Source organism: Nyctereutes procyonoides, unplaced genomic scaffold (assembly GCF_905146905.1).
Source record: "Nyctereutes procyonoides isolate TBG_1078 unplaced genomic scaffold, NYPRO_anot_genome, whole genome shotgun sequence".
Classification (NCBI taxonomy): Eukaryota; Metazoa; Chordata; class Mammalia; order Carnivora; family Canidae; genus Nyctereutes; species Nyctereutes procyonoides.
In genome coordinates, this window is record NW_026575043.1 from 3,909,421 (window position 1) to 4,197,778 (window position 288,358).

A 288,358-nucleotide genomic window follows, 5' to 3' on the forward strand; every position below is an offset into this window, starting at 1 on the left:
ATGATGGGGGTTTATGTAGCCTTCGTGGCTTCTGAAATCCTTCTCCCTTTGCTCAGTTTTGGGATTCTGCATAGGAGAGCACAGCTCCAAAATGAATTCAGCAAACAAAAGCAGAGAGATTGGAGGGATGACTGTGTTTGCTGTTGTCTCTCTGCATAGTCAAATGTGTTTTGTGAGCAGAGAAATGTGTGTGTTTAGATTGGTAGATGAGGGCCCATTTATGGAGATGGGAAGAGGAAAAGAGAAGGTGTTAGTGAAAACATGTGATCATGTGAATGTGTTGAGTCTAGGCTGCCTTTTGGTGGTTTAGGGTAGCTGTTCAGGGGCCTGGTGTGCTGAGAGCTGCCTTTTACTGCCTTGCGAGAGTCAATTGTCAAATTTTCAAAAATTTCAAACACAGCCACTAAAAAACTAAATTGTACAAAAGTACAGTTAAATAATTGTATTAAAAACAAAGGTAATAAATACACTAAAAACTCAACATTATGTATATTTTACTGTTATGTATGAAGTTCCATGTCTATAGTAACAGTAAGCGGAAACACCAGATAAGGGCATGCAAGTGCACATCTCTTGCCTTTAATGACATCAGATTGGTAGCTGGAATTCAGCCACATATGCAGTATTTAAACTACAAAAAATCGGCAAAAGCTATGAATCAAGGGCTTCCCCTCTCCAATACCACATCACTAAGAGACAACTGGATAAATACACGTGGGCCCAGGAGATGGATCTACAGTGGAGATACTGTTGTAGAAGAAATCAGAATGTAGGTATGGGGTGGTGGCTTCATGGACTTACAACAAGATCCCACACTTAGGAACGTCCCCATGTTCGGTTTAATGCTTTGCTGTTGCCATCTTGATATTCATAATCTTTGAACAAGGGGCAACAAGTTTTCGTTTTGCACAGGGCTGGTATAAGGTGTTAGAAAGGTTTGGGTGGCCTGGGGGTTGCTTGATTTACTGCCTTCCATCCCTCAAAACAGGAACTCTATTTTACTCACTGGCTTGGTAGCATATTTGCACAGATATTCTCCTCATGCATTCTCTTAACCTGTGCATTCTTTACAACTGGCTCACAAAATTCCTTTCTTTTTCCTCTCTGTATTATTCTTTCTCTTCTCTCTGGTCTTTTTTTGGGAAAAAAAAAAGTTGTTCACTTTCCTGGCATTAATGTATTAGGTAACTTGAATAAAAATGTCTCTGCTCCAGATTGCAATGCTTTATACGTTCACCTTTTAGATTAACATGACGTGGTGGTCAAGGTAGTTCTGGAATCACAGAGAACTAGGCTTGAATTTTTGTGTGCGACCCCAGATACATTTCTTCGGTTTCTCTACCCCTCGGGTTCCTCATCTGAGTAAAGAAAAATGGTCATTGTGAGCATTACATCAGATTATCTACATCAAGACCCTGATGCAATGCCTGCTTCATGGCAAACATTCAATTAATAGTAGTTAATTATCAATATGACTTTTGTTCATATATGGCAGTTTGGAACAGCCAGTAATGAGGTTTGCACAGGCCACGAAGCAGCATGGTCGTAGGAGGAATAAAGGGCGTCCCGGCAGAACCGAGCAAGGATGATTTCAACTGTTGATGGAGAATTTCCCTGGCCCCGTAATATGTATGCCCCAGAGTGGACTGGACAACACCTCTTTAGTGCATTTCCACTCGCGTACTCATGCACTGACCCAATCTACACGAATTGCATGAATGTGGGGTCTTGGGCATGGAGAGCTAGCTGTTGAGCCACCGGGCCTTCTGGAGGCAGCCTGAAAGCCTCTTCCCAGCATAAGGTTAGGAGGTGGAAGGTACTCCAGATATTGCAGGCTGGCTGTATCCCCGACCTCTAGCATAGGGCCTGGCTCACAGTGGGCGACCATTTATGTCAGGACTGCAGGATAAGGCCACCCAGGCTGCCCCTCCACCCCCGCCACCCCCGACTTCCAACCGTCTCTGGGGAGCCCCCTGGCAAAGCCTCCGGGACTCGGGCGCGCGCCAGGACCGCTTCACGGACTCGTTTCCGCGCGTGGCTGCAGTCGCTATGGCAACGGCGAGAAGTAACAAGTCCACCCCCCTCCCCCCGGGACTAGCAAGGCCCGCGGAGGCAACGGCAGCGGAGGAACAGCGGGAGCGCCGCGCCGCCGCCGGGTTCCAGCGGTGCCAGCCCAGCCGCCGCGTCCCCGCCGCCCGGCCCCGCCCGGCGCTTGCCCTGGCCGCCCCTCCCCCAGCCGGCCCTCGAGTGTCGCCAGGTACCCCCGCGGCGGGGGCGCGTCCCCGGGGACCCCACCCTCCGCCTCCCGCCCTGGGACTCGGCTGCGCGCCCCGGCGTTCAAACGGTGCCCGCGGGACCTCCGCCGGCGCTGGCGCGGAGGGTCTCGGAGGGGGCCAGGGGTCCGGGAAGCTCCTGCCTCCTCCGTCGCCCCCTCCTCCTGCCTTTTCTCTCTCAACGCGCGTTAAGCTATTATTGTGGCGCAAATTAAAACCTGGGCGATTCCAGCCAGAATGTTATTTGCTTTCATTTGGGGAGCAAGCAGGCCATTGGGGGGTGAGGCGGCGAGGAGGGAAAAGACAAGGGATTTGGAGGAGTGGCACGAATAGGACGTGAGCAGTGGAGCTGGAGCATCTTTCCAATGGGTGCGTGCGTAGGAGCGCGCCTGCCCACCTCCGCCTCGCGCGCCCCTCGGTGGGCGGGCGTCAAGCGCTCCCGGCGCCCGGGTCCTGAGGCTACACCTGGGCTCGGCGCTTAGCGTGCGGGGCAGGTGTGCTGCGCGCCCGGCGAGCGCTGATTGGCTGTGCAGACTCCGGTGAAATACCTGGACGAGGGCCGTGAGTCCCGCCACCCGCAGGGTCTCCGCGGGGCGCAAGCCGGGCGCACCTCAGCCACTCCGCCTTTTTTTTTTTTTTTTTTTTTTTTTTTTTTTTACCGCGGGCTTGTCTGTTTCGCGTTGGTTCCAGGCGGCCCCCGCCGGTGCGCGCCGTGAGGCAGCCGGGCAGCAGAGCAGAGGCACGTCCCCGGAGAAGCCCGCCGGGCGCGTCCCCACGGGGAGGATGAGCGGCAGCAGCGCCAGGTCCAGCCACCTGTCCCAGCCGGTCGTGAAGAGCGTGCTGGTGTACCGCAACGGGGACCCTTTCTTCGCGGGGCGCCGCGTGGTCATCCACGAGAAGAAAGTGTCCAGCTTCGACGTGTTTCTGAAAGAGGTGACGGGCGGTGTTCAGGCGCCGTTTGGGGCGGTCAGGAACATCTACACGCCGCGGACCGGCCACCGCATCCGGAAGCTGGACCAGCTCCAGAGCGGGGGCAACTACGTGGCCGGGGGTCAGGAAGCCTTCAAGAAGCTCAAGTGAGTCGGTCCGTCTGTCCTCGCCGCCCAGCACCTAAGGTTGCACGCAGGTGTGCGGTGCGCTTGGGCCGGGTCCGGAGCCCCGCGTCGCCCGCCCTCGGCGGCCTCCCCGCGCTCCCGCTGCAGCCGGGCTGGGGCTGGGGCTGGGGCTGGGGCTGGGGCTGGGGGATTGAAAATGGGACCCGAGAAGGAATTTCACTCGGCGAGCGGGAGGAACAGGAATCTTAGCAAAGTATTCAGTGACCAAACTGGTACTTGACAATTTTCTGTTGTTTTTTTTTTTCCCCCTTTTCTTGGCACCTACTTTTTTGAGTTTAAATAATGATTTCTTAAAAATTATTTAGAAGTGTTGGATACTATCTACTCACAAGAGGAGAAAATTGCTTTCTGCATATGGACACCCCCCCCCCCGTTCAATTTCTTCCAACTTTTCCTTCCAAGTAGAAGTAGAAGCCTTTTTGGTAACTGACTATGTCCCACTGTTGTGACCCTTCTCCCACGGCCTGCGTGTCTATGCTATGAACATAATGCTTGTGGCTCGCTGTATTTGTCTATATGTCTGTCTTTAGGTACTTGATGGCTAGATCTTCATGCGCCGGGGATCAGCATTGGTGCTTATTCCTAGTTCCTGGCAGGGAGCTCACTCACAGTAGGTGTGCAGGGAGTTAAGCTGTGCTTAGATCTGTGAAGGGAACAAGGATGTAACTCCTCGTCTTTAAGAATTTGAGACTAACAGGACAGACCCAAGAGGCACACTAATAATTTTAATGTAAGGTACAAAGGAATAATTGCAATGGGAAAAATAAAGTTATGCAGAAATTCACAGTTGAGGGACATTGTGGGGGTGGGTATTGCAGGATAGGTAGAATTTAATATTCCATAGGACTATTTATTTAATATTGTATTTATTTATTTGTGAGAGACACACAAAGAGAGGCAGAGACACAGGCAGAGGGAGAAGCAGACCCCCTGCAGGGAGCCTGATGTGGGACTCCATCCCAGGACCTGTGCTCAACCACTGAGCCACCAGGTGCCCCTCCACAGGACTTTTTTAAAAAGCTCTATTGAGAGCTCTTTCACATAAGGTAAACTTTATGTATTTCAGTCATTTTTAGTGGGTTCATGGAGTTGTACAACCATGATTACAAGCTAATGTTGGAACATTTCCATCACTCCAAAATGAAACCCCATTCCTCCCAGTTTCCCTTTCTGCCCATCCCCTGGCAACTGCTAATCTACTCTCTGTCTCTGTGGATTTGTTTGTTCTGGATATTTCGGATCAATGGTATCATACCGTATTTGGCCTTTTCTTTTTCTGGCCTCTTTCACTTGGCTCATCCATGTTTTCCAGGCATATCCTTGTGTAGTATGTATCAGCACTTTATTCTTTGTATTGTTGAGTAATATTCCATGGTATGGGTATGCCACATTGTGTTTATCCATTGATAGACATTTGGGTTGTTTCACTTTGGGCTGTTATGAAATAACGCTGCTAGCAACAATCGTGTACAAGTTTTCATTTTCTTGGTTATATACCTGGGAGTAGAATTACTGAACCACTTGGAAGCTTTCCATTTCATAGTTTTTAATTGAAATTCAGCTTGGATCACAGGATAACAAAAAAATGTTTACTGTAAAGCTTGTACTTGTGAATTCTAATTTTCACTATATAGAAGTATTTCCCCAAATGTCACTAATCTTGTCTAATATTATTTTTCTTTTCCCGAATGTGCTTAAACTGATTTCTAAAAGTGTTCTTCCTTTTTTCTGCCAGGCATTCTTTTTAAAGCAGGGTGATAGATGCATTTGGATTTAGTTTTCCCTTCTTGGAAACTTCCTTTAGCACACTTTGTCTATCTTCATAGACAAGAACTAAATGAAGTGATGTGTTTCAAAGACATTTAGAACTTAAAGATCAGGAGACATAAGGCTGAGTTGTTCATTAGCTATGTATCCTTGGGCAAGCCACTTGACTCAGCTTCCTGATATGGACAAAGAGCATAACCATTCCCGCCTCACAGGGTTTGTTAGAAAAGTGAATACTATGGATGTGAACGTGCTTTGTAAACATCAAAATGTCATATAAATACAAAGCATCACTATCCAGTTCCTTTCACCATGTTTTTTGTTGATTTTTTAAATTAAATAATCCCCATAAAAAAGCAGTTTCGTGGGAATGGAGATCTGTTTTGGAATCTACAGCCCAAATTTGCAGACTCACTTTTGTAACTCATATTCTCTTTTGTTTGCTTGGCATTATCAACTCAAAAGATAAAAACAGGTCCAGTTCCAAACCAAATAAAAAGTGTACTTCAAGTCATTCTTTATATAGATATAAGGGATTTGCATGGTTATTTTTGCCTTTAATTCACATACAAAAAAATACCTGAGTCTGTTATAGTGGTTTCCATGGTTAGTTTTTACATGCTGACAGATGAATAGTTTATTTATTTCTGTTAAAGTGGTAGTATCTATGGTTATAATGATATAAGCCAAGAAGATTTAAAAGCTGGATATATTTGAAGCTTAGCAGTTGCAAATTTACAAAACAATTGAGGCAACTGGCAGGATGAAAGAAAGCCCAGAAGATATTGAAGGTAATTTATGTCATTTAGGCCCTACATGATGTTGGGGAAATTTAGCAATGGTAGAAAAAAATTATTCAAATGAAAATGATCAACTTCCTTCTTGAATTTCTTTTACCCAGATTTTTCCTAATATTTTTGAAACCATAATTAGACTTGAGGTAGCTATTAAACTTTTATTTTATAGTGGAGAATTCTAGAGATGGTTATCTTCCCTAAAGTTTTTCTGTGTGTTTCTGAACATTGACTCTACTTCACTAATCATGTAGATCTGAGATCACTTTTCTGCACATGGCAGTTAAGCTGTTTTGCTCCTACGGCAGAAATCAATCCCGGTAGATCTGCAAAAGAGCCATTTTATTGCTAAACAGAGGGAGTTTTGCAATATTTTATGTAAACACTGTTTATATAAGAAAAACATGATTTCTAGTAGCATTGATTGACTAAAGCATTCTATCAAAAAAATGCAAACAACAATAATAAAATACGGCTAAAATTAACTCTTAGTATAAATTCTTTTTTGCCAACTCAACAATTATGTAGTTGAGGTATCTTTGTATCCCTGGTTATAAATGAAATGCACCTGCTCTGTGTGAAGGATAATGGAACCAGATCACAGTGATGGACTTAGGGCTTGACGGTGACAAAAGTGTAGCTTGCAGGTTGTGTTTATGCTATATCTGAAGAACGATCACAAGTTAATATCTATAGCAAGTAGGAGTTTAATAACAGGGGTCTCCAGAGGTTAACTAGTCCACCCATGTGCATGGATTTAGCTGAATCAATGCCTAAGCTATCCCATGTGGCTGAACATTTCCATATCAAGAAAGTGTCTTCATAGGAAAGAAAATTCCGCAGCGTTTCATAGATGGTCTAATGCACACTACCAGTACTTTCTTTGTTTTGACCTAAAGGCTGTGATTAATGGAACTATTAAGGACCTGTACACACAAACCACTCTTTATATCAAAAGTGGTATAAGAATTAGAAATACCATGTATATGGTCAGGGGCCAGCCACCGTGGGGGAAAAATGTTCCCTCTAAGAAGTGTGTGTTTCTAAGACTTCAATTTCATTGAAGTTGGGAGAAGAAGACAGTGTATCAGCTCTGGTTGGTGATGCTCAAAGCTGTTCCTGCTACCATAATTGCTTTTGATTAAGGAGCTATTGATCTTTGCTTTAGGCTTACATATTTCCTATGGCTTGCTTTACTTTTTAAAAATTTTAATAAGAAATTTACATAATGACTCAAAAGCAACAAAAGAAACCCTTACTGTTTTTTTTTTCCTCCCCCAGTTACTTGGACATAGGAGAAATGAAGAAGAGACCTATGGAAGTTGTTAATACAGAGGTAATGCGAATAATATTTTGAAGGTTCAAGTAAATAGCAATGCCATTTTTGCATTTCTTATAGCATGTCTTAGGATTTAGACGGCATTCTAATTATTTATAGACAAAGGTATATATTTCTTAGGTTTTGCTTACGTTATAGCTGAAGAATGACCACTAGTTACTATCAGTAACAAGTTGTAAAAAGTGTATCAGTGAATTGGTTCTGGATGTAATTTTGTTTGAAGGATATACAACTGTTCAAAGTAGGCAGACCTTGCTTGAAATTAGTAACCAAGGCCAAATTTCTGTGATAGAATATGAGGTATGTGAATTCTTTAAACATGAGCTCTGCTCATGGATTCTTTGTCTTTGATGAAGATGCGGGCAAAGTGCAACAGGTATGCAATATATTTTTCTTATTTACTTTCTTCAAAAGATTATCCTTCACAGGGGATGCATTCACGAGGACTCTAGTTAATTTAATTTGCTGACTGTTCTTCCACTGAGGGGCAATAGCTCTTGGTGTCCTTTATTGTGGGTCTGTGTCCCAGCCCCCCAGACAAGGTTCTGACTTATAGGTGCACATGTTACCTGTGAGAAACCCGCCCCTTCCCTCTAACTAGGAGACTGCATCTCTTCTGCTTTATTTCTTCCTGGTGATTCCCTTCTCTTCTCTTTTCTTCTAACTATGCAGACCCAGCTGTAGCCTTTCTTTTCTTCTCAGTTCTTCCCCATAAAGTTTTGTGGAGGAGATAAAGAGAGAGCAGTAGAAGAAGTTTGGAGATGCAGAGGAGATGGGAGACGGAGGTGCTCTTTGACTATCCAAGCCCTACTCTCCCTCTTGTTCCCCTGAGGCCCTCTCTCCCACTGCTATCCTCCCAGCCTAGATAGGGATGTATTCATTGCCCTCACTTTGCATTCCTGGTCTTGATCTTCAATGCAGAGACCCTCCTCCTGGAGTCACACCATGACTACACTCAATGCCTGCTGTGAGCCAGGGGAGCCCCTAATTTCATTGCCAGCAAGGGAGAGTTTTGGGTTCCTGGCATCCCAGAAGGGAAGTGTGGATGCATTTGCTCATAAAGATATCACTTTAACTATTGGCTCTGCAGGATTATCCCTGATGTTTGACATAGGGTGCAAGGTTTTGTGAACTGTTCTGAGAACGTATTATGTGTATAATTCTTACCAGGAGCAGGGGAGTACCCCTCTCTTTCCCATGGCTGATTTCCAATCAAACTTGTAGGATTCAACAAGTTCAAAGTCAGAGGACTATCTAGGAACAGACTTGATAGACACTGGCCTTTCACAAAAATTATAGATGCTTTCTTGATTTAAGCTGGTGATTTCATTCAATGTTCGAGTCAATCGAGAAAAGATTGCATACCTTGTCAAAGGCTATTGACTGCTCTTTGTTGGAGGAAGAGAACATATCTTATTCCCAGTCACAGGGAGGGGTTCACAGAATTCTTGAAGTGAGTCTAGAACATGATGAATACATCAATTAGGAGGGTGGAGAGCAGTTTCAAGGAGGGATGTTTCAGCACAGTGGTAGCACAGACCATGCTTATTCAGAGATGTTCCAGTAGAAAGGATGAGTAAGGTTATTTATCAAAATCCGGGTCATTTCCCTCAAAAATGAGGTGATGTCATACTGTTTGAGTTGTCTGTGTTGGCGACGTGATAAAGGCCATCACATCAGCGTACATGATTCAGTCATCCTAATTGCTCAACACATCAATTCTAAGAATTCCCCGCAAGTGTTAGTGTAGAAAGACCCTTTATCATTCAGAGGCATTCTGCTGGATGTGTCACCTTGTGTCCTAGCCACTGTGGCTCCGTTTGGACACGATGGATTCTGGGAGTCAGAGACGACATTCCTTCCCTTCTTCCAGAGCACCCTCACCCAAGTCCATCATATGATCTGGGTGCTCTTTAGACAGTTAATAATTTAGACACAATGGAATCCCTTGCTGACCACAGGTCACAGTAATGAGAACGTGCATGTCCCCTTGACATTTGAAGTCCTTTTGTGGTTTCTGTCATTTTCTGTTCTATGAGGCTCATCTTTGAAGAGATGCTAAAAGGACAGCTAGTCCTGTTCCTCTTGCTCTTTGTGGCCATATCACTAGGATGGAGAAAGGTAGAGCTCTGGTGGACCTCTTCCACTAGCCCCAGAGAAGTACATGGTCCTCTTTGGCCAGCACTTTGGGTGGCAGGAGGAAAGGGGGAGAAGAGAAAGGAGATAAAGATTAGAAATCAAGAAGGTGCATCTGTGGGAGTTTGCACCTGCTCCAAGGTGGGGCAGCACTGTCACTGTGGGCTCAGAGAAGACCTCCCTTGTCTCCCTACATGTGGGTCCTGCTTTTACTAACATCCAGATAAAGGAAGCTCCTAGGTCAGGTTTGCATTCTTGCTCCCGGTCCTCAAGCATTTTCTAGTTGCATTCTTATCTTTCATCCCATCCTCCCTCCATCAGTTGTGGTCTTAATAAAAATGGGTTGCTCATCTTTTGACCTTGGTGGCACATCTTTTATTCTCCATCTTCTCCTTGCTTCCTTCTCCCCTCCTCTCAGCCCAGGTGCAGATCTCTTGCGATATATCCATATACCAAGTCAACTCACCAGCTTTTCTCTTTCCTCTGCTACCTAAGCCGGCTGTGGGGGTCCTCTGTTGGCAAGTGCTAGAAGCCTCTCATCGGCACGAAACACCTTTCCTTTTCCTTACCAGCATGCACTGTGCTTTTGCCCTGAATGAGCTTCTCCTTGCATTTCTATCTCATCTCTTTTGCTTTCATGGGATTAGATGCCTAAACTGTGCAGCACAGTAGGCAGAGTGCTGGGAGCAAAACTCAACAAGACATGTGTAACCTCTCAGCCTCAGGAATTGATAGTCTTGGTGAACAGATGGATGTGTGAACATCTCTAGCACCAGAGGATTAGTGATTCAATTCAGAGGGATTCAGTCCAGTGTGTGTGGAGCCGTTTAAGCACAGTTGGCTCCATCATGTTGCAACAGAGCCCTTGTGAACCCTTCAAACGGAGGCTCCCCCTCTTGGACACAGAGTTGCCCTTTTGCTGGTCATCCTGCCTGGCATAGGGCATCCTTCAGACGAATAGCTGTCTCGCATGCACAACCTGTTCTTCCACGTGCAGGGCCTCGATGCACATCGTGCAGGAGAGGTGAGCAGACAGCTCGGCCCCAGAGAGTATGTGGCAGGTTGGGGTCTGTGCGGGGCCTTGGGCGGCACTGGAGACTTTGCCACTCTCTCTCTGGAGGGATGTAGAGTCTAGGGGAGGAGATGGGGTATGTGTGTGTGTGCAAATCATCCTGTTATTCCCCAGGGTGCTGGCCCAAAGGTTTGCTCAGAGGACTGAGGAACTGAAGGTGGGCTCAGGCTTATGGGTCAGGACTGTCTACTGTGGGGCTGTTTCCCCTAGATGAAGGCTCCAAGGGCATCCCTATCTACAGCTTGATTAATGGGAATTAATTAATACTTAGATCTGTGTGAGAGGCAGAGCCTGTCTCTTGCCTCAAGAGTGGAGGCCATCTGGGCTAGATGAGAGACGGGGCAGCCTTGCCCTCAGTGAGGCTTGGAGGATGGACCCACAGCAAGGCGGCTGCAAGGTGAGCAGAGGCACTGCATGTCCTGCAGGCGTACAGCAGCTCCAGGCTGCTATCAGGATGGCTTTTCCAGTGATTCCCGCTTTCCTTTTGCTGACGTTCCAGGCCTGCTTTGCGCTGTCCATGTTTTACTGGGGATCTTTTTTTTTTCCTTCAAGATTTTTAATTTATTCATGAGAGACACACACACACAGAGGCAGAGACACAGACAGAGGGAGAAGTGGGCTCCCTGCAGGGAGCCCGGTGAGGGACTTGATCCCAGGACCCCGGATCATGATCTGAGCCAAAGGCAGACACTCAACTGCTGAGCCACCCAGGCACTCCTTACTGTAGATCTTTAGTTGCTACACTGTCCTCACCTCGTAATAACCCGAGTTACTCTCCACTCCTCCTGACCTCCCCTCCAAACAGCTCTCAGTCTAGAATGGATTCTACTTCCCTTAGCCACCACCTCAGAGTCCTTCAGGGAGAACCCAGATCTTATGAAAGACGATTCCCTCCCCCTCTCTGTCTCAGCCTTGTCCTGTCAGCCTTCTCCAAGAGCTGTCCCTTGCTGCACCAAGTCAATAAATATGATTTCATGGGATAAGTTTGTCCCCATTCCTGGTTAGTCTTGAGCTGCTCAGTCTTGAACATATGCATCAGAGCTGCCTGTTAAAATTGTAAGTCTCTAGGAGGTCATCTGATTCTGCACAGTACCTAGCATTAGTAGGCTGGTAACAGCTTTTCCTTTTTTTTTTTTTTTAAACATTTTATTTATTTAAGAGAGAGAGAGAGAGAGAGAGGGCATGAGCAGGAGGGGCAGAGGCAGAGGGAGAAGCAGACTCCCTGCTGAGCAGGGGCCTGATATGAGACTGGGTCCCAGGATCCTGAGATCACGCATAATCTGAGCTGAAGGCAGACCTTTAACCAACTGAGCCACCCAGGCTTCCCAGGCTGGTCGAGAGTTTTAATTCCCTCTACTTTCAAATATTCCTCATCAACAGTTCAGAGAGATGTCTCTTTGCCTTTTGCATGCCCGGTTGTTCCAGGTTTCACATATGAGTGAGATGTTGCAAATGCCTTGAAGGTTTTCGTGGCCACCATCTATTTAGATTTGGTTTCAGGGATAAACTTAGCTGTGGTTGAGCCTTTGTGTGATGCATTAGTGTCTCCCTAGTGTGATTTGGAACTGTATTAAATGAACATTGTTCACTTAACAAGGATTTATTGTGTGTGTGCTGTGTGCTGGGCTTCATGCTTGTCCTCTGGGAGCCAAACCACATGGCCCCTGTCCTTATGGACTTGGCTACCATTTAGCCTCTCTTGCTTGCTGTGATTGATTTTAACTCCATTGGCAATGATCTTCTTTGAGGAACTCATACATTTTCTTCGTCAAGGCCCTCATTTTGAGAGCTAAACAGATTTTGAAGTGAAGATTAGACTTCCCCATTATTAAAACTTGATTGGCCTCATCTGCCGGCTCAGCCTCTGGTCTTTGAACGGCCCTCTTGGCCTTGTCTGTCTTCCTCTCCATGTCTGGTTCGTCTCGGTTCTATCCCCAATGCAAGTTTCTTTTCTTCTTCTTTTTTAAAAAATTTAATTATTCATCCATTCATTCATTCACTCATGGGGGACAGAGGGAGAGGGAGAAACAGGCTCCCTGTGGGGAGCCTGATGTGGGATTTGATCCCAGGACTCCGGGATCATGACCTGAGCCAAAGGCAGACGCTCAAACACTGAGCCATCCAGGTGTCTCCTCAATGCAAGTTTCCATCGCTGTCTGATACAGAACAGCTTGGAGCTTTATTTTCTTGAATCTCACTAATCTGTATTCTCAGAGTCAGCAGAAAAGACCATTTTTTAGCCTTTTCTCACATTTATATTTCTAAAAAAATTAATCAAGGATCTATTTGGTTTTCTCCTTCTTTCATCCACTCTTCCTCATGTGCTTCTGGAAGTGTCCGATCCACGTGCACCTGATGACCTGGAGAAGGTCAGGCTCGCTTTATTTCTAAGTGATCCATCCGTGAATAAGCGTGCTATCTGTAGTTTTGAGAAGTGGGGCCTTAAAAAGAAATCTGCAAATTAAAACCTGAAATGAGACCCCAATGACGTCCTTTCAGAGGAAGTGGGAGCCTCCTTGTTGGATGCGCCAGTCAGGTTGAATTCTCTTGAATAGATGTCCCTTACCTTAGACGTTCAACAGTGGAGAATTTGGATAAGCTTTGTTTCTTCTTAGTGGAGAGGAACACTTGCAGGAGCACCTGGGAGAGGCGGAGGGGCAGGAAGAGAGATTTCTGGAGCATCAAAACTGGAAAGCTTGTGGTGATGGGGGTTGTCCATCCTTTGGGTAGGCCACCCTGGTGTGCATCTTTAAGGCTTTGCGAATAATTTTTACAAGTTCATATTCTTGCCTAATCATTAGGTATAATCTCTAATGAAACATACTATGAGATTTGCTACTTAAAGGCTTTTGGTTGGAAATGGGATTCTAGACATTAAATTGGGTGTAATTATTAACCTCACTGCGGGGAAGGCATGGGGCTCTGTGGTTTAACTTACTAATCTTTAGCCTGGGAATTCTGGGTTCAAAGGGGGAACTACCATATAGTTAAAGTCCTAAATAGTTCTTTCTTTAACTTGGGGAAAGATTTCTAGATTAAAGTTTACTAATTTATTGAAGAATCAAAGAAGATAAAACCACTTTTGTGAGGTCTTTCAGCAATAATTGAGACTTCTTCCCAGTCTTTTATTTCTTACCTTCCTCTACCTTCCTAATATAACTGCTAAGTAAGAAGTGTTTTTCCAAGGATAGCTAGTTCTCATCAGTGGTCAGGATGATTGCAAGGTGAATATGACCTTGCCACAGTTCTCTGAAGACACAATTTTCTATTAAAAACAGCTAGCGATATTTCACTTTCCTTCTACATTTTCTCGTTTTATTTATTTTTTCAGTATTGAGCTGTGTATGTATGTATGTGAGTTTGAACAAGAATAAGAATGAAATGTTTGCATCAGTCTGGAAAATAGTGGCCTAATGAAAGCTATACCGTAATAACCCTAATCAGCTCTGATCAAAAGCTAAAGGTTTGGTGATTTTAGTTTGTCCATTAGCATGAATCATGACATTTGTTTCAGATATTTTGTATTCTCTATTTGGCATTTAGACATGATTTTAGGAGATTGAATGTGAAAGTGCAAGACATATGGATTGGTATAATTTTTAAGTTTGTAGTAATAAGCTGTTCTAAGCAAAGACAGACTTATAATAGACATTTAGAAAATAATTATCACATTTTAAGAAGAAAACAGAAAAAGTATCTAGTAAAATAAATTGCTAACTAAATGTAAATGTTTGAAAATACCACTTAATTGAAGTGACTATTCATAATAAGATATTACTACTAAACAACAAGACCTATTGAGTAGAGAAAAACTTCTTGTTCTTATACTGGATGGGATTCAGACACATGTGAATATGTACTATGATCGGAAGTTCTGTCGAGGTAAACCAAGCTTCTGGTTGTGCACTTACTAATACTTAGGTTCACATTTTAGGATAATTAATAGAAGGAGTTTATTGGGTTTTCTGGTAAGGTCAAAGGGACTATTCATGATGAAGGTATGATAATTTCCATATGGTAGGAATAATTGGGAAAGCATGATTAAACAAATAGTGAAGGATAGCCAAGGAAGACAAATAAATTATGCTCAGTCGTTTATTGTATACTGCTCATGTATGATTTCCCATTTTCTCAAGAATATTTATCAAGAGACTGCTGAATGCCAGGCAGTGGGCTAGAGTCCAGCCGTACAGACATAGAAAGACACTTACCATAGTTAATTGTTGTAGGAAGTCTCTGGAAAGAGTTTGAAGAGATGAGATACACCAAAAAGAATAAGCAGATTGAAATATATCAGAGATTGTTATTCCAAGGGGAGAAAATGATTTATTTAGACCTAGTTAATAATTGGCTTCAGTACTTAACAAAGAATACGGTGACTAGCTCTTCTCCACCATAGCTGGGTACCAAAAAGGGGGAAACCAAAATTAAACTATAGGTTGATGGCTGAGGAATTTAAGTCGAATTGAAAGAAAAATTCTTTAAAAATTGGTGAAGATTACTAAACAAGTGTCAGGGCAGCCTGGGTGGCTCAGTGGTTTAGCGCTGCCTTTAGCCCAGGGTGTGATCCTGGAGACCTGGGATCGAGTCCCATGTTGGGCTCCCTGCATGGAGCCTGCTTCTCCCTCTGCCTGTGTCTCTGCCTCTCTCTCTCTCTCTCTCTCTCTCTCTCTCATGAATGAATAAATAAAATCTTAAAAAAAAAGAAAGTGTCATGTTTCCTTTCTGCCTATTTCTAATGATAGACCCATTCTTCTGACTTCCATATCTCGGTTGCATACCAAGATGGCAGAGCTGAATTGAGATTGATGTGATGTTAATTTCAAAATGCCCTCTGACCCAGGGTTTGTGGGAGCCTTCCTGGGAGACCCAGGAAGACCCAGGCTTGGGTTGTCACATCCCTGCATGGAGGAGGCAGCAAGCATGCAGAGAGAACCGCTGGAGGGACTGGCAATCCATGGCGGTGCCTCCTGCTGTGATTTCTTTTATCAGAGAACCCTTCAGTGTAAATAAGCATGTGGTGCTCTGATTCACTGGCACTTCCAGTCAGAAATTTTGAAAAGCAACAAAATTTGGAGCAACATGATGAAAGTAAAGGGTCTGGAAGATATTCCTGTCTTGGAATGTGGTTTTTGTATTTAGAACTGAAGGTATCCTAGCATCTTTGACAGATACGCAACCATCTGGAGAGATGTTTCACTTTTTCCCCCCACACAATGTAAGTCTGGAAAAGACAACCCAAGAGGGTGATATGTTAAAGGAATAAGAGAAATGAAACTCAGAGGAATCAGTAATAAGAAACAAACATATAACATCATTTATGATAATACATTGATTTTTTGATTTTGGCATTGAAGCTTGTCAGTGCTTACCTAATTTTAAATTTTATTTCCCTTTAATTTAGAACAAATTATCTGTGTGTGTTTACTTTTCCTATTTTACTCTTACATGGGTTACTTGTAGAAACTGTTTCAAAGATCCCCAGTGGCACAGAACAGCAATAAATCCTTAGACTTTTGCTGGTGGAATAGCATGGGAAGAATGCCATGCTAATGAAGCCAGGGACTTGTGCTCAGACCCCGTGGGCCTCTTAGTTCTACTAGGTCTGTGGCCCTGGACTGACCCACACACAGCCCCCTACCTTCTCAAGTGTGGTGCTGGTAAAAGCATGGGCCAGAGTGTATGCATAATTTAGCTGCCTCTATCACCATGCTGGAAAAACACCTGTAAAGGTCTCTATCTTGCAGGTAGGTAGCAGGCTAATAGTCTTAATCTTTCCATATAAAAAAACAGGTTTCAACATACTTCAAAATGGATTGATGGTGGTATTTTTTAAAATAGGGCTGTTGGGGTGTCTGGGTGGTTCAGTTGGTTAAGTGTCTGGTTCTTGATTTAAATTTTTTTTTTAATTTTATTGGAGTTCAGTTTATTTGATTTTGACTCAGGTCTTGCTCTCAGGGTCCTGAATTCAGGCCCAGCACTAGGCCCTGTGGCCCTGTGTTGAGCTCCCCACCCAGCATGGAGCCTGTTTTTGTTTTTTTGTTTTTTTCTTTTTTAGAAAGGCTATTTATTTGCATTTTGTTGATTTTCAGCAGGAAGTTTGCAGGTGGTGTGCCTTACTGTCTGGCTCTGTCAACAATGAGAACTCCCACTGATCCTTGTGAAAGACTCCTTTATAAACAGTTAGCCAGATCAAGCTCAGATGTCATCCATGATTACATAGTTTGGATGTTTGGTTTGTTGAAATAAGGCTGATTTCAGCCCACCTGTCAGCTGGGGACAAAACTAAGTGGTAAGGGATTGTGGGAGAAAGAAAACTAAATTGACTTGATATATTTGCAATGTCTAATGTTTAACCTGGAACATTTCTCTCTAGGAAATTTCTAATGGTAGTCTGTGCTGCTTTGTATGAGTGGTTTTTTGTTTTCTTCTCACCTTGAGTTTCAAGATTTATGAGCTTCCATGGCCATTTTTCCTGTTTCAAATTCTATAACCTAATATACCTGGGCTGCCGACTTTTAGAAATTTTTGTGAAACAAATCATCTAATATTACCCAAGTTGTAAAGTGTACATATTCACAGTCTGTCTTCCTAGAAGTGAACAGACAGCTCAATTTCCAGTGCTACAAGTTTTGCATTACTGAGTGTAGAATCTGCCACTGCTGCTTTTAAAAACTGGATTAGGGACGTCTGGGTGGCTCAGCGGTTGAGCCTCAGCCTTTGGCTCAGGGACTGATCCTAGAGTTCCTGGATCGAGTCCCACATCGGGCTCCCTGCATGGAGCCTGCTTCTCCCTCTGCCTGTGTCTCTGCCTCTCTTTGTGTGTCTCTCATGAATAAATAAATAATCTAGAAAAAAAACTGGATTAAAAAATAGATTGGAAATCTCAGTTTTAAATGATATATATATATATATAGTATACATCACTACATCTGTATCACTATAGCAAAGAGATTCTTTTAATATAGCTTTGCAAACCGATAGCTTATTTCTCATGAATGCTCAACTGGCTGATACTTAATTTAGTCAGAGTGTATGGAAATTGAATTAAATTACCTTTGTGCTAGGCGGTGCTTCTCCTGGTCAGATTGCTGTCCACTTGTGTTATTCCTGTTTCAATGATTTTATCAATAACATTGATTATCTTTGGCTCTTCTCACCTATTAGTGTACCTAAACACATAAGCATAGGTATGGATGTAATGAAGTGCAGGGGATGTGACTTGTCACTGGGAACTTTCAGCATTTTCACTTAGTGACTATAACTTCAAACTCTCTTTGTTTCTCCCACCTCCCTATTTCACTTGTTTCCATATAGCCATATTCAACTTATAATTCTCCATCTGTTTGGAAATTCCCTTTGTTTGGCCTTCTGGCATAAAGTCAGTAGAGTTGTGTGCATCTAACTTGGTGTCAACAGGGCATGTTTGGTGCTTATTATAAGTGTATTTACTTGTAGACAATCTTGGCTAGATGTGTACATTTAATCTGGTAGCAATGCTGGTTTAGTTTGTGTGTCCCAGAAACCATGTGATTACTCTGAGTATACAGGCAGAATTATAAAATGATACTGGCAGTCTTCTCGTACTCCATCTGAGAAATCCTTAAAGAATTTAAAGCAGACGGCTGTGTTTGCAGGGCTTGGGGGAGCAGAGTCTGAGGATGAATTGCTCTGTGTCTGTGGTATTATTTTGGGCCTTCTTTCATGTAGGAGCGTTGGGAGCTTTAGGGAATGACACTAATCACAAGTATGGTTTTTTTCATTATGATTTTATTTATTGGAAAGAGAGCACAAGCGGGGAGAGAGGCAGATGGAGAGGGGGAGGAGGGCAGAGAGAAGCAGACTCCACAATGGGCAGGAAGCCTGATGCAGGGCGATCCCAGGACCCCAGGATCATGGCCTTAGCCAAAGGCAAATGCTCAACCAACTGAGCCACCCAGGCACCTCACTAATCACAGGTTTTATGGCTCTTTTTGGGAGGAAAAAGTTAATATCACAGGTTTTTCATCAAAAAAAATTATTGAGGACATATATATGTGCCAGACATCATGCTAAATTGGATTTGCAATGGCAAGGGAGCCAGACAAGGTCATGGCCTTCATGAAGCTCATTGTTCGGTGGAGGCAAACAAGTCGTCATGACAGAGCACGCAGCACAGGAGGCACGGTACCCTAGAGGGGCAGCTACCAGAGCCAGGGGAATCCTGAAAGGTTTCCTGGAAGAAATGGCATTGAAGGTGAGCCCTAAAGGGATGAGTGGGTGTCAGCCAGGCCGACAGGGGAGGAAGAGGTCCCAACAAAGGGAACAGCATGTGTGAACATCTGCAGATGAGGGAACATGGAGCACATTTAGAAACTCACACAAATTCTGTTTGGCAAAAGAATGGGGAGGCATTGGGGTGACGGGGGGGGATGGGGATATTGAGAGATGAGACTTGGGAGGCAGAAGGGGACCCAGAGATAAAGTGTTTTTAAAAGAGTTTTGACTTTCTTCTAAAATCACCAGAAGTTATAGAAGGGGTTCAACAAGGGGTTGACAAGGTGGCTCTTGCTGCCCAAGCAAGGCTGAAGGCCAGGAGACTACTTAGTGGAGAAGAACGTGGTGCTCATAATGAGGAGGCTGAAGAAAGGGTAGAGGGACCATATTTGAGAGGCAGAACTTAGTGATTGGTTGGGCGTGGGAGTAAGGAAGAGAGATTAGTGGATGATTCTTGGATTTTTGGCCCTGGCCACTGGATAAATGGTTCCATCATCAGTGGGAAGATAGGTTCCCCTTCATGGAGACAGGGAGAACAGTTTAAGATTTTATTTATTCACTTGTAGAGAGAGAGAGAGAGTGAGAGGAGAGACAAAGAGGGAGGAAGAGAGACAAGCGGACTCTGTGCTGAGCACAAAGCCCAAGGCAGGGCTCTATCCCACAATCCTGAGATCATGACCTGAGCCAAAATCAGGAGTCAGATGCTCAACTGACTGAGCCACCCAGGCACCACCCCCCTTTTTAAAAAAATAATAGTAACAGTCATAAATATTGGAAGTCTTAACTATTTGCAAATGGAGCCAACCCAAATGTTGGGAGTTGTATAAAATCAGAGCCCACAGTGGAGAGAGACAGAGAGTTGTTTTACTGTGTGTGTAGTAGTGTTCCAGGGCCCTGTCAAAGTTATCTAATTTAATCCTTATACAGTAGGGGTTGTTATTATCTCATTTTGCAGAAGAAACTGGTTACCATGATCCTGTCTAGCTCATAGCTGAGAGGTGCTGCCTGTGTGTCTTTTTTGGTTTTGAAAGGGGATTGAGAGGGTCTTCTTTATTTATTACAGTTTTACTTACTGATGATAGGAAAGAGAAGCTGTATAAAGAAGACTGAAGTTGGGAAGTGAATCCAGAAAAGGGGCACAATTTTCTTTTAATATCCTTTAATATTTTTTAACAAGTCACCATTAATCATAAAATCTTGCCTGGAGTTATTTTAGTTGTATTCTCAATTGACTTTTTTTTTTTTTTAACCTTTGCTAATATTCCCTCTAGGACAAGATATTTATGCTGAATGTTTCCAATACAGCACTTGAAATGGCTTTGGCATGTCTACTTATAAAATGGCTCCCACAGGAAATCTAAAATATTTTTACATGGAAATTTACTACAGGGTGTGAAGAGATTAGAGAAGGAGGGATCCCTGGGTGGCGCAGCGGTTTAGCGCCTGCCTTTGGCCCAGGGCGCGATCCTGGGGACCCGGGATCGAATCCCACGTCGGGCTCCCGGTGCATGGAGCCTGCTTCTCCCTCTGCCTGTCTCTCTGCCTCTCTCTCTCTCTGTGACTATCATACATAAATAAACAAATACCTTTAAAATGGGGCAGCCCCGGTGGCGCAGCGGTTTAAAAAAAAATTAAAAAAAAAAAAAGAGAAGGAGACATGGAACCAAGAACTATGAATGCATTTTTAACTGTCATATTTACTGTGAAAGGGCTGTTTCTTTTCTTTTCTTTTTTTAAAAGGATTTTATTTATTCATGAGAGATGCAGAGAGAGAGGCAGAGACATAGGCAGAGGGAGGAGCAGGCTCTCTGTGGGAAGCCCGATTTGGGACTTGATCCTAGGACCCCAGGAGCATGCCCTGAGCTAAAGGCAGATGCTCAGCCACTGAGCCAGTGGCTACCCAGGTGCCCCAGTTTGGTTTCTTTAGCAAACATTCTGACCAGATGTTTTGAGTACCAGCTACCAAGTGACCAGGCTAACAGAGCAATCTTCAGGATGGGCAGAAGGGAGTAGGAAAGGCATCATGTTTTGTACACAAATTGCATCGTCCCCTTCTCTCCCCGCAAGATCTTTGTGGAGCTCACTTCTTCATCTGAAATGTGGTAATAATAATACCTCTTCAAATAATTGTGGCGAGGATTAGAAGCATATAGATATATTAAGCTGTCAGCATTATGCCCAAAGCATAGCTCAAACTCAATATGTGGGAATCGTGCCCTGTTGCCATGATGTGAGTCAGGGTCCTATGAATTAAGCAGCTGGCCAGTAAAATAAGACCTCATCCTGGCTCCTTTTACAGGCTGTGGCCAAAAGGGGAAAATGTAACTGTAGGTGCTCTATGGACAACACCCTCTATGGATGCTGCATGGTACTTATCACTCCCTCCGACTGGGGTGACTGTAGAGTAGATGCTTGATAAACTGTTGAGATGATTATTATATAAACACATCAGGAAACAGGCAATGAAAATAGCACACAGTTAACTTCTTTGTGTGACTGAATCTTGGTGGTGGTCTTCAACAAGACAAAACTCAGTAGCATAAAACAATGATTTATTTTGCTTCTGGGTCCTGTGTCAGGAAGTCAGGGAGGATGCAGCAGAGAGAGTTTTTCTCTGCTTCAGCATGTCTGGATTTCAGGCTGAAGCCTTGACAGCCACATGCTGGAGTCCTTTGAAGTCTTGCTCACTCTTGTGTGTGAGTGGTTGCTAGTGTGGGTTATCAACTGGGCTTTACTTCCTCCTCACTTGTCCTGTCCTTTGCAATCTCTCCTTGTGGCAGGATGGAGCATCTTCACAGAGTGCTGGTGGGGTTCCAAGGGCTCAGCTGCTGAGCCACCCAGGTGTCCCTAGACCTTACCTCTTGATGGGGAGTGGCAAGATTCTAGAAAAGAATTGGGCCAGAAATATTGCTGTGGCCATTTTTGGAAAGTACAGTAGTCTGCCACACTGGAAATTTCTTTTGCTTACAACATTTAGAGTTGGTTATTGCCTACCTTCAGGCATCCATAGATTTGATGGTAATTTTGAGAATTAGCACGTAGGCTCTTCAACTCTCCCTCTTTTTCCTTTTCAGCATCCTGAGGAATGTAATATAAATTTTCTCCCCAAATGGAAGACATGTAGAAGGAGACTAGTAATATGACAAAAGTAGTTCTGTTTCCTGTAAACAGAATAAGTGATATAGATGATTTAGAATATCCTAAAGATTAAAAAGGTCTTCATCTGTTTATTAGAAGTGCAACTGCAGTTGTTTCATTTGCTACATAAACCACATAAAGATTTTTTCCTTAATTGATAGCAGATACATTTTCTTTTTCAGAAACTGATACATGTCTGTTGCCATTTAAAGAAATTAATAGGGACTTGGCATAGAATCACAAAATGAACCATTTTTATCAAATCATTTGTAGTGCATAAGGCCTGAGGGCAAGTCTACTGCTTCCTTTTGATGTTGCACGGTCCTCCTACCTCCGTGCTGGGTTGCTTATCAAGGAAGAGAGAGGGGTAGTCATTTGGAGCAGCTAATTTTAGACAGGTAGTGCTGAGAAAGGTATGAGACCAGTGGAACAACACTGAGCTAATACTTCGATTTCTTAACAACATGTGGAAGAAACGACTGGGTGCATGTTGTAAGGCTGTGAGTGAAGGGGGACCATGGAATTGACACGTCCCCAGACAGGATCCCTTCCCATCTTCACTGAGGTAGGAAGGATTTTATAGACTGGGTGAGAATACAGTAGTTGATTGAGTAAAAGATGGGGGGACATCTGAAGAGCTGGGAACAGAGGAGGGGGTGCTGATGGATGTCAGTACATGTCAGGAAAGACCAAAGGAGGAGCCTTTTATTTCAATATTCCTTTCTCCCCAAATACTGTATTTGGGGAGTAAACGTTCCAGTTGCCTTTTGCTGTGATTCATTTTAATGATGGGAACACCTAGTTTCTAAAATTGCAATTTAGACTTGTTGGGAACTCAGCCAGGCACTTCTGTGCTGGAGAGGAGAGCATCACAGTGCAGAACATAGGGTTCAACCACAGCCTCACCTTCTGTTCAGATTGAATGAAGTTCCTTTAAAACCCTTCCTGTGAATCGTATTTCCCTGTCCCTCAATGCCTGGGCTCTCTTTCCTTCCAAATTCTGTGTTCCTCTTGCATCATGGGATCTTGTCTGCACACAGTAACCTAGAAAGAGATGGTGCAGTCTCATATCAGGAAGGTAGCCTGCCATACATACCAGCAAAGCAGACTTACAAGGATAAAATGTCTTATGTGTTCTTTGTGGCTGCTCATTTTAAAATGCCATGTTTTGGATAGTCGAGGAAGCCAAATCCCTCCTCTTTTGAAGCCAGGCAGAAGGACTTTGGAGCTCAAGACTGCCCAGCCCATACGGTTCTTACAGGGTGAACCCTTTACTTTGATATATTATGCTACTCCCCATGGGCGTGAAGGTTGCAATTTATCTTTTGATGCATATGGCAGGTTTTGGAGTCTTTTGGAAAAGGCTGTCTTGAAATTACATTCGCCTGGGGTTGTTTGGCAGTTGGTAACCTGGAAACCTAATTGCAGCAACAAGCCAGCCAAACACAGTTACTCTTCTGAGTGCTCATAATGAAAGCAATACCAGGAGGGATCAGCCAGGAATTGACTGGACGGTCCTTGCAAACAAGACTGGCTTCTAGTTTACGGTTATTGCTTTTTGGGGTCCAGTAATTCTGAAGCATGTGCTGTGGAACTTTAAAAAAATAACTAAATAATTCTGCAATCCCTGGTAGCATGTTTGCCAAAGACATTAGTAGCAACTGACGCTGGATGAAGTCATTCTCTTTCATTTGAAGATTAATGTAGCTATTTTTAATTTTTTTCTCCATATCCAGGAATATATAAGAGGCTTGCTTTCTTTAAATAAATGTGCTTTTTTTTTTTTTTTTTTGTAAGCACTACAATTAAATGGAAAGGACCACAGCGTGGAATCTTGAACACAAACAGCCCTTCCCCGTTTTACTCATTCATGTCTTCATTTGGGCATCAGAAATATAAATGCTCGTGGAAGAGCAGATCGTGCAGGGAAAACTCACTGTTTCCTGGGGGAGCCGTTTTGGGGTCACCTCATTGGTTCCTTGAATTACATCCTGAATGTAATTAAAGTGCAAAGTAAGCTAGGCCTCTTATAAAACCTAGATGAATCATGGAAATAGGTTGCTTCCACTTTGGGGGTGGTGGAAGGCATCTCTCTTCAATTTCCTGTTCATTTGGAATTTAGGTGACTAATGGGAGTTTTCCCTAAGATGGTTGTCTCTGTCCAGCGTATCCATAATTTGGAGCAATTACTGTTCTTCCTTAGGTTTGTAATTGTGTGATGGATGGCAGGGTGAAAGTGAGGAGTTGAAATGAAGCAGAGATGCAGTGGGATTGTTTCCAATGAACATTTCCACAAACCGAAGTTGATGAGAGACTTAGTTGAACTTGCTTTTTCTTCCTAGTATGACACTTTATGGTCAAGAAAGCAGACACACAAACTTGGTAAAGGCATTGCCAAGAAATCCGTCTTTGTGCAAAGATAGTAAGGGTGAACTTACTTCTTCATTTGTGTTACTGTTTTATTTTGCATGTCTCCCTGCTTACTCTACATCTACATACATTCTAGGTAACAAAGAATATCCACCCTGGATTATATCTCCAGGCCTCCATCAGGGAGGGAATGGCCATCTGTTTTTATTTGAATGTCTCAGGTGAGCATTGCTTATCATGGAGAGATGGCATGGCATGAATCTTAGAGCCAAACAGGCCTGAGTTTGTTTGTTTGTTTGTTTGTTTATTTATTTTAAAGATTTTATTTATTTATTCATGATAGACATAGAAAGAGAGAGAAAGAGAGAGAGAGAGAGAGAGAGAGAAGCAGAGACACAGGCAGAGGGAGAAGCAGGCTCCATGCCAGGAGCCTGACGCGGGATTCGATCCCGGGACTCCAGGATCACGCCCTGGGCCAAAGGCAGGCGCTAAACTGCTGAGCCACCCAGGGATCCCCCAGGCCTGTGTTTTAATCCTGATTCTGGGACCCATAGTACAGTTTCCTTATTGGAAACCAGAGAAAACTTTAACTTGTCTTGGAGCTGTAGGCGTCAAGAAACGTTAAGTGGATGTCTGCCTTGTGCCAGATACTGACCTGGATGAAAAATGAAAAATATGTCGCCTCTATTGTCCAGGATTTAGCCTTTTTAAAGCAAGATGATAGACATGCATCCAAGTGACAGTTTTACATTTGGTTAAGCATGCCAGAGTTAAGCTCACAGTTGATGGGTGTTCCGAGGAGAATGCAATTAATATTGTGTGGCAAGAGGATTAGACATGGGAGGGAGAGGACACCTCAGACAGGGTCTGGGTCTTAAAAAAATCATTAGTTCAGTAGACCTATTGAGGATGGGGTGAGAATCCATGAGCAAGGACAGAGGAACATAACATTTTACAGTTGTGGTCGTCACCAGTTTGTGCAGCAGACCTGCGGGGCATGAGAGGCCATGGTCCTCACTTGATAGAAATGTCTCCTGGCTATAACCAGTCCCCAAAGCGTGATTCTCAATTCCTGGGACATTCTAATTATACAGGCTCGCCCTATGTCCAAAGATGTTCAGATGTAAGTTGCATCCTTAATTCATTGCATGAACAAACACTGCATGTTTGGACACCCACAGCACGGCCTGCTTCATATCCCTTATGCTGTGCTTTACAGGAATCTAAACTCTTCAGTACCTGGAGATCTACTAACTGTAAAGGTAGGGCTACCCAGGGGAATCCACTTGAGAATTCTCAGTTGCTGACAACTCCATGCCAATAGGCAGGGGACTTAGAATTACCCTGTGACCTGAGCAAGATCTTGTCAAGTGTCTGTATATATGGAGAAAATATTCCTCTGTGGTTTTGAACAAACACCATGCATCAGACATCTTTTGATGCACAAAACTATTTTTGTCCATTGTCAGGGAATGTATACTTTACTGAGAAAGTCATCTCCACTGTCCTCCTTGAAAGAAAGAATGAATGAAATCTAGAACTCATTTTCTTGTGTTTGCCATCTTAGCCATATGATGGAGAGTAGCCAATGGTGGGCATGAAAGTATAAGCCAAGCTGGATCTACGTTAAGTGAGCCTAATAAATACAAGGGGAAGGACACATGTATTAGCGTAGAGACTAGGCTTTTAAAAATTGTGTAAAGAATATTCATTTTGTTGACTAGCAACACCCTATTCTTATTTAAGTTCATAATGTTCACAGGTTGGTGACAAGCTGATGGGTGCACTGAAAACTAACTCTATCTGTGAGATTCAGACCCATTACACGCCAGCAACTACTAAAAAGAGACCTTGAAGTTATTAGCAGAGATTAATTTCAAGCAACTAGGTCACCAAAGAAAGCATCAGTGGAGACGAAAGGAAAACGCTTGGGTGTGTAGAAAGATGTCAGGATTGAGAGTTGGAGGTGCTAGACTGGGTTATCTTGTGGGCTCGGTTTCCTGAACCGTGAAGCAGTGATGAGATGGGAACATCATCTGTCCTAACCCAGGCTGGGTTTTTTTTTCTTTCTCCGTAATTCAGTTCAGTTCAACTCTTCAGATGCATCCTGTTTGGTTAATTGTGAGCTCCGATTGTCCAATCGTCCAGCAGCCTGGACTGACCTGTGTGTGGCCCCCTGGGTCCCCTGGGTCCCTGGGCTGTTGCTCGCGCTGTGCCGAGGGAATTGATGGGGGGAGGGGGCAGGTGAAGCCATCCCTGAGCTCACAGGGCAGCTTGTCCTTCCTGGGAGACAAAGGTCACCAAATGCCATAACCACAGGGCAGGGCGGTATGGGTCAGATGAGGGTGGAAGTGGAAGTTCTTCATGCATTCTCTTTGTGGTTTCTTTTTTTTTATTCTTAGTTTTAATTGCTATGAGCAATGATCAGTTTGTTCTTTTTTCCTTCATGTGCTAGATAAACTATGACTTCTTTTCTGTCTTTTCTCTTGATAGCTGAGATATGTGTCAGCCAGCTCTTAATAATCTTCATGCAACTTTTGACTTTATGGATCATTTTTAGTAAAGTTTGGACTGATTTTCTTTTTTTTAAAGTTTTTATTTATTGGAGAGTAAGCACGAGGGGGTGGAGAGAGAGAGAGAGAGAGAGAGAGAGAGAGAGAGAGAGCACAAGCAGGGGGAGCTTCAGAGGGGGAAGCTGACTCCCCGCTGAGCAGGGAGCCCTACCCGGAGCTGGATCCCAGGACCCTGAGATTGTGACCTGAGCCAAAGGCTGATGCTTAACTGACTGAGCCACCCACATGTCCTTGGATTGATTTTCTACTGTCTTGGGGGAGCTGTTGAGGGGATGTTCTTTTGTGGGCTGATGTGTTCTAAAAGGAAGACTTACTTAAACATTAGCTTGAATTGCAAAGGGAGATAGTAAATATATTGGTAAAATGCTGATTTAACAAATTTTAATTTTGAGTGACTTTTGGATTAGCCAGTGCTGTGATTATCTGTATCCCTTCTTTTCTCCATCAACAAGGAGAATTGGAAGTTTTGTGTGGATGTGCTTACTGAGAAAATTGCAATTTATGTATGGGTACATGCGCTTTTTCATTTACCTCAGTTAACCAGAGCAGAAATTTTCTTTCCTCCCTCCCTCCCTCCCTCTCTCCCTCCCTCCCTTCCTACCTCTTTCCCTCCCTCCCTCTCTCCCTCCCTCTCTCCCTCCCTCCCTCCCTCCCTCCCTCCCTCCCTCCCTCCCTCCATCCCTCCCTCTCTCCTTTCTGATTTTGGAACTTCCTGTGAAGCCTATTCTCACATATGATGGGATTAAAGAAAAATTATCCTGGTTTGTGGTCTAGGATTGACATAGGAGGGGAATAGGAAGAAGTAATGGCAAGTGAATATGCAGTAGTGAGAATGGTGAGGTTGTGAGAGTGAAGACGGTTTTTGGTCCTCTTACTTTAAAAATCAGAAACATGGTGAGATAAATGTGACTTGTCTTGCACTTAGAGGTTTGCATTTGTTTATTGAAAACAGACTTTGCTGGTTATGCTAAGGAATATATCCTCTTATGGGTGGAGAAGTGAGTGTGAGGACAGAGAAGAGACAGTATGAAAAATGTTCTCCAGTAATTTACTTTTAAAAATAATAAAAATCCAGGCACCTGGGTGGCTCAGTGTTTGAGCATCTGCCTTTGGTTCAGGTCATGATCCTGGGGTCCTGGGATCGAATCTTATATCAGGCTCCCCACAAAGATCCTGCTTCTCCCTCTGTCTATGTCTCTGCGTCTCTCTGGATCTCTCATGAATAAATAAGATCTTAAAAAAAAAGTGATAAAAATTCACTTCACCTGCTTGGAATTACAGATTTTGTGGAACACATTTGTTGAAAACTCCTGGACTAGGACTTGGTGTTAATGTTACTTTAATTTGTTCTTTGCACAGCCGCCTTGTAGAAATGGCCCTCCCATGTGATGTGTGAGGGGCAGTTGGTCTCTCAGCATGGAGGGCAAAATGTCCACTGTCTTTGCAGGTGGGAGGGAAGATCTAAGTTAGCTTTCCAAGATGGTTATTGGTCGAGGCTTCAAGACTTTGAGGGTTTCTCCATAGGAGAAAATAAAATAAAATAAAATAATAAATAAAATAAATAAATAAAATAAAAAAATAAAATAATAAAAATAACCTACATCCCATGCTGCTTTTCCTGTCACTAGGAGGACCTCCTGAAGTGCCTGTTTACTGTAATGTGGTAACTGTTTGCATAGTAATTTACAATAGTGGCCTGTGAGTACCTTTATCTGGAAAGAGAAGGGGCAGTATGGGAGGAAGCGGACACCCTGCTCCCTCCTAGCTGGTGTTTGATTTGAACCAGGCAGTTCTGGAGATCCTGATTTTGGACTGTTCCACAAGATGTGGTTCACTCCAGGGACTTCCTAATTCCAAGGTTTTCCCTGCAATAGGCAGGCTGGAAGTAAGATGAACTTGGCCTCTCTTAATTGTACTTGATATGTCTCTCCTGAATGGATAGTTGGAATCTTTAAAAAAAAAATAATTAAGACACAAAGTATCATAAGCTTTTTCCCCCCACCCAATCTTAGGATTTTTATGGGCCAAATACAGAGTTTATTTCTTCCTGTGCTTTCCTTAAAACAGTTGCATTCTCATTCATCTTCTGTTCTTAGATGAATGTACTGCATTCACATAGGCAGGAGGTAAGCTCACAGTGGGTGAATTATATAAACTGGGTGTCACTGTGCCGGGATAGTCTTGAGTTGTTACTTTTTGAGGTTTTCTTGTGATTTTAATTAAGAAAAAAGATCCTCACTGGACCTTGATCATTATTCATGTACATCATGTGCTTTGATCACCTGGATGGTAGGTACAGTTTTCAACTGAAGGGTGAGATTCTTTTGACCTAGTTCTAACCTTAAGGAAATACAAATATTTTCCCACATAAGCTAGGTTAACTGGTTAACAGCAAACCATTCTTTCTTTCTTTTTTAAAAAAGATTTTATTTAGTCATGAGAGAAACAGAGGGAGAGACACAGGCAGAGGGAGAAGCAGATTCCCTGCAGGGAGACTGATGAAGAACTCAATCCCAGGATCCTGGGCCAAAGGCAGATGCTCAACCACTGAGCCACTTAGGTGCCCCAAAACCATTGTTTCTTATTGTTCTGACCTGTAATCCCAGGGTGTGATAAAACACCCCTGCCTTTGGCATATTGGTGACAAAAACAACGATCTTCGGGGAGATAACTGCGCCTTCTTCTCTGATTTAGGAGTGCAAGAAATAACTAATTTAGTGTCGCAGGTAGCTTGACAGTTTTTTCTCCTCTTTTCAACTTGTCTTTTGTCTCGACAAAGTAATAGAGGATTGTTTCTTTGCAACTAGTGCGAAAAGTGAATGTAATCATTTGACAGAAGTGCTTAAGCTTCTCTTCAAATGGAGAGACTTCTGTTGATTTTCTCAGAAGGTATTTTTTTTTCTTTCTGTTACATTTTAAATGCAGAATGGTGGTTGATAATTGAGAGAAGACAAGGCAGGAGAGGTGAAGACAGAGTGACGAAGGCCTCCTATGTGTTAGATTTTTAGGTATGATAAAGAGTATTAAACACTACATTTATTTAACTTTTTATTTTCAAACATTTTTAGACAAAGTTGACAAGTAATACAGAATCCTTTCTATGCTTTACTGTATTCAGCTTCCTTTGTTAGCATCTTACACAACCACAGTACAGTTACTGATAGCAGGAAACCAAAATCGATACCATCCCCTATGTTACAAATCTTACCTAATTTTGTCCGTTTTGACACTGATGTCTTTTTTCTGATCCAAGACCCAATCCAGGATCCCACACTGTGTCTAGTTGTCATGTCACCTTAGTTTCCACTGACCTGCTACTATTCCTCAGTTTTTCATGACCTTGACAACTTTGAAGGTCCGTTATTTTATAAAACATCACTTGAGTCTACCTGATGTTTTCTTGTGATCAAATGGAGGTGATGCTCTGCTCAGAGCATATCAGAGGGTACTGTTGGGGAGATATAATTAGAAACAAAATCTTCATTCAATCCAGAAATCCTCTCCCTGAAGGTAGTAGAGAAAAGACTATTATGACTGAGTAAGCGTTAAACCTGAGTACCATGTGCACCATACTCCAGAGATTGCAAAGACTGAAGGAAATCTTAACTCTTTCATATAGCCAAGCAAGTGCAACCCACTACACACATTTTGAAGATAAAAAATAACTGATCTTCAAGGAGAGGACTTGAGGGCACATGTAGTTCATCCTGAATTCACCTGGCAATTGGGGTGGCCAGTCTGTTTAGTTGATTGGCTTTATTCAGAAGAAAACAAAGCTACTCCTGTCTTTACAAGGCGACATAGTTTTGTGACTTGGAGTAAAGTGCCCACTGAATTTCGGCTCCAGTCCACCCACTGAAACTAAGAGATGACGGTGCTTCTCACTTAATGTTTACATTGTTGGTTCTTGAGGAAGACATTCTTGGGACCTAAAGTTGACAGCAGGGTATCTAATCTTCAGAAGATATTGCATACATTTCAGAGACAGGAGAAAGTACTTCCAATTGCAGGTTTTCTACAGTAAATCCTCTAAGAAAAAGGTGGTGAGGGAAAACTTTTATTTTCATCAGGGAGAACTAATCCTGTTGTTTCAACTTCGTCTTTAGAGTACATGTTTGATATGCCTTCTCATTGGCATATCCTAGTTTTGACCCCTTGATTTAAGTGGTGTCTTGTCTATGGTGTGAGATGTAGATGTAATTTTATCTTTTTCCAGAGATACCTAGGCTACCCAGTTGTCTCAGTATCATTTTTTAAAAGTCTGTCTCTGCCCCAGTGATTTGAGATGCCAATTTTACCATATACTAAATTGCCAGTGTACTTACTTTGGTCTATTTCTGGGCTTTCTAATCTATGCTATTGGTCTACTTGTTTATTCTTGTATGAGTACACCCCACTAAAATTAATCGTTAGAATCGTAGCTTAGAAGTTAACAAGATAGGGGCGCCTGGGTGGTTCAGGTGGTTGAGCGTCCAACTCTTGATTTCGGCTTAGGTCATGGTCTCAGGGTTGTGAGATCGAGACCCACACTGGGCTCAGCAGGGAATCTGCTTGAGGATTCTCTCTCCCTCTTACCCTCCCTTTGCTTATGTGCATACTCTCTCTCTAAATAAAATCTTAAAAAAATAAACAGAAAATTATCAAAATATTAAATTAGAATAAGTAACAAATATTTAAAGTGAAAATTGTGTTTTCCCTAAGTCCATCATTGAAACAATTAGATATCATTTTTGTAAATTCTCTTCCACTTTTTCTTCATATATTTGTCTCTTTTATTTATCATTCTATGTATAGAGTTGTAATCCCAGAATACATCTTATACAAATTTTATACATATCACATATATTTTATACATACTTTATAAAGTGTGTATACTTTATATTTTTCACCGTATTTCACTTACATTGTTTCTCTCACATTTTTCGTCTTTCAGTGCCTGTCATCATTTTTGATAGTAATGTACGCTGTTCTATTGAGTTGATGCTGTAAGTTACAGGTATATTTTAACGATTTCTCTTGTTTTTGCCGTGTAATATTCTAGTTAACACCTTTTGGTATATAGCTTTTTTCTATTTCTGGGTTATTCTATCAGGATAAATTTGAGAAATTCAGTGTCAGAGGGCGTGCACGGTCCATTGTATGCCTTGAATATGAAATTCCACAGAGTATTGAAAAACAATTATATTAATTTAATGTTATCAGTGATGTAGTTTTGCCCCAAATTGCCTGGCATTGGGAGAATGGTTTTGAGTTAGTCTCAAGAATATGTAGGGGTTGTGATTTTTTTAAAGCACTCTGGACTTGGCAGTATTTTGGCATGTGCTTCTCTTGTTTGTTGCAGTGCTTTAAGCAGTGTCTTTGGAGAGAGAAGAGTAAGATAGCAATTTAGTATGAATTTTCTAGTTTTAACCAGTTTTATGTGAATAATCCATCCCAATGCTGGTGCAGATGTGGTGGTTTGCTTTCCTTGGCCTCATTCTTCTCTCTCCTTTGTCCAGCTGACTTCTCTGTGTCCTTTCTGGTCAACAAGGTCCCATGTGAGTCCTCTCTTGGTTGGGTTAAGCACCCTCCTCATTTATGACTGCACACATGTGACCCCTTTAACTGTGTGACCCTAGAGGTCTCCCTTGCTTAGCTTCTTGAGTTGAGCTGCGGCTGTGTTTCGTACTACTCCTGCGTCTGGGGAAGCTGAGAATTCTTTCCTCCTGTCCCAAATGCCTCCTGCCTGTCCTGGCTTTAGCAGATAGAGATGTAGGTATAGATAGGAAGGAGCTTATCCTAAATGTATTCTGATAGGAAATGTATTTCCTACAGACACTGATAAGGCCAAGCAGAAAGGTACCCCTCCACACCTTCACCCCCTTTCCAAGCCCTGAACTCACTTCAGCAGGGTTGCGTCCCTTGCACTCCTGTGATGTTCTTGTCAAGCTCTCCCGTAGCTTGACAAGCTGTGGTCATCAATTCAGTGGGCATCTTCCTATCCTCCTCAATCTGGCTCTGAATAGCTGGTCCTGGGATCCCTGGGTGGCGCAGCGGTTTGGCGCCTGCCTTTGGCTCAGGGCGCGATCCTGGAGACCCGGGATCGAATCCCACGTTGGGCTCCCGGTGCATGGAGCCTGCTTATCCCTGTGCCTGTGTCTCTGCCTCTCTCTCTCTCTCTCTCTCTCTGTGTGACTATTGTAAAAAAAAAAAGAAAAGATGAATAGCTGGTCTTTTCTCTTAGCTTTTGGAACACTGCACTCTCTTGGTTTATCTGTTTCTTGTCTGTCTGCTTTTGTCCCATCTCCAGTGGACTCATGTCTCCTCTGTAATCCAACCCCAAGGCTGGGTCCTGAGCCCCCATCTTGGCTTTCCGCTCCTTTCTTTGGTGACCTCATGCTGCCTCATGGCTTCACATGCCCTGCACATGCTGATCACCCCCAATTTGCATCTCAAGCTCTGACTTCTTCCCTGAGCTCCAGCTCACCTGTGTGGTGGCATCTCTACTGGGAGGTCTCACAGGCAGCTCTAATGTAATGTTCACAATGAAACTCTTGATTCCTTTACCAGGGCATATCTTCCTTCTCTGTCTCATCTGCAGCACCACTGTATACTCAATTTCTCAACGCCTCTTTCCCTCATGATCCACATGCTTCTTCCAGTAGGTCCTAATTTCTGTCTCCGATATGTCGTGGCTCTGCCTATTTTTTCTTTCCCCATAGTCAACCCCTAGGAAAAGCCCCACCGTCTCTTACGTGGGTAATTCAGCAGACCCCCCTTTTGGTCTCCTTACTTCCAGTCTTGCTTTCTCCAGTTACTCTCCATGTAGCAGCCAGCATGACCCTTGTGGAAATCTGCCACCGAGGGGGATCCCTGGGTGGCTCTAGCGCCTGCCTTCAGTCCAGGGCGTGATCCTGGAGTCCTGGGGCCGAGTCCTGTGTTGGGCTCCCTGTGTGGAGCCTGCTTCTCCCCCTGCCTGTATTTCTGCCTCTCTGTCTCTCTGTGTCTCTCATGAATAAATAAATAAAATATTTGAAAAAAAAAAAAAAAAGAAATGTGCCGTCGAGACCGATTGCACTTAGGCTGACATCTAGCCTCCCTTCCTTGGCTTACAAGGCCCGGCATGGTGCCTGCCAGCTCGTCCTTTTCTGCTCTCACCAGCGTACCTCTGGCTGCTCTGCACCAGTCTTATCTCACGACTGCTTCGTTTTCCTCAGAGCACGTTTCATAATTTGTGATTAGGCATTTTTTAAATTTATTTTTTACTTTTTGTCATTGACCCCTGAGCTATTCTTTGGGCTTCGTGATGGTGGGGATCTTGACTCATCTTCCAGTGGACTCTCAACACGGAACCCAGTGCCTTGCACAATTGATACCTGTGACATCCCACCCTCAGGGAGCTGGGTGAGAGTGGAGGCCCCCCTCTGCCCTCCTCCGTACTACTCATGAGCACAGCGCACAAGCAGCACCTGTGGGTGAAAACCTCATAGTCCCCAGAATGCTTCCCTTGCCATCTGCGGGTACATTCATAGCTTCCTTCATGCGTATGAATGACTGGATGTAGATTACATATGGTTGGCACGTGCTTCAGTGGGAGTCCTGGGGACTCAGTGACTTATTTAAATGCAGGGGGAAGCTGCCCTCTGCCCATGAACCAGGCTGCATACTCAGCATTGCTAACTTTCATCTTGCATTGTTATGGACACACTTCCCACCACTCTACATTCCTAGTGGAAATTTTACATTCCATTGGCTAGATTGGTTTGGTAACTAAAATCCCATTTGGGAAAACAAAAAACCAAAAATGGCATTGGTGAAATAGTAAGCGTGCTATAAGAAGTTAAGAAGGCACAACAAAGAAAAAGAATTAAGAAATTAATTTTTCAATGCTTGGTTGGGGGTATTTCCTGTAATATCTCCTGAGTTCTCTTGGGTTAATTGGTTATTTTTTAACTTTGTCAGGGTCATATTATCCTCTTCAGCACAACATTAGGGAGACTCATGCAGACTTACTTATGAATGCCTTAAAAATGACTCAAGTCATGTTCAGCTTTCCTATAAGGTAGAGTGCCCATTGCAAATAATATTTTTAGAATAAAGGTAATAAACATGATTTTAACATTATATATTCAGACTGTTTAGGATTATCTGATTTTTAAAAATATTCTACTAAGTGCAATAAAGAGAAAATTAAACGAGAATGCCAGTGGTTTATAAATTGGTAGTATGCTGTGATACTGACTCAATGGTTCAAAATTTGATGAGATTTGATGGCATTTGCTTTTTAAGGTGAGATGATTTAGCAGTCTGGACACTTTATTTAAATATATAGTTATACATAAGAGTTTTCAAAGGAATGTGTTACTTACAATTAATCTTTTGCTTAACTTTTCCAGTTTTTTTAATTAGATGTTAATTATTTTTTTAGAACATTTTCATGTTCACAGGAAAGTTAATGAAAGGGTACAGAGATTTCCCATGTGTACCTTACCTCTACACATGCACAGCCTTCCCCATGATCAACACCACCCGTTAGAGTGGTACACTGACACATCATAATTGCCCAGAGTTCATATTTACATTAAGGCCCAGTGTTGGTGTACATTTTTTATGGGTTTGGAGAAATTTATAATGACATATTACTCTTGGGTCACTTTTAAGCTAAAAGGAAATCCTTCACCTTGCCATGGTTTTGAATGGCCATGCCATTTATTTGTGACTTTGTTTTGAATTGTTTTCCTGCTTCCAGGAAGGGAGGCACTCATTTAGAGAATAGTTCAAAAAGACAAATCTGCAAACTGATGCCAAATTATATTGTATTGGCAGAAAAATAACCCCCTGAATAAGAGATACTAATCCACACCTGACGGATGAATTTAACTCCTTCCTCTGGGAATCAGCCCCTGGACTGAGTACAACAACATGGGGACCTAGAGGGGACCCAGGTAGAGATGAGTGGTTTCATCAGCTTGTGGCAGCTAATTGGACCCTTCTGGGAATGTTCTAAACAGCCTGTTCATTGTAATTAGAGACATCTTCTATAACTAGGTTCTCACTGAAGTTAGAGTAGTTAGAATTTTTATCATTATATAACAATGAATATATTCTCTCCAAAATATCTCAGTAGCTGGCCTGATTTTGCCATCATGCTTTTCTGGAATTTCTAGAAGTTCTGGGGTTTAAAGAATTTCAATGTTCATCCCCATTGAGGTTCCATAAATTATGCTGATATAATCATGTGAAGGTTATTTGATAGGTAGCAGCCAGAGAAAGAGAAACTTCAGTGGTTTTGAGAGAATATGGGAACCAATAAATAAGGGCATTCTAAGTTTGTATATATATGACTATATGCCTATATTATGCATATATATGAATATGCATATATTCAGTTACAGATAATTCAATTATGCATATATATGAACATATTCAGTTACAGATAATTCAAGGAAAGATCTAATTTAAATAGGTGTGATTATGTGTCTGCTACTTCTGCTAGTGGCCCATTTCTGTCTTTGGCATCATTAAGCAGTAGGACTGAATTCTGCTGGGCCTGGTCATCAGAAGAAGTGGTTTCATGGGTCTACTTCTTTGCTTACTGTGTGATCTTAACAGATGGAAAGGCTCATCTTTTCCCATTTATACAACTGGAATAGTACTAAACTCATAATGTTAGCCTCATATTGTTATTTTAAGGAACAAATGTCACTGTAAACGAAAGCATTTTATCTTTTTATAAAAGATTTATGTATTTATTTTGGAGAGAACACATGTGTGTGAGTGGGGGTAGGGCCAGAGGGAGAGTGAGAATCTCAAGTGGACTTCCCACTGAATGCAGAGCCTGACATGGGGCTTCATCCCAGGATCCTGAGATCATGACCTGAGTTGAAATCAAGAGTTGGACGCTTAACCAACTGAGCCACCTGGGTGCCCCAAAGAAAGTATTTTGTAAATTCTGATGTGTTTTATAATTATAAACTTATTTAAAAATAATTATCTTAAGAAGGTGACATAAAGAGTTAAGGCAACATATTGGAGTGTTTGATGCAGTTCTAGGCATGGTATTCACTAAAAAAAAATTGGTTTGGTGTCAGGAGAAGGATCTGGACTAAATATAGAGATTGGATCATCATCAACAAAGTGATATTGATAATAAATAACATCAAGTTGGATAATGTGACCAGGAAGAGTATTTGAGTTATAAAGAGAAGAATGCTGCGATGGAATCCTGGGGGAAGAACCAACATTTAGGCATGGGCAGGAGTATTTATTAACATAGGAGACTGATAATGGTCACAGAAGGGTGGAGTTGGACAATGTATTCTGGATTGGTATGGAATTTCCAACTACACATTCCATGTTTGCTTTTCTTCACTATTGTAGAGGATCATATACCCAAATATCTTTCCCAGATTAACAATATTTATGGAATTTAATTTCCCTAAGTCCAAAAGAGCCCAGTACTAGAAAAACGTATTTTAGTGTGTCAGATATTGTATATGTTTTCTAAGAAATGTCCAAGGTTTTTAAAATGTGTACTTGTTTTTTTAAAAAAATCCTTTAATATAAATCTGTTTTGAAAATGAATAGAGCACATGGGTGTTATGTATCTCTTGCGATTTTACATTGATCAAAAAAATCTGTAGGAGGTTGAAGATGGCAGCCTTAGGAAGACCCTGAACTCAGCACTTCCCACAGGCACACCAAATACAGGTACCTATAGAACAGTTCTCTCAGAAAGAGACCTGAGAATTACTTGAATATCTATTCCAAAACAAAGAATAAAAAGACCACACTGAGATGTCCAGGAGAGACAGAGACACAGTCTTGCCAAAAACCCCACTCCCAGTGCAGCTACCCACAAGATGGAGGGATCTTGCAAAAATGGAGCACGTCTCTGAGGAGCAAAGGGCTTCAGCCCCATATCAGGCACCCCCAACCCTTGGGACCATGCTGTGGAGACACAAGCTCTCCAGATGTCTGGCTTTGAAAACTAAAGGACTTATGTCTAAGAAACCAAAATAGCTGTAGGAAACTTGAGACTCTGCTCTTACAGGGCTGGTACACAGACTTGCTCGCCCTAGGACCCAGTGCAGAAGCAGAGGATTTAGAAGTACTCAGACCTAGACATCACTGGAGGGTTTTCTGGAGGCCCACCTCCAGCTTTCCACACCATGAGATTGCATTTCCTGCTATTTGCTCTGCTCTTAGCTTTTGTTATACATCTATGCACCTAGTGAGGTCCTTTGGGGAAGAATTAGTGGGTGACATAGACTAGTCCTGCATCTCAGTCTCCTCTGGCATGTCCACTCACACACTGGCTCTGTCTGGGAGGTTTTTTTCTTCTGCTTGGCATGCCCCTGGGTGTGAAAAGCTGCTATAGGTTTCTTCTCATGTAGGAAGAGCTCATCACTCTCTGGAATTTAGTTCATTAGACTTCTTTTTTTAAAAAAAGATTTTTATTTATTAAGAGAGAGGGAGAGAGAGCACAGAGTGGGGGGACAGGGACAGAGGGAGAAGCAGAATTTCTGCTGAGCAGGGAGTCCCATTTGGGGTTTGATCTCAGGACCCCAGGATCATGACCTGAGCTGAAAGCAGACACTTAACCTACTGGGCTACCCAGGCATCTGAGTTCATTTAATTTCTTTGCATCCTAAGTTCTTTGATACATTTAAAGAATTATGGGTTCCAGTTTAAGATGGTGACAGGAAGATCCTGAACTCATCTCCCCCATGGACATGAGTCTTCAGTGGAACAAATTTCTTCAAAAACTCTAAAGGCTGGCTGTGTGACAACTACATATCAGGCAGACAAGGAGAAAACTACATCAGCGCAGGTGGGAGACGCACCCAGGACACAAACTTACCCCAAACCCCACCCGTGGCAGGGCAAACCCACAAATGGGGCGAAAACTCAAAACCTGGAACTCCTTCCCGAGGAGTGAAGGGTTCAAACCGCACACTGGGCACCTTAGCTTTTAGAAACTGCATCTCAGCAATGAGTCCCAAAAATATCTGTCTTTGAAAACCAGTGGCACTTGTGTACCAAGACCCACAAGACTGTAGTGATCTGGAGGACATCTCTTAAATAGCTCCTTGTGTGGTGGACTCACCTGACCCAGGGGCCCAGCTCAGAGGCAGCTGATTGTGCGTAAACTTAAAGTGAAGGAGACTCACTTCCTTCTATTGAAGCATCGGCCTGAAGGCCAGACATGTAATTTAACACTTAGATCTAGGAGCCTGCTAGAACATTCTCCAGGGATGGACACCGGTGGGCACCATCTTTGCACTCTCTTTTTACTGTGCTCTAGAGCACTAGGATCTCTCCTGGAAGGGAGCTTATACATGAGTTGGGTCCCCCAGTCTTTGTGGCTCCCACCTCTTGACTGCCTGGCTCTGGAGGCCAAGGGACCTTGTGTTCTGGGCCCTCTGGGACTGTTATAATTGGTGTCACCCAGAAAGGAGCTTAAATCCCCTCTATCACACCCAAGTTCTTGCAGTTACTGCCAGGAAACACTTCCATATTGCCTGGATCCAGCAGCCAGTGGGGCTTACACTCCTGGTTCCCATAGCACTGTAACCAATGGAGAAAGAGTTCTTATATAGCTGTCACAGTCCCAGGACCAAGCAAGAAGCAGGAGATCTAAGACTATTAGCTAATCATGATGGCAGCTTGAGGGGCTGGCTTCTAAATTATACACGCTGAGGGACTGCTATCTTCTCCAGAGACCATGGAAGGTGTGTGCTATCTTTGTGTTCTCCCTCTGCCATGCTCCAGAGCACCAGTGACTCCTAGATGGGAGATTTACTCACCAGCTGGTACCCTGGTTTTTATGTCTAGAATGCTAATTTTTGTGATTACTGTCCATGGGACCCTGCCAGATCTCCAGGTCAGTGAGGCTTATGCTTGTGGTCTCCAGGCTATATACAGGACTGTATACATTGATATACTTTAAAAGCTGCTGTCGGAGGATCTGGATACCAAACTGCTTAAATCTAGGTGCTGAGAACTTCCCCTTAGGGACACTTACAGGTCTTGGTATATCTTCAACTACTAGGAGGTATTAGAAATATAATAGGCTATTTGGGCAAACTCCAAGGTTGGGAGATGATAAAGGGCTGGGGCTTGGTTGAACAAGGCATACCTGCTACACAAACCACTTCCTCAAGACTGGGAGAGTTGGTTGATTATCTCCTGTATGGAAACCAACACAGAGAGTCAAGCAAGATGAAGAAACAGAGGAATCCATTCCAAGTGAAAGAACAGGATAAACCTCAGAAAATAAAAAAACATTAATAGGGCACCTGGGTGGCTCAGTGGTTGAGTGTCTGCCTTTGGCTCAGCTCATGATCCCGGGGTCCTGGGATCAAGTCCTGCATCAGGCTTCCCTCAGGGAGCCTGCTTCTCCCTCTGCCTATCTCTCTCTCTCTCTCTCTCTCTCTCTCTCTCTCTGTGTATATCTCATGAATAAATAAATAAAATATTTTTAAAAAGGAAGAAAAAACCTTAATGAAATGGAGATAAGTAATTTACCTCATAAAGAGTTCAGCATTTTCCAGGATAAATCATAATCCTATGTTAGGCTACAGAAGTCTCAATAAATTTAAGAAGACTGGAATCCTGTCAAGCATCTTTTTGACCACAATGGTATGAAACTAGAAATTAATTACATGAAGGAAAGTGAAAAATGTACAGTATGTGGAGATTAAACAACATGCTACTGAATAACCAGTGAACCAAAGGAGAGATCAAAAGGAAATAAAAAAATACCTGAGACAAGAAAAAGAAATATACCAAAATTTATGGGCTGCAGCAAAACCTACTGCAAGAAAAAAGAAAAGTCTCAAATACAAAACCTAACATTACATATTCCAGAACTAGGAAAAAAGAACAGAGGAAGCCCCACATTTGTAGAAGGAAAGAGATAACAAAGATTAGAGAGGAAATAAATGACATAGAGATTAAAAAGACAAAAAGAATGGGGTGCCTGGGTGGCTCAGTCAGGTAAGTGTTTACCTTAAGCTTAGGTCATGATCTTAGGGTCCTTGGATTGAGCCCTGAGTTGGGCTCTTGGCTCAACAGGGAGTTTGCTTTTCCCTCTCCCTCTCAACCACCCCCTTGCATGGTCTCTCTCTCTCTCAAATAAATAAATAAAATCTTCTTTTTTTTTTTTAGATTTATTTATTTGAGAAAGAACACAAGCAGGGGGTGGGACAGAGGGAGAGGGAGAAGCAGAGTCTCCCCACTGAGCAGGGAGACCAATGTGGGGCTGGCTCCACCCCAGGACTCCAGGATCATGAACTGAGCTGAAGGTAGACACTTAACTGACTGAGCCACTCAGGTGCCCCAATAAATAAAACTAAAAAAAAAAAAAAAAAAAAAAAGACAGTAAAGAAGATCAGTGGCCCTGAAGCCTGGTTCTTTGAAAAGATAAAATTGACGAGCCTTTAGGTAGACTTACCAAGAAAAAAAAAAGAGAGGACTTAAATAAAATCCGAAATGAAAGATGAGATCTCACAACTGATAGCACATAAATACAAAGGATCATAAGAGACTACTTTGAAAAAGTGTATGCCCCAAACTGGACAATCTAGAAGAAATGGATACATTCTTGGAAACATACAACCTATCAAAACTGAATCATGATGAGATAAAAAATCTGAACATGGATTACTGGTAAAGAGATTGAATCAGTGATTTAAAAGCTGCTGAGATCAAAGGAAATAAAAAAGACCTACCAAGAAAAAGTCCAGGACCAGATGGCTTTACTAGTGAATTTTACTAAACATTCAAAGACCTACCAAGAACCTACCAAGAAAAAGTCCAGGACCAGGTGGCTTTACTAGTGAATTTTACTAATCATTCAAAGAATTAATATGAATCCTTCTGAAAGTCTTCCAAAAAATATAATGTGAGGTCAAGCTTCCAAACTCATTTTATAATGCCACTATTACCCTGATACCTTGGGCCTAATACCAAAACCAGATAAGGAATGGCACAAATTATAGGCCTATATCCTGATGAACACAGATGTAAATATCCTCAACAAAATATTAGCAGTCCAAAGCGACCACTACATTAACAGGATCATATGCCACAATCAAGTATTCCAGGAATGAAAGGATGGTTCAGCATCTTCAAAGTAGCCAATGTGATACACCATCATGTTAACAGAATGGGGATAAATGAAATCAAATGAAGGATGAAAATCATATGGTCATCTTAATAGATACAGAAAAAGCATTTGTCAAAATTCAATACCCATTTATGATAAAAACTCTCAACTAAATGGGAAGAGGGGGAACAGAATAAAGGCCACATATGATGAGCCCATAAGCAAAATACTCAACAGTGAAAAATTGAAAGCTTTCTCTAAGGTTAAGAGCAAAACAAGGATGCCCCTGTCATTATCTTTACGTAACATCATATTGGAAGTCCTAGCCAGGGCAATTAAGCAAGAAAAAAAAAAGTCATCAAAATTGGAAAGAAAGAAGTGGAATTGTCACCACCTGTAGATGACATGATATTATGTATAGAAAACCCTAAAGATTCCACACACAAAAAAAACCTGATAGAACTGGTAAATGAATTCAGTAAAGTTGCAGGATACATAATAAAACACAAAAATTTGCATTTCTACACACTAATAACAAGCCATTAGAAATAAAAATAAAGAGGGGTGCCTGGGTGGCTTAGTCAGTTGAGTCTGAATCTTGGTTTTGTCTTAGGTCATGATCCAAGGGTGGTGAGATCGAGCCCAATGTTGGGCTCCACACTCAGTACTTAAGATTCTCCCTCTCCCTTTGCCCCTCTCCTGCCATGCATGCACATATGCACACACTGTCTGTCTCTCAAAAAAAAAAAAAAAAAAAAAAAAAGAAAGAAAGAAAAAGAAAGGAAACAATCCTATTTACAATTGAATCAAAAAGAGTAGAATACCTAGGAATAATTTTAACCAAGGAGGTGAAAGACTTGTATATTGAAAACTATAAGACCTTAATGAAAGAAATTGAAGAAGACACAAATGAGTGGAAAGATATACCATGCTTATGGATTGGAAGAATAAATATTGTGAAAATGTCCTTATTATCGAGCGCAATCTACAGATTCGGTGAAATCCTTACCAAAACTCCAATGACATTTTTTCGAAGAAATACAAAAAACTAATCCTAAAATTTGTATGGAACCAAAAAAATCCCCAAATAGTTGATGCAATCTTGAGAAAGAAGAACAAAGCTGGAGGCACCATGCTCCCCAATTACAAACTATATTACAAAGATATAGTAATTAAAACAGTATGGTATTGGCATGAAACAGACATATAGGTCAATAGAATAGAGAGCCCAAATAAAACCATGTATATATGGTCAATTAATTTACAATAAGGAGGAAAGCATATACAGTGGGGACAGTCTGTTCAGTGGTGTTGGGAAAACCAGATAGCCATATGCAAAAGAATGAAACTCAACCACTATCTCTCACCATATACAAAAACTGAATACAAATGGATTAAAGACAGGGGGCCTGGGTGGCTCAGTTGGTTACATAGCTCCCTTCAGCTCAGATCATGATCCCAGGGTCCTACCATCCAGCCCCGCATCAGGTTCCCTGCTCAGCTGGGAGCCTGCTTCTCCTCCTTCTGCCTGCTGCTCCCCCTACTTGTGCTTTCTCTCTGTCAAATAAGTAAATAGTCTTTTAAAAAATAGATTAAACTTGAATGTTTAAGACCTGAAACGATAAAACTCCTAGAAGAAAACAGGCAATAAGCTTTTCGACATGGGTCTTGGCTATGATTTCTTTGAATCTGACACTGAAAGCAAAAGGAACTTACTGAATGGTAGAAAATATTTGCAAATCATAATATACTGAGCAGCTAATATCCAAAATATATTAAGAACTCATCCAACTCAACGACTAAAACTCCCTTAGGCAATCCAATTAAAAAAATGAGCAGAAGATCTGAGTAGATACTTTTCCAAGGAAGATCAACAGATGGCCAATAGGTACATGAAAAGATACTTAGCATCATTAATTGTCAGAGAGATGCAACACACAAAAATCACAATGAAATAACATATTAGAAAGGCCATTATCAAAAAGGGAAGAAATAAGTGTTGGTGAGAATGTGGAGAGTAGAAACCCTTCCGCACCATTGGTGGGAATGCAAACTGGTGCAGCCACCGTGGAAAACAGTATGGAGGTTCCTCAAAATATATGATCCAGCAGTTCCACTTCTGAATATTTTCCAAAGAAAATAAAAACATTAACTTGAAAAGATACACGCATCCTCAAGTTTATTGAAGCATTGTTGACAAGAGCCAAGATACGAAAATGACCATTGTCCATTGATTTGTGAATGGGTAAACATTGTGATATATATGCTTATGATGGAATATTTGGCCATGAGAAATAATTCATTCTGTCCATTTGTGACAACATGAATGATGGTCTCAAAGGCCGTTAGGACATTATGTTAAGTGAAAAATGTCAGACAAAGAAAGACAAATACAAGATAGTCTCTCTTAGATGTGCAATTAAAAAAAATAAGCTCATAGATACAGAGTACAGATTGGTGGTTATCAGAGGTAAGAGACTGGGTAAGAGAAATGGGTAAAGGGTTCAAAAGGGAAAAGGAAAGAAAAAAGTTATGTAGAATGGATTGAAGTATAAAAAGGTGAAAGTACCCTTATTACATCCCCTCTATGTATCCTACCCCAGCCTATCCTCCAAGACTAACCACACTTAAAAATTTTACTACATGTTTGTGAGGATATGTACTTGGATGCGTTACACACATACTTGACATGGGATGTTTACATATACAAAAACCATGATACTTAGCTTATCTTTCAGTTTTTGTTGTCCTGTTGGGAACAGTAGTCCCCTACAACCTTCTACCTCCTACCCTGAAGTGGACCTAAGCCTTTAGTTTACTTGAATATGGGGGGAAAAACCTTTTAAAAATGGAAAAACAATCTTGATACAAGCAGAGCAGAAACATTTTATTTATCAAATTACATACCATTATTACATTAAATACATTATTAGAATGTATTTCCTCATTTAGGAAAAAGGGACAAACAGTGGTAGGAAAACAATGTAATTTTCCTGTCTCCGGAGATCTTTGTTATTCTGCAGGTTAGAATGTGGCAAGACTCGTTGTAATTGAGATGCCTTGTAATACCATTGATAGAAATCCAAGGAGAGGGCGAGCCAGCAATTCCTTTGAAAAGCTTGGTATTGTCCTCACCTCTTGTTACACACCCTTTTCTTTGTCACATTTCTCTTTCAGTCCATGCATCAAGAATATCTTCATGATAAGCAGTTTCATTCCGTGAAGCTTAGGACATATTCTCAGCATGAAATACCCTCTAACAGAGGTATCTTCCAATTGTCAATTATCACATAAACCATCATCTCAGGAGGTTGTATCATCACCATCCATCAGGCATCTTGGCTAGTTTTTCTTCCATTTAAAAATTAGTAGGAGTGCCTGGGTGGCTCAGTAGGTTGAGGGGTTGACTCTTGATTTCAGCTCAGGTTGTAATCTCAGGGCCCTGGAATGGAGCCCCGCATCTGGCTCTATGCTCAGCAGGGAGTCTGGTTCAGGACTCTCTCTTTCCCCCTCTTCCCCTCCCCATGCTTGCTTGCTCTCTTTCTCTCTCAAACAAATCTTAAAGAAATAGTAACATTGAAAAAAAAGGATAATCATTTTAAAAAACTTTTTTGGAACAATTCCTAGTTTGGATGTGTCTGCTGTATTGACCCCTAGGTGAGTTATTTTCAACTCTGGTGTTTTCTATAATTGTTTGGCGCCTTTCTTCTCATGTATCAAAAAGTGGTGAAAATCCATGAAATATTTTATAAAGGACTTTGCACTGTTCTTTGATGCTGTGTGCTATCTTTGCAAAGTAGTAACAAAGTTTTTCAAAGGTTACCATTTGGAGAACCTACTGTTTCTTAAATCCATACAAGAAGGGAAATAGAGTTGAAGTCTCTTTGTGTGGGTTGGCCTTTGTTTAGCAAATAAATGACTTCATTACATTTTTTCCCCTAATAGCCTAGTTTATTATGGACAGTCACAAAAACCTGATATATATGGGGGGGGTGGGAGAAAGAGAGAGAGAGAGAGGCAGAGACACAGGCAGAGGGAGAAGGAGGCTCCATGCAGGGAGCCTGACGTGGGACTCCATCCTGGGTCTCCAAGATCACACCCTGGGCTGAAGGCAGTGCTAAACCGCTGAGCCACCCGGGCTGCCCTATTTTTTTTTTTTTAAAGTTATTTAATATTGACTTTTGAAATTGTATAGTGAGTGTTTACAAGAGGTCAGTGGTCGCTAGATTTTTGGGATGGTGCACATTTAACAATCATTTTCTCAGGTCCTGAGACTGAGTTTGATTTTCTTGGCCTAGATTTCAAGAGGTTTCAAGAGGTGATGAGTGCTGAGATTTGAGAGAGATGGATTCTCTGAAGCATTCAGTTTAACAGCCCCAGGGAGTGGCATTGCCACTTGGTTAATTAGTTCATGGAGCCTCCCTTTGGGCTAGTTTATCAGGATTATCCCTCTTTTTACAGATTAAGAAAATGAGGTGTGAGGCATTGAATTGGTTCTTGAGAATGTGTTGGCAGTTAGTTCTGGAGTTCAGAATTGGGAGATTATTATTATTTCAAATATATATTTCAACAACTGTTTTCACTGAGCTCTTTTTTTTATAACAGATGGATTCATATTTTTTGAGTCATATAAGTTTTAACTTGAATTTGATGCAACTGTGGTTATTGTATTATTGTCATATGGAGTTTGTGAACTTGGGAGTTAAATCACATATAGATTTCCTAGGTTCACATGAAGCCTTGTGGGCTTGAGCAAGTGTTTGATATGGCCCTCTGTGACACAAACACAATCTAAAAAAGATACAACAGACAAAAGGATGTTTTGGAAAGCATGTGTGATTTGTATTGGAGGATCTGCACTAGGTCCCTGGCTCACCTCATTCTAATAGGGTAAATGTGCTTGTACTGCTTTTGCTACCTTTCACTTTAGGAATAGTTTCAAGAAAAATGTTAGCCAAATATTTATTCAGTTCGCTGTTTCTCTACCTACGGACCTATGCACCTGTTCGCCTTTCTCCTTTACACTCAGGGCATGACTCTTCACTCTGATTAATTAGGCTTACCTGTGTCTCGGTATCCAAATAAACTGCGGTTTCTGAGATGGTGTTGAATCCAGTGAAGAATCCAGGCAAGAGATTAGCTGTTAGCATGTCCTCCCATTACTTTGTGGTGATTCTTAAACTGACACAACCCAAGCAGGAGTATTATTAATGTGCTAGGTCCAAAATGAATGAGTTTTGAATTGATACCTTTTCATTTGCTTTGGTTCCATGGTCATAGATTCCACACTAACATTGGCCAGCCATTGACCAATCACCAATAAAGCTATTCCTGGTACCCAGGGTCTGAGTGGGAGCACCGCACATGCCATTCCTGGGTGTCCATCCCACTGTAACTAGGTGTATTGATACTTAACATTATACTCATATTTCAAATACTATTTATTTATTATTTATTTTTTTAAATTTTTTTTAAATTTTTTTTGTTTGTTTTTATTTATGATAGCCACACACAGAGAGAGACAGAGGCAGAGACACAGGCAGAGGGAGAAGCAGGCTCCATGCACCAGGAGCCCGACGTAGGATTCGATCCCGGGACTCGAGGATCGCGCCCTGGGCCAAAGGCAGGCGCCAAACCGCTGTGCCACCCAGGGATCCCAATACTATTTATTTTAAATGGCAAGGGAAATTGTATGGGCTAATAAGAAAATTTACACATTTTAGAGACATATTCTAATTTATTATTGTATTTTTCATTATCTAAAGCCATAGCACCATGTGATCAATCCCTCATCCCTGAAAAGGATTCTAGAAAAGCTTCCCTTCTGTGCAGTTGATTTGACTTATTTTTGTATGTGTGATTGAAGTTATTATTTGAAATGCCAATTAAAAAATGCATTGTAAATTAAAAATTGTGCTTTCTCCAAAAAGTTTCAGTTGTCTTATACAATGGTCTTACTTTTTTTTTCTGAACTCAGATATATTACTTGGATTATTTTTTCAAATTCTATTATTAGTATATCTGAAAACAGCCTAGTTAATTTAATTATAATAACTCAGAAACATATATTTAAGGTTAATCTTCAGTTCAACTGGTTAATCATGAACATTTGGGGAAAATTTTTGCCATGCTGAATGAGGAAAACAATTATTATTCAAAACAAGTGGTTTGCTTTAGTTCCAGCAGCAACGTATACACTCAAAATTATATATATGTTTTTAAGTTCAATTTGCCAACATATATAATTATTTTTAAGTCTTTTATGTATGCATTTCTGTATATTGTTTATAGATATGTATGCTCTAAAGAAAAAGAATATTTTAGCCAATTCAACAAGAATTTTGAAGTTCTTTGTTTACACAACATGTTCACCTTCACCTTTAATTCAAAAATCCCAACAGGGAAGGTCTTAAATAATCAAGGTCAAGAGGCAAGACTTTGAACAAAACTACTAGGGTATGAAGTCTGTGCTCAGTACATTACTAGGTAATATTGAGAGTAACACCAGAGGAACATAATTAAAAATCAAATAAATAAAATGTGTCACATGTCACATGATGGTTAAGTGCTATGGGAAAAGCATCAGGGAAGGGCACTAGGGAGCCAGGAACGTGGCATCAGCTTTAAGACAAGCAGATGATTAATGGATCCAGGAGAGGTAGCTGGAGACAAAAATCAAGGTGAGGATTAGCTTTATGAAGAGATAAGGTTCACCAGAGACAGGCAGCAAAGGGGAAAGTTGGTGAAGGTGAAGATGTAGATGAGGTGGGTTGTGGAGGAAGGGGAGCTCCAGGGGCTTCATGCCTGTTGGCCCCAGTTTCCTTCAGTTTAGAAGGAAATTATCTGCTAAGAGTGAGTGTACCTGCCCTGGGATTTTAGAGTTCAGCATGGTGGGTAGGGATTGAGGAAAAACCCACAAACAGTTGACTAGGGAGCAGAGGGCTGCTGGGAGCTCAGACCAGGCCTCGTGCCCAGGGGTGCCTGGTGCTTGCTTCTTGCCATTGGCTGTTGAGAACCAGGAAACAAAGGCTGGGGAAGTGGGTCGATGGAGAGGGGAGAAGTGGAATCTGTGGGGAAAATGGGATGGGGTCACGTGCCTGGGGTGGGGGGAGCGCCTAGATTCAGCCAGAAAGCGGAGTCTGGGGTGGCTGGATGGGGAGCCCTGCAGAGTCCCAGATTTTATGGGATTACTTTGTTTCTGTGTTAGGGAAAGCAGTGTTTACAGTGTTGCCTCAAAATTCTCAGGTGCAGGCCCAATTGCCGGCACAGATGGTAAGCAGTAAAGCCAGGGCTTGGGGGAAATTTTTCTTGAGAGCTTTGGTAAGGGCATGCAGTAGTGCTAGAAAGTGAGCCCAGAGTGTTTATATAATTGGGGGACACCCCCACCCCCACCCCACGCCGCAAGATTTTAAGATTTTTAACAAAGGCAGAACTGCTCTCAGCCCCTTCCTGAAAACCTGTATCTTTTTTTAATTCCTGGGGGGTTGGGGGGGGGGAGAAAGAAAAGAAAACTAACAGAAGCTCAGTGATTTGCATTTCTTTGCTTTTTTAAAGGTGAAGCCAGTAATGCACAGCAGGATCAACGTGTCCGCTCGCTTTAGAAAGCCACTGCAGGAGCCGTGCACGATCTTGTATGTTGAGGACTTTTACATTATAGTTGGAAGTTTGCTTTCCTTGTGGTTGGGATTTGTTTTGTAGCTTTAAAAGTCTAACCGTTTCCAATGGTGTGGCTAGCTGGTTTTTTGCCTTTTTTTTTTTTTTTCCAGTTTGATTGCAAATGGAGACCTCATAAGTCCGGCTTCCCGCCTCCTCATCCCCAGAAAAACCTTGAATCAGTGGGATCATGTGCTACAGATGGTCACGGACAAAATAACTCTGAGGACTGGAGCTGTCCACAGGTATGCCAGAGTCCCTCTTCTGTGAGTGCATGGGTTTCAGAAGTTTTCGGGATAATGTCAGGAGGCTCTGGAGCCACTGGTCCCCCCGTGTGAATATAAACATACATCTTTATTTTTTAAAATTTTTTTAACAAATTTATTTTTTATTGGTGTTCAATTTGTCAACATATAGAATAACACCCAGTGCTCATCCTGTCTTAAACATACATCTTTAATATATAAATACATAAATGTAATTGAGAGTAATACTTAACATGTGGTAAGAAAAAGATTCAAATGGGACAAAAGACCTAAAAATTATTTCTCCTACCTTGAGCTCTCCAGCCCTCTCTCCAGTACTTTAGCTCTCCAGCCCCTCTCTCCAGTACTTTTCTGCAGTCTTCCAGAAATATTCTGTGCATATGAAGGCACATACATCTGTTATTTCTTAAAAACACAGATGGGCACACATACATATCCACACAGAGTAAGTACATAACCTTGTACTTTATAAGTAAGTACATACCTTGTATAAATTTTTCCTGTAATAACAAATCTTGGAGATTTTTCTTACCAGCACCAGTGGCTACAAAATACTCCATTTTGTGAGTGAGCCCTGATCTGTTATAATAGTCTCCTCTTGATGAAAATTTAGGTTATTTCTAATCCTGTGCTATTACATGTACATGTGAGCAGAGTTTATCAGGAGACGAAAGTGTCTTGTAAATGTCTTTAAAATTTTGCTAGATACTGTCAACTGTCTTCCAGGGAGTTTGTACTAATTTGTACTCTCACCAAAAGTACAGGAGAGGGCCTACGTTTCCTACTCTGGTCTATACCGTAACACTAATAAACATTTTGTCTTTTCATTCATGTTGGGTGAAGGTAGTATTTCAGTGTTTCTTGCTTTTTATTTAATATACTACGGTAATAACAAAAACATCTGTTGCTCATTTCTTGTGTGCAAGGAATTATTTCAAGTGCTTTACATTTTAAACTTAATTAACTCGATAACCCTGTGAGATAAGTAGGGTTATTATTCTTTTTTAATAAACATGAAACATGAAATGGGGGGTGGGTGAAGTTATTTGCCCAAGATTAAGCAGACAGTGGGTAGCAGAGCTGGGATTCAAGCCTGTTTAGTAGGCAATCTGGCTCCAGAGCCTGTGCTCTTAACTACTAAGCTATTCTCTGAATAAATATCACAAATTTATCTTTCATTATATATGAATTATCTGTATAGCCTTTACATATTTATCTTATTGATTTATAGACACTCTTTACATATTAGAACAATTGGCCTCTTCTCCTATGAGTTTTAAGTATGTCTCCTATGAGTTCTAAGTATGTTTTCAGTTTGCATTTTTGATTCTCTTTATGTTTTTTGTTTTGTATACAGTTAAGTTGAATTTTGGTGAAAATTTCAATCTTATGATCATTAAGTTTTATGACCAGCTTAGCCTTTCCTCATTCCAAGATTATAAAAATACTCTGCAGTGTCTCAACTTGTACTTTTAAATTTCATTTAAACTTTTGATCCTTCTGGATTTATTTTGGTGTTAGGAGTGAAGGCAATAGTTCTTTCCTTTTTTTCTTTTTAAAGATATATAATTGTGTCTTTTGACATATACATAAATGTAAACCAACTCAATAAATAATATAAAGCACCCAAAGATATATACATACAGTTGCATGCCCATATATACCTGTTCATACATATATTGATCTGAACAAATTTACACATGAAAATAAAATATATACAAGTATAAATACAGAAATGAAAATATAAGTTTCCCCCCCACTCCAGTACTTGAATACTTAGAGAAATTAATTCTTAGTGCATGCCAGATATGAGTGAGATTTGGTTGCTGGTCACTTGGGACATGCCTATTTTCCTTTAGCAGAACATTGAAAAGGCTTATGGTTGGATTCTCCTTGTACTTTGGTATATTTGTATATCAAAAACATCCCATTAAAACTGGTTCAACTCCCTGTTTATGTTTCTTGCCCTTTATAAAAAAGAAGAAAGCAGGTCAACCAACGTCCTATAAAAGAAGGCTAAGGTCACAGGTTAGAATTTATTCCGTATACTTAACTACCTGCAGAGGAAACCAATCAAATCTTGGCTATTTCCAGATCCACAGTGATACTGTCTTTTCATTTCAAGCCATAAAAGTTAAATACTGACTCATATCTTCCTGTTTTGAAGGAAAATGGGTATCTGGGTCCAGGCCAGCAGTTCTCAACCTGGGATGATTTTGCCCCTAGCAGACATTTGGCAGCATCCAGAGTCATTTTTGGTAGTCACAGCCTGGGATTGGGCAGCTTCTACTACCATCTAGTGGGTAGAGGCCAAGGATTCCCTTGGCATCCTGTGGTTAGTTCACCAGCAGCTCCTGCCTCTCCCCATCCCCCAACAAAGAATTATTGGAACCAAAATGCCAATAGCACCATTGTTCAGAAACACTGGTCTAGGTTAAGGCAGGAAAACCAGAAAACCTGGATTAGATGTTGATAGTTAGATTTGTAGGGATGGATAGAATTACAATGTTATAAAGAAGTAGCGTCTTTATATTAAATCAATCCAAACACATTTCAGGTTTTTTTGTGGCTGTTTTCTTTGTACTTCTTGGCTTCTTTTGATATAGCCATTTCCATAATCAGTCAAGAAGCAGACACATCAAGACCTTTTTTTTCTTTGTAAATGTCACTGACTTTTATTAGGTAATATAAGAAGTCTGAGAATTTTAAAAAATTATTTTCTTGAACTCCTCTCAGTCACAAACTCTTGTTTATAACCCTCAAAATGACGCATTGCCTTTCTCATGTGGTTTTCTCATAGTCTGCTTTTTCTTGTTCCTTAAAAAAAATTCCGTGGACTCTAAATCGTCTACTAAAGTTATCACTGTTCTTTTAATAAGTAACATATTCAGTGTAGCAGTTTTACAGTAAAGGGAGGTCCTTGTGAAATCCCTTGATTCTGGGAAGATGAGGGGAGCGAAAAAATAAATAAATAAAGCAAAAAGGAAGAAGCATGAATGCTATGCAGTTCTGCATCATTAATCCTAGCAATGAGCTCCTTGGCCTCTTGTTATCTGACCCCGTCCTGTGTATGTTTGGATGCACTGTCTTGGCTGAGGGCTCTTGCACAGAATGCAGTAAGTTTGTCAACCTGAAAAGGACATGAAGAAAATAAATTGGAACAGTGCTAACAACATAGAAATAGAAGACTCGCTCTTCAGTGGGAACTGAGCTCTATTCAAAGCACCACGCTCTGTGCAAGTGAACGCTTTCCATCCACAGTCTTACTGTGGCAGCAAGAGAGGGTCCTTCCTGTCGGATTGTTTGGTTTACTGGGGTGAAGCACTGGGCAGGGGGAGTGTAACTGTCTCTACATCGTAACCCTGGCATTTAGTCAAACCTAATGACTTTGAGGCATTTCGAATTTGCTAACTAGAATAGTAACAAATGAGCCAACTGGAGAGAAGAATGCTTTCATGGAACTTTGTAATTTTAAGTAGCTCTTTCATGCTTGTTAAAATTTTAATGGTTGGCATTCCTATTTCCGCAGACTTTACACGTTAGAAGGAAAACCTGTTGAGAGCGGGGCGGAGTTGGAGAATGGGCAGTTTTATGTGGCCGTTGGCAGAGATAAGTTTAAGAAATTGCCTTACAGTGGATTACTTTTTGACAAGTCCACAATGAGAAGGTCCTATGGGTAAGTGTTCATCCTCATGCACGTCTCACCTTTTAGTTATCACTTGAAATAACATTGAGTCTTATGCTGACCACTGGTATATTTTATGTAATCTTCTTTGTCAGTTAGAATGGAAAGCATGTATAATGTATATTGATTCTTTTTGCCATGATGGAGACTGGAGATTTTTTTTTTTGCACAAAAATATAATCTTGGGGAATCTGTGAAAGGTTATATAGTATTTTTTTTACCATTCACTTGTGAATTCATATTAAATATAAAGATTCATTTTTGTGAAGAAGATACAGGGCAATGGGCTTCTATATAGCATCATTATTTGAAGTTTTAATAATGTCTCCACTGGCTACCTAGACCAAATAATTTTCAGTTTGTGCACATACAAACATCTACAAATGTTAAAAAACATATTTTATCTTTGTTTTAATGATAATAAGAGATAAAAACGATATAATTGTCCTTAAGCCATTAAGTAGAGCAGTAGACAATATAATTATTACATGCAAGATTTTAAAGATTACACTTTTAATTACACACAATGCACTATGACCCCTTTTCTGCTGTGAAATTTCATGTATTTGTGAAAGATGCCTTATTTCAGCCCAGTAGATGGATGCCAAAGGCATGCATGAAGAGCCCCCAGCCTCTGGCAGATGCAGGCACCCTGGCTTGGTCATGGTGCTGTGGTTTACCATCTGTGCTGCTTTTCACAGAGGATTCTATGGCCACTTAGCTATCGCAAACTGAATTTTCATGACTGTCCTCTGCTAGGGTGTGTATTACTTGCACAGATACAGCAGAAGGTCACCAATTTGTTTTCCATTAATTTGCCATTTGTGAAGCTTGTTGGAGAGAGAGGCTGGCCAAGGGTTTCCAGATAAGTAAGGAATGAAATGGACTTTGGGGAGGTGTTTGGAGTGTGCAAAAGCACATGGTTTTCCAGCACTTTAGAATTACTTACAAGCAGACTTACTGATGACAACCTTAGCCACCCATGAAATGAAGTCCAGTGACACTGGATTCACTTGCTGTGGGCTACAGTGTGTTCTGAGGGCAGTGAGAAGTCTGTAGCTCATGGTAGCCTCTCTCAGACAAATTAGTAAGACATACCTTCATCTACATATGGCCTTCTTTTCAGAGGAGATCAGGGAGTTCCAAGATAAGTTTCCTCCTAACATCTGTGAAGCAATATTTCTATAACCAAAGAAAACTTTTATTTTTTGTTGAGAATGACCAGTCTAGGAGTGTCCCTGAATATAAATGCTAGTGTTTTGCCATTCTGAGCTTCTGCGGACATTATGAAAACAATGGAAATGTATTGTTTGGAAATGTATTGTTTGACAAAATCACCACTCAGCTTAGGAAAGGACTTTTTGAAATGCCAAAACTTTAGAAAGTTTAGGGAGTTGAATAAAATTGCTGCAGAAAAATTGAAGGTGGTACTAAAAGTTTATAGGGAGCATTGATTAAAATAGCTTAATGTCAAAATTACAAATCTTTTGGGATGGAATTTAACAATTTTATGGTGGTCTTGGTGAAATTGGGAAAGTATATGGTACTTTCTTGAAAAACCCATGTCCCTTAAGCAGTTGACTTGAAGGTTGGGATGACAAGTTGGGATGACAGTTGTCTTGCATTGTGTATTATTTGTAAATAATATTCAGATTTCTAAATTGCTATTTGTTTCCGCAGTCAGAAGGCTTCTTCACTACCTCCTATTGTAGGATCCAGAAAGTCTAAAGGGAGTGTAAGTATCAGATGCTTTACTCATTAATGTTCTCTATTCCTCTATGATACAGAGAGACTGTCCTCTGGGTTTCAATTAAATTTGAAGAGATAAAACTTAACTGCCTTGTTGGCATATAAACAATTATGTGAAACAACACTAGAACATTAATGTTGCAGTGTAGGTCTTCGAAGTGAACTAACATTTTTAAAATATAGGTTCCAAAGTAGGTGTCTTTTTCCTTGTGTACTGACCTGATGTAACTTACTTCACAGTTGAATCTGAGCAATGACATGTAAAAGTAGAAGAAAGGATTAGATCACATTAGTGGTCTCCTCAGTCTGGCTTTCTATCTCTGACAAGAAATAAATATTTTTTTTGAAAAAAAAAATAAGATCAATAGAAGGCAATCCTAAAGTTACATTCTTTTAGAAGACTGAGAATCACTCTACATAGTTTCCTATCAGAATTTTTTCCATCCATGATTCCTCCATCTATTTGCTGACTCGGCAAATGTCCATTAAGTACCTCTCATGGAGGAGCTGTGGTGAGAGTTTAGTAGGTGACTTGGTAACCTGGTTGTATCTTCAATCCATACCCCCTGTCAGGGATGTGAGACAAGTCATGCTGGAGTGCTGCTTTGAGAGGTTTTTTGGGCTGAGGCTTCTCTTTCTGCTTCTTTGAATGAACTGCCTGACCAGCTGTGATCAGAATCGGTTTGACATTTCCCCATCTGAACATTTTCCCCTGATTTAACTAAGCAAAATTCTTTTTTGCGGATTTTATGACATAAGCGACTACTGGGCAATGAACGGTGTCCTGATGATGGTTTAGGTTTCCCTCCCCCCCCCCCACCTTTTTGTATATCATGCAACAGTCTTTGGAGACAAAAAAAGAAGTAATTTTGTGTGAAGTAGTGCTGAACTCAGAATAACAAGCAATAGATGTTTATCGCCCATTTGCAAGTTGAGGGAGGGTCTCATACTGTTTATGACAAAGCTTTTGTGCTCAGGAAATGTATGATCTGGTCGAGAACAGCCTGAGAAGGTAACTAATGCTGAATAGCGAGTATGTAGTGAGATCGGTAAATATGAGGAGGGGGAGTCAAATGTATGTTCGCCAAAGCACATGAAGGAAGTTGCACATGAGCCACACCTTTGAGGGTTATTTGCAACAGGTGAAGGCTAATGAGGGAAAGGGGTTCCCGATGGGAAGGATAGTGTAAGAAAGGAGCCACGATGTGGATTTCAGGAGGCGATAATACAGGTTGCTATCCACCCTCAAAAACAAGAAAGGGAAGCCCCAACAGAAGGAGCATATGTTCCCACTGAATAATGGCAGGGGACAGACTTGAGTATAGATGACCTATTTGGAGGGAACTCACTCTCATGACCCCGGGGGACAGTGAGTCCCTCAGGCTAACTGATCGGAGTAGAGGATCCATCCTGTGTGGAGGCTGGTATGCCTGGAATGGTAGGTGGCTGTTTCAGATGGCCTTGAATGTCAGAACCAAGAGTTTACTCCTTATCCTTGAGTAGAGGGCAGCTCATGAGGGCTTCCAAGAAGTGAGAATGTGAACCTGGAAGGTTGGATCTTTTTTTGTGGAGAAAGACTTAGCATGGTGAGAGGCCACAGATGAGAGACATGTGTTATGTGACCATTGGAAGCAGGAGCCTTGGCATAAGATGAGAAGATCCTAGGCTAGGAAGGTGGGAAAGGTGGCAGGGGGTTGAATGGAGAGATTGGAGCCAAAGATAACTGCACGTTCTTGAGCTTGGATGGCTGAGAAAATAGGGTTACTCTGGCCAAGGAGAGGGCAGGCAGTGGGAGGAAATAATGACGTGCCTGATTTCAAACATACTGAGATGAAGTGTCATCACAGAATCTAGTTGAAAGTGTTCAGCAGGCAGCTGTGCTAGAGACCGAAGCCTGAGGAGGATATGGGGCAAGTCTATCCTCACAGCGGTCATAGCTGGAGAGCAGACCTGTCACCTTGGCGTTCCTTCCTGGCATCCAGCACAGCCTGGCAGGGAGCAGCCCTCCTCCTGCAGTTGAGTGGGAGCCTGGAGAGGGTGCACACAGATCACAGAGGACCCAGCCCGGAAGCAGCTTGACTGCATGGATCTGTAGAGGAGGAGTAGAAGGAGGAAAGAATGTTCCAGTGACCGAAAGAGCAATTTTAGCCACTACCAAAGCTAAAACCCATGAATTTAGGGTTTGGAAATTTTGTCCTCTTGCTCTTCTTCAGGATTTTGGAGCAGAATCTCCTTGTCTACTAGGTGTGTGCAAGCTCATCAGTTCCCATGGTGCCACTGCAAGAGTGATGGTTGGGCAGACACCCAGTGAACTTCATATCTGACCTTAGGTCAACCAGGAAGTGGGTGTCTGGACCAGGACCATAACTCAACTCTTTGCATTCACACTTACCAGATCTTGAAATCACATGCTTATTATTCTGAAGTTTGGAATGTCTAAATTTTTTGTTAGAAATCTGTCTAAATTTTTTGTTAGAAATCTGTGTTTTCCACTTTAGAATTCACATGCAAGAGGCACATTTATGCAGTCTTCTTTCTTTCCTGCTTGTTTGGAAATTCTTTAGAATCTGTACTGTGAATGCTGGTTTGTCTAATGGCAAATGGAGTTGCCCGTGCATCTAGCTTGGAACAGAGCCCCAGGGAGATGGAGATGAGCAAGAAACCCATGGTGCTCTAAGCCCAGGGTACACCTGGCAGAAAGCAAGCTTAAAGTAACAATTCCAGAAATCAATATATAATTACGAAGTGCAGTGGGAATGACAGAGAAGTACAGAGCAGTAGGAGAGACAATAGAAGGAGGACCTACTTAGAATAGGTATGTCGGGACTGGTCTTCTCTGGGTAAGTGACCATTGTGGAAAGACTCAGTGTCATGACGTGCTTCCATCTCGTAGACCGAGCAAAGACTCAGAATTACATTTCCATGCTCAGACTTAGAAAAATAAAATGACTGTAGTTTTGACCTCTTTCCATGATGTTTCAGAAACATTCTGTCTATCCATCTGTCTGCCCATCTGCTCATTCAGTCAGCCATTCAGTGTATACTTGTTGAGCACGTACTAACGTGCCAGGAGGCTCTATGGAGGACCAACTTATGGTGGCGACCAGACCATGCTTCAGAACTCATAGCATTTTCCTTCTAGTGCTTGTGTGTGTGTGTGTGTGTGTGTGTGTGTGTGTGTTTGGGGGAGGAACAGGAGAATGGGAGTAGACGCTATCAACCTCTAAGCAAATATACAGATAATTTCACATGGTGCTACACAGTGGGAGGAAAATAAAATGTAGCAGGGCACAGATTGATCGAAATTTCTCTGAGACCTTAATGATGTAAATGAGCCAGTCCTGTAAGGGGGGGCAGGGACAGAAAGAGCCCCTATGGCAGAGAAAATGGTCACAGAGGCCCTTGGTGAGAAGCCTGGCATCTGGGCATGTGAGAAGGAGATGCAGAAAGCCAGAGTGGTCTGCGATGAGATTGGAGGGGCACATAGACACCATGCTAGGAGGTGGGGTTTTATCCCTTGATGGGACACCATCTGAGGGTGAGAAGAAGAGAGGGATGCCGTTTCACTTAGTGTTTTGAGAGATGACTCCGGCTGTGGTGTGTACAGAGGAGTGGGTCGGGAGAAGGACATAAGCAGGAGGCAGTGGGGTGGCTAAACCCAGCACACTGTGCAGGTGACTTGGACAGGTGGCAGCAGGCGAGATGAGTATCTGTGACTATTCTTCCTTGAGTATCTTGTAACAATTGTCTCTGATTGGTGTATTCGGCCAACAGGCATTTACGGAGTGCATGTTACTGTTTTGGTGCTTGTGGGGACAGTAGAGGCAGGGAATCTAGAGAAGACACTAGGTGTATGAAGCTTACATTCTGGAGGAGGAGAAAGACAATTACACAATACATTCGGCAATAATTGGGAATAAGTTTGAAGAGAAAACATGAAGTAATGGGAAGAGAAAGTGAGAGGATGCTATATCATCTGGGTGGCCAGGGCAGGCCTCTTTTAGGAGGTTATATTCGGGCAGAGGGGCATAACCCGCTTGGCACACAGCAGTGTGAATGTTCGCGGTGAGCCACATGGACAGACCATTGTTGTCGCCAATTCCAAAGTCACAAACTCCGTCTTTAACAGAAGGATTATTTCACTCCTTTCCTGTAATTAATTGGAGAATGTACATGTTTGCAAGATGGTTACGGGCTTGGCCCTGATGGAGGTGTGAGTGAGGGGGAGTCAGGAGGAGACCTAAGCTTTGGAATGGAGGGACCACTGCCCAGTTAGCAGGAGAAGCTCCTCTTGCTGCTGATACAAATCGAAGGGGATGCAGAACCAGATTTTGGAATTCACTTCTTGCAAGGCTTTCTAGGAATCACTCTGTTGCGTAAGTAAGGGGAGTGTGGGTGGGGGCCTGATAGAGCACAGTGGGGAAGAGGAGAGAAAGCTGTGGGAGCCTGTGGCGGGCAGGTGTGGGGGTTAGGGGGACCCTGCTGGTGTGGGAATGCCTGGGTCAGCAGTAGGGAGTGCTGGCGATGGGGGCTTCTGGGCTCAGGGGACCCTTTCAGAGCAGCTAAGGAGCCCCCAAGGCCAAGCAGGGCTGGACCAGCCGGCCACGCCTCCTGCAGACTCCTAGAGCAAATTGAGAGTAATTTTAACCTGCAGCTCTAGCCTTGAAAACAGAAGGGGGATATAAGTGAATTGTGTTAAATTCTAGGAAGTGTGAGAAACCACCCAATCGATCAGTGGGAAGCTGCTGTGGAGCTGCCCGGGGAACAGCCGTGGGGTCGAGCTGCCCCCTAGTGGGACAGGTATAAGCTCTGAGATAGTTGAAAGGCCCGGCCAGTGTTCTTGTCATTACCCCGTGGCTGATAGATCTTGTGACCTGTAGTTTACAGACTCAAATATCATCATTGCTAAAGTTCTGGCAAAAAGAGCACAAAAAACAAAACCCGATTCTCCATGTATCACAAAGTCAATGTGTAGTTAGAGAAACTCCAGATGCTCCCAAAGCTCTATTTTGCCTTTTGGGAAACAGAGTCCAGTATGGATAACAGGGCTTTTTTTACACACTTGCCCTCACCAGGTATGCAAGTGAGAGAAATGCCAGCCTGGGTTTGGGTCTTGTTTCCTTGTCGAGAGTCTCCCTTCTGGGTGCATCTCTGAAAGACACCGAGGTGGAGGCTGCTCCGTGATGCAAAACCCTCACAAAGTTGCCAAAAAACAAACTTGATGTTTTTTTTTGGCCTCTGGTGCCTTTGGCATGTGTTCATGGGGGTTAGGAACACTTTTCCTGGGATAATGAAGGAACACCTGAGTTGGATGCCTCTTGTTGGAAAAAGCCCAGAGAACTATTTAAAAAATCCCAGTTTCAATAAAGTAGGGGAGATGGAAGGGCTCCTTTCAGGTTTTGTTTATTTGAGCCAGAGGATTGCTATTCCTGACACATCCAACTATGATGGGTGTAGGTCAAGAGGCAGGACAGTGGTCCAGATAACACACAGAGTCTAGTTTTCTTTTCTCTTCTTTCCTTTTCTTTTCTTTTCTTTTTCTTCTTTCTTTCTTTTTAAAAAGATTTTATTGGGGCAACCTGGGTGGCTCAGTGGTTTGGCGCCTGCCTTCAGTCCAGGGCGTGATCCTGGAGACCCAGGATCGAGTCCCACATCAGGCTCCCTGCATGGAGTCTGCTTCTCCCTCTGCCTGTGTCTCTGCCTCTCTCTCTATCTGTGTCTCTCATGAATAAATAAATAAAATCTTTTTATTTTTATTTATTATTTTTTTATTTTATTTATTATCTTTTTTTTTTTAAGATTTTATTTATTTATTCATGAGAGACACAGAGGCAGAGACACCAGCAGAGGGAGACGCAGGCTCCCTATGGAAAGCCAATTTTGGGACTTGATCCCAGGACCCCTGGACCAGACCTGAGCCATAGGCAGATGCCCAACCACTGAGCCATGCAGGTGCCCCTGGGGTCCGGGTTTCGCGTAGGACATGCTGTAAAATCAGGCTTCTTCTTGAGTCCCTCCACTTTGGCACAAAGCCACAACTTGTCGCTTCCAGGTGGCCTTTTCAAGGAAGCATGCCATATAATAAATATTTGTAGGGCCTTGGCATGAGGAAGCTTCTGTGTAGTACAAAAATCAGACTTGGGTGACCTTGAGAAAGTTAATCTCCTTTATCTGTAAAACAGTGACAATAATGCCATATTTGTGTTAAATGGGTATTTAGTATGTACAAAGTACTCAGTGATACTGTTTTGTCAACTGGCATAGCTGTACAAGAGTGGCAAAACTCCCTTATTTCCTATGCCCTCCAAAGAGCCACAACTCTCTATTTATGTATCCAGGTTGTAAGTCATGTGTGGAAGTCCCCCCCTAAAAAGGAAGGAAATTCCTTCTCTTGATTCCTTTGTCCCCTCCTCCATATTTATTTGTAGATCACCTATTATTTATATAATTAATTATGTAAGTAAATGTGAGCCTATATAACTTACATAATTAACTATGTAAATAAATACGAATATATGTGATTTACATTGTATAGCTTATTTATCTTTTTGTGTGTCATTATTATATATTTTATATTGTTAACACTTTAGATGAATCAACATTTTTTCTTTGTTAAAAAAAAAAACAAGCATTTAAATTGTTTCCAATCTTCCTTTTTTAAAAAATATGTTATTTATTTATTGGAGAGAGAGAGAAAGAGCACAGAGGGAAAGGGAGAAGCAGACTCACCACTGAAAAGGGAGCCTGACATGGGGCCTGATCCCAGGACCCTGAGATCATGACCTGAGCTAAAGGCAGACACTAACCCAGCAACTGAGCTGCCCAGGCTCCCATTTCCAGTCTTCTAATTACAAAACAGATTCTTCCCTTTATTTTAGTTTAATTTAGTTCAACAAAGCAACTGGCGATCAGCCATAATTCATTAATCAAATACATGAGTGTCCATTACCAAAGCCATGTTCTGTGTTGTTATTGGAATCCACCAGTTTTTCCTGATGCTCCAGAATAAACCCTTTTGAGTGTCCTCATCAGAAATGGAGTAAATCAGAACTTCCTGTATAGTCAATAAAAGAGTTGACTTTTAACACTGTATGAGTCCCAGGCACCCCTAAATGGGGCTTCAGCTACTCCTTTGTCATATGCCATTTGCAAAAATACCTTCTCCTGGAGAGCTATAAAGGACTCTCGTGCCGAGATCCAGAGGTTCTTATACACTAAGCTTCATTTTAGTCCTTGAAAATTCCACATCATCTTTGAACATTCCAGTGGGCTTGCTAGAAGGGCGACTTATAAAGTCTCAAAATTGTGGGGTGAATACACATGATTGGAAAACAGGCTAGAATATGAGACCTGGTGGATGGATGTGGAATCTCCACTCTAATTGTGTGATCTGTATCTTGTGCCAGGTAGTCTGTGGCCTTGTGAAAAAGAATCACTGGAGAAAAAGAAAATAAGCAACAACTTTGGTTGCACTTAATGCAATAATTAAATGGAAGCGTATGTTTAAATTGCGGTTGGAATGGGAAATTAAATTATGCAAAAGAGTGTTATAGATTTGGACAAGTTTTCATACTGTTAATAAATCTATGCATAATTCATTTTCTTGTAGGCTACAACAAAATAGCATAAATAACTTCATTTGTAAGGCTGTGAATTTTTCTATTCTTAATTGGGTGATGGCTGAAACCATTTAAATGCTTCTGGATGACTGAATATATAAATGTTTAAAACGAGCAGTTATAATAGGTTTCTAGGCAGATTTGTTTATTTAATATTACTGCATTTATTTTTAGATACTAGCATAGTACAGATGTTGCATAAAGATTTCACTCAATATGGTATGACTTGGATATGATTTTTAAGAAAAAGATATTAACTCTGCTCTTGGAGAAAGTACTCTGCTACTCATGGAACAAATAGTGCCTGATAGGCTGTACTAATTATTTTGTAAGTGTTACCATTTCCTCCTCATGATAGACCTTAAGGCAGGTGCATTAGCCCCACTCGGCTAATTAGGAAACTGTCAAAGAAGGTAGGAGTGAGTTAGCAGGAGGGCCCATGGTTAGTGGTAGTGGCTCTGAGCCAGGTATTTTGGTCTCTAAAACTTGTATTCTTTCTTTTTCTTTAGCCTCATGCCTTAATACACTCAAGTGAGTTTAGCATCTGAGCATCTGAGAACCAAGTTGTCTTGTTAGGGGGGGTTCCTTGCTTCAGCAATGGCCAAGCAGAGACTAAGTTGTTCTTTGGGTGCTTACAGTAGTCACCACTGTGGTGGCTGTTATGTGGCTCCCCGGGAGGGGGGGCAGTTTGGGCCAACGCAACTCAACCAACCTCTCCTTTGTGCTGAAGAGCCTCCTTTGCAGATGCAGTCTTCATTTCCAGTAGCATGTGGAGACCACGGACAACTACTGAATGTATGATAATTGGTGGTTGCCTTGCAGGAGAGTGGTCTTGAACCATTTGTGTCTGAGTAGCTCAGGATTTGCAATTGTCAGGGAACCTAGCAAGTACAAACAGGTGAATACATATTTGAGGTTTTCTGCAAACATAGTGTATGTCTTCTTGTGTGATGATACCCTCACAGTGGCCACTGGTTAAGAAGGCATTTCTAGATTAGCTGATCAAACTGAGGGTTATCAATCTTCCTCATCCAGTAGATTTTTTCGGAAGTCACAGAAGGGAGAGGGTGGTTCAAATGGTGGTCTTGCTGACTCCATGACCTTGGGCAAGATTCAACCTCTAAGCCTCATTTCTTCCTCTGTGCAGTAAAGTATAACAGTATCTGTCTCACAGGGTTGTGAAGATTGAAAGAATTTTGTAGAATGTCTGATATATATTAAGTATTCAACACTTCTCAGCTACAATTTTACTCTTGTGCCTCTGCTAGACCCTTCTCCTTGCACTAGGAAAAGTTAATGTGCATATTAAAATGAAGAGCAGGGAAGTAGCCCATTCCCTGCTGGTTAATGACTTATGTTGACTAGGTGTTACTCTGGGTTTTCGTTAACCCATGGTAAGCGTCTCATCTTCTGCCACTCAGGGAAATGATCGTCAATCCAAGTCAACAGTTGGATCCAGTGATAACACATCCCCTCAGCCCCCAAAGAGGAAAGGGCGAAAAGAAGAAGTGAGTTTGGAAAAACCCAAGAAAGGGAAGCAAAATGTAAAGTTAAAGAAATCACCACAAACAAGTCCAAACAGTGGTAAGTTTGTCCTTGTTATCATTATATTGTTTTTATTGAATGTCATCTTAAGGCTGTGATGCGATTTTAATTCTTAAATAGATCTATTTGTTTCTCTGGACCCACGGAAGATACTCCTTATCATCATATAGGAGAGTTTTCAAGGAAGACCTTTTGTGTATGAAAGATTTTTCAGTATTTCCAGCTCACGTTCTGTTTGTGATTAGAGGTTGTGTCCAAGAACATGTGTTTTGAGGTAAAATATTTCTTGTGGTGGTCTCATGTAAGACAAGGTAGCTCTTGTCATCTTTTTCTTCCATTGAAAGGGCTTGATTAACATTTTTACCAACTACTGTTAACATTGGTCTGTCTCACTTGTGTGTCTACAACCTCGGTACACATTGATCACAAGTTACTTTTAGCCACAGATCCCTTTCTCCAAAATGTTTTACAAAATTTCACTGATATCCAAGAGGATACTACACATCCAGAAAACTTTACCCATAGACCACATGTACGCAAATTAGTTCTGTATCTTGCATTACCAGGTAAGGGATGCCATAAAGTTAGTTTTTAAAAATTTTCATCAGTATGAGGTTTTGTGCAGTCAGAATTGTGAACTTTCATGGTAGTTTTTGGGAAGACAGGCTCTTTTTTGGTTTCCTCCAAGAATGGTGTCAGTGGGACAAGCCCACAGCAGTAGAGGGCTGGCCAGGGCACAGCCCCTTCAAGGCACTGCTTCTCCTTTACCCAGGTCCCCTCACTCCCCTGCAGGGGAACATGCTGGGCACACAGGAAGAGGACGGATGAGCTGTTGTTCCAGATTTGTTGCCAGCTCTCTGTCTTCTACTTGGGAGCTTCAGCTTATCTCAAAGTTGATGTGAGGAGTCACAATAGAATGATAGCTACTGTGGACCTCACAACTAAGGAGACATGTGAACCTATAGGGATTTCAGAGGGTGCGGCAAAGGTGATGAATTTGTCACGGGAAAACTGGGAGGCTAAGTGAATGAGCCAGTTAGAAAGAGGAGTTAGAATGATGGGGGCCTTTCATCTTCAAAGATTTCCAAGATGAAGACCAGCTGGAGAAGGGGACTACTGGATTCTGGTTGCAGTTCTGCTATGGCCCTTGGGCAAGTCACTTAACATTTGGGGGACCCCATCAGCTATCTGCAAATTGTGGGTTCATATTAAGATTTACCTTGAAAATTATGCTTACCTGTAAATCTGTATAATCCCTTGCAGTGACTGCGAAACAGGGGAGGCCAGGGTAAAATGTGGCCAATGAACGTTTATTGAATGCATATTTCATGGCAGGCATCAAAGGAAGAAAGCTAGCCTGGAATAATATGCCATACTTCGAACATTTAAAAATAATAGAGGCTTTATTTTAATCAATATATCAAGTTGTGAAGCCCCCAGGCCCTGGGCCGTGTCTTACTAGGTATTTTGTTTTTATTCACAACAGCTGGCACAGGTCCGATTTGAGACGAGACTCTTAATAAATGGCAAATGAGTGCTGGATGGCACAGCATAGAGAGATCCCTGTGATCCTTTGAAATCCACTTGAAGCAGGACCTACTTTAAACTTTTCATGAATATTTTTTCATTAGAGACTTTTATAACATGGGACTTAATTTCTGTGAGGTTCATCTTAGCCTGGGAAAAAAATCCCAATTCCTCCTTCTGATGTATGTGTTTTAAAGGTCTTTTGTTTTAGTGGTTGTTTCTCCTTCAGAAGGAAGGGGATGTTCTTTTTGTCAGGCTTCTTGTTTGTGGAAATGATGTAGCATGAGGCTGCATCAGTGGTTTCCTCTTGTATTGGAAGGTAACCTTTATTAAAAAGTTAAATGATTCGTATTTTAGCTTTCATAGAAGTTTGCAGTTTTCAACAACAACTGTATTTGGGAGGATGAAAAGAACAAAAAACAGGTTGAGCATTTAAAGTGCTCAGAAAAGGTGGAAGCCCATCGCTGTTCTGCCCTTGTCTTTGGAGAGAGACTGACCATTGTTTTAGAGAATTCCCATTTTAAGTGTGTGTTTTCTGATGTCGCTTTAAAACGTGCAGAATGTAGGCTTCTCACTGCTGAACCTCATTGTTAATGTGGGACTATTGCTGGTGGCTATCAAGTGATGGTTTTGGGGAGTGGAATTTCCCTCTATCCCTACGCTCTGAAGAGTTTTGATCAGGAATGGATGCTGTATTTTGTCAAATGCTTTCTCTCCAGCTATTGAGAGGATCATATCGTTCTTGTTTTTTCTCTTGTTGATGTGATCTATCATGTTGATTGTTTTATGAGTGTTGAACCACCCTTGCATCCCGGGGATAAATCCCACTTGGTCATGGGGAATAATCCTCTAAATGTACTGTTGGATCCTACTGGCTAGTATCTCGTTGAGAATTTTTGCATCCATGTGCATCAGGGGTATTGGTCTATAATTCTCCTTTTTGTTGGGGTCTTTGTCTGGTTTTGGAATCAAGGTAATGCTGGCCTCATAAAACAAGTTTGGAAATATTCCCTTCCTTTCTATGTTTTGAAACAGGGTTAGTAGAATAGGTATTATTTCTTTAAACGTTTGATAGAATTCTCCTGGGAAGCCATCTGGCCCTGGACTTTTGTGTCTTGGGACACATACATCTTTGGAACTCTTGTGTCTTGGGAAGTTTTCGATGATGGCTTCAATTTCCTCGCTGGTTATTGGCCTGTTCAGGTTTTCTATTTCTTCCTGTTCTAGTTTGGTAGTTTGTGGTTTTCCAGAAATGCATCCATTTCTTCTAGATTGCCTAATTTGTTGGCATATAGCTACTCATAATACATTTAAAATCGTTTGAATTTCCTTGGTATTGGTTGTGATCTCTCCTCTTTCATTTGTGATTGTATTAATTTGAGTCTTTTTTCTTTTTAATAAGACTGACTAGTTTATCTATCTTATGAATTCTTTCAAAGAACCAACTCCTGGTTTTATCTGTTCTAAGTTCTTCTAGTCTCTATTTCATTGAGTTCTTCTAGAATCTTTATCATCTGTCTTCTTTTGCTTGTTGTAGGTTTTATTTGCTGCTCTTTCTCCAGTTCCTTTAGTTGCGAGGTTATCTTGTGTATTTGAATTTTTCCCAATTTTTTGAGGGAGGCTTCTTTTGTGATGTATTTCCCTCTTAGGACCACTTTTGCTGTATCCCAAAGATTTTGAATGGTTGTATCTTCATTTTCATCAGTTTTCATGGATCTTTTTAATTCTTCTCTAATTTCTTGGTTGATCCATTCATCTTTTAGTAGGATACTCTTTAACCTTCATCATGTGTTTGAGGTTCTTCCAAATTTCTTCTTGTGATTGAGTTCTAGTTTCAAAGCATCGTGGTCTGAAAATATGCAGAGGACAATCCCAATCTTTTCTTACCGGTTGAGACCTGATTTGTGACCCAGGATGTGGTCTATTCTGGAGATAGTTCCATGTGCACTTGAGAAGAATGTGTATTTAGTTGCGTTTGGATGGAAAGTTCTGTGTATATCTGTGAAATCTATTTGGTCCGGTGTATCATTTAAGACCCTGTTTCTTTGGTGATGTTCATCTTAGAAGATCTGTCATTTGCTGAAAGTGCTGGGTTGATGTCTCCTACTCTTAGTGTATTGTTATCTAAGTATCTCTTTACTTTGGTTATTAGTTGATTGATATAGTTGGCAGCTCCCACATTAGGGGCATAAATATTCATGATTCTTAGGTCTTCTTGTTGGCTAGATTCTTTAAGTATGATTTAGTGTCCCTCTTCATCTCTTACTAGAGACTTTGGTATAAACTTTAATTTATCTGATATGAGGATTGCTACCCCAGCTTTCTTTTGAGGACCTTTGAATGGTAAATGGTTCTCCACTCTTTTATTTTTAGGCTGGAGGTGTCCTTAGTTCTAAAATGAGTCTCTTGTAAACAGCATATAGATGGATCTTGCTTTTTTATCCAGTTCAATACCCTGTGTCTTTTGATGGGATCATTTAGCCCATTCACCTTCAGAGTAACTATTGAAAGATATGAATTTAGTGTCATTGTAATACCTATTCAGTCCCTGTTTTTGTAGATTGTTTCTTTGGGCTTCCTTTTTCTTTTATAGGGTCCCTCTTAATATTTCTTGCAGAGCCGGTTTGGTGGTCTCATATTCTTTCAGTTTCTGCCTATCCTGGAAGCTCTTTATCTCTCCTTTTATTCTGAACAACAGCCTTGCTGGATAAAGTATTCTTGGCTGCATGTTCTTCTCATTTAGTACCCTCTATATATATTATGCCAGCCCTCTCTGGCCTGCCAGGTCTTTGTGGAGAGGTCTGCTGTTAATCTGATATTTCTCCCCATATAAGTTAAGAATCTCTTGTCTTGTGCTGCTTTAAGAATTTTCTCTTTATCTTTGGAACTTGCAAGTTTCACTATTAAATGTCGAGGTGTTGAATGGTTTTTATTGCTTTTTTGGGGGGTCCTCTCTATCTCTTGGATCTGAATTCCTGTTTCCTTCCCCAGATTTGGGAAGTTCTCAGCTATGATTTGTTCAAATATACTTTATGGTTTCTCTCTCTCTCTCTCTCTCTCGTTCTCTCTGTCTCTCTCTCAGCCTCTTCTGGAATGCCAATTAGATGTATATTCTTTCTTCTCAAACCATCATTTATTTCCCCAAGCCTTTCCTCATGAGATCTTAATTGTTTTTCTCTTTTTTCCTCAGCTTCCTTCCTTACCATCAACTTTTCTTCTATGTCACTCACATTCTCTTCCACCTCATTAACCCTAACAGTTACAACATCCAGTTTGGATTGCATCTCATTTAATTTATTTTTAATTTTGGCCTGATTAGATCTCAATTCTGCAGTAACTAAGTCTCTAGAATCCTTTATGCTTTTTTTTTCCAGAGCCACCAATAGCTTTATAATTGTACTTCTGAATTGAATTTCTGACATGTATTGAAATCCAAATTCTGTAACTCTGTGGCAGAGAGTATTGTTTCCAGTTCTTTCTTTTGAGATGAATTCTTCTTTCTAGACATTTTGTCCTGTGCAGAATGGTTGTGTGAGTAGGCTGAGTCAAACATATCAACCATGACCTAAGTAAAATATACCCTAGATGATTCTGATGAGGTCAAAGACCAGAAAATAAAAGAAAAATAAGAACAGAACAAAATAAAACCAAAGGTCCACTAAAGTGAAAAACAAAATTTAAAACAAAGTAGTAAAAATAAAAAGCCTAAAACCAAAAACGAAGAAGAAAAAAAGTAAAGAAAAGAGGGAGAAGAGAGCAAAAAAGATGGTCGTGGTGAGGAAGTGGTAGTGGAGGGATCACGTAGTCTACCTGAGGGGTCCTAGAGGGTAATCCTCTTGGTTCTGAGTGTTTTTTGTTCTGTATTTAGAAGATGCTCATTCCGAAATTTATATAAACCAGAAATACTTATAGAAAGCCCCAACACTGACCACCAAAATATAAACAAGATAAAGGGGGAGGGGGGCAGAATGGGAAGGAAGAAAGAGTATAATCTCACAGAATGACCCAACATGGTGTTCCATTTGGTTGTGTTGAGTGTAAGTTGGTTGTGTTCTAGAAGGTACTAACTTCCACCATTGTAAAACAAAATGAGCAGAAAAAATAAAAACTCATATCTTGTATAATAACTCATATTCAAAGTTAAATTGAATACATTGAAGTGATCCAGAAGTGGAAAATATATCTAAGACATGTAATTGTAGAAATATGAAAGTCAAAAAGGAAAAAACTTAAAAATGAAGAGCTGGTAAAATATTGTAGTTAATGTGGGAAAAAATATTGGACATTTTTAGTCTGATGTAAAAACGAGTCATAATGGGGAAAAAAAGGACCCTCTAGTTCTATATACTATTTTCCCTCAGACCTGGAGCTTTCCAGTGCTGCTTGGTCAATAAACTTGCTCTTCCCTTGTTCTTCTAGCAGTTCTTTTTGGGGAGGGGTCTGCTAGGCTGATTCTCAGGTGTTTGTGCCTTGGCAGAGATGCCCCACCCCCTGCTGGGTGCCAGGCTCAGTGTGAGCTGTTTACCCTGTGAGGCCTTTGTTCCCTGGTGATCCTGTGTCTCCCAGGCACAAAGTGAAATACAGAGGAAAAACACAATAGTGCAGCCAGATTTCTAGCTCTGGAGTCAAGCTCCCCATGAGTAACTAACCACAGTTTCCCAGTCCACACTGGCCTAGATGCTCCCAGGGCTGGCGTGAGCGCACTGATCTGCACAGCTTGGGGGCGCCCAGTGGCAGGAGAGTTCTTGCTGTCCTGTTCCCTCCCTGCTTCTGTTTGTCCCAGGGGGAATATATGATTGCGGCTTTGTCTGCTTTGGTAGCCTGGGATCTGAGGTCTGTGCCACTGGACCCGCGCTTCCAAGGACCACTTGTCCTGAAGGGAAGAGGGCACAGTCACCTCCATCTGGACCCGGCCCACCTAGCTGACTGGCTTCTCCCAAATGTCTCAGAGGGCTGCAGTGCTCTAGCCCTTTGCCGATATCAGCCCACAGTTTGCGGAGAGCTTTCCCCGGGCGCCCCTCCTCTTATAGTGACTCCGGGAATCTTGAGGCTTCATTGCTCTTCCTGTGATTCTGCCCAATTTCCCTGCTAAGCACTTATTTGTCAGGAAAGCTCCGGCATGAGTTTTTAAAGTTCCCACCTCTGTAGGGCTGGGCTTTCCTGTCCTGGAGGCTTTTGCTGCTCTACTTTAGCCCTGCTAATCCTGGTTCCCCTCCCCCACTTTATTCTTTTTTTATTTTATTTTTTGACTTCCCACTTTGTTAGAAGCAAAAACTTTTCTCTCTGTAGCATTTTAGCTGTTCTCTCTTTAAATCTCAGGTTTACTTCGTAGGTTCAGGATGTTTTGAAAGTTATCTAGGTAAGTCTGTGGGGTCAGGTGAGTTGAGGACCTCTACTCTTCTGCCATCTTGGCCCTGTCTCTCTTTTCATCTAGGTAGGAAGAACATATAACCTGGAAAATGAATCTTGGCTTCCGAAAACAGTTTTTTCAGAGAAAATGAAAAAAAAAAAAGATTTGGTGCAGTTCACTAGATTAAATCATCACTTGACAAAATTAAGGATATTAACTTAAGTCCATACTTTAGAAAATTTAGCCTTTTCCCCCAATCAGATCTCCTTCCAGACATCTTTGGCTCTAGAAATCTTCCAGGTTGTAGTATCAAATTTATCTTTCACTCCTTAACTCAGTTTCATATTCATTTATTACGGCAATTGCTTTTTTGCTCTAACATCCTCAATTCTAGTAATTAGAACCAAGTGTATGCTTTTGGATAGTTATGTCTCAAGAAGGCTCTTTTCTCTAGAAAAGGATTGTAAGCAATAGGATTGTAAGCAAAATGAAAGAGAAGGTGTATGGTGAAAAATGAGTGAAAAATGCAAGAATTTAATTACATATTGTGTATTTGAAAATTGCTAAGAGGGTAGATACTAAAAGTTCTCATCAGAGGAAAAAGGGTTTTTTTTGGTAATTGTATGGTAACAGGTGTTAATTAGACTTGCTGTGGTCATCGTTTTGTCATATATACAGATATCGGGAAAAAATGCAAGCATTTGATGTTAGAGACCAAAAATAGTTTATTTTCGACTTACCAACATTTTGCATTTGGAATTCAGTGGTTGATTCAGTTTTCTTTCAAAAGTGTACAGTGTTAGAGTTAGGATGACTATCTAGATCATCCCATAACATGGGTTAAATTGTACAAATTTTAGCTCCAATGTTCATGACCTATATACTGTTCTCATGTTAATTAGAAAGAGACGTTGTAGGCTGCCTTGTTTTTATTCTGACTGAGGCTGTAGTCATACATTTCTCTTTCTTTTACTGTTAATATTTACTGATACTCAAGTATCTAATGCTGTATGAATGAGCAGTGCTGATATCTGACTGTAGATGGCAACCTGGTTCTAACGTTATTTCTCTCTTTTGCTTTTGCTTTTCTTTTCCTTTTTCTTTCCTTTTTTTTTTCTTTCCGACTCTGTTTCTTTCTGTAATAGCAAAGCTTAATAATTCAAGCAGAGCTGTGACATATTTCTTCAGGGAAACAAATCCCATTTTCTTTTGGTAGCCAAGATGCAAAGTAAGATTGGTTAGTGATTGATGAAGTTGGGTGTGAAATGCATTTTTAGTGCTGCATTTAAATGCCAGCTTAACTGGCCAGCCTATTTTCCATACACTTTCCACTTGATTTGCAGTGCCTTGAGATATGTTTTAGAGGCTGTTAACTAGCTCCGCTTTCCACTGTTAGCAAAGTAGTAATGATGATTGTCTTGAAATAGTATTTTGGGATTGCTTGTATTCATTGATATCTTAAATATTTTCTACATGAAAAAAAAAGTTAGCGTCCTTAGCACCCTTGGAACAGAGGAAGTACAGTGAACTTAGGGGTCTTTTGAAATACTGGAAATGCTGCAGAACAAAATAGATGGGTCTGTGTTGCTAAGGCTTACGTGGTATTGATAATTACAAACACTTTTTAAAGCAGAATTTTAAAATGTAAGCAAAAACAAGACTTGTTTTCTGTTCAATGATGTTTGATCTTCTTTCTGTCTGCATCAGTAGGCGTGTGTGTGTGAGCGAGTGTGTGTGCGTGCACATCCACACACCCATACCCACACCCACACACAGACTAGTGTCCTCCTTCATGCAGTTCCTGGCTTATTCCCAGCATTGTTTTGTGATGGTTCCTAAGGAACTTGCCACGTTTAGATTTCTGATGAATGATGGGGAGCAGGTGCAATGCTGGGAAGAGATGTCTGAATATTATGACCTTGCTGGGTGATTGGCCTTGAGCGGTCATGCTCCTGAATTCTCTAATAGCTACAATCTGTACATGGTTTGCTGTGGTGCCCCGGGCATGAAGCATTCCTGCAATCTGTCCTCCCAGTCAGATCACTGGGGCATTCAGACGAGCTGCTGGGGTTCAGCCCAGGATCTAGCTCACACACTTGCCTGGTTCCCAGGCACAGGAGACTCTAAAAATAGAACAGGAAGCACATTTCCAAAGGTGCTCCCCCCAGCCTCACCCTCTGAGGGGAATCACATATTGGAAGAAGGTCTACGAGAGGCCACCAGGATGAGTTCACAAAAACAGGGCACTGGTTTTGCTTAAGAAGCCGTGGTAAGATTCAGGATTCATGGGTGTCTGGTGCCGCGCACTCACCTTGTGACGGAGAATGCAGGCTTCTCCTTCCTTCACTGACTGTGACTCATCTCAGAGGCAGTGTGGCCTGTGGGATATGGGTCACATTTTACTACATCAAGTCCTAGTACAATAAAAATTTGTAAAACAAGCATTCCTCCATACCTCAGCGACACTTGATGGAGCAACCAGTTGTATGACAGGATTCTAGTACATAAGGGACGTTAGTAACTTCTGGAAGATTTATTATGATATTCCAAGTCTATTACTAAAAGTTAGTTTAGGAATGTATACCTTACTGTTCATTTGAGCGCTGAGAGATTGACGAATCAAAGGCTGGCTGACTACCAGGAAGCTGTTTATCTTTTTGTTGGAGAGGAGAAGATCCTCTTCATATCCTGCTGTCTTCTACACTTTGTACACTGGATGGAGAATCACTCTGAGGAAAGCAGTCTTTCACAGCTGAGTTAGGGTTGAGGCCTCTGTAGGAAACTTCTTTGGGAGGCTCTTTTTTTTAATGTAGCCCAGGGTTGGGGTGTGAAGATACTTTTTGTTTTCACGAGGCAGAGTTTGTGAGCTGTTGAATTACATAGATGTTTTCAAACCTTTGGAAGATTTTTTATTCCAGATATTCACTTTATGGAGTGAATATGGAGGTATTTTGGTACTCCTCTCCCATTTTCCACACAAGTAGCCTGCAACATTCTGTGTAACCCACAATGCATTTTAATGTTTGTCCCATACTCGTCTATGCCTCACGTGTTCCCTGACATGCACACTCCTAGTGTGTCTAGTGGGAAAGTGAGCTAGAAGTTCCATTTCAGAATGCCGAGGACTCCTGGTACCCTGCTGCCAAGGCACGCAGAACTGCCCTCAGTCAGATTTCTGGTGCAAGCCAAAGAGGTTGAGGTCAGGATCCAACTAACTGGGTTAGGACTGAGGAATGCAGAGGCTGGGGGGCCGGACCTGGCAATATGGAGTTTGTCAGGGGTGTGTGGGGGGGCACTGAGATGTGGGATGAAGTTCTTTTATTATTTGATCCCCTGCAAGAGGAAAATGTTGGGATCGTCTCATCTTTATTTTTTCCCCAGCCTTAGGCTTTGGCTTGCCAACTTCCTTTCTGTAGATGCTGTCCATTACTTGTAGATAGGGTCTCATTCCTTCTTGGCCCATCAAAGACCCCAGCAGATTCGTAGTATTTCTTTGGTTATGCTGCCTCCAAAGTTAGCTGTGAACTTTTCTATAGCCTACTCTAAAGAAAATATGAAATCTATGCCAGTGGTGAGTTGCTGGCACACAGAAGACTCGAGTGTGGCTCATCTGCTTTGCAGGAAGAAGTTAAAACTGGGTTATCCCCAGCTGGGTATTTCATCTTGGGGCCTGAAGTAGGGCTCAAACTCAGGCTGGGTTGGGGGGGGTCCCATGTCAGGAATGCCTGTGACATGCTGATTGTGGGAGTGACATGGTGTAGGGAGGAAGAAGAAATAGCCAGTGCTCTTCCCAGTTTCCCCTTTCTTCTAGTAGGGTGGTGAGGTAAAACCAGGGCTGAGGGTGGCCTGATCCTTTCAGGCATCAGCAGCTCCTCGGCTGTCACTGTTACGTGAGACACCAACGAACTACCAGAGCATCTTGCTCAGAGCAGCACTTAGTTGAATGAGAGAGAGAGCATGTGTGTGAGTGTGTGTGTAGGTCCAATATGCCTACATTTGTGGTTACTATTGAAATTAAAGCCTACAAATTCCAATCCCTGGTGAATAATAAATTCTTTTTATATTTTTTTAATTTAAACTCAGTTAATGAACATATAATGTCTTATGGTTTCAGAGGTAGAGGTCAGTGATTCGTCAGTCTTATATCATACCCAGTGCTCATCCCATCACGTGCGCTCCTTCATGCCCATCACCCAGTTACCCCATCCCCCACCCCTCCCCTCCAGCAATCCTCAGTTTGTTTCCTAGATTTAAGAATCCCTTCTGGTTTGTGTCCTTCTATGATTTCATCTTGTTTTGTTTTTCCCTCCCTTCCCTTATGATCCTTTTTTATTAAATTCTATATATTAGTAAGATCATATGATAATTGTCTTTCTCTGACTGACTTATTTCGCTTAGCACAATACCCTCTGGTTCCTTCTATGTCATTTCAAATGGCAAGATTTCATTTTTTTTATGGCTGAGTAATATTCCATTGTATATATACACCACATCTTCTTTATCCGTTCATCTGTTGATGGACATCTGGGCTCTTTCCACAGTTTGGCTACTGTGGACATTGCTGCTATGAACATTGGGGTGCAGGTGCCCCTTCCGATCACTACATTTGTATCTTTGGGGTAGTTACCTAGTAGTGCAATTGCTGGGTCATAGGGTAGCTCCATTTTCAACATTCTGAGGAAACTCCATCCTGTCTTCCAGAGTGGCTGCACCAGCTTGCTTTCTTGAATGACACGATTCTGATACCCATGCTCCAGAACATCTCAAATGTGGATTTTAATTTGATATTTTGTAAACTTCATCTACCAATCCTCAGAATTAGATAAACAGCATTTCCCGGGTTTTACAAATGGGAGGGAAAAAGAGGAGAAACCCATTTTCTTAGAGTCAAAGGGTCTATCAATGCCTTGAGATTTCTGGAAATTGCCCCGCTGATGCATTGCTGGCTGAGGGGTGGACATACCCGTGGGGTTATTTATGGGGTGCAGATGCCCACAAGTCTAGGTGGAAGAGGAGGGAGCCGTCAGTGGGGAGGAGCTCAGAGCTATCTCCCTTCTGTTTGGTGGTGAGTGTTGATATATCATAATTGGCCCTGAAGCTTATCTGAGAGATCGTGAGGAGTTCCCACCTTTCTTCTCTTCCATTCTTCAGTATTTCATCTTACCTTTGTAAATGGGGGTGACAGATTTGAGCCCTTTCTGTTTTATAGGTGGGAGGAACAAGTTATCACCAACGAGATTTTCCTCTTCAGCAACGTGGTGTGATGGTGTGTTTTCTCTGCCCTTGGACCGAGGCCAGGCCTTCTGCGTTCAGACCCACTTCTTCAGGGTTAGGGAACCTTGACAAAGGTGGATCCTTTTGAGGCTGACCTCTAATTTATTTATCAAATGACCGAACCTGATTTTTTAAAGAGAATTTTTAGTTACTTTCTAGGACTTAAACTCTTACAACCCATACCCTTCTTAGCATCTGAGTTTCCTTCTACACATTTCACAAATCATTGGACTTAGGAGCCCTGCTCCCTCTCCAAGAATGCCACGTTCATGTCTTCAGTAAACATTGGCTGAGTGCTTACTGTGTACCACACAATTTTTCATCAGCAGGGCACCTCCATTCCTGCTCAGCACTCCATAACTGCTCAGCACTAGCACATTTTCTTCCAGAAGCCATAATTATGCCTTTACTAGGAAATCGTTCTCAATAAAGTAGAAGCAATTCCCTTCTTCTTTACAGCGACCAGACTCCATTTACCACTCATAAATGCCGAAGTGTGTTTATGTCTGATGCACTGACATGTTTTTCTTCTTAGTAATTCACCTCTGTATCCACTTTGTCCAGGTAGCAAATAGTATTTCTGTTTCAACGTGCTCAGTACGGTGCCTGGAACAATGAGTAATAATACTACTTGGTACCACAAGACAGGGCAGGGATCTTTCCCCACTCATACACCAGGACTCCCTTGTACACCGGGGACTATTTTATATATGAATGCTATTTTTGTTCATCTCAGGAACCCTTGTTTTTGAAATAAGATATAACATGTGTTGCAAATCACGCATAGCATGCTATTGCAGTGGGGGTAAAGATGAGGAGAAGATATCTACAAAGTACTTGTGAGGTTTATAAGGTTTTTTTTTTAAAGATTTTATTTATTTATTAGTGAAAGACACACACAGAGAGAGGCAGAGACAGGAGCAGAGGCAGAGGGAGGAGCAGACTCCATGCAGGGAGCCTGATGTGGGACTCAATCCTGGGATCCCGGGATCATGACCTGAGCAGAAGGCAGACACTCAACCACTGAGCCACACAGGCATCCCGAGCTTTGTAGGTTTAAAGCTATCCATTTATTCTTATTTTATACAATTGGGTGATAATGCCAAATTGTTTCTCTGCAATTGTGCCACATATCATTCCCTTTAAAACGCTGTCCATACCAAAAGGCACTTTTTATGGGGTGCGAAGCTGACAGGCCCCTTCTGCCCCTTCCCAAGTTGAAAGCAAATGTCTGTCCCCTTTAGACTGATTGTGGAGGCTTTCTCCCAGGCTTTGTAGTGCTTAATGGGACGGGGTAGTCATTTTATGGAGGAGCCTTACCGATGCCGTGGTCAGAAACAAGCATCCTCCACCCAGGTCATTGAGGACAGCTCCTGTGGCCTTGGTGAGATAGCCTGGCGCTCTGCATCGCTTCATGACCCCTTGGCATCACCCAGAGCTTCCAGATCACCTTACAGTAGAGCCTCTTTTTTTTTTTATTTATTATTTATGATAGTCACAAAGAGAAAGAGAGAGAGGCAGAGACACAGGCAGAGGGAGAAGCAGGCTCCATGCACCGGGAGCCCGATGTGGGATTCGATCCCAGGTCTCCAGGATTGCGCCCTGGGCCAAAGGCAGGCGCCAAACTGCTGCGCCACCCAGGGATCCCTACAGTAGAGCCTCTTAACCCAGGGAACTTACTGTCACCTCCCAAAGTGGGTTCCATGGTATAGTTTTGCATGCTCTTAGTAGATGTTTCTTGTGGTAGGAGTGTGGGCTCACATACAAATTTGGGAGACGTTGGGACGTCTTTGCTACAGGATTCCACAGAGCCTTTCACATGGAGGTGTCCCTTGCTGCTTCAGACTTTGGATCCCTGTTGCTGAAGCACATTGGGCAGGAAGACTATTCTGCAGAGCACGGTGTGAGGAGCGCTGGGGGTGTTGCCGCACAGCCCTGCTTCCTCAGAGGTTGGAAGACCTGAGAATTTCTGATGAGGATTAAATGAGACACCATCTCTTTGTGTGGCTCCGATCAGAGCAGTAGCTCATGTAATCAGCTCACATTTTCTGAGTGTTTACTCTGCACTGGAGACTTTAGCTTTAGAGTCTCATTAATCTTCTGATCAGCTCTAGGACTTAGGTGTCATTACTGTTAGCATCTTCCCTGTCTTACTCATAAAGGAACCCAGACACTGAAGGGTTAAGCAGCTTGAATTGGACTGAACAAGCAGCTGAGAGTGGAGGCTCAGACCCCCTGTTTTGGTCTGTTGTAGGAGGCTGTCTGGGGGCTGGCATGGCCTCGAATCCAGGCAGTGAAGCCCTGGATCCTGTGCTCCTCAGGGCTGTCACCAGCTGTCCCAGTGATCAGCAGACAGTGTGAATTCACAATGGCCTGTGTGTGTGCTTACAGGGACCAATAATCACATTTATTAGTGATGGGCAAATATGAATTGATGGCATGCTTTTAAAAGTGCTCATGTTCAGACAGATCCAAGAATTCTAGCAGGATGCAAGGCCACCGTTGTTTCATGCCCTGCCTCACTGTGTTTGGTTCCCCTGGTGGTTGTGAGGGTATTTAAGGAGATTTCATGGTGGTGGGAGAGAAGGCGTAGAGCCCTCTCTAAGATAGAAGATCCAGGGTCAGGGTGAGGAAATCCCATGCCAACCATGAGTCCAGGTTGTTTCCTATGCTCCTGACCAGGCAGCTGTCAGTTGGAGGTTCCCATGACCCGAACTTTGGATTTGACAGTTTGCTAGCATAGCCCAGGGAACTCAGGAAGACAGTGTACTTACCTGCTCACTGATTTATTGTAAAGGATACAACTGAGGAGCATCCAGATGGAAGAGACGCACTGGGCAAGGTATAGGGGATGAGATGTGGGGTTCCATGCCCTCCTAGCACCTCCATGCCTTAGCCAATCTGGGAGCTCTCCAAACCCCTTTGTGTAGGGTTTTTTTATTCTTTATTATATTTATTTATTTAAAACTATTTTATTTATTCATGAGAGACACAGAGAAGGCAGAGACATAGGCAGAGGGAGAAGCAGTCTCCTCATAGGAGCCCGATGTGGGACCAGGATCACACCCTGGGCCAAAGACAGATGCTCAACTGCTGAGCCACCCAGGCATCCCTGTAGGATTTTTTAAATAGAGGTTTCATCATGTAGGCACGATTGATTAAATCATTGCCTTTAGTGATGAGCTCAACCTCCAGCCCCTCTGCTCTGCCTGGAGGTACTGGCATGGGCAATGGGAAAGGAAGTTTGCAACCCCCAAATCACATGATTGGTTACCCTGGCAATTGGCCCCCATCCTTAGGAGCCTTCTGAAAGTCACCTCATTAGCTTAAACTCAGATTGGTTGAAAGGGCTTTTTATAAATAGCGAAACACTTTTTTCACCTTTGCCCTGGAGCTATTTTAGGAAATGAAGTTATTTGAAGACAAAAGACCAAATACTGGAAGACGCTCACATTCCCTTTTATCACTTAAGAAATTATAAGCATGTTAGGAGCTCTGTGCCAGGAACCATGGACAAGGCCAAAACGTATTTCTTACTTTAGGATGTTATCACATTCAGCGTGTCTGAGAATGTCTTCGTCATGCTCTCACATTTAATTTTTAGTTGGGACAGACCTAGAATTCTTGGAAACCCTTCTCACTCAGTGTTTTGAGCATATTACTTCATTGCTGCTGTTAGGAAATTTGATGCCATTCTTACTCTTGCTTATCTGAGTGGATTTCCCCAAAACTTTGCTTGATGCCTGAGGATCTCAGAAAAGCACTTGGGGGCAAGTAGTTCATCTGAGAGGTGATAGCGGAAGCATGGACAGGTCTGACATAGAAGAGGGGAGAGCTTATAAGGGGGGGGGGTCCTCTTAAAGAGAGTCCTCTCTGGGCATCTGGGACTCAGTCCTGCTGGAACCTTCCAAGAGAGTGTATAAAACACACCTCAAAATTGTCCGGTGCAGGGATGAAGACAGCAAGACATCTGCCTACCAAATCCTGTCCTTCATTGGTTGAGGGTGGTTCTTGGAACATAACTCTCTGCTGCCCTGGCCTGTCCATGCTCAGTCTGAATGAACTTCTGTGGCTGGAAAAAGACCTTAAGCAAAGTCAGGAACTTGAGGTAGAAAGGCCTGGAAATATATGGGAACTGCTCATTGAAGTGCAGTAGACTTCTGATCTGCAGTTGGGCTAAGAGGATTGAGGGCGGGGCAAGAGGAGGACTTCCTGGAGGCGACCAGTTGTGGACCAGGAGAAGGAAAATTTTGGACTTGACAGTCTTTGATGGTGGACAGGAAGAGATGACAAGTTTGAGAAACATGTAGGAGACAGAATGAATGTGATCTGAGGTCACATGGGAGGGGGTGAGAGAGTACTTGGGACCCAAGGGGACACTGAGCATTTTGGCTTGGGTAGATGGTTGTGTCATTCACTTCTGGGGGATGTGCACATGAGGAGGGAAAGACTACACGTGGATGTAAAGGGACTGGTCTGGCATCCAGTGGAGTGTGCATGGATCAGCTGGAAATGGAAAGAATCCCTTTGTGGAGGTACCTCCTGAGGTAACCAGCTGATAGGTGAGTGTCAAAGTCAAGTGCAGGAGAACATGCCCCAGGCAGGACCTGTAGGTCTGGAGGAAAAGAGGCAACTCTGACTCTTCAGAAGCAAGTTCAGAAAAAGGATGCAAAGAGGTAGGAATGAAAAACATTTGTGTAGCACTGACACCTCTAGTGACCTCGCCTGTCTCTTACGGCACAAACACTGAGACATAGGTATTGTTCATAGATGGAAATCCTCATTTCCATTCTATAGATCCAAAGGCTAACATATAGAAAGATTTAGTATCCCACAGTCTGCAGCGAGCCAGAAGGTATTCAATAAATGAAATTTAGTTTCAAGCTGTCCCAGCACACAAGCCAGGGTCCTCTGCCCTCAAGTTTAGAGTTTTTCCCATGACTACAGTGGCCTTAGCCAGACTTTGTAGTTGTCCAGAGCCTAAGTGTGTTAGAGAGATTGTATGTCTATTTTATATGAAGCTAAGACCAAACAGAAGGTGCTGAACTCTATGCCCATCAGTGCAGTCAGTGCCTTCCCCACGTTGTACCCTGCACAGTGTTATTAACCCACATGCACAGCACCCATGGAAGTATAAAAGCATTGACATCTCAGATCGAAAACAGAGACAGAGTCATTATGCACAGTAATTGAACACCAAGAAATAATAGCAAGAAAATTGATTCAAACTGTACTTAATGAGGGATATGAAGGAAATGATTGTTCAGAATCCTGAAATTGTTCTTAGTAAGAGGTGAACATGTTGCAGTCTGAATATGAATGATGGTTTCTCTCTCACCGTAAAACTACCAAAAAAAGATCCTGTTGAAAGTCTCCAGGGGTGCCTGGGTAGCTCAGTGATTGAGCATCTGCCGTTGGCTGAGGTCATGATCCCGGGGTCCTGGGATTGAGTCCCACATCAGGCTCTTCACAGGGAACCTCTTTCTCCCTCTGCCTGTGTTTCTGCCTCTCTTTCTGTGTGTCTCATGAATAAATAAATAAGATCTTAAAAAAAAAAGAAAGTGTCCATATCAGACTAGCCCAAGAATTTATTAGGAGCACAAGGGGAAAATGGCTGTATTTCTTAATTAAAAGAAGAATACCACCATTTACCCCTCATGGGGACCAGAGTTCTCAATAATTATGTCTGATTTTTGGAGAGAGTGCTTGTGGGCTGTCACCACTCTGCATGACGAGTAGCCACCCAGGACAGAAACAAAGGAACCAGTGATCACCATCATGGAATGACGGTCTCCATATTCTTTCTGGTGCTTTCTGCCTTAGCACACGTGAGATTTACTGCATTTTCAATTTGGTAAGGTTTGCCAACTAAAACAAGGTCCCAGATCTAATTGGCCTGGCACTCGGTAATGTTTAGGTGGACAAATTCACCCCTTATGGATTTTTATTTTCTCAGTAAGCCTGGGATAGAGGAATAAAGTTTCTTTGGCTGCAAGACAGGTATAAGGCAGCTTTTCATTTGTGAAGCAGGTGTCCTGTTTAATTTTTAGAAATTTGTTAGGAAGGACAATTAAATTTATCTTTAGACTTTATTCCTAGGTTCGCCCTGAGGTTATGATTTAGAATCATGGTTATGGTTGTTTAGCATTTTTATAATGATGGAGCATGAACGAAAGTGGATGGAAAAACACTTCCATAAAGTGGTAAGTGCCTGAAGAGGCTCTTGGCTAATTGCAGCGTGTGTATAAGGAGACATCAATTAGTTTGGACCAGTCTCCAAAATGTTCCTCTGGAAATGAGGAACTTAAGTACTTGGAATCAGGGAGCCTGGGGCTGGGGGGCTGGGAGCCCCCATCATCACTCCTGCTGCCCCAGGGAGCTGCCTTGTGGCTTCCTGCCCCATCCCTCCCCAGACTGAGCTCCTACTTCAGTATGAGCCCCAAGGTGATGTGTTCTGAAGGATGAAGGTCAGCAGGATTAGACAGAAGGAAAAGATCAGCCGGGTGGACAATGTCCTTTTATTCCTAATAAAAAAATTTTTTTTAAAACCCTAAAAATGGCATTCGGCATTCATTCTTTCTCACTCCAGATAGTTTCTGGGTTGACCTTGCTCTGTCTGGCTCTGCCCCATTATATAGTCAGCAGTGAGTGCATTCTGGGGAGGAGAGCCATAATAATGGGGAAAGACATGGTTTTCTTCTCATGTCGGTTAATGGAGGTTGGAGACTCAGACGTGTGTCTAGGTCACGGTAGGACATGGCAGGTCACAGGACAGAGTCCATGTGAGAGGCTTCTAGAACAGGAGAGGAAGGTTGAATCTGATTGCTGAGGTTGGGAATTGATATTTATTTGAGAGAGGAAGTTCTGGCCATAGAATCTGATAGAGTAGGGAAAAGACTAGGAAAGCCAGAACTGAGTTCAGCATTAAAATCTCCAATGCATTTTAAAGCCAGAGTAGTTAAATGTTAATTAATCTTCCAAATTAGAATAGTAATTGCATTTAATATGAGCAGGGAAGGGAAGGATTATTCAGGAATTTGTTTATTGGACAGTGGAGAATTGCTGTAATTTTGTTTGTTTGGTGGTGGGGGAGCTTTTCCTTGATGGCTTAATTGTACAATGTTATTTTTAAACCCTTTCTCAGATTAGCTCAAAAGTTCCTGTGTACTTTTCTTAAAAATCATAATAGTGAGGGTGAACATCGCTGTTTATACTCAAGGCCATTGCTCCCAAAACAACGAAAATTGGGACTTATCCTTAAAGAGACTAGGAGCCTTTAGTTTGTCATTGTTATGAATGATTCACTAAAAGGCCCTTGCACATTCTCAACAGCCTCCTTTTGGACATGACGTTGGAATTTGCTTGCGACTCAACCACTCTTCTTAGGTGAAGACCCGTATTTCTGACCACAGTGGAGCCTTGAACAATGCGGGGAGTGAGGGGTGCCCACCACTGCACAGCTGAAAATCCGAGTATAACTTTTGACTCCCTAAAAATTTAACTAATAGCCTATGGTTGGCTGGAAGCCTTCCCGATAACTTGAACAGTGAATAAACACATATTTTGCAATATGCGTTATATACTGTATTCCTATAGCAAAGTAAGCCTGATAGAGAAAAATGTTACTAAAATCATAAGGAGAAGATACATTGATGATACTGTATTTATCAGGGAAAGAAATCTGCATTGTAGGAAGACCTGAGCTGTTCAAACTCATGCTGTACAAGGTCAGGGGTATTGAAATTTCTACCTTGACTTCCCACAGGCACCCCCACCTGCATGTGTTAAACAGAGTATTTTCCGAACCCTGAATTGCCTTTATTTTTTTATTTTTATTTTTTAAAGATTTTATTTTAAAGGTTTATTTATTTATTTATTAGAGACACAGAGAGAGAGGCAGAGACAGCGGCAGAGGGGGAAGCAGGCTCCCGGCGGGCAGCCCGATGCAGAACTTGATCCCTGGATACCGGGATCACGACCTGAGCCAAAGACAGATGCTCAACCACCGAGCCACCCAGGCATCCCCTGGATTGCCTTTATTTACAAGTTTTCCCAACATATTCCCTGGCTCCGGGTACCATTAGGCCAGGACCCTGGGGTAATCAATGTGTGTGGGCAGGGGTTTGAGGGAGTGTGTACAGTTTCGGCTAGCCTGCAGTGAGAATTCAGGAGATGAGCAGTCCCTGCCTGTTCCATGAAAAGGAGGTCTATGCAGAATAGTCTCCAAATTAAAAAACCCAAGGAGCCCAAAAACCGAAAGGAAAAAGGCTGACAAGTCCACTTTGAGGAGAAATGGTTTATTATGGGGACTTCAGGACAGAAGCATGTCTTGGGTAACCCCACCTCCTGCAAGACATTCTTTTGTGGCCTTGGAGGCTGGGAGCACAGGTGGTGGGGTAAGGGAGCTACCTGGAGGAGATGTTAGGGACTCATAGTCGTGATATCTCCAGTGCAGATGGAGGACATTGTGCCTCAACGGTGTGCTTGAGGGGGTGTGGTTAGACCAATGGGCAGGGGGCTGGGCTCAGGAAGGCTTCAGATCACAGAGCGGTCACAATGGCGATTTATCCAAGATTGCAACTGTCTGCTTCCTGCACTACTCATTACTTTCTAATCCCTTTCACGTTACCCTTTCCATTGTTTTAATCCTGGTAACTTTAGAGGCAGCCTAGATTTTCCATGCTCCTCACTCTCCCCATACCCAGCCATGACCAACTGGCATTGATTCTCCCTTCTCAAAATCTCTTGAATCTGGCCTTCCTCACTGTTCCTGACTGACGCTCCTTATTTTCCACACAGACTACCACAGCCTTCTAGATGGTCCCCTGAGCTCCTTCTTTGTCCGTCCTTCACAGTTCTGCCAGCCTCGTGTCCTTAAAAGACAAAAACTATTCTGATGAGATTCCTTCGGAAGCTTATCACTTTCATGGCCTCTCTTCCAGCCCCATCTTCCACCAGCCTATTGTATGCATGGTGTCCAGCACCACCAGATACCCTAATTTTTGGAGATTCTTCTCTTTATACTAAAAATTTTAGAGAATGTTTTAGAGTTTCTTGATTGCATGAGCCTTTTCCATGTCCCTCTGTGTGTATGCCTAGAATACCTTCCTGGTTCCCGTCAGCTTTGTTCTCCTGAAGACTCCCTGTGCTCTCATCTCTTCTGTAGAATCTGGTCCATGAACAATTTCAGAGCCAGGATTGTCCTCTTTATTGCCTTATTCATCCTGGTGAGCTCATCATCCAGGTCAATTTCAAACATGTAGTGAGCTCTCTGTAAAGTCTGATGAGAGAATGACTGAATTTTTAAAAACATTGTATGATTTTTTTCCAGCTGTGCTTTTACTTGAATTTGAACATTGACGTTATTAATGATATTTCTTACTGAAGGTTACCTTGATGAAATCAGATTGCTAATCAAATGTCTCCTAGTGACATAGAGGTGAACTGGGTCTGCCTGCACCTGCCACCCCAGTAAGGCAAAGTAGATGTATAGCCATGTAAGTAGATGCATTTTATTCAAATTCAAGGCAAAGTAATAGGTTAGAGACAAGACTGCTTACTCGAGTTAATAAATCAGTATCAGTGCTCAGGTGCAATATATGGCTCTGTGTGGGGAAAACTGGAAAATTTATCTTGTTATAATTTAATTAAAAAACAAACCACAGCATGGGTGAATGGCCTCTGAAATGGTGCACTGCGCTGCTGAGATAGCAGCCTGAAGAAGATGCCACTAAAAAACAAAGGCTATTAAAACCAGAGTTGATGAATTTTCCTCACTTTATAATGTGAAATTATTCTTTGTGTAGTACTGTCTATATGCTATTGGATTTTCCATTATTAGAGGATTTAAAAGCCACTTTGGACTAAAGATTATTTACATTTCTAATTTCTCACATTAAATGATGGAGCATAACTTTAAGTTGTGGCCCCGCACAAACAAAATTGTACAAAGACTGCATGCTCAGCCTCCTGAGGCTCTCCCCTGTTCACACACAGATTCAGGCCACTCACTCTGCTGTGTCCATTTATTTTTTCTTGAGCTCTATTTTCTTAGACTTTAACTTGTGAAAATATCCCAATATTTGGAGATTCTTCTCTTTCCCTGAGCATCCAGTTACCTGCCCGAAGGACAAGGAGCTACACAGAGACACACATACAACATTGGCACATTTCTTTAAAAAATTAACTTTTCATCCATGTATATGTACAGAAGGGTGCTCAGATCACAAGGACACACCTTGATGAATCTTTACAAGTTGAGCAGACCTGTGTGACCGGCAGCTGGATTAAGAGATAGAACATTGCCTGTGTAAGGTTTTCTTTTCTTCTTGACACCAAGTACCTGGTGTCTTTTCCAATACCATTTCACCAGCACAAACTAGGTGTCCTACAATGGGGTCCAATTCCAGCACTACCTATCAGAGTAGTGACAGACTCCATAGATTTAAGGGCTCCATCCCAAAAGACAGCACTCAGTTGAGATGCCAGTTGCAAGGTTATTAGATCTCACTTCTGTCCTACTTGGCTACAAAATCAAGGATGTTGAAACTTGCCTCACCCGCTTTTCCCAGAACAACTCATGGACCTCAGAAAAGTTCTTTACATCCTTTTTTTTTTTTTTTTTTTGGTATATTCTATCAGATCTTGGAGGTTCTATTTATTAGGAGGAGTATCCTTTTTTGTTTGCCAAGACTCTTTTAAAAATCGGAATGGGTTTTAAATCCTATCAGATGACTTCTCTGTTCCTATTGAAAGGATTTTTATGATTCCCTCCCCCTTTGTTCTTTATTATGTGGTGAATTACATTGATTTTTGGATATCAAACTTAATTGGCATTTTTGGATTAAATCTAAATTGGCCGTGATATTTTGTCCTTCTGATATCTCACTGCTGCAATCACCTAGGCCTGGAGTTTTCTTTAGGTGAAGGTTTTAAATTTCAGATTTGACCCCCAGATCATGATCTGAGCTGAAGGTCATGCTTAACTGAGCCACCCAGGGACCTCTCAGACTTGATTTCTTTAATAGCTATAGGGATATTTATGTTTTTTTTTTAATCTTTTCCAGTGTCCATTTTGGTAAATATGTTTTAAAAGTTCACTTAAAATTTGCTAGCGCAAAGCTATTCCTTATATCTTCTTTAAAGAGGTCTATAGGGTCTATACTAATGTACTATTTTTCATTTCCCCATATTGGTAATTTTGCTTTTTTTCATTATGAGTCTTGATAATTAATAATCCATCAATTTTTTTTGGTCTTTCAAAATAACTAATTTTGACTTTGTTGATCTTTCTGTATTACCTGTTTTATTTTTCACTGAGTTCTGCCCTCATATCTATTCTTCCCCCTCTTTGACTTTCTTTGAACGTGACTTGTTCTTTTTCTAACTTCCTGAGATGTTTATTTAGAACATAGATTTGGGGCAGCCCAAATGACTCAGCCGTTTAGCGCTGCCTTCAGGCCAGGGCATGATCCTGGAGTCCCACCTCAGGCTCCCTGCATGGAGCCTGCTTCTCCCTCTGCCTGTGTCTCTGCCTCTCTCTCTCTGTCTCTCATGAATAAATAAAATCTTAAAAAGAAATGGAACATAGATTTTTCAATCCTTCTTTTTCTAATATATACACACAAGCCTATAAATTTCCCTCTAACCACAGCTTTAGCTGTTTACATGTTTGATTTGTCTTATTTTCATTATTTATACAATTGTTTTCATATTTCCATTGCCATTTTGTCTTTGATATAGGGTTATTTAAAGTACTATGACTTAATTTCAAAACCTCATTTTTTGATTTTTCAGTTATCCTATTTTTATTTTGAGCCTAATTCCATTGTGATAAAAGAACATACTTAAATAAATGAACCTCTTTAAATTGTCGAGACATGCTTTGTGGCTTGGCGTAGGATTAAATTTGTTAACAATTGCAGAGGTATTGAAAATGTTTGTGCACCTCACTGCTGAGTGCCATGTCCTGTGTTTCAGTTAGGTCAACTTTCTTAATTTTGCATTTTGGCTTTGGGATGGTTCCGGACTCTTCTCTTTATCATTTGCTTTTCCCTTTTTTGCTCCTTCAGTCCTTTTGCTCTTTTGTTTGCTTTCCCCACGGCTTCCTCTTTTGGCCTAACTGTATTTGAATTCACCTATGTTTTCACATAGTTTCTCTTGGCTCAGACCTGTCTTCTGACTAAGATTCTTGTTTCTATTATTGCCCCTAACCACTTGGATTCTGTGGCTTTGATCAGTAGGCCAGCAGGGCAATCTGCCTTTCCTTTAGATTCTGTATGTTAAAGATGCTGATAGATGGCTCTCGGCAGACATTTGCGGAGCACAGGTTATGGGATTTCAGAAACATTGGACATAGTCCATGCCCTCAAGGTGTGTGATATGGTTGGAATCAGGACCCCCACATACAACAAATACAAGGATGTATTTAATAAAAATGGTGTGAGTAGAAAGTAGTGAATGGAGTAGTAGGAAGAAGGCAGTCATTATGGGCTGGAATGGCTTTATAGACAGCCTGGGATTTATTCTGAAAAAAAAAAAAAAAAAAAAGGAAAACAGGGCTGTGAACCACAGGGAATTTGCGTGAATAAAAATCCAGAGGCAGGAAAACCTCACAACTCTGTGTTTGTATTTCATAGATCACACTAGTTAGAGGGAACAATACCAGTTAGCAGAATTACAGTAACCTTGTCCAAAGAGGTAGACTGAGGTCAGATCACAAAGAGCATTTAGATGTCATCCTACAGGTGTGCAGGGATGGTATTGGAGATTATGATATGTGTACAGTGGTCTGATGTGCAGAGAGTAGTGTTTTTAGGGAGAATGATATCTGATTGCTGTGACAGAATGAAATTGGCAGTTTATAAAAACCTTGGAAAAATTATTTGATTTGAAATGATAATGTACATAGCAAGATGATAACAGATTAATAAGGAGTCTAGGGCAAGGGATAAGATGGATTCAGTGATAATTCAAGAAATCCAGCCTAGATTTTTAAGAGACTGGAGGTGCTACTGACAGGAATAGGGAGAAACGATGTGGAGCAGAATTTAGACACAAAGATGGTGCCCAAGACCAAAGAGTTGGAAGCAGTGTTGTTACAGGGAGGATTGGCTTAGGTGGGCCGTGAGAGTGAAGAGTGTGGGTGTTGACACAGGTGTTGGGAGGCAGTGAAGATGGTAGACGGAAGGACCTCACCTAGACTTCTCTTGAAGATAGTATAGTCTTGAGAGATCTGTGATGACTTTGTGTTTAGCCACACGAGCTATGGAAGCCAACATAACCCAATACTGCTGTCCACGTTCCACATTCTCTAAAGTAACAGACTGAAACCAGTTAGCAGTAATTGTTGCAGTAAGTAGTAAGGGGGAAAAGTAATAGTAATAAATAATAGTGATGAGGGAAAAGCACAGCCCTCCTAAAACCACAAGTGAATTTCATTTGTGATCATTTGGGGTTCTGTTTTAAAGGAATAATCTATTCTGCATGTATCCTCCCCTTCTGAAGGTTCCCGTTTTGCCATAATAAAGACAGTTTGCTACGGAAACAAGGCAAAATCCTAAATTCTAATTAGCCAGTGCTATCAGAGATTAATAACACTTTAGATCTGCTGCAAGCGACTTCACATTTGAGCCTCTTCCTGTGTATCACGGCAGTAATTTACAAATTTTAATAATAGATGTCCTCTTTGAGAAATTGCCTTTCCTTATGCTATGGGAGTTTTTATGATTAGAACTATACTTCTTTCCTTGCAGTTGTTTTTCAGGCATTTATGCTACCATTTCTGCTTATCAGTAATGGTTCAAAAATTTTCTAACACAGAGCAATTAATATCTGTCAGTAGAAATAAATTACATTTTTCATCGCTTGTGACACGCTCTCAAATGCTGTTTGAAAATGCCATAATTATGCATCATCATGCTATGTAATTTTGGTGCCTGATGTATTAGTGCTTTAGTGGTATGATTTATATTTTCTGTGTTTTTGTTTTTTTGTTTCTTTGGGTATTTTTAGTGTCGAATTAATAGGATGGGTGTAAGGATCGAGATGTATGTTGGGAAATGACATTTTGCAGAATACTTTGTTTTATTTCCTTTCTTCTAATGTGTTCTTTTTTTTCAGTTATTCACATATTTTACATATTTAGTGTATGCAAATTATGCATGTTAAGATTGTACCACCGATAGCTTTTGCCCTACAGCACTAGAAGGTGTAATATGCTTTCAGAAATTGAATGCATAGAATATATGCATGTTCAGAATATGTCTTTTATTGCCCTAAGAAGGAAGGATGTAATATTTGTAAAATTATGACCTCTCTAGGGTCCCTTTGGTCTTTTGAGTACAGTGGGGCAACTCTGGTGCTGTACCTTACAATTACTGGCAACAGACAAGGGCTGTGGTTCAGACCACTCTCTGCTTACCCTTGGCCTGTTCTCTCCATTGGCCCCATAACCTGGACTTGATGATCTGATTTTGATCTCTTTGCTTTTGGTTACCAGTCTTCACTCACCTGTGATCTAATGAACTCCAACCTGCCTCGGGGTTCTTGCCAGTGTTTTCCACCACTTACCCCTCAGCTCTTACTGCATCAAGTGAGAGATTATCAGGAAGGTAAGATCAAGAGGATGGGGGTAGAGTCTACCCAGGAACAGGGGTGAAAACTTGGCAAATCACACATGACTTGACCTCTCAAATTACACTGTGCTCAGAGCACAGACCACTGTTGTCATCAGGGGTGAACAAACAAGCCCGCTACTGCCTTTGCTTATTGCTACATGTGGCCGTTCTCAAAGTGAGTAAGGAGAGTCAGAATATCTAACCCCAAAAGATGCACTATTTGAGCTAAAGGCAATTGAGAAACAGCAGCTGCCAGAGGAACTCATTGCCCTTTACCTTTCTGCCAAAAGCAGAGTGTACATGTCCATTTGTAAAAGTGTCCCTTTATCCCACATCAGGGAGAGGAAAGCTCTTACTCATTAGAGAGGGCACTGACCTGAGACTGCATGAATGAACCTGGCTCAAATAACCCATACCTTCCATTCATTTCCTCCATATATTTACCTTCTCACAGTTGACCACTCCTGCTTTTCCTATGTCTGCCTACTTCTCCACAAATTATCACTCTTTGTTAAAATGGTATAGAAGCCCCCAGATCTAAACACTTTTTTGGGGGTTTTCACTTCTTTTCTGTGAAGCCCCTGTGTACATGTAGAATAAAGTTTTTATCCTGTTAATCTTTCATCAGTTTAATTGACACACCCCCATCACTAAGCCTTAGAGGATGGAACAGAAGCTACTTTTCCTCCTCAACGTATTTCATCCTGTTAGACTGTAACCAGTGATTCCATTATGAAAACAGAAAAGAAGACCTTTAATCCTTAAATTTAAAGAATATTGCAACCTAAACATGGAAGTAAATAAAGAGAAATGGGGTTGGGGCAGGGGTCGACGAGAGTAACTCATTCAAACAAGTCCACATGGAATATTTACTCTTGAGCACTGATCAAGGGGTATAATAGTCCTGAATTACAACAAAGACTGTCTTCACTGTGCATCCCTTAACATTTTTGTTTTTTTAACTTAACACTTTTGGTTGGGCTTATTTAGGTTTGGATAAAAGACAAACCAGGAATACGGTGATAAAAACCTAAAACACAGGCATTTTAGAACAAGCACATCCACACCTTCTCTTGAGACTTTGAAATTATTCCTCCAGGAAAAGGCCCCATTACTGTGCGTCTCAGCAGCATCGCTGTGAGCAAAGCTGGGCTTCACTGTTAGAAAATTTTAGAAGAGAAGCTGTATTAAATTTCTCAGTTGAATAAGGAAAAGTATCATAGTGAATAAAGAATTGTCTTCCTACATGAAACTCAAACCATCAGATCCCTTAAGTAGAATTTTAGGAATTTATACCATTAAATAGGTTTTCACAAGTCAGACATCTCCACAGAGCTGTGATTGTCGTATATTTTTAATTATGGAGGCATTGAAAGCAATCAGCTCACATTAACTTTCCTCTAAATAGAATCATAAAGCAGCCTTTCACTGCCAATTCCTTTGTGTAGGGGGTCACCAAGTGTTCTTAAGTGAGTCACTTTAGAATGAATGGCTCATTGTAGGATTGAGTTTTATTATATTGAATAAAGAATAACAGAAATCTAAGTAGAAAGGACCTCTGAGATTCTGGTCACTTCATTTCACACCTTTCCCTCTAAGAACAAGTACCTAAAATGATTTAGTGCCGCAAAGAAACTGAAGCTGTTCATGGATGGCGTGCTGGTAATTGGCATTTGAAGTTTTAAAGGAATAAGGGCATTAGGTTAATTGACACAACGTGAAGACAGATGCTTTATATTTTCAAACATCTTATGAGTTATTCGCTGGTGAGCTCCCATCTTAATTTAACATTTCTGTAGAAGTTCATACTTTGAAAATGTGTATCATGATTTTTATTTGTTTTTTTATGATTTTTATTTGTTGTGTCTCTTCTGTGAGGTGGGTTGGCATATCTTTCTATATTGAATGAGTCATCAGCAGGTGGAGTATCTGGCACATAGTTGTCTGCCTCTGATAGAATGGGAGAAGCAAAAATTAAAATTACTTCATAGTTTCTTAATATTCCAAAGGTCACACGGTGACTTTTGCTTAATTACACCTGTCCTGCCACTTAGACTGGTTTTAGCAAGTTGTACCTAAAAATAATAATGCCTACCATTGATGAAGGGCTTCTTGTGTATCTGGCATGATGCTAAGGTTTTTTTTTTTGTATTTTTTTGTATATTTTTTTATTGGAGTTCAATTTGCCAACATACAGTATAACACCCAGTGCTCATCCCATCAAGTGCCCCCATCAGTACCCGTCACCCAGTCACCCTGTCCCCCCGCCCACTTCCCCTTCCACTTACCCCTTGTTCATTTCCCAGTTAGGAGTCTCTCAATTTCTATCACCCTCTCTGATTTTTCTCACTCATTTTCTCTCCTTTCCCCTTTAATCCCTTTCACTATTTCTTATATTCCCCTTATGAATGAAACCATATGATGATTGTCCTTCTCTGATTGACTTACTTCACTCAGCATAATACCCTCCAGTTCTATCTATGTTGAAGCAAATGCTGGGTATTTGTCATTTCTAATGGCTGAGTAAATATTCCCTTGTTTATATAGACCACATCTTCTTTATCCATTCATCTTTTGATGGACACCGAGGCTCCTTCTGCAGTTTGACTATTGTGGACATTGCTGCTATAAACATTGGGGTGCAGGTGTCTTGGCTTTTCACTGCATCTATATCTTTGGGATAAATCCCCAGTAGTTGATGCTAAGTTCTTTATACGTGTTGTATAATTTAATTTTCATGACAGTATCATGAGGCAGCTACTCTCTCAGTTTCAGAGATGAGAAATCTGAGGCTTAGAGAAGTTCAGAGAATGTAACTTCTGTTTGAAGCCCCAGGTCTGGTGAGTGAGAGGGTTGGTGTTTGAATCTGAGGCCCTGCTCCCTAGAGCTGTTATCATGCCATGCCTTTGCGGAACTAAGGATAGCTACGTTTCTTGAGCAGCTACTTAATGCTTGCGTTTGACGAAGCACTTTAACAACATATTTTCATTGAATCCCTCCAACAGCCAAAGGCATTTTATTTCCAATCTACCAATGGGGAAAGTTCAAGAACATACTTAAGCTGTTAAGGGACAGAGCTGAGTTTCACATCAGATCACTCTGGCTCCGAAGCCCGTTGCTATACCTGTATTCCCAGCTGTCCCCATGGAAACCAGTTCCTCTTCGTGTCTGTCATACTGAACGTAGCCAGTCCTTATTTGAATGGAAGACAGTACAGCATATATCTGAGTGACTGAGCAGTTTATATGAAAACTTTATAGCTTTCTCCCTCCTCTTTCCAGGATCTGTTCCCCTTCTTGATCATACCGCATCTTTCCCGTACTCATCTTTGGGTGACTAGAGCCTCCAATCCATCTCTTGTTCCCTCCTCCCCAGTACAATTACATGTTGTAAAGACCACAGTAAGCCCCTTTGCACCAAGTTACAAGTAATAGTGCCTTAATATTTAGCTCTTCCTAGAGTTATGGGCAATTTGCAGGGTTAATTTTCCAGGAATTCCAGGTAGTAGACACTGGCTGGAAAAAGATTTTTCATGTGGTTTTCTTGGGATCCTTTAAAACATAATAGAAGCTGACTCTCTTTACACATATATGAAGACCAGTTGTCATTTCCTTTGGGGTTATCTTTTTCTGTGGGGACACTCTTCAGATTTTATAACGAAAGCCAGTGAGAGAATGGGACCTATTTCATGGTAGTTCCCATTGCCTTAAATTGTACATGTGCCATGAAGTGAGAGGAAGCATGTATATGGATAAAGGAAAGATAAGAAGATGTGGTCTATATATACAATGGAAAATTACTCAGCCATTAGAAAGGACGAATACCCATCATTTGCTTCAACGTGGATGGAACTGGAGGGTATTATGCTGAGTGAAATAAGTCAATCGGAGAAGGACAATCATCACATGGTTTTACTCGTATGGGGAATATAAGAAATAGCGAAAGGGATTATAAGGGAAAGGAGGGAAAATGAGTGGGAAAAATTAGAGAGGGAGACAAAACATGAGAGACTCCTAACTCTGGGAAACAAATAAAGGATAGTGGAAGGGGAGGTGGGCAGAGGGATGGGGTAACTGGGTGATGGGCACTGAGGGGGGCACTTGATGGGATGAGTATTGGGTGTTATACTGTATGTTGGCAAATCAAATTTCAATAAAATAAAAAAAAAACAAGCTTCCAAAACTGGCTCTTTCCCATTTTCCGAAGTCAAGACTTCTCATCACTTATCTAAGACATGCATAGCTTATAGTCAGGTTCATTAAGCGAATGCCTGTTAATTGGCATGTAATTTAAATAGGGTAGGGAGTTTATTTTCTCTAAAATTTCACCACTAAACATCTAGTCATTTAGAATAATACATTTTTAAAGAAATGTAAATAATCTTTGGAAGCATAAGCCTATCATTTCCTGACAAAACTATCTTATGGGAAAATATTCAACTTGGTTTCTTGGTGGAATTTCATCTCTCATGATTTTTACTCTTTTTGTCTGTGTTGTGTTCTGGTGGTTTCTTTAGATCTGCCTTTCAGATCATTAGTGCTCTCTTCAGCTGAGAAAACTTGCTTAGTCTGTTTGGTATTTAATCTGTCTATTGAGTTGTTAATTTCAATGACATTGGTTTTCCTTTCTAGGTCTATCTGATCCTTTTCCAGATCTGCCACTTTTTTGTGTATACTTTTCTTTGAGCATTGTTTCCATTTTCTTTTATTTCTCTAACCATTTTAAGGTGCTTTAAAAAACATCATTAGGGAGCATCTGGGTGGCTCAGTGGTTGAGTATCTGGCTTCAGCTCAGGGCATTATCCTGGGGTCCGGGGATTGAGTCCTGCATCGGGCTCCTCATGGGGAGCCTGCTTTTCGCTCTGCCTATGTCTCTTCCTCTCTCTGTGTGTCTCTCATGAATAAATAAATAAAATCTTAAAAAACACACACACACACAAACAAACATCATTATTTGAAAAAGGATATACCATTTGGCCTAGTCATTCTATCTTCTGCAAACTGGTTCTATACATAAATTAGCACATGTCCCAAAGATACATGTGTTTGAGAATATTCAGTTGGGTATTTTGAGGATGGTCAAAAGAGTGTACATGCACTTCTAAATACTTTCTTCTAAAATTGCTGATTATCTCCTGCCTTTGGGAGTGCCAATTCTCTGTTTGTTGTGTCTACTGACTCTCTTTCATGGTGGTGAGTTTATAAATTTTGGTTTGTAAATTTTCATGGTGGATTGATCTTCAATGGGCAGTTTGTTCTGCTAAGATGGTCCCGTGTGCCTGGGGTTGAGGAAGCCACCCTTGACAGTGTTTTTTGTGTTCTGCATTTGCTTTTGCAGAGGCCGTGGATGCTGTCCTGGTTATGGACCAGTTTTAGGGTTAATTTCTTGGCTGGAGATTTCTTCCACTACTTGAATAGTATACATTTAGATCTTTGTAGCCTTTTGCATACTACATGGTTGAAGTTCTAATTTCTCAAGGACCTCGGGGGGATGCCTGACTTTCTTGCTGCTCTCTGGTCTAGTGCACAGCTTAAATTCCACTTCTCAGAGATGGGGAAATCCCTGCAATGATTCTTGTTTTGTGTTACAGCCTAATTCCAGCCCTCCCACCTTGGGGATTTAAACTCCTAGTTCCCGGTTGCTAAGAGCCAAGTTCTCCATCCATCTTCCCTTGAAGCACAGAGACAGCTTTCTTTATTTACCTGGGAACTGCCCTTTCTTCAGAGCTCAGTTATGATGAAAACTTCCAGGTCCCATATTATCTGCAGTCTCCTGTGTTTGTAGCAGGAGAGAGCCTGTGTCCCAGCCCCTGACACCCCCACATCATGTTACTCTACCTTCCAGACACCTAGATTTGCACTGGAGGGTTTGGTCGTCTGAGTTTGCGGATAGATGAAAGACTGCCCTGGGACCTCAGCACTGCCAGCAGAGAGGGGTGAGGGCTGGGCACTTAGAGGAGAGGTGATGGAGGAGGGGCAGGGGACGGAGACATGGTGTAGACCAGGGAGGAAAAGTGGGCGAGGGCACAGAAAGGGAGGCTGGAAGGCAGGGGACACCAGCTTCCTGCTCTTGCTTGGGGGCGCCCCTGCCCTCACCCTGCAGATGCACAATCTGTACTTCTCACTGACCCCGGTGACATTTACTCAGCCAGAGCAAACGAAGGAGAATCCAGGGCTGCAAAGGCAGTCATGTCCTGAAAGGTCAGGGTGATTTCTGATCATCTCAGGTGATTTTAGGGTGGGTATGTCTGCTGCTTTTCCCACCACCCCTGCTTCATTTTTAAACCAATCTCACGTACTGCAATCTCACGTACTGCTTTTTTTTTTTAAGAGAACTCTTTTTATGAGGCTTCTCAATTCCAAGTTATTCTGCACCTGTTTGTTCTATTGGACCCATTAGAAGCAAATGCAGGCGGCGTCCCCATTTCTGGATTTTCCCTCAGTGATGTTAGGAGCAGAAGGAAATTTTAATTGTTAGCAGCAGCAGGATCTACTAATTCCTTCTGAAGTCTTCTGGATTTTACTTTCTGGATGGAGAATGTTCTGCTTATGGCTGCTGTTTGCTGCTGGAGCAGAAACTGTGGCTGGCTGTTGTTCAAACATCCATTGGATGCTACTGTTATGTGTTGATTGGAGGTGAGTTCTCTTACATAGGAGGCATGCTGTATGCCCTATTCATGTGCATCCTAGGGTGAATCCTGCAATGGAAAACAGGCATCGTAAAAAAGGGAAGGGGGCACCTAGGTGGTTCAGTGGTTAAGTGTTTCCCTTTGGCTCGTGTTGTGATCCCAGGGTCCTGGGATTGAGTCTCACATTGGGCTCCCTACAGGGAGCCTGTTTCTCCCTCTGCCTGTGTCTCTGCTTCTCTCTCTCTCTCTCTCTCTCTCTCTCTCTCTCTCTCGGTGTCTCTCATTAATAAATAAATAAAATCTTTAAAAAGAAGAAAGAAAAGAGAAAGAAAGAAAGAAAGAAAGAAAGAGAAAGAAAGAAAGAAAGAAAGAAAGAAAGAAAGAAAAGAAGGAAGAAAGAAAGAAAAGCAGGCATTGTGACCGGATGTGAAATGTTAACCCAAGTTATGAAGCAAGCGGGGAGGACAAACTGGGTTTTTCTTTAGACTCTTGTCCATTTGTCTCTGTGCTGATGTCTCTTTGCTGCCGGCTCAGCCCGCCCCCATCACTCACCCCTCCCTGTGGCTGCCTCTCTCTGCTGAGCTGGTCCTGCAACCAGCCTCACCTTTGAAGTTAGAGCACCTATCACACGGGATCCCCACTGCATGCAGAATCAGTCATGGGAGCCACAGCTCAGCCTGGGTCTTCCTTCCCGATAGGCCCCCATCCCCATGTCCTCTGTGGCCCCTGGCAGCAACAGACAGGAGGGCTTTTGTCATCCTCTTAACAATGATAGTGATCATAGGACAAAAAATAGCAACTGTAATAATACAATAACCCACACTTGCCAGGTCCTGATACACCCAGGAGGTGAGACTCCTACTAGCCTCATCTGACAGGTGAAGAAACGGGGGTGGCTTCAGTAAGTCAGCTTTGGTAAGGATCACACTATTAGAAGAAGAGTTAGATGCAGTCCATTTGCCTCTCCAGATGTGTGTGGCTCTCCCCTTGCAGCCTGGCTTTGGTCCAGGTCACTTGGCTGCTCTGCAGGTGGAGCAGCCTCTTTCTCCCTTTGTCCAGACAAGGAAATCATGGGTGCTCGCCGCTCTGATCCTCTCTCTGCTCTGTGTTTGATGGGTGAGAGGCTCAGCTTCTTTCTGAACCTGGATGTGTCTTTCTAATTTTTCTCCTCTGTTTTCTCTCATTGCAAATTGTGTTTGGAGAGAGGAGATACCTCAGAGGACAGACTTCCAGACTGTCTTGACTGGAAGGGTCTGGTGCCTTCTCGGTGGATAATTTTCCTTCCTTCCTTCCTTCCTCCCTCCCTCCCTCCCTCCCTCCCTCCCTCCCTCCCTCCCTCCCTCCCTCCCTCCCTTCCTTCCTTCCTTCCTTCCTTCCTTCCTTCCTTCCTTCCTTCCTTCCTTCCTTCTGCATTATCCACTGTCTGCCTCCATCAGGCTCCACGCTGGGTGGACAGAGTGTGGTGTTTGTCTTCAGGGAGCTCAGGTCTCCTGTGAGGAATTTGATGTGGCTTCTGTGCTGTGGTCAGGTTTGTAACACAGACTTGACTCTTTCTGGGGGTGGTGAGGGTGGAGTAAGGGCAGGGAAAGCTCAGGGAAGACTCTGGAACAGAGGTTGCAATAAACCTCCTCCAGGTAGTCAAACAGGGGGAGACCTGTTCTAGGCAGAGCCAGCATATGCCCAGGCTCAGAGGTGTGGGTGACCATGGTGAGCCAGGAGTGGGCCAGGAAGACACCATGTAAGGAAGTGCATCTGCCCGGAGCTGGGAAAGGAGCCCAGACAGAGAATTTAGAGGGCCCTGGGGACCTGGCTAAGGAGTCCGGATTTTCTTTTGTGGATGTTATAGGTGCCAAGAAATAATCACAAACCAGGAATTTACTATTTGGGTCATTTCTTTTTGAGGAGATTGTATTCTCCATTTGTACAGCTACTAAAATAGGAAATATACTCATATATCCTGATCTCCTTTAGGAATAAGACATGAAAATATAGAAAGACAAAAAGTAAACAGTCACAAGTTAGAAGAACTTTGAGGAGCATGGCCTATTTAAACATGCTCTTTTGAGATTGCTCCCTGAATGCTTTGTAGGTCTTTAAAAACCCTGCCAGAAGATATTGAAATATCCTCCCTAGTGAATTTTTCATGAGTATGGAAGAGCAGTTTTTTGTTTGTCAGCTCATTCTAGAGTTTTTGCCATTGGGGCATATTTGAGAAATTATTTTAAAATCCCAGGAAATATATGTATTTTAAAGATATGGTTCACTGCTTATTTTTTTTTCTTTCTCTAAGTCTTTTGGTTCTCACTTCTTCCTTGAAACTTCCCTGTGTAAATACAAGGGAAGCTGGTGATTGTACCATTTTTATTTTTTAAGATTTATTTCCTTATTTTAGAGTGAGCAAGCGAGAGAGACACAGAGGGTGAGACAGAAGGCATGCAAGTGTGGAGGGAGGGGCAGAGGGAGACGGTGAAGGAGAGAAAATCCCAAGCAGACTCCCCACTGAACCCAGAGCCAGACCTGGGGCTTACTCTCAGGACCCTGAGTCACGACCTGAGCCAAAATGGAGAGTCGTCCGCCCAACTGACTGAGCCACCCAGGCACCCCAGTGACTGTACCTTTTATCGTGACCTCTAAATGAACCCTGATCTCCAGGCACAATCAAGGTTTAGATATGAAGATGTGAAATATATTTACAGAAACTGTCCTGTCCTCCAGGACACTCCATGTAGAGAATTCTAGCATTATATATGTTTGGGACTCATGGTTCTTTTTCTTCTATTTGGTCATAATTTGGAAGGGCCTGTAAGAGAACTACAAGATGCAACACACAGCCACTTTTTTTTCTTCTTTAAATGCTCATGTTGGTTGGTTGAACCCTGTGCCTCGCCGTAACAGGTCATTAAACTCTGTTTCCGGCCCCGGCTGCAGGTCGCAGGCCTTGTAATCCAGCGGTAAAATTTCAGCCTGGACGCCGTTACAGGAATTGACAGGTACTTGAATCCCACAGCCAGCAAAAAAATGATTTCACCCAAGGAAGCATCTACAAATGACTTTCATTGTTGCTGGTTGTCTCGATAGCGGTTTTGGGCACTTTGTGAGCAGACATTTTGACTTTACACAAATAGTTGTGCACAAGTAGGAGCCCATTATCTTGTTATAATATTCAATTTCCTTCCCATGCTCTTAATTGAAGTGAAGTCGCCCTGCTGCTTTTGGGCAGTGGAAGCTTTATGAATATTTTAAAGTCTCAGCTGCACAAGGGATTGATTCTTTGTTTCCCTCAGCTTTATCTGGTACTTTCTCTGTGTGGGCTGTCTCTTGTTTCTGCCCACAGTTTGATGCTATTAACTGTGCGTGTTCTATCCGCCCAGCCTGTGTGTGATGGTGGAGCACTGATTAGCCTCTCTGGATTACTTTGATTTTAAAATTGACTAGTTCCCTCGTCTGTAAGTCATTTATTCCAAAATGGTCATCAAAATAATAACTGTAATGATTTTCCACGACGTAGGCCTGCTATGTGAATATAGCTCGTGGAAATTGCTAGGAAAGAAATGTGGCTGAATAGGCCTATTCTTACCTTGTCAACTAAATAATTTCATAAAAGTCCACCACTTTCAAATTTAGCCCAAAGCCCCCATGGAAAAAACTTTACAGTTCAATTAGCAGCAGATAAATTGCACGATGCCTGTAATCAGAAAAACTGGCATGAACTCAATGTTGAAATACTACCTCTAACCTCCTCCTGCTTCCTGATGTGTCCCTGAAAGCCACTGAGGATTCAAGATTGATAATTAATTTTTAGGGTGAATTAAAAGAAGTATTGTGACTATAATCAGGGCTGATTTGTAGCTGGTACTGATCATTGTGGTCAAAACCCACACTAGTTGTTTGTGATTTTTCTGCCTAGTCAGTACCACTGTTCATTTGTTCTAAAATACATGGACTTTTTAACTTGCAAATAATGCCACACATGATTTTTATGTGTATTTTTTAAAAGACATTTTATTTATTTATTTGAGAGAGAGCGTGAGAGAGTGTAATTAGGGGAGGAGCAAGAGAGGAGGGAGAGGAGAAGCTGACTCTGTGCTGAGCGTGGAGCCCTACATGGGGCTTGAGATCATGACCTGAGCCAAAACCCAGAGTCAGATGCTCAACTGCCTGAGCCACCCACGTGCCCCATTATCTTTATGTGTGTATGTGTGTGTGTGTTTGTGTGTATTTAAGATTTTATTTATTTATTCATGAGAGACACACAGAGAGACAGAGACAGAGGCAGAGGGAGAAGCAGGCTCCATGCAGGAGCCTGATACGGGACTCGATCCCAGGACCCTGGGATCATGACCTGAGCCAAAGGCAGGGGGGACTCAACCACTGAGCCACCCAGGTGCCCTCTTTATGTGTTTTTTAAACTACACTCCATCTATGCCCAAATCTGTACTTATGTTGTTGTATACACCTGTATTTGCAGTTTTGCAGACCTGTTTACCCTGTTCTCTCCCCAACACCTACCCATCGCCTGTCACATTGTTAGTGATCAGCAGTGTTCTTAGTTGAACAAGTGGAAACACATCATCTCAGTGTCTTTTGTACATTGCATGCCAGCTTGGATTGGTAAAATAAACTTTTTATTTTATAGAATCATTTCATTATGTGCATTTTTTTGTTCAAAGTGACTTTGAATATTGAAATAGGTTATTTCAATACAGAATTTTCAGCAGCATTGAAAAAAAGAATTCTAAAGACGAGGGCCATGCAAAGGACCTCAGGGATCAGGACCAGGGACACAGATGGCCACCACATTCTCGTTGTGTCATTCAGCTGTCCTCCTACCCCTCAACTTCATTTTTCCTTCTTGAACACAGACTTCTTTCACATGATGGGGACATGTTCATGGGCAGTTCCTGGATTGTCCAGGAACAAACATCAAAGCAAAGAGAGCTTTACCTTTTAACTTCAGGTTGAAAAATAAAACCACAGAGAAAGATTCTTGTTGGCCCAGCTCCATGTCCTATGTCCACCCCTTGGAAGTATGGCCAGGGAATAATGGTTTATGAGTCACTGGGTCAACATGCCCACCTCAGTGTTCAGAGGGGTAATGCTTGTGACAAGAACAAAGGAGGGTTTCTTCTGAGCCAGGCAGCCACCCCAATGTGTGCCTACCACAGTCTTAGTGAATCAGGATTATAAATTTGTTGTCTGGAAGACAGAATCACCTGCACACCTCTGGGGAGCTCGAGGCCTCACAGGGCAGCCATTTCTGTTACTCTAAGCATGACTGGTAGAAACACCATGTAGAAACACCATCCACTATGTAGAAACACCATCCACTCCCTTGTAATCTCCACCGTTTGCTTCCGATGGACCCATCAGAAGGCCTCTTCTGTTTGATGACCCTTCAGATATTTGGAGATAGACATTGCCCTTCATCTTAGCCTTTTTTTAGTTAACACATCCTTGATTCTTTTAGCTATTCCTCAGTGAAGAGGGTTTCTGGATCCCCCCCCATCCTGGAATTACATGCTACCTCTAAACTTTTGGGTGTGTCAGTGGCCACCTTCCTAGGAGATGCCTAGGAGAACCGAGCGCAGATGCCCAGAATGTGGCTTGACTTTTCAGAGAGTACTGTAGGGTGCTTCTGCCCTAGCATGATCAGTGGCTTTAGAAATGGAACGTTTTCATTAAAGGAAACTTTATGCCAAGTTCACTTTGTATAATAAATTAAGGGGATCTTTTCTGGCTAAGGGAAGTTTCCTGGACACCTGCCCGTGTTTTCCTTTCTCATATACTCTGGTGGCCACTGAAGCATTTGAAGGAACCCTGAGGGTTGGGTGGCCTACATCGATCTGAAAAATGAATTGTTAGAAAATGTGTTGCGTATTTTTACGAAGCCCAAGTTTTCAGACTAGGTTTAGGTTATATTAAATTGAAGTGCTACTAAAATTTCTGTTTATTTTCACTTGAACAGCTGTCAGGTCATACCTTCTGCTCCCATAATGCAGGATCCCCATGTGTTTTATTAGGTTTAATTTTGTTGATCTGTATTTTGGACTGTCACAATCATTTTGGGGGTCTTGAATTATTTATTTATTATTTATTTATTTATTTATTTATTGCTATCTTTTCTATCTTACCATAATCTGGGTGTTTGGTAGTGGGCTATCTGTATGGTATCCAATTATTTTAAGTTTATTGAAACAAATAAGGGCCAATGGGAGCACCTGTTCTTCCAATTGACACCCCTACAGGTGAGCATTTGGAGGAGGAGGAGAGTTCAAAGACATTACTGAAACTAAACCAACCATCTTCTGCCCCAGAACTTTCCATCTGGATCAGTGTCATCACCCGTACACTTGCCCCTGAAATCGAGGCACAGTCTTGACTCTTCCTTCCTTCCCCTTAGCACACATTCCCACTTGATCACCATGTTCTGCTGATTTTACGGACTCTGTGTTGGGAAGGTGCCCCAATTTTCATCTCTCTCCCAGAATGCTTGTTCAGTTTCTGCTTTGCCTTCCACAGGCAGTATTGACCTCCTCACAGGGATCCTTCCTCCTGGCCTTTCCCCACTGCCTTCTGCAGTCATGTCCAGTGTGTCCCCACTCTGCAGCACAGCTCAGCTATGTGTATGTGTCGCGTACAGAAAATCCTCCCGTGGCTCCCTTGTCCTCTGCATAACAAAGCCCAAGGTCTTCACCATCACACTCAAGGTCACAATCTGGCTCTTCTGCATCATCTCCTGCAATGCTCCCCACACTGGGCCTGAGGCTTTCACAACATCTAGTGGGCTTGTGATTTCCTCCAGGCCCCACACTCGTTTCTTACAGTCTTTGTCTGACATTCTCCACATTCATACTATTGCCCAAACTTCTTTTCGTCAAAGCTTGTTTGTTTCCTCTTTTTTTTTTTCTAAGATTTTATTTATTTATTCATTAGAGACACACAGAGAGAGGCAGAGACAGAGGCAGAAGGAGAAGCAGGCTCCATAGAGGGAGCCTGATGCAGGACTCGATCCTAGGATGCCAGGATCATGACCTGAGCCAAAGGCAGGCACTCAACCACTGAGTCACCCAGGTGCCCTCTTTATGTGTGTTTTAACTACATTCCATCTATACCCAAATCTATATGTACTTATATTGTTGTATACACCTGTATTTGCAGTTCTGCAGACCTGTTCACTCCCAGGATCATGAGTGGAGCCAAAGGCAGATGCTCAACCACTGAGCCACCCAGGCACCCCAAAGCTTGCTTGTTTTTAATATCCAGCCTAGGTATGCTCCTTCCCTAAGATGTTCCCCCAAGCCTTCTCCTGTCACTACCAGAGCTTCCTGCTCCCCTCCAAGTCTGGTTTAAATGTACTTATCTGTGTACCTTTGTGTAGAACTCTACTCACATTTTATGGTTATCCCTCACTAGATAGTGAGGTAGTCAAGTCAGGCACCATGGCTCACTTGTTTTGGCATAATCTGCATTTCACCTGGTCTTTTTTTCCTTTTAAAGATTTTGAGAGAGAGAGAGAGAGAGCTCACTTGTAAGCATTCAAATGAGTAGGGGAAGGGGCAGAGGGGGAAGCAGGCTCCCTCATGTGCAAGGAGCCTGATGTGGAGCTCTATTCCAGGACCCGGGGATCATGACCTGAGCTGAAGGCAGGTGCTTAACCTACTGAGCCACCCAGGCATCCCTTACCTAGATTTTGATAGATACTCAGTAAATATTTGTTGAGCAAAGTAATGGATAAATAAACCTACTTAAATTCACATAACCATTTCATTCCCCGTCCCAGATTGTACCATCATATACTCAAAGCTCTGTGGACTAGTGAATCTATTAACCAGCATGTTGAAATGCAGATATTCTATGTTTGATATTTTCTTCATCTATCAAACTGGCAACCTGGTTAAAAAAAAAAGAAAAAATTTTCTCATTACTGATATGCTAAGTGAACTTATTTTGGAACTTTTTCCATTGCTACATCTTTTTAAAAATTATTTATTTATTTATTCATGAGAGAGAGGGAGAGAGAGAGAGGGGCAGAGACACAGGCAGAGGGAGAAGCAGGTTCCATGCAGGGAGCCTGATGCAGGACTTGATCCCAGCACTCCAGGATCATGCCCTGGGCTGAAGGCAGGAGCTAAACCTCTGAGCCACCCAGGGATCCCCGCTACATCTTTTATTAAATGCACACCAACAATCCTGGAAGGCATGTACTTCTAATTAAACCACCTGAGTGGAGAGCTCTTTCTACATGGCTCTCTCTTTTCAGTAGCTGCTAATAATCAAACCTGAGGTAAAATAGCATAGATTTATTGACTCCTCCCTGTGATGCTGTAAGATCTGCCTCCTGACACTAAGCACTCTATAATCTCATCAAGAGGAGGTGGCATAAATATCAAACAGATAATAGTAAATCCAGCAAGTGGTCAAGGATCAAAAAGAATGGCACAGACGGTAAGTGTCTGACATTTTTATGAAATAGAAGTGATTTAAGCAAACAAAAAGCAAGCAGACAACCACACAACATAACAAATGGGCAGAGACTCCAGGTGAAAAGTATAAATTAGTTATGAAGGGAAATCAGGCCGAGGTCCGGGAAACAGGCCCTCCCTTGATTTTATGTTGAGCTGATTGTGAGGCTATGAGGATTATTCTAGAAATGAACATCATAGTACACCTATCTTTAAAAATGATGTAACTTTTTAGAATAGTGGCAGACCATTTTATCAGAACTTTTTGATCAAGTCTGTTAGCTATCGGAATCAGATAGGACACCTTGCCTATTAAGTTTGTGTCTGCTGAAAACACATTATATCTGGTGGAAAAAAATAAAAAAGAATTCAACACAGAAAAACCATGGAGTGCTGCCCGGAATAATCATGCTCTTCTGTGCTTCAGTTTGGGAACACCATTCCCCGTACTGCTCCTGGGTAGACACAGAAAGAAAGTTTGCTAGGTTTCCCATGGTCAGAAGGAAGTATAATCTGAAGCAAATATACTTTTTCAAGAACTCCATTCACTCATTCACCTTTAGGAACTGTTTATTGAGCAGTGGCTCTCGGGATGGTTGAGAGACATGTTGAGCTATGGAGACAGTTCCATGATCGCTAAAGCAACACTATGAGTTGATAATTCATGTTCAACTCCTCCCCACTCCCGCCAATAATATTTTGCCTATCAGCCGGATATAGTGTATTGTAAATTAAAGAGCATTGCCCGCGTAAGTGAGAAATGTGGGTCTAGTCATGCCTTGGGCAAATTATTCAACAATTCTGTTCTCAATTGGAAAATGAGAGGGTTGAACCATTTGCTTTCGACAGTCCTTTGAGGCCCTAAAATATAATGATCTAATTAATTTTGATGGCCTTCTGGCTTGCACTTCAGGATTTGTGAGTTTGTTTAGTGCTTGAGCAGGCTGATTGAGTTGACTTTGTGAACCTGCAGAGAAGACAAAGTTCTGAGATGCAGTGACAACAGTGCTCACTTCAATGAGGAAATATCCTGCATGTAGCAGACATGTAAACTTTCACGGCTCAGGTGTTTGAAAACGTAACGAGTTAATATTCCACTGTGGGAGAACAGTTAAAATTTTTCTGAGCCCACTTAATTGAGATGCAGTGCTTTGATTTTATGGCATTTTATATGAATACATTTTTTAATGCACTGCTTGAGTACATGGATATTACTGATGCTTCAGACATCAGTAATACATGGCAGAGACATATATCTTTTTGTATATGTTACAGCACATGAAATCACTGTGTAAAGTTTAAACCATTCCATCAACAAAATTGAGCATTTAAGTAAAAGAAATTTATATGTGCGTGTGTATATAATTACATATATTATAATTTTATATATACATGTATGTAATTATCAAAGTCACATAACAAATATTATTTCAAAGTCATTTTTGAAAAGGAGTATTTTAATGTTCTCAGTGAATAATTTCTCTCTGCCTGAGAGCTACTGTTGCACCCTGGGAAATAGAGGAGAAGATAAAATTATTTAGATTTGCAGCTTCTTGTCATGGGAGGTGAAGGCCTTTTTATTATTATTATTAATGTGATGGGAATAGTTTCACCACATTGTGTGTCTGCACAGCATCCTGAGAACAACCTTTTCATCACATAAATAATTACAGTTCTGTTTTTTTAATGCCTCCTGTCATAACTTCCCTCAACCTCTCAACTATTTTCCATCTGAGTGAAGAGAATAACTCAGATAAAGGTTTCCCTAGGTAGTGACAAAAGGTAGGCGCTGGCCCCAACAAGACCCACGTCTGAGCTGGGTGGAAAGAAGTGTATCAGGAAGCAGGTGCATGTTCTTTTAAAAGTAAACTTCCTGGGGTGCCTGGGTGACTTGGTCGGGTGAGCATCTGCCTTTGGCTCATTTGGCTCAGCTCATGGTCTCAGGGTCCTGGGATCAAGCCCTGTGTTCGGGCTCCCTGCTCAGCGGAGAGTCTGTGGCTCCCTTCTCCCTGCTTATGTTCATGCTCTGTCTCTGTATCTCTCTAATAAATAACAAAATCTTTTAAAAAACAAAAGTAAACTTCTTGCATGTAGAAATTGCCATGTTTTTGCAGAGAAAGAATCATTGCTTCTGGCCTGATATCTTTCCCCTTCTTCAGGGACCTGCTTCTGCATCCAGGCCCCTGGCTGCATCTCCGAAAGAACAAACCATGTATGATGATACCGAAGGCAACACTGGGCTATCCTCTTGGGTGATATGTGTGAGGGGTGATGAGCAAGTCGGCAAGTTCCTTGCTCTTAGTGAGGAAATGCTCTAGTGAGGGAGACAGGTGATAAAGCGGGAAACAGACGCAGAACTCACACCAGGTCAGGTAACAGTGATGCCAGAAAGGAAACTTTGCAGGACGGGAGCTGTTCTCCATGTTCCCACCTCAGCATCTGGAATCTTCTCCATGAAGGGCAATCATGGGTCAGGCAAAGTGTGTCTTTTGTAAGCTCCCTGTTTCCATGTCACTCTTGCCCTTCTGTGGTGACTTCTTCCAATTTCACTTGGGTCCCCCATGCCGATCTCTACCAGACTGCAAGGAGCACAGCCCTTGTAGAGTATCTGGTGATGAAAATAACTAGACAGAATCCTACAATTTAAAAACAATGAAGGTGGTTGTAGAGAAGAACTTTTTCCTAAAAGATTTGATCTAGTCTTTTTGCATACAAATGAAAACTTAGGGGTAGCTTTTGTAGTGAAAATTCTTAGTAACTTTTTCTTTGTTTGCTTCTGCCCCAGGACCTTTGCACCAGCCATTGCCTCTGCCTGGAATATTTTCCCTTTCTTCATGCTTTTCAGGTTTTCATGAGACTGTTATTTTTTTAAGTGAGGTCTACACAGATAGTCTGTTTAAATTGCACCCTCCAGCTGGCACTTCGTAGCACTTAGATGATTTCATACTCTTGTTTGTTGTGTTTTTTCTTCCTCTCCATTGTCCCTCCTCCCTCCAAGCTCCCTGAGGCCAAGGATTGCTGCTTTGAATGCTGTGCATTCCTCCTGCTTAGAACCAGGTCTGACAGAGAGTAGTAGGTGCTGAATAAAAATTGTTGAATTTATAAAAGATTAAAAAAATATATTTCTCAAGTGTTCCTATTTTTAAAATAAATCTCACAAGGGCAGTTTGTTTTTGGGACCTAGGGGTTAGGATAGAAATGCTAATTCTTTTCTGGCTCTTGGAGGAGGGGAATGTGGTCCAGGTGGCCACCCAGTTTGGGGAGAAATAGGAGGTTGGCCAGGCCATGGGCCTCTCAGAGGGGACAGGGTGTGACTGGGAGCTGACCACAGGTGGGGTATGGGCTCAGCACTCCTCACTTCTCCTGCAGTCCCACAGAGATTAGTGGCTGGAAATGTGGACATGGGATTCACCTCTCTGGTTGGTTGGTTCTGAAGACACAAGTATAAAATAATGTAACTGAGAAATGCTTAGGATTCACCTTCATTTACTGGTGGTTTGAAGACATGGTCATAAGTGTTTGGGATTAAAAAAAAAATCATATCAGAATGTCAGCGTTGCGAGGAAACCAGCTTTTCTATTTGACTGGCTGATTTACTGTAAAAATGACTTGAAAACCTTTCCCTGAAAGATTTAATGGGAATGCAGTGGGCAGAATAATCGCCCCCAACGAGCCACATCCTCATGCCCGGGACCCAGGACCGTGTTAGGTTACGAGGCGAGGGGGAATCGAAGTTGCAGATCAGCTGACCTTAAAACAGGGAGATGGTCCTGAATGACGTAGGTGGGTACAAGGTAGTCCTATCAACGTGGAGAGGAGGCAGAAGAGTTGACATTGTGAGAAACTCAAAGGTAGGTCCTCACTGGCCTTGATGGAAGGGGGCCACGCGCCCTGGGACGAAGGTGGCCTCTGGAAACGTCAAGACAACTGGTTTTTCCCCAGAGCCTCCAGGAGGCTGTGCTGCTGACACCTGGCTTTTCGCTCAGTGAGATGCATTTCAGACTCTGACCTCCTGATCCCTGAGATCATTAAATGTGTATGATTTTAAGCCACCAAATTTGTGGTAGTTTGTTAACCATCGAGATCGAAAACCAGTGCAGGGAGAGCTGGGGGTAAAAACCACGTGTCTCCTTCGCAGTGTTGTGATTTTCAGTATTCCAGGGAAGATCGAGAAGCCAAACGCTGAACCGCAGAGCACTTGAGGGGGCCCGGGCTGCCGCACCTGGCAGTGGCCACTGTGCACCTCGCCCAGGGACTGTGATCGGGGACGGCAACCAGAAGCCCACGAAGTGGGACCTACCCTGGGAAAGGCCACGCAGGAGCCGTGACTCCCCCACCAGAGCCTGGGCTGGGGGCAGCGGCGCACGTGGGAAAGGTTGAAAGTGAGCGCGGGGCTGCTCATGGAATTCTTCATTAGCAGATGTTTAAAAGTCAGCGCTTTCAAATTACCTGCAGAAGCTTATAAATATGAATTTCCTGTAATTCACATTTTATAAGGACTCCTATCAGCTGGATCACAGCTTGAAAAATACCAGAAACGCATTAGAAAAATCTCTCTGTTTAAAACTAGATTGATCCCACATTTACATGGCAAAAAAGGCCATTACGCGGCAGGCAGTAAAAGCTTTCTTTCGGAGAGTTTGAGAAAACACTCAAAATAATTCACTTCTACCCAGGCCATTTGACGACGGTTAGACTTCCCCTCACAAAATAAAATGAAATCTCACCACCTGCTGCTCGAAATCTCCAATTAATGTTATAAAAAGTACCTTCATTTAAAAAGCCGATGTGTAAATTCCTCCAAGCTGAGTGCAGACATGTCTTCAAATTCATGGTAACCTTTTGATCCTGTCTGCAGTAGGAAGAGGCTTCCAGATGCCAAAAAGAAGCCAGAACTGACTTTCCACTAATTATTTAAGAGCTAAACCCCTCTCTGTTCATCGGGTTCCATTCTATAAGACACTGATGAGTCCCATATACATTGCTGCCATGTGTGTTTAATCGAAATTAAGAAGCTGGCCAGTGTTCCACCTATGGACTGAAACAGGGGTGTTTTTGCACGAACCACAGATGGGCAGGGAGAGGACGGGAGAAAAAGTGAACAGTGTCCTTGGTTGTTTTTTTTTTTTTTTTTTTTGCCATGAAAGGCTCTTTTAAGATCACATCAGCAGGTGTGAGAATCACCACCTTTGAACAATTTTTAAGTGGTGAGCAAGTCTGGGTCTTTTATCTCTTCCTTCCCACCCTTATAGTCAGGTTAATGAGAATTTCCCAGGGGTAAGCCACTGGGCATCTTTGACATGCCCCCTTCGGTTTACCACGTTAATGGGGGGATGGTCAGCTGTGCACGTTGGGGAGGCGGAGTCGTTTGCAGCCTGTGCTGATGGAGAAGCAGCAGACTGAGCCTATCATTCTGCCTTCCTGCCCAGGCAGTTGTCAGGGCAGGAGCTGGGACAGAGAGTGGCCAGGAGTAATTTGGGGCTGTCATGGTCAGGCTTGGGTACAGAGCCGGGAACTCCTGATGGACGGGATCTGCGGGCATAGCTGTGACAGGGGAGGGTCCCAGGGTCTTTGCTGGACTCTCAGAGCCCTTTGGTGGCCCTTCAGGGGGTCCAGCTCTATCTCCCACCACCCCTCAATAGGATCCGAGGAGACAGGTCCCTTTCCTTGGGTCCCTTGGTGATCCTTGGTCCTCCAATGCACTGTTCTTGTTTTTAATTCCTGCCTGGAATATCCCAATGCTCTGTTTCTCTTCTTTATGGTCTCATGCTTTGAAAGTCCAGGGGAAGTGCATCCATACCTGGAAGATCCTGTAATCCTTACCCTTGTTCACCTGAACCTTCATGATCTACTCACTCACAAACAGGCATTGAATATAGAGGCTTGCTTTCCAAAAGGTGTTCATGTCATTTATTGCTTAATTCAGTACATCATGCTGATGTTTTGTATCCTGCCATCTCCTCAAAGCTCTTCCCTTGGTTTTTGCGACGTTCCTGCCCGCTGGCTTCCCTTCTGGCTTCCCATTTCTTCTCAGTCTGAGAAGAAAGATCAGCCCATGTCTCTGTCTTGAAGTGTGGCATCCACTGGTGAGGTCAGAGGCTCTCTCTTGTGTTCTGCATCTCTACTCTCCCTGTTTCCCTGGAGCACCAGTCCTGCATCCCAGCTGCCTGCTATGTGCCTTCACTGGTGCCACTGGATTTTCGAGCTTAGAAGATTCCAAATCGTAAGTATTCCTTGTGTCTCCCCTCCAGACACATATTCCTATGTGTTCTACCTGCAGTGCCTACGTGAGAAATCTCAGCGTCCCCCTTCAGCTCTCCCTTTTCCTTGCTGCATCCCGTAGGGCACTGTTTGGTCCATTTCCAGCACATGTCCTAGAGTTACCTTTGCTCCCCCATGGCTCTCGCCCCAGGTCGTATTCTCCCTCCCCACGGGCAGCCCCAGCTTAGGTGTTCTCAGCTCTTCCCCTTTAATCTGATCCTGATAGCCACAAGTTATTGTCTGAAACACAGATGGGGGGGATCCCTGGGTGGCGCAGTGGTTTGGCGCCTGCCTTTGGCCCAGGGCGCGATCCTGGAGACCCTGGATCGAATCCCACGTCGGGCTCCCGGTGCATGGAGCCTGCTTCTCCCTCTGCCTGTGTCTCTGCCTCTCTCTCTCTCTCTCTGTGACTATCATAAATGAATAAAGAAAAAAATATTTAAAAAAAAAAAAAACACAGGTGGGATCATGACTCTATCCTGGAAGCTTCAGTGGCTTCTTGCTTGCCAGAGCTGAGCCTGTGTCTTATACGTACCTCGTGAGTCTGGTCTGGTCTGGTCTGTCCTTGTCTTCACAGCTTACACTCATCCAGGGGATGGTCCCACCACCGGGCTGCTAGATGCCTTGCAGGAGCCACCTGAGATTTCAGTTTCTCTGTGAAATCTTCACTAGGGCCTTAATCAGCAATAATCACTTTTTTTTAGGATACCATTAGCTATTTGCACACCTTCGTTATGGTTTCTATTACACAGAAAGCTTTTTTATTGTGAACATGATCTGCTTGGGGCCAGGGTGTCTTTTGTCTGTGTCTGTGTCCTGAATGCTAGTACAATATCTGCCTGGATCATGGTGGGTGAGAGTGGGGATCAATAAACACTTGTCCGTCAATGGATGTCCACTTCTGTACAAATACTATGTGTTAAACTGTTTAAAAATCCTTATATAATGCAGAACATACATGTGACAAAAAATAAATACTTGATTAATTTGTGATTAAGACTGTAAGCAGGGGGCATCCTGGTGGCTCTGTCCTTGGGCATCCAACTCTCAATTTCGGCTCAGGTTGTGACCTCAGGGTCATGGGAAGAGACCCACGTGGGGTTCCATGCTGAGCTTGGAGTCTGCTTGTCCCGCCCACTTTCCTCCCCCACCCACTTGCATTCACAGTCTCTTTCTCTCTCTCTCAAATAAATAAATAAACAAAATACTTTTTTAAAAAAAAAAACAACTGTAAGCAAGAGGGAGTGGAATAGCAGGAGACAGGTGCGTCATTGAAATACTAGATGAGAATGTTTTGCTGACATGTGCTAGTATATGGAGTCATGCTGTGTTATGATTTGGTGTAACGTGCAGTTTTTACTGCTCTGGCATTAATGGGAGTGCGTGCTTTTATTTTAATTTCATTTTTTTAAGATTTATTTATTTATTTATGACAGAGAGAGAGAGAGAGAGAGAGAGAGAGAGAGAGAGAGAGGCAGAGACACAGGCAGAGGGAGAAGCAGGCTCCACGCCGGGAGCCCAATGTGGGACTCGATCCCGGGACTCCAGGATTGCGCCCTGGGCCAAAGGCAGGCGCCAACCCGTTGAGCCACCCAGGGATCCCCAGGAGTGCACGCTTTTAAAGTGGAAAATTAATTGCCAGGCTTTTGGGGGAATATTTACTGAGGTTGAATTAGGTAGTCAAATTAAAAAATAAAACGGCGTGTCAGAGTTAACCAAAAAGCTATAGTCTCAAAATATGCATATCCAGGGGCACCTGGGTGGCTCAGTCTATGAAGTGGCTGCCTTCGGCTTAGGTCATGATCTCAGGGTCTTGGAATCGAGCCCTGTGTAAGGCTCCCTGCTCACTGGGGAGCCAACTTCTCCCTCTCTCTCTGCCTGTCCCCCTGCTTGTGCACCCACACACACTCTCTCTCTCATATGAATAAATAAAATCTTAAAAACAAAACCCATACATATCTGTGTGTGTGAGATTGTATAGGCAAAACTTCCTACCTAAGTCTCCCTTTCTATAATGTATAGAACTAGCAAATCATGGGCTTGCCAATGTTGGAAGTTCTTTACTGGTTTAATAAAGAGTTAAAGAATCTGACTGGCTGGTGTTACACACCGGTTGTGAAGGTGAACCGGCTGGTCGGTCCAGTATGGTTAACAGACTCTCTTAGTCAGGTCACTGCTCAGTTTGCAGGGCTTCTTCATGAACTTTTATCCATCTTCCTGTGCACAGGTCTATATACGCACATAAATATGCATGCATAGATGGGTTTATGCACACTCATTTGTATGCGTGTATGTTTATGCAGTGAAACCACGTGCATTTGCACATCACAAACTTGTTCATTTATTGGTATCCACTTGCCTGTTCTATATTGGTCACATATAACAAGCTCAAATACAGCAGATACTCGAGAATTACTGACAGCTGATCATCTTTGTACATCTAATTGAAATGGAACAAACATTTTGTTTCACTTAAACGTTTTTAAAAAGCACCTGGCATCCCACAGCAGTGATGCATTTGCAAGTTTTTACTGGGACATAGATTCAGCTGCCACTTAGAAAAAATGTGGGTGTGGTAGGGCCCCCCCCAAGCTGGAGGAGGAAAACCTGAGAAAAGGTGTTTATGACTTAGAAGAAAGGTCTTCACCCACAATGCTCTCCAGGTCATCTTGTACACAGCTCCAGGAGGAGTATTTCTAAAACACGTACCTGCCAGAAACACATATCCACACGCTTATTGTTTTTCAAAATTTTATTTATTCATGAGAGACACAGAGAGAGGCAAAGACATAGGCAGAGGGAGAAGCAAGCTCCCTGCAGGGAGCCTGATGTGGGACCCAGTCCTAGGACCCCGGGATCATGACATGAGCTGAAGTCGGACACTTAACCACTGAGCCACCCAGGTGCTCCCATACTTATTTTTTTATTGATTGATTGATTTCATGGTCCTGTTAGATGCTAAGCATACAAAGATGAACAGAATGTGGTCCCCTTCTTCAGGGCATTCAGTCAGGTGTGTTAGTTTTTATGGTCTGGGTGGCCAGTGCTCCCTGTGACCAGAAGGATCACAGAAGAGCTATAGCCACAACCAGACGGAGGCAAGTCTTAGGGAATTGTGGAGCATCAGGTAGTCATGAGAGGCTCCCTGCCATCCTTAGGACAATATCCTTAGTCTTGAGATGGGCATACAAGATCTTTGCCTTCTGGCTGCTTCCTACCTTCTCGTTTTCAAGCATAGCCACACACCATGCGTGTAGGTGGGCTCACCTACTAGTCATATGTCAACATAACAGAATGATTTTTTCAGTTTTCAACTTCCAGTGAAAACACAGTGGCATTCGTTGCCCTTGACCTCCGGAAGGTTACCTCCGGCTTCATCTCACTTGGTGCCTTGGCTTCCTGTGTCACTTAACACTTGTGTGACTTCAGACAGGTCACTCAAATGCTTTCCATCTCGATTTCCTCTAGTGTAAAATGAGATGACAATAGTATTGTTATGATCACAACCCTGTGAGTATTCACTGAGTTAATATATGCAGAAATTGCCTAGCATTTAACTCTTCTGATCACTCTTTTAAAAAAAATCTCTAGCTTTGCCAGCCCTCTTTGGTTTTCTCACCTACCTCTCTGTGTCTTTCCACCTTCTTTGTTGCCTCTTTTGCTCATTTTGCCTCCCCTTGAGTGTCAGAGTCTCCGAGTATATCGCCTGACACCCCAGGTGGACACACTGATCCTCGCCTGGGACTGCCCTGCCTCCCACTGTCCCCCCAGAGCAGCTCGTCTCTTGGCTGCTTCCAGAGTGGTCTATCTAAAACTCAGACCTCAGCATGTTCCTCATCTGCCTTAAACCCTGCCGGAGGCCGCCCCTTCCAGGACCAAGCCCTTTTACTTGGCCTACAAAACTCCTTCCGCTGTGCGCTTCAGCTGACCCTGCAGGACTTCTCTGTCACCATTTCCAGTGGGTCACTCATAGGCATCCTTCGCTGTTCCTCAAATGGACCTGAACTGCTGGGCTCTCTGACTCGCATGGCCTTGCACTTGCTGCCCTTTCTTTCACACCAGTTTCATCTCCCTTTCCTCTGTGCCCTCCCCTTGGGTGTTCGATGACTCCTTGGGTGCACCATCGTACCCCACGCAGATATCCAGCAGACCTCCAGAGCACCTGGTATGTGGTCTGCATATGTTGGGGGGCAAGGGCTGGGGTCCTTGGGGTCCTCAGCTGCTACGGAACAGTTGCAGTGGTTGGTACACAGCTCAGACAGTGAACAAATGAACCGAATGGGTGGACTGGCGGGAGGGCTTATAAACTGAAGCCAGATCTAGTGCTCCTCCCAGTGCTCTGGCGATGCTGATCCCAAGCTGCCTCTGCCCCTCAGGGAGAGAGAGACCTTCCCACATGCTTTCTCCTCTTTCTTGAGGGGCTTGGTGGGAATCGCATGCTGTGTGGGCATCCGCAGACGATCCAGATTGCCCCGATGCTCTGTGTGAGGGGGTGATCAGGGACAGGGTCAAGGTCATTTGATGGATCAGACAAAAGCCGGTTCTCACTTGTATTTTCCACTAGTGGGAAAGCTCAATACAGTGAGTTTAAGAACAGTTTTTACTCTTAAACTCTTTCAAATGAAGAGCAGTCTGAACTGTTTTCTCTCTGTCAGTTTTGTTTTGCTTTGTGAGTGCCGGTGTGATGGTTACACAGGCCCAGATGACAGGTCTTGATAGCTGCGAATCCTCAGACACACGATCATTTGTAAAAAAAAAAAAAAATCCTGGTAGGCATGATCCCTGTGGAGTGCGACTTATAGCTTCCTTTTGGAGGTTAATAAATTCAGGGAAGTATGTCAGGTGTGCAACAGATTTACATAGATTGTTTATTTAATGTAAAAGTGTCTTTCTTTAGGTGTTTATTTCTTTAGTTATTAATTTGCCAGCATGTACCATCTCTGACAATTCAACAACCTTCCCTAAGGTAAGGCGAAGTTGTTGCGACCTGAATGAATTTTGTCAAGTGTGTAAGCCGGGCAGTGGAGTGCTGTCCATGGGCACCACGTTAGCCCTGCTCCATCCATGTACACACCAGGGCTGGCCCACCCCTGCTTCCCTCCCCACCACGCACAACCCTGGTGTGTGGTTCCATCTTCTGGCTTTAAAAGGGGCCGGTTACATTGTATTTATGAACAACATGGGATACACTTAAATATAAAATTCGACGGTCAGACTTTTCTGAATAGCATTCAGAATGAAGTCAGTCCGGTTAGACATACTTGGAATTATAAGTTCCCTCTTTATATAAAAGCTTTTTTCAAAAGTTTTAAATAGAGGTTAGTCAGATTCCATTTAAATAGGTATGGGATTCATGAATGAGCGCTAAATTCATTTAGCCACTAACTTCAAAAAAGAATAAATTGATTTTTTTTTATTTTTTATGCACACATTGTATTCCTATAAAAATATACACCTGGGCAGCCCGGGTGGCTCAGCGGTTTAGTGCCACCTGCAGCCCAGGGTGTGATCCTTGAGACCTGGGATCGAGTCCCACGTCAGGCTCCCTACATGGAGCCTGCTTCTCCCTCTGCCTGTGTCTCTGCCTCTCTCTCTCTCTCTCTCTCTCTCTCGTCTCTCATATATATTATACTTGGAACTTTTAAGAAAAACTGGATGGTTATTTTTTTCAAGGTTATCTTGTACTCTGAAATAAAAGCCTCTTGCTTCTCACTTTGGAGCTAAGAATGAAAAATTGTCATTTTGTCTTCACATAGATTCAGTACCTTTTACACCCACATCCTACATTAACATTTTCATCACACCACATTCTGATACAATCAGTATTAAACCCCGTGGTTATTTTGACCATTACATCTTTGATGGAAGGTTCCATCAGTTAAACTCTAAGTCAGGAATATATAAAGTTTTACTTCAGTGTTAGAAGAATATCCTGAAAGATGGCTAACAGGATTCAATAATAGGTTAAGTTTCTTATTTTTTTAAAGATTTTATTTATGTATTCAGAGAGACAGAGAGATAGAGAGAGAGAGGCAGAGACATAATGCAGAGGGAGAAGCAGCTGCAATGCAGGGAGCACCACATGGACTTGATCTGGCTCTCCAGTATCATACCTGGACTGAAGAAGGCGCTAATCTGCTGAGACCACCCAGGCTGCCCTAGGTTAAGTTTTTGTTTTTTTTTTAAAGATTTTAATTTGTTTGAGAGAGAGAAGAGAGAGAGAGAGAAAGCTGGAGCAGCAAGGAGAGGGGCAGAGACATAGGGAGACAGCAGACAATCCCGGCTGAGCAGTGACTCCAACCCAGGACCCCGAGAATCAATGACCTAGCCAAAAGGCAGATACTTAACGACTGAGCTTCCCAAGCACCTCAATGTTAATAGTTTAAAGAAAACTCACAGAGTCCTCACAGCTATCTGTCCCATGAAGCAAAAGCATACAAAACTCACATTTCTACCAAATCACCACCCGCGCACATACCAGACCTCAAAAACTCATAATGTTTAAGTTCTATGCCTGAGTTGCCAATATTTTGTTTTTAATTTTTTAAAAATTTTTTTATTTCTACTTTTCTGGCTCCCATGCCAGCATGGAGCCCAACAGGGGCATGAACTCACAGACCTGAGTGAGATCAAGGCCTGAGCTGATATCGACGACAGATGCTTCATCAACTGAGCCACCCAGTGCCCAGCCAACAGTTTTAATTGATACCTCAGTGTTCCCTGTTATTCCCAACAGAGTTTCCATTTCTTACAGTTTCCTGCAGTTTTTTGGTTTATTCTCAAAGTATTCTCTCTCTTTCTCATGGGTTTTCCAAAATGAACTCTAAAACCAATCAAATTTCCCCCTCCCTCGTGCCCCCTTTTCTTCCCGCATCTGGGCCTGCTACCATCCATTCTAACTTTCGAATTTACTTTCTCCTCGCCCCATATCTAGGAGGCAGCCTGGAACTTCAAAAGTAAAAGAGCCTCTTCTTCGGTGACTCCTCCAACCTTTGTTCAGGTTTAGTCCATAAGGGAAGACTGGGTTGCTGACCTTCCTGGTGGGTGCTGTCTTCTATGGTGGGTATCATTTAAAAAGGCACGGTGTTGATGCCCTGGGTGGCTCAGTGGCTGATGCCTGCCTTCAGCTCAGGAGTGATCCGAGTCCTGGGATCAAGTCCCCACATCAGAATTCCCTCAGGGAGCCTGCCTCTCCCTCTACTTCTGCTTCTTTTTTTTAATTTTTTTTAAATATTTATTTATTTATTTATTTATTTATTTACTTTTATTCTGCTTCTGCTTCTGTCTCTGCCTCTCTCTCTCTGTGTCTCTCATGAATAAATAAATAAAATCCTAAAAAAAAAAAGGCCCTATGGTTGGAGACGCTTGCACCCTGTGCCTGGCTGTGTGCAACCTTAGGCAAGTTATTTAAACCTCAGGTTCCTTATCCATGAAGTAGGACATAAGCACCTACTTCACAGGGTTTTCATGAGGATTGTGCTCTGCCTTCAGCAAAGCCAGGAGCCTTTTCCCAGTCCTCACTCCCCACTGGGTGCTGTGTGTAGCCTAACCATGTGGTGTGTCAGGGGCTTTGGAAGACATGAAGTGAATTTGAAACAATCCCATATCCTCTGTGTGACAGTGTCTAATTGTCTATCACATGATGCCGTTAGGGGCCAGAGTGAAAGTATAGAACGTTCAGAGAGATGAAAGATGACTTCTGGGGGAGGGGGTCCTTGAGTCACAGCCAGAAGGGAAGACTGAACAGGCAGTGTGGGCATTCAGAGATGGCATGAGTGGAGGTGCAGAGCTAAGGAGGCGAGGGCCTGCTTGAAGGGTGTCAGGGGAGGTGAGGACAGACAGCCCAGAGCTGTCGTTCTTCTGGGTGAGAAGGGGTGAAGGGCCTAGTGACAGAGCTGTCGGATGTGTTGTTGGAAAGTACAAGCTGGGCCAAGCCATGGTGGTCTGTAGAGATTGGGCATTCTCTGAGGAGTTTAGAACCTAATGCAGGAATGCAAGCAGGAATGCAAGAAACCGTGTTGACCTGATTAAGTGGATTATCTTTTGGGGTGACAAGGAGAGAGGATTTTTATGCCTCTCATTTTCTCCAGTGTAGGTAAGGGCTTTTGAAATGTTCTGTGACCCACAGAATGAAAAAAATGTACAACACTAGCAGGACATGCACACGTGTTTATATATATTTGTCTCGTGAAGTAGAAGATGTGTGGAGCAATAGTTCTATGTGTACTGCATAAGGCTGCCTCTATAATTTGCAGGGTCCAGTGCACAACAAGGACGTGGCGCCTTTTGTTCAAAAAGCAGGAGACCTGGGATCGAGTCCCACGTCGGGCTCCCGGTGCGTGGAGCCTGCCTCTCCCTCTGCCTGTGTCTCTGCCTCTCTCTCTCTCTCTCTCTCTCTCTCTCTCTCTCTGTGACTATCATAAATAAATTAAAAAAAAAAGCAGGAGAAAAGTGCTGTTAAAGATTCTTATACATATACTTTTCCCTTGCTTCTGTGGTCTTTCTCTTTCTCGATGGTGTTTTTCATTTGCTTTTACTGCCACTCTAAATAAAGAAGAATTAAATCAAAAATTTTCACCAACATGAACTTTGCCATTTATCTTTATATTGTGCAATGCCAGTTTTACATTGGCAGCGTAAGAGCATTCAACTCACGTGTGCAATCACAATCACAATCACACAGTTTATATTTCTTAGCTCATACCTGTGTATGCGTTCTGCTCTTATCAGACAAGTGCATGCTATTCGCTGCGCTTCTTAACATGCACACATTCTACCTGGACTCCTTACCCAGGGCATGCTGGTGAGTGAGGAAGCAAGCCAAGGGTTACCTCCTGTTCCTTTCCATGCCACTGTTGCCAGCAGAAGCACTTGACTTCTCCAGGGAAGTCACACAAATAAGAGAGAGCGAGCCAGGATTACCCCTGGTCTATCTTACTTCCTAGCATGCCAACGGATTCTTTCTTCCTTGTTGGAAGCAAGTTCTGGTTTTAATGGCACGGGTGGCCTTGAGGGGCTGTCCGTGACCCCACCACCCCCTGCTCGGATGCAGACATCACACAGACATCACAGACTTACCTTGTACTCACACTGAGTCTCAACAGACCCCCCAGCGTCGTGGCGGAACTCTGTGCTTGTTACGGGGAGGGCATTGTCTCACTGGATTTCACTTACAGAACACAGCTTCAAAGATAAAATTATTAAGAATTTCAAGATGGTGACAGCAGAGCATTAAGCCAAGTGGAGCATTCTTCTTAGTGAGGGGCGGGATGGGGGGGTGGTGTGCAAAAGTTTGCTTCCCATGCCTCATGAAGCCGACCCTGGTGTCATGATCCATTTTCTATTTTCTTCTATTTTACTTTAAAAACACTACTTGCAACCCATTAAACTGATGTCGCAATCCACTCATGGGTCATGACTGGCACATCAGAAGGCCTGCATTAAAAGCATGGTCACGCCATCTAGTTTCAATCACTGTATCTGAATCTTGCCGCTACCATGTGTCTGTGAACTTTAGAGTACTTTTGTTTTCTTTATGTAAAATGCAGGAGTGTCAGCAATGACTTCATAAATTTGTTTTGGGCATCAAATGAATCTTACATGTAATGTGCTTAGAACAGTGCTTGTCATAATAAGCATCCAGGAACTATTAGCTAATCATCATCATTATTAATATTGTCACTTTTATTATTAATTTACACCTTGCTCTAGGTAAATGCTGAAGAAAAAAATGCTTCCTGACCAGATAATAAGCATTTCCATCCTCTTCTAAAATAGATACTTTTTGGGTTTACCAATCTTTGTGTTTTATCTTGATTGCAAGTATATGAAAACATTATAATAACCAAGAGAAAGTTAATTCTTATCCACTTAATGCAGTGGAAACACTTAAAAATGATAGGTTAATGAAAGATTACTTTGTTTCTGTTTCCCCCTCCCCAAGATTAAAAGAAGTAGATTATTAGGGGGCAGCTGAGTGGCTCAGTCAGTTAAACATCTGACTCTTGATTTTGGCTCAGGTCTTATCTCAGGGTTGTGAATTCAAGCTCTGTGTTGGGCTCCACGCTGGGCTAAGAGTCTGCTTAAGATCTTTCTCTTTCTGCCCTTACCCCCATGTTCTCTCCCCGCCCCCCAGAGGAAAACAAACAAAAAAAAAAACCCAAAGCAGAAAACCCATAAGTTAGATTATTAGTATTTCTCAATTATCAGTTAAGAAAGAAGCAAGAGTATTTGAAAAATACCTTCCCCTGAGTTTTAGAGTCAGGATTATTCCTTTTTTTTTTTTTTTTTAGGATTATTTCTTTTGGAAGGAAACTATTAGATGATGAACTTCAATTACAGGCAAAAATGTTAGAGGTGAATGTTTTCTATCTTTGCGAAAGTCCAGCATCCATAGATTTTTGTATAATACAGATTAATTTTGTAAGTCTCAACACTACATAAAAGAGAATTTGGTAGATACTTGGTCAATATATGTTGTTGAAGCAACGTTAAGTGTAAGTGAGCAAAATGTGGACTGATTTGTTTTGATCTGTTTTCTTTCTTGATAGTTTCGTAATAAATAGTATGATTTTGTAGCTAATCTGCATATTTCCCATCATTAACTGAAGCTACTGGGATCACTTTTCCCATTGATGGTTTGACTTTTTGTTTCCTTGATTCTCTCAAATTCTGTACTAAGTCAATATATAGTCACTTTATTTCTGAATCTAATTGCTGATATGAGGGCATATTTGTGGTTATATAGCCATCTTAATGATGGGACTCTGTAGACTCACTTAGTGGATTTATCTCAGGCTGTTTAAATAAAATTTGGAATGTGATAAGATATTGCAGAGAAAAGTATCTTACACACAATTTTTTGGTCTATTATTTATTGAGAGGAGCTCTTACAGAGTTTATAGTGATATGCTGAATTGAGTATATTGTAACCTTCCTATTTAACCACCAACCAAAGCTAAGTTATATCTTTAGCAGGGCATCAATTCTGACAAAAAATGTATCATCTTCTCCAGAAATTACTGTGGAGCGGATATAAACACCTACAATGCTAAGAGCTCAAGAGATCTTGCTTTGATTGTCTAAAGCAAATAGAAGCATGCTATCTGTAAAATGCTGAAATGGTGAAATAGAAATGCTCTCACTCAGATTTAATGAACAATTCAGTCATATTACCTTGCACCAAATAGCTTAGATAAAAGATTATCTGATCCCTTTATTCAGAATGACTGGTTTGGGCCGATTTGCACACTTGCCCTGCGTGTCCCTTTACCCTGAGCAAGGACCGCAGTTCACAGAACCTCTAGCACCGGTCTCAGGATTAGACTTGGTTTGTTTGTTTGTTTTTTTTTTTAAAGATTTTATCTATTTATTCAAGAGAGACACACAGAGAGAGAGGCAGAGACACAGGTAGAGGGAGAAGCAGGCCCCATCCCATGGAGGGAGCCCGATGTGGGACACGATCCGGGGACTCCAGGATCACTCCCTGGGCTGAAGGCAAACGCTTAACAGCTGAGCCACCCAGGCGTCCCTAGACTTGTTTTAAAGCGGTGATTCTTGCTTTATCCTTCCAGCAGTATTGGCATTGCTGATCATATTATTTTAAAGTATACCATTGCTGGTGGTTGAAAGCAAACGATGGAGTCTTAGATTCTCAAAGGAGTAATTTAGTAATAATTGGGATTAATAACTAACTTTTGAAAACAGTTACTCTCTTTTTATTTTCAGGTTTAAGCTAGATACTTAATCCCCTAAGCATATGCCATGTATGTGATTTGGAAACAAATATTTAGAGAAGTATTTCAGTCTTCCATCTCAAGTTTTATTGACTCCAGATAGATCTTGAAAATTTTAAACCCTGGTTTTTCTTCAGTCTTTGGATTTTGAGATTCTTGCATGAATTCTCAGTTTTCTGGAGCTAAGGAGTCTTTTATTTCTCTGTCTGGGAGGACTGTTAATGACCATACTAATTAGGCATGCAAGATGAAGGTGCCTGGTTTCCTGGGATCGGTGCCTCCCTGATGCCTCTGCCCCAGCTCCCTGCAAACATTACCACGTTGTAATTCATTTATGCATTTTAGCTGAGGCTCAAACTCCAGTAAATGAGTAGAAAGAATGATTGGTATTTTCATGGCATACAGTTCTAGTTACCTTTGTGTCATCAAGATGAAGATGGTCTGCTTTGGTTTAACTTGGCCACACGTGGATGGGAACTGTTTGAGTGTTTGCAAAAAAGCTTGGATTTCATTAGACAGGCTCATGCACTGGGGATATAGGTTTTGCTACAGCTTTATGGTGCTGACATCTGTGACAAATTCACTGAAAGCCGAGAGTCAGAAGAGATGGGATTTGACGCCCCATTCAGCCCTCCCTACCTCATTGCCTTGGGCCTCTGAGTTCAGCTTTACAAGTCATCTCTACATCCCAGTGAATCATCTTGGAAGACTGGTCCACACTCCTGTCTTCACTTCCTCACCACTGTTTCACACCACACCCCAGTGTAATCTGATCTTCGTGCTCTACTGATACTGCTCTCACCTCATTGACCAGATCATTGGGATGCCAAAATGGAGGACACTTCATTCATTCATTCATTCATTCATTCATTCATTTATACATACGTACATACCAGTACATTGTTTTCAATCTGTATGCATTCCTCTTCTACCCATCCCTTAAACATTGCTTCCTAGAATTTTGTTCCCGGTCATCTATTCTCATTGCAAGTTGTTTTCCAGACCTAAGACTTTTTTGTCAGCTGCATTCAGATACTCCCCAAACCTATATCCTCATCCTAGAACTTTATCCTCATTAACAGATTTGTATTGCCAACCATTTACCTGACAGGTCCACTGAGATGCTCAATGTGGGTTCTGACCAGTACATCCAATTCAGATCTCATCATCTCCTTCCTACCATCCAGCCCATTGTCTTCTGTCCCTCATTTTGGTAAATAAGTCTACTATCCACGTGGACACCCAGGCCCTAAACCTTAGCGTTGCTTGTGGCTCTTTCACGAACTCTGCCCTTCCATATCCAAGCTGTCCTGGAGCCAGTACAGCTCTGTGTCCCTGGTGTTCCACTCCGCCCATCCTGCTGCCACTGCCTTCATGTTAGACCTGTAAGTCTAGTGCAGGCCACAACCCCACTGAGCAGTGCCTGTCCCATGATCACAACAGATGCTATGTGCTCTGGGCTTGGTACCTCGGGACCCATCCTTCCATACATTGGTTCCCATAGCATCTCCGGGCTACCAGCATCTTGTTGTGTCTGTCTGACCCACATTCCAGACTTTTGTTTCTGTAGTCTCAGCAAGGCTTCTCACCCTGTGCCACATGGCCTTGCGGAGGACCTTCCATATCTCTTTCTCTGCACACACCCCCTTCCATCCAGGCAGCCGTCTTCCAGGGCAGTACCCCACCCCCAGACAGACAGCCTGTGTAGCACTTGCTACACTTACTCTGGCCATTGATTTTCTCCTTAGATTCCCCAGCAGACAGAGAGCATCTTGAGGCCAGCGCCTTGTTCATCTTTTTACGGCTGGTACCCAGCACACCCCTGAGCTGGGAAAGGCTTAGTAAACGTTGGCATAATGAATGAATGAATGAATGAACACAAAGTTAAGGAATTTAATAGAATCATGTATTTCTGTTACGTGCAAGTACTCTGTTTCCACAATGAAATTTCTCGAGTAGAGAACTAGTTTGAGGATGGCCGGCTCTTTTACAGACCACAAGGAATACACAAGATCATTTGAAGGTGGTTGGATGAGCCAGAATTAAGAACAGGAACTGAGAATTTTAGGCTGCTTATTAAGTAACTCCAAGTCACTGGGGTATAAAGAGGAACAATTCAATTATCCTGATAAACTAAACCTAATTTGCAGTAGAATTTTTATAAGGTAACAAAATTGGAAATGAAAAAGTAAAGCCATATATCCTTGTTGGCTTAGGTATTCAGAGGTGCTTCATTATTCTTAGTCCTGTGTACCTGATACAGACTTTAGAAATCATACCAAAATCTTCATAGTGTATACCATGGCTAAGAGTCATGAATTCTACATATTGTAAATGTGTGCTTCATTCTTTGTCCTCTGAATATTTCTGATTTTGATGAAAATCTAAAACACCTGTATCTAAAAAACATTAAAAAAGAAATGCAGGGCTAAGAACAAAATTGCATACAATCTGGGGAAATAAATGATAATCATCCTACTTTTAAGTCCTGTCTACTCTTGCAAAATTTTATTGTATAAGCATGACAATTAAGATCGAGTCTATGCAGAGTACACAGTCAGATTTAAACATCAGTTGTGTAACGGGTGATATTTAATACTCTGGAGTGGGAGTCAGGGAATAGAAAGAAGCCACCACATATTTTAAACTGCGGCAGACGAAACTCAGCCTATATAAGCATATGGATAAAGTTGTTTTCATGTAGTATTCTAAATTGCCAAAGAAAAATATCACTTGTGTTATTCCTGTTTCCGTGAAGAGTTTCCATTTGGGTTTATGGGACATAATGAAACACATGGAGGAGATTAGTGATTAAAAAACATTTGGGTTCTATTTCTGTACTACCTCAGACATGCTCAGAACATTCACTGTGATGTGCTTTGATTCTTCCTAACAATAATATACTTTGATGCAGAGGAGTGGTATGAGGAGGATATTGTAAGTATAAGCTATAACAAGGATCAGGGGAGGGTCGACCAGTATCCTCTCATAAGGAAGCATTAACCTGTGGCTCCATTCTTCCACTCTGCCTCATTGCTTGCTGAACCTGAGGGGACTGCCTCATCCTGGGTCAGCTTTCTGTAAGTGCTTTCTTTAAAGTTCAATAAGATAAGATGACAGTAATCTATCGATGAAGAGTTATGTATTAGACATTGAATATATTTCACATGTGAATGTATTCCCATTAACATTAGCTAATGAAAATAATTTTTTATGTCACCTTCTTACCAATTTTAATCTTAATTCTGTCTCTGGTAACTAATGTGACACATGCAAAGTGTGTAGTTTTTCTTGTAAATAGGCCAATGTATTTTTTTCTTCTTCGAATATTATTTTATACGCTGAAGGCTATAAACTCCTTGTTTCCCTACATTTTTTTCTCTACTGGGTTTAATGAGATACCTTTTAAAATTAATGTCTTGTTTCTAATTTAACATTTCTTTATGAGGCAGTCTCAGTAGTAAATCATAGTAAAACGTTTATAGTCACATTAAACTTTTCTTACTTATATGTAGAGCTTCCACTTAATAGATACCTAATATTTCCAGAGAGTACTCAGAACTGGACATTATGCTCTTATTTTTCTTTTTCTTTTTCCTGATACATTGATTTCAAACATTGAGGACATCAAAATATGGCTTACAATACTACTTAAAAATGATTTTTTAATAATTCTTGGCAAGGAAGTATGCTTTAATACTAATGATCACTGACTCCATGTGCCTATCATTCATTATTTGGTAACTTCTCTTACTCGAGAATGTCTGAGTCCTGTGACATTACTAACCTAAGGATGCTCTGAGACCAGTAAGTCCTTCCATTTCTGTTGCTCCAGCTGCAGAGGCTACACAAGCATGAGCGTCTGCTTTCCCTTTCCGCAGGTCGGGGGGAGCATTCCTATTTATGATGAACTCCACGGTAATGCTGTGACTGCTCCACCTCAGCAGCTCTGCTTTCATTTTTTAGGCAATAAAATTCATAAGGGATAAGTGAAAAATAATTGAGGAGCATTTTTATTTTTACTAGCATGTTTGCTATTGCTTTATGGCGTAATATACACTAAAATGTCTATTCACAAGTCAGACAAGAAAGATTAGAGCTGCATATGGGCGTATGTGCATCCAAGCATTGAACTTGATCCTTAGTATAGTAATTGAATGGGAGCAGTATTGTGTATCAAATTTATCCCTGTTCTTTAGTTTGTTAGCAAATGGCTCTTATTACAAAAGTTTCAGGGTAGGGAAGATGTAAAAAAAAAAATGGAATCCCTTTCCTGCTGGGAAAGATGAGTCGGTGTCTGAGTGGGGTAAAGTGAAAAGAAGTAATAATAGAGGAGGAAAACCAAAGCCAGTGGACTTGAAAGGGTTTCTCTGACCACCGCCTGAAAGGCGGGAGGAGCAGATGGTGCCTGAGGCTGCGGCCCCCATCCAGGAAATACCTACAGGAGTCAGAAATCGGGTTTGCCATGGCTACTGCCCTGATGTTTTCTCTAGACCATGATTTTTAGACGCGTGATATATTAGTTTCCTCTTGCTGCGGTAACAACTTACTACAAACTGGGCAGCTTGAAACAACATACAAATTCATTATGTTACAGTCCTGGAGGTCAGAATTCCAAAATGGTCCTCACTGGCTTATAACCGGAGTGTTGGCAGGGCTCTGTTCCTTCTTGAGTCTTGAAGGGGGGAAATTTGTATCCTTGCCTTCTTTGGCTTTCAGAAATTGTCTACATTTCCCTGGCTTATGATCCCCTCCATCTGCAAAGCTAGCAATGACCAGTCGAGTCTCTCTGACACTGTTACCAATGTGACCCTGCTTCTCCTGCCTCTCTCTTTCATTTATGAGGATTTACCTGATTACAGTGGGTCCTCGAGAATAATCCAGGATAATCTCCCCATCTCATGGTCAGCTGATTAGCAATGGTAATTCCATCTTCAACCTGAATTCACCTCTGCCCTGCAATGTGACTTATTCATGGTTGCTGAGGATTAGGACATGGACATCTTTGGGAGGCTGTTACTTTAGCTACTGCGCATAGCATGCAGAGTTGAGCCCTGTGTAGGTTGTACTCCAGCCTTCTTTTTCCTCAACCCCTGTCTCCCCCTCCTTATCCAGATGCAGTATTGCCACATATGGCCAGATGGGGCATAAATCCTCTAACTGCATGAAGAATTAATGGACTGGGCTAGTGGCTTTTAAATTGTATGCTCCTTACATTTTATCTCAGGGCAGCAAATGTTTTTGAGTTGTCTGCTCTTCATTTTCTCAACAAACACCTTTTGAATACCTATGTGCTGAACTCTATTACGTACTGGGGATCAGCCATGCACAGTATGGGCAAGCTACCTGTTCTCTTGGAGCTAATGGGTTGGTGGAGACTGACAAACACTAAAACACCAAATAAACAGGGAAAGTGCCAGCTGCTAATAAATGCTAGGCAGAGGAGTAAAAGCAGCAATGAATGACTGGGTGGCTGGCTAGTGGAAGAGGAAGGAGGAGGGTTTCTGAGAACTGAATGGCAAGGAACAGCCAGTCATGTGGAAAAAGGGGAGAGAATACTCCAGCCCAAGGGTAGTACAAAGGCAGGAATGAGTTTTCTGTTGGAGAAACAGAATGTAGCTAGAGTTTAATGGGCAAAGGGAAAATGGTATGAAGTGTGCGCCAAGGGAGGGTAAGTGCCTGGTCACACCCTTGTAAGCCATGGTAGAGAATTTGGGTTCCATGAATGATGGAAAAACATCAGAAAGTTTCTAAATAGGTTTTCTCCTTTATTGAGATCACTTGGCTATTTTGTGGAGGATGAATTGCAGGATAGCAAGAGTGAAGAAGAGAGACGATGTGTAAGCTTTGCGAAAGCCCGTCCTGTGGATAATGGTGATTAGACTAAGTTGATAGTGGAAATGGAAATAATATTCACAGATCTGGGATATAGTTAAAAGGAAATTGAATTGACAAGACAACAATGGGATGGATACAGGGAGTGAGAGCTGGATGGAAGTGAAAATAATTCCTAGATTTGAGGATTGAGAGGTGCTGCCATTTCCTGGGGTAGGGAATAGAGATGAAGAGCAGTTGCTGGGGGCAGGGAGGGGGACCAGAGTTCTGTTTTGACCATGTCAAGGTTGAGATGCCCATGTGATATCAAAGATGAGTTGTTCCGGTCCATTGTCAAATTAATAGTGATTATCTCTTGGTCATGGAGTTAGAAAGATGTTTATTCTCTTCATTTTCCAAGCTTTCTAAAATGTGTAAGTATTATATAAATAACGTGGAATCAGTACATGCTGTGTAAAAATATTTTTCTCTAGAAATTCATATTTCTCTATTTTTAATTTTATATATATGACATGTATGTAAATATTAAAAATCCTAGTAGGCTTTCTCCCATCACAGAGTAATTTCCTAGCTGTTTTTTTTTTCCCACTACTATTTATTCCTGTGAATTCCCTTCTGACCTTCCCTTCTTTCTCTGTGCTGCTGAAGGAGAGGGCTTACACATCGGTTCACTGATAAACAAGACCCTGCACCCATCCCGGAGGCAGACACGTTTATCTTTCATTTCTCTGTGTCACTGTACACAACATAGAGTTTTGTTGATTTGTCCCTTTGCCTTTTATATTCTATGGCTGCCATTTTCTATTCCAGTACCCTTTCCATTTTATTTTATTTGTCACTGATTTTATTTTGCTTTTCCTGTGAAATGTTTATCCTAAAATGCATCTACAAGTCATTCGTGGTTCTGGTTGGATACAGTTAAGCATTTTGCTGGATGTATTTAAGAATATATTTCTCTCGTATCTGTAGGTTTCTCTTGGTAGTGTCTTTGAAAGCAAGCACAATGCTTGGATGCAAAAATGTCATCCTAAAAAGTCATGTTACTCATGTCATAACTAGAGTGCTGCATCTTTCTCTGAAGGCTGACTCAAGGGACATTTTGGGGATGGGTATGATTATTGTCTTCTGAGGTAATCTGGAAGTAGCTATGAATGTCAAACATGTCTAATTTTCCATTTAAAACCATAATGGAGGGCAACCCTGGTGGCCCAGTGGTTTAGTGCCGCCTTCGGCCCAGGATGTGATCCTGGAGACCTGGGATCGAGTCCCACCTCAGGCTCCCTGGATGGAGCCTGCTTCTCCCTCTGCCTGTGTCTCTGCCTCTCTCTCTCTCTCTGTGTGTGTGTCATAAATAAATAAAATCTTTAAAAAAATAAAAAATAAAACGTACTGGAGGGACGCCTGGGTGGCTCAGTGGTTGGGCACCTGCCTTTGGTTCAGGTCTGATCCCAGGATGCGGGATCGAGTCCCACATCAGGCTCCCTGCGAGGAGCCTGCTTCTCTCTCTGCCTGTGTCTCTGCCTCTGTCTCTCAGTCTGTGTCTCTCATGAATAAATAAATAAACCTTTAAAAAAAAAACCACACTGAAGATAACCTTTGATAAATTGTGTAGCCTACGTTTGAAATCTGCCCCTGCGCATTCTCATGGTTATGAACTCCACACGTGAATAAGGCAGAATTTATTTGCATTCTTTCTGCCGTTGTTTCCTTGGGTTCTACGTTCCAGTTTGCTGGCGAGACCGAGAGCTTACTGTGTCTCTGTTGACTCCCAGTTTTGTAGACTTGATTACTCCCTTTCACTTTTCCTCCATTATGACAGAGTAGTTGTAAGCTCTTTTCCTAGTCCTTCAAGTGGCCTGCCTTACACTCTTGTTGGGTCAAGGATGGCTTTATTGAGTGTGTAACCAAAACTGTGCATTTATTCTTGCCTCCATGAAGACATCAGCGCATTCCCTATTTCACTTTCTATATTATTTCTTTCTGATGTTGTGGAGGTTTTAGCTGAGTTTTCATTTTAGGTTCATGTCAGTATAAGATAAGACCAAGTTAGGACATAATCCTTGGATATGCTGTGTGAGCCAAGTCTTTGGGGAGGATTAGTGCTGTTGATAACCCAAAATAGTTGCCAATGCTGATGCCATCATTTGGTGATGATTATTTGTAGGGATTCCTGTGTATATGCATATTTTCAGTTCTCCTACACCTAGAGGATATTTAACTGAGAAAACTCTAATGAATGAAAAATTACTCTGGATTGCTGAAGCATACAAGAGCTGATGGAAGGAAGGGATCATTGGGAGAAAAGACTTGGTTGGATGATAGGAAGAACCACTCTGGGATTAAATGATTGCTTTAGATAATCCTCAAAATGAGTTAATCCATGTGAATTAATCAGCTTTGAGGGCAGCTTTGTTGTCCTTGGGTTTTAAAAAGGAGAGTAGAGAAGCCAATATCCAGTCAAGTTCCAAAAAAGTAATTAAAAAGTAGAATGGTTTCTCTAGGAGAAACAAGAAGGGCTTGAGGTTGGGTACATTTCCTCCCTCCTTACCTCCCCTTTTCACCTGGTTCTATCTTCTGAGTGCCCGTAGTGATCTGCTTACCCTGTTCTAGCACATCCACCAGGGCACCTTACTGGGGTGTATATACGTCTCTGAACCATATACTCATTGGTCTGTAAGCAACCGGAGTGAACAGCCTACATCTCATTTATATCTTAGGTGGCCAAATGGACTCACCTGGTGCCTTGCATATAATTGATCCTCCACAAATGTAAAAGTATGTTTTTAATTTTATCATAAATAACGAGTGACTTTATAACTCAACCATGACACGTGTCAGAAAATTGTGTTCTGGGAAACAAGCTTCCATTGGAGAAATAGAGGAGGTTTTAAGATAAGAGATGAACCCATATTTTCTAGACTACAGGGGTAGTCTAATAAATTTCTAGAGAAGGAGGTGAAATTTCCATCCCTGGAGATCCTTGAAAATTGCACGCAGGAAAGATCTGGGAGGAGGACTGAAGCATCATACCTATTTTGGGGCACACAGGTAGAATGACAGACGATTCTGTGATTCTTTGATGGCTTGGCCTGGAGGAGAAAAGACTGAGGGGAAACAGGAAAACAGTGGTCCATGCTTTCTGTGGGAAAACAAGTCATGGGAGCTTAACCTAAAGCCTTAGACATTTAGATTACATTTTACGGTTAAGGCTTTTGAGACCTAGGCTGTGAAATCCTGTGGAAACCTGCAAAATAGAAGATTGATTTGTGTGAGACCTGGAGTCAACTCTGTGATTCTGTGGCAGGGAAAAACAGTATTTTTTAGAACAATATTTTAAGAGAATTATTCCAACACACTATATTCAGTGTACTCTAAAACTAGTATTTTCGGGCCCCAAGCCTCATCGCAGCTTTGTGGAAAGGAGTGGGGAGTAGGTAACAGGTGTGAGGTCCTTTCTATGTAAATACCTTTGCAGGATTGTGTTACTAGATCAGCAGCCAGGGGGTGAGAAGGAGTCTGGGACACAGCTCTGCCTTGCTGGGTCAGCCTTGTCTTCATCACTGACCCTCCTCCCTGTGAAAATGCAGAAGGTGGAGGGGAAGGGCTGCAAAAACCCTGTGCAGTTTCAACATTCAGCCACATGATGTCACAATTGGATTTTTATTTTCACTGTGCATTTGTCTCCAATAATAGATGAAGGCGTTTTCAAAGCTGGAGCAGAGAGGTCTGAGACACGGGGAGCAGCAGAAGTCCAAGAAGATGAAGACACTCAAGTTGAGATCCCAGTTGACCAGGTAGTCGCCATGTTTTCAAAAATATATGTAAGCTGGTGACCACTTTTTTCTTTCAAGTTTTGTGTTATCTGCTCCAGGCTATTACTACGCATATGCTGGTTCAAACCTCTCAGGTGCTGGGTGGCCAAGTGACCTACAACATACCTTCAGGTCTTCCTAATATTTCTACAAAGAATAGCCATTTGGGCTGTCCTTTAAAAAATTTTTAGACTTTTTTTATAATCATAGAAAATGATGTAATTTAACAAATAGCATTGAAGAATGAGGTGGATTGGGGTAAACCCTGAGATACAGAGAGGGAGAAAGTTTGATAAAGAAAAAAAATATTGGGGAAAAAAAAAGAATGTTGGCTGGGGTTTTTTATCTTGAAAAAAAGTCCTCCATTTAGAAAAGCAATTTTTAAAAAATGCTGTGATATTCTCTCCTTTAAGATCCTTGGAATTGTTGTGGGTGGAATTTATTTTTCATAAAATAATTGCTTAGACAAATACAATTTGCTATGTGTGTCTTGATTTCAGACCAATGGAACACTGTACTCATAGGAGTGAGAGAATGAGCGTGAGTGTGTGGTGTGTGTGTCTGTACATGTTCTTGTAGAAGGGATGAAGTAGTGTTAGTGTTGGTTAAATGATGCAAAAAATAAGTCAGTTAGGCTTTTTAATACAATTCAACCAGATTTCTTACATTGCTAAATGGAAGATGGGAATTGAGTTGGGGAGGGGGAAATCATCACCCCAGGTTCAGGGGAATGAGAAGTCACGAGGAATTGCCACTTGTCCTCTGACTATTATGGTATTTCCTTTTCGGAAAGCAAATTTCACAATCCAGCAGGTTCCATAGATGATCTTCTCAATTATGTTTGTCTTAACAGTGTGGCAGTGAAATTGCTGCTCGATTATTCCACAGGCATTTCCCATAAGCATCGCCTTCCTGATGAAAAGCCTAATGTGTTAAAAATCACACAGATTTCAAAAATCCAATTTATTACCCAGGATTAGCTACAACTCATAATTTTTCATAAACTCCAGTTATAGGTATTTTTTTCCCTGAGGGAAAATGGAATTTTAAGTCTTCTCTGAAGCTATAATTAAATGTTACATTTTAAGACAAAGAAGACTAATCATCATGTCTATTCAGCCCCTGACAGCTGCCCCAAAACAAGACGAATGGATTCCAAAGTCAAAACGCCAGATATCAAGAGAAAAAAATCTTACCATTATTACCAAAAGAGAAATCTCTTTGTTAAAAATCACTTAACATGTTTCAAAATCTGTGCTAGGTATTTCTTTACTTGTAAGTTTGGTATTGTAGGGAAGTGGGGAGCTGATGGATGGAATGGTCTCTGATACTACCAGAACAGCCTGGGATAAGTGTGTGCAGAGCTTCGTTTCTTATCTGACTGGGGAGGGTTAGCTTATTAAAATACAAGTATGGAGAGAAAGTGAGTCAACGGATTGGTAGAAGCCAGGCAGCATCAACAATGATGTTGGTTTGAAGGAAATAAAACTGGGTAACAAAAGGTAAGAATTCCTTTCTTCTTTGATCCTATTAATAATAGAGCTGGAACTGGCTAGCACATGTGGCTGGCAAGACATACTTAGGGGGGTCAGGTGTTAGAGTCATTCCCTCTATGGGCCGGTGAGCTTTTGCTCCATATCCTAAGCAGCTATGGTGTGGAGAAATGCGTGGAAAGCTCCATTACAGTTAGAACAACTCTGAGGATGTACTCTCATGGTGTTCTTTGTGAAGCGGTCGGTACCCTTTACTAAGTACCTACCAAGCGCCAGGCATCGTCCCAGGCACTTTTATCTCATGTAATTGTGTTGACAGCCCTGAAACATAGGTCTTATCACCCCTACTTTATATATAGAAGGCAAGTGTGCTCATGGCAGGTAGAATTGCTTGTCCAGGATTGTACCATTACATAGAGGAGTTTGTTTTTGAATGCACGTCTGTCCAATTCAAAGTGTATGAATGATCCAGGGAAAGAGTATTAAATGCAACAACAACAACAAAAACAAAAACAAAAAAACTCCAAAAGCCAATTATTAGATTAATGAAGGAAAAAATTCCTGCGTAAGAAAGGAAAATGTAGTCATCGTATACTACTTGGCTCAGCTATAAATGACACTTGCATACACTCCCTTTTGGGCCATACCTAGTTAACTTCTTTGGACTGATTTCCTTTCATCCAAATGGTTCATATTATGACTTTAGTCAGAGGGCCATGGACAAGCGTGTGTGTGCATGCGTGCATGTGCATGTGTGTGTATGTATAAATATCATGTGTAATTGGCCAAGTAATTTATCTCTGCCTGAAAAGCAGATCAAGTTTTAGAGGTAAATATTGCTAGGAGCCAATTCTCCATGGATCCCTTGTGTTTCTGCATATCTTATGAGCAGAGAGACGGATTGCCTTTGTTCTGGACTATCTTTTCTTTTTTTCCTTTTTTGGACTGTCTTTTCAAAGATGTTTGAATTAGCTTGGAAGACAGATGTAGTGACTTCCTCTGGAACAATCATTGTCAACTGGAGGCAGTCTTGCCTCTAAGGGATGTTTGGCAATTTCTGGGGACATTTTTGATTGTTAAAACTGAGGGAGTACTCCTGGCATCTGGTGGGAAGTGGCCAAAGATGCTGCTAAATATCTTGTAATGCGCTTGACAGCCCTCACAACCAAAAATTATCCAGTCCAAAATGTTAATAGTGCTGAGATGAGAACCCCTGGTGTCAAGCAAAGGCCAGGTTTGTTTATTGTCCAATATAATAAAGATAATGTCTTCCTGTGATGCAAGGGTCAGGGAGATTTAGTATCTATTATAAAAAATATGGTGCCATCAAACCATATGCTCAAAACTAGTCAAAATTGGGAGCAGCTGGGTGGCACAGTCGGTGTAGGATCCGATTCTTGGTTTTGGCTCTGGTTGTGATCTCAGGGCCTGGGATCGAACCCTGTGTTGGGTTCGTGGAATCTTCTTAAGACACGCTTCCTCTCCCTCTGCCCTTCCCACTCCTGTATGCGTACTCTCTCTCTGTGTCTCTCAAATAAATAAATACATCCATCTGAAGAAGAAGCTAGTCAAAATTGCCAATGTTATGTTACGTATGTTCTGGCACAATAAAAGTATTCAGAAAAGATTGGGTTCTTTCCATGGTGATATCCTGGCTACTGCTCTTGTTGTGAGCAATAAAGTTCTTTGTCTCTGACCCAGGAGTCTCATGTCTTTGGCCATGTCCATGAAATCATGGCAGGCTAATGAGTAAGCTTGTAAGTAGGGTAAAACTTCAGACCTTCCATAGGGCTTGCCTCTGCTGCATGGTGTGTGTATGTTTAAGTGCATGTAAATGTGGACTAATTGTAGCTAAGAACATGGCTCTTCTCTGTCCCGATGTTCAGACTCTTGTCATTTTTTAGATGATCTTGGATCTAATACTACTCCCAAACCCATGGGAAACTGAAGAATGGCACGTTTTTTTTTTTTAAATGTATTTGAGGAGGCCAGAATAAATATTGCTTCTCAGGAGAGAGTTTAGGTCTAACAAGAATAAAGTACTCTTTTAAAAATTAATTTTTTTTGCATGCACACTCCCAATTAGTCTGATTTCTCCTAAGCAGTGGAGCAAGTGGTTACATCCTGGCACTGGTGACTCATGTGGCACTTATAAATTGATGCTTTTCCAAGCTAAGGAGGTAAGAAATGAGCCTGCTCCGAGTTAAGTAAACTGCCTCTAATAAGATCAAGTGGAGAACCCACCATCATCTCAGAAACCCAAGTAATCAAATATCTATAAAATAGGCAAATAAGAAGTTATATTTTGGATTTTGTAACCTTGTAAAAGAGGGCAGAAGATGGGTATAGTAACTTTTGAGTGGTTTCGGATTATTTTATAGCTCTCCTCATCCATTTGCAGTTAATTTTAAAGAGTAAAATAATGAGAATTACAAGATTTTTTTATGCTAAGTAGTTTCATTAAATAACATTTTAGCTATATCATGAACACTGGAGCAGTGAAAGCTTTTTTATTTTAATTGGAGATTGTGATATATACACTTCTTGTTTATTTAAAATATCATTAACCATTAATAAAGTTACACATATAATATTTTTTAGAATTTAGCAACAATTACAGCAAAGGTAGCAATGCCATGCCTCACCCCTTCTCACCTGGTTTCCTGTTCCACAGAGATAACCCATGTGAACCAGTTCCATTCTTTCTCGTAGAATACACCATTATATTTGTCAACCATACAGCCTTCCCTCTCTTCCATTTTAATACCTCTGAAATCTTCGGATCTTTTTTTTTTTAAGATTTTATTTATTTATTCATGAGAGACAGAGAGATAGAGAGGCAGAGACACAGGCAGAGGGAGAAGCAGGCTCCACACAGGGAGCCCGATGTGGGACTCGATCCTGGGACTCCAGGACCATGCCCTGGGCTGAAGGCAGGCACTAAGCTGGAGTCACCCAGGGATCCCAAAATCTTCAGATCTCAAAAGTGATTGCATGTCATCGTTTAATTGGCTTTTTCCCGTTTTATTCTAAGAGGTACATAAAGAGGTCTAGAGGACATCCTTTTAAATAGGTGTCATCTCCAATTTAATAAAATAAGTTTCTTGATTTTAGTTTTCAGATTTAGATATGATTAACGTTCTCTCTAATGCCCCTGGAAGACGGTTATTTAAAACTCTTACTCTTCCCACCCTCCAGTAAGGCCACATGCCCGTGCGCTCGCACACACGACCCTCTCAGTTCTCTCCACTCTGATTTTGTGATGATTTTTGGTTAAGTCAGTATTTAATCTGCATGTCATTTTTACCATGTCAGCTTTATTATTGTTAGTTGAGCCACAGAGTGGACTCTTGTTACATTTCCTGAGTACCACTCTCTTCCTCCTTCCTATTTTAGTACTTGTCTTTTTTATTCATTTGCTTAGTTTTCTGTGTAGCTATTACCAAGCCATTTCTAGACTCTGCTAGGCAGTTGACTTCTTCTTACTCTATGCAAGCGTGTGCAGTGATGATAACGTTTCAACTTCATCTTTTCCTCGGACACGCCTGTCATTCATTTGCCTCAGGCTGGTTAGGTATTCTCTAGATCTGCTTTTTAGAGTTATCCTGGTATTTTTTTTTTCTTTACCATTATTTTGGGAATTTCCTTCACTTCTTTAGGGGATGGCTCTCTTATTTCTTGGATTCCACATCTTCTTTCTGGTTACACCTTCATTTGTTGTGGAATTCACCCAAGTAGCCTCCTGGGAACAGCTGTATGGGAAGCACCTGGTGTTTCAGGCTTTCCAGGTCTGAACATGTCTTTTTCTTTTTCCTTTATTATTATTTTTTTTAAGATTTTATTTATTCACAAGAGACACAGAAAGAGGCAGAGACATAGGCAGAAGGAAAAGCAGGCTCCCTGTGGGGAGCTTGATGAGGTACTTGATCCCAGGACCTCAGGATCACGACCTGAGCTGAAAGCAGGTGCTCAACCACTGAGCCACCCAGGTGTCCTGAACATGTCTTTTTTTCTACTAAAACTTGACAGTAGGATGGCTAAGTATAAAATTTTAGGTGAGATAATGATTTCTTGGAGAATTTTGAAATCACTACTCAGTTGTCCTTTCCATCCAGAAGGGCAGAAGGGAAGTTTGATGCCATTCTATTTCTTGAATCTTTGTAAATAATCCTTTTTCCCCTCTTTGGAAGCTTTTAGGCTCTTTTTCTTTGTTTCTGCTGTTTTGAAAATTTCCAGTTATGTGCCTTGGTGCAGCTCTTTTTCCTTACTGGACTTGGTACAGAGAGGGATTTTTTTTTTTAAGATTTTATTTATTTGAGAGAGAAAGAGAGAGAGAGAGAGAGACAGAGACAGAGACAGAGACAGAGAAAACGAACAGAGGGAGAAGCATACTCCCCACTGAGCTGGGAGCCCAATGCAGGGCCCAATCCAGGACCCCGAGATCATGACCTGAACTGGGGTCAGAGGTCTAACCAACTGAGCCACCCAGACACCCCTCTCAATGGCCTTTTTAATTTTGGAAATGTTTATTTCTCAGTTCTGGAAAAAAAAAAAGTATTGAACTATCTCTTTGACAATTTCCTTCTCTCCACTTCTGTTTCTGGAACTCTAGGTATTTGGATATAGGCCTTCTTAGACTGACCCTCCACTTATCTCTCCTATGTTCCACCTCTATAATTTTTTCTATTTTCTCAACTTCTTTTAAAATAAGAAATCCTGGGGATCCCTGGGTGGCGCAGTGGTTTGGCGCCTGCCTTTGGCCCAGGGCGTGATCCTGGAGACCCGGGATCGAATCCCACGTCGGGCTCCCGGTGCATGGAGCCTGCTTCTCCCTCAGCCTGTGTCTCTGCCTCTCTCTCTCTCTCTCTGTGTGTGACTATCATAAATAAATAAAAATTAAAAAAAAATGAAAATCTTTAAAAAAAATAAAAAAAATAAAATAAGAAATCCTCAGCATTTATCTTCCATCTCTTGTTTTTTCTTGTCATAATATTTTTAATTTCTAAGAGCTCTTTCATATTCTCTGAATATTCATTTTTATAGCATCCTATTCTTGTTTTATGGATGTGATATCTTTATTATCTCCAAGGATTCATCTACTATTTTAAACTTTCTTTTCCTGTACTATCTCTGTTTCTTTTGAGTTTCTTTGTTTCTTTCTAGGTTTTGATCTCTGTCTCCATGTTAGAGGTGTTCTTTGGCTGCTTGGTTAGATTTTTTTTTTAATTGAAATATATCTGACATGTAACATTTTATAAATTTAAGGTGTATGTTTGGTTAGATTTTAGGGTGAAGCATTAGGGAAACTCTATGCTTATGGGCACAGCTCCTCAGGTTGGGGGAGTTCACTGCAGGGTGATTGGTTTTTGCCATTTCATTGGCAGACCTCCATTTTTCATTGTTGTTTTGGGTTGTCTCTTTTCTTTGAATGGAATCTTTCATGTCAGCATGACCATGGGATGGGGACCTTGGGATTTTGTGTTAGGTAAAGAGATTTATTCTTGGTTTCAGTAGGTGGCCTAGGTGCCCTTGTTCTCAGCTGCACTGAGTCCAGCTCCCTTGTAGTTCAACATCTTTAGAGAAGAAACCTCCTGTATTTCTCAAGGGCGGGGGTGGGTGGGTGGGGAAGAGTGGATCTTGGGAGTCTTTTTTTTTTTTTTGTGCCAATTTTAAATACAGTTTTTATTTAAGACATTGCATTTTCCACTTAACAATACAGTGCTTATAAAGTGCAATGTTTATTTCCTTTCCCTGTGCACATATTCCATATTCAAGTATCAAGAATGCCCAGTATATTTACTATAGCATCTTGATTTTAAAACTGCCATGGAATTTGCTACAAATTTGGGTCCTTCAAATGTGTGGAACAATGCTAGACCTGTCATCAGGTTGGCTTAATCAACCTCTTCAATGGTAGGCCCAGAGGAGGCACCACCAGAGGGAGGAGCTCCACCACCAGGAAAGCCTCCAGGCATTCCTCCTGGCCTGCCTCCTGCACTCTGGTATAGCTTCGTAATGATGGGATTGCAGACTTTCTCCAGCTCTTTCTGCTGATGTTCAAATTCTTCCTTCTCTCAGTCTGGTTCTTATCGAGCCAGTTGATGATTTCATTGCACTTGTCAAGAATCTTCTGTTTGTCTTCATCATTGATTTTGCCCTGAATTGCCCTAAGCCAGTCCCCCTATTTTTAGTCACACTGACCCCTATTTACACCACTTCTTCCAGAGAGAGATGGTGCCGCCAGTCCCTCAGCCTTCTGTAGGTCCTTCAGCATGGAGAGGTTTGCTTCTTGGATTCTCCTCCCACAGGAGCGAATTTTAACGGTATCAGTTCTGCTGTTACTGGCCCTATATCCTTTAGCTTTACTGTTTCTTGGAGTTTGTGGCTGTTATTTCCTCTCCAGGCCTCTGTACCCATACCGGTTCATTCTTTTAAAAAAATTGCCTCTATTGACAGTTTAGAGGGACATCAGAAGGGAGCTGAGGAGAAAAAACCCTCACATTTGTTCAACTTGCCATGTTTAACCAGAAACCACTTCCACACTAATTCATCACAGGGAAAATAAACGGTCTTTATAGAATTTCCGCTAGTGATGGAAACTGGCAGTTTGTGACCAAATCTCCTAGAATCTTCTCTGGCTGGCTTGGAGCTTACAGGATCTCCTTACTACCCCAGACACTCTTCAGCATCCCAAACCGCAGCACATCATGTTATAAACACCTGTCCTGGATTACACACAAAAAATCATTTGCCCAGAATCTGGGGGCATTTGAGCTTGTGATCATTACACATAAAGAATATGCCATTAAAAAATCTGGAGTTGAGGCACTTGGGTGGCTCAGTTGGTTAAGCATCTGCCTTCAGCTCAGGTCATGATCCCAGGACCCTGGTATGGAGGTGGGGGGGGGCTCCCTGCTTAGCAGAGAGTCTGCCTCTTCCTTTCTCTCTGCTCCTCCCCCTGCTTGTGCTCCCCCCTTTCTGTCAAATAAACAAAGCCTTAAAAAAAACAAAAACAGAAGGGATGCTGGTGCACACTTCTTATTTTGCCATCAAAGACACAAAGCCCTATCTTCCTACAGAGCCACAGCCTGTTGATGAGGGAGTCCACACAGGCACCCAGGGCTCCTAGCTTCTAGCTTGGAACTCTCTCTCTTTGAACACCTTGAGGAAGGGCAATGGGGGAGATTAGGGACTTCTAGTTTTCCCACAAACAGCAACACATTCCATCTGTGTGGAGGGCGACTCAGCTATCTCTGCCTTCACTGAAGTGAGAGGGATCATTGTATAAACAATATTTCCACCATTCTTTCTTCTCAAGTCCTCTCCTCTCTGTGAATCACGTTCACGTTTGCTGCTGCAAGCCTCGTGCACAGCTGCAGGAGTTAAGATGGGGTGATCTGGCTTCTTGATTTCCCCATGCATCATCAACAAGGCTGTTTGTGACATCCCGTTTGTAGATTTGTGTTTACTTGACAGAAATGGTATTAAACATTAAAATATAGCCTTCAGGGATTTCTGACGTAAGCAAGAGAAAATCAACATTTACTTCTAAAGTGAGAGAACTTAATGGAGATTTTTTTTTCCCCTAATGATGACTAAAATATTCTCAAGCTATCTAAATATAAGTTTTCCGTGTAGTATGTGTTCCCCTCTGGGTGTCTCAGGAGCATGGGGAGCTTCATGGGCTCAGGTGAGCCAGCTCTCGGCAGGTGGCTGGCCAGAGCCTCACTCTGCTGTGTCCTTGCAGGGTCACATCGGTGAACATAGCCACCTTTTGTGTAGGTCACGGTACTTCAAACCACATCTAAACCTTTTATTATTTTTTTCTTTTCCCTCTATGAAAGCTGAAAATGGGGAAGCAGTCCATTGCGATCATGAAAAATTGAAACTGATCATTTCAAAACACCTCATTCTTGGGGTGGACATGACTTTTAGTTTCCATGGCAACAGAACTGAAAACAAAGTAGGGTGACTTCTGTATTTGCAACAGAAGAAATCCACAGAATCTCCTTCCACTCAGAGCCAGAAACAATCCCTCACTCTTTCCCGAAGCGCAGATGTGCTCGTGGATGGTACATGTGAAGAGGAAGAGGAGGTATCTGAGGTGGTCGTTTTGTTTCATTTTTTCGTTTTGGTGCTCATCTCCAACTCCTGGTAGAGTGTGCTTCAGGGAGGAGACCTGTGGTTAGGGAGGATACTTCAACTAGAAAGTTCTAGCTGGTGCTGTTACCTAAGATAGCAGGAGTCTTAAACCTTTAACGTCTGTTCCTCAGAGAATTTTGACATGACTATAAGACAAACTAACATTCACTTCTGAAGGGGGCAGAATGTCAGCTGTGGTCTCTGATTAGATGCCGTCCCCATTTCTAATTTTCGGTGCTGCTGCGGCTGTCAGAGGTGTGATGTGAGTTTAAAGCGCAAGTCATTCGAGCAACCCCAGCTGTCTGAGAATACCATCCAAGTAATTGATGCTTTCGACATTTTGTGACTCATTTCCATATAATTTCCATATTCCATCTTCCTTCTTCATACCACTCAGGAATCCTGAGTTAACCTTCGTCACCGCACGCACGTTCTCTAGGAATCCTGAGTACTTACGGTATCCCCTGAGCCGTCCCCACTAGGACGCAGCAAGCGCTAATAACTATCAGACCTTTCCTGACTTGTCCTACAAATCAGCCATTCTCTCAGGCTGCCCGTTCCAAAATAAGTAGTAAGAAATGCATGGAAGCGAGGGCAGGCAAGAGACATTTGGAATGTCAGCACTGATGTTGTATTAAGAGGAAATATGGAACATTTCTAGTGGAAGTTTTTTTTTTTTTTTATTTACGATAGTCATACAGAGAGAGAGAGAGAGAGAGAGAGGCAGAGACACAGGCAGAGGGAGAAGCAGGCTCCATGCACCGGGAGCCCGACGTGGGATTCGATCCCGGGTCTCCAGGATCGCGCCCTGGGCCAAAGGCAGGCGCCAAACCGCTGCGCCACCCAGGGATCCCTCTAGTGGAAGTTTTTAAGAGCAATTGCTTATGGTAAATAATGTGCTTTTTTTTTTTTAAGAGGGAGGATGGGGGAAGGTTAGAGGGAGAAGGAAAAAAGAGAATATATATATGTTTAAGATTTTATTTATTTATTCATGAGAGACAGAGAGAGAGAGGCAGAGACACAGGCAGAGGGAGAGGAGGGCTTCCCGAAAAGAGCCCGATGCGAGACTCCATCCCGGACCCTGGGATCACGACCTGAGGGGAAGGCAGATGCTCAACTGCTGAGCCACCCAGGCATCCTGAGAAGGGGAATCTTTTTTTTTTTTTAAGATTTATTTATTTATTCATTCATGATAGACAGAGAGAGAGAGAGGCAGAGACACAGGAGGAGGGAAAGCAGGCTCCATGCCAGGAACCTGACATGGGACTTGATCCTGGGGCTCCAGGATCGTGCCCCAGGCCAAAGACAGGCGCTAAACCATTGAGCCACCCAGGGATCCCGAGAAGGGGAATCTTAAGCAGACTTCTTGCTGAGCGTGGAGCCCGATGCAGAGACTTGATCTCACAACCCTGGGATCATGACCTGAGCCCAAACCAAGAGTCCTATACTCAACCGACTGACTGAGCCACCCAGGTGCCCCTAAGTAATGTGCTTTTTGAAAGGTAAAAGTTCTTGGCTTTCTTATAAAAACTTCTCTGTTTAAGGGTACATACTATCTGTACTTGTACACGTGTGTGTAACGTGTCTGTTATTGTAGCTGCTCTGGGGATGTTGAGGTCAGAAGGGCCTTGAGGCTGGAATCATTTAAATGACTTCTGTGATCCTTGTTGCATTATTATGTACGTTGGTTTAGTGAGTGTCTTGGAGAGGGTATAATGAATACCCTTCCTTGATTCCTGTGAAGCATGGAAATTGTGCTTTATACAGGATGTAGGATTCCACAGTTATTCATAGGAATCAGCTAGTCCTGAGATTTTAGGATGGATGTAATGTTTGGAGGAACAATTCCTACTCAAAAACTAGTTCTCTTAAATTTTAGTTAGTTGGCTAAAATTTGAGGTAAATGTCAGGGGAGAAAACTTGAAGTATGGGTGAAAGTATCTTCCTGATATTGTTGCCTTTGCAATGAAATGCTGTGTCTCCTTTTTATTATGTGACTCTTAATGAACAGGGTAATGTCATCAGAATAAATCTTGCAGAATTGCCTTTATGGCTAAGCAACACTCTGTTGATAGTCAAGTCTATTTTCTCCCAGCTTTCAATAAAATTGATATTTTTTTAAACATTAAAAAATACTATTTTTATTTAAAGAGGCACTATTTCAAGTCTATTTACAATTATAAATTTTAACCAAAAGTGCTTTCTGGAGGGATGCCTAGGTGGCTCAGTGGTTGAGTGTCTGTCTTGGACTCAGGTCATGATCCTGGGGTGCAGGGATCAAGTCCTGCATCTGGCTCCCCACAGGAAGCCTGCTTCTCCCTCTGCCTGTGTCTCTGTCTCTCTCTTGGTGTCTCTCATGAATAAATAAATAAAATATTAAAAAAAAAAACCTTCCCAAAGTGGTGGTTTATTTCTGACCATACCTGGAGAGTGCCCAGTAAATATGAGCCCTGTTACCCTCATCTGTCCCTTCCCAAAGGCACATATTGTGCTGTTTTTTACCTGTAGGAAGCATATTTGTGTTTAATTCAAGACAGTGGTATGTAATACCATGGTAAATGTGGCAGTGGACACAAAGGTGAATAAGAAAGAGCTCTTGCTTCTAGAAACTTCCAGAGGGCCTCTGCAGAGCCAAGACTGATATTTCCCCATTTTTTCATAATCATTCCAAATATCTTTCAAGGCATCTACTTGACAGCAACTTTGTGTATCACATAAATAGTGTATAATCGCACACGGTAAGTAGAGTGTACTGATGGAATCTGGCAGGTGTCATGAGAGCACAGGTAAGGCATGGTGAAAGGAAGAGCATTGCAGGTGAAGATAGAGGGAACAGAATGAGTTAATAGCATGGTGCAGGGGACAGCCAGGGCTCCTTTCAGCCTTTTCCACAGAGGACATTCATTCTCCCCTGTTCCCCAGCCCCCAGTACTTATGTCTGGGAAGGTCTGGGTTTGTCCTCCCCACCCCGCCACATCCAGCCAGCCCTCTTCCCTTCATGAAGAGCCCAACATCTCTAGTTTGTGCTGAGAGACTTTTAAAGGAAACTGTGGAGGGAAGAAGGAGGGAGAGAGAGGGAAGAATATGAATATGAACATGAACGCCTGTGGAGCTGAGGAAAAAATGGAGGTAAGGTGGTCTTGGTGAGCGTAGTGGTCTGCCCAGCTGTGAAACAAAGTACCCCAGCTGGGTGGCTTCTGCAGTAGACATTTACAGTCCCCCATTCTGGAGGCTGGGAGTCTGAGATGGTGTTGGCGGGTTGGTTTCTTCTGCATGCTTTCTCTCTCCAGCTGGTGGATGGATGTCTTCTCCCCAAGTCTTCACATAGTCTTCACTCTGTACCTGTCTGTGTCCTAATCTCTTGTAAGGATCAGTCGTGTTGGACCAGAGCCCACCCTGTGGACCTCATTTCAAGTTAATTACCTCTTTAAAGGCTCCAGCTCCAAATACAGTCACCTTGTCAGAGGTTAGGTCTTCAGCATGTAAATTTTGAGGGGACATAGTTCAGCCCCAAACAGTGAGAACATGGGGTTTATTTAGGCAGATGCAGCATCTGCCTAGTACATGAAAAGACCAATATTCAGGGGCACCTGGGTGACTCAGTGGTTGAGCATCTGCCTATGGCTCAGGTCCTGATCCTGGGGTCCTGGGATCGAGTCCCATATCAGGCTCCCTGTGGGGTGGACAATCTCAGTGGACCAGAGTTTTAAATATCAGTTTGCATTTTTTACAAAGATTTATTTATTTGAGAGAGAGAAAGAGAGTGAGAACGAGCACAGGGGTGTAGAGGGGCAGACAGCTTCTCAAGCAGACACCCCACTGAGCATGGAACCTGACATGGGGCTCCATCCCAGGACCCCCAACATGACCTGAATGGAAATCAAGAGTCGACCACTTAACCAATTGAGCCACCCAGGGGCCCCAACATCAGCCTGCATTTTAACTGTATTAACCCATAAGGGCAAGACTGTCGCTAAGTGTCTTCTATGACTTTTTTGTTGTTGTTTTTGTGGGAATGAGATTTGGAAGGGAGATTGCTCTGAGTGGCCCACCAGAACACAAGTTCATTAGTGTAAACCCTGTGCTTGGCTTTTTCATCAGACAACCCCTAGAATCCTTCCATTCAATGGCAAGAAAAGTGGAGTGATGCCAGTAATAAACACAGATGTAGCTTGTTGTTTACAGTGGTCTTTTCTGTGCATGGTCCTATTTGTTCCGTACTACAATCCTGTGAGGTTGTTGTGACCATCCTCCAGTTCCAGAGGGGACTCAGGCCAGGTGTGCTGACTTCATTGGTACTAGGGTACTTTGCTGGCCTGAAGCAAGTCGCAGCTGCCTCACCCTGCACAGTGTGTATTTGACATTGCCTGTCGATGCCACCACTGCAGCAAACATCAGCAGTCACAGATCGTGTGCAGGAGACCCCCGTGCTGTTGCTCAGGTAGGAACACCGTCTCTGAGGATCACCTGAGAACTGGCTCCTGCCAGGTTAGGGGACGAGATCTGCATGGGTGCTCTGCTTCCTTAGCTGCAGGAAGGGCCTGTGACGGGACCTGGGGAAAAGGTTTTTTTTTTTCCCTTCCTGTTTCTCTTCCTTCTTCCTCACCTCCCTCAAGATGAATTACCATTTCTTAGTCTTTTCTTTTCCTTTGGGATACCTGCGCCTTCCTCCCCATACCCCCCAGCCCCTCCTTTGGCTGCTGTGTCTACCCCTCTCTATCTAAATTATTAAACGTTATCAGGATCTTTGTATGGTTCTTTGAGGTGAGAGTGGAACGTGGGCTCTGTGTACCTGAGCCTTGCTCAGTGACTAAACACTGGTGCCTGGTTAACTCTGACTGTGGCCGTGTCCCCTGGCAATCAGGCAGGTCCAGCTAAGTGGACAGAGGCTGAGAACTCCGTGGGGATTTTAAATAGTTGTAAAGATTTTTTGGAGGGAGTCAGGGGACTAGGAATATTTTTCTAGCACTTTCCATGTTTCTAAGTAAGCTGCTAGTCTCAGATCTGTTTGTTCATTCATTCAGCACCACCAATGACTTCCTACCACGAGTCACCTGATTTTTGGGAAGGGAAGCTTTTTACACCTGAGACAAGGGAGATGTCTGCCTAGAGTGTAATTGCAGAATAAAGCAGGGAAGATAACCAGAAGTTGGTTCCTCAGTTAGGTGGCCACACAGAGCCAGCCACATAGCTCTCCCTGGTGGTCAGGAGTTGGGGCATATGATTCCTTTAAAAATTGAAGCAAGAGGAGCACCTGGGTGGCTTGGTTGGGCATCCAACTCTTGATTTCAGCTTAGGTCATGATCTCAGGGTCATGGGATCGAGCTCCGTGTTGGACTCTGTGCTGGGTATAGAGCCTGCCTAAGATTCTCTTTCCCTTTCCCTCTGCATCTCCCTTCCTGCTTGATCTCTCTCTCTTTCTAAAAGAAAAAAAAAAGAAAGAAATTGAAGATTCTCCTAACATACAGCTGAACATTAACCGTTCTTAAATATACAGATCTGTGGCCATTAGAACATTCACGATGTTGTTTAGCTGTTACCTCTGTCTAGTTCCAGATCATTTTCCATCTCCCCAAAAGCAAACCCCATGCCTATTTTTTTTAAAAGATGTATTTACTTATTTGAGAGAGACAGAAACAGAGTGTGCAAGCAGGGGGAGGAAGAAGCAGACTCCCCACTGAGCACAGAGCCGGATGTGGGGCTCCATTCCAGGACCCTCAGATCATGACCTGAGCTGAAACCCAAGAGTTAGACGCTCAACCAACTGAGCCACCCAGGTGCCCCAAAACCTCATGCCTATTAAGTGACCTTTCCCATTCTCCCCTCTCCCCATGCCTGGCAACCACGAATCTGATATCTGTCTCTATAGGTTGACCCATTCTGAATGTTTCACAGAAATGAAATCCTCCAATATGTGACGTTCTGTGGCTTTGTGCAGAGCTGTCTAACTCACAGCCTGCCCCCCAGGGAAGAGCTGTACTAGCTGTTAGATGACATCCCAAGGCCTTCTAAGAAGGACATTCACCCGAGTAAACTCTCCTTTGTGGGTGTCCTAGTGCCAGGGCCGAACATCAGGCCACTGTTGTGTGAGGGTCATTGGAGTCCTGGAGAGTTTCTCTACAGCAAGAGAAGGAGGGAAAGGATCGAGGAAGTGAGCAGAGCTGACTTTGCCTCCTTTCTTCCTCATTGTCCTGAAGGACAGCTTCCTCCCCCCAGGGACCCCCACCCTACTGTGGAATGAGCATTCTTTTGCTTCTCTGCAGGCCTTCACCATGGTATAGATTTTATCTGTGTGTGTGTGTGTGTGTGTGTGTGTGTGTGTGTGTGTGTGTGTGAATGGGTGTGAAACCCGGTGTTCCTTCCGGGGACGATTTGATTGATGTATGCACTGGAAACATCCTTAATAATTTAATGCCTGCTTCAAAGGAGATTACACCAAAAAGCACATTGCTTTTCATTTATTCATTACAGATATGTCAGAGCAGAATTTTTTTTTCCTGGCCTGAGTTGTAGTGTCATAGTAATAATAAATTGTGTTCTACACTGTGGATATTTTCGAGGATTAAAAACCTTTTAACTCATGTTACTGTCTTATTTAAACTGATCCATTTGGTAGTGCAGCACCTCTATCTTGCATTTCATAAAGTTGCACTAACCAGATGTGGCTTCATGTGAAGACGATAAAATAGCCATGTTGGGAAAGTCTAATAGAAGTAATGGGATGGAAGGTGTAATACTAGGTGTTAGCAGTGGTGCTAGTGTGTTGTGCCCAAGATTGCGAATCTGAGAAACCACCAAGGAGCCGACACCGATGCAAGCGCACGAGGGTTTATTAGCAAGCTCCAGCTTGGGTCCAAGTGTACTCGACACAGCCGAGCAGGGACTTGGACCTCGAAGTGGGTTACAGCTGGGTTTTTTATAGGCTGGTCTAGGGGATTTTCAGAAGGGGTGGAGGAATTTCTCCACGTCCTGTTTACATTCTGATAGGGGGCTTTCAAGGGCATTGAGCTCTGTTCTCATTCTAATATGAGACTTTCTACCATGGGCGTGGGCTCTGTTGTCTTTCTTATATGGGATTCTCTGCTGAGGGCAATTCTGAGCTCTGTTGTCTTTCTGATATGGGATTCCCTGCAGTTTTTCCCATAAAGTTCAGCTCTTATTCACAGGGGCCTAAGATGGCTGTACTTGTGCTAATGCTAAACTTTAAGTGGGAGATGGCCTTAATTTTTCTCGGCCTCCACAAGTGATGGTGGAAGAACAGGGCCTGAATTCAGGACTGGGTGTCTCCTTCCTTGGAGAGAGGTTAGAGTTTGTCCCAGTTGCTTGCATGAAAAGAAGAAAAAAAATGTATACGTTTTTGGAAATTGGTAGTGAAGACAAAGAGGAAGAGGAGAAACACAAAACTAAGAACTAAGAACTAACTAACACTCATTTTGCCACCTTTTGGTATAAATCCAGATTTCATGAAGGGAAAACAGACTTTTCCTGTTGACACAGAAGTAGTCACCTTGGGGCACCTGGGTGGCTCAGTCTGTTGAGCATCTGCCTTTGGCTCAGGTCTTGATCTCAGGGTCCTGGGATGGAGCCCCGCTTCGGACTCCCTGCTCAGTGGGGAGTCTGCTTCAACCCCTGCCTCTGCCTGCTGCCCCACCCCCACTCATGTGCACGCGCACACACACTCTCTCTCAAATAAATAAGATCTTTAAAAAAAAGAATTAAAAAAAAAAGAAGTAGACACCTTAACAGACTTCAGCAAGCTCTTGTATTCTCAGAGAGAAGGAACAGATCTAGATTCCTAAATGATCACCATAAATTTTGGGTTTTCTCTGTTATTATTATTAAATGCTTTTATTATAAAATTTTGTGTAATTTCTCTTTCAAACCAAAACCAAATGGGCAAGTTAAGGTACCTTAATGATTTCTAGGAGGGTGATAGACAATTATCCAGTTCTCAGAAATAATTTAAAAAGAAATGTGCTCTTGTTGGCCATTAGTGCTGTAGTATTTTTGGATTTTTGTATGTAATGCTTCAGGGACTCTGCCTAACAATCTTTATAATGTTCCCTCCCTAGATCACACCAAAAGTCTTTAATAGAGATCCAGAAATGTTTTTGTTCTCAGGTCGGTCATTCTTTAAATATTAAAAGCGATGTTGCCTCTTGCAGAGTCACATTTTCTGGCTGTTGAAAACACGGTAGTGACTATGTGAAATAGCAGCTTCTCCCATTGTTTGAGGAAGAATAGCAGGACTTGGCAAAATATTGCCTTGCGGGGCAGCCCGGGTGGCTTAGCTGTTTAGTGCGGCCTTCAGCCCAGGGTGTGATTCTGGAGACCCGGGATCGAGTTCCACATTGGGCTCCCCGCAGGGAACCTACTTCTCCCTCTGCTGGTGTCTCTACCTCTCTGTGTCTCTCATGAATAAATAAATAAAATCTTTGGGATGCCTGGGTGGCTCAGCGATTGAGCATCTGCCTTCAGTTCAGGGTGTGATCCCGTGATCCTGGGATCGAGTCCCACATCGGGCTCCCTGCATGGAGCCTGCTTCTCCCTCTGTCTCTGCCTGTCTCTCTGTGTCTCTCATGAATAAATAAATAAAATATAAAAAAAATACTGCCTTGGGTTCAAATCCTAGCCCTACTTGGTCACCACGGCTGAAGCGTTGAGTGGTTTCTCATCTTCCTTATGTGGGTAAGAGATATAAGAAGTGTACTTTGCAGGGTTGTTGTGAGGGTTTCAGGAATGATAAATGGATGAACACAGAGCATGACACTCAGCATGGACGGGAGACGTGTGCTGCACTGTGTTCTCCACCCACAAGCAGTGTTCATGCGGTGTTTCATTGGTCATGGTGACCAAAGCCTGGAGACCTGATGGCAGGCTGCCACCCCCACTGTGAAAGGTCCCTTTCCTGACCCATGCTCTGGGCACTTATCACCTCATGCTGTATTATACTGTGCCCTGTGACTGTACTGCTCTGAGCTCCCTGATTCGAGACTCTGTGTCATATCTGTCTCTGAATGTCCAGCATCTAGACTGTTGTTCAGTCCAGGTGGGTCTCCAGGCCCAGTCATGAGGGTTATGGCGACAGATCCCTCCAGATGTCTTTTTAGGGTCACATATCCTTCTGAGTCACTAAGAAAGAAGCTTCTGGATCTGGGTTCGAAACCCCTCAGCGTTTTCTTGACCTCTTGAGTGGGAAGCCACCCACCGTGATTCTCTGAGTTGGCTCCTTCTTCTAGCTCTTCCTCACCTGGAGTCCCCTCTCTGACATTTCCTCTCTTCTGCTTTCATAATGACAGTGCCCACCCTCTCACTTACCAGACTCTTCCATTGCCCATTGCTCGAAGCGTGTCTGCCTCATTGCCTTGCCATGAGTGTTCTCTGTATAGAGAGAATGGGATAGGGCTTAGGAGATGGGAGCATACTGTTTTGCCTCTTCAAGATTGGAAGTTTTTTTCACCTTCAGTTAGGTCTTATACATAAAAGCTGGAAATCCTTGCCAAACATTGTGGGGTTCCATGCCATAAATCTTTGTCTTTTCTCTTAGCACCATCTGGCAGATTCACCCACACACATACGTGCCCATTTCTGGCCTTCCTAGGGGCCTCGCCCTGGGCAGCAAGCTTAGGGGTCTTGGGGGCCCCATGCCTTTCGACATTAAGCATCCGAGTGGAAATGTGAAAGACAGAGCCACACTGTACTATTATTTAAGCTGTGTGAAGACAAAAGACGACGGTTATTGGAATATCTTAAGAGCAACTGATTTTTTTCTTTCATTTTTTTAAAGTATGTCTTTGATAATCATGCGGTCAAAACTGAGACTCTACTTTGAGCAGAATATAAGCTCTTTCCGCTTCAAAATAATGTGTCGAGTTTTGCCCTGAACTTTCAGTCTACTTTGTTTGTTTTCCCTTTACTTCCAAAATGGAGAGTATTATGTTAATTTTACAAGAAGACCATGAAGACCGACCTCATAAGAAGCATTTGTGCAGCTTGAGGAGAATGGATTTCCAGAGCTACAAGGGGGGGTAGGGGTAATTGCATCTCAGACCCTCCTTTTATAGATGCTGGAGGACTAGGTGACCTGTCTACTGTCAACCAGAAAGAGGCAGGCTAGAGTCCTAATTTAGAACAAGTCCTGTTCTTTCCTACACTTTAAAAGAAAAGCTGTTATTTTACTGGAGGCAATGAAAAACCTGAGGTTCTAGGACAGAGTGTATCAGACAGATGGGGAGCGACTCTAATGTTTTCTTAGGATGTGATGTGCCAGGTACAGTGGTAGGCATGCATATAACTTCTCTCATTTATTCCCCCTGGGTGTTTTATTATATTCTCCTTTTATAAGTGGGGACTCTGGTGCTCACAGAGTTAGCTGATGGATGGCCAGTGCTTGAACCTGGGTCTCCAAAGTCTTGGCTCTGGAAGTCAGCCCCTTGTGTCTTTTAAAGCACCTTTACATGTATCCAAATAACTGTGAAATGCCTAATTGGAGCTTATAAATTCCTGAGCACTTATTGTTTTTATAGAAAGAACATATAGTTTCTTGGCCTCAGATCTGCACGATCGTTTTTGTGTTTTGAGATACACCATGAACTCCCAGGCATTGTGTAGGAAGTGGTCCACATCTGGTGCTAGATGACTTGGGTTCACATCCTGGTACTACCACCATTGCTCTCTTTCTGTACCTAGAGACGTAAATACACACCAGGCAGTTGTGGTAAGGATGATGACATCTCCACAGGACTTTTTGTCTTTTTTTTTTTTAAACCTCCTCCTCAGGGTGGGACACTCCACTAGATATTGGCCAAGGACCCTGCAGTCTGGCTTCCTTTCTGCCCCAGGGGCTTCTAAGCACTGGAGGTACATGCTTCATCCCAGATCTGGCTCTTTCACTTATATACAGTAGGATCTTGGGCTAGACACTTGGTCTCTTTGTACCTTAGTTTTCTCACCTGTAATAGGGGAATAATACTAACCTCACAGGATTGTGGTGAGGAGCCAATGAGGAAATCCTGGTGAAGAGTGGCGTTCAGTAGGTATTTAATGAGAGTTAGCACGTTCTCTACTGCAGACTGCTATTCACATGTAAGGAAGTTTTACCTGACTGTGGTATAGTAATTATTACATCATTCTAATGTGCAGTGCAGAATCTCTGTTGCGCTGCTTGTTTTCATCTGTTATTCATTCTGACCCACCAGAGACCAGCAGAAATAGTAGATGAGGAAGAAGATGGAGAGAAAGCAAACAAGGATGCAGAGCAGAAAGAAGATTTTTCGGGAATGAATGGTGAAGTTGAAGAAGGAGGAGATCTGGAGGCTACGGAAGCCTCTGAGGAGGTGGAGGAGGTCCCGGACCACAGGGAGGAGCCTGCAGGTCCCACCCGAGGTAATGGAGGCACCGATGAAGAAAATGGGGAGGAGCTGGATCAGGTTACTACTGAGCTTCAGGAGGCAGTGGACGAGGATGTCAAGTCTCAAGGAGCTGGCACTGGACAAAATGAGGTATTTCTATTGCTTTTGCTCCCTGGTGTTCATGCTCGAATATGTGTGTGGTGTACATGCCCAGGCACTTAGCAAATTATTCAAGCACTTAAGACTTTCTTAAGTCTTTCTTTGAAACCACTTACTGTTGAGCAGGGAAGGACTCAATACCATTTACTCGACTATGTTATTTCAGTCCATTAATAAGTATTGTCATCCATCTATCAGAATCCATGCATCTGTCCTGTCATCCACCCATCCACCTACTCATCCATCCATCTATTCACCCATTCATCCACCTATCTATCCACTCACCCACGCACTCATCTACCCATCCGTCTACTCATCCATCCATTTCACCCACCCATCCACTCATCTACCTACTCATCTACCCACTCATCCACCCTGCCACCCCCTCACCCACCCATCCCCTTACCCACCCACCCATCTATCCACTCACTCATCCATCCACCCATCCCCTCACCCACCAATCTAACCACCCATCCCCTCATCCACCCATCTACCCACTCATCTACCCATTTCACCCATCCACCCACTCATCCACCCACCTACCCATCCATCCATCCTAATCTCATTCTACAAAGTTTGCAGAGGTCCTAAGAATGTATATAACAAATATAAACAGATGCAAATACATTAAGATCAGGAAAGGTACAGACAAGAAAGGAGCATCAAGGCCATGAGACCTAGACATGAAAGAAAGAACGTCACCTCTGTCACAGGTGACGTCTTTGGAGATGTTAGTTTGACTTGTTTAGTCTGTGTTAAATGGATTAACCAAATTAAGCATTTGATGCACCAGAACTTAATAACATGTGGTTCTACTTATTATACATAGAGGGTAAGGAAATACGTGGTAAAGCCTCCTTCCTAGCTTGCTTTTCCACCAGGGTTCCTGCAGCAGGATATTCTCAATGTGCAGGCATTCTTCCAGAGGAGAGAGGATTAAATTAGGGACTGATAAATAGGCTCAAGTTCAGTGTCACAGTGTGAGGGGCAGGGTGAACTGCACAGCATCCCCACTAACCACATATGCCCTTCCTGTCTATCTATTTGGCCAGGGCCCACCTCCCTCAGGCTGTAACCTCTCAAGTGGGCTTTGCTATCATTATTCCTGATGCCCGGTCTCATGAGTGGGCTTCTCTTGATGATTTATTATTGCTTCATCTGTTTTATTTTGCTTAGAAGGGGATCAAATTTAGTAATGTTAAAATGCGAACAAGTTCTTGTGGCCAGGTTTCAATAACCAGTACAGAGTTCTCTGTAATCTGTTATTCTGGCTCATACAAAAACCATCCTTAACATCTAAATGAAAACACCCAACGTGTCTTCCACTTCATCTTTCCTCAAGATGAGGGACTCATAGTGGTAGTCAATAAATTCCCCATCTGCAGTTCTCCACAGTCACTGAAATTTAGTGACAGTTTATATTCTGAAGTTGTTTGTAGCTAAAATTAGAAAAAAAATTCAGTCAATTACATGATTCCTTTTCCCTCAGTAAGGAAACAAAATGAACTTCTCAAGGAAACAGACACACACATGCCTATACAAACACACTTTTACTTTCTGAAAGGAAGCAAAATGGTTTATCTGCTTGTGTCATATGGAAAACACATTGTCATTTATATGGTGACTGCAATAGTAGACTTCGCGAAGTTCTTTGTGATGGCTGCCTTCGATGAAAATTCACTGCATGAAATCAAAGTGTAAATCCTATGTGGGACCTAGGTGGTAAGATCCAGTATGTACCCTTCCAGTAGTCTAGGTTTTCCTTCAGTGTCATAACCTAAAACTGTTTTACGGAAATGAATGGATGACCTACCTATATTTCCATTCTGTAAGTTTAACTTTTAAAAATAAGCCTTTTATAAGAATTGAGCCTCAGTCAAGATCAAGGTTATATAATTTGAAGTGCAAGTTTCCCCAGAATGTATTGACGGGAATCTAAGCTTGTGGAATTGCAAAGGAGCAAGTGCCTGATACATGGCGAGTTAGGGATTTTATTTTATTTTATTATTTTTTAAAAAGATTTTATTTACTTATTTATGAGAGACAGAGAGAGACAGAGGCAGAGACACAGGCAGAGGGAGAAGCAGACTCCTTGCAGGGAGCCCGATGTGGGACTCGATCCCTGAAGCTGGGATCTGGGATCATGCCATGAACTGAAGGCAGATGCTCAGCTGCTGAGCCACCCAGGTGTCCTGAGTTAGGGATTTTAAAAACTATGCAAATACCAGAGCAAAGCAGTTACCCAGAAAGAGATTGAATCTTATTTGACTCATCCCTCTTATAATGGCAGTGTGTGTTGTTTTCACTCTTCCTAAAGTACTAGTTCAGGTACATTTTAAGCATATCAAGTCTATGAAAAAGAAGATACATATGAATTATAAATTATACATTAAAAATTAACCATTTCCAAAGGACTGTTTACTTCTCAAATGACTAAGAATTCAGTTTATCGTGTAACATTTTGTTCTATGTAGCTGTCCTTAGACACAGTATATTGTGATTATAGGAAGACAGCAGGTGCATATGACAGATACACAACAAGCAACTGACATTTATTGGGCTTGTGTTATATTCAAAGTACTATTTGAAACACTTCTTGAGATAACGTGAAATAAGAGACCACCCCGGTCATTTTCTTTTTCTTTTTTTTGTGCAGAAATTATGGCTGGAGGTGGAGGGGCCCTGGAGCTAGTCCTACTGTCTTCACACTGGCCCTCTGGCGGCTGTGGAGCCTTCAGGGTTCCCTAGGGCAGAGTTTGAAAATCAACTAATTCTAATCTCATCCCCTTGGATTTCAATCTAGTAGGAAAAGGACGCATTGTACACAAGACACGATTTTTAATACCCTAAAGGAAGTTCAAGGGGCAGGGATGCCATTGCTGTTGGAGAAATACTGCTCTATACTTGATTTCCTTCCTGCTCTTCTCTCTCTGATACTTGATGGCACTTGGTACTGTATTCACAAGAGTTTGTGAACTCTAACTAATAGAAGAACATCTGGTATGGGGCTGGGTTAATGTGACATGAGGATAGAATTGCTGTGCTTTTTTTCCTCTTTCCTCTGAAAATGCTGAAATGAAAAGTATAAATACGCTGTTGAAAAGAAAAACTTAAAAGTGTAATCAAGAGGCAAAATTGAGAAAAGTAAAGCCTGTAGCACAAGAAATGAGTCTGTGCTTCTTAGGAAGCACATCGTAGATTATGGTTCCAGGCAGGACTTTTGTGCAAGCAAGGTGTTGAGAATGGCATGTCCACTGGGTAATGCTCAACTGAAAAAGAAAGGGGACCCAAGGAACTATTTTTAATTGAATATTTATACGATTTTACATGAAACACAGAGTATTTTTTTTTCCTTGCGAATTTTATGACCTTTGTGACTAAAGAGCTAAATATCTTTGTTATGATCTCTCTTCTTCCAGGCTGACTTAGACCACCAAAGACCACCAAGACCAGAAGTAAAAATCACCAGCCCACAATGAGAAAATGAGAACAACAAACAAAACAAGGACTATGTTGTCATAGCATAGATAATTTTCAAAAAGAAGAGTATGTTGATTATCAGAAAAATGAAGGGTTATAATACTTGAATAATAAGGATATAGTTACTGCGGAACATAATGTGACAATATGGTTGAATACTACCTACTGAATTTTAAGATTAGAGGCTTAATGGAAAGACTAGATAATTTTGAATAGCTACTAAAGGGGAGTGACTTCTTTTCATGGAATGTATTTTTAAAAGTCTTTTAGGAAAATTAAAAGGGTATAGGAGCACTTTCCCCGGATGACAATTGGCCACTTGTCTTTATAAGCGATGGAAAAGAATAGGGCCACACCTATTGGATCCTTTTCTATAAATTTAGAAATGAGGCTATTAGATGGGAGTTTATCCTATAGCACTTATCTAGGAAGGCAGAGAATTTTAAAGAGATGGTAATAGGAAAGCATGTACTATTTTTTTTAAAGCAATAAACTCTTGCATAAACAACTGTAGTTTAGTTTCAGAGACTGGCAATAGATTGAAATGTTTCCGTGACTTGTCAACATTCTTTTCTTTCTTCCTCCTCATCCCAAATCCATCTTACACAAATTAAAAAGACAGCACAGGGTGTTCACTTTGGAAGGTGGAAGTCTTCATTCAGGGTAGTGGTGATTAATCTTGACATGACATTCCCTCAAGCGCTTCAGGTTTTAATCCTTGTGTCTTTAGTGACACATTCAGGAAGGAATTTTACCATGGGACACCCAGTTATATTCACTGAACCTGGCTGGCTGGTGTGCAAGTTCTGGTATTCTGTGGATTTTCATGGAACTAGTCTGCCCTCACCAGTAATATCCATCTCTTCTCCATCATGTTCTTATGTTAGAAAACTCTGTATTGGCTAATCTAAAGATTGAATTCCCTCCAGTTTTTTACAAAAAAAAAAAAAAAAAAAAAAACTAGACTGCCTAATAGGAAGAGTTTGTCACTGCTCCATTTGACTTGCTTTTTTCCTTATTTCTGTTAGGATTGGCCTTGTCATACTTTTGCCCCTATGGTTATTAGCAAATGTTTATTGTAATGGCCAGTTATGTTTAGACTTTCAAGCAGATTCCTTCCTAAATAATTAGAATCCATCTGGGAGAAATTGTTGAAAAATATTTAAGTTGTCGTAATGAGACCAGTTCCTTATTACAATTCTGTGGGCTAATTAAATGAACTCCCAATGGCCTTGTTAGGTAGATATGGGGAAAAATACGATTGTATTAGTTTTTTGAATTGTCAAGAGATGATGCAGATCTTCCTTAAATATAGAAATAATATATTTTTTCGTATTAAAAATATTTTGTGATTATGTAGACGTTATAAATTTGAAATGTAAAATTCCAGTGCTTTTGTAGAATTCATTGTTAATCCTAAATTTAAAAGATTTTCTTCCCCTCCAGGTTTTATAACCAGCCATTTGGAATAAAGGTAGCTATATCAAGCACTTAATAATACTACAGAGAACTAATGTATTTTTTCCTAGCAGCTATTTTAGTATTTTCTACAAATAGGAAGCATAAACAGAGACTATAATGTAACAGTATTGGAAAGAGATTGTGATATAAGGGTGTATTGATCTGGGAGGATGAATTGTCAACGAGGGTTCTATATTTCTTGTATAAAAATCTAGACTGTGCTTTTTACAAGTCAGCTTATTTTTTCAAATGGGACAATATGAGATGTAGTAGACTACAAACAACAGTCTTGTGTTGCTAGGGAAATAAGACTAGCTGGTTTTTTAATGTTAAATTCCCATGCCATTACTGGGCCTGGGGTTAATTATTTTAAATAGTTTATAGAAATCAGGGGTTAAATGCCTGAAATTATAACTAATTCTCAAGATGATTCTTTCCCTTTTCTTTCTTTAATGAATTTCTCTTTTTTCCTTCTTTAAAAGAGATCTCTTGAGTTTTTTTTTTCCCCTCCTGTTCTTCATTATACTATGAAGCTTAGGTTTTCAGAGCCTTTTTAAGAGTTATTTCAATGAAGCCCAATGTTTTTACATGAAAAACAAAGTATACAAATACTTCAATATGATGAGAGGTCATAGTAACTGTAGCAAAAAATTTAAAAATTAGGATATAATTCTTCTCTTGGACCAATGTGCATGTTTTACCGCCTGTTGACAAGATATAATTGTGGCCTCCCTTGAGGGCATGAACAACTAATCACTCTATAACACTTTGCAGACATATATCACTAAAAAAAATGAAATATGTCGTCTAACCATGGGAAGACATCATTCACAGAAAATGCAAAGTGTGCCTGTCATTTTGGAGATGACGTCAACACAAAGGAGGAATGCTGATTCACGTCCCCCATGTGGATGTTTTCTCTGTGGGAATGGTGGTCCTGGTGGCAGGCTAGCTGCAAGGGTTAAGCTGGGCTCACTGACAGATCTGGAGAGCATTTATGTGAGTGAGCAGAAGAGATCTGGGTTAGGCTGCAAGTATTGTTCCTTTCCAAGAGGGAGGATACTGTGAAAAACCCCTGTAGCTTTGGTGTGCTAGCCAGAGGAATGCTTTTAGTTTTAAGGAACTCTTTCCTCAAACTTAATTGGGTTCTAAGACATTTATAAACAACTGGTTGCTTAGTTGAATTGGAACATTAGAGTTTTGCAGAAGAAGACACAAATTTTAGCTAGTGTCATTTTCATGCTAAAGATGTTCCATCTTGCTCCGTAGCCTCCTCTGTTCATCACCCAGGCAGCATCCACTGATTTCTAGTTAGTTATACAATATGATATTATGGCCATATGATAACTTTTTACTCACTATTTTTCTCTATAGCCATAGGATGACTTTCCACTTAATAAGACATTTTCCCCTATGCGTTTTGGGAAATATTCAAATGCCAGACTCACAGGAAGAGCATGATACCCTCATGTTTTATTCTGGAGTGTTGGCTCCTGGTATGGTCTGTAAAGACAGAACCAGCCCCTAGGTATGTGGCTTGGAGTCTCTTGGATATCTCTGAGGGATATGGTTGTGAAGCCATACTAATGTGAGCTTCTTCATGCTAACTTTTCCAGCGTATAGCTCATAAACCAACATCCTGGAAGACTTCACTAAATGACCTATCTTATACATAAGATGGGATGAACGTCTGTCTATTCAAAATTGTGACCATAGAACATCAAGAAGGCTTCTTTATGTTATTCACTGACTCTCCTAAAGAATTAACTCTGTACTTTCATTTTGATCAATAAAGCAGCAAAGCAAGTTTTTAAAGCAGATTAATTACTAGAGAGAAAGAAACATCTGAACTGTTGCCAATCTGAACAGAGAGAATAAATAGATATTCACCTATACATATCAAATACTTGTACAGTTGCACTCACACACTTTAAAATACTGAACAGGCCTCTCCAGGCATAGCGTTGTTAATAGAATAAGGCTCTTCTGAGAGAGGCAATGTGTAAAACACACGTGGAGAGGAAACACTAAGAAATGATATAGATCATGGTGCTTTAAAACTTGTTTCCTGGAGACTTTAAGAAATTTAAAATTTCAGAGTAAGAAAGTTACCAGAATTTTGATGAAAAATTTATTGTATGGAGGAGTGATTGCAGATGGATAGACAGACAGACAGATGATGGATCACCTTGTTTTCCTGACCTAATGACAGAGTCCAGTCCCTTAGTTCATTGTTACCAGCCCTAAGGACCATATATGCCTCAGGTGCAGAATATTTCATACCAACAAAGGCTCTGTCCAAAGGTTACCACTGTTCATGAATGTGTGTGCATGCTTTGCAGGAATGCATAGAGGACTCTCTTTGGTACCAAATAGCCAGGTTCACTACAAATAGAATAAAAGACTGACTTATTGTTTCACCTCTTTATCTATAATGCTCTGGTTCAGTGCAGAAACTTCATAGTGTCCCTGAGTGACTCTAATGTCCTGGAGTGGCACCACTTTCTTGTTTTCTTTGCATTTTTTTAAGGTTAATCTGTCTCAGGTGATGAGTATATGCAGTTCTTTGTTATTAAATATCAGTCTTGTAAATGCTCTTAAGATTCTTGCTTCCCAGAAATTATCCTGGTATGGAAATGGGTCTGATTCTTACCATATAAAATTTGTGTATTTCTTATGAATTCTAAGGGACTTGGAGAGAGTGTGAAAGTGCATTCCAACCTGTTGATGCAGAGGGAAATACTGTTTTGGAAAAGGCAGGCATCCTATAAAATACGGGGAATTAGGAAAGAATTTTAAAATGTCTGGATAACCATAAAGCATTTATAAAATCAGGAGGTAAGTAATGGAGCTCTGTTGACTTAAGCCAACAACAGACTTAGCTTCAATCTGTGAATGGGACCAAATGAATTCCCTATAGTTTTATCAGTTTAAACCACATAGTCTAATTGAGTGGCTGAGTTATGACCACAAATGTCATGGCAAGTGGGAAGAGGGAATGGCCATAGTCAATTTCAAAAGAAGTTTGGAAAAAACTTATTCTGGTTGTTGCTTCACTGCTTCTTTTGTGCCTTAAATCCTTACTATGTACAATGATTAAGGGTGATTATTGATGTTATAAGTAAAGGTTTAGTTGAGCTTATCATTTTTATGTGATTTATGTTTAGAACTTCTCTTTGTAAGGCAAGTTATTTGTGCTTTGATCAAATTATGAGCATTAGCTTTTTTTTATTTCTGTATCAGCGCTCACTCTGAAATATAAAAGTTTACTGTATCTTTTGAGTAAATAGATATGTGTTTTATGTAACTAATATGTGTCTGGGCCTTTTTATTGTTTGTTTATGATGTTGTGTGGCTGATATTTCATTTATCAATTCTCTGCATGACATTTTTTTTCACAAATGCAGTAGAAACTTTTTGATTTAAACCATGTATTCAACAATACTTCTGTTTCTATTTGGCATGGGTATTAAGTTTCATTACGTAAAGAAAAGTAATTTACACCTTCATGCACATGTTGTTTAGTTGATGAAATTTTCAGGTATTTTAAAAGAAAACATCGTTTTTTCTTTTATGAAATCGTTTTAGGGAAACACAAGTCCTGAGTTTTTGTTATGGTAAATGAAAATATCTTTTAAAACAAAACAAATTGTCCAAATCACACATATTTTTTGTAGATAGAGCTATGGGAATAAACTTACAATTTTTTTTAAACTTACAATTTTACAAAGAAGGTAGCTAAAATTCTGCTTTAGTTTGTGGGCTAGTCACTGCTTTCATTCTACCAAATTAAAGTTGTTTTGTGTTTTCCCTTCATGTGTGAGAAAAGTAGTTAAGCACAAGAATTTAGCCTTCTTGATGTGTGATAACAAAATATGTGTATTGAGGTCCCATAACTGAGGAGAATACCCATTGAGCAGTTCACTCGTGTATCTCTGTTACTCCATGAGAGTGGAAAAGCAAACCTCACCAACGAAGAAGGCATCTGGATTGCCAAGGTCAAATCTCCTTACAGGCTTCCCATAACCAACAATTACTGTCAGTTCTACAAGGCATTGTAAAGTGACTAGCCATGCACTGGTTATAAAATTCTTATTTATGAAAATAAACATACAGCTTTTCTGCAGGTTTCCAAGTGTGTTTCTCTCCCTAATGGTACCTCAGTCTATTAAATATTTATATAGATCTCCCAATGTCCTCATAAACTCAATCTTCCATTAAAGAGACAAAAATGATGCAGCGATATCATGCCCTTTTCTTTGCATTTATTATTGGCTTCATAATAACAAAAATGATTTTTAAAATATAAAAAAATACACATCAAGTTTAAAACTCAGGGCAGCACCCCTGAGTTGTATTTATTTATTGTATTGTATTATTTATTGTATTGTATTTATTTATTCTATTCTGTATTTATTCTTTTTAGATACAGAGAAGTGTGAGGACTACTGTGGTTCTCCCCCCAACTCTGGCTACTAATTTATTAGTCCCTCTTCCGTCTCTTTGAATTTCGGTGGTGTCCCTGAGCAATCTCACATGCAGTCACGATCCTAACAACCACCTATGTACCTGTGACTCCCAAATCTGTGTCTCTAGGTCAGATGTCTTCTGCATGGGAGCTCTAGACCTGGGCATACAACTCTTAGTTGGATATCCCATAGCTGCCTCAAACCCAAATGTTCCATTTTCTTGAAGATATATTTATTTTCTAATTTTATTATCACTTCTGTGAGTGGCCAGCAGATCAGGAAGCAGAACTAATATGAACTAATATATTTCTTTTTTTAAAAAAATTAAGTTTTAATTTTAATTCCAGTATAGTTAACATTCAGCGCTACATTAGTTTCAGCTGTACAACATATTGATTTGCCATTTGTATACATCATGACATACCCACTGCAGTAAGTGTACTCACCCTCCGTTGCCATACAAAGTTCTAACAGTATTATTGACTATGTTCCTTCTCTATGTTGTACTTTACATCCCATTAGCACCATTTACTGAACATGCTATCTTTTTCTCCATCGATTTGTAGTGGGAACTATACCAAGTTCTCATGTGTTTTAAGAAAATTCTTGGGTCAAGATTGGAGGAGAATCCTACCATGGCCTGAATTATGTCCTCACACATAATTTTGTATGAAGTGTGTATGTTTGTATGTTGAAGTTTGTATGTTGAAATCTCTGATCCCCAATATGACCGTATTTGCAGATAGGTCCTCATGGAGGCATTTACGGTTAGATGAGATCTTAAAAGTGAGGCTAAACCTATAGGACTGGTGTCCTTACAAGAAGAGGAAGAGACAGGCTGAGTTTCCACTCCCTGCTTGTGCACACAGAGCAAAGGCCGCTTCAGGACACAGCGAGAAGGCAGTCATCTATAAGCCAGGCAGACAGGCCTCTCCAGAAACTAAATCCACCAGCACCTTGATTATGGACTTCTACCTCCAGAACAGTGAGAAAATAAACATCTGTTGTTTAAGCCACCCTATCTGTAGTGTCTTGTTATGGCAGCTGAGCAGATGAACACAAATCCGTTTCTGCTGAGTTCTGAATTATGTAATAGGATTTTTTTTTCTTTCTTTTTTTTTTTTTTTTTTTTTTTGGTCAGTGAATATACAGCAGAAAATACAAGTTTAGAACTTTTCTTTTCTTTTTTTTTTTTAAAGATTTATTTATTCATGAGAGAGACACACAGAGAGAGGCAGAGACACAGGCAGAGGGAGAAGCGGGCTCCATGCAGGGAGCCCGATGTGGAACTCTACCCCAGGACTCCAGGATCATGCCCTGAGCCAAAGGCAGATGCCCAACCGCTGAGCCACCCAAGCATCCCTAGAACTTTTATTTTCAACAAAGACTCTTTATACCAAGATGACATCAATTTGGTATCCTATATTGTTCACATTTGTTTTCCAGTCACTTCCTTCCTTAGAAGAGTATGAGAGGCTGTCCCAGTGGAGAAGTGGATCCAAGGAGGCCCGCCCAGGGTCAAGCTCTTCAGAATTTGGACACTGCTTCTCCACCTATGTGTTGATTATTCTTTTCTTTTATATCCAGGATGATTGACAATATTGAGATGCAATGGAAAACGCTTCTCATCTAAGGTAGAAAGGCACAGTTCCTCTCTAAAAAAAAATTTAAAAAGAGCAAGCATGCAACAATGGTCATGACAATGCTATGTAAAAAGGCATGTGATACTCCATGCTTGATCCCTTCCCTAAAATGTTTATTTTAATTTTGTTTTTTAAAAGATTTTATTTATTCATGAGAGACATACAGGGAGAGTCAGTGGCACAGGCAGAGGGAGAAGCAGGCTCCCTAGGGGGACCCTGATGCTGGACTTGATCCCAGGACCCCAGGATTACCACCTGAGCCAAAGGCAGATGCCCAACCACTGAGCCACCCAGGTGCCCTTCCCTACAACTTTTAGATATGATCTCTCTCTATTTTACTCTCTCTCCTTTTTAAAAAATATGATCTCCTGGGACAGGCATTACCCAAGCCTTAGGGGTACTCAGCTCTCCTTGTGATACTGTATTAAGTTCTTGTGTTCATAGATGAAGGAAGCATGTTTGTGACAAATGGCCCATAGAGGAGGGTCTGTTCATAGAATGTCAGCCTGATGTTTCTGCTTCCATTCTATTTTGTTGGCCTCCTTTTGCTGAAACTTCACTTTTAAATTACTATAGCTCTATAATAAGGGATGTTTGGTTGCATGAATCTCCCACTCCATTCAAAATTATCTTGACACTTTACTGTTCCATAGACATTTATAAGCTAAACTTGTCGGGATCTGTGAAAAGCTCTGTTGAGATTTTGGTTAAAACTTCATAGATCTTTATAATATCTTTTTAAAATTTGAAACTTTCATTTATCCAGGGCTTTTTAAAGAAATACAAAAATTTGCATAATTCTTATTGTAAAGGTCTTGAACACATTGTTCTAATTTATTTATTCCCAGAGAGCTTATAATTTGTTATTATGAGCTATTATAATAACGGTGGCTATTGTGAGTTGAATAATTTTTTTAAATTATGTTTTCCAGTGATATATCCATGATATTGAGGGATGTCATTGATTTATGTAAGTTGTATTTAGGACCTTGCTGAACTCTCTTATTAAAAGTGATTTGTAAGTTTCTGTAGGCTTTTTAATGAAGACTGTAATGCTGTCTGCAAAACTATCACTAGTTTTCTTTCTGTTCCAATTCTTAACATTTTTTTTTAAATCTAATTCTTATTGAACTAGGTAGACTCTTCAGCATATCTTATATGATAGCAGCAATGGTAGATATTTTTTGTCTTTCCCTGATACTAAGGGAATGCTTCCAGTATTTAACATTAAATTTAATGTTTGTTTATACTTTTGGTTTTGTATATATTTTATCAAGTTAACTTTCTCCTTCACTTGTAGTTTCCTAAGAGATGGTTTTATTTGCAAACTCCAAAAGGATGAGCTACAAATGGTTTTTATAAGACTCTGCATCTATTAAGATTTTCATGATTTTTTCCTTTCATTTTTTTTAATGTTGTGAATTATATTAATCTTTTTTTTCCCAATGTTCATCTGTAGCATTCTTCTTAGGACAAACCATAACTCATAATATGTATTTTTATATGTTGATGGACTTGATTTGCTAATATTTAGGATTTGCATATCTTTGTAAATGGAAGTGACCTCTTTTGATTGAGTCTCATATGACCTTTCTCTGGTTTTACTCTCGAAGTTATAATTCCTTCATAAAATAAGGAGGAAAGCTTTGTCTTCTTTTCTATTCACTAAACATTTTGCAGGTGTGGGTCATCTCTTTCTTGAGTGCTTGATTGATTTAAAAACTGCTTGTGCCTGATATTGTGTAAGTGTGTGTTTGAAACAGTTTTTTTTAAATTAATTTCTTTAATGGCTACATGTCTAATAGGTTTTCTATTTATTGAATCGAATTGACAATTTATTTAGCAAATTATATTTATATTTCCTTCATGTTTTCAAGTTTGTTTGCCAAAGCTATTTATAGTCTTTTAAAACATTTTAAAACTTGTCCAAATATAGTCATGTTCTCTCTTTCTTCATTCCTAGTATTGTTTATATCTCCTTTCTCTTTCTTGTTCAGTATCACCAGATACTTATTTTTATTAGTGTTTTTTTAAATACCCAATTTTCTGATCCTTTGTACTCTTTTTCAGTTTCATTATTCCTCTCTATTCTTATTATTAAAATATTTCCATCCCTCTGTTTCCTCTGTGTTTCCTGTAATTCCTTAGGTTGAATGTCTTGCTAATCCTATTTTGCCTTGATTCATTTCTAACGCATGCTTTTGAGGCTGTCCATTTACCCATATGTGCTGTATTAGCTACAACCGCACGTTCCAGTATAAGTTTTTATTGTTATTTGGCTCTAAATAGCTTTTGTAGGTTTCTCTTTCTTCTTCATTGACTCGAGTGGGTGTGACTCATCCCATTGAGTCAGTGGGTGTGGGCAGGGGATGCTGGTGGCACCCCATCCAGATCCCCTTTTATGTGGCCAGTGCACCCATCCACCAAATGCTATGAGTGTTGACTTTCTCTTAAGAAGGTCAATAGAAGCTGTCCTTCCTAGGGAGTCCCATTCTCACAGTGATGGCTGACATGGGAGGAAATAATGTCAGCCCCCTGGTCTCAAGATGACACCAACTCGTTGGTGCCATCCATGCTCCAGACCCCCCCTGTGGGAACAGGTCACTTTTCAGTGGGGCCACATTCTTGCTTTATTTTCCCCTCTGCCCTCTCCTATTTCTCTCACTCTTCTTCTCCTCCATCAATCATACAAGAATCCTCATCTCAGGTTCTGCTTCTAGAAGATACAACACTATCAAGGGTACCAGAAGAGCATGGGCTTGGGAAATAGATTTTTAGGGTGGAATTTTGAGGTGGAGAACTCATTAGCCAGCAAGCAATGGGCGTCTCATCACTGGAGGTAGATGGAGTTTTGATAGTCTCTGGTGTACTATATCATCTGTGGTAAATTCAGACAGCATATAGGTGGAAGGAGTACATTCGCTGGTGCAATGTCTCTGGGATCTGAGAGGTACATGGGGGAAGTGGTTATGCTAAGGAGGACTGTTGAAATTAGGTTGCTCTCACTAAGTGCTCTTTAAACTCTGAACAAAGGAAATGACAGGTCCAGATCTATTAATCAGCAATTTAAAGCAGAGTATGAGATTCCAAGGGCCTCATTGGCAGCATTTAAAAGAATTCTTTCCTCCTATGTTCAGAGGCAGATAGAGTTGAAGACCAAACCCAGGACATAATAAGAGAAGAACTCAAAGCTGAATTCTCAGCCTAGGCAAGTTCCCTATAGCAATGCTAGGTCCTTAATAGTGGAAAGACTGGGACCCCAAGACTTGGTGTGGGGCCATATGGGTAGATGCAATTGAGAACGTTGAAGCTACTCTAGTTTCTCATGAACCTTCTGGATCTGAAGAAATCACTCCCTCTCATTGGAAATTAGAGCCCCCTTTGCTTGAATACTGTGCAGAGGTCTAATTCGAGGGCAGATCACTTGCTAGATTGTGCTTATCATCCTGCAAGAAACAGGATAGCATGGCTTGCAGTGGAGCCTAAGGATGTTGGATCAAGTTGGGAAGATTATACAACTGGATGGAGAGCTTTCCAACTTGGAAGCATGACACAAGGCTGAATTCCCCAGCACAGGCCCTGGGACACAGTTCTAATATACTACTGGGATAACTCTTAGAAGATTGGAAAAAGCACTGGTTCCAATTAAATGAAGTATAGATGTCAGGCAGTCATGTCAGGCTATGGAGGAAGAGATTTAAAAAAATGCCTTGATGTGAGCATGCTAGAATAAGTCTCCTATGTAAAACAGGCAAGTGTTAGGAGAGACTGGAAGACACACCACTTCTTAAGGCAATGAATGTGCTGGTAAATAACAGCATTTTTTTTTAATACCAGCATTTTTTTAGCAGCTCAGCAGCTGCTGTATTTTGTAGGCTGGAATGGATGGTAGGAGATGCTGTTGCAGAACGGGGCTTTGTAGCAGCAATAAATATGATGGGATCCCAGAATAGCACTTAACCAAAGCTAAGCTGGATTAATTACTATTGTGGACAGAAATATTGGATTGGCACCCACAGGATCCTGCCTTGCAGGATCCAGGATGGTTAACAGAATATGGTGTTCCTAAAGGCAAGATCAATGGACAGCTAACAAGGATGTTGCTTCATATATATTACTAAATGGAGTAAAGAAGGATTGAGCAGAAGGCTGAAGTCAGTTGCCCCAATAAATGGTCATAATCCTTTGTCTGGTTTTCAGCCCGAGCTATTTTTTTAGTCCCAGGACCAATTAACTATGGAAGCCAGGTCCCCATGGAGAAGGACCCTGAAACACCATGACATTGGCAGTTTACTAATTTCCTCACTCCTTCCCCAACAAGAACTATAGACGTGTACTTGGAGAACCATACACAGAAGAAAGGGACATGCTCAGTTTTTTGAGCACTACTGAATACAGGTTCCAAGTTGACACTGATTCTTAGGGACCCAAAGTGATATTATGGCCTTCTCTATCACTGCAGAGACATATGGGAATCAGATAATACATGGGGTCCTGGCCAAAGTTCATATCACAGTGGGTCCACTAGGTACACAGACCCATCCAGGGTCATTTCCTCAGTCTGAAATAAATAATTAGAATGGGCATTCTTAGCTTTCGCCTTGATTCTTATGAACTGTGGAACAGGGGTTATTATAGTAGGAAAAGCCAAGAAATTTTCCCTCCAGGCCAAGAATCAAAGTCACATGTTGAGGGGATGATAGAGATCAGTGTTATTCTTAAACATGTAAAGGATGCAAGAGTGGCAGTCCCCATCATATCCCCATTTACTTTACTAGGCCTGGCCACTGCAAATGGTAGCAATAATATACTACCACTTGGGCAGCCCCGGCGGCTCAGTGGTTTAGTGCTGCCTTCTGCCCAGGGTGTGATCCTGGAGACCTGGGATTGAGTCCCATGTCGGGCTCCCTGCATGGAACCTGCTTCTCCCTCTGCCTGTGCCTCTGCCTCTCTCTGTGTGTGTCTCTCATGAATAAATAAATAAAATATTAAAAAAAATAATATACTACCACCATGTAACAAGTAGCCTCAATTCCAAAAGTTTGTGTCAAATGCAGTACCTTTTATTAGAAAAGATTAACACAGCCTCTGGTACATGGTATGTACCTATATTGATCAGGTATATGTGTTCTTTTCAATGCCCAATAAGAAGGAGAATCAGTTTGTACTTCTGTGGGCTGGTCAAGAGTAAAGATTCTTGGTCTTACTGAAAGGCTATGTTATTTCTTTGGATATCCATACTACTAATATAGCTTTGTTTGGTTAGTATTTGGTTGGCCATATCTTACTTCTTTCTTTTACTTTCAACCTCCCTGTGCCATTATCAAAGTATCTTTTATCAATGGCATATAACTGGATTTTAAAAATTCAATCTATGACTCTTCGTGCTTTAAAAAGGGAGTTTACTTAATTTGGATGTATTTTTACTTCCTTGTATGATCCCTTTTTGAAATATCTATTGCTCATATTTACTTTGTTTTCTAACTCTAGAACATTCTCAAAGAATTTCTGGAAAATTCTAAGGTTTACCACATTAAATAATACTTTAATCCCATTCTATTTTTTTTAAAGATTTTATTTATTCATGAAAGACACACACACAGAGAGAGGCAGAGACATAGGCAGAGGGAGAAGCAGGCTCCACACAAGGAGCCCGACATGGGACTCGATCCGGGGTCCCCAGGATCACACCCTGGGCCGAAGGCAGGCGCACTAAACCACTGAGCCACCCAGGCTGCCCATTCTATTTTTTCTGTACTACAACTTTCTTTAGGTATGTGTTGGACATTTAATTCATTTTTCAAATCATGATCTTTCTTTATATTTTTACCCATTTATATTTTTATACTGGTAATTACTTCAGATATTTCTTCAGTTTCCCACATCTTTCTTTAGCAGAATCTAACCTACTGGTTTGAGGGGCGTTACTTTTTTTAAAGATTAATGACTATGGTTATAACAGTTATTAATATACATGATCCAATATAACATATAAATCTATAAAGCAAATATTAACAGACTGAAGGGGAAAATAGCAATAAAATAATAGTAGCAGACTTTAATATACCACTCTCAACAACATATCAACTAGCCAGAAAATCAACAAGAAAACAGCAGACTTGGATCATACTTTAGACCAAATGGAGCTAACAGATATACACACAACATTCCATCCAGCAGAAATCAGACTTCTCAAGTGTGTGTAGAACCTTCTCAGGATAGATCATATGTTAGGCCACAAAACAAGTCTTAACAAATTTAAGAAGCTTGGCACATAAAGAAGATGTGGCATATATATAAAATGGAATATGACTCAGTCATTAGAAAGGATGAATACCCACCTTCAACATGGGTGGAACTGGAGGGTTTTATGCTGAGTGAAGTAAGTCAATCAGAGAAGGACAATCATTACATGGTTTCACTCATATGGGTAATTTAATAAATAGTGAAAGGGATTATAAGGGAAAGGAGGGAAAGTGAATGGGAAAAATTAGAGAGGGTGACAAAACATGAGAGACTCCTAACTCTAAGAAACAAACAAAGGATAGTGGAAGGGGAGATGGGTGAGGGGATGGGGTAATTGGGTGACAGGCACAGAGGAGGGCACTTGACAGGATGAGCACTGGGTGTTATACTATGTGTTGGCAAATCGAACTTCAATTAAAAAAAAATTCTAACCACCATGGTATGAAGCTAGAAATTAACAAGAAAAGTTGGAGAGTGCAAATGTATGTAGAAATTAACACTGCTAAACAATCAATGTGTCAGACATCAAAAGGGAAGTCAAAGAGTATTTTGAAACAAACAAAATGGAGACACACTATACCAAAACTTTGGAGATGAAGCAAATGCAGTTCTGAGAGAATTTTACAGTGATAAGGCCTACATTAAGAGGAAAGAAAAATCTCACATAACCTAGTCTACACATCAAGGAACTAGAAAAAGAACAACAAAATAAACCAAATGTTATCAAGAAGAAAGGAAATAATAAAGATTAGGGCAGAAATAAAATACACTAGAAAGACAATAAGAAGATCAGTGAAAGTAGGAGCTGGTTTTGAAAATATAAACAAAATTGGCAAACCTTATCCAGACTAACCAAGAAAAAAATTGAAACCCAAACAAGGTGGTGAAAGTGGAGATATTACAATTGTTATCACAGAAGTACAAAGGATCATAAAAGACTACTATGAACAATTATATGTCAACAATTGGATTTCTTAGAAGAAATAGAGATAATCCTAGACACATATAATCAACACTGAATCATGAAAAAAATGGAAAATTCAAATAGATCCATAATGAGTAAAGAGATTAAAGCAGTAATCAAAACTCTCCCAGCAAAGAAAAGCTCAGGATCAGATGACATTCAGTGGTGAATTCTACCAAATATTTAGAGAAGAATTAATGCTAATCCTTCTCAAACTCCTCCAAAAAATTGAAGAAGAAACACTCCCAAACTCATTTTATGAGGCTTGCATTACCCTCATACAAAAGCAAAATGAGGACAATACAAGAAAAGAAAATTATAGGCCAATAATGTCTGGTGGACATAAATGCAAAAATCCTTGACAAAATATTAGGAAACTGAATTAACAGTACATTAAAAGGATCACACACCATAATTGAGTGGGAATCATTCTTGTGATGTAAGGATAGTTCAACATCTGCAAATCAACAAACATCACACACCACATTAACAGAAGGAAGGATAAGAATCCGATGAACATGTCAATAGATACATAAAACCTATATGACAAAATTCAACATCTTTGATAGTAACAACTTCAACACAGTAGGTGTAGAAGGACTGCACCTTAACATGATAAAGGCTTTCTATGACAAGCCCAAAGCTAACATCATAATGGTGAAAAGCTGAAAGTTGTACCTATAAGATTAGCAGTGAGAAAAGGGTGTTTACTTACCACTACTATTCAACATAGTACTGGAAGTCCTTGCCAGAGCAATTAAGCAAGGAAAAAAATAGGCATCCATATCAAAGAGGAAGAAGTATAATCGTCACTGTTTGCAGATAACATGATATTGTATATTGAAAATCCCAAAGACTACCAGAACACTATTAGAATTAATAAATTCAGTAAAGTTGCAGGATACAAAGTGAAAATATAAAAATCAGCTGTGCTTATAAATATGAACAATAAACTAGAAAATGAACAATCCTAGAAAAAAGATTAAGAAAACAATTCCATTTATAATAACATCAAAAGAACAAACTACTTAGGGATCAATTTAAACAAGGAGGTAAAAGATGTATATAATGAAACCTATAAGAAACAAATCAGAAAATACAAATAACTAGAAAACTATCCTGTATTCAAGGATATGATGAATTAATATTGTTTAAATGTTCATCCTACCCAAAGCAATCTACAGATTCAGTGCAATCCCTATCAAAATTCTAATGGCATTTTTTCCATAGAAATAGATAAAGGAATCCTAAAATTTATATAGAACCACAAAAGACTCTGAATAGCTAAGCGATCCTGAGAAAGAAGAATAAAGTTGGAGGCTTTACACTTCCTGGTTTCAAACTATATTACAAAGCTGTATTAATCAAAAAAGTTGGCAGAAAAATAGATACATAGGCTATGGAATAAAATAGGGAGCCCAGAAGTAGGCCCATGCAAATGGGGGCAACTAATCTTTACAAAGACACCAGGAATACTTAAAGGGAACAGATAATCTCTTCAATAAATGGTGCTGGAAAAACTGGATATCCACCTGCAGAAGAATGCCTTATCTTAGGCCACTCACAAAAGTTAACCTGGAATGGATTACAGACTTAAATGTAAGACCGAAACCATAAACCCCTTAGATGACCACATAAGAGGAAAAAGCTCCTTGACATTGATGTGGCATTAATATTTTGGATTTGACACCAAGAGCACAGGCAATAAAAGCAAAAAACAAATGGACTACAACAAATTAAAAAGCTTCTGCACAGCAAAAATAAAATCAACAAAATGAAAAGGCATGCTACAGAACTGGAGAAAATATTTGCAAGCCATCTATCTGACATGGGCTTAATATCCAAAATACACAAGGAACTCATAAAAACTAAATAGCAAAAAACCCTAATAACATTTTTAAAAAATGTGCAAAGGAACTAAATAAACATTTTCTCAAAGAACATATACAAATGGCTAACAGGTATATGAAAAGATCTCAGTATCACTAAGAATCAGGGAAATGGCAAAACTACCATAAGATATCCCCTCAAATCCGTTAGGATGGCTGTTATCAAAAAGACACATGTGTTGGTGAGGATGTGGAGAAAAGGAGTCCTTTACACAGCTGTTGATGAAAATGTAAATGGGGACAGCCATTATAGAAAACAATATGGGGTTTCCTCAAAAAATTCAAAAGGGGAAAGGAGAAAAAATGAGTGGGAAATATCAGGGAGGGAGACACAACATGAGAGACTCCTAACTCTGGGAAACGAACTAGGGGTGGTGGAAAGGGAGGTGGGTGGGGGGTGGGGGTGACTGGGTGACAACACTGGGGGGGGGCACTTGATGGGATGAGCACTGGGTGTTATCTATATGTTGGCAAATTGAACACCAATAAAAAATAAATTTATAAAAATAAAATAAAATAATAAAATAAAATAAAATAAAATAATAAAATAAAATAAAAACTCAAAATAGTACTACTCTAAGATCTAGCAGTGGTACTTCTGGGTATACATCCAAAGAAAATGAAGTCAGTATCTCAGGTATTTGCACTCCCATGTTCATTGCAGCATTATCCGCTGCATGGGGAAAAAAAACAAAACAAAACAAACTCGTGTCCATCAACAGACAAATGGATTAAGAAAATGCACTACTGGGCAGCCCGGGGGGCTCAGTGGTTTAGCGCCACCTTTGGCTCTAGGGTGTGATCCTGGAGATCGGAATCGAGACCTGTGTCAGGCTCGCTGCATGAAGCCTGCTTTCTCCCTCTGCCTGTGTCTTTGCCTCTCTCTGTCTCTCATGAATAAATAAATAAAATCTTAAAAAAAAAAGAAAAAGAAAATGCAGTATCTAACACAATAGAATATTATTCAGTCAAAAGAAAGAAGGAAATCCTGCCATTGATGCCAACAGGCATGGACCTAGAGGATATTATGCAAAGTGAAATAAACCAGACAAAGAATAGCAAATACTGTATAATCTCCCTTGTACGTGGAGTCTCAAAAAGTCAAATTCATAGAAGCAAAGTAAGATGGCAGTTACCAGGGACAGGGGGAGGGGAAACGAGATGTTGGTCACAGCGTATAAACTTTTAGTTCTAAGATGAGTAAGTTCTGGAGATTTAATATACAGTACGGTGACTAGAGTTAACAGTTTTATATTGCACACTTCAAAATTGCCAAGAGAGTGGATTTTCAGGGTTCTTAGCACACCCACACAAAAAAAGAACTATAGGAGATACAGAAGTGTTAATTAGCTTGATTGTGACAATCATCTCACAGTGTATATATACATCAAATCATGTTATACCTGGTAAATATATATTTATAAATTTCCATTGTTCAATTATACCTCAGTAAGTCTGGAAAAAGTGACTGGCTCATTTGTAGAAGCTCTACTTATTTTTTTTTCTAATTAGTTCTTTTGTCTGAAGGTTCTGTTGTTTTATTATGTCTCATAGCTTTTTTTCCCCAAATGTAATAGTTTTGAACATATTTAAATTGAAATATTTAATTATAGACCCATAAGACTTTTGTATTTTATTTTAAATATTTTTGTCATTTATTTATTCATGAGAGACACACAGAGAGAGGCAGAGACATAGGCAGAAGGAGAAACAGGTTTCAGGCAAGGAGCCTGATGTGGATCCGGGACTCCAGGATCCCGCCTTGGGCCAAAGGCAGGTGCTAAACCGCTGAGCCACCCAGGGGTCCCACCCATAAGACTTCAAAAGCTACTGTTCTTGCCTCCTGACTTTATCTCCCCAAGTCTTTTCCTTGCACGGTTTGCATGTTGTTACCATGAGCTCATCTTTGTTCTTTATTTTGCATGAGACAAGTATACTCTGGGTTCTGAAAATGTCTCTGATGAGGCGTCACATTTCCTTTGCCACTGCCCTAGAGGTTTAGTGGTCTTCTGTTTCGTTGTTTGATGTAGGAGTCCCACGGAACTGGTGTAGTATAAATTTGGGACCCCATGAATATTGTTGGGTTGGGTTTTAAATTTACATGTGTATGTATTTTTTCGTACCAAGAAAGTAATATAGAGAACAAAGGGTGCATGCTATTTCTAGAAGCCTATGAGCAGAATTTTTCTAATCGCTCGTTCATAAATTGGCTGTTGTCTCGGTCTGTTCAGGCTGCTATAACAAAGTACTCAGGGCTCACTGCCTCCTCTACCCTCTTCAGCTTTTACCTTGGGTCATTCCCACTGACTCTGGTGTCTAAGTACACAGGTTTCAGCATCAGGCAGACCTGGTCTGAGTTTTGGTATTCATTTGGTGTGAGTTAGGCAACTTCTTCAACCTCTCTGAGTCTCAGCTTTCTCATTTATGCCAAGGAGAAAATAACAGTAATTTGTTGACTTGTGAGGATTTATAGAGAGAATGCATGGACAGCGCTCCACCGAGGGTAAGTGCTCTGCAGCTGTTAGATGTTATGATTATTAGGTTTGACTTGGTTTCTGGCATCTTCTTCTGAAACTCCTGCCAACTTTCCTTGGCTTCTTACTTCTTCTTTATTATCTATGTTTGAGCCAGAATTGATTTTTTTTTATTGGTGCTTTTCCGTTATTGATAAAAATACTCCTCAAAGCACATCTTTTGGTCATGCTGTACCTGTATTACCTTGGACCTACTAATTTCATGATTTCTGTCTCTCACAAAAGCTGCTGATCAATTTTCAAGGTATCTCATATAAAGAGAGTGAGATGGTATTGGTGGTGTCTGAATATGTGTTTATATGAAAGCAGGGATGGGTCAGCCATATTGTGTGTCCGTGTGTGTAACTATTTTATTTATTTATTTAATTTATTTATTTGAGAGAGAGAGAGAGAGAGGTGGGGGAAGAGGCACAGGGAGAGAGAGACTCCTAAATGTACTCTGCACTGAGTACAGAACCCAATGTGGGGCTTGACTTCACGACCCTGAGATTATGACCTGAACTGAAACCAAGAGTGGGACGCTTAACCAACTGAGCCACCCAGGTGCCCCATGTCAGCCATATTATTTTATGTGTCATCATTTTGACATTAGTTTTGCTAAACTTTGCCACATTGAACACACAGACTGTTTATATGCAGATTCAGGGGCTTTGTCTTCATATTTACCTTACAGCCTTAATTGCTGTTGATCCTAATCCATGCAGCCCAAATGGAATAGGCACAGGTTACACTGGAAACCTTCTACTATGCAGTCTGTGATGTGATCAGTGTTAGGCTTCCTTTGAAATACTAGAGGGTAACCAGACTCCTGTCTGGACATCACACTAGTATGACTATGAAGTTTTAAAAATGATCATTTTCATCATTAATGAAATGTTGATAGAGCTCCCTGCGTGTACAGCACTGTGCCACCAGCCTCTGCCTCCCAGCCTCTGTGCTTCTGTCCATGGATGTGACCCCAGTACAAGGAGGGAAGGAGTCACCAGACAGCCATCATTTTCCAAATGCAAGATCAGATCCCTCTGTGCATTTCTAGAAGGCAGTTAGAAGGCAGTTAGAAAATAAAGCAAAATCATGATGACAATTTGGGCTATCCAGACAAGAAAAGCAACTTGTCCTTCCTTTCTATGAGTGAAATTTTTAAGTCTACTGAGATTTTTTTCAAGGTCCATGTTCATCATATCCATTTTCTGAAAGAAATTTCCTAGGAAGAGTGTCTGGTTACTTGATGCGGAAATTGCTTTCCTTTCTGGATGGAGACTATCATCCTCAAACTAATTTCCTGTTTCGTGTTCAATATTTGAGAGCAGGAAATTATCATAATAAATGGGAAGTTTGCAATGGTGGTGGAAATGCGTTCAGAAATCTGGTTGCTAGGGAAATCACTATTGCCTACTTTAATTTATTAAAAACCTAGACCTTATTTAGCATTTCCCCTCTCATTCCTATTCTCATCAATAGCCCATTATCAAAAGGATTTTTATTAAATATCGATCTCTGCTTGGCACTACAGGCAATTGGGCCCCTGCCCATTAACACCTTGTAACAGTAAAAACAACCGAGAACCAGAAGAACAAAATTATAGAATTAATTTGATACTTAATTATTGATAGGTATTCTTCTAAGAACCTCAGTTGGCTTTTAAAAAATGTAGTCTCCACTACAGCTATATGAGGAAGGGACTGTTATTACTTCCATGATATTGATGAAGTGCTAAAGACACAAAGTCAATATTTTACTCAAAGTCACACAGCTCGTAAACAGAAGAGTCTGGATTCACCCCTTCCCAGCTTATGTCATTAACCACTATGTTCTACTGCTTCTAATCTAATGAGAAAAAAAAACTAGAAAGAAGAGAGAGAATGTACAGATAGACCAAAAAATATAAATATGGATTTATTACCGCAGGCTAGAGTTAGCATGTTTTGCAGGATGGGGTGAGAAAATAATTTGAGGAATTGGATATTGAGGGGAATTCCCGCTCTGCAAAACAGTGAGCTTCTGAAAAGGAGACTATGTATTTGTAAATTGATTGAAAGGATGGGAAAGGCAGGTGCAGATGCAGAAAGATTACATTTTAGAAATGGAAACAGTCTGATGGGCCAAATGAAGGGTGGAGTCGAATAACTTAAGGTTGGTGGGCTCAGGTGGTTGCTCAGGATAGGAAGCAAGGCCAGCATATCACAGAGACCTAGCTCCTTGGAACCTGATAGCTGCCAGCTCCGCTCTATAACTAGAAGAAGCAGGATATGGTGCCAGCCTAACATGGCCTCATCATGACCTGTCCATAGCCTCTTGTCTGTCACCACCAGAGGCAGGTGAGTTTTAACCAACCACCACACACCTGTTGAAGCTTTTTATCCTAATGTTGGAGCAACGTGATCTAGTGACACAAATGCCACCTAGGAAGTCAATAAAGTCAGATTCTATTCTTGGTGTTTTCTGGGATGAGTCTCTGGCTGGGAGTAGCAGTCATTCTGAGTAGCTGAAAATAACTAACAAGACATTTTAATGAGTTAATAAATCTTTCTTACTGAACTACATGGAAAGACATGAAACATTACACTTTAGCTACTCACTAGCCTTAATTAAACTTGATGTTGAAAAGGTCAGTGCCCTGTCTGGCAGGTTCCAAATCACTTCAGACCTGACAGTAGGGGTGGCTGTAAGGGTGAAAGCAAATGTGTGCACAGGCACATGTGGGTCTTAGGCCGACAGCTGGAGCCTTCACTGGGTACACTAAACGAGCCATGTCCCAGCTAATGATATTAGCATTTATATTGAGTGCTGGCTCTGTGTAAGTCATTGCTCCAAGTGTTTAGATGCATTAGTGCATTTCATCCCCAATAGCAACCCTAGGAGGTACATGCTGTTATAATAATTCTTGATAGATAAGGAAACTGAGGCACAGAGAATTATAACGACTTGGCCAAGGTCCTGCAGTCTACAAAGTGAAGAGCCAACATCTGAATGCATGGATTCTGACTCCAGAGTCCGGTGCTTGAATACCAGTCTTTGCTAATTCCTTCCATTATGTTCACATAGTTAAAAATGCACAGGCCTCCTGTGCGTTTTGAGGCACCACTATCTTCCAGGAATTCCAGCAAATGCGTTTTAGGATAGGTCAGAACACACAAGGCAAGTGATTCTTACCAATATCATGTGGATTGGTAGAGGTCACTGGGAGATTGGGTTAAGAACAATTATTACAGTTTTTTGAACTAAAATACTTTGATTTAGCAAACATTTCTTGAGCTTCTACTGTGAACCAGAAATTATGTTAGATGTCAGGGAGAAATATGAGTCAGATATGGTATTGACCTTCAAGGTGTTCAAAGATGAGCAGATCTGCCCTTTATAAGATTTCTGAGGAAACACAAAAATAGCAGTCTGGAAGGATCTTTTGCAAACTCAGCACTTGAGTTCCGAGGGGGACTTGCTGTATTACCCACACTGGTTTAGACTGAGTTCCCATGTAGTGGTATGTGTATACAGCAGCTCCTGCCCACGTGTTTATGCTCCAGACAAGTGCAGAGCTCTGTGATAAAGGACATGTGTAATCCAGGGTATTTTGAAAAGAGATGAGATGCAGTTACTTTCTCACCCTTTCCAGCAGAATCTATTCTAGGGAGGGAAGTCTTTGAGTCAGGCCCCCTCAGTGTAAATGCCAGTTTGATCATTTTCCGGCTGTAATGTTTTTGGGAGACTTACTTCATCTCTCTGAGCCTAGACTTCCTTTTCTAGAGGAAATAAACGTATAGTCACCCTTAGAATTCTTTCCAGGATAAATTAAATGCAAAAAAAAAAAAAAGCACAATAGCATTTATCACATTGTGGGCTACAGAGAAAGCACTCAAAAAGTGGATGCTGTTTTGATTACTTTCTCAGCATTCCATTTTCAAGTTCCATCTCATCAGGCACTACTCTGGAACAGACTCTCTAGCAAAACAACAACTATATTCCTCTCTTTCAAACACCCCCACCCCCACCCCCACCCCCAGCAGATAGTACACTGAGCAGGACAAGACATGGGAGGAAGAAGGTCAGCTTTTCTGGCTGATGTCTTCTCATTCTTGGAAGGCAGGAGGGTAACAAGGGAGCCGCTCCTCTGAACCAGACTGAGGGGGGTAACGTCCTGGGGATGGGGGGACACGCTGGCCCTTGTGTTCATATCTAATCCATGCCCTCTGCTCTCCTGCCCAAGGCTGCTCTGAGCTGTCCTCTGCTGTCCCCATGCTTCCCTTTCTCCTCTGGCTCCATCCTGGCCTCCTGCAAAAAACCTTGCCCTCTGCCACTACTCAGCCTCGTCCCCCAGGCTGGCCTGTTGCACAGCTCTAGAGGGTGCTGATCCCTTGGGAGCATGCAGCTTGGTGGCCTGGCTGTCCCAGAGGCTCTGCGTCAGCTCCTGGGCTGCTTTAGCTGGATTGCACTTGATACAGGCTTCCCATGGACGCAATCCTTCCCAGCTCTGGCACCCTGTGTGTTGCTTCTCCCTTGAAGGTTCTTCTCTCTCTCTTCTCCCCCTCCATTTCCACCCTCTCGAAAGAACAGATTCCTCCTTAGGCCAGGATCACTGAGCTCAACTTCTACTCATACTTCAGGGCATGGATTAAATATCACTTCCTCAAGGAGGCCTTCCCAGAAACTGAATCCAGGATAGATCCCTTCATGTACACAGGATCCCTGGATGCTTCTTTTTTGTAGACTCTGACACCACAGCGGTTTGCCACAAGTCTGGAGCAGGGACGGAAATGGTGTCTGTCCTGGTCTTCTGTGGGTGAATTAAAATAGTTCTGCCTCCACTCTGGCCTCCTTTCTGAGGCCTGAGAGGCGACCTCTTTTAAAATCCCTGTTTGAAGTTCTTAGTGACTCATTCCATAACTGCAAATAACATACTTATGTATGATTTCTTGACTTATTCACTGAGGCAATATTGACTGATTTCCTAGCATGGAAAGATGAGGGTTTCATTTACCTTCTCTGTAGCTCATTTTATTCCCTGTCTTCTTTCTAATGTTTGTGTTTCATTTTTAGTGCTTTCACTGGGCTATCTTCATAATTACAAATTATAAACTTAAGCCATCACCTGTTTTTATTTTTTGTTTACTTAATTACTTTATTTGTTGAGAGAGAAAGGGAGAGAGAGGGTGAGAGAGAGAGAGAGAACGGGCCAGGGAAGGGGGAGAGAATCCTAAGAGGCTTCACACCAGGAGCTCAATGCAGGCTCAATCTCACAACCCTGAGATCACAACTTGAGCCAAAATCAAGAGTCAGAGGCTTAGCTCACTGAGCGACCCAGGTGCCTCCTTTTAAAATTTAATTCAATTAATTAATTATTTTTGAGACAGTGTTTTTTAGTTTTTCTTTTTTTTATTCTTATTTTTACACACTTTTCTCCTTTCCTTGAACTTTAGATAGTTTCTCTATCTCTCTTTCTTTTTTTTAAGATTTAATTTATTTATTCATGAGAGACACACACAGAGAGGCAGAGATACAGGCAGAGGGAGAAGCAGGCTCCCTGTGGGGAGCCTGATGTGGAACTCAGTCCCAGGACCCCGGAATTCCGACCTGAGCCCAAGACAGATGCTCAACCACTGAGCCACCCAGGTGCCCCTAGATAGTTTCTCTTAATTCCTCACTAGATCAGATGATAATGTCAGTTTTCCTACCATTGTCTCCCCATATCCTTTCCTTTCTCTTTTCCAAATCTTGCTAGCTCCACCTGTATTGCTACAGCATCAGATTTATCACATAGTCTGTTTCATAATCATATTCTAGGCATTTTGTTTGTCTACAGTTTGATTCTGCAGGTTGAAAACAAGTAATTGGTTTGCACTTTGTAGACTTTGTAAATGTTTGTTGTGGTGGAACCCTCAGGTGGCAGGGTTTGGTAGGTTCACGTCCCAGCCCCTGTCCCACCAGCAATAGACTGTGTCTGGTGGGAAGAAAGGTGGATTTCACATGGCTTCTCTTGTCTTAAACTCATCAGTTCTTCCCCAGGATTCCAGAAGCATGCCTAATAATTTGGACCATGATTTCATTGTGCACTTTATTTTTACATTTTTTCTTTTAAGCATTTATTTATTTATTTTTAATAAAACTCTAGACCCAATGTGGGGTTTGAACGCATGACCTCAAAATCAAGAGTCTCATGCTCCATCGACTGAGCCAGCCAGGGGAGCTTATTTTTAAATGTTTTTTTTTTTGGGGGGGGGTTCTATTGCTTTATTTTTTTCTCCTTGATAAGAATCAATGTATCTTTCTGTAGATTAACCTTACCATCTATTGTATAAAATCACAACCCTTCTCTTCCCACTCTGATTTCTATTATTTTATAGATGTCTGGTTGTTCTCTCTGGAAGCTTTCTTGGATGCTTCTTTCTTTTTTGTCCTAAGATTTCACAAAAATGTGTCTTTTTTCTTTACCCATTCACCATGTTGAATATTTAGCACTGAGAGAAGGAATTTTCTTCTACTATTTTATTAATAATCTTTTTCCCTTTTTCCCCATTATCTTTTTATCTTTGATCGACTCTGTCTTTTATTTTTGATCTCTTCATAAAATTTTATGAGAGGGGATTTTACTTTTTGGGAAGTGTTTTCAAAGTATTGGTGTAGTAATTTCTTATTTTAAAACTATTTGATGTTCTCTTTTATAATATTCAATTTGTCTTATAGTGCAATTTCTTCTTGAAGACTAGATTTTTTTGTAAAGTTCTACTGTGATTTCTGAAATACTTGTGTTTATCATGGAATCTCTTATTTTCCATTAATCCTCTGTCAGGGTGCTCATCTTCCCCAGGAGTCTGATGATTCTGGCTATAGTGTGCTATTTAAGGATGAAGGACCAAGTTGTTTGCTTAGGAGTATTGGAGACAATGACTCTGCTCTTGACCAGGCCATTCTAGATCTTCTATCTGTCTCTTCCAGGAGTGAGAAGTATGCCTGATAATTCTGTGTCAGTGAGGAGGGCTCCTTGGCTGGAAGATGTTGCTTTTATTTTTTTATTTTTATTTTTTTAAAAGATTTTTTTATTTATTCATGAGAGACACAAGGGAGAGAGAGAGAGAGAGAGAGAGAGAGAGAGAGAGAGAGAGGCAGAGACACAGGCAGAAGGAGAAGCAGACTCAATGCAGGGAGCCCCATGTGGGACTCGATCCCAGGTCTCCAGGATCCTGGGTTGAAGGCGGTGCTAAACCACTGAGCCACCTGGGCTGCCCAGATTTTGCTTTTAGATGTAGTAATGCCAAGCTGGCCATTAGACGGGGCTCCCCAACTCAAATGTTAGGGTGAGGAGAGCTTCGCTTTGAGATACTCATTTGCATACTCTGATCTTAGTTCTGTGCAGAAAATCCATTTTCTCCCCTGTGCACACACATACACACATGCACAGGTGCACACACACACGTTAGGTATGCAGAACTTTTAGTGCTCCTATCAATCATCTGTTTTCTGTACTGCCAGCACAGCAAATGCCTGGCTCTAAATACAGGTATGATAGTTGTTTTAAATGACCAGATAATAGTAGCCCATAGCTTTGACAGATTCACTTTCGAGGGTTCACCCTCATGAACATATGATCTCTGTACCCAAGCAGTGAATAGTCTAGCTTCCAATGGAAGAAACAGATGTGTAAACAAATCACTGTGATAAAAAGAGATAAGTGTGATAGAACATGTCTGCACAAAATGCTGGCTGCATGGAGGAAGAGACAGCAAGTCTGAGCCAGAGTTGGAGAGGGAGAGGGAGGAAACACCAGAGAGCTTGTTGGATGGAAGCGTAGCCTGCAAGTCCAGGGCCAGGCTGATGAGATTTGAATCCTGGTTCTTCCTGGGCAAGTTTGCCTGTGTTCTCCCCTGTCAAATGGCATATGACAGTAACTCTGACCTAACAGGGTTTTGGGGGAGAATTAGATGGATTACCTACATAAAATGCTTCCACTCAGCACATGGTAGGTCCCATTATTATTGCTATTATTTCCCAACGTGGCCTTGAATGATGGGTTCAACAGCCAGCGATGGGGCAGATGGTTATTGCTGGGAGGAGAAGCGGTGTGAATGAAGGCATGCTTCGGGAGGCTGGGATGCAGGGCTCTGGACTGAGTGTCAGAATAAGACTGGGAAGGAGCTGGATCAGATGCTGGGAGACCTCGGATGCTTCTGGAGGGCCTGCTACAGTCTCCTGCCATCAGTTCTCAGGCTTGAGATGCTGTGCACAGAATAAGTCAGGGGATCTCTAACCTATATACACTGGAAAACTTGTTGGGATCCCATTTCATAGGTGGCATGGATAAAATAGGATCAGTAAGAACATCCAGTGAGAAGAACATCCAGATATGTCTCCCTGCAGAAGACAATGTGGGAAGGGCCAGGAAATCATTGAATGAAAATCCTCTGAGCCTGGGACAGGGGTGGGGTGGTTAGTTAGCCATCTTAAGACGTGTTAGGCTTGCAGGTAACTTGGAATGATAGGATTTGGTCCAAGTTGTGGAAGGTTTAGAAAGGAAATTTTGGAAAGATATGGGAGTAAGCTTACAAACCGTGTAGAGCCACCTTAAGAGGCAGGGGCTTGCCCTGTGAGGCAGCAGAGGTGCATCACAGAAACTCCTGAGCACTGACTAATTCCGTGCTGATGTGGGTGGGCCCACTGCTCACTATACCTGTGTGATGTCCCGGCTAAACCCATCCTGTTTCTCCAGTTGCAGTGTGAACACCCTCTGGCCAGCTTCCCTCCCCAGCTGTGGGCATACATTTTCACACTGGAAATTTCAGGAGCAGGGAGGAGAGACTAGCTCTCCACAAGCAGGCAGGTTGAGACCAAGGCTCTAGGGCCATCCTGGCTGCCATTCCACTGACATCTGCCCCCTCAGGCTGTTCCCTGTCAGTACATACGGCCTGAGCTCTCTCCAAAGATCATTCCTCTGCTTTCCTACAATCCCTCCCAAGGGCACAGGGATGGTCCTCACAAGCACCTGCTCTTAGATACCCTGGGCAGGACAGGAAAGCCGGGAGATGCTGAATTGCTTTTTCAGAATCAGCCTCTCCTCTCTCCTCTTGGTTTCCTTTAGGTCTTTGTGGGGAACAGAGCTGCTTTTTTTTTTTTTATAAATTAATTTTTATTGGTGTTCAATTTACCAACATAAAGAATAACACCCAGTGCTCATCCCGTCAAGTGTCCCCTCAGTGCCCGTCACCCATTCACCCCCACCCCCCGCCCTCCTCCCCTTCCACCACCCCTAGTTCGTTTCCCAGAGTTAGGAGTCTTTATGTTCTGTCTCCCTTTCTGATATTTCCCACACATTTCTTCTCCCTTCCCTTATATTCCCTTTCACTATTATTCATATTCCCCAAATGAATGAGAACATACACTGTTTGTCCTTCTCCGATTGACTTACTTCACTCAGCATAATACCCTCCAGTTCCATCCACGTTGAAGCAAATGGTGGGTATTTGTCGTTTCTAATGGCTGAGTAATATTCCATTGTATACATAAACCACATCTTCTTTATCCATTCATCTTTCGATGGACACCGAGGCTCCTTCCACAGTTGGGCTATTGTGGACATGGCTGCTAGAAACATCGGGGTGCAGGTGTCCCGGCGTTTCATTGCATCTGAATCTTTGGGGTAAATCCCTAACAGTGCAATTGCTGGGTCGTAGGGCAGGTCTATTTTTAACTCTTTGAGGAACCTCCACACAGTTTTCCAGAGTGGCTGCACCAGTTCACATTCCCACCAACAGTGTAAGAGGGTTCCCTTTTCTCCGCATCCTCTCCAACATTTGTTGTTTCCTGCCTTGTTAATTTTCCCCATTCTCACTGGTGTGAGGTGGTATCTCATTGTGGTTTTGATTTGTATTTCCCTGATGGCAAGTGATGCAGAGCATTTTCTCATGTGCATGTTGGCCATGTCTATGTCTTCCTCTGTGAGATTTCTCTTCATGTCCTTTGCCCATTTCATGATTGGATTGTTTGTTTCTTTGGTGTTGAGTTTAATAAGTTCTTTATAGATTTTGGAAACTAGCCCTTTATCTGATATGTTATTTGCAAATATCTTCTCCCATTCTGTAGGTTGTCTTTGAGTTTTGTTGACTGTATCCTTTGCTGTGCAAAAGCTTCTTATCTTGATGAAGTCCCAATAGTTCATTTTTGCTTTTGTTTCTTTTGCTTTCGTGGATGTATCTTGCAAGAAGTTACTGTGGCCGAGTTCAAAAAGGGTGTTGCCTGTGTTCTCCTCTAGGATTTTGATGGAATCTTGTCTCACATTTAGATCTTTCATCCATTTTGAGTTTATCTTTGTGTATGGTGCAAGAGAGTGGTCTAGTTTCATTCTTCTGCATGTGGATGTCCAATTTTCCCAGCACCATTTATTGAAGAGACTGTCTTTCTTCCAGTGGATAGTCTTTCCTCCTTTATCGAATATTAGTTGACCATAAAGTTCAGGGTCCACTTCTGGGTTCTCTATTCTGTTCCATTGATCTATGTGTCTGTTTTTGTGCCAGTACCACACTGTCTTGATGACCACAGCTTTGTAGTACAACCTGAAATCTGGCATTGTGATGCCCCCAGATATGGTTTTCTTTTTTAAAATTCCCCTGGCTATTCGGGTCTTTTCTGATTCCACACAAATCTTAAAATAATTTGTTCTAAGTCTCTGAAGAAAGTCCATGGTATTTTGATAGGGATTGCATTAAATGTGTAAATTGCCCTGGGTAACATTGACATTTTCACAATATTAATTCTGCCAATCCATGAGCATGGAATATTTTTCCATCTCTTTGTGTCTTCCTCAATTTCTTTCAGAAGTGTTCTATAGTTTTTAGGGTATAGATCCTTTACCTCTTTGGTTAGGTTTATTCCTAGGTATCTTATGCTTTTGGGTGCAATTGTAAATGGGATTGACTCCTTAATTTCTCTTTCTTCAGTCTCATTGTTAGTGTATAGGAATGCCATTGATTTCTGGGCATTGATTTTGTATCCTGCCACGCTACCAAATTGCTGTATGAGTTCTAGCAATCTTGGAGTGGAGGCTTTTGGGTTTTCTTTTCTTTTTTATTTATTTATGATAGTCAGAGAGAGAGAGAGAGAGAGAGAGAGAGAGAGAAAGAGAGGCAGAGACACAGGCAGAGGGAGAAGCAGGCTCCATGCACCGGGAGCCCGATGTGGGATTTGATCCTGGGTCTCCAGGATCGCGCCCTGGGCCAAAGGCAGGCGCCAAACCGCTGCGCCACCCAGGGATCCCGCTTTTGGGTTTTCTATGTAGAGTATCATGTCATCGGCGAAGAGGGAGAGTTTGACTTCTTCTTTGCCAATTTGAATGCCTTTAATGTCTTTTTGTTGTCTGATTGCTGAGGCTAGGACTTCCAATACTATGTTGAATAGCAGTGGTGAGAGTGGACATCCCTGTCTTGTTCCTGATCTTAGGGGAAAGGCTCCCAGTGCTTCCCCATTGAGAATGATATTTGCTGTGGGCTTTTCGTAGATGGCTTTTAAGATGTCGAGGAAAGTTCCCTCTATCCCTACACTCTGAAGAGTTTTGATCAGGAATGGATGCTGTATTTTGTCAAATGCTTTCTCTGCATCTAATGAGAGGATCATATGGTTCTTGGTTTTTCTCTTGCTGATATGATGAATCACATTGATTGTTTTACGAGTGTTGAACCAGCCTTGTGTCCCGGGGATAAATCCTACTTGGTCATGGTGAATAATTTTCTTAATGTGTTGTTGGATCCTATTGGCTAGTATCTTGTTGAGAATTTTTGCATCCATGTTCATCAGGGATATTGGTCTGTAATTCTCCTTTTTGGTGGGGTCTTTGTCTGGTTTTGGAATTAAGGTGATGCTGGCCTCATAGAATGAATTTGGAAGTACTCCATCTCTTTCTATCTTTCCAAACAGCTTTAGTAGAATAGGTATGATTTCTTCTTTAAACGTTTGATAGAATTCCCCTGGGAAGCCATCTGGCCCTGGACTCTTGTGTCTTGGGAGGTTTTTGATGACTGTCTTCAATTTCCTCCCTGGTTATTGGCCTGTTCAGGTTTTCTATTTCTTCCTGTTCCAGTTTTGGTAGTTTGTGGCTTTCCAGGAATGCGTCCATTTCTTCTAGATTGCCTAATTTATTGGCGTAGAGCTGTTCATAATATGTTTTTAAAATCGTTTGTATTTCCTTGGTGTTGGTAGTGATCTCTCCTTTCTCATTCATGATTTTATTAATTTGAGTCTTCTCTCTCTTCTTTTTAATAAGGTTGGCTAATGGTTTATCTATCTTATTAATTCTTTCAAAGAACCAACTCCTGGTTCTATTGATCTGTTCCACAGTTCTTCTGGTCTCAATTTCGTTGAGTTCTGCTCGAATTTTAATTAACTCTCTTCTTCTGCTGGGCGTCGGGTCGATTTGCTGCTTCTTCTCTAGCTCCTTTATGTGTAAGGTTAGCTTTTGTATTTGAGTTCTTTCCAGTTTTTGAATGGATGCTTGTATTGCGATGTATTTCCCCCTCAGGACTGCTTTTGCTGCATCCCAAAGATTTTGAACGGTTGTATCTTCATTCTCATTAGTTTCCATAAATCTTTTTAATTCTTCCTTAATTTCCTGGTTGACCCTTTTATCTTTTAGCAGGATGGTCCTTAACCTCCACGTGTTTGATGTCCTTCCAAACTTCTTGTTGTGATTTAGTTCTAATTTCAAGGCATTATGGTCTGAGAATATGCAGGGGACGATCCCAATCTTTTGGTATCGGTTCAGACCCGATTTGTGACCCAGTATGTGGTCTATTCTGGAGAAAGTTCCATGTGCACTTGAGAAGAATGTGTATTCAGTTGAGTTTGGATGTAAAGTTCTGTAGATATCTGTGAAATCTATCTGGTCCAGTGTATCATTTAAAGCTCTCGTTTCTTTGGAGATGTTGTGCTTAGAAGACCTATCGAGGGTAGAAAGAGCTAGATTGAAGTCACCAAGTATAAGTGTATTATTATCTAAGTATTTCTTCACTTTGGTTAATAATTGGTTTAAGTATTTGGCAGCTCCCACATTCGGGGCATATATATTGAGGATTGTTAAGTCCTCTTGCTGGATAGATCCTTTAAGTATGAGATAGTGTCCCTCTTCATCTCTCACTACAGTCTTTGGGGTAAATTTTAGTTTATCTGATATAAGGATGGCTACCCCTGCTTTCTTTTGAGAACCATTTGAATGGTATATGGTTCTCCAACCTTTTATTTTCAGGTTGTAGGTGTCCTTCTGTCTAAAATGAGTCTCTTAGCAGCAAATAGATGGGTCCTGCTTTTTTATCCAGTCTGAAACCCTGCGCCTTTTGATGGGGTCATTGAGCCCGTTCACGTTCAGAGTTACTATTGACAGATATGAGTTTAGTGTCATCATGATATCTATTCAGTCCTTGTTTTTGTGGATTGTTCCACTGAACTTCTTCTTAAAGGGGAATTTTAAGAGTCCCCCTTAAAATTTCTTGCAGAGCTGGTTTGGAGGTCACATATTCTTTCAGTTCCTGCCTGTCTTGGAAGCTCTTTATCTCTCCTTCCATTTTGAATGAGAGCCTTGCTGGATAAAGTATTCTTGGTTGCATGTTCTTCTCATTTAGGACCCTGAATATATCCTGCCAGCCCTTTCTGGCCTGCCACGTCTCTGTGGAGAGGTCTGCTGTTACCCTAATATTCCTCCCCATGAAAGTCAGGGACTTCTTGTCTCTTGCTGCTTTAAGGATCTTCTCTTTATCTTTGGAATTTGCAAGCTTCACTATTAAATGTCGAGGTGTTGAACGGTTTTTATTGATTTTAGGGGGGATCTCTCTATTTCCTGGATCTGAATGCCTGTTTCCCTTCCCAGATTGGGAAAGTTTTCAGCTAGGATTTGTTCAAATACATATTCTGGCCCTCTGGCCCTTTCGGCGCCCTCGGGAACCCCAATTAAACGTAGGTTTTTCTTCCTTAGGCTGTCATTTATTTCCCTTAATCTGTCTTCATGGTCTTTTAATTGTCTCTTTTTTTCCTCAGTTTCCCTCTTTGCCATTAACTTGTCTTCTATGTCACTCACTCATTCTTCCACCTCGTTAACCCTCGTCGTTAGGACTTCTAGTTTGGATTGCATCTCATTCAATTGATTTTTAATTTCTGCCTGATTGGATCTAAATTCTGCAGTCATGAAGTCTCGTGAGTCCTTAATGCTTTTTTCTAGAGCCACCAGTAGCTGTATAATAGTGCTTCTGAATTGGCTTTCTGACATTGAATTGTAATCCAGATTTTGTAACTCTGTGGGAGAGAGGGCTGTTTCTGATTCTTTCTTTTGAGGTGAGGTTTTCCTTATAGTCATTTTGCTCAATGCAGAGTGGCCAAAAACAAGTTGTATTGGGAAAAGGAGAAAAAGAGAGAGAAGAAAGAAAAGAGAAAAAGAAAAAAGAAAAAGAAGGAAAAAAGGGAAAAAAAGAAGAAAAAGAGAAAGAAAAAGAAAGAAAGGTGAAAGAAAAAAAGGGGGTGGGGGAAGCAATCAGAAATCAAAAAGAAAACAAACAAACAAACAAAAAAAAAAACAAAAAACACGGGGGAGTATCTTCTGAATCTGTAGACTTTAAGTCCCTTGACTTCCCCTGGAACTGGTCCGTCCAGCTGGTCTTCTGGGGGAGGGGCCTGTTGTGCTGATTTTCAGGTGTTAGCACTTGGGGGAGCTGCTCTGCCCCTGCCTGCTGCAGGGCTCAGCGGGGGTTGTTTACCCCGTGAGGCCCCAGGAGTAACAGCCCCAGTGCTAGGGGCAGCTCTGGAGCCCTTGATTCAGCCCCCGCAGGAACTACGGGGCTCTCCGTCTGCAGGGCCTGGAGGCTCCGGGGCGGGTCGCTGATCTGCTCAGCTCGGGGCAGGAGCGTCCTCGCTGTCCTGGGCCCTCCCGGCCTCTGCCTGTCCCGGGGGAGGCCGGATCCTGGGCTGTGTCCCGGCGCCCTGTGCTCCGGGGCCTGCGCTGTTGGATTCGCGCTCCCGCCCCGCAGCCCCCTCCGCGGAGCCGCCGCCCGAGCCCCTCCGAGCTGCTCCGGTCCCCGCCGTGCGCGCTGCAGCCCTTAGGGAGCTCGGCGCACTCCCCGGGGCGCAGGTGTCTGTTAGTGTCCCCGGAGCCCGAGGGCATCCCCGCCCTCCTGGGTCCTGCTCCAACTCCCTGCGAGCCCCTTTCCCCCGGGAAGGTTGGTGCAGCTCCTGCTCCTCCGGGACGGGGCTCTCCTGTCCTGGGGACACTCGCCCCGGCCTCAGCCCGGCTCCTCGCGGGGCCCCTCCCCCTTGGAGGCCTTTTGTTTCTTTATTTCTTTTTCCCCGTCTTCCTACCTGATAGAAGCGCGAACTCTTCTCACTGTAGCGTTCCAGCTGGTCTCTCTTTACATCTCAGGCCGAATTCGTAGATTTTCAGGATGATTTGAAGGTTATCTAGGTAATTTGGTGGGGACAGGTGATTTGGGGACCCTACTCTTCCAGCGTCTTGCCCCTCCCTCTCCAGAGCTGCTTTTTAATGGCTGTTATCATGCCTGTACCTAAAGGTCCCCAAGCCCTGCCACCATTATTTGTTCATTGTGGAGGCTTGGCAAAGCCAAGTCTCCCCTGCCAAGTTTCACTGGTGCATGAGGCAGAAGCAAGCATGGAAAGCTTCACGTGATGTTGCCTTGAACAGATGCTAGGGACTTACATAAGGCTCCAAAGGATAAATTTAAAATGCTATTTCCACAGCAAGGTGAGAACGTGAGGAAACGGGGACAATTTCTCCCCAATCTGGCCCATGATCCTTGTTGCAGGTGCCCACCTGCCCTGGGTTTCCTGCTGGACCATGCATAGCAAACAGTGTGCAGCCAGAGCACCAACTGTTTGCTTGGTTCTTCCAGGGAAACATGAGAGCTTATATGGCCTCAGGACCAAGACTTGCATGTTGGAGAGACAACAGCCATGGTGAAGGAATGACAATACAACTCAGGTCTGCTTGGTCACATATTTTATTTATCCAGTGAAGGAAGAAAGAAGAGAGAGACAGAACTCGAAGGGGGCACAATTTCTGAGAGAATACCAAGGTAACATGTTCCTTAGTCCAGTTTGAATCCACAGATTAAGTCCAAGTGCATAAGGATGAGACGAGCATCTTGCTGGAGAATAAAATATCTGAGAAAGAAAACCCTTTTTAAGGTTAATATGTACTCACGGGTTTCTTATTTGAGGATGGCTTACTTTTGTCTTTATAAAAACATGACAGCGCTATATAAACTGCTCAGGTTGGATATTGAAAGGTGAGTAGCTGCTGATTCGGAGATTTTCTGAGAGTTGGGCTCTTGGACAGTCCCACTGAGGTGTGAGCCATGGGGATGTCACAAACACGTCCCCAGGGAGACATGATGATGGCGGCAAAAGAGGAATCTTGGCCACCACATCCAGGATCTTTGTCATACAGTTGGGGAAACTGAGGCCAGGGGAGGTTAAACGAATCCCCCAGGGCCACACAGCTAGTTCATAGTCATATCTCATTCCCTGGCTTCTGGACACTGCACAGACACTCCCAATATTAATCCTTTCCCTAAGATTCTAAAATTGGCAATATTAGCTTTTCAAGTGAAAACGTTGGAAAAACCAAAACAGAACAAAACAAGATTTGTGGAGAACTCCAATAAATTTGTATCCAGTCTCAGTAACCTCAGGTGAAGATAGAGTTGAAAGACTAATGTTGGGGTCAAAACCAAGGAGCTCAGTTTTTCTACGAACACACATGACAATATCTTACACGTAGTGAGACAGGAATGGAAGGAGCACCACACAAGAAAGATCAGGAGACCAATATGAGAAAATAAAACACAGCACGTTAGCCGTTGGTCATCTGGTCTAGACTGCTGGGTGCTCTCCCCGAGGTGCAAGGGAAACAGCAGAGCGTCACGGCGTCTGCGAGGGGAGCTCCCGGGGGCACCTGCCGGCCCCCGAGCGCCCCAGAAGCGGTGCGGTGCATCCGCAGGGTCTGCGCCCCGCCCCGCCCTGCCCCCGAGCCCCCCGAGCCCCCCGAGCCCCCCGAGCCCGGCCGCCCTGAGCTCACGCCCCGCGCCCGCCGCCGACCCCGAGCCCCGAGCCCCGAGCCCCGGCCCGGCCAGCCCACGCCCTGGCCCTCATCTCAGCGCGCGCCCCGCTCCACGTGAGCGCTGGGATCCCGGAGCGGGGCCTGGGGGGGCAGCGCTTCAGGTGGCCGACACGGGCTGGACATTCTGAACCCTGGACAGAGTGACCGGAATCTTTGTCTCCCCGGGGCCCGGAGCTTTGGTGATGGGCTGGGCGGGAGGCCTGATGTCGGCGATCCGCTCCTTAAACTTCTGCTGGAAGAGCTTCTCTTCCTGGGAGTAGCTCTTCACGAACACGGACATCAGAAGACACCCTGCCATGGACGTGCCCCCCAGGCAGAAGAGAACCGCCCCGGCCAGCTTGCACGCGTCCAGGGCGCCGTTAAACTGCACGGCCTGCGTGTCCACCACCACAAAGTCGGCTTCCCCGAAGGCTTCGATTTTGGGGGGCACCAGAAAGCCCACTGCCAGAACAGTCAGTCCAAGAATCACAAAGACTGTGCCCGAGATGAGTCCGACCTGGAGAGAGACACACGGGGGTGGGACAGAGTGAGCACAGCTCTCCGGAGCCCTACCTGGCAAGACATGGTTTTTGGGAGAAGTTCATATTCCCGTTCACCCCAAATCTGTATCAGAAGCCTACATCATTTCCTAACTGTAAAAGAAGGTGGCAAGAGGAGGCCACCAGGAACGGCCGCCCTGCCTTGATTTTCCCTTTGAGCTTTCTGTTTGCACAAGCTTTGCAGCTGACCAAGCCGCCTTTGGTCTAGGTGGTCTCGTTCAGGCTCTGAGGAAGAGCAAGGCCGCTCTGACATCAGGACTCACTTGACTCTATCCACTAGGTCCTGATGCTCAGAGAAGCTGGCCTGGCGCTCACAGGGATGCTGTGTTATTCTCCTGCTGATAGAATCTGTGACACAGAACATTAATGTCAAATGAGCTCATCCCATGCCCGTGATGAAGTGACATGAAACAAGCCCGCTTTGTCGTTGTCTAAGCACAGTGAAAACCACCTCATTGTGCAAATCACAAAATATCAAAAGCCTCCCCCCAACTCCCACCAAGTAATATGAACAACAGCTGCTTCTTTGCCAATTACAGCTTTAGTCCTACCCTCATCTGCCCTCCCTGTGGGTAAGATTTCTTATTTATTTGTTATCCAATCATAGGACTGATCCTGACAATCCAGAATGAACTCTAGCTCTATAGACCCTCTGCCTGCCCAAAGCCCCCATTCCATAATACATCCTTCCTCACACTCTTATTGGAATACCCCAGGAGACCCTCTGGTGTCCCCTCTCTCACTGTGACGAGTGATAAAGTCAACTTGTCCAACATACAGGTATGTTCCTGGTGATCTGAATGGAGGATGCTGGCAATCCACATAACTACCCACCCCTTCCCCAAGTTACTGGGAAGGAATTGCTTAAGTTTAACGGTTCATGAAATGTAGCCTCAAGGAAGGAAGGTCACTGGCCCAAGGACAGATGACAGTGACCAAGTTGCAGAGGCAGGGCTAGAAGCCACAGAAGGGCCCCCAGGCCATGTCCTTTCTCGGCTCACATGGAGCCACTTGGGGTTTCCTTGCACAGGCAGATGTCGATTTTATTTTATTTTTTATTTTTTTAAAAATTTTTTAAAATTTTTTTATTTATTTATGATAGTCACACACACACAGAGAGAGAGAGAGAGAGAGAGAGAGAGAGAGAGAGAGAGAGAGGCAGAGACACAGGCAGAGGGAGAAGCAGGCTCCATGCACCAGGAGCCCAATGTGGGATTCGATCCCGGGTCTCCAGGATCGTGCCCCAGGTCAAAGGCAGGCGCCAAACCGCTGCGCCACCCAGGGATCCCTAGATGTTGAGAAGCTCTGGGAGTGGTGGATGGGAAATGAAACTGCATTAGCTCCAGTTTGAATAAAATGTAACACATGGAAGAGAGAGAAGACTGTATACCCTTTAGTGGTTTGGAATGGACAGATTCCAGCTTGGGTTCTAGGGCTGCCAACTAGTACTTCAATCATACAAGGAAAGTTACTTAAACACTCTCATCCTTAATTTCCCCATCTATAAAATGATGAATGATAATCGGAGTCGTGGTGAAAACCAAGTGAGGCCAGGCCCAAAGGCACTCAGCCCGGAGCCTGGCTAAGCAATAGACTGTAATAAGTAGCTATTATTACATCTATTTGAATGCACCTCTTGTGAAATTATGCTACATTGGCAACAGCATTGCAATAATCTGAGCACTTGGACTAAGGAACAGCTAATGTAGTTATTCATCTTTTAAATACATTTTTCATTTCCTCCTGTTCCTCATTGCTTCTAGCTAGCATAACAAAGTTGGAGAAAACCCAAATGGCATCCACCATTTAATTTTGAGCTTTGAATCTAAAGTATATTTATTTAACTTACTTATTAAACTTCAGGGTAATACACTAATAAAGAAGGTCTGGATAATAGAAGGAAAACATTCACAAATTCATCAGAGAGCTAGTGTGCTATTATCTTTTGTGACCATAGCATAGCATTTGACATGTTTTCCACTTCATCCTCACAAGCATCTTATGAAAGAGAGGTATTTTTATTCCTATTTCAGCTATAAGAGACTGAGGGACATTGGGTGGAAGAAGCATACTGCAAAGTCCTGTAGCTAGCAGGTGGTGTGAGCGGGCTCTAACCCAGGTCTGTGTGACTTCCAATCCTCACACTCCACTTTTATTCTCCTGTGGTACTTCACCAATTACTATTTTGCATATTATCTGCTATTATTTTTATTTTTAATTGCCACAGAGTTTTAGTCACCAATATGGACACATTTCCATTATGTAATATTGTAAAGAAATCGAAAAAACAGAGCCAATATCATGTCTTCTGAAAGAACAAACTAAACTATTCTACATGAGATCTAAATACTATAGGAAAAATTAGGTTGTTAAATATAACATTTTGGATGGCTTTCTAGATTTTTCTAAAAATAGTGACAACTTCACCTCCAAAGACCAACCATTATTTGTAACTTAAAAATGAGTCACATTGGAAAGTTCTGAATGCACAAGCTAAATTAACATAAATATCCATGGTGACATGCCTTGCATGTCACTAAATCACCTTCCTCAAGAATTGGCACTGATTTTCAGGAACTGAGCACTGTGGGAACGTATCCATCTCAGTTTCTGAGGTTCTCAAGAGCAACCGAGGCCAGTGCTCTCCGACTTCTATTTCTGTCTCACTCTCCATATCCCATTCCTGCCTTACACGCCATAAATATTCCTAACTGAATAACTTGAACTGCCAGACTGCTGAATACGGAGCCAGGTGATTGATTCTCAGAGCAGCCTGCTCCTCAACTGAGCAGTGCTTTATAGATTAAAATCCACTCTTGGAATCTCATTCAGAAGCTAAAAGGCAAACTAAGCCTTGCAGATGGCAGGACTCCTGCTCACTTCAAGAACTGGAAAGTGGCTGGCCTCCCAGCGCCTCTTCCCTGTTGCATCAGAGTATCAGAAGGAGGCCTGCCATCTGTGGAGGGGAGCATGATGGTGGCGAACAGCCCACTCCTAGGACACAGAAGGTGCCCTCAATGCAAGTCTAAAGAGGATCTCTGAGACATGTGCCCAGAGAGGACCCTAAACATCGTGGAAACACATTTGGGAGAGCATGGGAAGGCGGGAGTGGCGGGGCAGCCGTGGAATCTAAAATACACTGTGTCTTAACTGAGAGTATGACAGAGGTGAGAAGGGATGTTGGGATGCATCAGCTTAACCCTGGTACCATCCTGGAGTATAAGGAGGAATAAAGATTTTGGGAGTGATGCCATTACAGAACCAGAGAAACTATCTCTGGACACAGCTCTAGGCTGAAGAGGTCCTTGATCTAAGAGAAAGAGGCTCTATTTAATAGAGAGAGTTAAAACATGCAACACAGAGGCCCTTGAAGGTCTGAGAGAGCAAGTAGCCCTGTGTGGGTGCACGCAGAGAGCGGGAAAACCACAGGGCGGGGGCCCTCTGGGGCCAGGAGCAGCCTGGCGCTCCTGGTGGTGGTGGTGGTGAGGTCAGGCCACTGCTGAGACACAAGGGCCTATTTCAGCTGTGACAACCCTTACAACAGCAGAAAGGAGCAAGAATAGCGACTTTGATGGCCTTCCTGGCTGTGGGGAGGAGGTGTGAGAATCCAGTGTCTGCTGCTGGAAAGGGGCATTGGACAAGGAGGAGGACCCCGATTCCAGAAATCTGCTGTTGCAGGCTGCCAGCCAGAGCCTGCTGTTCCTCTGACCAACATCCCCGGCATCATCTGCGTGTGAGCCACTGAGGTCTAAATATACCTCTGTTTACTCCAAATAGCAGGGCTGGCAGCAGGAGCTGTCGCAGCTGTTCTGGCAAAGAGGATGTGGCAATGACTACTGGAAGCAAGAACCAGCATGGCAGGAAGGATGCTGGGGGCGCTGGCTGGAGCTGAATGTGAAAGGAACCATCTGGGTTCGAGGTCACACTCGAGGGAAGCTCAGCCAAGATGGAAGTCTGGCACTTCTTCTCCATCAGCCCCAAGGCTGCACTGACCTTTCCTCAGCAGGACCTGGGCTCGGAGTGCTGTCACCTCCCAGCGGTGACAGCCGATTGCAACTCATCTGGCCTGACCTCCCTGTAGGTACACTGAGCTCTACAGAGCAACTACTGATGCCCAGGTGTGATCTGAAGGGCTCGAAGATCCCCTGCCAAAGGGCATGGTGACCTGGTGCCCCACACTCAGTTTTCTACCTTATGGAGGCTCTGTCCCTCCAGCACATGAACACATTCAATTGTTTCCATCTTCAAAACCCATTCCAGAGCCCTGTGTCTCTCTTTAGCTACTGCTTGAACCCATGCAACTCTTGAAATTCAAGCTTGGTCCCACAATTTCCCTGAAATTGGCTTCTCTGAGGTCACCAAAGACCTCCTAATTGCCAAATCTAGTATTACTGCATTTGATTATTCTGCAGTCAGGGATTCTGAGCACTTGCATCTTCTTAAAAACCCACACTCTTGTCCCTGTCACAACTTTCCTGTTTCTATAACTGCATCTTCAACAACGCACTCTCAACCTGTTTTGCCAGGTGTTCTTAAACTAATGGTGTTCCCCAGGGTTCCCCCTTGACTCATATCTCTTGTTGAAGATGATATCTCTAGGTCTGAATGTGTGACCATGGCTTCAACTCCCACCAATAAACCAGTGACTTCCAATTTCCATCTCCAGCCTGGATTTCCTTCCTGGGCTTTATCCCCGGACTTCTGACAGCTGGTAGGAGGACCTACACAAGAACATCCCAAAAGCTCCTCAAACTGAAAATATTCAATATTCCTTGCTTGTTTCTTTCCTTCCTTCCTCCCTCCCTTCCCACTTTCTCTGTGTTCCTGCCATCCACCCATCCACTGAGCTCCTCTCATTTCTAGTATAAAACCAACTCTGTAACACCTAGCAAAACTTTGAAGAAGAATCCAAGACACAAGTTTAAACTCTGGCTTATCTCAGAGCAGACAGGAGGAGGGTGTTGGGAGTAAACAGAGGGGCTACAGAGGACACAGTCTTACCTTGTACTTGCACATTACTGTGGATCACCCTCTGAGAAGTTTCTACTATGGGAGGAGGAAGATCACTCTGAGGTGAGGAAAGCATAAATGGGGTAAGGAGATTGCTCCCATTCATTTATACCTGCCTTCCTGAGGTGATCTGCTGCACAATCAGATGGCAACAGCCTTAGCCAAGGTCCAGTGCAAGAGTAAGAAGAAAAGTCCCTCCACAGCCAGTTTGATTCCTGGGCAGTGCAGTGGGTGGCAGGGGGCAGGTGGGACTGCATCACATAGACTTTTGCAGGTGGCAGGAGTTGCAGGCACTGGGGTAAAGGAGTTGTGATTGAGGCAACCATGGGGTAGAACCTGTGAGGTACAGTGTGTGTGTGTGTGTGTGTGTGTGTGTGTGTTTATACCTGACTGTGACACAACCTTCCCAAGAAAGCCTAGCTTTATTTCTTGCTGTACTCAAGCTGGAAGCCTCTGAAGAAATTTAGATTTCAGAGCTTTTCAAAGTCTTCTGTGATCTAGCTCTGTATTCTTTCCCCCATTCGTCTCTGGACCCCTGTCTTCCAACTTGTACTTTACCCCGGCCGTACTGAGCTATTTGCAGGCTTCTGAATATGCCATTATCTCTTCAGGATTCAGCTTTGAAGGACTCAGTTTCTTCCTACCATGATGCCTATTTCCTGCTTGTTCAAGGGTAATCTCTTTGGGGAGCCACTTCCTCTCCAGGTTGCTTCAGATCCTTCCTGCTCCCAAACCCCATGCTCCCACTACGGACTGTGACTACTTGTAGAGTAGTGTTTATCATTCTGGATTTGTAACTGTCTGTGAACACGTCTACTTTCCCTATTTATGAACTCCTTCAGGTCACGGCTCTAACTCACAGGGGAAGAATAGCATCTTATTCACAAACAATTCCCAGAGCCTCCCACATAACCTTGAACACAGCAGACACACAAACATTTGTAGAAAGAAAGAATGAATAGCATTGTGAGACACAGGTTATATCACATGACAGGGCAAAGATTCTAACTCAGGCTCATTTGATTCCTATCTCCATTCTCATTAAGTCAATCCATGCTGCTGGTTGCTAAGGAGCCCGCTCCATGGCAGAGTCCCACGGAAGTACCTGGGTAGAGCCCCTCAAGAGAGACCAATGCCACCTTAGTACCACTTTACTCGGAATGGGGAGAGGGCAAGCCCATGAAACCACCTACAGATGCAGTTTGAAATGAAAGAAAAACCAACCATAAAAAAAGAATCATAATTAGAAACACGTGCACAATCACTGCCTTACTCTATATTGATACCAAGCATTTCATAAACCCACTGGCATGAATTCACTTGTACTTCCTATAAAGAACATGAGGAACAGTGAGTTTATTCCCTTGGTAGAGGTGAGGTCTCTAAGAAGTGAATTCTTAGATGATTCAGGTTGACTATAAGCCTCTGAGTGCCCAGTCTCATGTTTTGTGGTTAGGTTCTGAGTTTAAGATTTGGGTTTCGCTGGAATATAAACTCTGTGAGGCCATGAACTGGAGCCTGTTTTAAGTCTCTGAAGTAGGTCCAGCATAGCAGGGTGGGTGGCGGGGGTTGTGTGTGTGGGGGGGGAACTTTTGAATCTTGTTTGTGTAAAATAGAAGTGAAAATTCTGAATTCTGAAATCTGAATTCTGGGGTTGGTAATCTACTGTGAGTTCTTTATTTTGAATCCATCCCTATAGGTTATTTGATGGATTTATAGCTTCTCAAGTCACATAACTGGTAGTGCCTTGGAACCACGTGAATGGTTTCAATATTCTGTATGACAGTGGCATTTCAGACTCTTGGCACAACAGATCCTGTCAGGCAAATATTTGTTTTTTTGACACATGGGGAAGCAACTACCCACTTAACTGGGTAAATACAAGATGTGTCAAGCTTGGCTATGCATTTAATTGGTTCAGGCCAGTAAGGATTCATCAGAGATGACATTTCTACAGGGCAAGGATGTTGGCTCAACCAATTTTAATACAGAGTACATGACACTTGTAAGATACTGAATTAACACAGGTCTCGGGTAATCCATGTTAACAACTGTGTTACCCACTGCTTTATGTATTAACTAGGTTTCACGTTTTATTTCCACTTCAGGACCCAATGTTTCATACGACATCTGATAGATAGTAGGAGCTAATATGCCGGATGCTTGAGTGCATACCAGACATCTTTTTAATTCTTACAATTTTACCTGGTAGGTACGATAAGCATCACCATTGGGCCCCACTATGATCAATTAACTTGCCCAAAGGTACAGTGCTTTAAATGGAAGAGCTGAGGTTTGAACCCATGTAATCTGAGGACAGAGGCCAGGCTCATAAACATTACACAACATTGCTTCTTGTTAAACTACATTGCTAGTAAATTGTAAGTTTATGTCAACATCAATGTTAAACATTCTGGGATCTTTTGGGAGAAGACTGGGAATGACTGGGATCTCAGAGCTGGAGGGGACTGGAGGCCCCTCCAAAGGTTGTACTTCTCAGCATTCCTCCCTAAATCCTCACTCTGTTCTTGATTTCTGAATGTTCAGACATCCTGATGCCTCTTCTATGTCCATACTCTCTTCTTGGATCATTTTATCTAGTCCAGTTCCTCATATATTCTGTATGTGAGAGACTCCCAATCCATGAGCTGCATTTAAATTACCACTAGAGATCCCCACTCACATGTGTAATAGGCATCTCTAGCAAAACATGGCCAAATTCAAACTCTTGATTCCTCACCACTCTCATTGCTCTCCCAGTGTTCACCATCCCAGAAAATTATGACACCACTCAGTAAACAGCTTTGGTCACAAGCCTTAGAGGCATACCTGACTCTTCTATCTCTCATGTGTACTTCATTAGCACATCCTGACAGCTTGGTCTTCAAACTTTATGCTACGTCAGATTACTTCTCACCATCTCTACCAACACCACCTAATCCAAGCCATCATTACCTCTTGCCTGGGTTCATTCAGACCCTCCCAAATAATCTGGCTGCCTCTACCCTTGGCCTCCTATAATCTGTTTTCCATACTGTAGTCAGAATTATCCTGTTAAAATCTTAGATCATGGCACTCTTCTGCGAAAGACATTCAGGTGGCTTTCCATATCTCTCAACGTAAAAGCCAGTGTCCTCATTATCATCTACAAGGCTCTACATAAACCATGTGTCCTGTTATTTTTCTCGATCCATCACCTGTCCTTTTTCCCACTCTTATTCTATGTCAACCACACTGGAACTCTTGCTATTTTTCAAGCACGTCAAATTTGTTCCCATTTCACCATTTGCACTTGGTATTTCCCAGCCCAGAAGGACCTTCAGCTAGGTAATCTTATGGTCTGCTTCCTCAGCTCATCCTGGTACTTGCTCAAATGTCATCTCCTTTGAAGGGGTGTCTATAAACAGCACACTAAATACCAGGCCTCCATCACTCCCTACCCTCTTGTCCTCATTCATTTCTCTTCACAGCACACGTCACTACCAGACATTCTGTTATTTGGATTATTTGTTTATGGTTTATTTTCCATGATAGGTTGCAAGTTCCAAGAAGGCAAGGGATTTTCCTTTTCTGTTTATCACTTTAATTTCTAGCACTTTGCAACTTCTTGGCACATAGTAGGTGCTCACTAATTATATGCTGAATGACTGAATATATTGTCTAATGAGGTGTCTTCATGTGAAGAAGCTGAAGCTCACAGAGCCTCATGATCACATCTGATAGAGGTAGAACTGGCACACTGACCATTGTATTATGTCTCAGCATCAATCTCTCTCAATAGCCAATGATTTCTTCTTAATAATTGTTGTAATCTGTCAAATGATACTTACCAAGCCTATAAGGGAGGCTAGAAGCGTAATGTTTTGCCTATGGGTGGCTTCACAGCTGGTGAATTTAGTGGCACATCAATCACAGTAGCAAAAATAATAATTAATGATGACACTTATTCCTATTTGTGTTTAACCTGCAAACCAACAATTGTACTGTGTTCAGGGGCTTTCTTCAGCCCAAGGTTTCTATTCTCCTTTCCTAAGGGAAGAAAAACCACTTAGTGTTACCAAGACTGATGCACACAGAGAGGACCAAACCCCTCAGTTCTTCATAGCTACAGGGTTTACCATTTCCAATAATGTTTTCATCTCTTGACTCACACAATTGTTCTTTGCTTACCTTCCAGAATACTGAGCTCCACCTATTAGGGGATCTCTGGATCTGGAAATCATCCTCATACTCCCAGATTGAGGTGGTACAGTCCTCATAAAACTGGTGCAGGTAGGACCGGACTCCATAGCGCTGGTAGTTACCCTCAGTAGCAGCCTGTGCCTGCTTGGACCGACAGATGTTGCTGCAAGAACTCATCCTTCGCATCTAGAATGACAACAGCCACAGGCATCAGCCCCACGAGCACTGGCTTCAGGATTAAGAGGTGAGAACCAGGCTGAATAATGTTAGTCTATTTGAACAATTCTCTTTTCTTAAGAGAAGAGACATTTTTAAAGAGCTCTGCTTTTCTACTTAATGCAAAATTACCCCCAAACACTCAGTGACTAGAAGCTGGTTCTCCATAAATGAGACATAACAGCACAGCTCATTTAAATTATGCAAATATTTCAGCAAGAACCACGTGAAAAATGGCAATAGAAAAGCAGATATTTTCATTGTCTTGACAAGGAATCTTTAATCACTTAGAATCCAGTAGTCTTTACACTTACATGTCAAAGAATTAGCCAGGTAGTCTCACTTGCTACATATGGAATTTGTCTTGGATTGTCCTCTTGGATGCTTAACCATGTTCCCTTGTGGAGAATACATGGTGTTACTCTTTAGCAGTTTGCAATTTAGCTTTCAGATCTCATGGATCTTGCTCTAACATTTTAGCTAAATGTCACATTGTACAGAAGCTGTATTTGAAGGCTGCTGAGCAACTTACGCTTCATGCTTTATTAATCACAAATGGCTCAGCCAATAATTTACACCTCACCAACCCTAACACTAGATATCTCAGTCATTATTTGTGGATACATGTGTCCATGTGGGATGATAGAATACAGTGAAGAGGGTAAACCCAGCCTTTCATTACATTGCATGAAGCGTCTACTATACACAAGAGGCTAGAGAATTGTTAAATGAAACTATGCTCTAGGTGGGCTCTTTGAGACTCTGTCTTCTTAAGATGGAAATTTCTACTTGATTTAAACTAATCAATACCTTTTAGAGAAAAGCATTTGATTATTAATTCACATAAAAAAAAGGAATTGCTGACATAGAGCAATTTTGGTGAGTAAGGAAGCTTTTAGTAATTCTCTGGTATTTGGTTTTCTTATCTCCATATAAGCAGATAAATAGGTAGCTGAAACGTGAAATACTTTTTTAGATTTTCTAGTTATCCTCCAGATGGGTTTCCCTGTATGGACATAGTTTCAAAATGACAAAGCAAGAAACAATGTAGAAGGATATTTTCCCATTGAACCAAGTTCTCTCAGGGCTTGTCCTATAATCCAGGCTAAAAGAAGACATATAAAATGTTTCCAATTACTTATCAAGAAACCACATAGTGATGTTTATCTACCTACAAGGAAAAAAATAATCTAAGCTTCCAGCAAGGGTCCCTGTGTGGGCACTTAGTTTGGTTGGATAAAATTATGGGGCTAGGGGTACCTGGGCATCAGTGGTTAAGCGTCTGCCTTTGGCTCGGGTCATGATTCTGGGGGTCCTGGGATAAAGTCCCGCATCAGGAGCCTGGTTCTCCCTCAGCCTATGTCTCTGCCTCTCTTTCTGTGTCTCTCATGAATAAATAAAAAATAATATGAGGCTTAAATCAAAATTGAAGTTAGCATTGTCCTGTCCCATGGCCACAAAGTGAATCCATAAAATTATATTGTAATGTGTGCTCTTAGGCAAAAATGGGTTCTGGTTAGAAAATGCAGTCAAATTCAGGAAAAAAAAATATGGCCCCGATCTTAGAAAAAATGATGCAAATAGGTGCTACCAATGGTGACCAATATTCTCATCTTTTTAAGTGTTGGTCAGTATTACGCTTAGTGTCTCTCTGCCTGTTTCAGACATGGCAGCCAGGAGAAATCACCCAGGAAGAGAGAGCAGGGGAGGCAATTAAAAACTTCTTTTTCTTCTTCTTCTTCTTCTTCTTCTTCTTCTTCTTTTTACTTTTAAACATTTCAGAAGGATATTATTTCATAAAATATAAAGATTTTAGAATGTACGTTGTCTGGAGCAGCAAAGTCTGTTGCATCTAATGCTTTTTTTTAGCATAATTTTCATATGTTAAGTGTTAGGATGATCTCTTTAGTACCTTTAATTTAATGCCTTACAATGAAGATGATAAATAAGGGTCTATTAGTAATGATACATAAGTAGACTAATTTAATTTTTTAAAATATTTTTTATTTATTCATTTGAGAGAGAGAGAGAGAGAGAGAGAACATGAGCATGAGCGGGTAGGGGGTCAGAGGGAGAAGCAGACTCCCTACTGAGCAGGAAGCCTGGCACAGGGCTCCATCCCAGGACCCTGAGATCATGACCTGAGCTGAAGGCAGATGCTTAACTGACTGAGCCACACAGGCACCCCCATAAGTAGAATAATTTTATTTTATTTATTCTTTTAAAGATTTTTATTTATTTATTCATGAGAGACACAGAGAAAGAGGCAGAGACATAAGCAGATTCCCTGTGGGGAGCCCGATGTGGGACTCGATTCCAAGACCCCGGGATCATGACCTGAGCCCGGGATCACGACCTGAGCCAAAGGCAGATGCTCAACAACTAAGCCACCCAGGCGCCCTTAAAGGCACTTTTAAATTTTTTTAATTTATTTATTTATGATAGGCACACAGTGAGAGAGAGAGAGGCAGAGACACAGGCAGAGGGAGAAGCAGGCTCCATGCACCGGGAGCCCGACGTGGGATTTGATCCCGGGTCTCCAGGATCGCGCCCTGGGCCAAAGGCAGGCGCCAAACCACTGCGCCACCCAGGGATCCCCTAAAGGCACTTTTAAAAAAAGTCATTCTAATAAAATTTTGATCAAGGGGAGAAGGGATTAGTATTTTACTAATTCTGCTTTGTCACTGAACAAACTAGGTGCAGAAAAGTCATCTGCTAAAGGTTATATTATGAGTCAGGGAGCAGATGAAAGATGACAATACAGAAAGCAGGAGTATGGACTGAATTACATACTTGTATAATCAGACCAACTGATCCAAATATGTATTTTCAGGTTTTCTATAAAACATCAGAGACTTTAACATGGAGAAAGGACAAAAATAGGACAGGAGCAAAAAGAAATTCCTCATAGCAACAGTATGAGTTATTTTGCTTCGATGCCAAAGTCACGTTTGCTCAGGGGTAGAGCTGTGATGTAGAGCTGGATGGTGTGACATATTGTAGTCACTCCCCACACTGCTGGTTTCTGGCATACAAGGTCGAGTGTTCCTGCTTTATAGGATGGGACTCGGTAGTCCAACTTTGTTAAATAAAATATGGGTCAAATCATAGGGATAGAAAGTGTTCTAAAACAAATGTTTTTGAGCTTGACTGATGGGAGGCCCTACTCTTAAGTCAGAATAAATTTTTAGTGATGTTGGATATGTGCCAGGAAAGGAATCCCACTGAGCCTTATTTTCTTCTCCAGGCATATGAAGCACGAGAACACACCACTGTGCTAACCACCCAGGGAAGAGAATGGGTTCTAATCCTAGTTCTTGACCTACAACATTTTGGTCATGACATTGCAGGTAAACTCATTAACCTCCTTGGCCTTTGGTTTTATCATCCTTAAAATAAGATGTTGGGCCATATTGCCTTGAATTTCTTCCAGATACAATTTTCCAGGAACCTTTGGCCATGAATTTACAAAACAAGTCAATAATTTTGTTGTATAAACAACTGGGTTTACTGATTTCCCATCTCCTCTCATACTTACATTGATTGATTGTCAGATTCTTTATCATCGTCGTATATATGAAGCTTCAGTTTAAAAGAGCACATAAGCTACTAGTTAGGTCAATTACTTGGTATTAAGTAGACTAAATAGTTGTGAATTGTTTATTTGTTTAACAACTTAATTCAGGATTGTATACATTGCTTAAATAGCACAAGTGTATCTCAGATTTTGTAAGCTTGGTTCCAGACCTCAGCAATAAAGCAAATATATAAAACAAGTTTAAATAAACCTTTTGGTTTCCCAGTGCATATAAATGTTATTTATACACTATACTGTAGTCTACTAAGGGTGTAATAGCATTATGTCTATTAATTTAAAAAATGCTTTATTGCTGAAAAGTGTTAACCATCATCTGAACTTGCAGCAAGCCATAATCTTTTTGCTGGTGGAGGGTCTCTGCCTCAACGTTGATGGCTGCTGACTGATCAGGGTGGTGGTTGCTTAAAGGTGGGCATGTCTATGGCAATATCTTAAAATAAGACAACAGTGAAGTTTGCTACATCAACTGACCCTTCCTTTCACTCGAACTCCTAATGGCCACCATAGAGGTATTGATTGTCCTAATTTCAATATTGTTGTGTCTCAGGGAACAGGGGTCCCAAAGGAGAGGGAGAAACAGAGGAATGGCTGGTTAACAGAGCAGTTAGAACACATACATTTATTGATTCAGTTTGTTATCTTATATGGGTGTAGGTCTTGGCCCCCCAAAACAATCACAATAGTAACATCAAAGATCACTGGTTACAGATTGCTGTAACAAATATAGCAATAATGAAAAAGATTGAAATATTGTAGGAATTACCACAATGGGACACAGAGACATGAAGAGAACAAATGCTGTTGGAAAAATGATGCTGCTAGTCTTATTTGATGCAGGGTCGCCACAAACCCTCAATTTGTAAAAAACATTATCTGTGATGCACAGTAAAGTTAAGTGCAATAATATGAGGTATTCCTGCAGTCCCTCGGGGTCTTAGAGGTTTCATATATCTTTCCATATATATAACTAATTGGATTCATTCTTTGAGGAGAATGATCACTAGAAAGGAGTTTTAAAATATAGCATGTTAGGGGATCCCTGGGTAGCTCAGTGGTTGAGCATCTGCCTTTGGCTCAGGGCATGATCCTGGAGTCCCGGGATCGAGTCCCACATTGGGCTTCAGGCTTCCTGCATGGAGCCTGCTTCTCCCTCTGCCTATGTCTGTCTCTCTCTCTGTTTCTCTCATGAATAAATAAATAAAATCTTTAAAAATAAAAAAAATATATAGCATGTTACCATGACAATTTTACACCTACAAAAACTCAACAGAATTATAATTCCTCATAGGGAAGCCTGTAACTTTTTGTCTCAATATAGAAATGTTATAGTTATTTAGAATCTACCTGGTTGATTGATACCTCCAATATTATAAAGAGGATACACAATGCCACTTCATAAAGTCACTTTAAAAGCTGGGCAATTATTATAAAATAAAAAGGAATGACAAGAAATGGAAGATATGTACAAAGGCTTTTCAGCTTGGTTCAGCATTTACCTAATAAGCAATGTTTCATGAGAAATCTGATGTTTGTATTTGAATAGCTATAGCTATAGTAGCAGCTGCAAAAACAATAATGTTCTATCTATGACTCTTATTAAGTGATGGATTCTAGAGATGGCTTTGCTTTAGATAAAGCCTTAACATTCCAGAAAGTGCATGAATGGGGGGAGGGGGTCGTGAGTGAAAATATTTTCTAGTCTTGTACTTAAATGAGTCCATGTGAGTATTCCTTTATAAACACCCCAGCTCATGTTTGATGTTGTGTCCTTGCTGCCAGTATGGCCATCATGATGGAGCATGAGCAACATTAACATCTGGCTGTTTGGTCCTCTCTAAAGAGGGAGATATTTTCATTCTCTCTGAAGGACATTCTAGGTGCTAATTAGTGAGGATCTGTCCATGGTTTTCTTCTTTTTATAATAATGTCTATGGTATCTATCTCCATTGCATGCATGGTTATACATTTAGATGGATATTCAACTCTTGGCAGCACAGCACACCTGTCATGTCCCAGAGACCAACTAGAAGAGAAAATCATTCCTTAACTCCTTTCCCAAACTCTTCTGGGAGGCTTCCTATAATTAGCACGTTCAATGTCAGCACTCAATCACTCTCTATCCTCTTGTTCAAATTTGTATCTTTTTATAGTGCTTGTTACCATCTGATGCTCTGTTATGTGGTTTATTTGCTTATGGTCTGACAGCCTATGTAGTGATGGACTGTAAGCTTCATGAGGGCAAGTGCTTTTTCTCTCCTATTGACAAGCACTTTGAAACTTCTTGGCACAAAGCTCTACATGGGCTGGTGTGGATGATGGCCTGAGTTGTCCTTCCTTTTTCATTTCTCCCTTCCTTCCTTGTTTTTACAGCACTAATTATGCACCAGATTATGTGAGATAATAAAGATGAGTGGAGCTCAGTCTGCTCTCAGTGGATACTTAGATTCGAAGTAGAAACACTTCCTGGAGCAAGAAGTACAACAAAATGGGCACCAAAAGCAGGTGTTTGCTGGAGCGCCTGGGTGGCTCAGTCAGTTGAGTGTCTGACTCTTGATTTGGGCTCAAGTCATGATCTCAGGGCCATGGGATCTAGCCCTGCATCAGGCTCTATACTCAGCAGAGAGTCTGCTTGAGATTCTCTCTCAGCCCCTCTCCCTGCTTGTGCATGTGCTCTCTCAAATAAAAATAAACAAATCTTTAAAAAAAAAAAAACAACCCCAAGTATTTGCTGCTGGAGAAAATGAAAATGCTGAGAATCCCTTGAACAATTTCTCTTAAAATTTTTTTAATTTAAATTCAATTTAGTTAGCAGATAATGTATTATTAGTTTCAGGGATAGAATTTAGTGATTCATCTGTTGCATATAATACCCACTGCTCATTACATCACATCCCCTTCTTAACGCGTATCACCCAGTTACCCCATCCCTCCACCCCCTACAGCGACCATCAATTTGTTTCCTAGAGTTAAGTCTCTTATGTTTTGTCTCTCTCTGATTTCATCTTATTTTATTTTTACTTCTTTTTCTCTATGAACAATTCCTCTTTGAGGAAAACCCACATGTGTATTATTATGATCTCTATGTGTACCAATACACTATAGTATCAATTTGTTGGAAATTTGAATTTCAGTCAAATAAATGCAATTACTTTTTATTTTACTTGAAAAATGTTCATTGCCATGAAAACAGAAATAAATATGCCTCGCAAAACTCCAAGAACACCACAGACTCTATATTATTTGTCTTCATGAGAGAAGAGAGGCAGAAAATTGAGGCACAAAAAAGATTAGTGTTTTCCCATGGCTCCATGTGTGAGTCATTTGTGAGGCCAGGCACAGGCCCTGTTCTGTTTATTCTCTTTGAAATATCATTCAATTTTTCATACTGCTTTTCTTTCCCATAACATCATTCTGAGATAATGAGAGTGAAGTCCCCATTAGAGCCACTTTTCCACAGAGCCAGTGCTGCAGGGTATAGGCACAGAGCTGCTTTAGACCATTTATCCAACACCAAACCAAAAGGTCAATTTGCTTAAAGGACTCAGTCTCAGTGTGGAAGCAGGAAGGCATGAAAGCCTGCTAACAGCTTTTTCATTTTTAAATCAGGCATTCTAGAATTGTATAAGCATGACCTTAAAACTTGAAAATGTGTTTCTACCAAAAGATCATTTCAGAAATATTTTCTTTCCTTGGAAGTGTGGTAGAGATTGTAGCTCTATATTATGACTTTGTAATACCTGATAAGTCAGTAGGTATGTGGCCACTTTTATAATTTTTTTAAAGGTTTAGTTATTTGTTTTAGAAAGAGAGAGAGAAAATGAGCAGGAGGGGCAGAGGGAGAAGGAGAGAGAATCTCAAGCAGAGTCTGTGCCAAGCATGAAGCTGAACACAGGGTTCAATCTTATGACCCAGAGATCATGACCTGAGCTAAAACCACGAGTCAGCCACCCAACCAACTCTGCCACCCAGGTGCCCCCACTTTTATAATTTTTTAAAAAGGAGTAATGATACGCAATTATCTTATTACTTTTTCAAGATATGTTTTTAAGTAAGGTATACAAGGTCCGAAACCAAAATGAGAAGAGAAAAAGAACCCATATTCTCTTTAAACCTCCTCTTTATCTATATGCAAATCACAAGGTGCTTATGAATTCACATGTGACATGGATGGAGTCTTACCTTTGAAGTCTTCCTCTTTCTCTTCTCCTTGTTTAGCCTTTGACCTTTCTTTTCAATGGCACATCATCCTTCAAATCTATTTAAGAAAAAAAAAATCTCTGTAGAACGTGATACAGATAAAAATCTAAATTCCATAGGCCATTCTTGTGGCTGTAACGAGTCATTTTAATGTTGATATAAACATTGACAAAGGACTTCTTGTTGAAGAGCAGGGAGATGTTTGTCTTTAACAAAAGTATGTGTCTTCCATAACTTTTTAATGGGCTCTCATGAGACTTTATAGGGTAAATGATTGGGGTTTATAAACTATAACACACTATGCAAACCAAATTCTTATTTTGATATGGTTATATGCCATGTAGTCAGTAATACAACTAGACTAATACATCCGTATTTTAAAAATTCCAAATAAAAAGTTTATTTGCTCCCTAGATACTCTAGAATTGATTTATTTGGTGCCTCTTCTATTACATCGTAAAATAAATTAGTCTTATAGCCATTGTATTTTCTGATCTGTTTACAAGCATTTTAGACTTATTAAGTTTCTTTAGATGATTTACTCATTGGGTTGATTTTTTTACTTCTATATCCATTTCTTCCTATCGTGATCATTTTACTTTCCATCTGCCTAAGAAAAGCAGGTGCCCATGCAAAATTTAATTAAAAAGCCACTGCCTGCTATAGAGCTACTGGCTTCCTACATTACTCTAGTCATGTGAAATAAAATAATAGCTGGGGGATATTTTTCAAGAGGTCACTAAAGATTCTTTCTGACGGGCAGCTCCTCATCCATTTGGAAGAGAACCTCAAAGACTTGAGTGAACAAGCCTAGTTGATGCCTGACAAACTGTTTCCAGTATTTTCCAGTTTCAGTCTATATGAACCATGGCCAAATGTTCTTCAAGACTCGTTTCTTTGCCCTAAAATTTTATTTTGCAGAGGTTATGTGTGCAGATTTGGGTGGTGGTGGTGGTGGTGGTGGTGGGGGCAAATTTTATTAGGGTCCTGGATCTGGATAAGCAAAGAAAACAAGTGTAGCCCCCCCTTCCCCCATCTGTGCCTCTCTCAACTAAATGTCCTTCCTTTTTGTCTTCTCTGAAGGAAATGACTGCACACATGCCCTTCACCGAAGGCTGGGCTGGGCCGGAGCCAGGGAGCTCTCCAAGGTGCTGAAAGCATTTCTGCTACAGAGCCAGGAACCGATTAAGTAAACACCAGCTGCTGTTTAACCCCAGCTCAGTGTTCTTTGAGGTCATCAGCTTTGGTCTGACCCCCACCCAACGCCTCTTTCTAACAATACGAAGAAGTAGGTCTTGAGATAATGGCAAAGCACTCAAGTGTCTTTGAATATGGCAAAGGAATGGGGAGGGCAGGGGGGCCGGTGAAATTCAGCTTAGAAAACAAACCAAACCAGCTTTGCAAACTCCAAATACGTATATTTGACTCTTACCTAATACAGAACTTCTCTTGTCTCCCGGGAAAGAAACTCTTCAGTTTTCCCCGTACACCTCCCAAACTCTTACGTAACACAAACCGCAAATCACCAAAGCATGGAGTTGGCTTCCCATAATTTGTATGGGTTCACGGATTTTAACGTGCATGATATTTGCAGAGATCTGTGCACCTACAATAAACGCGAATGAGTAAGGGGTGCGTGTGCGTGTGCGTGTGTGTGTGTGTGTGACACAGACGCAGAAGAACAGAAGATGAAGATCTGTGCGTGAGGAGAGAGGAATGAGGAAAGGGAGGAGAGGGAGAATCGGGGAAAGACCAACGGAGCGGCTCCGCACGGCTTTACCTGCCCCCTCCGATCCCCCGACCCGTGGAGCAAGTGCAGCCGGCTAGCCGCAGATCTCTCGCAGGGGTCCCATCGCCGCCGCCGCCGCCGCCGCCGCCGCCGCCGCCGCCGCCGCCTCGGCTCCCGCCTTGCCGAGCTCAGCCTGCGCGTGATTGACAGCTGAGGCGGGCGCCGGAAGGGCCACGTGCGCCCGCGGGGCGCGGGGGCGGGGCGGGGGCGGGGCGGGGGCGGGGCCTCGCGGGAGCGTGCGCGGACCGGGTCCCCGCCTGGCGGCGCCGGCGTGGCCGGTCGGGGCGGGGCGCTGTGTCCCGGCGGAGCGGGCGCCAGCCAGGTCGTCCTGCGGCGGTGCTGGCGGCCCCCCGTCCTGCCCTGCGCGGTGCCAGGCCGCAGCAGGTGCGCTCCACGGGATTTCTTAGGCGGAGAAGGCAGGCAGGCCTGAGGTGAGCTTCCTGCCCCACCACGCCATTTGGGATACGTTTAGGGGTGTGCAGAGGTGTCTCCTCCGGACCTAGAGTTTTGTCCTTGATCAGACACGAGGGGAGGAGCTCCGCTGGGGGCGCAGAGCTCTGAGCTGTTGAAAGAACCTTCTCGTCCCGGCACTTTGGGTCCCTCACCTGGCCCCTGACCCCAAGGTCAGGGGCTCCCCCTGGGCCGGATGGAAGAACGATGAAGAGAGTGAATTCAGTGATGATATTCAAGAAAAAAAAAAAAAAAAAAAAAAACACCCTCAAGTGCGTGAACACACTAGAAATTGCCTGCGAAAATCTCAGAAAAATGTATGTAGGTGTGGGCAGGTCAGCACGTAAGTACAGTGACTCCCGCTCCGGGAGACTGCAGACCACTGGTAAGTGGCATTTCATGGAAATGATTGCTAAAATCGTTAGTATTTGCCCAGCCATTCTACACATAGAATAACAACGCCTCGATTTACGTAGGACTTAACCATGTGCCAGGCAGGCATTGCTTTAGGCTCATCAGGTATATATTAATTACGAACATACTAAATCGTTAAATCCTCACATCAGCTCTGTGTGTGTGTGGAGGGGATTCTTCATTACCCCAATTTTGCAGATAAGGAGGCCGAGGTATAGAGAGAAGTGGCTTGCGCTCACAATGACACAGATTCAACAATTACTTGTCACACTACTGAATGGGAGAGGACTGGAATATATAGATTTACCTCCTGGACAGGATGTAGGATATAAGTGATATTTTGCCTGAAAAACACTAAGAAGCGACTCTATTTTTATTAAACAGGGGACAGACCAAAGCAAATGCTGAGAAAACGCTTCCAGGGGAAGGAACCACAGGGACGGCGGTGTGTCCTGGGTTCTTTTGGTTCTCAGCTCTTGTCCCAAGTTTCAGCACTACTTTTCAACCCTATTGAAACTTGTGGGTGCCACTTAGTTCTTTCTCCCTTCCCAGTCTTCAAGAAGGACATCTTTAAGGAGTTTTGACATGTTGCTTGTTTTTCTCATATTCAGTGAGAAGATCTGGGGAACGTTTATTTAATCTTAGATTGTAACTTGGCTGCTGTGTTTTCCATCTTTGAAAGTCAGGAAGAATCACACATGCAAAGAATCCAGCAGCTCTCAGTGATATTTCTATCAGAGGGCAGGCTTTGGAAGGACACAGCTGACTTCCAGTTGCCTACCATGTTGGTTTCTGCTATGTGTCTTGGTCTCTTGAACAATGCATGGAGAATCTACCATCCATTCGACTCCAGAGAGGTAGGTAGTCTCAGTAGGGCTTGGGATTGAACAGACCTGGGAATTGAACAGAATCCTGAATTTGCCAACTCCTGCTATTAAACCTGGTCAGATTGCTTCATCACCGTGTTCTCATCTATAAAATGGTTGTAGTAACGTCTACTTCATATGTTAGGAGAATGAAATGAAATTCTATTTATAAAGCATTTTTCACAATGCCTGATACACAGTAAGTACTCAGTAAATTATGGTGGTGATGATGGTGGTGGTGGTGGTGATGATCTAGCTGAATGTTTTTGGGAGCTTATGAATATTTTCAGCTGGGAGTCTCAAGTCTTCTCAACTTCCCAAGCATTCTCCATTTGCTTCTTATCTTCCTTCACCGGGTCTATTTCCAACCTGTGCTATCTCTGGCCCCTTGGTGGATGTTTCTGATTAGGTGGCATGGTGTAGGGGTGTGTGTGGGATCCAGGAGCCCAAGGGCCAACACAGGTCTTCCAAGTTCCTCTAGCACATCTGCCTTTGGTTCATTGTCAGTCTGAAGTAACTTGAGATAAGATGATTTACGCATTTCAGAATGCCCTTAAAATGTGAATTATCACTACTATCTTTCTCAAGACCATAGTTTTTATTTATTAGTTCTGCAAACAAGAGAACAAAGATGATCATTTCGAGGCAACCAAGTTTTCACTTAGAACATACTACCCAATTTCCCTGGGTTATATTACTTAAAAACATTTACCAGTGAGTGTCTTTTTAAATTAATTATTCAACACACATTTATGGAATGTCTGCCATTCGGAGCACAGAGGGTGAGATGCAGACAGAAGCATTATGGAAAGTCACAGGGAAAAGGAGTCAGGAGAGGTCATAGATGCTGGAGTTGTTTTACAGAGGGATGCTACAATTAGGTCTTAACCTGCCTTTGTGGATATTTTGTGATTCCCTTTTAAGTTCATTTCCCATCACACTGAATGTATTCAGTGTTCTGTAAACACAGCTTGCACATTCTTCCTTCCCTTTATTTCCTTTGGTGGACCTTTGTGCTTCTTCTTCCATATCTGTGTCTGCATTCTTTGAGTCCAAACATGACCACCACCTTTTCAATTAAGCCTTCTTTGATATCCTTGAATAGAGGTCATTGTTCATTATTTTGAACCCATACAGCATTTAATCTTACCTGTCTTATGGTGCCACTTCTTTTTTTTTTTTTTTTTTGGCCTTCTGTTGGCATTATTTATATGTTTATTCGCTCTCCAGGCTTGTAAACATCATGAAGGAAGGATCTACCCACAATTGGCTTTGAATTCTGCACAATGACTAGTATATCACTTTGTATCAAGTAAGTACTTGCTTTTGGTAAATGAATAAATCAGTGAATGAATGATGTGGACCTGGAGATGAGCCTTGACAGGTGGATGAGATTTGGATAAAATGAGGAGAGAAGAAGAGAGTATTATGACAGGCATAGGGGTGAAAAGCAACAAGAGTCAGGCTGCAGTCTCGATTCTCAGATTTGTTCCTGGAATCCAGGATCTGTAAGACAGGGAGAGGACAGTGATGGAGAAGGGGCTTCATGTAATCAATTCCCTCATTGATGAGAGCCTTGCACTGCTGGACACTTGCGTGGCCTCCCTTGCTCCTGGGGTGACTGCAGCCTGTCCAAGCTGAGGCCTCGGTGTTCTGGTGTTCTGTACCAGACTGTCGCTTGTGATTACTATGCTCTCTGTGTTCCCGGACAGAACAGATGTCTGTCTGCTTTTTTCTGTTTAATGATGATGGCAGGTTCCCAATGATCAAGATCCAATTTCAGATCTTCTGAAATGCCGAGGCTGAGAAATCCTGTTTAGCCCAGTTCTAAGACCCAGCCTCCTTCATAGGAATCTTTGCTTTGCAGATTCATAGAGATCGAGAGCACAGAGGGCAGGAGTGGTCTCGCTTAGCCTTGTCAGATGGAGCAGGGAATTGGAGGGTATTCCAGGCATGGTCCTATCTATGTATATTTGTTTTTCCACATTCTGTTTTCTCCAACAATAAGTAACGCTAGGAATTTTGTGGATCTTGTAAACCAATTGGTACAAGAGAATATTTGATATTTGAAATAGTTTCTTAGATAGGTTTATCTTTGGAGGTGGAAATATATTAGTTGCTACTCTAGTAATAGGGAAAAAATCAGTTAGATCCTTTCTTATAAGCGATTGATTTTAGGGGTAGAGAAAGGATACCATAGAGCTGGACTAGCAGTACATGTGTTCAGAGCCTGAAAAGCTGCCCCAAGATCTTAAGCAGTGTATTTCCATAGTGTTTTTTTTTTTCCTGTGTTCCTTTCCCAGAGCTTTATTGAGATATAATTGACATGTGATATTGTGTAAGTTTGAGGTATACAACACGTTGATTTATACAGTTACATCTTGTAAAATAATTACCACTAAAGCATTAACTAATACTTCCATCACTTCACATAATTACCATTTCTTTTTCTGGTGAGAACATTTAAGGTCAACTTTCTTAACAACTTTCAATATGCGTATACAATATAATATAGTATTATTAATTATAAGTATCATGATATACATTAGATCCCAGAACTTACTCATCTTATCACTGGAAGTTTTTGACTTTTGACCAACATCTCATTTCCCCCACTCCCCAGCCCCTTGTGCTAAGTTATATTGAGATTCACAGATACATAGATTCTATCCTCTAGAAGTTTCTGATCTTATCTGGCCCTGGAAATAAATTCTGTACATAAATAATTGCGATACAAGTATTCCAGGAGAAAAACACATAAGCTGCTGTGGGAGTTGAAAGAATTGAGAAATTGCTTCTGATTTGGGGATAAATGAAGTACATCTTAGAAGGCTTTGAAAGAAGTGTGTCCAGTGATCTGGATCTTGAAATACAAGTGATTTTTTTAAACTTGTGACTCCAGGGAGGAAATTCAGAGATGGACTAGAAACATGCCCAGTGTGGATGGACCCCGGTAGCTCTAGAAACCAACACATTTTTACTTCTGGGTTATTGCTTTTTTCATTCTGTTTATTCCCTACCTCTCCAATTAGATTCAAAGCTTCTAAAGTATTTCTAAAGTATTTCTTGGCACATGTTGGAACGTGATAAATCTTTGGTGATCATGATGGTAGCTGCCTTCTGAAATTTTATGTTCTTCATGAAAGTGGAGACAGGAGTGTCAAGATTTAATCTAGAGTCATAGCTAATGTTTGGATGGAAAATCTTTTGTAAACAGTTGGTAGAGCTGGGGGGGGGACAGAGAGAGAGAGAGAGAGAGAGAGAGAGAGAGAGAGATACACACATATTAAACATAAGGATTAAAGGTTTTAAATATGGGAATTGATTTCAAATATGTTTTGTAGTCACTACAGGGAAATCATCACTCTGGCTTCAATGTCAAGGATGAGGTTATTATTTGAGACAGACACTAATAGATAGACAAGTTAAGCATAGCAGAATGTGGATATGGATATGTAGAAGATGGTTTGTAAATAGGACTCTACTTTGTAAGTAGATTGTTTCTTAAAAAGTGAAAACCTATTCAGGGGATCCCTGGGTGGCTCAGTGGTTTCAGCACCTGCCTTTGGCCCAGGGTGTGATTCTGGAGTCCTGGGATCGAGTCCCACATCGGGCTCCCTGCATGGAGCCTGCTTCTCCCTCTGCCTGTGTCTCTGCCTCTCTCTCTCTCTGTGTCTCTCATGAATAAATAAAATCTTTAAAAAAAAAACTAAAAACCTATTCAGTTACCTTCTTGGTAGGTCATGGCCAAGCAACTCACCATTGCTTAGTGGATGGAAGAAGAGTATTGATTCTCTTTGTTCTAAACCCTTGTTAACCAAGCAAGCTTCTAATTTATTATGAAGGACAACCTGGGCCACATACGCATATTTCAGGCTCACTCTTACAGCCTTAGGCAGTTTCTAAAATCAGACTTAGGTGTTCAGTTTTGAACCCTAAGAAAATCTGGCAGGACCTGAGCTTCCTTATAAGTAATTGGTTCATGTTAAAAGTTGTTGGTGATCCATAAAATTATGCCCAGTTGGCATCATGCCTGCTGGGAGGGATTTTATGTGACAGGACACAAAATTGGCTGACATGTAGGAATATTGTGATTTCAGGGGCTCTAGGGAAGATCATTGCTCAAAAACAGTCTTTCTCCAACTTCTAATTGCAGAAATACTCCAAAGTATCCTCCTTCTAGTGTGTAGCTTTTTTTCATGTTAAATTCTCCAAGAGAGGTTGATAATTCTTTGTATCTATTAGTCAAGAAAGGGCCTGAGAGTACTGAAGTGAATGACCCCAAAGTCAGCAGGACCAGAGAAGACGTTTTGGTTTAAAGGAAGACAACTCCTCCACCTTTTTTTTTGTGGCAGATCTAATACTATCAGTACCAATAAATAGCATGCTTACTACTTTATGGTATTAATGGTATAGCTCAAAATGCTTGATAATGTCCCTACCTCTTGGGGAGTAAGTAACTAAGGGTTTCCTCCATTCTAAGTTCTGTCTTACAGTATTAACCTGACAGTTTAATGAATGAATTCTTTGAGTTGTTGGAGGAGAAATGAAACATATACTATCGCTTCTTTTTCTCAGTTTATCTGGGTTCCAGCTCTGCTGGCTGCATATACGCACCTTTAAAAAGCCCATCTAACAAAATGGCAGGCCTTGTATGAGTAGCTTCTTTCAGTTCTGGAGGAATCAGTGCCAAAGGGTTCCTCTGCTTTTAATTACTTCTGTGGAGACAAGTCTTATGTATAAGCTGGGTGTTTTTCAGCAGGTGTCCAAATAGCTGGGTAGAAGACTTTGTCCTACAAATTATTCAGACAATGAACATCTAAAATCTATTTTATAATAAATAATCACTTAATTAGGTTTTGGAAGAATAGTTAGGAAACAAGAATGTTAAGGTTTAATGGGGACATATTTTTTATATTTATAAGTTTATTTTTTATTGGTGTTCAATTTGCCAACATATAGAATAACACCCAGTGCTCATCCCATCAAGTGCCCCCCCCTCAGTGCCCATCACCCAGTCACCCCCACCCACCGCCCACCTCCCCTCCCACCACCCCTAGTTCGTTTCCCAGAGTTAGGAGTCTCTCATGTTCTGTCTCCCTTTCTGATATTTCCCACTCATTTTTTCTCCTTTCCAATGGGGACACATTTTTAAAAGGAGGCAATCAATGATGCCTAGAGAGATGTCTGCAAGATTTCATCACTAGTTAGAGACAAACCTTACCTAAGACCCACGATCCCTGATTCATAAGCTAGTTCTATTTCCACTGCTTCCTGGTGTGGTGTCTGATTCATTTGTGTCACACTGAGGAAGGAAGAGGTGTCATTAGTCATCTTTTCCCCAAGGTCCACTAAAACTTGATGTAATAAAAACAGTAGAGTTATGTGTCACTATTATGATGCCCATACAACAACCAAGACCATAATGGGGAAATGGAACTTAGGGGAAATATTTCCTCTATCTGGAAGCAGCATATTGGAAGAGCAGTTTGATTTGCACAAGTTAGAAACAGTGCTTTCACTTGGCTTGTCAGAAATAATGAATGTAGATACATAATGCAATCTAGGTTGGATCCTCCGGTTTCACAGGCCCAGAACTTGGAAACTGTATTTTGGAGTTAGAGAGAAAGATGATTGGGATTTTTTTTTTTAATGCTTTGAAATCCTATCAACCTAATTTACCTGGTCCTGAGGAGTTAGTTCAGCTGCTGTAACTACCATCCCACGTTTTGCCAGATGGCTCAGCATATGGCATAAGGGCCATATCCTTGGGTGTATATAAATACTCCTACAGTTGCTTAGTCAAATATGAGTCAAAGTAACATTGCTCTGTGCTGCCTAGAACTTTAGCGTAAGAGAGTGTGTTAGAGTGCTGTCCATTTCCCTTCCTAATTGGGGTATCCTTAAGTGCTGGCCTTGAGAAACCCATCTACACCCAAGATTTGACCTCTTAGACCCAAGATTCCATGCTTTTTACCGTCTTCTCATTAAACCTCCTTTATTCTCTGTTCTAATTATTTCTTGCCTCACACTAATATTTTCCTTTCTAGGTATTCTTCTTTTGTGTTTATTCTTCTTACCTGTCATCCCTCTTCCTTCTGCCATCCTTATACTTGAGAGTAGCTTAACTCAATTCCATAGCATTTATTAAAACCAGTATCTAGAAAATGTTTATGCATATTCTGTGGGAAGATATGAAAAGATTAAAGATGCAATCTCTAGCTTGTCTTGTAAGATCAGAGGTAAAGCAGACTGCATAGAATATCTACATCACCTTTCCAAGCAATGGATGACCCACAGTAGGGACGGGGCTGAGGCAGATACAAATCCTAGCAAAGTGCCTTAAATTCTATAGACACCATGTATGCATGCTGGGTGAGAGAAAGACCAAATTTAAAGTAAGGAGCCACAGTAAAATCTTGGTGCTCATTAGTGGTGAAGGTTAATCTGGGAAAATATTTTGCAACTTTTTGCAAGTTTCCATCCGGCTTTCTGCCCACATTCTGTTCCACCTACACCAAGATAATTACACAAACTTGCTTGCACGCCATCTTGGGCTCATCCCTCTATCACCTCCCATCCCATTCGGTGAAATTATATCATTTTTCAAGACCCAAGTGAAAGGTCACCTCATATGGGATACAATCTCTAAATTGCCCCAACTACCACACTGTAAGGGTGTGTTGCTCTCCACATATCCCTCCATCTTGCCTCACTCTTGGGCTGAAGAGGCCAGATCAAGCTTTCAGAATCCTCCTCTAAAGAACATTGACTGTACTGAGCATGTACCATGTAGAATGCAAGCTGGGAAAATACAAAAAGATATAAATCGTGACCTTGAACTCAGGGCTCATAGTCTAGTATGCAAACCCATACTTGTACATAAAACAATTCAGAGTGATAAGAATCATAATAGAATCAGAGTTTACACTTAATGACTGCTTTGAGTATTCCCAGCTGGAGAATCTTAGTTTGAGCTGAAAACAGTTAATAGGTTACTTGTGAAAAATAACTACAGATTAAATTTAAAAATCTTTAAAAATGAGAAGGGAGTATAGTTTGAAAGTACCCAGTAAGCTACTGACACCATAATGTGTTTCCTGTAAAATGACTACAGCCTTGCCCTGCGACCAGCTTCTTCTGGAGAGAGGCAGAGGCTGTGGCTTGCTATGGGTGGGGAAGAAGGCTGAGGGAGGGGAGCAGGCTGCAGATTCTCATGCTTAGGAATCCCCATTTCATAGTGTTGGTTTTTAGGCTAGAAGGCCTGGTTGAAGAAGGGAAGGCCTAGGGAGGGAAGATGCACCCAGTCCTGTTGGGCCCATCTTAAGTGCCAACCATGCTCAGTCAGGAACTTGACAATAGTGAAAGCCCCAATCAGGCAATTATGCAATGTCTAATGTTCCTATGCTATTTTGCTTGTATTAACTCTACAGTCCTGGGCCAGGAAATGTGCTTGAAACATTGGAAGTAATTGAAGATAAATAATTTTGCTTTAAATCTGTTCTCTGCCAAAGAGTAAGCTCAGGGCAATGGCCAAGCCAACCCTTAGAAGGGGAATAAAGGACAGCTGAGGGGATCCAATTTAACCTTCAGAGCATTGCACTCCTCCTCTGAATAGAGCAAAGGAGACTTAGCAGGCAGGGGGGAGGGAAGGGCAGCCGAGTGGTCAGCCCCGGAGCTAGCCCAGAGCCCTGGGCTGCAGTGTTGGGCTGGGAGCCAGTATACCCTCTGTAACAACGAGTGAAGGCTTGTTTTGTAGACCAGTCAGGTGCTGACTGGTCTCTGACATCTGTATGGGAGTTTTTTCAGTCTTTGGAATACAAAGAGAGTTAAAGCTATCCAAATAGTAAGCAAGTAGTAAGTCATTCCCACTCCAACCTCAGAGCACCTAGGTCTGAAGATGATTCCTTTTATAGGCACTACCAGCTCTGGGCAACTCCTCTGTATGCTCCCTGCACACCCCTTTCCGTGTGCTCTGAGTCTAGACCAGCAGCTGCTTTGTTACTGGATGTTGCACACAGCTTGACGTTTGGAACCCTGCTTGAACCAGGTGAGAAGCAGGTATGCAAGGTATGCAGGTGGACATTCTAACATTAGCTTGTCAGTTCCTCAAGGGTCAAGCCTGTGCTGTGCTCCTTTTTAAAGATGCAGCATTAGGATGATCCAGATTAGTGGAACTAATCAGAAACTTCTCTGTTGGCCTTTCTGGAATATTCCTGGGAGACTCCTGGTTAGCAGACAGTTCATCTAGAGGTCACTGGAAGGGACCATCGGGGTTCCTTTTACCTAATAGTCAGCCCTCCCTTCCTGCTCACTGCCTCCCATACTTGGTGGCATTCTGTGTTTCCTCTGTTCTGACCCCCAGGGTCTGTGGCATCCTTTAAACAAGCAAATGGCCACCCGACTGCATATCTATGCTGGGCCATCCCTGGAAACGGATGGGCAGCCTCAGAAATCAGTGCAGGTTATCCCCAGGGGAGCCCACCGGAATCCTGGTAGCCTGCCTGAGTGGAGGGAATATTCCAAAACCGCGCTCTTCCCTCTTCTAGAAAGAAACAGCATGGGCAGTTTTGCTGGGGAAATGCTCAGCTTTACAGCAGGGGCTTGGGTAAAGTTGTGGAGACACTGGATTGTTCTGTAATGTCTTTCCTTCCTCTTTGTTTCCTGTGACACTCAGTGACATTTCTTAAGCTCTTGTGTCAAGTGGTTTTGGTGAGAAAGACAGCTCAGCCCAGACTCTGCCCCCTGGAGCAGCCTGCATAGAGTATCATGGTAACATGGCTAGTGGAGTGTAGCTGAGGTCTTGGGATTGGTGCTGCTCTATTAGCAACAGAAACAAAAACAGTCTCAGGTAGGAGAAGAGAATGGAAACAGAAAAGCTGTTTCTTTTTATTTCATTTATAGATTCTGAGCAAAATTGCTAAAGCCCTCTCCAATTTGGAGGAATAACACTTTGGTTATGTGTTGGAATAGAGCCTCTTGATTAATAAATGTGATTGGGACATAAAAGCACAGAAAACTGTGGCATTATTTTTAATCTTCACAATAATCAGGTAGTAAAGCATCACTTCCTTGGGGCGTTGAATGTGGAAACGGCAAGCTTACAATTAGAATGCCTTCGTATAGGTTCCTTGATGGTGCCCATGTGTGTGGAAGGATGTCAGAAAAGCTGGTCAGGCAGGGGAGAGATACCTGCAGTGACTCCAGCCTTTGGTCTGGGCCTGGGCATTGTCTTAATGGTTTTCCAAAAGGGCAGTAACAGTTTGAGAAGCTCACTCTTCACAGAGCTTCTTTGAAACAGCCTCTTCCCTGTTATCAAAAACCAAAACCACCTCTGCTCAGTGTGAAGACTCATGCACCTGCACACATTTGTATGCTTAAAGTGTTCTCTGCAGATATTCTGTGGTTATACTTTTGATGTTTATCCTACTATGTGATAATCAGAAACTAATAGCAAACTATTGAGTATTAATGAGGTATCAGATGCTGTAATTTATCTGCAGTATCCCATTAATCCTTTATATCCTAGCTCAGTAGCAACTCTTAGTGTCCCTCCTTTACCAACAAGGACACAGAAGCTCAGAGACATTACATGATTGGCCTCAGTCCATGAAGCTAGTAAGGGACCAAGGGCAGATCTGAAGTCAGGTCTCTGTACTACTTCACCATATTCTGATGAAAGAGACATGTGAGGGCGTGAGGTGATAGACCTCCCAGGGACTTCACAGTCCCTTTGTGGTGACCCTCTTGGGCTGCCCATAGAGATGTTCATCTGGACGAGGGGCCATTGCTTCTTCCCTAGAGAGTTATAGTTCCTTGACTATAGTAAAAGGGGATGAGGCTGCCGTATGTTCTGGTGGTTTGTATTTGTGAGATCTTCTTGTCTTTTACTGGTCACCCCCCTGCCCGCCTGTCTGACAGGGGTGAGGATGAGCGGAAAGAGTTTCTGTCACAAGTAGAAGCAAATCTGCTCATTTTCACTTACTCACCCACCCACTTACTTAGCTACTCATTAAACACATCTTTGAGCCCTTTTCTTCCTGCGTGACACACTGTGACAAAAGCCTGGGAATACTGTGGGAGAATTGGTCAGAATGGAGTGGACGTGCATTACTCATGTGACATATCTGAAGACTCCCTTCATGTGGTTTGAGGGAGACAATGCCAACCTCAAGAAAGAGATGAGGAGGCAGCCCGGGTGGCTCAGCGGTTTAACGCCACCTTTGGCCCAGGGAGTGATCCTGGAGCCCTGGGATCGAGTCCTGTGTCAGGCCCCCTGCATGGAGCCTGCTTCTCTCTCTGCCTGTGTCTCTGCTTTTCTCTCTCCCTCTCCCTCCCTCTCTCTCTCTCTTTCTTTGTGTCTCTCATGACAAGTGAATAAAATCTTAAAAAAAAAGAGAGATGAGAGCATTAAACAAGAGACTATATGTGAAAGTACTTCATAAATTCTGAAGTGCTGAAGAGATAAAAACCACTGCTATCATTTATATCTTAATGGGTTACCAAGATGGGACCTTGTCTCAGCTTCCAGGATGCCTCCAAGAGTTAGCATCTGCTCTCCTTGCTGGTTGCTCACATTAGTGCTCCTGAAATTCAAACCCAAACCTTGTTTGAGTTCCTCCTGTGCTCAAATGCGTCATCTTGCTCAGTTCCTGAAAGTGCATTGAGTAAGGAGTCAGTGCCCAGGACCCACTTCAGCTCCTGCCTACTTTGCTCTGAAACAAAAATGGCAACATTTGCTGTATATTCTCTGCAGCTTGCCTTTTCCCTGTCCTTATGTATCCAGGACACCTTACCAAGGATAGCCCTTCCTTTGCCATTTTTAGACCACTTTATTCTTTTTAACAGTTACATAGTATTTAATTACATAATTCAGCATCCTATATTTACTCCGTTCCCTAATCACAGGCATGGGTATTCCTTCTAACTGTCCCCATTGCAAACAATGTCTTAGTGAAAATCTTTGTACACATGTCAGTGTGGATTTGTGTCAGTATTTCTGTAAGATGAAAGATCGTGAGTTGGAGGAAATTCATGTTTTATATTTTGTTAGATACTGTCAAATTGTCTTCCAAAAAGGTTGTACCAATTTATACTATTTCACACTGTATGTATGAGTACTCCACATTCCTGCCAACACAGGATATTATCAATCTGTAAAAACATTTGACAAACTTATGGGAAAAATTCATATTTCATATTTCATGTTCCTTTGTTAACGGAGTGTTTTTGGCTTTTATATGTCTTCTGTAAATTGCTGCTTTATGCCTTTCGCCTATTTCTCTCCAGGTTGTTGGTATTTTTCTTCATTAAGTTGTAGGAAGTCTTTATGTGTTTTGAACGTTAAGATTTGTTTGTTAGATATATTACAAGAGATTGCCTTTCTGTATTGTTGAGTAAATCTCCTTTTACTCCTGTTAATGGGTTTTAATCTCCTCTTCCCTGAGAAATTCTTAGGATCATAAAATTCCATTCTTCTTTTGGCATGCCACACGCAGAATCTTGGCATTGAATTTTTGAGAAGTATCTCCCTATAGAATGATGCCAACAGGAATATTGGTAAAAGCATGAACTTTAGACACAGGTAGTCTGATACTGAGTGTTAATTCTATCGTTTGCCAGCTGGGTGACTTTGGAGGAGTTGCTTTACCTCTCTGAGCTTCTGCTTCCTTACTGTAAGATGGGATAGCTGCCATCTCTGAGTACCATAACTATCCCCAAAGCCTGGAGATCTGTAGAAGTCCCTCTTCTAGGAGGTTTGTGGCATATAAAGGGTTTAAGAACGACAGACCTCTTGGTAGTAAAATTATATAGATCAGGGAGATCTGGGAACCCTGAACAGGGCTTGTGTTGCTAATCTGGCAAATTAGATTTTTTATGTTTTTTTTTTAATTGAGAACCGATTAACATAAAACATATCGATTTTTGATGAATTTGGACAATTACATACACTTAAGTAGTTACCACCCTAAATAAGATATGTAAGACTTCCATCCTCTTCAGAAGGTTCTCTGTACCTTTTGTACTCTTAACAGCTTTCTGATTTTTATCACAATGTATTCATTTCCCTGTATTTGAATTTCATATATAAATGGGATCACATCGTATATATGCATTTGTGCCTGGCTCCTTTTACTCAACATAATTTGAGAATCTTTCATGCTATTTCATATATCAATACATCAGTCCTTTTAATCACAGAATGGCATTCCATTACAGTGGTATACCACAATTTATTTATCTATTCTCCTGGTGACGGACATTTGAGTTGTTTCCAGCTTGGGCTGCTATGAGTAAGAATGCCATAAACATTCCCAGACAGGTCTTTTGGTAGACATAAATTTTCATTTCTTTTGGATACCAGAGTTGACTGAACCAAGTGTATGTTTAGTTCCATCGGAAACTTCCAAACGGGTTTTCTAAAGTGGTTACACCAATTTTTGCAATCCTACCAGCAACATGAGAGCATCCCACTTGGTTTTTTGAGCTGTTTTGACTTTAGCCCTTCTAGTGGGTATGAAGTTGTATCTCATTGTGGTTTGGCAAGTTGGAATTAATGTCTTAATTTTCAGTGGTGAGCTCTCTCTCCATACCCGTGTACCTTTCTCTTTTTCCATGTGTGTCAGCTCTCCAGTGAGATTTGAAATTCCATGAGGGCAGAGGCTCTGTCTAGTGTACCTCCCTTAAATTCTGGACTACACCAGACACAAGGCAGGGAACAGAGTGGCTACTTCATTTCTTGTTGGTGGATTTCTTGCTACTAAGAAACATGTACAGACTGTTTTGTAAGGAGGACAGATGAGAAGGGCTGCCTCCACCAGATGCTTTCCAAATGCTTGCAACTTGTGTTGGTTTCCTTGGAGGCAGTTCTCAGATATCTTAGGAGAGACTGGCCCTGGTTTCTCTCTCCCCCCTCCTCCCCTCCTCATTCTCTCTGACAATGAGGTAATCAGTTGGGGCTTCTTAGCAGCTGCTGGATGTGGGTGGCACTTTCATGTGTCGAGGGCTGTTCAGCAATAGCAAGTTCACGAAGGCAGAGAAACAGGTGAGTTGGGATCTTTTATTGGTCAGCTTCCCTTTTCTACCTCAGTTGGCCTCCTCCCTGCATTTTAACCCTGATTGATGCTAGTGTCATGAAAATGGCTCTTTTTTTAATTTTTAGAGTTTTTTTGTCCTTTGACCTGAATATATTCCCATAAAAAATGAAATAGATAAATGAAGTTGTCTACAATGTGAATTTTTACCTCTAAGAATTTGAAGGACGATAGTCTACTGATAACCTAAAAATTTTCTGAAGATTATCACAGATTGCATGATGATTTTTTTTTTTCTGTCTAAATGTTGTATCAGAGAATCCTCTGAAGCTCTTTTCTTTGTTAGAAATCAGACTTTTTTTCGTCCATGAGAGTAGTGAGGGGCCTGGTATAGTGTAGAGCATCTCAGTTGGAATGCTAGTGTAGGCTTTGGCAAGATTGCATGAGGACTTGGAGCAAGGTACAAACCTCCCAACTTGCCTTGGCTTGCTGTTAGAGGAGGTCATCAAGAAGAGGATGTGAGCACAGGCTGACCAGAGAGCTGGCACCAGCCAAGAGGAGGCTCCATAGCCCCTACCCTGCCCTTGTATGTACCTTCCATGCACCATTCCTGTGGTGGGGACCATTTTCAAGGACACAGCCTTGAGAGTAAGGTGTTGCTGGGACCATCTGGAGTGTGCATGTGTCTGTACAAACTTTAAGGTTCTTGAGGGCAGATGGGGAGGTCTACTGATCTGGCAGCTAGAAGATGAGCCTCCTGTGTAAGTTCCTTTGAGTATTAAAATCACTACCCACCAACCTGCCTCTTTCTTCTACCTCCCAGCCCCCGTGTAGGAGGGGCCAGTTTCAGATTTCACTTGGGAAATCCTTGAGGTTGTGAACCAGGATTTACCTGTCAAACCCCTAATCTGACAGTTGTGAGGGGCTCAGAGATTTGAAAAAAAAAAAAAAATCAGACACTGTGGAAAGATATTAAGGTTTTAAGTATCACTGTCTTTCTTTAATTTCCTTGGGTAATGCATACAAGATATATTATACTTTGTCAATAGTTCTTGTTTTATGTATTTAGCAGATAACTGATCGTATAACTTCTGTGGGCAGGCTTCATGCTAGGTGCTGCAGAGGTATCTGTGAGCCAGACAAGCCCTGTGCCTGGCTTTGCAGAAAGAAGTCAGATAGTGTGGCCATGACCAACAGGCAAGCAATCAGAACCTTTCAGTGAGCGAGTGATAGGGTTGTGGTGGGTGCTGGCCAGAGTTGTTGGGTACCTCCCTTAGGCTTTGGGGTCAGAACAGGCTTCCCAGAATAAACCTAATCCAATTTGCAATGAGTGAATGAGACTTAGGCAAAGGGACAAGAGGATCACTATTTTAGCCAGAGGGAACACCAGGTATGAAAGTTGAGAGGTAAGAGAGAGGGATGGCTCCAGGACCAGAGGTTGATTATTGCCAGAGCATGGGAATGGGAGGATTGTGGTGCGGACCACAGTGAAGGATAGGGCTGGGGCTGAAGGGAGAGGCTAAGGCATGTGGGGCCTTCCAAGTCATGTGAGGGAGTGTGTCCTGCATCTTAAGAGCAATATGAGCCTATTGTGTGGTTTTAAACAGAGGAATGCTATAATCAGACTTGTTCTCTAGCAAAATCTCTTTGGGTTGCTGTGTGGAAGTTGAGAAGGGGTGAGGCGTGATGTGGGAAGGCTATCTGCAGAGACTGGGGTGAGAGGGGTGTGAGGGGCTGGGAGGAAGCAATGGCTTTGAGAAATGATTCAGTACTTCGGGTTCTCCTGGTTTCCTCAGCAGTAATGTGTTGGCTGGACGACTCAGAGGACGTAGAAATATTGGAAATCCAAATGACCTCTTTCAGCCCCCTGTGGTGCTATTTCTGAGCTTAGAATCAGTAACTGAAAGCTGAGTGAGACTTGATAAAATCACCAAGATGAATTCCAGGGGGAATCTGACTGTGTGCGATTTTCTGAGTATGCAGGCAGCATGCTAATTGCCATGCCCCTGCTTTTCTGAGCCGCATGATGCTAAAGACCAAAAGAATTTATCCTGGTGAGAAAAATGTGCCAGTGTTTCAAAACAATCAGTTTTCTCATAAGTCTGTTGCATCCAAGATCATCCTGCTCTGTGTAGAGGGAGCCAAACCCACTCCAGAGAGCCAGTGGTGGCCTTCCTGGTCCATAGCACAGCTGCTGCTACTGGGCGCCGTGGGTGTCCGGTGATCACAATGCTTCCTGCTTTTTTGCTTTACCAATCATCAGATTGTCCATTAAAATATCCCTCTCCTCTTGCCATAGCTGTTATGTCATGCTCTCCTTCATGGTTTTTGAAGTTGAGAGCCAGGTGCCCAGTTCAAGTCAGCAGGCTCATTGCACAGGAACTGATGAAACTGACCAGCCACCTGCAGGAGCTTCCCTGAAAAACTGGCTTCCTGTGGAAGGAAGGACAAAAGATGATAACTTTTCCATCTGTAGTTTAGTCAAGGAAGTCAGTAGCCTGCATCGGTATGTGCCCTGTGGAGGAGAACTGAGAGTTCCTTAAAATCACCAGAGCAGATTGTCAGCTGTAGCTGCTGGCCACGGCCTCTGCCTTTTTCCAGTGGCCACAGGTGGGTAGGGTTGTGGTGGAGGTTTGGTGTCTGCTCCCCCGTGAGGAGGAGGGGCTGGTGTTTGCTTCTCCATGCAGAGGAGGGCTTCCCCCACACACACACCAGCCCTGGTCCTGGCCATGAACATCACTGCTGTCTTTGTGACCGTAGCCCATTCCCGAGGTGCCTCTGGGGCAAGCTGCCCCTCTAGTTCCAGAGCCATTTCCAGGGAGGCTGGCCTTGCCCTCCTGCAGCTCTTCCTTTGCTGGCTCACTCAGTTTTTGTCCCACTTGACTATATTGACTTTCTGGGCACAGAACTTTACTCTCATTTGGAAAATGCTTCTCTTCTCTTCTCTTCTCTTCTCTTCTCTTCTCTTCTCTTCTCTTCTCTTCTCTCTCTCTCTCTCTCTCTCTCTCTCTCACACACACACACACACACATTTGCTCACCACTGGGACTTTGGTTCCCATCTTCTGTTGTACCTGCAGCTGCTGAATTTCATTCTCTGCTGGGTTTCTCCCTAACCGGCACTAGAACTTTGACTTCCTGTCTGCCCTTTACTGTGTGTGTGTCTGAAACGTGAAACATAAAGACAGAATCAGAAGGAAAGCAACTGGACTGTGTAATACAGATGTTCGCTGGAGTCACCCTGGCTTCTGAAGGGCAACTGGAACTCACTTGAACCTTTATTCCTGCAGCAATGGCATGCTTCCAGTCTCTTGGGAGGCACTGGGATGGATGCTGTGAAGTGGGCTATTTTCTTCCATTAGCTCTGCTTATCTGTTCCTTCCAATCATCCAGTTTCCTGGGGTTGTCTCGGTCTTGGTACCCTATGTGTGCTCTCTCTCCTGATAGTATTCCATGTGGGATACCTCCCTGCAGCTCCCAAGAATGCTATCCACAAGGGCTTGCAACAGAGCCCGACTTTAATGGAAGCTTCAGAGTTATTGAGGGAATTTATATTACAACACTGCAAAGCACTGAAATCAAGGGAACATATTCTGCTGGATTTTAAAAGTCTGTAGGGGAAATGGTTCCTTGGCGGTTCATTCTCATTGGCCTCTCCTCCCCAGACTCCTCTACTTAACAGTGTTAGTTGCTTGAGCCAGCTGCTAGCTCCAGTGAACAGAGAGCTGATTCAGTTGGTATTTGTTTTTCTGCCTTTGGGGGCTTGCCTTTCCTATTTAGAGAATCCAATCAGAGTCTTCTGTTTGCTGGAGCCTGCCAGGGCTGGCTAGAAAGAGCTGTTCGTGAAATGTTCAGGGCTTTGGGGCCTATCGGCCACAGTAGGAATGTTTACATCACAGAAATTGGCAAATGTCATGAATCAGGTCCTGATGTTGTCTGGTTTGTTTTTGTTTTTTTTTCTGGAGAGCTATTTTAGTGGCAGACGACCACTTCAGAAAGCTTCTCTCATGGAGAAACTTCCTTTCATTCTCTTCCCACACGGAAATGGCCATTGTAAGTTGTCGTATCTTTCTCTTCATCACACAGGCTGGAGTAAAACATGTTTGTGTTTGAATTTGCTGCCAGGCTTAGCTAGGATCTGCAGAGAATGTGCTGGGAGTTTAGATCTGGACGTGTCTGGGCTGTTGTTGCTGTGAGGAGAGACCAGGTCTGCTTTCCCCAGTTAGGTGTAGGTGTCCTGTGCAGAGGTAATGGAGTGTGTAGTGCTAGCAGGGACAGGCTCCGTAAGAAGACATTTGTGAAGCACACAGATACAGCCACATCTTGTTTCTGTGGGAGAATAAAGGTAAAGACCAGACAGGAAGGGACCAGTAGAATGAGCGTTGGATGCCAGGCTGAGGAACTTTATCCTCGTTACCTGAGTCAGTGAAAAACAGGGATGAGATTGGCCAAAATGGAATTTACCAAGATTTTTCTTGTGAATTGGTCCAGGATAGATTGGGGTGGGAGGTCTGCTGGAATGAAGGAGGTTATGTGGACAGCTGCAACTCTCTACCATGCCCCCCACTACCTACCATCTTAGGCTGTTCTCTCTAGATGCTCTTCTACCACAGATGAGACTAACAGAGCTCATGTTTTATTTTTGCTGGACCAATACTAAATAATTCATTAGTGTTTCCAAATGAGATTTATTTGTTTCATTTCTTTATGATAAATTGTTGAGGAGAAAATTGCTTTAATAGAAAACCCAGTTAAAACCCACTGCCAGTAGCTGCAGGGTCCCTTCAATGGAAGATTAGCATTGTTGGCCTTTGACTCTCACCTAATGAATATTAACCACTGGCCCATGGACTCCAGCATTTGTGAAAAGTTAGTCTGGGACTGGAATGAGGTTCTGTGACAGGATGTTGCATCATGGGGAAGGACACTGACCTGGGATGTTGAGACTAGTCTTCTGGTCCCTGGACTGGAGCATCCTCCTCTGAAAAGTGAAAGGGTTAGCCTAGTGTAAATTGGTGCAGCATCCTTGGGGGAGGGGGCAGTTTGATCAAATCAGTTGAAGTTGAATCTGTGTATACATTATGATGCAGAAATTCAAATTCCTGATATCTATCCTAGAGAAAGACTTATACACATATGTATGGCAAGGAGACATCCTATTTCTTTATTTTTTTTTTAAGATTTATTTTATTATTTATTTTGAGAGAGACAGAAACAAAGAGAATGTGAGTAGAGGAAGAGCCCAGGGAGAGAATCTTCAAATAGACTTCCCACTGAATACAGGGCTCAGTCCCAGGACCCTGAGATCATGACCTGAGCTGAAACCAAGAGTTGGACACTTAACTGACTGAGCCATCGGGTGCCCCAAGACATACCATTTCTAAGCACCCTTCACACTCATGCTAAGAGAAGACAGCAAACTGTAGATAGTGGGCCAGGCAGACCCATGACTTACTATCTCTTGGACTCAAGCTTTTTCATCTGTAAAATGGAAATAATAATACATGGAGGGTTGTTTTGAGCTTCAGATGAAATAATGCCCATAAAGCACATTGCATAGTGTCTGACCTATACATTTTCAATGAACACTGTTTTTTGAAAACGTAGTTTTCATTTTAAATTAAATTTTAATTACATAAAAATATATTATCCCTGCAAAAATATTGTAATATTACAGAGAGGTCAAGGTGCCCTTGAAGCTATTCATCCTGCTTAATTTCATTCTTAGTCCCTTATTTCTCTATTGGGAGGTAATTACTCCTGCTGCTTGCGTCTGTGTGTGTGCATGTGTTTGTGTCTTTCCTGGTGTTTTGCTGGGCATTGATACATATACATATACTTTTTTTTCTCTAGAAAACATATACAGTATTAGTCTGCATCTCTCCCCCCCCCCACTCAATATGTTTTCAAGATTTATCCAAATTAATAATAGGTTTGAATAACCTCATTAGTTTTAACTGGCAGAGTTCCATATTATGTGTGTCTCATATTATTAAAAACCATTTCCCTATTGATGGATATTTGGGTTATTTCTGGATTTTTACTAGTACAAGCAGTGTTGTAACAAACACCTTTCTAGCTCACTTGTGCAAGTATTACAGAAGGGAAGCTATCAGGAATGAGATGTGTAGGATCGTGAAATACGTAGACTTTTAGCTTCAGCTGGTTCTGTGCAATGATCAGCAAAGTGGCTATGCTGGTTTAAATAATAACTTCAGCACACGAGACGGATCCTTTCCTTAGTTTCTTGTTAAACTTGTCATCACTTTAAAAATTTTTGATAATCTTGTGTGTGAAAAAAGAAAAGGTATATCATTTACAGGTTTAATGCACTAATTACCAGCAGGTTTGAGTATCTTTTCATATGTTTATTGACCATTTATATTTCCTTTTTTGTTAGTTGCCTGATATTATATGTTGTCCATTTTTCTACTGGCTTGTTTGACTTTTTCTTATTGGTAGGGAAAACTAATACATTGTTCTGAATGTTGCAAATATTTTAGCCCAATTTTTGCTTATGTTTTGATTTGTTTATGGTGTCTTTTGATAAAGATAAGTGTTAAATTTTGATGTAGCTGAATGTGTCATTGTTTTCGTCATTTTTGCTTTTTTAAGCGTCTTTTTTAAGGAGAACTTTCACTGCCATCAAAGTCACAGAGATATTCTCTACTATTTTTTAGCACTTTTATAGATACATATTTTATATTTGTCTTTAATCCATGTGGAATCTCCATATGAATAAATTTTATTTTGTTTCAAAAGGAAGTCTGTTATTCCCAGTATCACTTTTTCACTAATCTACTCTTTCTTCATAGACTTAAAGTGTTACTTTTGTGAAATATTAAATTCCTACCTATACACGAATGTTTTAATTTTTGACTTTTTTCAAATAATCTATTCACTTTTACACTGCTACCATGTAATTACTATAATTTTTAAGTTTATTTATTTATTTATTCATGAGAGACACAGAGAGAGGGGGAGCAAGAGCGAGACCGACAGTGAGAGCAAGAGAGAGAGAGAGGCAGAGGGAGAAGCAGGCTCCATGCAGGGAGCCTGACGTGGGACTCAATCCTAGGTCTCCAGGATCAGGCCCTGGGCTGAAGGTGGCGCTAAATTACTGAGCCACCCGGGCTGCCCTATAATTTTTAATATGTCCTGACACTGCAAGCCTGGACCCAATTCTGCTCTTTTATAAAATTATCTTGGCCATTCTGGCCCATTTGTTCTTCCAAATGAATTCTAGAATCAAGTTGAATGTTATGTGAAGACACTCAACTGGACTTTTATTGAAATCATATTGAATCCATGGATTTTATTTGGGAGAAGTGATAACAAGTATGCCATCAATGAAGAAGACAAGGATTACTCTCTGATTTCTGCTGGAGCATCTTCTGGAGTTCCAAACGGGATGATCTGGGACAAGGATCACAGTGAGAGCAATGAGTCATCTTCTCTGTTTCTTCTTTCTCTCCTTAGTTGAGATCTTTTCCCTGAATAAAGTCTCCTTAGAACACAGTGCAGATGAGATCCAAGGAGACCATTGGTTAAGGAGATCACATGACACTCAGAAGTAGCTTTAATGTGCTATAGGTGATCCTTACACTCTGATGCAACACCTGCTCACACATTTCTTGAAGATCATTTGGGGCTTGGGAACCCAGGGTCCATTCCAAGATCTGACCTTATGAGTGAGATCAGCTGCCACATGAGGGCCCCTTTTAAAAGTCATAGCTCTCACATGAAAGCAGTGGCTGATCTAGTAACTATTGTTCGATAATACATTCAATGGAAAAAAATGCTACTGTGAGTGGAATAATTTTTTAAAGGTTTTATTTATTTATTTATTAATGATAGGCACACACAGAGAGAGAGAGAGAGAGAGAGAGAGAGAGAGAGAGGCAGAGACACAGGCAGAGGGAGAAGCAGGCTCCATGCCGGGAGCCCAATGCAGCACTCGATCCCAGGACTCCAGGATCACGACCAGAGCTGAAGTCAGTCAGACACTTAACCACTGAGCTACACAGGCATCCCAGAGTAATTCTTTTTTTGTTTTTTGTTTTTTTAAATATTATTTATTTATTTACTCATTCATGAGAGACACACAGAGAGAGAGGCAGAGACACAGGCAGACAGAGAAACAGACTCCATGCAGGGAGCCTGACGTGGGACTCGATCCTGGGTCTCCAGGATCACACTCCGGGCTGCAGGTGGCACTAAACCGCTGCACCACCAGGGCTGCCCTGGAGTAATTCTTTTTAAAAAGGATTTATTGACTTATTTGAGAGAGAGAATGTGTACACACATGAGTGGGGGGAGGGGCAGAAGGAGAGAGAGAGAGAGAGAATCTCAAGCAGACTCCCTGTTGAGTGTGGAGCCTGACAGTGGGGCTTAATCCCGTGACCCTGAGATCATGACCTGAGCCAAAATCAAGAGCTGGATGCCTGACTTAGCCACCCAGGCGCCCCTGGTTGAAGTAATTCTCAAATGTGATTTGGTCATCTACAAAATAGGTGTGTATGGGTGAGACATGTTACTTTAGCTATAGATGGCGCTTGATGACCACACCGATTGGAGAACCCCTATTCTGGTATATAGAGAACTCCCCTTCTAGGGCATTCTGCAACCTTCTTAACTGGATTAACTCAAAGACCAAGGCCTATTGCATGTAATCTCATTTCTTGTCAGATCCTTCTATGCTCCTGGAAGATTTTTAAACTAAAACCTATTCAAAATTCAAAATTCTTCAAGCCTTTAACTTGTAATATAGTCTACAAGTTCACAAAGTGGTGCACTTTTTCCTGTCCTGTATCTAGGTGATAGGTACCCAGTATAATAAGAAAAACATATTAGCCTTCTAACAAAATAGACTAATCATCCACAGGTAAAGCAGCATTCATGTGTACAATGAACATTGCATGAAACAAGGATAATAATAGTCCCCATTTCTCAAGGTTCTGGTGAAGAACAAGGGATCTGATGTATAAGAAGCCATTTGTAAATCTTGAAGCTTTATATAAATGCTGTTTTGCTCTTCAGCCCTTTAGAAAGTTATAAAAGAAACAACCATCTTGGTTCCTGCCTTTGAGGCATTTAAAAGCAGATCTAGGTGAGCAATTAAGGAGAAATTGCAAGGTAACTTGGAAGCAAGCTCCTGCCAATAACAGGGCTGCTGTACCAAGAGCCAGCTCTGCCACACAAAGGTGAAGCAACCCACTGTCCTGTCCCTTTGGTAGGCTGCTTCTCATGGCAGCAGGGGCCTGCGGCTCCACCCTCCTTTCTCCCTCCTCTCCCTTTGAAAAGCCGTCCTTCCCCTGCAGATTTCCAGGCTGAGCTTCTCGGCTACTTAGGGCCTGTCTCTTTCTTCTTCTTCTTTTTTTTAAATTTTTATTTATTTATGATAGTCACACACACACACACAGAGAGGCAGAGACATAGGCAGAGGGAGAAGCAGGCTCCATGCACCGGGAGCCCAACGTGGGATTCGATCCCGGGTCTCCAGGATCGCGCCCTGGGCCAAAGGCAGGCGCTAAACCGCTGCGCCACCCAGGGATCCCAGGGCCTGTCTCTTTCTAATAGTTCCTTTGCCCCTGTGACTTCTCCTTCCTCCCACACGGCAATATTCAATTCATTCTGCTAGCAGTCCTGGGATTTGTGCTCTGTGGTACGCGTTGCTGATGAAAACAATGTCAAAAAGAACCCACAGCAGGCTTTCTGTCCTTGGCTCCAGGTAAGAGCCTTGTGTTTTCATCACTTCATTTATTATGCTCCCATTTTGAAATGCTGAGCACATGTACCCACTGTTCTTTCATCTGAGAAGGTCCGGGGCTGCTGGGAGGTATTCACAGGTAATTAATTTGTCAGGGTAGGAGAGGCAGGCTTGCCAAATACAGGCAAAAAACTCCAAATTCACACCTCATCTAGCAGTTGATTAGTTCTTCAAATGACCATGAATAATATAAAAATGGTGGGGGTGGGGAGTGGTAGGGAAGATAGACCTACAAATGGATGAGGCTTTAATGCAAAGCTTGATGCATTCATACTTTTTGCTTCTTTACAGGCAATAGTTCCCCCTTGTAAATGAATTCCTGTGGCTACCACGTCAATCTCCTAGGTAAATGAGTGTGCTGATTGCCTCCTGTGGTTCTTGTGTAGGCAAAAGGAAAGGTTTGCTTTCTACTTTTTTTCTTTTCCTTTTCCTTTCCTTTTCTTTTAATCTTTTTTCTTTCCATGCTTTTCTGTGCCTTCTTCCTTCTTTCTTCCTTCTTTCAAAGAAAGAAGTTAAACTGGCTCTAAATTAAAGATACCATGAACAAATGTTCCAAACTTAATATTGGGAGACATGGTCTGATGACAAGAGAGAATATTTGATATCAGCTGAAAAACCAGTCTATGTTATGGCCACTGTACTTACAGATTAGAGAAGTCTCTGCAGGTAGATTGATTGTCCCTTTAGGAGTTTGGACGATTGACAGTCTGGAAGTAACAAGAGTGTAATATTTGTGAACCTTGTGAGTAAAGCTGCCTGAGAAACTCGACACATGATAGCCATCTAATATCTTCTAGTTTCCTTCATCCTTTGTAAGTCACCAGTGATTTGAACAATAAGTAACAGAGTGATTAAATTTTATAGTTTCTAATGACTTGTTCTGTAAGCAGTTTTTAATATCTGGAGATGCAAGGGGAATATAGTGTCTCAGTGACTATATTTCCAGTATACCTTGTTTCACGAACTAAATGTGCCTGGGAAGTTGTATAAAGTTAATGTTTGGAAATCACATTGTATTCATATGCATTAGGAATATTCTTCTGTTAACAATATCCTAGAGGGATCTTTTCTTTGGGGATGGAAATGAAAACATGAGTTTGGTAAATTTTGATTTTTTTTATCTTACTTATGGTTTTCTTGGTTATTCAGTTCAACTAGCCTTAAATGAGAATCTGTTATGTTTTAGGTATTGCTTTGGCACACTCACAGAATATAATCTTACAGAATTCTTTCAAGAACCACCTTAGTTGTGTACATAAGGGCCAAGTGTCTAGTAACTTGCTCAGGACCCATGGAGTTAGCAAGTGACATAATCAAGATTTGAATCTAGGACTCCTGCACTGTTATCCTGCCCAGCCACTAATTATAAGGTCTGATATTACTACCTTTTCTCTTACTCTGAACAACCTGGGACTTTGAAGACAATGTCATTTTAGGAAAGTTTCTAAAAAAAAAAAAAAAAAAAAAGAAAGAAAGTTTCTAAACTTCTCAGAGTTTTGGTCAACTCACCTGTAAAATGAGGATAGTATCTGCCTCAAGCATAAGGATTAGAGAAAATAAAGTACCAGCCACATCAAAGGTCCTTAAGTGTTAGCTACTATTACTGTCCTGAGTGGTAGTGGTAGCACTTACACAGATGTTTGCCTGTCAGCCTTGACTATGGAACCCACGGGAATGAGGACACATCTTGTTCACCCAGGGGACATTTCTGTGGGGCAAGTAGAATATGCTACCAGGGGTTTATTATGTTGTGTCGTAGAATCATAGGAAATGTAATAGGTTTTCAAATTCATTAAAAACCCCTTAGATTTCCTAGTCACTTTCCATGCATCCACAGAACCAAGGAGATGCCTTTCATCATGTTTACCAGGTTCTAAGGAAAAGGTTTATTGACCTTTGGTCTGTACCCTGGGTTCATGTTCTGATTCTGCTTCCCTGCAAGTGTATGAGCTCACTTGCTGTTTCCACCTTGGAGTTTCTCATTGCAGGTCCTCTCCATGGAAATGTCAAACTCACTCTCAATTCATTTTTGGATCACATTTCTCACTTATAGTTAGATTAAACTAGATTCTTGATTATTTTTCCAATTTGTTATTTAGGGCACTTATAAATGTTTGCCTCTTCTGAAAACAAAAGCACTTTTTGTAACCTGTATTCTGGTATTCCAGATAGTAATAAGTCTAATCAGAAATGCCATACAGCTGCTTTCCACACCAGGGCAGTAGGAGAATTACATGCAAATCTTGAACACTGAAGAAGAGGGCTGAAGGAGGAGCTAACCTGGTGAGTGCCTTACTTACAGATCCCTGGGGGTGGGGTGTGTTTTGGAATCTTCTTTTCCAGGACAATGGCTAATATGGTGCCTAATGGGATGCCTGTTACAGAGGAGTTGCTCAATAAATACTCCCTGAGGGGAGCAGATCAGCTAACCCAAACCAGGAAAGGCGAGTTATTGGATTTAAGTAGCTCTCAGATGCCGCTGGACCCCATCACCCAAACCCTGATATAGGGGATTGCTCCTTAAACTGCAATGCCCTCGACTTCCCTGCCTTCTCTTCTTTTTGAATTCCATTCTGGTCAAGTGTCACCTGCTCTCTGAAGCTTTCACTGGTTTCCCCAGATAGAATTAATTCCATCTTGCTCTTTTGTTTTCTTTTAAAAACCATTTGACCCCAGGACTCTCCTATAGCGATAACCATGCACCAGGCACTCTGAACTGCAGCTCTGATTCGGCTTTGGGCAGACCTGGTCTCACGTCCTAACATCAAGAATTACCAGCTATAGATTCACAAGCCACTTCTCCAAATCTTGACTTCTTGAGTATAGTGAGGATAATAACACTTAACTCATAAGGTTAACAGAAGGATTTGAACATCATCCCTGTAGACATGTATTTCCATCACACCCAAACCATCAAAATCAGAAATTTGGTTTCTGTTTACTTCTGTAGCACCTACTTCAGTACCAGGCATTTAAGAGAGTCTCAATAATTTTTGTGTTTGTGTGTGTGAAAAATATAAATGAATGGATGTGGTGGTAATAATTGTTATATAATAATTAAATAGTACCCATCATACGTCTGGCATAGTTCTAAATGCTTTGCAAATATTAACGCATTAACCACGTAACAATAGCAATAATGGGTGTCATGAACTAGACTATTATCTCTTCCCTGAATGCAGAGCTAAAATGGTAGGAATGGTGTGTGTGTGTAAGAGAGAATGAATGGGAGAGAGGGAAGGAGGATGAAGATTTATTATTTCAGAGGTTAAGTCTCAACCCACATTGCTAAGTAAGGAAAGTTTCTGTGGACCCCTTTTATTACTTTTTTTCTTTTGCCTCTAGTGTTTTCTGACCCTGCTCCCTGAGGGTGCTTAGCACAGTTTATCCCTCCTATGTCCTTCCATTGATACCCTGACTGATGACTGGTGATAAACAGCTTGATAAACAAATTAAAGTCACAGTAGTCGTAGCTGATTGTGGCACAATTCACCAATGTCCTTTACAGATTGCATGCGCGTTAGAATGAGTTGCCAGTGATTAAGTCTACAACAAGGAATAATTTGGGAGTGTTTTCCAGAGAGATTCTCAACATTTCTAATAGTGAAGGGAATTGAAGAACTTAAAGCAGGAATAGAAGCAGGAAAGTATGTGTTCAGTGGGTATTGATCGTGAAGCTTAATGAAGGAAGTTCAAGAAAGAAGAACAGAAACAAGAGTGGAAGACAGCGTTGTGCCTCAGGTGTGAGGCCCTGAAGTAGACGATAGAGTTCCATTTCTGTGGCTGAGCCCTGGATTACTGTTAGCCATGGTAATTACAGAGGAGCTTCTTAATGCTTCAGAAGAGTGGTTGAAGATCTGTGAATATTGCTACTTGTACAGTAATATCTGAAAACGTTCTATTTAATTCTTATTTGAGCTTATTCTGTATTGAACAGTCATGGCTTGCAATGCTTCTGAGGTGAGGGTTCTGATAATCAGCATTTTTTTTTTGAAATGACAATGCACTATGTATTGTATGAGCTAAGAATCAATTAGACCATAAGTCTGGATTTGATTTGAAGGGTTCAGTGTAACTTTTAGGCATTATCAAATGAAACAGCCACAGCCCTTGAAAGATTAAAGACATTGTAGCAAGCTTTTGGCATAGGTAGTAAATTTGCATTGGTCTTTCCAAAGGATTCACTAAAATCTACGAACAGGCAGCATGGCATGAGAGGAAAAACTACGTACCATCTAGAATACCAAGCTCTGAATGCACCTGAAATGCAGCCTTGCACACATCACCTAATTTGTATTTCAATTTTACATGTCTGTAAAATCAAGAATATAACACTAAAAGACTCCTTTTTTCCCCTCCAATTTAATATTCCTATTCATTTCTTCGAATTCTGTGAAACTGTAAAATCCCCACCCCCAAACGTTCTTATTTCAAAAGAAAAAGATCTTGCTATGGTTGACAATGGAATGCATTTTCTAGGGTATAAAAGATAGTTTCTACATTGAGCAGGGTGACAAGAGCATAGTTGACTATCCCCCAAACCCCAGGGGACTCTACAGTGTGAAAGAGTAATTCATCTTCTACAAAAGTACTTGTTTAATGCCTATGGAACTGCCCCAAAGTGTCTCCTTCCTGCTTATTACTCACATTTCATCAATTCCAGTGTGCTTTAATGCTGTTGGTTTTTTAAAAAAATCTTTTCCAAAAGTTGTCAAAGGAAGATTTTTACAAAACTATGGCATAACATTTACCTCACGATCATAAAACCTTACCAATTGTGTGATGCATCATGATTTCAGAGCATAGTTTGTGAAAGAATGTATGTCTTAGGAATGATGAAATAGGGTATTTCTTTATTCTGTTCTTTTTCTTTTTCCTTGTATCTTCTCATACACTACACCTATTTCTTCTCTCTCTTCAGGGACCCTAATATGAACTGAACATTTTTATAATGTGGAGTTAAATTCTCTACCCTTATTTTTTTTAAGATTATTTATTTGACAAAGAAAGAGAAAGTGTGCATATGTGCGCCCTTAAGTAGGAGGAGGGGCAGAGGGAGTGAGGAGGGGGAGGGGTAATGGGGAGGTGGAGGGGTAGAGGGAGATGGTGAAACACGCTCCCTGCTGAGCAGGGAGCCTGATGCAGGACTCCAGTCCAGGACCCTGAGATCAGGACCTGAGCTACCCAGTGCCCTCCTTGCCCTTATTTTAAAAGCACTGGAGTTAAAACAACAACAACAACAACAACAAAAAGCACTGGAGTTGAATGCCTCCCCCCTTTTCCCCTAAAACACTTACAAATTCAAAAAACTTTTAAGTGTGTGTGTGTGTGTGTGTGTATGTGTGTGTGTGTGTGTGTGATACTGTCTGTGAGCTCTTCAAGTTTTCTGAAGGTTAGTATAATTCAGTAGCAGAAATATTCAACTCATCTTTACAGGATAAAAATATGTGTGTTTTTTGGAGAATGCATATGCAGTATTTGGTCACAGGTTGCTGGAATGTTTTGGAAAATTTACAGCAGTTAGCTGGTCGGGTATATTGTATGGACTTTGAGGTCTGGTTTGGCAGTTCCTGCACAGGATCCCAGGTACACCAATACTCTGACCAGGGAATTGTCACTGAAAACAGTGTCAGTTTCCCAGTGCTGTCGTAACAAACTGGGTGGCTTCAAATAATTTCTCACAGTTCTGGAGACCTGAAATCAAGTTATAAGCAGCATTGGTGCATCTGGAAGCTCAGGGTGAGAAACTATCCCATGGCTCTGTCCTAGCTTCTGGTGGTTTGCAAGCAGTCCCTCGTGCTTCTTGGTTTTTAGATGTGTCACCAAAATTTCTGTCCCCATTTTCATATTCTTCTTTTCTGCTGTGTGTCCTGGATTTCCTTCTTTCTCTTATGAAGACACCAGTTGTTGGATTTAGGAGCCATTCTAATCTAGGATGACCTCATACAACTAACTGTCTGCAGAGGTCCTATTTCCTTTTTTTTTTTTTTTTTAAAGATTTTATTTATTTATTTGGGAGAAAGAAAATGTGAGCACAAGCAGAAGGGAAAGGGCAGAGGGAGAAGCAGGCTTCCTGCTGAGCAGGGAGCCCACTGCACTCAATCCCAGGACCTTGAGATCATGGCCTGAGCCGAAGGCATATGCTTAACTGAGCGCCACCCAGGCGCCCCTGCAAAGGTCCTATTTCCAAATAAAATTACTTGCTGAGGTTCTGGGTGGACATGAAATTTGGGGAGATGCTCTTCAACCCTGTACAATGCAAAAGTGTAAGAAGTATACCAGGAGGAAGGGATGGCCACCCACAGCTAGACCAGCTCTCTTGAACCTGGAGAATAAGACCTGCTTTAACATGTGTTGATCTGGGCACACATAACAATGAATATTTTTATAGTCCTTTGGATGCTACAGATGTTATTTGCATACCTTTAATTACTCAATGATTGAATATCAAAAGGAGTAACAATGAGGGGTGAATGAGAGGCAAGGAAGCCTGCTGTCCATGTGGCATCTTAGGAGGATGCTTGGAGGTTCAAACAACCAGCTTCCTGTGGCAGCGGCTGACATATCTCTGTGTTGACTTGCCTTCTTCCCTGATTTACCTTCCTGCTCCTGGAATCCCACTTGATAAATTTCTTATACACATGTCTCTCAGGGTGGCTCTGCTTTCTGCGGGAACTGAGGCTAAGATAGAGCTATTGGAAGCAGTTGCTTTCTGGCTTTCCTTGACAAAAGTGTGCACCTGGTAAATGTGTCGCATTTGAAAATTTTTGGCTTGAGGCTGGATGACTGAGGTGGTTCAAGTGAGGCCCCATTAGTGAACTACAGACCCAAAGTGACCTGTTAAGCTTCATTTTATTTCATGACTAGACTCCATTTTGTTCTGTGACTTCCATGCAGTCATCCTGAGAATATGTACCTACTTCATAAAGGAGATGAATAACTTTCATTCACTCTAGGCTGCATAAATGGGCCTCGCTTTCCATCCCTCCATGCTCCACAGTATGGCTTTCACCCCACTACTCACTGTGAATATATTTTTTCTTTCTTTCTTTCTTTCTTTCTTTCTTTCTTTCTTTCTTTCTTTCTTTCTTTTCTTTCTTCCTTTCTTCCTTTCTTCCTTTCTTTTTTCCTTCCTTCCTTCCTTTCTTTTTTTAAGATTTTATTTATTTATTCATGAGAGATGCAGAGAGAGAGAGGAGCAGAGACATAGGCAGAGGGAGAAGCAGGCTCCACATGTGGAGCCTGATGTGGGACTTGATCCTGGGTCTCTAGGTTCATGTCCTGAGCCAAAGGCAGGTGCCAAACCACTGAGCCACCCAGGTATCTCACATTCTTTCTTTTTTGAGAGAGAGCACAAGAGAAAGAGATAGAGAGCAAGCATGAGTGGAGGACGGAGGGAGATGGAAAAGCAGGCTCTCCCCTGAGCAGGCAGCCTGATGCAAGACTTGATCCCAAGATCCTGGGATCATGACCTGAGCCAAAGGCATATGTTTAACCCACTGAGCAGTGACCCAGGCACCTTGTGAATATATTCTTACTCCCTTCTTCATCCCAGACATCCAATATCATAGTTTCTTAGGGTTGCATGTCATAAATGTTTTTTTAAAATTGTCCTATCTTCCCTCTCCACAGCCCACAGCCCAGCCATTTCTCCCTGAACCATCACAACCACATCCTACTTGGTTTTATCATTTCCATTCCCTTCCTTTCTACTACATTCTCTGTACCCACTACCTACTGTAATGTTTCAAAATGGACTGCTTTGTGTCTCCTCCTTATCTTAAAAACAAACATGAAAACAAAAAACAAAATTGAAAAACAAAGAACTCACTATTGGTTCCCATTACTTACAGGATTAAATCCAAATGCCTAGGTTTCTTTGATCATACTCCTCATGTCATGTTTCCCTCAACATCCTCTGCCCATCTCTTCAACGTCATGACCCCAACTCTTGTTATACACTACAAATTTCCCACTTGGCTCATAAATGCCAAGTCTTATTCTATTCGCCTTTCTTTCTGCCCATAATGTCTATCTTTTTCTTTCTCCTATGTTTTCTTGAGATGTGACATAAACAACATTGCAGATTTATTGCTCTGCTTTGTGTGTTCCCACACCTTTTTTTTTTTTTTTGGTGGTTGTTATTATATTGCAAATCTTTACCTTCTTCCCTACTCTTCCATATTAGAATTTCATATTAGAGATTCTTGTGAGTAGGACCTGGGTTTTGTCATCATTATATTCCCATCAGCAGTTGTCTTGTTTAGATACTGAGAAAAAAATTTTTTTTTTCCCCAGAAGACTGGAAGGATGAGGAAATTTATCATCCCACCCAGAAAAACAATGTTGGTGAAGCACCAGCATGGCTTTGCACCCCATGTGAAGGAAAATCTAGGGTTAGCATGTCAGATTGTATTTTCTGCCATGTTCATGACTGCTGGTATATAAGACCGTTTAGAAGGAAATCTTGGAATAAATCATCCAAATTGGGGTGCACGGGTGGCTCAGTTGGTTAAGTGTCTGCCTTCATCCCACGTCATGATACCAGGGTCCTGGGATCAAACCCCATGTCGGGCTCCCTGCTCAGTGGGGAGTTGGCTTCTTTGTTGGCCCCTACACCCTCTCATGCTTTATCTCTCTCTGTCCCTCTCTCTCTCAAATAAATAAGTAAAATCTTTTAAAAATCATCCACATCTTGTTTGGTAAGAATCTGCTGAATTGCAGGCTAGATCCCAAGGAAAGATGATGCTTTCCTGGTTAAGTAGAGCAGTAATATTCTACATCTCTTGTTTCTTGCTCCTGGATAGCCAGTGCCTGCTAAATGATTGAATCTGCAGCTTAGTAGCATCAAACATTTCCTGTGTAGCTTGGAGGTTGCAGTTCACAATTATCTAGTCTGGACGCCCCTGAGAAGTGATAATTAGGTGCTAAATGTTAACTGGATTACAGCTGGGATCGCTCCCACCGGCCATTTAACACCTCATCAGGGGTCGGGCCTTAAATATTGTTTTCTACTTAATCTTCCTGTGCAGCTGCCTCTTTCTGACCTTTCTTCAACAGTCTATATTTTATCTTTCTGTCCAATTTTGGGACAGCCACATCTGTTCACCTATTTTATATCAGTATCCTTAGCACATAAGTAGAAATCTGTGATTCTTCAAAGAGGGTAGGAGGAGCCAAGAGCCTTAGAGTGTCTCTGAATTTTTCCCAGAAAGAGAATTTAGTGGAATCACAATGGCAACCATATATTGCTGACTTCCTATGCACAAGATAGCCCATAAAGTCTGTAGAAGGATTATTTGGTTTATGAATTGTTATGTATTCTTACCATCCCCATGCCACAAATGTGGAAACTAGAGTGATAGGAAGTTTGCTTGGATGGACTCTGAGCCCTTGTTCTTAAGCATTGTGCTGTGTAGGGGCTCCAAATTATTTTATCCCGGGCACGTCCATTTCCTCATTTGGCACCAAGCATGCATAGAGACACTGTTCCTCTTTAGTGCTTCAGGTGTGAGGGGTGTATGTACTCAACCCCCATGAGCACATATCAGAGTGTCTGAAGTGTTAAAACTAAAAAAAAAAAGTGTCTAATGAGTCTGAGAAGGACTGTTTACGTGAAGCCAATGAGGGAAATTTCCCAGGCAAAAATATAGGTTGTAACAAAGACTTACAGACCGATGGGATTAAGTTCCATGGAATGTGAGCTGATTTAGAGAAGATGGGAAAGCCACAGATAGAGAGGTTTGAGAGTATTTTTACTCTCAAAAATATTTATTTATTCATCAATGTCTCAGATCGCTTTAAATGTCACTAAAAGCAAAAGGATAGGTGATTTTATTTCTATATTCATTATATAAAAAATTTCAAGACATTACTCATACAGTGGCTGTAGATTTTTTTCTCATGGTGTTTTCTTTTTTATTCTATTACATTGGTATTTTGTAAATAATTTACATTCACTTTGGCTTTTGATTGTGGATTTTCTGTTAGAGAAACTCTACATGACTCAAAGCATTCTTATTTTGTAGTAGCAAATCTAGCAGTTCTAATAGTAATTTTGAGTTTCCAACTTATATTTTGTTCTGAAACTTATTTACCAATATTTATTGTGTCAACAAAATAGATTTTTATTATTGTACCCTTTTTTTAAACTGTAGGGGAGGAAAAATATTTCCTCAACTCTTCCAAGGTCTTACAGCTGGCGTGATCATTAAATTGACATCCAAGACAGATCAACAGGAAAAAAAAAATAATTTCTTACATATGGGCACCCCAAAGAAATGAGACTCAAGGGCTAGTCAGTTTATAAGGGGTCTGGGGCTTCACAGAAAAGATGGGAAGATGAGAAGAGCGAATGTTTGATAAACAAATGTTTGCCATTCCAATGGGAGACAGCAGGACACAGAGAAGACTTCAAACATATAGGCCCTGCTGAGCTCCTCCCAGCTGATGGCAACTGTCCCAAACTCTCTCTAGTTGTGTCTAGTGATAGCTCTCTTCCTGGGCCAGGTCCTCTGTCTAAATTCTTAGAGGTAGTTGAGAGCAAAGTTAAAATCTCTTCCTGAGTTTATGGGCCTTGATTGTCTTCAGCTCAAAATAATCCACATGCCAAAGTGGCGCATTCCCCTCAGAACCAAATCCACTGAGAATATGCATATTGGGTAAGTTGTTTGGTTGGCTGTATATTTTTTCTAAATATTCCTGTGAAATTTTACTTTAGAAAAGGTAATTTCAGCCCTCACTGGCTTACTTGCCATTCAAGATACTTTCTCTGGTACAATTTGTTTTTCTGAGGTTTTCTCTAGGTAGTTGTTTTTACACTTCTTCTTCAGCATGTATTTTCTTAGTGTTAACCATATATCTGGCTTGATCTTGGGACAAACTCACTTAGCATTTTAATCTGAATCTTGCTTAATCCTTGTCACTCAGCTGATATAGACTGCACATTTACAATGCTAGTTTAATCATTCTGGAAACATTTGGTCATGAATAAAAGAACTCAGCAGCTGTTCCAGCTTGCAGACAGGATGAGACCCTTCTTTATAGAGTTGTTCCGGGGGCTACTGTACATTCAAGTGACCTTGATTCCTTGCTTAGGAGAGAGACAAATATAAAATCAGACATTTTATTAAAATACTGTGTATATGTTGAGCCTCACTAATCAGCCCCAGGAAACTTTTGGGGTCTTGTGGGTCATTTTATCTGTCTGTCTTTTCCTCATCCCTCAAAAAGAAGCAATTTGTACTTGCTAAGTGTTTGACAAACAAAATGGCAGGGATGGAAGAACATAAAAATTGTATCACATTTTTTTTTCTGTGATGCAGACTTATTTGTTCATTACAAATGAACCCTGCTAATGCTGTATTTTCTGTGGTTCAGCGGTAAATAGTTGGACTAAATAAATTAAACAACCTGTGGACTCCTGCCAGTCCCTTCTATCTTTGTGTAGGAATCTTCTTCATTATCAGAGATATTGTTGCCTTGCCACCCTGGTCCTTCTCCCCAGCTCAGTCTCTAAGTATTGCAAAGATGCTTTGAGAATCTGTTTATTATTCTCTGTGTCTATCAGGATAGGCTAAATTGTGGGGAAAAATAACCCCACAATCTCAGTGGCTTCAAACCTCAGTTTATTTTGCTCCTAGAACATGTTTATTGCAGGTTGTCTGGGGGCTTTGTCTCTCTCAGGGACCCACTGAGGGAAGCTCCATCTCAACTATCAAGGCAGGAGAAAGGGGATGTGGCAAATGGAGGTCTGGACTATAGACCTTTTGCCCAGATGTGACATCATCACTGCCCACTCATGTTTTATCAACAGCAAGTTTCATTCCATTTCTACCTATGTCTACAAGAAGAAGCCAAATTTCTTGATCAGCAGTGCTAATGACTACCACATCCCTGGGCTACACAATCCTGTGGAGTTCCAGGCTAGAGTTGGCTTGCTGTGATCCTTCCTTACATTCTTCTGACGTTCAGCTGAAGACATATACCCAGAGATGGCTATAAGATTTGTGGGGTTCAGTGTGAAATGAAAATATGTGGCCACTTATTCAAAAATTATTAAGAGTTCCAAGAGAGTAGCACCTGAAGTCCTAAGTGTGGAGCTCTGTGCAAAAGTGCAGTTCACAGGTCCATAAAGCTGGACCTGAGTACAACCCAGGAAGGGATGTGGGAAGACAGTCCTCTAGGAGAAACCATTGGATGATGCTAAATTAAATGTGTGTGCTTGCCCAGGAAGGCCACATACAGTACAGCAGATTGTCTGCCTGTCTCACAGGAGGTGCTGTCAGAATAAGTAAGACAATGTAAGGGAAGGATTTTTCCTTTGTGAATCCCTACAGGGTGGTGACCTCTAAATTCAAGGCATAATCATTTTCCAACAGTGGTTTAATAACATCAGTTACACTCCTGTGACTGAACTGTCTCACTCTTGTAATTTCCTTAGAGGAGGAAGGTTGGGAGCATCCTTCCCCACCCTGACTTTCTCTGGGGGAGGAAATATGGTAGCCTGCCAATAAGCATTAGAAATTATTTCCTTGGGCAGCCCGGGTGGCTCAGTGGCTTAGCGCCATCTTCAGTCCCGGGTGTGGTCCTGGAGACCCGGGATCGAGTACCACGTCAGGCTGCCTGCATGGAATGGAGCCTGCTTCTCTCTCTGCCTGTGTCTGTGCCTCTCTCTCTCTGTGTGTGTGTGTGTGTCTCTCATGAATAAATAAATAAAATTTAAAAAAAATATTTCCTTTTGCCTGTGTCCATTTCAGCAAAGCTAAGCCAGAAGAACAGGTTTATTTAGGAGACGGACAAGAGGACTATTAACTGGAACTTCTCATTGAGATGAGCTCCAGCCTATCATGTCCCCCCTAAAACAACCCTAGGGAGTCTGCCTGGCTTGGGTTGATCTTTGAGATTTGGAGATTTTATTTTGATTGTTTTAAAATATAAGAAGGCAAATTGGCTATTCAATCTTTCGGATTAAACTCTTTATGGAGTCATCTACTTGTGTAAAGGGTGTGAGGGGCAATTTGTATAGCTCTATGCCTGATAGGAATGCTATGGGTACTATTGATGCCCTGCCCTGTCTAAATCATGCACCTGCCATGGGGAGTGGCTGCCCAGGGCTTGCCACCTGTCTCCTCTGCCCCTCCTGTGGAACTGCTCATGGCTAATGAATGACTCACTGATAGGTGGGTACAAAAGACCAGACCCCTTGCTTCAAGATGAGGACGACTTTGTGGTGTCATTTATGTTGTAGAATCCTCTGTGGACCAGGTTGAGGCTGCCATTTATCTGAGACCATATCCCTGCTCAATCTGTTCCTTTCTGTAGCCTGTATATTCTCTCTCTCTCTCTCTCTCTCTCTCTCTCCCCCTTTCAGGATTTTCTTGAGGAGCACCTCTCAATAAACCCTGGTCTCAGGATCTGCTTCTAGGGAATCCCACATAAGAAACTATATCTGTCCTATTGAGAGATTGATCTTGAATAGTTGTCACTGAGTCAGAATTTAAATGCAAGGACAGAGACTATGGGTGCATTCTTTTCCTAGTGACAAGGGCCTGGTATTGGCAATATTAGAGAAATTGCCTCTCTTTTTCTTTTCCTGGTCTGTAGATGGCTAAACAAGCAGCAGATGAAAGATGAAGATCTGTGTTAATGTCACTGATGAGGGCTGCTCCTATATGGCAGCCATCCTACTAGCAGTGCTTCTTCTGACCTCGGTCTCAGGGGAGCTGTTGTACCACATCCTACTTCTCTTGTCCCTACTCTGCAGCTCCTAGTTAACCACTGATGGTATGCCAATAGTCATAGCTAGCAGGCACACTGACTGAGTGCTTTCTACAGATCAGCACCTTAAATCACAAAAATCACTCCATGGGGTAGGTCCAAGGTGGTAGAGCTGATAGGGGACAGAGCCTATTACCAGCTTGGCTCTAGGTTCCATCTCCTTACTCTTTTGTTCTACTGCCTCACAGGTAGGAATAGAGAATTATTCTCACCTACTTTATAGGGTTGCAAGATAAAATGAGATATTGTGAATTAAACCCTAAGTATTGGGGAACCCTGGGTGGCTCAGTGGTTTAGCGCCACCTTCAGCCCAGGGCCTGATCCTGGGGACCCGGGATCGAGTCCCATGTTGGGACTCCCTGCATGGAGCCTGCTTCTCCCTCTGCCTGTGTCTCTCCCTCTGTGTGTGTGTGTGTGTGTGTGTGTGTGTGTCTGTCATGAATAAATAAATAAAATCTTAAAAAAACCCTAAGTATAATAATAGTTACTATTATATAATAAATATTATTTTGTGGAACAGTTTGCAGAGATACCAATATTTGAGAGCTGGAATAAGAATAATCTTAGTGAATTCCTTTTGAAATACAAACATTCTTTGGAGTCCAATTCCTTGCCTCACTGACCTCTGCTCCTTCCTATCCCAAGGGACAGACCCTAGAGACAGTTGCAGTTTCTTTTAGCATCTCATCCCAGCAAGTTGATGGTAACAAGTACAGAGTTGTCACCATGCTCCAGGTGGTTCTGGCACCACTTTGTAGTATTCATTGCCATTTATGGTCTTGGAGTAACATAAGGAAAGATGCAGGCCACTCTGTTTAGAATTGACTTGGATATTATTATTTTCAGGCAGAAGAAAGAGGCACACAGGAAATAGACCATGCAATCACTATTCTTAAAACTGAGTTGGCAGATTGAGAAAACATTACAAGACAGGGTTATTCACATGGGTGGTATCTTTGGCTTTCATAGTGAGTCATCCTCATCCATCGCAGGTGAGTCACCTGTGCCCAGACTTGCACTGAGCATCTATAATTTGGTTGAGCGTGGAGATTTTTTGACACTTGTCATAGTAGATAATAGACTTGCCATTTATACCACATACAGTGACAGTTCATTGAATTTCAGATGAATGGATTAGCAGCTAGATAGGGCTCTATTAATTGGCCCTGAAAGTCATGGAAAGATGGGAGAAATTTACTTTCTGGGAGGTGGATAACAATGATGTCATATCAACAAATGATAGCCAAGGCATGCATGAGGACATGGGAGTACACCTTCTTGGCTTAATTATTAATGGATACAAATTACAAGTGAGAAATAGCTGCACAGTGGACTAATTTTAAAGTATCATGCTGTCTGAAGTTTACATTCTCTTCTGGAATATATACATTGTATAGCAGGCTGGGAGTGAGGAAGGGTTGTTAAGGTAGTAGGGTGGTGGTAGTGCCAGAAGGGTGAAATTGTGTGTAGTACTTTCTGGGATTTGGATCTTCACTGTGAATTAGTTAAAACACAGGTTAATAAAAGCTTAAAGCGTTCAAAACCCACAGACACCAGTTTAACGTCTTCCTGTTCTATTGTCATAATCAGAAGACCTGGTTTTTGATCACATGACAAGGAAGAGCGTGTGGCTAGAGCAATTGAAAATGATCACTGGAGTTAGGGAAAAAATCAAATCAGGTGTTTCTTTTTTTTTATTTTATTTATTTATGATAGTCACAGAGAGAGAGAGAGAGAGAGAGGCAGAGACACAGGCAGAGGGATAAGCAGGCTCCATGCACCGGGAGCCCGAAGTGGAATTCGATCCCGGGTCTCCAGGATGGCGCCCTGGGCCAAAGGCAGGCGCCAAGCCACTGCGCCACCCAGGGATCCCCAAATCAGATGTTTCTATAGTTTGCTGGTGGGACTCTGTTCATCGCTCACTCTTGGAGAGGAGACTGTTAGGTAAAAGGATTAAAAAGGCATCACTTAGGGATTGGGCCAGTGACTTGTTGAAAATTTTGTTAGATCCTTAGATTTTGTTTTTATTTGCTTGTTGGCTTTGTTTCACTGCATATGCCTGAGCAAGTCACAGCTAATTTGCTTTGACTATCTGGAAATACTCTCTTGTTGGTAGTTTGAAAGAATTAGTTAATCTGTTAAGGTACCCAGTACAAAGGATAAGTAATAGAGCAGATATGATTTCTCTCAGTGCAAGTTGGAATGTTAGTGGGGAGGCATTATGAGTAGGAGTTAAAAGCATAGGCTTTGTAATAAAAGTGGTTAAGATGTATTGGAATTCATCCTCTACTCTGTGGCCTTGGAAATATTATTCTATATCTTCTATTTTCAGTTTCTTAATCTGTAAAATGGGGATTATCTTCAGGGTTTTGTTAAAGGGTTAATTTTGACAACATATACAGTGCCATCTGGTGTATGTTTACAATGTAGGTATTCACTGAACAGTAGGCATTAGGGTATATGATGACTGCTGTGGTGTTAGCAAGAACTCTCATGACTGTTAATCACTGAGTCCATATAAGGCATGTTTCCATCTCATCCCTATCTTTGAGCTGAAAATTCCAGTAAAGATAGGTGTTAGGGTCCATCACGCTCTTTACAACTTCCCTACAGTCTCAAGATCCCCTTTACTGTGATGGTGAGCCCTCCCTGGCCTGAGAGGGAGGCTTCTGTAATGAATGATGATCTGGCTCGTTATCCTGGGCTCTTTCCTTTCTAAAATGGCATGATTATTTAGAATCTAGAAACTAGAATACTAGCTTAATGTTTTTCAAATTTCTAGTAATCATAGCTAATATGTATTTATCTCTTACTGTGTACCAGGCATGATGGTAAGCCGTGAACAGTCCTTTTCTCAGCTGAAATCTTCCTCATAGCTTCACCGTATAAAACAGGTAGACACAGAGCCATGTGATTGAAACCAGTAGGTATGCCTTGGGGACCGGTTTGCCGGAGAACTGTTGTTACCTACCCTCTCTGTTCTCCCTCATGACATCTCCCTCATGACCTCTCCCTCTTGACAACCTCTCCTTGGAACTCTTGCACCTGATGGTATGGTAGTCAATTAGAAAACAAGTCCAGTGAAAAGTAATAATATAGCCTTTGTTCACTTACTGTGATAGTGAAAGCAAGAGACCAAACGAGACAGTGCTGGTTCCTCCACTGTCCTATTTTTTCCCCATGGAATGGCACTGGGCATGGGTCAGATGGATCAGTGCAGATGAGGGCAGGGGAGCCCCCAAATGAAAGCCCCCAGCCATCTGATGGACCTGGGGTCTAGGGGAATGGAGAGCAGCCCTCCTTGCCCCAACACACACTACGAGGCTTCTAAATGGACATGCTTAGGCTGGGCATGCAAATATGTATATGAGCAGGGCTGGTGGGTGAGAGGGCACAGTCCTTGACAGCCATTCCCCCTGGAGACTGTGGCGGACTAGCCTTGCACCAAGTCTTATGTTGGGAGGGCAGCTTTCTCAAGCCAGGCAGAGCCTGTGTTTGCATCAGGAAGATCACATGTAGGACTCTGACATAGAGCAGTGCTCCTCAGGACCCGTAGAACACAGTTTGAAAACTACTGTAATACTTGATAGAATATAGGACTGCTTTGTGAAGGAAAGATGTAGTCATTTGGCTTTTAGGGGGAATGGAGTTTAATATATTCTGTGCTAACATATAGTTTATATTTATGCCTGATTAGCTCAGTGAACTCACTTTAACAGACCAGTTGATCATGCTTTTGGAGGCATGCTCTTTATCTTGCTAATGGAAACCAAGTTGGTTTTCTACTTCCTAGAAAATATTTTTGCCTTTCACTGTTTCAACTTTTGTGACTCTTCTATGAGGAGGACTAAATGAGAACTCTCAATTCTAGCATAAAATGTTAGAGCTTAAAAATATGAAAGCCTTTGTAAATAAGATGCCAGTCATTGTTTAGAGTTAATTTCAAGGTTGCTCAGTAATTAGGAGCAGAGGACAAGTCTTGCCAAATAGTGATGCTTTGCCTCTCAAATCAGATTTGAAATAATTACATAATTATTCAGCATTTACATGGTATTTTTTTTGAATAAAATGCATCCCAATCATTTTTATTAGTGATGAGCATGTACCTTGTGGGATTTCAGTGCATTTGTGTTGGTTGATGAGTGAATTGCTCTATGTAAAAGAAAACAAAACAACCTTAGGATATAACATTCCATTTCCAATTTTGAGATGCAACTTAGATTTAAGTTGAATATCTTGACTTTATAATTCATTTGCATAAAACAGTCAGTGGATTCAAATGAGCCTTTGCTGATTTGTTTGCATGTTTCAGAAATAAATTTGGTGTATTGTTTAAAGCAGGTTGTCAATTTTTTCCAGGACAATTGAAGTCAAAATTTTACATGCATAAATGCTTAGATAGGGTTTTTTAATTTAGTGGAAGCATGTCTAAGAAGCTGTCCGTCTAATTTTTTTTTTTGATAGTGTGCCCTTGGGTCCCCACTTTTCTGTGTTTTTGATGGGTATCCAACTTGTAGTTTTCTTTCCTTCCACACCAAACGATTCTCCAATGCCAGCTGGGTATCCTACAATTCAACTCAATTCTGACCCTGTCTACTAGAGATAGCTTCAGGACCCACAGGTTAAGGGCTCAGTCTTACCAGACTCCCTTCCCCTACTGCAAGCACTAATCATAAATCTAGGTTAGTACCTATTCTTTTGACCCACTACTTAATAGATTGGATGTTCCAACAACCTTCTCCTTGGGTTCCATTAATTTGCTAGAGTGGCTCATAGAACTTGGAGAAACATTTCACTTATCAGATTACTAGTTTATTGGGGCCCCTGGGTGGCTCAGTGAGTTAAGCATCTGCCTTCATCTCAGGTATGATCTTGCAGTCCTGGGATTGAGCCCTGCATTGGGCTCCCTGCTCCGTGGAAAGTATACTTCTTCATCTCCCTCTGTTGCTCCCCCTGCTTGTGCGCTCTCTGTCAGGTAAATAAATAAATTCTTAAAAAAAAAATAGATTACTAGTTTATTATAAAAGGGAGTGACCCAGGAACAGCCAGATAGAAGACATGCATAGAGCAAGATGTGGGGAAAGGACATAGAGCTTCCATGACCTCTCTGAGTGCACCACTCTTCCCCAAATCTCTATGTGTTCACCAGCCTGGAAATGCTCCAAACCCTGTCCTTTCGGATTTTTGTGGAAGCTTCCTTATATTGTCATGATTGATTAAATCTTGGTCATTAGTGGCTCAGTTGGTTAAGCATCTGCCTTCTCAGGTCATGATCCTAGTGTCCTGGGTTTGAGCCCCACATCAGGCTTCCTGCTCAGCTGGGAGTCTGCTTTTCTTTCTCCCTCTGCTCTTCCCTGCCCTGCTTGGACTTTCTCTTTCAAATAAATACAATCTTAAAAAAAAAACATTGGCCATTGGTGATTGACTTAACCTGCAGCTCCTCTCCCCTCCTTGGAGGTTGAGGTACAAAGTTGAGACTGAAATTTCCATTCTCTAATCACATGGTTAGGCACCTCCCCCCCCCAACCAGCCCTCATCCTTAGGCAACCTAAGGGCTTTCCAGCTGTCATATCATCAGAATAACAAAAGACACCTTAATGCTCTCTTCACTTAGCAAATTACAAGAGTTTTCAGAGCTGTGTGCCTGGAATGTGGATGAAGACCAAATATATATTTCTTACTGTAAATCACAACATCACAGTGGGGATACTGTAAATGATAGTACATAATAATTGTACCTCTCAAGAATTTCTTTCTAAAAAGAGGAACCAATATTAGAACTGTAGGCTCCTGTAGAATACTTGGAAACCACTGGCAAAGATTTGATTTCTCTTACGTAATTATATCACAGGCTGGAGCCATGGACGTAATTGGTCATGCCCTCAAAATGGCCATTCATTAAGCACTTTCAGCTTGGAAGGAGATAACAACTACTCTGCTGGTCCAGAAGCAGTTAAAATATTAGACGAGCCAGTAGTTTGATGTTCTCTTTCTCAAATAACTGGTTCTTTGATTTCCAGATTGCTTTTCTCTTTTATAGGCACAGCCAAAGAGGAAGGTTCTGAGTTTTCTCTTGGGTTCTGTCTTGTTTATCTAGTTGGTTGGAGAACATGAGGAAAGGAAGAGAAAGTACCGTGGCAGTTGGCTGAGGACACCTGCCCTCTGGAGGATAGGATTAGCATTTAATTAGAGGTTAGAAACAAATAGAACTAAGTTCAATTCCTGCCAAGTGTACTTATTCATATGGAAAGGATCAGGAAGCTCTACAAAATGAAGTTCAGAAATAGAAAAGATGCAAAGGTTGACCATTTCACCATTTTGGAAAAGCAAAAGTGAGTTTGTGTTAGTTAAGTACTTTAACAGGGAAAACGGAATATAAACTGCTACCATCTGGTTCTGCTTCTAATTGATCACACCCAGGTTCAGGGCTGGTTTTTGCACTAGATTCTGCACCTGCAGTCAAGAAGAATTTGAAGTGTTCAGAGAAGGTCAAGAGTGCTTTCATGTTGGATGGTAATATTATCAGTAAGGGTAAAAGAAGCCACCATTTATTGGTCTGGAAAACAGGAGGCTAAGCACTAAATGAATACATACATCTTCAGATGTTGCAGGAGAAGAATTTGACTTAATTCACGTTCCTAATGGCAGTAGAATTACACAGAATCATATTTGAATGGATCCTTGGGGCTTCTCATCTAATATGTTACTTTATGCAGGAATCCCCTAGATAACACTCCCCAGTAGGTAGCCATTCATTCACCTTCAGGTGGCAGACAGTCTAGCACCACTCGGGCAGTTCCATAAAAATTTGAGGTTTTAATTTATGGAGTCTGCATTCACATAGCATCTCCTTTGTTCCAGGTCCTGATCTTTAGAGCCAAAGAGAATATCATCTCTTCTCTCTCCTGCAAGTAGGCAGACTTCTGTGTAGTTTGAGGTTTGTGTTGCCATATTCCTTGCAAGGTTTTTTCAAGGTAAGCACTAACACTACTTATTTTTTTTCAACTTTGTCATATGCTTGATTTATCTCTCCTCTTGATCTTTCTTCTTTAAACAAATTTCAATTTGTCAATGTGTTTTTAAAATTGTAGCACAGATGGGGCGCCCGGCTGGCTTAGTCAGTGGAATATGTAACTCTTGATCTCAGGGTTATGAGTTCAAGTCCCATATTGGATGTAGAGATTACTTATAAATAAAAAATCTTTAAAAGAATTGTATCACAGAGAACTGGCATACTATAGGGGGAAATAGGGCCTCAGCTTCTTTATACTGTATCTGCTGTTAAGGAAATGTAAGGCGACATTGCATTTATGACAGGCACATACCTCTGAGTGCACAGACACATGAAAATCTTGGTTATTTAAGTTACAAAATTATTTACTCTCATGACATTGTAGCTCCCCATTTTATTTTAAGAAGTGTAGAATATTGGGGCTCCTGAATGGCTCAGTTGGTTGAGGGGCAACTCTTGATTTTGGCTCAGGTCATGATCTCAGGGTCCTGGGATCAGTGCTCAGCAGGGAGTCACATTGTCCCTTCTCTCTCCCTCTTCTCCCCCTCCCTCTCTCTCAAATAAATAAATAAAATCTTAAAAAAATAATTTTAGAATATCATGTTAATTTCCCAAAGCTGTTGTAATAAATTAACACAGATTTGGTAGCTTCAAAGAATAGAAATCTATTCTCTCACAGCCTTGGAGACCAGAAGTCTAAGGGCTGCATTCCCTCAAGAAACAGTCTCTTCCTGGCCATTTGCACTTTCTGGTGCCATCAGCATTCCTTGGCTTGTGTATGCATTTCTTTCTTTCTTTCTTTCTTTCTTTCTTTCTTTCTTTCTTTCTTTCTTTCTTTCTCTCTCTCTCTCTCTCTCTCTCTCTCTCTCTTTCTTTCTTTCTTTCTTTCTTCTTGATTTTATTTTATTCATGAGAGACACAGAGAGAGAGGCAGAGACACAGGCAGAGGGAGAAGCAGGCTCCATGCAGGAAGCCTGATGTGGGAGTCAATCCTGGATCCTGGGATCATGACCTGAGCTGAAGGCAGATGATAACTGCTGAGCCATCCAGGCATCCCTGGAGGCCATACGTTTGAAATTAGTAGCCCTGAACCAAAATCAAGGCCTTGGTATGATTGTGCTCCTTCAAGAAGCTCTAGGAGAAAACCCATTCCTTGCTTCTTCTGGCCTCTGGTAGCTGCCGGCAGTCCCTGGATTCTGACAGCATCATTTGATCTCTCCCTCCATTGGCACAGTGCCTCCTTCTATTCTGTGGTATTATTCTCCTCTGCCTCTGTCTTACTAAAATCCTTGTGATGGCACTTAGGATAAGTGGGTAATCTCACATAATCCATACCACTATCCTCAATATAATCACATTTGCAAAGAGCCGTTTATCTAAATATGGTTCCAGGTCTTCAAATGTGGATGTCTTTTGGGGGCTATTTTCCAGCCTACAATAAAACCATCATGTTCAGCCCCCCTTTTTTTAACTCCATCCCCCACCCACTCACCCTTGTACAACCCTTTGTTTGTTTCCCAGAGTTAGGAGTCTCTCATGATTTTTCTTTCTCTCTAATTTTTGTTACTCAGTTTCCACACTTCCCTTATGGTCCCTTTCACTATTTCTTATATTCCACATATGAGTGAAACCATATCATAATTGTCTTTTTCTGATTGACTTATTTGACTCAGCATAATACCCTTCAGTTCTATCCATGTCAGTGTAAATGGTAGGTATTCATCCTTTCTGATGGCTGAGTAATATTCCACTGTGTGTGTGTGTGTATATATATACACACACACACACACACACACACACACACATCTTTATGCATTCATCTGTCAAAGGACATCGTGGCTCCTTCCATAGTTTGGCTATTGTGGACATTGCTGCAAGTGTCCTGTTGTTTCACTACATGTGTAATCTTTGGGGTAAAACCTAGTAGTGCTATTTCTGGGTCACAGGGAAACCTTTTTATACAAAGAAAGAAACAGAAACTCTGAGAGATAAGTCAGTCTGTGGGAATGGGTTTATATCCTTAAGACAAATAGCTGGAGCAAGAAGACTCCTTCCAGACTGCTGTAGTGAAAGAAAATGATGCTTAATTCCTTGCCCATGATTTACACAGTTGATACTGGGAGGAAGTAAATATATAATGCTAAGATGATTGTTTTTAAATTTTGCTATATTTTGACTCTTTGTTGTTATCTGTTCACTTATATCAGGTTTTCTCAGCAGTGGCACTGGTGACATTTGGATTGGAAAATTCTTCCTTGGTTGATGGAAGCAAAGATGGGGCTGTCCTTTGTATTGTAGAATGTTTATCAGCATCTCTGGCCCTACCTACTAGATATTGGTAGCACCACTTTCCCTGTTCCCTGATCCCTGAGTTATGGAAACAACAAAAAAATATCTTTCAGACATTACCAAAACGTCTTTCGGAGGAGGTACAAAATCCCCACCAGTTGAGAAGATATGGACTTGTATGGAAATGCTAGGATTCAAGGTATTCTTTTTTTTATTTTAACCTTATTATCTGCCAGTTTGACCAATAATCATTTTCTGTAGCCAGGTATTAAAATTTAAATGTAATAATATTAGAAAAAGGACAGGACTATCATTAAAGCACTTCAGATCACCATTATCTTCTTCTTGATGGACCATAAGTCTACTTTTTGAAACCACCTGTCAATCCCTCTAATATTATCACCATCTAGTTTACCTTATTCTAAGGGTATTCTGAGAATGTTTGTAAAGTGACTTGCTGAAATCCAGGTCCTAGTTATAACACATTTTAATGAAAATTATTTAGGCTAAGGGGATAGAATGAATTCAACTAATCTTTGGTCTGTTCTGGTACTTAGTAATTATGGCTAAGTTTTTTTTGCTTGTTTGTTTGTTTTTGAAGAGCACACAAATCATACTATTCCTCATTTGTTCTAGAGTCCTTTGGTGCTTAAATTTGAACTTACCAGTTTATGTTTGTGGAATCAGCCTTTCTTCCTTCCAAATATTTGTCCATTCCCATTCAAAATATTTGTCTATTCCCATTCTTTTGGTACTTAAATTTTATTCCTTTAGTGCATGATTCCTAAAAGATTAGGAACCATAGATCCAAGATCCTGTCTACAGTTTTTCTTAACACCTGAACATACACTGTGTATCTTTAATTCTACCTCTGTATTTTTTTTAAGATTTTATTTATTTATTCATGAGAGGCAGAGAGAGAGAGAGAGAGAGAGAGATAGGCAGAGACACAGAGACACAGGCAGAGGGAGAAGCAGGCTCCATGTAGGGAGCCTGACGTGGGACTCCATCCCTGGTCTCCAGGATCACGCCCTGGGCTGAAGGTGGCGCTAAACTGCTGAGCCACACAGGCTGCCCTCTACCTCTGTATTGATCTCTATCTGTATGTAGGAGACTTTAACATCTTGGAATCAGTAAAAGGCTTTTGTAGAATCTCCTCCATGATTAAAACCTTGCCTCTAGGTGCCAGAATTACATATCCAACTGTCAATTTAACATTTTCACTTGGATATCTCAAACATTATTCAAATTATCTTGAACTCCTGATATCCAACTGTGGTCTTCTTTGCTGGATCTTAGCAGCAATCTTTTTTTTTTTTTTTTTTTAATATTTTATTTATTTACCTGACACAGAGAGCACAAGCTGGGGGAGTGGCAGAGGGAGAAAGAGAAGCAGACTCCCCACTGAGGAGGGAACCCAACGTGGGGCTTGACCCAAGGACCCTGAGATCATGACCTGAGCTGAAGGCAGATGCTTCACTGACTGAGCCACCCAGGTGCCCCTTTCCATATCAATTTTAGAATAAACTTGTTTATGTCTATAAAATACCTTGGTGAGATTTAGATGGAAATTGCATTACATCAATAGATCAGTTTAGGGAGAAGACTTATTACTATGTTGAGTCTACCAATCCATGAACAGTATTTCTCTCCAGGTGGGCTTGCTTTGATTTCTTTCATCAGCATTTTGTAATTTCTTTTCCAGATGGATCTTGTACTTATTTTGCTAGGCTTATACTTAAGCATTTCATCTTCTTTGAAGAGATTTTTAAATAATACTGTGTTATAAAATTTCACTTTCTTTATGGTCATTGTATGGTATAAAAATGTGATTGATTTTTGAGTGTTGCTCTTGTATGTAGACAATTGTGACAATGCCTTTTCCTGAATTTATGTTTTTTCACCAACTGGATTATGAAGGCCTTTGGGCACTATATGTTTCTATGCTATACAAACAGTAGGGGCTTAATACATATTTATGTGTGAGAGGTCCAGCACCATTAGTCCTGTGATCTGTGACTCAGTCATGTTTAATAAGACCTCACTTTTATTCTTCTACCTTTTCCTTTTTCCTGAAAGAGCTAATTGACAATGCATTTGTCTACATGCCCAAACTCCTGTTTTCCCTTGCTGTGCAGTGCACTGAATCTATTTGGAATAGTTCTCATTTATTTACAGCTTCAAGAGAGCAGTGTCTTAGCACAGATTGAAATTGGGATTTAATTAATGTCTTTACACAGTACTTGGATACAAACCTCTTTAACTACCAGAGAAATACCTATATATCTGATTCCATTTAGACTCTTTAGCAGGTACACAAAGTGCTAGAAATAGTTTGTTTTTTCCTTCTGTGTGACACAGGCAATAATTAAAGTTTAAAAGCTGTGTATTGGCTATTTTTCATAGTTCACTTGGCATTAATTGGGTTTCTATGCTTTTGCTTTGGTTGAGGACTTTCATTTAGTACTTTCTATTACTTGTGCCATGTGTTTGTACATATATCATATTTTTCAAGCATTTTTCAAACACCATCTTTCCGCAGTCTCTACAAAAGATAATTAATACCTGGCAGGATACAAATGAGAAAGAGAACAGATGTGGGTGAACAAACTCAACGATTTAAAGTTAATAAGCAGAAGAAGAAGCAGTAACAATCTTTTCAGGATACTCAGGATAGCAGCTTGGAAATGATTAATAAAGTCTAATGATATTATCTCCAACTTTACTAAAGCTGCATATTCTGCAAATACATGTAATCAAAAGTTAATACCGAATTTTGTCAAAATAGAGACTAATATTGCTGGGTGATAAAATCCAAAATGTTATTGTGGTTTGCTGAGACTGCATTAATATAATAATACATGTGAAGAAATACAGTAGATAAATCAGGAAGTCATAATCCAGAGACTAAGGGATAGTAGAATATACTACCCCAAAATATGCTACTTTGGCATGTGGGTTATTTTGGTTTGAAGGCAATCAAGGCCCAGCAGACTTAGGAAGAATTTCTTACCTCCACCTTACCTGCCCAGAAGATTTTAGATACAGACCTGTATAAGGAAGAGAGCTATTACCAGAGATCATTTTTGTATCAGAAAGACTAATTTGCATGGTTTGGCAGGCATTTGTTTACCACACATTTATTTTTCCTGTGATTTATTTTTCTTCTGTTGAACTCTAGGTCACTACTCTCTTCTTAACTCGGGATGGCACACACACCTCAATTGCCAAACTGCCTTTGAGTCTCATGTCCTTGTGAGAATCTCGTATATATGTAATTAAATTTGTTTTTCTTCTGTTAATCTGTTTTGTGTCAATTTAATTATTATATCAGCCAAAGAACCTAAAAGGCAAGAAGGGAACATTTTTTCATCTCCACAAGACCGTGTTCCCTAAAATAAGAGCCTCTTCCTCCTGATAAATCAGAAAGAAAGAGGGACAATTATTTAAATATCAAACATTCAAGATAAAGTGTAGGTCAATTCAATATGACAACTGTGTATTGAATCTTTGGTATATCCCAGGACCCATAGTACAGACTGGGGAAGGAAAGAGGCATAAGGCACAGCTCTTCCTCTAGGTGTGTTGAAACCATGACTTTCCCTGTAGGTTGCCTAGGGATATATCTTGAAGGCAGGGCACTCAAGTTCCAAGCATTTAGAATCTGCAATATCAAGGATAATCAGACTGAAAACAACTATGCTAAACAAAATCAGATATTCCTGAGATGCCTCACATTAATAATAAATGAAGGGAAGTTAAAAAAACAATAGTCATTGTGAACCTTAAATTCTGAATATCAATCAGATTCACGTACTTTCAAAACCCTTGTCATAAGCACCAGAATCAGCACAACATGAACTTGATAGTACAAGTAGCAGTTCTGTGTTAATTTCTGGACCTACTAAACCAGAGAATTATTTTTTTGATGGTGGCCAAAGGTAATATAATTGTGTTTTGGGGACAGATTTGAATTAGGTGGATCTTGGTATAACATTGTTAAAGTGTATTAAATTTGTACCTTTTAAGATTTGACAAATAAGACAAGCAGGGCAAGAGTATTCTATTCCAGTGGTTTTCTGATCGGATCCAAATGGAAATGCTCAGGTGAAACAGTCACTCAATGGACAGGATCTTTCAGGTTGCTGAGCATCTACTTTGTACGGAGAAACAAAGGTAAGTCATGACTGATGCCTTCAAGAAGTTAAAATTCAGTAGCGTAGACAGATTGATGTGTGAGGAGTCCAGCTCCAGATTAAAAGCATAGATGTGATTCTTTAGGCCTGGCTAAAGTCAATTACAGAGGCCTTCTATGGCTGGCCTCAGGGAGAAGTTGTCCTCACCATGCCTGGCTTGGGGCACAGCCAGGGCACAGAAGTCTGCAGGGAGTTGCAGTCATGATCTTTCACATCTTTATATTCCAACCTGCAGTACCTTCATTCTTGGTCTCTTCACTGGGCCCTTCACAGAGTTCTGTAGCCTGCCCCCCCCCCCGCCCCCAGCTGCTCTTACAGGAAATGAGGGGGAGAACCTTGAAGACACTTCCCTCCCATCATTAGGCTCAGCTCATTTCTAGCCCACCTTGCTTGCCCCCTGCATCCCATGTCAGAGTCCATAAAACAAAACTCACGTGACAGAAGGACCCTCTGGTCTGCACTGGATAACTCATGTACTATTCTGTGGGGCCAAATGGAACAGGAGTTGATGACTTATACTATTGTAGTAAGTGATTAAGGGCTTGATGCCTTCATTTTTGTCTTGTTTTATAGGCTGCTTCTACACCTGACAGCTCAGCTGGGTCTCTCCCAGCTCAGCTGAGCTCCCCAAAATGTGGATACAAGTACAACAGAGTGAGAGACATATAAGGGCATGGCAAAGAGCTCTGAGAGTCCAAAAAGTGGAGAAAAGGGACAGCCGAGGAGGTTATAGTTCAGTGTGGGCTTATAGGTGTGTGCTGGAGGGGATCCCTGGGTGGCGCAGCGGTTTGGCGCCTGCCTTTGGCCCAGGGCGCGATCCTGGAGACCCGGGATCGAATCCCACGTCGGGCTCCCGGTGCATGGAGCCTGCTTCTCCCTCTGCCTGTGTCTCTGCCTCTCTCTCTCTCTCTCTGTGACTATTCTAAGTAAATAAAAATTAAAAAAAAAAAAGAAGAAGAAGAAATAGGTGTGTGCTGGAAACAAAGATACTCCTGGCCTTGGGGCTTAAACTCCACAGCCCATCAGGAACCTGCAAAGAGACCGTGTGGAAGACATCAGCAAGTGGTGGCAGCAGTGAGGCTGGTTGCCTAGGCAGGGGCCACCTGCAGGAACCTGACCTTGACTCCCCCATGGAGTTCCTGAAAATAGAAGAAAAACAGATTCATCTATTCCCATTTGAAATGATAAGATTTACAAAAATAGTACCTCTAGAGGCCACGTTATCATTACCTAAAATACCTTCACCTTCCTGTCATCTCTGAGTAGGACTGTTGCTGCTTGGCTTTAGGAGACGTCAGAGAATAAAGTCCTTGCTCATTCACTAGCTGCTTTGTCGATTTAGTTTTCAGCTTGTCATGTTTGGATCATTTGGCTGACAAATTTATTTATTAAAAATAAAGTGAAATTTGTCATGATTTTATTGACCATGCTGACAATCAGACCGTCCCATTAACGGCAGAAAGGTCCTTCTTCTGGGCAAACAGGACACTGACAGAACCTCCAAGTCCCAAACATATTTATCCACTATGACATTGTACGCTGTGTACACAGACAGGTGGAACTGAAGGAGCCCTGTGCTAGACTCCAATAAGAGACAGTTGACATGGCGGTTAAGGTCATGGGCCAATGCAGGCTACCTAGGCTTCCATCCCCACCAGTTACTAGCTGCATGAGCATGTAACAATGTTACATGTTCAGTGTTCCTCAGCCTCAATTTCCCCCTTCCGTAAATGGAGATAATACTAGTACTTACCTCATAGGATTGTGGAGATGATTATGTGAGTTGATCAATGTAATCCGGTCTTTAGAATGGGCTAGAAGAAAAGAGACAGGTGGTTGCAGAAAGAGTTTGGAGAGACAGACCTCTGTGTGTTGGGTAGTGGCTCAGCACCTAGATTTTTAGAGCTAGAAAAGTTAGCAGTGACAATAGTCAGATTGCCAGAGGTGAGAGGAGCTGGGAGGGAGGGATAAGGAGTAAATATCATTTGGGTGATCTGGACTCCTTTCTTAAAATGTCAGGGTTTCAGGAGAGATGGGAAAATAATTACAGCTTCCGGAAACAGTGCTATTCAGAGAAGATTAGGACAGAAGAGGCTTGTTTTGAAGACAAGAGAGTAATGATCAAATGGAGGTAGATTTACTATGTTAGGGAACAAGAATAATTTTAAATAACAATTTTTAAAAGATTTTCAGTTTTTTTTATTTTCAAAATTTTTAGCGTGTATGTTTTCAAACATACACAAGAGTACAGACAATCTATAATTACCCATCACCCAGCTTTGGATAGTTACCAGTATTTTCCAAAATTTGTTTCATCCGTTCCCCACACAGGGAAGAAAAAGTTGCCAAAACATTCTGAAACACGTTCCAGATATCATGCATCATGTCACTCATAATAATTTAGTATGCACCTCTACACTGATAAGGACCTTTGTTTTCATAACCATAATGCTATTATCAGACTAAAAAAATAACATCAACTTCTCACTGTCATCTAATAGCCTATATTTGAAATTGTCCCCAGTTGTCTCCAAATGTCTTTCCATATAGAGCGTGCTCTAATTGGCATCAACATGAGTCTGTATGCTGCATTTGGTTATGATTTCTTTTACATCTCTTTCAATCTGCAACAGCCCTTCCCAGACAATCCTTTTCTCCCATGCCATTTATTAGTTGAAAAAACTCAGCCATTTATATTGTAGAATGCCTCCCATTCTGGATTTGACTGATTATTTCCTTTTTGTGTCGTTTAATTTGTTGAAAGGCAGGACGCCTGGGTGACTCAGTGGTTGAACATCTGCCTTCGGCTGGGGTCATGATCCCACAGTCCAGAGATTGAGTCCCACATCGGGCTCCCTGCATGGAGTCTGCTTCTCCCTCTGCCTCTGTCTCTGCTTCTTTCTCTCTCTGTGTCTCTCATGAATAAATAAATAAGATCTTTAAAAAAAAAAAAACTTGTTGAAAGGCAATGCATGATGGTATAGATTCTGAGATGAAATATTTTTCTCCCTCTGAGATGGAAGCAAGAGAAACAAATGATTGATATGAAGAGGGGAGCATTGTGCATGTCACGTCAAAGGGCTTACATCACTTTGGCGAAATGGAATGTGAGCTTCTTGTTGAACAAAGAATAAGAGGGGCTGTGACCAGGAGTTGAGGGCAGAACCTTTGAAATACAGTGTGGGGAATGTGACTGGGAGTCAAATTGGGGTGTATTAACTGTTTACCCAGGAATAATGAGAACGAAACTGAGGTTGATTAACATTGCTCTGTGTACGAACAGTCCACCTGTTTTCTTGGCTTGCTTCATCACTAGTTGGTGGACTCCAGGATTAGGGTGTACCAAGGGTTGATGAGTGCCAAGATGGGACAGTTGAAGAATTGGACAGATTTGTAGGAATCAAGGGGGCAGCTGAGCAAAAGGCTGAAGTGGACCAGCTAGGAAGGATTTTGTGCTAACAGTGCTGGTGGGTTATGCAAAAAGAGGAGATGAGAAATATGGTGGCCAGAAGGTCTCACAGTTTGTGGAATGTCTTCAGATGCATATGCAGCTGATGGTGGGTGACTGAAGCTATGGGTAAATGATACAAGGATGAAAGGATAAAGTGTGGGCAGCACAGACCTAGGCCCCACTCTCACTTTGCTACTACCTTGTTGCGTGACCTCAGGAACATTGTTTAATCACTCTAAGCTTCCATTTCCTCTCTCATAAAATGCATTCATCAGTATAAGCCCTGACAATTTTGTTTTCTAACAAAAGTGTTGTAGTGTTAAAAAAAAAAAAAGATTTTATTTATTTATTTCAGAGAGAGCGAGAGAGAGAGCAATCATGAGCCAGGTGGAAAATGGGGAGGGGCAGAGGGAGAAGCAGACTCCCCACTGAGCAGGAAGTCTACCAAGGGGCTCTCTCCAAGAACCCTGAGATCGTGACCTGAGCTGCAAACAGATGCTTAACTGAGCACCCAGGTGCCCCCTGATTGAAACTTTCATAGCTGAGGCATCCATTTAAAAGGGGCATCCAGTTCAAAGATGGCTGTGTATAAACACATTGCCAGCCACACAACTAGTAAAGAGCCACATCATCTCCCCCAGCAAAGGCTCCTTTGTTTAAGTTTGTTAATTCTGATAACAGACCATTTGGGCCACTTGTTTTTGTTTTTGTTTTTTTTTCCTCCCTCTCTTTAAATTCCTGGTCTTATATTTTAAATACACCAGGAAAGAGTGAGCCCACCACCCATGAGCCCCCACTGTGGACCCCAAACCCCAATAAAAGCAGAATCTCAGAGCACGTGCACTTTCTTTACCTGTGACCTCCATGGGTGGCTCTAGGTGTGCTGTGTAATTTCTAGGTTTTATAAGAAATAAACCTTACTTTTTCAGTTTCCTAATGGTCATTGCTGAAGGGCATCTTACAATCATAAGAAGAAGTGATGTGGGAAAAAAAAAGACAAAAGAAAAAAAATAAATTTCCTTACAGCCCACTGACATGTCCTTGAAACAGGCAGATTGACCTTCCTTTATGAATTCAGCTGCCTTGATGTTGACACTTTGCTAAGGGCAAAAGGCAAGCTTAGCCCAATCCCCTAGGACCGTATAAGTCTACTTTAACATATAAGAATTCCTTTAGAAATTTCCCTTATCTCTATCCCCCCCCCCCAAGATGTATGTTGGCATTTGTCCCCCAAGCATATGGCCCACTGATATACATCTGAAGCGTCTCATGACTGGGGTTTTACTAGACAGTAATAAATGACCTTTTCCTAGCAACAGCTAGCACCCTCAAGGTTCTGAAAACCTTGACTAGAGACTTAACACTCTCTCTGACCCTCTCCCAACTTTAAAGTATGTAATGGGCCACTCCTCACAACCCCAGTGCAGCTCTTCCTGCCCATAGGTCCTGTCCCTGTGCTTTAATAAAACCACCTTTTGGCACCAAAGATGTCTCAAGAATTCTTTTTTGGCCATCGGCTCCAGACTCCAACATTTTCTGCATCAGAAGCATCAATAGCTGTGACCTAATAAGCACTCACAAACAGCTATTTCTAGAATTGAGGAGGTCAGGGAATCATGAGGTCAGTGTGTCTTGCATCCTAAAGATGCAGGCTGTGGGGCAGCCCAGGTGGCTCAGCAGTTTAGCACTGCCTTTAGCCCAGGGCATGATCCTGGAGACCCGGGATCGAGTCCCACATCAGGCTACCTGCATGGAGCCTGCTTCTCCCTCTGCCTGTGTCTCTGCCTCTGTGTGTGTGTGTGTCTCATGAATAAATAAATAAAATCTTTAAAAAAAAAAAGATGTAGGCTGTGTGTTTAAGGATTATTGTCCACTAGAAAGTCCATTAGTACTTTTGGAGAGAAATCCAGTAGATTAAAAAAAATTAATAACTAAGTAACAATTATCCGTGCCAAATTAGGCAATTAGAAATATAATAAAGCTAAAAAAAGACTGTTGTTTTCACACCTATCCTCAAACATGCATACAATGCACCCATCCACATGGTATTCATGCCTACAAGCCCTTCATGTTTTAATGTGTTCCAGACAGATGATCATTGTTTTATAATCTCCTCTGATTTATAACCATGCAGTCAATAATTAGGTATTCTGGCTGGGTGAACCAGATAATCATGAATCTAATCAAGGCTGTTTTTAAGTAAAACACATTGAACCAAGCCTGCTTTCAGATTCCATTCTCCTATCTTTCAGTATTCACAGTCTAGCTGAGAAATTCAGAAGAGCCTGTTTGTGGTAAAATTTCGCTGAATATTAGCATATATGGGAAGCTACCTCTGATTAAGATAAACAATGAGCAGAATGCCTTGTTCTTTGGAAAGAGTTAATAGGGAGTAGTGAGATGAACTCACCAGTTTCCAGCTCAAGCATTTTTTTGAAATGTTGAAAGACTGATCTGCAAGTTTATGAATACAAATGTACCCGTCAGTCATCTCATAAGATTCGCAAATGGCCTTGGCTGCCACTAAGTGGGTGGGAGGAGGAGAGTGCTGCTGTGTTTATGTGGTACTCGGCATTATACTGATGAAAAATACTGGCAAGGGGCCATGTTTTCACATACTTGCGAGAATCTCCTGCCTGTGTTTTATCTTTGGATGTTACCATGGCTACTGATGGAAAGAAATGAAAACCAAAAGGTGGAGGGAGGTAGACCGATTAGGGGGTGGAAGGAGTGCAGAAAACAATCTCAACAGCCAAGCATCTGGGAAGATTTATTGTTGAAGGTCTTGATTGCCTGTCCTGCTGCATATACTGTATATTCAAATATCTACTCAGAAGCCAGTTACCTTTTTGAATAAAGCTCCACAAAGGACACACTGGAGATCACTTGACCTGCTTCTTGTGCAACTGTCCTTATATTTCTTACAGAGTGAGTTAAGAAAGTAAGGAATCTTACCTTCAAATCTCAGCTCTGCACTTCCCAGCTACATGGCTTTGGCTGAGTTATTTCCCTTCTTGTAGTGAGCCTCATCAGGTTCTTAGGGGATCACAGGTATGAAAGTACTTAGCACAATAGCCTGTATACTAAAGAGCACTTTGGGTCAGTTTTTATTCTACTGCGTATAAAGTTGCATATGGGTTCGTTATGACAGGCCAATGCAGTCCACTTGTCTGTTTCTCAGTCTTCAGGGAATTTCATGGGTGGAATCTATTTCATTAAAGTGATGTATTATGGCTAATAATAGCTGGTGAGCAAACTGTACTTCCAAATTATTTATGGGCAATTCTTGCCCCTCTAGTCAAGCCTAGGTGAGGAACAAAGCATGCTCTATCACTGCTGGCTGCAGTAGCCCTACCTTGTCCTGATACTTTTTTCAAGTTGAGTATAAATAACAGTTTTATAAATGGAGACATCTTTTCTTGGAACATCTTTCTTGTTACAATGTTCTGTCTCCTCTCTGATGGAGAAGAAATTAACAATATTTTTTTTTAAATTCATTTACTTATTTGGGAGAGAGAGATTGAGAGACTGCAGAAGAAAGGGCAGAGGGAGAGGGAGACAGAATCTCAAGCAGACTCCTGCTGAGTGCAGAGCCTGAAGCGGGGATTATCTCATGACCCTGAGATCACAATCTGGGCCAAAATCAAGAGTCAAATGTTTAACCTACTGAGTCACCCAGGTGCCCTGGCAATGCTATTTAAACCTAGTTTCCCTTTCAGTGGTTCTGTCAAGTGGTTAGTTAATTTTGTTATGGACTTAAATCCATTAGGAGGATTGTTTCTATTTAAAATTAGTGAAAAGATCCTTTCATAAAGTAAAGCTTGCTTTGGAGATGTGAATGCTTAACTCCCTTCATCTCAGTTTACTAGGTTATAAATGTGGGTCTTCATTGACAGTACTCAGTTTTCAGTACTAAGTGCACGAATGAACTCTGTCCAATATCTTGATCATCTTGTTAAAATAGACAGAATGTACTGGACACAAAATATACTGGAGGGGTTATCCAATGTTGTTTGATATTTATAGGTGTCTTACATTTTTGGAGAAGTAATCTAAAACATTTTGGAGAGTAAGAATTCATTACTTCTATATCTGTTTCCCCCTTACATGTGATAAAGGTTATTCTTCATCTTTCTATACCGTCTACATAATTGCTGAATTTTCCAGCTTAGGACAGTGTTTTCCTGACTGTGGGAAACCCACAACCCATTTGTGAGCCAGGAAATAAATTTGGTGGTGGCTACGAATATATTTAAAAAGTGAAATGGAACAGAATAGAAAATACCAGAGTACATTATACATGGGAAGGTTAAGTATTGCTTCTCAACATTTTACTTCAGTTATATATTTATTTATACTCTCATATGCAGATTGAGGTAGAAAAAAATTGATAGCCACTGACTTCAGAGTTGTAGTCTAAGACTAGTGGGGATGGAGAATGGAACGAGGCAAGTTTAGGCTTTTATAATGAAATTTTCACCTATCTTATGGGGTGAGAATGTATGATATCTGTAGTTCAGCAATTCTTTTTGTATTAGAATATTTTTTAAACATTTATGCATGAGAGACACAGAGAGAGAGAGGCAGAGACACAGGCAGAGGGAGAAGCAGGCTCCATGCAGGGAGCCTGATGTGGAGCTTGATCCCCTAGGATCAGGACCTGAGCTGAAGGCAGATGCTTAACCACTGACCACCCAGGTGCCCCTGTATTTGAATATTTTTTAGACTTCCACGTTCCTATCAGAAATGCTGCCATCTAGCTAGTTACTGAGGCTTAAAATATCAGGGTCCTTTTTGTCTTCCTTTCTTTCTCTCTTATTTTTTTCTCTTTCTCTCTTTCTCTTATTCTTGACTTCACATCTGTTGCTGGGTAATGATGATTCCACCTACATTATCCATCACTGCTCTGTCCCCTCCCCTCATTTCTGAGCCCTGGGGAAGTCCTGGCTACTATAACAGAATTCTCATACCTCCACATTTTCTGCTGCCCAGTGGAATTCCAGATCATCACTGTTATGCTTAAAAAGTTTAAGAGCTCCCCTGATACTTAGTCACTTTCAAATGTGTTTCCTGATATTTAAGGGCATCATGATAATAATGCTCTCTTACTTTTCCCGTCTTCCTTGTCCCTTCCTCCTGGGACCTACACTTCAGCCAACTGGAACTTCTTGTTGCTTTCTACCCTCACCTCTGTAACTTTTCTCCACGTTCTTCTCTCTTCCTGGACATATATTTTCCGTCTGTCATTTCCCTCTTTTGCTCCCAATTACCTAAATTCATAGCTTTATCTCTTATTCATATTCATGCCCTAGTGCTTGACTTGTTTCTCCAGGTGGAAACATCCTTCCCACATTTAAACTCATTGCATTTTACCTGATTCACCTCAAGGATGTGGCTTTAGTTGTTCATGTACAGGCCTGCTCTGGCTTTAGATGAAATAATCTCCCCTCCCCCCATTTCCTATTTATTACAGTGTCTTGAAACTAGTAAGTGTTAATACATGTTTGCTCGTAAGTTATAAAGTGACACCCTTAAGGTAGTGTGTTTTGGGTCTGAAAGGGTTAAATCAGCTTCCAAAATTACCTCAGTTCTAGAAATTGTTCTTTGGGAAGAAAGAGAACCATAAAAATCTGTGAGGAACTGTTCTTTCACCTGCTTTCAGACACCTAAAAACACTGACAAGGCTGCTGCCTGACATATTGATTCCTTCTCAACCCCTTCACATGAATACATAGTGACCAGTCAGTGACATATCCTTAAACATCGTGATAAGGAGCAACCTGCCAGAGCCAACAGCAGTGCCTGCTGCAAATTTCAATGTTCTGTCTGCCTTGAACCTTTTGTGTTTTGGTTAGAGGTTTTCAAAGTATTGTCCCTGGATTAGTAAGACCAAGATTACCTGGGAACTAGTTAGAAATGCAGATTCTCTACTTCACCCCACAGCTATTGATCAGAAGTTGTGGCCTGAAGCTCAGAAATCTGTGTTTCAGTAAATCCTCTGAGGAATTCTGGTATGTGCTGAACTCTGAAAACTTCTGATTCACACCTCTCTCTCTTCTCTTACCCTCACTCTTTCTATAACTTGCATGAATCCTTAACACCATCACAAACTTGGGAAAAGCATTGAGTCACCCATCTCTAATCATGAATAGTTATGCATTAGAAAAAAAAAATCCAAACCAGAAAACAAAACAGTATTGCAACTATACGAAGAATAAGGAAAGCCAAAGTTCATGGAGCAAAATTAGACACATGTAAGCAACCTATCTCATCATCCACCAGATTTTTAAGTTACTAGAAAGTCTCTTCAAAATCTTCCTTCTTCATTTTCCTTGATCCTGGCTTTCTTTATGTAGTGCCATTCAAGATAAACTACTTCTCACTCAGCACTTTTCCCGCGTATTCCCTAGCTATGAGGCTGAATTCTGTTCTCCATTGCTAATTTGTAGACTATCAGCAGCATTTTAACTTGGGCGGGCTTCTGTAGACTTCCTTAGGGATCTACTTTGCAATTAATATCATTGTTGCTACAAGGAAATGTAGTCTCTTTCAGAAGTCCAAATCACAAAGCACTGAAATGTGGCAAATTGGTGCTTTGGGAACTTCCCGGGCCGGGTTGGGGGCGGGGTGGGAGTGGGGGGTGGGAGCTATTGTGTCTATCAAGTTCTCAGTTCCTGCATCAGATGTGAAAAATTGGCATCAAAGTATATCTTTCACTGAGAATCTTGACTAGGCACAGGTAGAGCTGAGTGGGCAATAATCCATGTCAGCATTTTTTATTTTTATTTATTTATGTATTTTTTTGTAGGTGCAGAGAGATGTTAACTGCCTCTTGAGTGCTTCCCTGGAGAAATTTCACTTTTGAAGTTTTTTCCTTTAAATTTAATCTTTGTATCTTAGTAAATCATAAGGGCCTCTGAAAGGGGCAACATTATCAGGTCTTTTTAGTTCCTTTTCTTTTTTTTTAAAGTAGGGTCCATGCCCAGCATGGAACCCAATGCAGGTGTTGAACTCACAACCCTGAGATAGATACCTGAGCCAAAATCAGGAGTCAGACCCTCAACTGACTGAGCCACCATTTTTAGTTACTTTTAAGCCTGAGTTTTTTAAAAGAGAGAGAAAATGTGAAGAAAGTGGACATCTGAGGGAGGGGATGCATTGTCTCAGGGCCTTTGCTCCTACCTATTGTTCTCTTTACCAGAAATACTCTTTCCTTAAATCTTGGCTTTCCTTATTCTTCATATAGTTGCAATGCTGTTTTGTTTTCTGGTTTGGATTTTGTTTTTCTAATTCATAACTACCTCTTTACCAGGAATATTCTTTCCTTAAATCTTAGTTGGGTCCTATTTAATCATTTTAGATCCCGCTTAAAAGTTGCCACTTTAGAAAGTTCTTGCCTAAGTCCTTTCTCTCAGCTCTCACATCTTGTTTCATCTTCTTCAAAACATTTATCTGGGGTCACCTGGGTGGCTCAGTGGTTGAGCGTCCGCCTTCAGCTCAGGTTGTGATCCCAGGGTCCCAGCTCAGGTTGTGATCCCAGGGTCCAGGGATCAAGTCCCACATGGGGCTCCCCTCAGGGAACCTGCTCCTCCTACTGCCTGTGTCTTTGCCTCTCTCCGTGTCTCTCATGAATAAACAAAATCTTTAAGAAAAAAACCCCACATTTATCTCTATCAAAATAATTGTTTACTTGAGTGTTGTCCTCTACAACTATAATTATGAGTCTAAGAACCTTGTTTTCTCATTTTCTGCAGTTTTCCCTGTGCTCAGAATATTTTAGATTCATAGTGGATTATCAGTAACTATTTTTTAAAATTAATGAACAGAGTTGAGAAGAAATATGAGGTTGTAACCTGGAAGGGGTACTTTCTGATCTCACAGACTTAGGCAGGTGGTTCTATCACAGAGAAGTGACTTGGAGAATTGTCTTGAATTCTGCCTGCCTTGACATTGCTTTGAGATTTTTGAACCTCAGTTTCCTTGTCTGAGGATGATAATAGCTACTTTGCAATGTTATTTCCAGGCTAGAGATGGTATATGTAAGATGTTTAGCACAGTGCTAATATCAGCTATTGCTATGAAATGTTTATTCCTTATTTTTTCTAGGACACAATCTAGTTGAACAAAGATAGCATTCTCTGTGACTTTTTATCACCAGAGTTGTAAGTGACTGATGTGTTTATCATTCTGGTACTTTTTCTGTTTTTAGTTTATTTGAAAATATCCCTTGACATAGGGGCTAGAAGTTGGTGATAGAATGTCAAAGTAATCTGAATAGTTTTCTACCTATCAAAGATACTGAATTTGTAATTACAAATGTTTCTACAAAGGGACGCCTGGGTGGCTCAGCAGTTAGGCGTCTGCCTTTGGCCCAGGGCCTGATCCTGGAGACCCGGGATCGAGTACCACGTCGGGCTCCCTGCATGGAACCTGCTTCTCCCTCTGCTTGTGTCTCTGCCTCTCTCTCTGTGTCTCTCATGAATAAATAAAATCTTAAAAAAAAAGTCTCTACAAAGAATATTACAGTTGCCCATGGGTAAAGAGGTGAATTCAGTCAAACACTAACAGAAAATATTCCAGGAAAAAAAGAGAATTTTCAACTCATTTAATGAAACTAACAAAAATTTAATACTAAAACCTTATGGGGACATTATAAGAAAGGAAAATCACTGGCAAATCTTGACATGTATTGGGGAAGTATCCTGAAAAACAGAGAGAACAACAATTTGATATAAAATATAAAAATGATAATATACAAAGTAATATAAAAATTGATATTATATCTAAACTTGTTTAATTCCAGGAGTGTGAGATTCATTTAATATTATTAACTCAATCAGTGTAACTCACCACATTAATATAGAAAAACATGAAGTCAATTAAACAGTTGCAGAAAAGTATATGATAAAATCCAGTACCTATTCATAATAAATCTCTTAGCAATATATGAATAAAGGGAAATCTCTTAATCTAATGTATGCCTAAAAAAGCTGACAGCAAAAACATAATACAATTTTTTTTGGATATTAAGCATAAGAAAGATACCAGCTATCACCACCTCTATTCAATATTTTACTGGAGAGCATAGCCGGGTTTGTGGGGGTAGCGGGTGGGGGTGGAATAAATCAAGAAAAAGAAACAAAAGTTGTAAGGATTAGAAAGTAAGAAATAAACTGATCATTAATTATGAATGATGTGATTGTGAGTAGAAAATACTAAGCACTGTACAATAAATAACTTGAATTAATTAATTTGGCAAGTTTTTTGATAGAAGAACAGTAAAAATCAATTATATTCCTATATTGTACTATTGTATAGGAAAGTTTTTAAAAATTGCATAGCCCAATGTGGATTGGCAGTGACAGGGTTTCGGGACTTCTCCACAAATTACTCTGGATACAAGTGTCTTCCATTATATCGTTTTACCTACCTTATAGGGACTGTCTTTTTCTGCATGTAGCTGACATGTGGGGAGAGCACATGAGGTCATGGCTGGGAGGTCTTTATGGGCCAGGCTTGGAATTGACAATATTCCATTGACTACAACACAGTGATTGGTTGTTTGGCTAAGAGGGAAAAAAATTGAATTTTCATCTACATGTAGCAGTTTTTACTATAACTTATGCTTATAATTTCTTTATTAGATAGATTATCTGTGGGTATCAGGGAGAAAAAAGCATATTGTTCCTGAATGCTTTGAAGAAAGAGAAACTTTTTCCTGGCTCCCTGCCTCTACATCACTTCTCCCATAAGACTCTAATTCCAGTTCTAACAATAACCAAGTTTTCAGGAGGAGGTGAATGAATTTGTGGGCTACATTCTTTATTTCAGAAAGAAAGGAAAGCTACTTCTATGTGATAGTTACTATGTATAGATTTGGTTCATTGGATAGTAATTCCACAGTGGCAGAAACATGGATGAATGTGTTGCTTTGTTTTTTATTAATGTCTTGAGACTGCATTTGCAGAGTGAAACCATATGTTACCTATTTCTGCCTCTAATACTGAATGAATTAGCTTGTGATAGCGTTTCCTGAGCTAATGAGGCAAACATTTTCTTGGATTCAGCTGGAGAAGAAATCTTTATTACTGTTGCTTCAAGCATAAGGAGAGCAGTGAGAATAACATTATCAACATTTGGTGAAGTAGCCATCATACTTAGGGAGATAAGTTTTTCAGGAATAACCGTATTGAACAGTAAGAATGCAGAATTGCCATTTTGTGGTAGTCACTACAAAAATTCATGAGCAATTTAAAAAGTCTTAGAATGGGAGAGGGAGAAGAAAATGGTAAGATGGGGCTCAATAAAAGAGAATCTATATAAAGCTTTGGAAATAGATTGTTTAATAAGCTATTAGATTTCAGTCTTATTTTTTAATCTCTGGGTGTAGCTTATTTTTCTCATTTTTGAAATAAAGGTGTTGGATCTATGTGATCTTTCCTAGTTTTAGAACTACATGATTCTTGGTCAGTGTTCCAGTTAATAAATGACGGGAAAAACAAAAATGATATGGGTTGTTAATGTTACTTATGAATAAGCTGGTTCATTAAAGCTGGTAGACTGGGGGATGGCCATTTATTACATCTACAAACCCTCTGTTTGAAAATGAATCCGAATGTGGCAGTTTTTCACTGCTGGCACACAGGTTGGAGTTCAGGGCCACAAAGCAGCTGGACGGTATATCCTAGAGAAGGGAAATACCTAGTGAGGAGGGAACTACAGATAAGGAGCCTAAAAATATGTGTATAATTTCCCCTAAGTATTCAGCCAGCTTCTCAGCTGCACTTGTATGGGGTGAATCTCAAAGAAAAAACAGAGAAATAACAGCTGGGAGTCGAAAGAGCTGAGTAGAGATTTCAGCAACAATTAGGTACTGGGAAAAAAAGAGATTCAAGTTTGTGTCCCCCAAGATAAACATCTTGGTAAATCTTCTGGCCTTAATATTGGGACCCTGGAGGCTCTAGAAGTAATGACCACATTTCAAAAGTGAAGCATGTTTTAGGAGTTTTGTACCAATAAGAAGCGAAGCTAAAGTAACTGCGCTCTCATACAACCTAAAACAAAGGCTTGGCAGGATCAGGGGATATACTGGTATGCTACCTGCCTGTACAACAAAATGAGACAGCAGCAACCAGAACAGAACAACAACAGAATGAATAAACAAAAATCGCAACACACAAACTCAAAATCTTAACCTTTTTTGGAGAAATATATAATCCAGGTCCTGAACAGGATTTTATCCACAATATCAAGGAGGTGATACACATTTATGAGGCATACTAAAGGGAAAAGCAAGAGTTAAAACACAGATAGCAAGAAAAGGTACATGGGTGATAAAGTTATTCGAGGTATCAGATATAGTTAAAATAGCTGAGTAACATGTTTAAGAATATGAAGAAAAAGATGGACAAAATAGTAAAATATATAGAGATTTTATTTTATTTTTAAAAAGATTCATTTAGAGAGAGAGCATGTGCACATGAGCAGGGGGAGGGGCAGAGGGAGGAGAGAGAGAATCCCATGCAGACTCCTCGCTGAGTGTGGAGCTTGATGTGGGACTCAGTCTCAGGATCCTGAGATCATGATTTGAGCTTAAACAAGAATCAGATGCTTAACTGACTGAGCCATTCATGTACTCCCAAAATATGGAGATTTTCAACAGAGAATTGGAACCCATAAAAAGAAATAAATGAATATTCTAGAACTGGAAGATAAAAATACAGTGTTTGTAATTAAGAATTTCTCTGATGGGTATAACAATAGACTGGAAACAGCAGAAGATAAGATATAGTGAACTGGAGGATATGTTTGGTCTAAATCCTATTAGATGTTTCTTTGTGGAAATTCATGAGCTAGTTATAAAATATCTATGTAACTAAGACAATTTTGGAGGATACCTCTATCAGATAGCAGAACTTCTTACAAGGCTACAGTAATTATTATTTGATATGGGTACAAAGAAAGATCTGCATGCAGTAGACACTTGACTTATTATAAAAGTGGCACTTCAAAAAAAAAAAGTGGCACTTCAGAGAATGGTTTCTCCATTGGATAGTGCTGGGCCAATTTGAAATTCACATGGAAAAAAATGAAACTTGATCCTCACTGATATAATAGCAAAATTTAATACCATGTGGAAGGCATATCTTAATATGAGATATAAAAAATAAGAAAGCACTTAGAAAAAATAAGATTATTTTTGTCACTTCGATATGCAAAGATTCCTTAAATAGGACACAAAATCACTGAAGATAAAGATATATTAAAATTAAGAACTTCTGTTCACCAAATGACATCACTAAGGGAGTGAAAAGGCAAGTCACAGACTGGGAGAAGATAGTTATAATACAAAAAAAATGCAAAGGGCTTATGTTGGAATACATAAAGAACTCCTACAAATTTATAAGAAAAGGTAATTCAAGGGAAAAAATATTTGGAGACTTGAACTGACACTTTACCGAAAGGATATCCACAGGGTGAGCAAACATTTGTTCTCAACCACATTTTTTTCATCAGGCAAATGTGAATTAAAACCATAGTGCAATACCATTATGTGTCTACCAGAATGGTTGAAATGAAAAACTATCACTTCTAAATATTAACAAGAACATGAGTAACTGGAAGGCTCATCACTGCAAGTGGGAAAATAAATAGATAAAATCACCTTGGGTGAGTCTTTGGTATTGTACATGTTGAATAAAATATGCCCTCCTGGACTCACTTAGGATAATGGCAATCTAGTAACAAAGAAGTACTAAGATACATGATAGGAAAGAAGGCTACAAGAATGTGGATAATTCCAGTCATCATAAGCAACATTAGAAATCCATTCTAGGGATCTCTGGGTGGCGCAGTGGTTTAGCGCCTGCCTTTGGCCCAGGGCGCGATCCTGGAGACCGGGGATTGAATCCCACGTCGGGCTCCCGGTGCATGGAGCCTGCTTCTCCCTCTGCCTATGTCTCTGCCTCTTTCTCTCTCTCTCTGTGTGTGACTATCATAAATAAATAAAACGAAAAAGACTTATATTTAAAAAAAAAAAAAAAAAAGAAATCCATTCTACTTTCAGATCTTGAGTTGATGTGTACCTAACCTTGAGAATAAGCCTCATTGTTCAATTTGGTCAACCAAAGAAGCTGCCCAATTAGGTATGAGTTATTTTCTGAACTCCCATTTTGCTTGATGACTAACTACATAGCTGAAGGCAATTTTATTATCTAAGAATATTCTAGATCATAAATTTATGTTGATTTTTTTTTGCCTTTAAATTTTGAAATATTTTATTTGTTGTTTGGAGCAAAGTCAGAGATTAATTACAGATTATATATTTTAGTGTAGGGTAGAAATCCTTATGGGAACTGATGAAATTGGGTGTCTTGGATCCATCATGGTAAATGAATTTTTTGTATTTTTATATATTTTAAAGATTTTATTTATTTGAGAGAGAATGAGACAGAGAGATCATGAGGTGGGGGGCAGGTTGCAGAAGGAGAAGGAGAAGCATTTATGGGGCTCCAACCCAAACACAACAGGACTATCACAACCTGAGCCAAAGGCAGACGCTTAACTGACTGAACCACCCAGGCACCCCTATATCAGACTTTTAACAATTCATTTTGAATACTTGGGAAGGTCAGACAACCGTGGTAAAGTCTGAGACACATTCTGATATGGGTTAGCTTGGGAAGGCCCTGTGATCATACAAGAATAATCGTAATGGTGCACATTTAACAGACACAGAGGTTGTTAGGAATTGCTATTAAAATTTAATTGGCTTCACTCTGGGTGTAATTAAACAAATAATGTAATGGTTTCTGTATATATAGATTTATGAGAAAATAATTGGATGATAGTTTATATTATTAGTCCTATGTTCCTTTATATCCCTGACAGGCTATGAATTTCTTTGAGGCTCTGTGACAAAAAAACAAGCAGCTAACTGTTGAGAGGTAGACCCAATTAAGGCATGTTGATGTATTGAAGTTCATTCTAATAGTGGGATCTAAGGCCAAATGGCAAACTCAACAGTTGGAAAGATTGTCAGCCATTACAATTGTCTGATAATAGCAAATAAAGTAATTTAAAAGTTTATAAAAAGGAAGTCTATATAGAGAAGGACAAAAAAGGATTTAGCCATTTTAATAGTTTAGTATTAAAACTAAACCCATGCACATTACACAGGAAAACATGATTTCATGGGTATATACCCTGGAATTCAAGAGCAGTATTTGCGTTTACAGAAACTCAATATGGTTCTCTCCTAAGTAATGCTAAGTTTGTTTTTTATTGATGTCTTTTCTAGTACATTCAGTCTCCTGGATATATATTATGTAGATGCATGTCTACTGGTGTCTTTTTTGGAAATGTAACTTGTTCTTGCCAAGCATATATCACTGTATGTGACATTTATTTTAACAATATGTGATATAATCATAATGTGACAATGTAGAGTGTCAGTTCAGAAGTATAGTATAAGACTCATAAATTTTCTTGCAACAAATTTATGAGAACTCAGAAGAGTTTATAGGAGTTTGTTTTATGTATATTGTGGATCATTAGGACTATGGGTAAAATTTAGGCCAAGTAGATTAAACTTTTCTGAAACATTGGATTGTGTTGATTTAGAAAATTGTAAGTCTGTTCTTCGAGAGTTTTGAAAACTTTATTCTATTTTAGGATTCTGTTCATAACTGCTTAAGTATTTCACTTTATAAGGTGGATTTCTCTTTTACTAGTGATGAGGGAACAGAAAGTTAGCTGAGAACAAAGCAGAAGCTGAACACCCCCCCCACCACCACCACCATGAGATAGATGTGTGACATTCCTCAGGCCCTTCTGGCTGCCCTAAAGCTAAGGAAAGGAAAAACAAATAGTGAGCTTAAAGAGATCACAATACTGCAAGACAAAAGTCTCCCTCAGTTTACAAATGTCTTAGTAATTTACAAGAACAAAGCATTTTTATCAATAAACTAGCTTCCACAAGGAAATGTATATACAATTAAATGTCCTTATTACCTGCAGCCCATGACAGATACTTGAAGTGGGCAGACTGTTACATTTCTCCAGGAAGCTCCCAACTGTTTTCACTTGAATGCCTGGCTAGAGGGAAAAACCACCTTAGCTGGACAATGGCAAGACTTCTAGTATCTTGCAGGTCCTCTTTAGTATATGAAAGTTCTCTTGAAAACCTTTTCCTCCCTTCCTCCCCCAGCTCCCAAGTATATAATCAAGCCCAGGGTGGGAGCTCTTCCTGCCCACAGGTCCTGTCCCCATGCTTTAATAAAACTACCATTTTGCACCAAAGTTGTCTCAAGAATTCTTTCTTGGTCATTGGTTCTGGACCTCACCTCACCAAACCTCACCTATATTCCAAAACACTAGTGAGTGTTAAAGATTTTCCCAGATGACAAAAACATAATTCATAATCATTTGGTAACAGAATGTTAGCCAATCTCACCAGACTATTTTCAGCTATTATTAAGACATATTGTAAAGGCTTGTGATTTGGGCCAGTGAATGAAATCCATTTGTAAATGTTCAGATAATTCTAAAGATAGGGGTTCTGATCCTTTTCATATCTCTATAGTTTTTCTTGGGTTATGATACTAATAGACAAGGGAAGATTTGGTCACCAGTTCAGACAGTTGAGGCCGAGAAAATTAAGGCCATTCCACCTTAAGTTCAGGGTTAGCACAAGTACAGCCATCCCAGGCCCCTGTGAATAAGAGCTGAAGTTTACATTACTTTAGTTACAGGAAAAAACAGCTTAGAGCTTAATGCCCTAGAGAGCCCCATATCAGAATGAGAACAGATTTTAATGCCCTTGAAAGCCCCATATCAGAATGTAAACAGAACTTGGGAAATTCCTCCACCCCTTCTGGAGGTTCCCTAGACCAGCCCATAAAACTAAGCTGGAACCCACCTCGGGGTCCAAGTCCCTGCTCTGTTGTGTCGGGTGTACTTGGACCCAAGCTCGAGCTTGTAAATAAACCCTCGTGTGTTTGCATCGGTATCGGCTCCTTGGTGGTTTCTTGGATACATAATCTTGGGCACAACAAGACTTTGTTAACATTTTGCTACCACTATTTTTGGTTGGCAAAATAGGAAGTATCTGAACTCCTTTCTTCCCATGGACACACTGAATGTACAACTAACAACTAACATGGAGCAGCACCCTCTGAAAGAAATCTAGAAATTAGCAGAGAAACTCTTACACATCAGGTTGATGTGGTTTGGAGTGTTGGAGTTCAGAGCCAATGGCCAAGAAAGAATTCTTGAGATGTCTTTGTTGCAAAAGGTAGTTTTATTAAAGCAGGGCAGAAAGAGCTGCACTGGGGTCGTGAGGAGTGACTGTTCATATAATATTTTCTATCCTATGGAAGGGAGGGTGATGTTAGGGCTCTAGGAAATTGAGTCTATAGGTTTTTGGAGATTGCTTTTTATTTGCAAATCAAGACAATTGCAAGCTGATGGAGATTCATATCTTGCATGACTGTAAACCATTTGTTTTTCCCTTTCCTTTGTTCTAGGGCAGCCAGGAATGCTTAAGGAATATTTCACACATCCTATATGGTGAGGTGGGGGGTTGCAGGGTGTTAGCTTGTGCTTTGCCCTCAGCTAGTCTTCTCCCTCATCAAGGGGAATGAGGAAAATACATTGAAAGGGTAGAAAAAGGCTGAGGCACATGCTTGCCATAAACCTCATTCCTGGTATAGAGCCTTATAAATGGAAGGATAACTCTCAACTCCCAGCTTCTCCCTGAAAGGTGAAGGGTTTGGGCCCAATATTTAGTGCTCTAACTTTTAAAATACCCACCTGAGGGATGTATCCCCCAAACACTTAGTTCTCAAACCCAACAGGGCTTCTGTCCACATGACTGACAAGGCTTAGCAAACAAAGAAACAGATCTTAGTGGGCACTAGGAGGTTCACCAGGGCTATTCCCTAAGGGCTCAGTGGGAGCAGACAAAAAATACCTACTAGTCTTTTGCTGAAAGGGATCTATTTGTACATATTAAAAGTTGCTGCTTAAGGATATACTTGAAATTTAGTGTGCATCTAGGAAAAAACAAATATCATCCTCCTGGGGACCTGGGAAGCCATTAGATGCATCCTCTGACTGTTCTCTCTCGTCTGCTTTAAATTACCAGTATCTTGTACATAGGTCTAGCATCTCAGCCTTGGAGGCTGCCACCCAGGGGCTGGGCCACTACATCTCTTGGCTCTGATAAACAGTGAAGCTTGCATTCACAAGTCCCATAGGACTGTAGCAAACCAAGGAGCAATTCTTTTTTTTTTTTTTTAAGCATAGAAACCACTTTTATTAGTTTCTGGTGGCTGCTGTAACAAATTGCTACAATCCTCGTGGCTTAGAACAAAAGAAATTCATTCTTTCACTGTTCTGAAGGCCAACAGTGTGAAATCAAGGTGGCTCCAGGGCCACTTTTCCTCAGAAGCTTTAGGGATGGATCTGCCCCTGCTTCTTGCAGACCTTGTGGCTCCAGGATCTTCCCTGTACGTTCACACTGCCTCCTCTGTGTGGCTTCTTTTTAAAAATTATTTGTTTTTATTGAAGTTCGATTTGTCAACATATAGTATAACACCCAGAGCTCATCCCATCAAGTGCCCAACTCAGTGTCCATCGCCCAGTTACTTCAACCCCCTGTCCACATCCCCTTCTTCAACCTTTTGTTCATTTCCCAGAGTTAGCAATCTCTCACAGTTTGTCTCCCTCTCTAATTTACCCACTCAGTTCCTCTCCTTTCCCTTATAATCCCTTTCACTATTTCTTATATTCCCCATATAATGAAACCATATGATGACTGTCCTTCTCCGATTGACTAACTTCACTCAACATAATACCCTCCAGTTCCATCCACGTTGAATCAAATGGTGGGTATTCATCCTTTCTGATGGCGGAGTAATATTCCATTCTATACATAGACCACATCTTCTTTATCCATTCATCTGTCGATGAACACCAAGGCTCCTTCCACAGTTTGGCTATTGTGGACATTGCTGCTATAAACATTGGGGTGCAGGTGTCCTGGTGTTTCACTACATCTGTATCTTTCGGGTAAATCCCAGTAGTGCAATTCCTGGGTCATAAGGTAGCTCTATTTTTAACTCTATGAGGAAACTCCACACTGTTTTCCAGAGTGGCTGCACCACCTTGCATTCCCACCAACAGTGCAAGAGGGTTCCCCTTTCTCCACATCCTCTCCAACACTTGTGGTTTCCTGTCTTGTTAATTTTCTCCATTCTCATGGTGTGAGGTGGTATCTCATTGTGGTTTTGATTTGTATTTCCCTAATGGCAAGTGATGCGGAGCATTTCCTCATGTGCTTGTTGGCCATGTCTATGTCTTCCTCTGTGAGATTTCTCTTCATGTCTTTTGCCCATTTCATGATTGGATTGTTTGTTTCTTTGCTGTTGAGTTTAATAAGTTCTTTGTAGATCTTGGATACTAGCCATTTATCGAATATGTCATTTGCAAATATCTTCTCCCATTCTGTAGGTTGTCTTTAGTTTTGTTGACTGTTTCTTTTGCTGTGCGAAGCTTTTTATCCTGATTAAGTCCCAATAGTTCATTTTTGCTTTTGTTTCCTTTGCCTTCATAGTTATATCTTGGAAGAAGTTACTGTGGCCAAGTTCAAAAAGCTTGCTGCCTCTGTTCTCCTATAGGATATTGATGGATTCTTGTCTC

General features: G+C 41.7%; 2 protein-coding genes across 2 annotated transcripts; one reads left to right on the forward strand and one right to left on the reverse strand.

The window, feature by feature from the left end:
* The first annotated feature begins 3,056 nt into the window (after positions 1–3,056).
* On the forward strand, positions 3,057–159,390 carry DCDC2 (doublecortin domain containing 2). Its single transcript, XM_055322922.1, has 10 exons — positions 3,057–3,349; positions 7,231–7,285; positions 49,479–49,555; positions 49,691–49,822; positions 53,373–53,519; positions 55,209–55,263; positions 64,318–64,480; positions 133,825–133,925; positions 154,777–155,079; positions 158,508–159,390. Exons 1-10 carry the CDS (start codon positions 3,057–3,059, stop codon positions 158,565–158,567), a joined length of 1,386 nt encoding a protein of 461 aa, XP_055178897.1. The 3' UTR covers positions 158,568–159,390.
* A 35,437-nt stretch (positions 159,391–194,827) lies between these two features.
* Positions 194,828–214,523, reverse strand: NRSN1 (neurensin 1). Its single transcript, XM_055323125.1, has 4 exons — positions 214,389–214,523; positions 212,591–212,666; positions 204,586–204,783; positions 194,828–195,362 (listed from the first exon to the last, which is right to left on the reverse strand). The coding sequence occupies exons 3-4, from the start codon at positions 204,781–204,783 to the stop codon at positions 194,964–194,966; spliced, it is 597 nt and encodes a 198-aa protein (XP_055179100.1). The 5' UTR covers positions 212,591–212,666; positions 214,389–214,523; the 3' UTR covers positions 194,828–194,963.
* Positions 214,524–288,358: the final 73,835 nt, after the last annotated feature.

Bases quoted from the DNA above. Each gene is read 5' to 3' on its own strand.
- DCDC2 (XM_055322922.1), top strand. From the start codon at position 3,057: ATGAGCGGCAGCAGCGCCAGGTCCAGCCACCTGTCCCAGCCGGTCGTG. The intron at 55,264-64,317 runs GTAAGTATCAGA...TCTGCCACTCAG, and splicing joins CCAGAAAGTCTAAAGGGAGT to GGAAATGATCGTCAATCCAA. The intron at 64,481-133,824 runs GTAAGTTTGTCC...CTCCAATAATAG, and splicing joins ACAAACAAGTCCAAACAGTG to ATGAAGGCGTTTTCAAAGCT.
- NRSN1 (XM_055323125.1), bottom strand. From the start codon at position 204,783: ATGCGAAGGATGAGTTCTTGCAGCAACATCTGTCGGTCCAAGCAGGCA. The intron at 195,363-204,585 runs GTAAGCAAAGAA...GTCTCTCTCCAG, and splicing joins GGAGCTCAGTATTCTGGAAG to GTCGGACTCATCTCGGGCAC.